Here is a 256,525-nt window from a genome sequence, read left to right as displayed (position 1 = left end):
GCTGTGATATATTCAATGGCTTCCATCAGCAGCAAGGGAAACCAGGCCCCAGTAGGTTGAGGCAGGAAGGTGGCTGTAAAAATGCCACCCTGGGGTTCCAGATTCTGTGCTCACCACAATGACTTCCAGATCCGACTCTACTCGTGTTCACAACAGATGAGATTTTTTTACCTGTCCCCAACAATAAAGATCTGGTGAAGAAAAAGGTATGTGTTTGGAATCGGGATGTACAGTGGGCAGCGGTAAATGCCAGAGGGCAACTGAAGTTCCTTTCCAGAAGCTTCCCCCCATCTCCAAGTATGTCCTCAAATTCAATGGCTCTCACTTACCCAAGCACAGGGAGCCAGAACTGTTTTGGCATCAGCCAAACTTCAAGTGGTAATTTTCAGCCAGACTTTGTTTTTGCCTCTTGCCTAATTAAAGACACTAAAAAGCTGTTCTCTCCGCCTGCTGCCTTGTTCCAGGGTAACAAACGGAGTTCTGCAATGATCTAGACATAGAACACGGTCCAAGAATAGATCAGCAGAACCTAATAAGGTGTCGCAGTGTCCGCTCAGGGAGAACACCACACGTGTGCGCACGCATGTAGACTTGGAATCGTAGCTCCGGGAGGGATGTGAGCAGGCAGCTGGCTCAGCGCCCTTCAGTCACACAGGCTCAGGCATGGGGACATCCTGTTCATAAGTCATTTCCCTGGACCAGGAGGAACAGGCCCACACTCGCCCGATGGGACTGGGCACGGCTGCGTGTGGCCGGTAGGGAACTTCAGCAGTGCCCTCTGTGGCCTCTTTGGGTGGTGCCATGTGAACAGAGGACTGACCCAGAGGCCCAGAGCTCAGGGTCTGTCAAGTTCCCTGAAGCGGCGGTGTTGAAGAAGCGAGCACTGAACCTGTATCCCTCTTTGTGAACACCCAGCGGGCAAGAGTCGCCATGGCCTTCTTCCAAGCAGGCTGCTCAAAAGAAAATCCTCTGTTGACAAATGGCTGTCATCTGTTAGCTTCGTTCCTGATTATCCAGTGTTAGTAAATAATGCAAGGGACGTGGTTTCCAGGAACCAAGGCTGTTTGTAGGAAAATGTTACATTGGGTCCACTTTATGGCTGCGATTTCTCCTTCCAATGGGGGAAATACAACGTTAGGATGTCCTAGGCGTGCCTCAAATGTGAAAGCATGAAGAAAATCTGCTTCATTTAAGGCATACTGTGTCTCCACAGCCCCTTGGACTCTTGCAATACTTCCCAGGCTAGGAGATGTGTAACCGGATTTGGGTAGGACTTGTTCTGAAGGACTGCTGGATTTCTATTAAATAACCTGCTAACTCATGAAGGTCTCTCCCCAAGCCTGTAGGTGACTGTGCAGCCCAAAGGAGGCAGGCAGCCTTAAGTCTGGGTTCCTGGGTGTTCATGCTTCACACAGGTCAGTCACCCAACACAGGTAAGCACAAGGATACAAGAAGGGGCATGATCTTAGGACCCAGGGCTAAAAAAGAAATCTCCTTCGGACATCACAGGACGTGGAAGTAAGTCCCTCTGCCGGTCTGCAGTGAGTTGCACCACCCCTTCCCATCACAGAGGTAAGAGGGAGGCTGGGAGGCCAGACCCTGTCACAGCCACATCTCGTCCCCAACCTTTGTTCCCTTCTTGCATTGTGCAGCAGCAGCAGCTTTGCGGATGGCCCTCCGACTATGATGCCTTAGCTGAAGAACGTGGCTCCCCTAGAAAACAAACGTAGTTAAGAGAACCGATGCCTTCTGTAGCGTATTCAGACTTTCAGTCATACTTGGCCTCTGGGTGTTGGCCGCAGCTCTGGAGGGCCTGGCTTGCAGGCTGTCTCAGCTGCAGACATACGGGGCAAGCTAGTTCAGACTTTAAGTCGCCCACAGCAATAAACAGCTCATCCATTCATTTGACTTCCAGCTTGTTACTTTTGTGCATTCACTGAAGAAAGTCATTGGAGTTTAAAGATGTCTATGTGAGTGTTACCTAAAAAAGAATTTTTTTTAAGTGAGTGGGGGCCAGGAGGGCTTGGCCCAGGGAACACCCAGGCCCTGCAGCACAGCTGGTTTTCAGCACTAGCCACAGAACCCTTGGTGTGGTGCTGTTTCTGGGGTGTTCGTGTGGCAAAATGGCAAAAGTGGAGGTAAAAGCAGCTCAGCTTGGGGCACCTGGGTGGCTCGGTCGGTTAAGCCTCCAACTTGAGCTCAGGTCATGATCTCATGGTTCTTGGGTTCGAGCCCCAATTGGGCTCTGTGCTGACAGCTCGGAGCGTGGAGCCTGCTTCCAATTCTGTGTCTGTCTCTGTCTCTGCCCACCCCTGCTTCACCATCACACTCTGTCTCTCTCAAAAACAAAAATGTTAAATAAATAAAAGCAGCTCAGCTTAGAAGGGGACATCTGGTGTTTTGATGATCCATGGGGCAAGTAGTAAGAGGTCACAGGTGAAACTGGTGGAAACCAGTCCCCAGAGGTCTGCTCATCCTCTGAGCCTTAATGACAGGATCTTCACCTCGAGCTGGGGGAAGGGAAGAGGACTCTGCAGCTCTCCCTGCCCTGAAGCTGCAAACCAGGGTGAGGCTTCCCAGTGTGAGTTCCAGGCGTATGGGGACATCAACATTTGTCCAGAGCTACTTTCCCAGAGGTTCCATTCAAAGGAAAAAGTTATGCTGGTTTTTCCCTCAGCAACCGCTTCCCACTTCTGTCCACTTCCCCCTTAGTTTTTTGGCCCAGTGTCCATCTATCTTCAGATTCTGCTGAGAATGAGAATCTGGATGGGTCTCCAACTTCAGCACCTCTGAGCACAAATGTCCTGCAAAATGCCCTCTGTGCAGAGACTCACTCCATCCTTTCTCAACTTAAATCCCTCCCTTCAGGGTTGGGAGTGGTTTCGAAGTGCGGCTGCCACCTTGTGGCAGAAACCGTCAGTGGCGCTCCACTCAACACAAAGTCAAGGGGCCGCTCTGCCAACCATCTGACAGCTTCTCTTCCAGCCAGTGTAGTGTACTGTCCTATACTGCTCCTTCTTTAATTATTTTCCGGGGAAATGGCAAAAAAACAAATGTTGGCCTTAAAATTGCAAAGAATTTGAGAAAGTGACTTTCCATGATCGTTCAACAAACCAGAGCCTCATCACTGGTTGCTTCCCCTGTAGTCATTTTAAAGAAAGGAAAATTTGCCCTCTTTGCTAAATTATATCCACAAATGTGCAAAAAGAACTCACAAGGCATGGCATATAAGCCATTGACTATGAAGTGAATGGGACGTAAATTTCTTTTCCTTCTTTCACCCAGTGTGATAAAGTAGACTTAGAATTATGTGCCAGGTATACTGTTTTGCATTGTTTTGTTTTTCTTAACAGTAACAAGGCATAGGGTTTGTTGTTCGGTCATTGATCTTTATTTTGTAACAAAAATCAGCAGGAACAATAATCCAGGGACAAAGCTGCAGGACACTGGCTTCATCCTTTAGTGACCTCGTTTTCTTAGCACTTTTCCAAGGTGTTGACAGAACAAATGCCAACAGACTCCAGGAGTACTGAGCTGCCTCCCAGATATAGCCTGCTGGTGTGACAGGCATCATGGCCTCTGTGAAGCTGGAGGACGAGCCTTTGTGGGTTCAGCCCTGTATGAAGGCTGTGGGCTCTTCTACCTTCTAAAAGCTGATGGGGCATTGAGGGTCTCAAGCACAATCTGTGGGCCACTTGCATCAGACATTTGTGTGCGACCCTGGCCAGGCCCAGACCAAAGTGGGGCACCAGCCTGGGAGAGCACAGCCAACCAGAGATTGTTCCTGCAAAAACCCCTCCCCTTAAACATAAAGCAATCCCACTCTGCCACCACTTGGGGCACGAGTCATGTTTGCTCTCCGGGCTCTCTCGAGAGGAAGTTCGGCTCCGGAGCTGGAGGAGATCTCAGGAAGAATTCTCACCCTTGTTACTTCTGAAGATAAGCATAAATTCATGGAAATTCTTATTTTTCCAGCAATCATATAATGGCATCTTGCCCACCTCTTGCCTCCTGAATATGGCCTGATTACCATATTCTGCCTATCTCCTAACAACGCAGGAGGAGCTGGGAACCACCTCAAATCAAGGACTGACTTCCAAGATCCCTCTCAGTGGTAACTCCTGTCTCTGCTCACGTGTTCCGCCCTGACCCGCAGTTGTCTTTTCCCTTCAAAAAGCAGGATGCTTGCAGCCATAGCCGAGTTTAGGCTGTCCACACCAGGCACAACGGGAATCAACAGCCTCTTGCCCCCAGTGCTCTCGGCCAACTGCAGGGACTCCAGGCTCACACCATGGGTCTCCCCGCCTATTACCACAGCTGCTGGTGCCTCTGTCCAGTCCAAGTCATAACTCTGGACCTCAACTTCAGGGAGCCAGGCTTTACTGGCTCCAGGTTCTAGATCCTCCTCCTCCTCCTCATACTTGTGTAACTTTGAGAGTTGTTGGTCACATACCCAGCCGTAATCACTGGCTTTATTAGACATGTGCGCCTGGGCATAAAGGCCACAGTTGTCAGCCACGTAGACCCGGGTGTCAGTGGGCAGGTAGTTGGGCAACGTTTCCCAGTCCAGATTATTGATGATGGGCACCTGAAAATGCGCACCCATCGCTGCCCGTAGCACTTTGGGTTCCCAGGCATCCACACAGCCTAGAAAACAGAGACAGGATCCAATTAAGATTATAAACCATCCCAGACAGGGGATCTTTGCAGTAAATCAAATTAATTCTGGATGAGGAGAGAAAGCAAAAAATGTCCTGTAGTTTCGGGATGGCTGGGACCTCTGCCTCCCCAGTTATGGCAGCATCCAGCAAAGGGACTATAGGGATGAATTCCTGCTAGTGCTAAACAAGACTTTCTTCATCCTTTCCACATTTACCGTACACCTGGGCCAGACCTTGTACAGGAGAGGCAAAGAGCATTAATGTCTCCAACCTCCAGGAGCTCATGGTATCATGGGCGATGGTGTTCGGACAATATCTGAACACGTGACTACGATATCAGTAATTGAGGTAAAAGAAGTATTAATAGGGTAACAAAAATCCCATGTACGAAGCAGAGCTATCAGGAAAAATGTCCCAGAGAACATGACAGTGAGCTGGATCTTGAAGGATAGGAGGAAGCTGTCAAAGAAAGGCTGAGGCAGAGGACAAAATTATAGAAGGGGGAAGAGTGCCACAGTCCAAAAACTGTAAGTAAAGCGATCAGGCCAATAGCGGGTGGGGGTGTAGTGGGAGATGAAAGGGAGGCAGGCAAGGACCAACTTAAAGGAGGGTGGGTATGCCAGGCTGAGGAGTTTGGGATTTTGTCCATTAAACAATATAATGCTATCAAAGGATTTTAAGTAAAGTAGTGACAGAATCTGGTTTATGCTTTAGAAAGACCCATTTGGCTTCAGTGTTAAATCTGCACCAGAGCAGGGAAGACCCTAGAGAGGGGAAATTAAATGGGAGGCAATTACAGTGATCCATGGAAAGCCAAGGCAACAGCTTTCTCTTTCTCTCTCCCTCTCTCTCTCGCACACACACACCCTCACACCCTCTCACACCACAGAAAAAAGGCTAAAAGAACTATTTTTTATATTCAGACCCATGCTAAGCCCAGCCACTTCTGCTTTCTCAGGACCACAGGCTGGGAGAGACAGCAGGGCCAGGGCATCACATGTCTGCCACCATCCCCTAACTTGTTAACACAACTCTCTGCATTAGAAATTACTGTAAAAAGTAACCCAACTTCAGAACAGAGTAAGTGGGCAAGCCAAATTTTAAAAGGAAGATAAGACAGAGAGAATGTAACACTGCCCACGCCTACTGCCAACCACAGACTTTCCCGATCACTGCAGGTAACTGGAGAGAAGAGTTGGGCTGTGTGTCAAGAGGCTGCACACAAAACGGGGAGGACAAAAGAGGGCCGAGACTCATGAGGGGAGCCATCCAGTCTGACCCCTCTCCCTGGTGGGGAGTAAGGAACAAAGTGGGATTTCCCCCCTCATCCTCACATCCTCCATACTGGGCACCACGCCAAGTGCTTCCTACTCCTTCCCCTTGTCCCATACACCAGCCACCACCATGAATGTGGCAAACACACCACTTGGACTATATAGGTACATCTCCAAAACCACACCAGCTCTCAGAGATCTCAACAATGGGGTGGGTAGGCGGGGTACTGATGATGGAACCCCAGTACCTAGCTCTCATGCTGCCATCTCTACATCTACTCCCATCTATTCCCATCTTTTCAGTTAGGAAGCTTCATATGCCCCCCAATTTGGGAACTCAAGATCATTAAATAAAGGACTCGAAGTGTTAAAACTGGCATGTATTTCTTTCCCTGATTTTAAGTTCTTTAATAACCTAGCCGGTGTCAAAATAATCTTAAAAGATAACTGACATTTCCTGAAGTACCTAACGTGTGCCAAGCAGAGTGCTAAGTACTTCATGTGCACCATCTCACTTCTCAGAACAACCCTACCAGGTAGATCCTGTTATGCCCACTTTACAGATGAGGGAAATGACAGTCAGAATACTGCTCACAGACAAATGGCTAATAAGAGGCAGACCCAAAATTCAAATCCATGTATGTCTGCCCACAGAGCCAGCTCACTTACAAATGGCCAACCAATCCACTCAGGAACAAGTGCTCTGACCTTTGGTGAGTAATACTTTGCTGCAGCCTGCCCCAGCAGCAGATCTCAGAATCGTCCCCAGGTTCCCAGGGTCACGGAGATTGTCACAAATCAACAATAAGGGCAGCAAATGGCGAAGTTGAGTCTCTGGGTATGTCATCTTAACATGGTCAGGTTTGGCAAAGATCCCTGAGGAAACAAAACAGGCGGTTCACTTGTCTGATTTGAACCTGGGAGATAATTTGGCTTTTCAGATATTTATCAATCTTTCTGTGTTCTTAGTCATGTAAGTACTACATGAATACATTCTGATTGAAAAAAATCGATACAAAAAGTCCTGCTCGTGACACCTCCTCCCCGTAACTGTTTTCAATCTTGGGAGTGTATAGATCCCTTCAGAACCTGTTCCATGCATCTACGTACATATATAAATGTCTACCCATATACAGGTGCTTTTTTTCTTTCACATACAAAATTCATACTCTATGTGTTATCCTGTAACCTACTTATTCAATTCTATAACAGGAGATGTCTTAGAGAACTTGCCATGTCAATACATTTGGAGTTACCTGATTTTAACTGTTGCATGTTATTTTGTAACATGAACATACCACCTTTATTTAGTTCTTCCCCAACTGACAATCTGATTATTTTCCACTTTCCCTGTTATAAACAACCCTGCAGTGAACATCCCTGTATACCTCTCTATGCATATGTCTAAACTTTTCTCTATGAAAAACACTTGCAAGTAACATTAATATATGGTGTGTGTGCACTTTTTTTTTTTTTTTTTTTTTTTTTAATATTTAAGTAATCTCTACCCCCACATGGGGCTCAAACTCATGGCCCGAGATCAAGAGTCACATGTTCTCCTGAGTGAGCCAGCCAGATGACTCAAGCACTCTTAATAGATACTGCTAAACTGTCCTCCCCAAAGGTTATTCCAATTTATTCACACCAAGAATACAGACCTATACCTAACCCATCAATGAAGGGAAGGGAATGATTTCCCTATTAGGTATCTGTATGTGGTAAAAAGATCCTGCACCTAAGAGTCACAACAGCAGGGGACCTTAGAAGTCCTTTAACTCCTTTTCTTGTTAATTTTTTTTTTTTTTTTTTTTTTTTTTTTTGGAAGAAAGAGACAGAGTACGAGCAGGGGAGGAGCAGAGAGAGAGAGGGATACACAGAATCGGAAGCAGGCTCCAGGCTTTCAGCACAGAGCCTGACATGGAACTGGAACCCATGAACCACAAGGTCATGACCTGAGCCAAAGTCAGACGCTTAACCGACTGAGCCACCCAGGCACCCCTTGAAGTCCTTTCATTTCTACCTGGACAGCTGCAGTGACGAGAACACTCTGCTAGAGGCCCTACTTACATTACTGGATTCAGAGATGTACCAGAAGCCTGACAGTCTTATCTCCTTCTCCCTTTACTCCACCTCTCAAATATGAAATAAAAGGGTAAGCTAAATAATATATATTTTTAAAAGACACAAAACGATGAAAGGCAGTCATAATGACGAGGAGGGCTACAGAAGTCCAGGATGGGATAGCCGCTATCAACACATGTGCCCAAAGTGGCCAGCAGGATAAAAATGAATGATACTTGTACTGTAGCATAGAGAAGGGAATTAGAAGTATAGCTAACAAGAGCACGGATACTTAGGGTGGAGGACTTCAGCAGTCCAAATCCCCACCCTAGGGGAGAGTTCTGTGTGTAGGGTCACAGGCCCCTAGGACTTGATGGGTTACAGAATAAGAGACAGTCCCCAAATTTCCTCTCCCAACTAATAGCTGCACTTTACCCACTACAGGAAAACACATGCACAACTGGTATGAGAGACCCTGGCCTAAACATTAGAATCTTGGAAGATAACTTCTCCTACCCCAACTGTCCCTTACTATCCAAGAGAAACCTCCACATTTACTGCCATTCAATTCTCAGATCAAAAATATAATTCCAATGTCAAAAAGATATATTTAGACTTCCCATATTTAGAAAAAAGGCTTTCTTTTTCCTTTTTTTTTTTTAATTTTTAGAAAAAAGACTTTCTAAGTGCTAATAGACACCACCATCTATTAGAATCTTAAGTTAGAAGAGCCTGGGTGGCTCAGTCGGTTAAAGTGTCCAACTCCAGCTCAGGTCACAATCTCACAGTTCGTGGGTTTGAGCCCCATATCAGGATCTGTGCTGACAGCTCAGAGCCTGGACTCTGCTTTGGATTCTGTGTCTCCCTTTCCCTTTGCCCCTCCCCTAGTCTCTCTCTCTCTAGAAAATAAACATTAAAAAAAAAAAACTTGAAAAAAAGAATCTTAAGTTAGAGTCAACCAAAGGAAGACACAGTTTCCTGTTCAATGGGCTAAACAGGGTAACAGCTTGCAGCTTACTGCTTACACCTGCTTCTAGAATAAGGGGGTCAACAACAGAAAGATCATCACCACACTGGCAGTGGTCTTGTGCAAATAGAGGCCTAAATCTTTTAGTAAACATTTTTTTAAATTTAAAAAAAAAAAAAATTTTTTTTTTCAGCGTTTATTTATTTTTGGGACAGAGAGAGACAGAGCATGAACGGGGGAGGGGCAGAGAGAGAGGGAGACACAGAATCGGAAACAGGCTCCAGGCTCTGAGCCATCAGCCCAGAGCCTGACGCGGGGCTCGAACTCACGGACCGCGAGATCGTGACCTGGCTGAAGTCGGACGCTTAACCGACTGCGCCACCCAGGCGCCCCAACATTTTCTTAAATTTTAGTTGGACATTATTGGTTGAAGAAGTGACCTAAAAATATATAATATTCAAGGAGAATATATAATATTCAAGAACTATAATTCAAACGATGACCAAAAAAACTGGCTTCAGCTTCCACTGAAAATACTACAAGATGCACAGATTTGAGAACTGTATTTTTCTGGGTGTCTCAAGAAAAGGTTGGGTAATAACATTTTGAATTTAAGTAAAATTTGCTGCCTTAGGATAATTATGAACAAATGATCCTAGGTCTCTACTTCTGGTGACACACTGTAACCACTGACCCATTATTCCTTGTGGTGTTACTAGGTCGGACCAATCCTTGATATCTTCAAATTTCACCTTAATGAGGCTGACACCTTTCAGCTTATCAATGGGCAGCTCCTTTAGGTATTCCAGACGGCTAAAGAAGAAAACTTTCGGTACAGCACCAGCCTTGAGAGCATCTGCAATCAGCCTGCGACCTTCCAGCAGGATCTTCCCGTGCTTTTCCCGAAATGGCCTGGACTTAACAATTGTCATTACACTGCTGTGGGTGGAAACAAAAAGACGGGTTAATTACCAGCATCCTTGTTACCGAGACACACCTAGTTTTAACAAACAGAAAGAACTTCATAGACATTAACAAATGAATTCCAAGGAAAACACTTATTCTGCCCTCCATGCATTATAAAAACCAATGGATTCTGGTGGAAGAAGTCCTCCAAAAGGAGGAAAGAGGTTGGCAGGCGGGAAAAGAAATGGGAAGAGAAACGGGAATACATGACAAGTCTCAGGAACAAGTCACCTCAGCCTTCTGTCTCCGGGTAAAGCCTTATCATAGCGAAGCCCCGAATCTTCCCAGGTGCAGGGCTTCTGGGATGGAGGCACCTGAAGCGACGGCTTCCGTCGCGGCTCGTGGGGACCGGTCTCAGCCGCCGCTCTACGGGGCTGCTTCCCAGGACCGGGCTTCCGTTCCACCACCTGTCCGGATGGAGACACCACTCTCACGGGGCTCCGCCGCAGCGCCCGGACCCAGCGCCGCGCGCGGAGGTCCCAAGTTTGGAACACCGGCAGCAGCGGCCGACTGGCCCAAACTAAACCCCTCAACCGCGCTGCCATCTTCCCTCGCCCCGTGGGTGGCGTCATGGAAGCGCGCCGGCGGCTGCCAGTGACGTCACCGGCCCGTCTGCGCAGCTGCCGGCGGGCAGCACTGTACGCCTGATGGGAGTGGCGCCGGTGGGTATGGCTTCTCGTCGAGCTTTGCACTTCGTATTCAAAGTGGGAAACCGCTTCCAGACGACGCATTTCTTTCGCGATGTCCTTGGAATGAAGGTGCAGACAGGGCCCGGAGGGGCTGGCACACGATGGTGGGGACAAATGGGTGTCCGACCTTAGCCCTGGACTCTTTTTAGCCTTGTCGAGTTTTCAGCTTCGGGAAGTGTTGCATGTCACTGGTTGGGTTAGATGACTTTGAAAGGGGCCTTTATTAGTCCTCGACTATGTGCCCACACACGTTTCTTTCCTAGTTCATTTGCAGGTATTGAGCCTCAGCCCTCCTGGGCCTTCCAGCCGGGGGAAAGACAGTAAACAAAAAGTAATATAATACTTTTCCAGTAAACAACTCAGTCTCTTCCGGTTTGGAGCCTTAAGGTTTAGATTGCCTATTTAGAGCTTTGCTTCTCTCAGGGCTGCTTTGAATAGTCCCTTTTGTGTATTCAAAAGCACCTGCCCTGAGTCAGAACCCATTCTTTCCAACACCCGGAAGCGCCCTCTCCAGCCCTGAGCAGCTGCCATCTACAGGGATCACCTGGGTGGCAAATGCTGGTGGAAGCTATTGGGGAGTGTAAGCAAGGGCTTTAGAGGTGCAAGAGTGCAATTTAATGCAGAGACAGTGCAGAAGTCGTGGAGTGCAAGGGCGTTACCTGAATTCATCAGTCATTTAAAATACATCCTCCGTGTTTCATGGTCGTGTGTTGAACTTTGGTGACAAAAATGAAAATGACCCTAGTATCTGTCTTCAACTAAAGCTCCTGGCCTAGGTTGGGGGTGGAGTGGAGAATTGGATTTGTACGTAGTACATTGTACATAGTACAGTAATGGAAGTCAAAACTTGATAAGTGATGGAAAACCACAAAACTCTCCCTTAACGTGTTTCCTCATTGATTAAAGGTTGTTATGAAAATTAAATACTGTTATATGTGTAGTATTTGATACATCGTATGTGCTATATAAGTGTTTGCTTCCACTATTACAAAAATACGACAGAAGAGATTTAACTTTGGGCTGGGTCATCAGGAAATAATTCATGGAGACCTTGTGTTTGAGTTGATCTCTAAAGATAGCTAAGATTTCCACAAACCAAGATTAGAGGGAGGAGTATACTAGAAAAGTTGAAGAGCCAATACAAAGATAAGTTATGTTTGGGAAACACTGCTAGTTTTCTGTGTCTTTAGCTTAGATTACTTAGATGAAGTTGAGATGGGATATCAGGACACTTCTGATAGTATCTTGAATACTAAGAAATTTGGATTTTATGGCATAGTAATTTGGGAGCTGTCTTACATTTTAGAAGAGGGTAATGATGTGATCAGAGCTGTGCATTGGACACATAATTTTGTGGTGGTATTAAGGAAAAAGATCAATGAAGATGATTTTTAATAGTCTAGGAGAGAACTGATGGGAACTTGAACTGGAGCAGTAGCAGTGGGAATCAAAAAGGAGAGTAGAAACTAAGACATTGAGAGCCTACTGTGTGTGGGGTTCTGTGTCAAATGGTCTAATAAATTATCTATTTTCACAACACATTGGGAGACTCAGACCCTAAGCAACATTCTCAGAGTTACACAACTATTGAGTGACATCCAGAAGTCCAAATCAGAATTCTCTAATGCTGAAGGCCAAACTTTGGTTTTTGGGGGATTTTGTTGTTGTTGTTGTTGTTTTAACTACACAGCACTGCTTCCCAGTGTAAGTAGATTTCACAGCTTTGGTTGTCTCACCCTTGGTGTCAAACTGTTCTTCCTTACCTCTACTACTTCTAGTCTGGGCAAGATATAAAGCTCATTATCTTTGTCTTACAAGTAAAGCTTATATGTTATTATACATAAGTTATAAATGTTTGTGTTTTAACATTTTAAGTTGTGCTAAATATGCTGTATACAGTACTGGTAACACTTGACAATTTATTGTAACTTCCTTACTAGATTCTGCGGCATGAGGAATTTGAAGAGGGCTGCAAAGCTGCCTGTAATGGGTATGACACCTTGTTTCTAATGTCATTTATTTATGTTTTATTTATTTATATATTTTATTTTTTTTATTTTTGAGAGAGACAGAGTGCAAGCAGGCGAGGGGCAGAGAGAGAGGGGCACACAGAATCCAAAGCTGACTCCAGGCTCTGAGCTGTCAGCACAGAGCCCGATGCAGGGCTCGAACTCACGAACCGTGAGATCATGACTTGAGCTGAAGTCTGACACTTAACTGACTGAGCCACGCAGGTGCCCGACCCCTTGTTTCTTAAAATCTCATTTAGGCTCTAAATACTCCTGGAGAAGAGAAGACAGTTTCTCAAAGTGAGTATAAGGCAGTGGAATAAATTCAGGAGACAATAAATTAAGGTGGCAACTTCAAGAACACAAGTAAGTGTATGTTCTAAATGAAGCAACGCTTTATCAAGGGTCTCTTAAGCTTAGTAGCCATAACAAGCTGGAAAATTCCAAGCCTCACGAGAATTGCATGTTTGTTGATGGATATATATGAAAATAAAGGTCAGGTTGGAGAAGCGTCTTTATAGGAGTCTGTCCTCTACTTTAAAGAAAGGTAAACAAATCTTTCCCTCGAATAAGTGCCAGACAGATGGTCTTTGGAGCCTCTGTGGTGGGACCCACACATACTGTCCATTGCTGCTTTTAGCACCAGCTGACAGGTCATCTCATCTTTATGGGTACTTAGAGGACCAGAGGTGACTGCCCACTGCTCTGTCCCAAGAAGTCCTTAGGGGAGGCCTGAGGCAGATTTTGTCTGTGTTACTGGGTTCACTTACTTTCATTTTTCTAGGCCTTATGATGGGAAATGGAGTAAGACAATGGTGGGATTTGGACCTGAGGATGATCATTTTGTCGCAGAACTGACTTACAATTATGGCATCGGACACTACAAGCTTGGCAATGACTTCATGGTAAATGTCATTTCATTCTAGTAGATTTTTGGCTGTGCCTTTTATTGAAATCCCTGATACGATGTTAGGTATGATGACTGCTGAATTGACGGCCTTTGGGTGCAGGTTGGTGATTAGTTTTATGGGGTTTTGTTTTGTTTTGTTTTTTTGAGAGTGAGCATGCAAACAGGGGAGGGGCAGGGAGTGGGGAGAAAGAATCCCAAGAATCCCTAACAGCACAGAGCCTGATGCGGGGCTTGATCCCACAAAAGGTGAGACCGTGACCTGAGCCAAACAAAATCAAGAGTTGGTTGAGCATCCAACTCTTGATTTCAGCTCAGGTCATGATCCCAGGGTTATGGGTTCAAGCCCTGCACTGGGCTCTGTGCTGACAGCTCAGAGCCTGGAGCCTGCTTCAGATTCTGTGTCTCCCTCTCTTTACTCCTCCCCCGTGTGTTCTCTCTCTCTCTCTCTCTCTCTCTCTCTCTCTTTCCTTCTCTCTCAAAAAATAAACATTAAAAAAAAAATTAAGCAGCACCTGGGTGGCTCAGTTGGTTGAGTGTCCGACTTTGGCTCAGGTCATGATCTCGCCATTTGTGAGTTCGAGCCCTGCGTCGGGTTCTGTGCTGACAGCTTGGAGCCTGCAGCCTGCTTCGGATTCTGTGTCTCCCTGTCTGTCTCTGCCCCTCCCCTGCTCATGCTCTGTCTCTCTCTCGTTCAAAAATAAATAAACATTGAAAACAAAAAAGCTAAAAAAAAAAAAAAAAAAGTTAAGACTTAGAAACAGCTTTGACAGAGACAAGATGACTCTGGAGGAATGACTGAACCTTGAGAGGTAGAAGGGCCAGCGTCATGGGTCTGGTCAGGTCCTGATCACCAACCAGAGAATTATCTCTCTTGCGAACTGTTAAGATTGGGCTGCACTATTACAGCCAGTGCTAGTCAGAGAAAAACATGAGAAGCTTTAAGGAGAAAGAGAAGAAGGCATTGCATGCGCTACATTCTTTCATGCAAGAATTCGAGTTACCCGTGCATCTAATAGTTACAGTATCTTCCTCTTACTGAGCAGTTACTCATGGTAGATATAATGTCTCTGGGCCCAAATACACAGCAAGATAGGAGGCACTAGTTTTTACTCTCTGCTAAGCAAACCTGCCTCATTGCTAGATGTTTATTTTGGTCATTTGCTCTTGCTACTCCTGTTAACTCCTGTTAAAATAATAATGATATCAAAATAAATAAATAAATAAAATAAAATAATAGTGATATCAAGGTGGAATTTTTAGGAGGATCAAATTGTCTATAAAAGTGGTTTGTAAATGGTTTGAAAGTGGACTGTTCAGATGTAGCATACTAGTATCTTTGTTTTTCTCTTTCTCACTCTGTATGTCCTTCACTAATTTATTCATTTAATAGATATTTACTGTGACTTACTGTATGCCATGTACCTGGTTAGGTCCTGGGGGTACAGTAGAATCAAGCATGTTCCCTGGCCTAAGGAGCTTCCTGTCTTTTGGGAAACAAGTAAAGAGACAAAAGAATGCAGTGTGATAAGTGCCAGGATTGGGATGAGGACAGGCAGATGTGGGAACACCTGGGAAGAACTCCCAGCTTATTCCCAGAGAGGTGAGAGTGCAGGGAAATCTCTCCAGAAGTGACAGCCGAGCCGGTGAGTGGGGTCGGGGTGGGAGAGTGAGACTTGTGTCTCGGCATGCGCGCAGGCCTGGAGGTGAGAGGCAGCATGGCAGTCAGGGGACAGTGAGTAGCGCAGTTTGTGTCGAGTGAGGTGCGTGAAGACGAAGGGGCAGATGTGAGGCTGGAGAAGTAAGCTGGGACTGCATCACGTGAGGGTGTTCAGACTACATTCTAAAAATAGAGTGAAGCCATTTTTAAGCGGCAGGGACGACACAGTGTGGTGTGCAAGAATCCGCCTGGCTGCAGCAGGGAGATCAGGTTGGAAGGGAGCCAAGCTGGAAGTGAGGCAACTGGCTCAAAGGGCGGGATGGGAAGCGACTGGCCGCTCCTTACCTAACCTGGTAGTTGTGGGAGATGGAGAGAAGTGGGTGGACTTGAGAGCTGTTTAGGAGGTAGAGTTAAGAGGATCTGGTGATTGAGTGTATGTGAAAATTTCTTTGTGTTTCTCCTTTTCTTCGCTCTCCAAATTTAAATCAGGGAGAGAAGAAAGAGCAAAACCATTTGGCACCATGAACATTGCACCGGCTCCAGTCAGATGTTGATTGATGGAGCCGCAGGGGCCAGAGAGCATGTAGGTGGAGGAGAGCAGCTCGGCTGTTCCGCCCTGGGTCTTCCTGAGAGACTCTGGCAGGAAAGTATCCCTGAGGAAAGGGACCTTCGGTGCTCCTCAGTTTGTGGAACAAAAAGAAAAACAGGTTACATAGACCTCCCACTTCTGTAAAGAATCCCTGTACATGAAAAAGAGGAGGATGGGGAGCCTGGGTGGCTCAGTCGGTTGGGCGCCTGACTTCGGCTCAGGTCATGATCTCGCGGTTCATAGGTTCGGGCCCCGCGTCAGGCTCTGTGCCGAGAGCACGGAGCCTGGAGCCTGCTTCAGATTCTGTGTCTCCCTCTCTCTCTGCCCCTCCCCCGCTCACGGTCTATCTCTCTCTCTCTCTCAAAAATAAATAACCATTGCAAAATTAAAAAAAAAAATAAGAGGACCAGCAACTTAATTTTTTGAAAAAAGGACAAAAACTGAATAGACAGCCACAGAAAGTACATGAGAAATGTCTCTTAAACATTGAAAAAAAAATGTTCAACTGCCAAGCTGCCATTTGTCACCGATTGGCAAAACTCAAAAAGTGTGATAACGCACTGTGTTAGAAAGGGTGTTAAAAAAGCGCCACTCTCACACGTTACTAGTAAGGGTGTACATGGCTACAACCTCACTTTGTCACTATCAAAATAATTAATGCATCTATCCTTTGGCCTTGCAGTTTCACACTTAGGAACTCAGTTTACATGTATGTTAACAAATACGTTTAATGAACTATGTACTAAATTACACATTGTGGTGTTTATTCATGCCACAAATATGTATTGAGTGCCTTCTATGTGCCAGGCACAGTTCTAGGAACTTTGGATAACCAGTGAATGAAACAGACAAAAATTTATGCCTGGCAGGGGAATAAAGTCATAGCAGAATAAGGGGTGGTGGGGATTATGGGACAAGTGACTGGTTTTAGTTTTAACGAAGGTTTCAAGGGTAGGGATCAATGAGGAGGTGACATTAGAGGAAATTCTCTCAGGAGAGAAGAGTTAGGCATGTGGTATCCTGGGGAAGAGCAATCCAGATAGAGAACAGCCTGTGCAGAAGCCCTCAAACAGCAGCTGGCACATTTGAGAAAATGCACGGAGGCCAGTGTGGCTGGAATAGACAGAGCAAGAGGAAAGTGAGAGGAGACAGGTCCGAAATGACCTGGGCTCAGATTGTTTTGGGCCTTTCAGGCCATTAGAAGCCATCCCTGAGCGACATGAGGAGCTATCAAGGGTTTTAAGCAGGGGAAAAACATCATAAGGTCGCTGTCTTGAGAGTAGGGTGTGTTTCAGAAATTTTACTCTGGCTGCAGAATGGAGGATGGATTGACAAGACTCAGGGAAAGAGAGGCTGGCTTTTTTTTTTTTTTTTTTTTAATGTTTATTTATTTTAAGAGAGCACATGTGCGGGACAGAGAGAGGAAAGAGTGAGAATCCCAAGCAGGCTCCACGTTATCAGTGCAGAGCCTGACGCAGGTCTTGATCTCATGAACTGCGAGATCATGACTTGAGCCGAAATCAAGAATCAGACACATAACTGACTGAGTCATCCAGGCGCCCCAAGAGAAGCTGTTATGATAATCCAAGTTAGAAGTGCAGCTGGTCTGGGGTGCCTGGGTGGCTCAGTTGGTTGAGCCTCCGACTTCGGCTCAGGTCATGATCTCACAGTTTGTGAGTTCGAGCCCCGCCTCGGGCTCTGTGCTGACAGCTCAGAGCCTGGAGCCTGCTTTGAATTCTGTGTCTCCCTCTCTTTCTGCCCCTCCCCCACTCACACTCTGTCTCTCTCTCACAAATAAATAAACATTTTTTTAAAAATTAAAAAAAAAGGTGCAGCTGGTCTTATCAGAAGACAGTGTACATTTTTAGGTATTTTGATTAAATTTAAATGATACCTTGATAATTGGCTTAAATTACTTTTTTAGAAAGCAAAAATAAAAAACATCTTAAATAGGTAGCTGGCAAAGTAAAGTAAGATCAAGATTTCTCTGACTAGATCTTTAAAATTAGAAGAGATTATCTTTGTTAAATAAAAATTTAAAACAAAAAACAAAAATGAAAGATTATCTTTGGTGTTAAATGGATCAAACTTCTCTAGCCTTTGAATTTCTGTCCTACAATTCACAACATTTGGAATCTTTGGAGGAGAAATATGTCCTAGGCGAAAATTTTGAATGCCAATTAAATCTTCGGTGGCATCATGTAAAGGCAGCAGGGTTTTGCCTCATTCTCTTGTTCTAGAAAAGATCCATGGTTATACAGTTGATGGTGCTGTTGTTTGTCACAGGGTATCACACTCGCTTCTAACCAGGCCGTCAGCAATGCCAGAAGGCTGGAGTGGCCACTCAGCGAAGTTACGGAAGGTGTTTTTGAAACTGAAGCCCCAGGAGGATATAAGTTCTATTTGCAGAATCGAAGTCCACCTCAGTCAGGTAATTATAGCGAGACTAGTAAAAGCCCTCTGTCTAACGACATCTTTGATGAAAGGAGAAAGGAGCCAGATTTCTTTCTCCCGTGAAGTCTTTCTGTGTTGCCATGACATGTCTTTCCCAAGCCAGCGTTTTGTTCTTTGAGAAATCATATTTTCATATTAGAACTTCAGTGCATAATTCTAGGGAATCTAAACTGGTTTGGGCTCTATTCTACTGGTAATATCTACTAGGATATTTTCAGCTGTATCAAAATCGATCTCAGACTAGCTGGCACATGAAGAAAACGTTCTAGCTCACGGAGCGGGTATCCTATAGGTAGGAACAGCTCAGTGTTAGTGGACTCAGCATCTCAGCAATGGCATCAAGAATCCAACTCTTCTCTCCATTCTCTTGCCCACGGGGGTCCACCTGTCCTAGGGCCGCTTCCCTCATGGGGAGAGAGAGAGTGCACACATGCACAGGGGAGAGGCAGAGAGACGGACCGAGGCGGTGAAAACTGAAGACAAATGTACTGAATTTACCATAGTCAGAACAGTTCTTCATGGGTCACTTTACAATATAAAAATTTCCAATAATGTTAAATGTTTTAATATAACTTTTATTCTTTTTGGAAAAAATAGATTTTTTTTTCTACACAGATAAGCAAAGAAGAAAGGCGAAAACAGTACCCACATAGCCAGAGATAATCACTGTTAACATTTTAGAGTGTATCTTTCCAATCATTTATCAAAAGGAATGTATATCTATGTTTGTATGTGTGTGTGTGTGTGTGTGTGTGTGTGTGTGTACGTATACACATATATATGTATGTGTATATATACGTATATATGTATATGTATATATACGTATATATACGTACATATATGTATATGTATGTATATATGTGTATGTATGCATATATATGTGTGTATGTATATGTATGTATGTGTATCTTATGTTCCATTATAGCGATTCCTATGTATTACATCCAGGAATCAAACAGTTGCCTATTGTTGGATGTTTATGTTGTCCTTAGTGTTTCATTATTACAAGCAGCAGTGTAAAGAATGTCTTTGTGCAGAAAGCCCTTCATACATCTACAATTACTTCTTTAATTGGTGATAATAGGATAGCTCTTTCAAAAGCAGTTTACATTTTTTTAGGCTTTGGGTACATTCTGTCAAATTGCTGCCCAGAAATGAACTAATTTACACTCTGCCAGTACTATATGATTATGATTCTCCCCCCTGCCCTATCACAGTTAACACTGCGAACTTTTAAAATTATTTGCCAGTGAGATGGCAAAATGTTGTGTTTTAATTCCAAATTCTTTGATTATTTGTGAGGTTGAATGTTTTTTCATGTGTTCATTGACCATTCCAAGTCCTTTTGTGGGTTACCGCTTTGTGCTTTTTACCTATTTTTTTAGGATGTTCGTCTTTTTCCTACTAATGTTTAAAGGTGATTTAAATATTAAGGACTGGGACACCTGAGTGGCTCAGTCAGTCGAGCCTCTGAGTCTTGATTTCAGCTCAGGTCATGATCTGACAGTTCATGGGTTTGAGCCCTGAGTCAGGCTCTGTGCTGACAGTGTGGAACCTGCTTGGGATCCTCTCTTCCTCTCTTTCTGCCCCTTCCTTGCTCGTTCTCTCTCTCTCTCCCCCCCTCTTTCTCTCAAGAATAAATAAATAAACTAAAAGAGGAAAAAAGTATTCAGGACTTTTTGTCATATATGTTGCAAAAATGTTTCTCACTTTGTCATTTACTCTTTGATTATCATTTTTTTTTCTTTTCTTGGAGGGGGGTGGTTGTTGTCTAGGAATTTTCCATTTCATGTGATTAACCTAATACATTTTTTCTTTCCTGGTTTTTCTACCTTTGGTGTCAGGTTTAAAAAAAAATCTTTCTACACCCCAAAATTGTAGCAATAATAATAATTGTAATAATCATTGTTTTTAGTATTTTCATGATTTCATTTTTTTTTTTAACATTTATTCATTTTTGAGAGGCAGCACAAGCAGGGAAGGGGCAGAGAGAGAGGGAGACACAGAATCTGAAGCAGGCTCCAGGCTCTGAGCTGTCAGCACAGAGCCCAACGGGGCTCGAACTCACAAACCGTGAGATCATGACCTGAGCCAAAGGCGGATGCTTAACCCACTGAGCCACCCAGGCACCCCATGATTTCATTCTTTAAACTAAATCCTTTAACCCATTAGGAATGTATTTTGCCATTTCGTTTAAAGGTGTAATTTTTCTAACCAAATAACAAGCCGGCTTTCTTCATGCCATTTTTTGAATAATGTGCATTTTCATACTGACTTATCATCCTTTTCTTATCGTAAACTGAACTCATATATACATGAGCCTGATTTAGTCTTCCTGTTCTATTCCACCGTGCTGACCTATCCATTTCTACTGTTTTATTACTCTCCAGATCCTATATTAAAAGTAACTCTAGCAGTGTCTGATCTTCAGAAATCCTTGAACTACTGGTCTAATCTACTGGGAATGAAAATTTATGAAAAAGATGAAGAGAAGCAAAGGGCTTTGCTGGGCTATGCTGATAACCAGGTGAGTGATCTTGGAGAGAAGTAATCTGTTACTTTGAGTTTGGCTTACAAATGAGGATCACATGAAGGTTATTCTCAGAGTTTTTTCACAGTGACTCAATATTTACATAGGTAAGCAGAAAGAAGAAAATAAAAATTGCTGATAACCATCACCCATATATTACCTTTGTTTATTTTTAGGGCTATAACCTTTCAGAAGTGGAATTGCGGAGTCAGAAGTGATCATTGATTTTCATCATCTTTTTTTTTTCCCCTTAAATAACCTAGCATTTGAACATGATTTACTCCGTGCACTCTGACTCAGCAGGTCTACTCCCAGGAATTTATTTTACAGACGTACTCACCATACACGTGCACAAAGAAATGTGTACAAAGTTATCTGTTGCAGCACTGTTTGTAATAGCAAAAGATAAGAAATAACCTCAGTGTTCTGTGCATTAGAGGACTAGTTCAATAATTTATGGTTCATCCATAGAATGGATTACTGTGCAGCTGTCAGAAAGAATGGGGTGAATCCTTACATGCTGACATAGTAACATTGGGTAGAAACAAGGGACAGAATAATGTGTAAATTATGCCACCATTTGTGTGGGAAAAAAAAGAAGGTCTGTGCATGCCATGTGTCTTCCAGGAAACTGTTGACTAGTTGCCACTGGGGAGAGTAGAAGGGAGCGTTAGTTTTAACTTTATTCCTTTAGTACTGTTTGAATTTTTTTTTTTTTAACCATACATATAACGTGTTCCAAAAAATAAACCTTTCTTATTTCTTTTCAGTGTAAGCTCGAACTACAGGGTATCAAAGGTACAGTTGATCATGCAGCAGCTTTTGGAAGAATTGCCTTTTCTTGCCCCCAAAAAGAGGTAATGTTTGGTCCTAGATCTTTGGTTTAAGCTCTGTGACTAGCTGGTTGGACCTGCTAAGAATGTCACTACCCCCCCCCCCCCCCCCCCCTTCTATCGGTTCATTCTGATTGTGGCTTTGGTATCAAGTTCAACAGTTGTCTCAAGAGCAGCTGAGATAATAAAATCAAACACATGGTGCCCGAGTTCTCTCTGGTTGATCTCATCCTCCCCCAGGGCCGCTGAGGACCACGGCGTGAGTGGTACATGACCCCTTGCTCACTTTGCCTCTTTGTCTTCCTCAAGTTATCAGACTTAGAAGACTTAATGAAAAGGGAGAACCAGAAGATTCTGACTCCCCTGGTGAGTCTGGATACCCCAGGGAAAGCAACAGTGCAAGTGGTCATTCTGGCTGACCCTGTAAGTATTACTCAGGGAAGGGATGGGCTGCACCAGGGGTTTCTGCAAGGTGTCTTTCCGCCAAATTTCTTTTCTCTTTATTGCGGTAGGATGGACATGAAATTTGCTTTGTGGGGGATGAAGCATTTCGAGAACTTTCTGAGATGGATCCAGAAGGAAGCAAATTGTTGGATGATGTGAGTCTCATTTCTGACTTTATATTCCCACAGGCCCACTGGGGATGGTCTTAAGTGTGTGGGGGAAGGGCCAAAGCAACAGGCTCCACAGCTATGTCCTTTTGCTGTTGGGGTGACTTTTGAGCCAGGACTATGTGTTTTCATTGCCACCCATATGACTCTTGTTTTGTTTGAAGATTTTATTTTTAAGTAATCTCTACACCCAACATGGGGCTCAAACCCACAACCTTTGAAATCAAGAGTCTCATGCTCTACCGATTGAGCCAGCCAGGCACCCCTAAAATATTTTATGTTTTTATTTAAAATTTTTTTTTTAACGTTTTTATTTTTTTTTGAGACAGAGAGAGACAGAGCATGAACGGGGGAGGGGCAGAGAGAGAGGGAGACACAGAATTGGAAGCAGGCTCCAGGCTCTGAGCCATCAGCCCAGAGCCCGACGCGGGGCTTGAACTCACGGACCGTGAGATCGTGACCTGAGCCGAAGTCGGACGCTTAACCGACTGAGCCACCCAGGCGCCCCAAAATATTTTATGTTTTTAAAGTAATCTACACCCAACATAGGGCTTGAACCCACAGCCCCAAGATCAAGAGTCGCACGCTCTACCAACTGAGCCAGCCAGCAACCCCACCCCCCCCCCCCGCCCCCCTCGTGACCCTTAACTGGGTGCAGCATTTGTCCCTTCGCATGTGCTCAGGCTGCCTGGGCAACCACTGCTGCTCTGCTGTATGCATCATGACTCCGCTTGCTAAGGGAAATGCCTGGATGCACCCCCTCACTTCTTAGCTCTTTTGGTCCCCTCATCTCCAATCTACACTGCCACTCCTGTCCTTTCCAGTGAATGGTTCTCCTCCACATACAAACAAGCTTTCAAGTCTCCCATCTTTTAAAAATCTTTTACCCCCAAACCCCTTCTCCATATTTCTTTTAAAAAAAATCTGCCCACGTACCGTTTCTACTTCTTACCCCTTTCACGCTTCAGCCTGTTGTGCGCTGGCTCCTGTGACTCTGTGAAACGCTCATGTAGATGTCACCCATGACCTCCATCTTGCTTAGTCCCACAGCTACTTTTCTGTCTTCCTCAAACTCAGTCTTCAGCAGCATCCAAAGCAGTTGTTGTACTCCAGCTCCTGGCACACACCTGGTGTGTGATAGGAACTCTGCGAGTGCTCTGTTGATGATTAAAGGAATGAATCAATCTGTCCTGGTTCTGTCACTTAATATCTGTGTGACTGACCTTAAGTGATTTGCTTAAATTCTCTGAACTTCAGTGTTGTTTTCCTTTAAGAAGTCTCTGTGTCCAATGTGGGACTCGAACCCACAACCCCCAAGATCAAGAGTTGCATGCTCAGGCGCCCCTAAACTTCAGTTTTCTTACCTAAAAATTTGAGAAAATCGTATTAGCCACCTCCTAGGATTGTCGTGTGGCTTCTAGAACGTGGCAAACTGCTGACATAATAACAGACATTCAGTTAATGTTAGCGAAAGCAAGAGACAGAAAATGTAGCATTTATAAATTTTATCATGAAGGAAAGGAGAATGTCAGGCAGCCTCTCAGGTGGCACATTCTTTAGACTCTTTTCCTTCTTACTTTTTCATATCACTAACCAACTTCGTCCTCTTTCGAGCTCACTTCTGCTTTGGTCTTACAGATCCTGCCATCGTCATATTTGACAGCTTTGCAGACACAGGCATGGCTTTCTGTCTCATTCCAAAATGATTTATGTGTAGTCCCACTTTGGCTCTTTTATTCTCATGTACCATTCTTCTTCTCTGAGTCCTCTGGTTACCTCTGCGCTGAGCTGCAACCATCATTCTCCGACCCTCTTTTTTTTTTTTTTTTTTTAATTTATTTATTTTGAGAGGCAGCGAGAGCAGGGGAGGGGCAGAGAGAGGATAGAGAGTCCTAATCAGGCCCCGCACTGTCAGTGCAGAGCCCAATATGGGGCTGAACCCATGAACCATGAGATCATGACCTGAGCTGAAAACAAGAGTTGAACACTTAACTGACTGAGCCACCCAGGTACCCCCATTCTCTGACTTCTGATTTCTAGTCCCTACTCCTCCCTAAGCTCCAAACAAGTATTTTTTGTTGTTGTTACTGAGGTAAAATATACATGAGATTTTTTTTTTTTTTTTTTTTTAAGAGAGCTTGAGCAGGATAGAGGGGCAGAGGGAGAGAGAGAATCTGGGCTACCCAGGAGCCCCTGCCTAGAATTTAAATAAACAGAACTTTAGTGTTCACTTTTATAAGTTTTGACAGCTAACTCATACAACTGCTGCTCAAAATATAGAGCACTTTCATCATTGTAGAAAGTTCTCTCGTGCCCATTTCCAGCTAGTTCCCACCAACTACTACAGTAGCCAACTACTGTACTGATTTCTGTCACATTATTTGTGTTTGTCCTTGGACTTAAAAATGGAATCACTCAGTAGATATTCTTTTGTGCCTGGATTCTGTCACCCAACATAACATTTTTGAGATTCCTCCATGTAATTGTACATATCAGAGTTCTTTTTTCTTTATGTTTATTTATTTCTTAGAGAAAGAACATGAACAGGGAGGGGCAGAGAGAGAGAGAGAGAGAGAGAGAATCCAAGACAGCCCAATTCAGGGCTCAAACTCACAAACTGTGATGAGATCATGATGTGAGCCAAAGTCGGATGCTTAACTGACTGAGCCACCCAGGTGCCCGTGTTCTTTTTTTAATTGCTGAATGGTATTCAATTTCATGAATATGATGATTTGCTTACCCATTCTTCCAATGGTGGATATTTGAGTTATTTCCAGAGTTTTATCTATTTATAAGGAAGACTACTATGAACATTCTTTTTTTTTTTTTTTTTTTTTTTTTTATGTTTCTTTATTTTGAGAGAGAGACAGAGAGCACGAGTAGGGGAGGGGCAGAGAGAGAGGGAGAGAGGAGGAGAATCCCAAGCTGGCTCCTTGACATTAGCACAGAGGCTAACACGGTGCTTGATCCCACAAACTGTGAAATCATGACCTGAGCTGAAATCAAGAGCCAGATACTCAACCAGCTGAGCCATCCAGGTGCCCCTACTGTGAACACTCTTGTGTGAATCTTATAGACATGAATCATTTTTCTTGGGTAAATACCTAAGAGAGGAACTGTTTTTACTTTGTAAGAAACTGCCACCGCTGTACAAAGCGGTTGAACCATTTTACGCTCCTACCAGCCATGTACGTATCTGAGAGTTCCGACTTTTCCACATCCTCATCAGCATTTGTGCTCTTCTGGGTTTTTGTTTTAGCTCTCCTAGAACATGTACAGAGGTTTCTCAGTGTGGCTTAATGTGCATTTCCCTGATAACTGTTGATGTTGAGCACCTTTGCATTTGCTTATTGCCTATTTGCATATCTTCCTTCGTGAATTTTATGTTCAAATCTTTCATCCATTTCTTTCCTTAGTAGATTTTATTTTTAATACTTGATGATTAAAAATTCCAGAAACACATAGGAGAATACAGCAAATCCCTATGTGATTGTCACCATTCAACTCTGCCATAATCTTTCATCATTCCTTCCACCCTACTTTTTTTTTTTTTCCCCTGGGGAATTTTAAGGCAAATCTTAGATGCTGTATTTCAGTCCTAAATACTTAAGTATTTTATACATTTTAAGATGACTTAAAAGAAGTAAAAATTTAAAAAAATAAAAATCAAGAAATTTTCTTATATACCATATTGATATTACACCCCAAAAAATCAATGCTATATCCTTAATGTCAGTTAAGACCCAGTTTTTGTTAAAATTTCCCTGAGCATCCAATGCAGGGCTCCATCCCACAACCCTGGGATCATGACTGAGCCAAAATCAAGAGTCAGATGCTCAACCGACTGAGCCACCCAGGCACCCCTCTCTATGTATTTTTTAATTAGTTTTAATATATTGGACTGTATCAATACAGAACAATGTATATGATCCACTGAGTTTCATGACAAACAGAAGACACACCTCTGATCTCTTTTACATCTTAGCTATTCTAGTCTATAATCTCTAAATATGAATGTATTTCCATACTCTGTGTCTGCTCACATGACTTTATTCTCCTGGAATGGCCCTTCTGTCATTTGAGTTTTTGCTTATTTTTCAAGGCCTGCTCAAATCTGTTTTTTTAAAAAAATCTCATTGATTTATTGGAGTTCTGGAAGCAAGTCATTTGTTAAATCTCTACAAGTGCAAGTACTATTCCCAGTCTATGGCTTGCTGATTTATTTTAACACAGTCTTATAAGAACAGAAAAAATTTTAGTCTCCAAGTATTGTTATCTTTCCACATTTTTTCTTGTGGTTGATTGCGAGTTTCATAGTGTTGTGGTCTGAAAATATGCACGGTATGATCTCAATCTTTTTGTACTTGTTGAGGGCTGATTTGTGTCCCAGTATGTGATCTTTTCTGGCAAATGTTCCATGTGCACTTGAGAAGAATGTGTATTCCACCGCTTTAGGATGCAATGTTCTAAATGTATCCATTAAGTCCATCCGGTCCAGTGTGTCATTCAAAGCCATTGTTTCCTTGTTGATTTTCTGTTTAGATGATCTGTCCATTGCTGTAAGTGGGGAAGAGCAGAAAAAATTTTAAGTCCAGTTTTATCAGCTTTTTTTTATGTTTAGTGCTGTCTCTGTCCAGACTAGTGTTAACAGCCAGCGAAACCTCTTCACCCAGATATCCATGGGCATTTCAAAAAGTAGAACAATTTAGGGGCACCTGGCTGACTGACTTGGAAGAGCATGCAACTCTTGACCTCAGAGTTGTGAGTTCGAGCCCCACATTGGGTGTAGAGATTACTAAAAAATAAATAAAACTTTTTTTTTTTTTTTTTTTTTGTTTTGTTTTGTTTTGTTTTAAGCAGAGCAATTTAGGGGCTCCTGGGTGGCGCAGTTGGTTAAGTGTCTGACTTCAGCTTAGGTCATGATCTCACAGTTCATGAGTTCAAGCCCCGTATCAGGCTCTGTGCTGACCTCTCAGCCCTTGGAGCCTGCTTTGGATTCTGTGTCTCCCTGTCTCTTTGCCACTGCCCTGCTCATGCTCTGTCTCTCTCTCTCTCAAAAAATAAACATGAAAAAATGTTTAAAAAAAGGTAGAGCAATTTAACATTTTTATCTATTAGAAGAAAGACTGTTATGAACATCCTTGTATAAGTCTCGTAGACATGTTTCATTTCTCTTGGGTAAATACCTAGCAATGGAACTGCTTTTACTTTCACATTTAATAGGCTTTTTATCTTAGAATTGTTTTGGAATTAACAAGCAATTTTTGAACATTGTTTCTCCTCACCCCTAAGTTCTGTTAGCTATTTAGTCACCAAGAGGTGTGAGTTCCACTCTGAAATCTCTCGTCTATCCACTTCCCTTTGGAAAGGGCCCTCATTATCACCTATAATAGTGCAAAAGCCTCCTCTTACCTTCCAGCCATCCCTGCTGCCAACACCAGCTTTCTAACACATAAATCCAGTAATTTCAAAAAACGTTTAGTCTTCTCATAGCTCCTGCTGCCTCCAGGATACATTCCAAACTCTGACAGAGCATGGAGCGTGTCTGGCCCTTCCCTGCTATCTGATCCGTGCTGCCCCTCTCCCACCCTTCCTCCTGTTCTAGTCCCACTGAGCCGTGTATATTCACCAAGATGTATCTTCTTGCCTCCACCCGAAGGTTTGTCTCCTTCCTTCTTAGTCAGCTCATCCTTCGGAACTCAGAAGCTTTCTTGGATCCTCCACACCAGCGTTTGTTGTTTCCCTCATTTTTTATGGCTCCTAAGTGACAGAAACTTCTGCACCTCTGTCGGTTTTCTCTTACTTTGCATACCTTGATTTTCAAAAACCTTTTTTTTTTTTTTTTTTTTAAACCGGGAACTACAATGTAAAGTTTATTTTTTTTTTTTATTTATTTTTTTTTTATTATATGAAATTTATTGTCAAATTGGTTTCCATACAACACCCAGTGCTCATCCCAAAAGGTGCCCTCCTCAATACCCATCACCCACCCTTTCCTCCCTCCCACCCCCCATCATCCCTCAGTTTGTTCTCAGTTTTTAACAATCTCTTATGCTTTGGCTCTCTCCCACTCTAACCTCTTTTTTTTTTTTTTTTTCTTTTTTCCTCCTCTTCCCCCATGGATTCCTGTTAAGTTTCTCAGGATCCACATAAGAGTGAAACCATATGGTATCTGTCTTTCTCTGTATGGCTTATTTCACTTAGCATCACACTCTCCAGTTCCATCCATGTTGCTACAAAAGGCCATATTTCATTTTTTCTCATTGCCACGTAGTATTCCATTGTGTATATAAACCACAATTTCTTTATCCATTCATCAGTTGATGGACATTTAGGCTCTTTCCATAATTTGGCTATTGTTGAAAGTGCTGCTATGAACATTGGGGTACAAGTGCCCCTATGCATCAGTACTCCTGTATCCCTTGGATAAATTCCTAGCAGTGCTATTGCTGGGTCATAGGGTAGGTCTATTTTTAATTTTCTGAGGAACCTCCACACTGCTTTCCAGAGCGGCTGCACCATTTTGCATTCCCACCAACAGTGCAAGAGGGTTCCCGTTTCTCCACATCCTCGCCAGCATCTATAGTCTCCTGATTTGTTCATTTTGGCCACTCTGACTGGCGTGAGGTGATACCTGAGTGTGGTTTTGATTTGTATTTCCCTGATAAGGAGCGACGCTGAACATCTTTTCATGTGCCTGTTGGCCATCCGGATGTCTTCTTTAGAGAAGTGTCTATTCATGTTTTCTGCCCATTTCTTCACTGGGTTATTTGTTTTTTGGGTGTGGAGTTTGGTGAGCTCTTTATAGATTTTGGATACTAGCCCTTTGTCCGATATGTCATTTGCAAATATCTTTTCCCATTCCGTTGGTTGCCTTTTAGTTTTGTTGGTTGTTTCCTTTGCTGTGCAGAAGCTTTTTATCTTCATAAGGTCCCAGTAATTCACTTTTGCTTTTAATTCCCTTGCCTTTGGGGATGTGTCGAGTAAGAGATTGCTACGGCTGAGGTCAGAGAGGTCTTTTCCTGCTTTCTCCTCTAAGGTTTTGATGGTTTCCTGTCTCACATTCAGGTCCTTTATCCATTTTGAGTTTATTTTTGTGAATGGTGTGAGAAAGTGGTCTAGTTTCAACCTTCTGCATGTTGCTGTCCAGTTCTCCCAGCACCATTTGTTAAAGAGGCTGTCTTTTTTCCATTGGATGTTCTTTCCTGCTTTGTCAAAAATGAGTTGGCCATACGTTTGTGGGTCTAGTTCTGGGGTTTCTATTCTATTCCATTGGTCTATGTGTCTGTTTTTGTGCCATCAAAAACCTTTTTATGTTCATCAAAAGAAAGTCACATAACGCTAAGATTTTATATAAGTCAGTGCGACGGTGTCTAGTCCCATCTCTGAATCCCACCGCCCAAGACAGCCACTTTCACCTTCACGGTTTCTAAATAAAAAATACATATACTTCTGTTTCTTCATTTTCAGTGGCAGACACCATCTTTGCACTTCCTGCTGAGGTATATGAGTCTTTTTATACCATTTCTCCAACCACTTAGTTGTTTTCTTTTGGTCTGATATCACCTTGTTCGTGCTTCTCTTATAGCAAATGCCCTACGAGACACACACATGCATGCTCCCTCATGCAAATTAGTTGTCTCCATCTGAGTCCTCAGCTATTCTGTGTGCTCATCAAAGCCTCAGACTAGGTCTCTGCCACCACACCCGAACCTAGCATAATACCTGGCTCATAATGAAAACTGACATTTTTAAAGGTATTTCTGTACTTGATTTTTGACTGAATAAATTAATGTATATCCTTACCAAATACCCTTTTAGCATATGCATGTTTTTATTACAGGAAGTTGGGTTTTTTTTTTAATGTTTTTATCTTTTTGAGAGAGAGAGAGACAGAGAGCGAGCAGGGGAGAGGCAGAGAGAGAGAGAGGGAGACACAGAATTCGAAGCAGGCTCCAGGCTCTGAGCTGTCAGCACAGAGCCCAATGTGGGGCTCAAACTCACGAACTGTGAGACGATGACCTGAGCCAAAGTTGGACGCTTAACAGATTGAGCACCCAGGTGCCCCTGGACAGGAAGTTTTAAAAGACTTAGGTTCTAAGCCTAGATCACTCTATAAGCCCTTCTCCATGGTCTCAGCCTCATGGAATAATAAAATAAAAACACTCTAGTGGAGCCAAAACATATTCACAAGGCTTCCTTTTTAATTAAGAGGCCCCAAACTAACCAAACAGTACCAACATCAGTAGAATGGTATCAGAGGAGTCATTGTAAAAGCAAATCATTCCAGGCTTAATGGCTAAAACATGAAAATAGCTTCTCATATCTGGTCTCGTAACACTGAGTCTCATTAGCACTGAAAGTTCTTGAGAGCCTACCCAGACGCGAAGAGTGAAGAGCCTTTTGTTCTACCAAGGACCCCGCAGACTAGTGTGCTTGCTCCTTGCTCTCTGATCAGTCAGCTGTCCAGCCACACCCCCTGGCTGCACGCTTTACCCTTCGCTCTGCCATGTGAGAATCTGCAAACAGTTGCTCGAAACTCATCAGCATCCAGTGAAATTAAACATAATACTCTATACCGAATGAATGCATTCAGTATATTGTAATTGTTAATGACTGTGGACAATGCACTTGCAGTGAGAGGTACCAAGTGGACTGTATGTTTTGTTTTATAGACTTAAATATATATTCCAATTCTCTTTCTATAGGCAATGGCGGCAGATAAAAGTGATGAGTGGTTTGCTAAACAAAATAAACCAAAGGCTTCGGGTTAACAGAAGACATCTCATGGAACAAGCATTTGTGATTCCTGTCTAGCACCTGCAAGGCCTGATGTGTCTGTCCATGCCTGATAAACGCTCTCACAACTTGGTTGTTTCCTGTACAGGCAAGGAGGCTGGGGTGGTGAAGATCTGTGTGTTTTAATCTTTGAAAGCTCCAAGACACATTTAGAAATAAAATCTTACTGTTGTCAGTCCCATTAGAGGAGAACTCTTGCTGTAAGCTGCGCTGTCACTGGAATGGCACATTCTATGCGTAACTCTAGTGGATTAGAATTATTTTCAGCCTGGGCAACTATGTGGGACATGACCTTTGGTTGGAGATGGAGGGAATTTTGATAAGCTTATGGCAGGAATACTTCCAATACCATGATAGTATGCTCTTCTAATGCCTTCCTCTGGCAGGCCTTGACAGTGAAACATTTTAAAGACATTTTGTTCATTGAGTCAAAAGATTTGACTAACACCCACACATTCCTTGCGTTAAAATTTTGAGTATCCAGAGAAAACAGATGGAAGGATCTAATGTGTTGTGCTGCTACATGCCTGGCTTCAGGCCACTTTCTTTATATAATTTTTCTAAATCCTCACAAGAATTTCAATTTCTTAAATATGGATTAGATTTCTTAACTATGGATTAGATTATTTCTTCAGCCTGAAAAATTTTATTTTAACATTTTCTTATAGTTTTCTGTTTGGTTCTGCAGAACAAATTTTAATGATTGGAAACAGAATTATATTGGCCATATTTATTCTTAAATGGTTTTTGAAAGTATATTCCTGAAATCAAGTTTTTATACCAGCCATAAGATTCATTATTTGAAATGGTTGTGGCCAGGTTCTAATTATAGAGAAGAAACTGAGGAGATTGAAAAGGGCTGGCTCAGAGGTTCCCAGTTCCAGAATAATATGTATGAAATTACCTCAGTTATTCTCCCTTGCTGGCAGGAAATTTCAGGGTTTCAGTTCATCTTATAGGGTGGTCTTACCTTCACTGACAGAAAACAGTCCTTTTCCAGCTCCACAGCACTTTTCATTCAACTTAAATTCCCTGTCTTAGGGAAGCAATCATGAGGTTCAAAGCAAACCAAGTTTAGATGTTCCTTCCCTAAACAATTGGTTCACCTATTTTCATGTACATGGGGAAGTTATTGTGTAAATTTTGAACAACCAAACTTCTCTGTGTCTCTTTAGACTAAGATTTGTTAATTCTCAGATTTCCCTTTAGCTTAATGAGTAATTCTTGATGTTTATCTCTGGTAATACTGTTCTTGTACAAAGAAACTATGCTTTTCCCAGTGTATTAGGCTGCTGACATAGGCCATCTGAGTTTGTTATTATAAGTTAAGTGGTTTATGTAAGTACTGAATGACTAAACACATACTGGATTTCTTTTTATTCACTTCAATTTTAATATACCAGAATTTTCCTCTCTTAAATTACAGCTATGCATGAGAAAAGTTAATGCTGTTTATTCACCTGGCACATTTTGACTTTACGAAATAAGCCCCCTTTTATCTCAAGCCAGTCATTTTTCTTTAGCTGCAATCTTTAGTATTGTGTTCATCCTAAAACCATTTAGTGTACAACTTTGGCCTTTTATCAAGGAATCCAAAAGTTTGCCTCTGCCCAGTGTAGCTAGTGATTTTAGACCCCAGGTATGATTGCTTTCCCACCTCTGGTATGCTCCACGAGAAAACGAAGTAATAAGAAAGATGGCTTTGGGAGCACCGGGGTGGTTCAGTCAGTTGAGCATCCGACTGTTGGTTTTGGCTCAGGTCATGATCTCACAGTTCGTGGGTTCAAGCCTCGTGTCTGGCTCTGTGGTGGCAGTGCAGAGCCTGCTTGGCATTCTTTCTCTCCCTCTATCTCTGCCCCTCCCCTGCTTGTGCCATCTCTCTCAAAGTAAATAAAACCTAAAATTTTTTTTCTTAGAAAGAAAGAAAGATAGATAGATGGTTTTACCCAAGCTGGTGTTTTAAGCCAGATGAAGCTGGAAAGTTCTTGAGCTTCTTCAGGGTTGTGTTTTCAGAGCAGTCATTTTGTTTTTTGGCCTTGAGGGGTTGTGGACTTCTAGCATGTTAAAAAAAAATTTAATGTTTATTTTTGAGAGAGAGAGAGAGAGAGAGAGAGAGAGAGAGAGAAGAGCAGAGAGGGAGACACAGAATCCGAAGCAGGCTTCAGGCTGTGAGCTGTCAACACAGAGCCTGACGAGGAGCTCGAACCCACGAGCTGTGAGATCGTGACCTGAGCCTAAGTAGAATGGATGCTCAACCAGGTGCCCCTAGCATATTAAGTTGAAATTCAAGTTTCCCTTGGGTTAAATCCAGAGAGATTTAGAATGGCTATGTTGCAAGAGTTCCCCTAGCTTAGGCCAGAGAGTTAGTATGAAGTCCATATTTGTTTGACATCTTGGTGGAATTAGCAAAGCTGTGGATATTCACTGCTCTTTTATGTGACTTTCTGCCCATCTCACCTGTCACATGTTGCCATTGTGGCTTAGCAGAGTTTTTAGGAGGGGCTCCAATTTGTGCACTGAAATTTATGGTGAGAGTTAATGGGAACTTGCAGTTTGGTCTAAGATTTCCTACCTTTCCTTTGGGAAGTTCATAGGAAATTTACTCCGGCCTTAATGATCAACAAATACTTTTGCCTCAGGCCTCTATAAGATAATAGAGTCAATGATTCAAAAATCAAAACAATATAAAAAGGTATACTTTGAAAAGTCTTGCTCCTATCTGTCCCCATCAATTCCATTCTCCCTGCCTCCTACTTATTAAGCATACAAATATACTTATGTTCTCCGATTCCTCCAAAAATTTTAGCACACTGTGTACATACTTTTTTTTGTTTTGTTTTGAGAAAGTACATGCGTGCATGCACCAGCAGGGGAGGGGCAGAGAGAGAGATTCTCTCTCTTTTTTTTTAAATTTTATTTTAGGGAGAGAGAGAGTGCAGGCAAGCGGGGAGAGGGGCAGAGGGTGGGGGAGAGAGAGAGAGAGAGAGAGAGAGAGAGAGAGAGAGAATCTTAAGCAGGCTCCTAGCTCAGTGCAGAACCTGACACAGGGGTGATCTCACAACACTACAGTCATGGCCTGAGCCAAATTCAAGAGTTGGACATTTAACTGACTGAGCCACCCAGATGCCCCACTTTTTTTTTTTTTAATAATGCATCTTATGGTTTTTTTCTACAGTCCTAACTATGGTGTATTTTTACTTTATCAGGTTTTATATAATGATTTACAGAATGGTATGGCTATACCTACAACTCCTGAGTTTATACCATATTTTGGAGGAAGATACTCTTTTTCTTTTTTTTTTTTTTTTTGTTTAGTTTTGAGAGAGAGAGAGAGAGAGCGGGGGAGGTTCAGAGAAAGAGGGAGAGAGAGAGAATCCCAAGCAGGCTCTGCACTGTCAGCCCAGAGCCCGATGTGGGGTTCAAACTCACATGTGAGATCATGACCTGAGCTTTCAAGAGTTGGAAGCTTAACCCATTGAGCCACCCAGATGCCCCTCCGTTATTATTTTTAAGTAATTCACATTTAATGTGAATCAGGGTCCTAAAAGCATCAAAATGTGCTTATAATATCCTCCAAAGAAGAGAAGACAGCACAACTATTGTACAACTATAAACTATTTGCCCAGTTTATAGTTACAATAGTTCTTTAGTCACAGACACCACTGGTGTCCTGGGGACACTTTACTTTCAAGTAATATATGTACTTAGTCTATAGCCACTTCCTGTAAATACATGAACAGAAGATCCTAAAGATCTTTGGTTTCCTTTGTCCTCCGAAGTCTTTATGGTTGTTGCTTCTATTGTTTAAAGGTCCTTCATGAACTGGAGCTGACCTGATGTCATGATCTGTGAAAATAGTTTTTGAGGAAAAGTATTGGGAAGTTCTATGCCACAGCAGAGCTTTTTCTCTGAAATGTCTTTAGTAATAGCACTCCATATCCCAGTGCACTTTTTGTCCATCGATGCCTCCGTGATAATCAACACTAAGGAGTGGAAGCTGAGCTCAGGCACTTTGGCCTTTGCATGGGTCAAGGGGTGGGTTGTCTTTCTGAAACAAATTCGGGGGCGCTTGGGTGGCTTAGTCAGTTGAGTGTCCAACTTTGGCTCAGGTCATGGTCTCAGGGTTCTTGAATTTGAGCCCTGCGTCAGGCTGTCAACCCAGAGCCCGCTTGGGATCCTCTGTCCCCCACCCTCTGCCCCTCCCCTGCTTGTGCTTGCACTCTCTCACTACCACAAATAAACAAACATAAACAAATAAATAAACTCATTTACATGTACACATCTTGTCCTACCGGCATGCAAGCAGAAAGCGGGGTTAACTACAGACTAATCCCAAGGAAATTTTGGTTGCATTCAGAGGCTGGGATTTTGAAATCATCTGCTTCAGTGTTTCTCATCTGCTATGTTGTCATGCATCAATTACGTCACTAAATGTTTGACTTCCCTCAAATAAGTAACTTCATCAGGCCTGTGTTCCAGTGGAGCTTTGGGAAGTAGGACTTGAGCTTTTTGGAAGACAAAGACCCTTTCCCCTCAGTAATGTTGGGTTAGTAGTGAACAGACAACCCCTGAAGAGAAAGGAGCCTCAGCCTCCTCCTTCCTTCTCCTTTCCCTTGAGAGGCCTAGCCTCTGGAGAATGGTCTTTGTGACTGACCTCAAATCTTGGGGCAATTTCCATAGCATGATTCTTCCCCCAACCCCTCTACTCCTGCCAAATATCTATCTGGGAATAGGAAGGCTGGGAGCTCTTAGAATCCTACATGAAGCCAGTTTTGATGGAACTTTCCCTAGTGGAGAGGCTGTTTTCATATATTTTGGACACCTCCCCAGGATTCTCCCAGTCACTTTGAGTGTAATCACCTGTCAGCAAACAGTCACTCTCATGCAGTTTAAGTGATTTATTGAGGTCTCTCAGCTACAGTTGTTATGGCTTCATGACATTTCAGCCATCAGACTTTTAAGAAGTCCTTTTCCCTACCAGAGGAGCCATGCCACTTCATTCTGTTTGGCACTCCTCCTTATCCACTGTCATTTTTCTTCAGTTCTTCCACTTTGGCAACATAGATCCTCATGGCATCCATCTTGGACATCCCTTTGTTCTCGTTCCATGCCTCCCACTTGGCCTTGGCTTTCACATCTGTGGCAGGTGGGGCAGGGATGTTGCAGTCGCCCTGGGTGGCCTGTTTGTAGAAGCTGTACACCAACAGTTTCTCCTGATCACTCACAGGTCCCTTCAACTGCTTGACAGCAGCGCAGGCCATCTCAAACTCTACTTGGCACATTGGGGGAACTGAGGCCGGGCCCCTGTGTCTTTTCTAGGTGACAGTTGGCCCTGGAGGATGGAGGATGGAGAGTTAGAAACACTGGAGGCTAGTAATTAGGTCTCGGAAGAGTGAAAGGGAGCAAAGGAGACGGTAATGTTTGAGAACACGGGAGGTCCATGTATGTCTTCCCAGTGAGAAGTCCAATGTGTTTTTATAAAGTTCAGATTGCAAACTGAGGCTCATTGGATTGGATCTCCCCTCCTATTGCTCTGGCTGGCAAAATGCATTTTCTGGGGAGGGTAACCAGTAACATTTCACAGGCATCTATCATGATGCCAGAAAATTTAGGATGCTGTGCTGCTGCTATGAGAAGAAGGCACTCTGGGGAGCGGGGGGAGGGCGGGTTGTGCGTCTGGGGGGGCAGATGGTCTTGAGTGAGACCAGGCAGACCCGCTAGAGGCGAAGACGCCTCCGAGTGGCACATCTGTGCTGGTTAATGGGCAGCCGGGGGAGGGCGTTCAGTGCGGGTAATCCCGGGGGTTACTGTATGGGAGCGAAAGCGGAACCTGGGATGGAGCTAGTGGGTAGGAGCCACTGGGATTCAGAAGGCTGGGCTGTGCAGGGGCTGAACACAAGCGGTGTTGAGCGCGCGGGCAAAGGGAGCTGTAGAGCCCAGGGGCCAGTGACCGGACGGACGTTTGGGGGCGGGGCGGGGCACGCAGGGCGGAAACGAAGTGCGAGTTCTTGCCTGTTGGCTGGTTGGAAGCCTCGGGCCGGTAGGGGGAGATGTGGGTCGGGCTGCCTGGGCGCCGCTGACCTGTCGGTGAGAACCGCGCGTGCGCGCGGAGCGGCGGGAGGATCGCGACCGACCGCGCGGAGCCGGGGCTGAGATTGTGGGCGGGGGCTGAGGCGCGCGGCCCATTGTCCCGCCCCCCGGAACTGCCCATTGTGCCGTGGCGCCTGCGCTGCGCTCGCGGCCTCGCGGGGGAGGGGCGGCCTCACGGCCGCTGGCGTCGCCGCCATGGACCTAGGTGGGTGTCTCTGGTGCCGGTCCTCGGCCCTCCTGGTCCGCGTCCCGAGACGGGGGACGAGGGCGGTGCTGAGCGGGTCCGGGCTAAGGGAGACCTCCGGGCTGGGGAGGGTTTTGGAGGGCGGGGTTATCCTTGGAGGCCGGGGGTCGGGAGGCCGGGATCTAACCCCGGCCCGGCAGCTCCTTGGCCGGCATCTTGCTCCCTCCGGACGCCTTTCCACGTGAAGGGCGAAGCGGATGTGAAGTTAGATTTTCCTGAAGGTGGACAGGCAGGGTTTGTGCACGTGCTTTGGAAAATGCCCGGCTCAGAAGACGCCCGGGGGAATCCCGGATACCCCGACAGTCTCATTTATTGAATGGCTACCGAGTTGTTGAGCAGGCGTCTTACGCTCTTGAGGTCCTCATAGATATAACGGGGACGATGATAATGTATCCACCACACAGTTTGGGGGCCTTTGGATTGAGAGCACGTGTATACAGTGTCTGGTACGGTGCCTTGTGCACAGCTAACGTTCATGCGACCAGCAGCTGTGGGGAGGGCCGCAGCAGCCGAGGGGCACTTTTGAACTTCTGTGCCTTTGATTCAGAATCCTCACAGGCAGGGTCTGCGGGAAGGGAGGGGAGAGCTAGTATAAATCGGTGGCTCCTTGTCCAGCCTCCCACCCTGCTAGCCATGCTCTTACGGAGATAAGACCAGGAGGCTGTTCTGAGAGAGCTGGGGTGAGGCACCCCGAGATGTGCCAGTAGAAATGTAGTCCTATCCCCAGTTAGCTCTTCAGTGGTGGAACAGGAGAGAGTTTGGAGCCCTGCAGCTGTGGTGATTTCTGTCCCGGCCCCATTACGCTGTAGTAGAGACATTCTGAGCAAACTCTTCCTGAATCTCAGTGTTCCCATCGCTACAGCAGAAATGGTCAACAGGTTGATTTGAAGATTCAAAAAGATCTCGCACAGTGCCTGACATGGAGTAAACACTTAATAAACATAGGGAGGGAGTTACAAGCACCAGTTAACCAGGAGTAATAAAAATACTTAGGATTTGCCCAGCTGTTAACCGATAGCTCCTGGGACTTAACTCTTTCAGGTAGCACAGTGAACATATCATCTCTGGAAAGTGGGTATTGGGGGCCAAACATTTTGGCTGAACTGATTGTGCAATAAAATTAAATGTACAGATTCATGGGGGGCATATTTTGGGGTCCTAGGAGACCAACCTGAACCAAAAAAAAGGGGGGAAGGGGCAGAATCCCCAGTGAGACCCCTCAGGCAACCTGATCTTCCCTGGGAGTCTGCCTTGGCCACTGGGGGTCCAGGTGAATTGCCTTCACCAGTTGGTTGGATAATCCTTTGCCTTTAGCTGCTCCCTTAAAGTCGAAGGGCAGGACCTTTTTAAATCTGAATCAAGGCTCTCACTTGCTGGCTTCTGGCCTGTATAAATGGGAAAGATGGGTTCTTGGAGGCATGAGGGAATGAGGAAGGGGTGGCATCTCCATGCCCTGGGAAAGGGGAGAGAAGTCAGGAATACTCAATAGTGAGTAGTGTTTGTACTCTATTTTGTTTCCGGGCCGGAAGAAGCTTACTTGAGGAAGACCTATGTCCTTTCCTATTATTGAGCTGGGGAAGGCAAAGAATAGTGACAAGGTTCTGGTCCTGCCAGCAATGGAAAGATTTGGGGCGAATCAACGTTTATTGAGCACTTACCAGGCTCTTTGTAGCCAGATGCTTACTGTAGCTATATCTTCTTTAACGCTCAGCAGCTCTGGGAGATGGAATCGGGAGCTAACAGCAACCACCTCTGCCAAGGGCTTAGCTAATATTATCGCTTGTTCCTCACAGTCCTAATAGGAAGTCTCTATTTTCCCCACATACACAGAAGGGAAGCTCAGAGAAGAAATCTAAGATTGCACTGCTTTTAAATGGTTGAGCTAGGATTTAAAGCTGTGTCTAATTAAACATCCCAAAATGCCTTCCTTGAGAAGTCTGTTGATTCATGGCTCACTGGAGGAAGAACTTTTCTTTCTTAATCTAGTATTTTTTTGTGTCTACCTCTCGGTATCTACCAGAGAACCAGAGCCTTCAGTAGCTTGTTCTGGTTTGACAGAAAGAGCTATGGGGTAAACTTTCCCTGAAAGGCAGAACATCTGAAATCTGTTTGCAAGACAAGGCTGTAAGGGAAAGGAAGGACGGCAAGGCTTGTCTGATTGCTTCTATGCCCACAGCCCTGGCCTGTGCCCCTCTTAGGCTGTATCATTACTTAGAGGCTCAATTGTCACATTCCACACTACTCACTTGGTGGCCCCTGCAGTTTGGTACTGCCGTGATATCTCTCTCTCTCAGCCTTCCTCCCCACATCCTCTGCTGGCCCATCCTGTGCCGGAGGGCCTAGCCCTTCCCTTTTCACATGCTTTTCCTGCAGGATCTCATTTACTTTGTTCATTCCATTGATCCCCTCTGGGTGGATATCTCCCTGAGCTACACTTCAGGATGGACTCTCCTCCTGGGTGTCAACCCCACCTTTCCATTGCTGGAGGATGTTTCTACCTTAATGTTCTACCTCAAACTCCAAATGACCCAAACTGAACAGTGGGTTCCTCCAAAACTGTTCTGATTCTTCTTTGTTCCTCCAGTGATGCCCATTGTCTTCCCAATCCAGGCTAGAGAGTATGGGAGTCCTTTTTTATTCCTCAGGCAAGTCCTTTTGACTCCAGCTCTGCAGCAGCTCTTGGAACTATCCCTTCTTCCCAGTCTCACTGAACCCTTCTCATGTCCAACTCTGATAATGACAACCAGCCTATACTAACTGATGTCTCTTTGCCTCTAACTCCTTCTAATTATTTTAAAGATTTTTCACCACATTCTGTCTTGTTCGGTTTCTCTCTGTGCAGGACCCTTGAATATCTGCGAAGAAATGACTATTCTTCATGGAGGCTTCTTGCTCGCTGAGCAGCTGTTCCACCCCAAGGCACTGGCAGAATTGACAAAGTCTGACTGGGAGCATGTTGGGCGGCCCATTGTGGAGGCCCTAAGGGAGATCTCCTCCACCACAGCACATTCCCAGCCCTTTGCCTGGAAGAAGAAAGCTCTGATCATCATCTGGGCCAAGGTTCTTCAGCCCTACCCTGTCACCCCTTCTGACACTGACACTCGGTGGCAGGAAGATGTGTTCTTCTCAGTAGTCAACATGATCCCTACCATCAATCACACAGTGCTTTTTGAGCTGCTCAAGTCTCTGGAAGCTTCTGGACTCTTTATCCAGCTCCTGATGGCCCTGCCCACCACTATCTGCCGTGCAGAACTAGAGCACTTTTTGGAGCACATGTCTGTTGACACTTCTTCAAAGGATGTGGCCTTTTTCCTCAGTGTCTGGTGGGAAATGATAAAGCACAAAGGCAATCAGCAGGACCCCCTGCTCTCCCAGTTTAGAACAATGGCCCATAAGTACTTGTCCTCTTCAGATGAGTTCTCCCATCCTCCAAAGAGGTTTAAGTCAGACCCAGATGTGTGTCCTACTATGCCCCTATTGGCCATGCTGCTCACTGGGTTGAAACAAATCCAAAATCGAATCCTGTGCCCCGGGATGAAGTGCTATGCGCTAGCCAACTTGGCTGACATGCTGACGGTGTTTGCACTAATGGAGGACGACCCCCAGGAAGTGTCTGCAACTGTGTATCTGGACAAACTGGCCGCGGTGATCTCCGTGTGGAATTTGGACACCCAGAACCCGTATCACCAACAGGCACTGGCAGAGAAGGTAAAGGAAGCAGAACGGGACATCAGCCTGACTTCCCTGGCCAAGCTCCCAAGCGACACAGTTTTCATCGGGTTGGAGTTCATGTGCAGTCTGCTGCGAGAATGGGGGGAGGAGCTGCAGACCGTGCTCAACAGCAGCCAGGGGACAAGTTATGACAGCTACCGGCTGTGTGATAGTCTGACTTCCTTCAGCCAGAACTTGAAGCTCTACCTGGATTCCACCAGCTTGTCTAAGGAGGAGGGGCAGGTGGTCTCTGAGCTGGCAGAGTGTGTAGGGGACTTCCTAAAGAAAACAAACAGGGTGCTGAAGAACAAGGGCTTCGAGAAGGACATCACTGCCTCGATCGCCATGGCCATCATCGACCAGAAGATGGACCGGCATATGGAAATGTGCTACATTTTTGCTTCTGAGAAGAAGTGGGCTTTCTCAGATGAGTGGCTAGCCTGCCTGGTAAATAACCAGGCTCTCTTCCAAGAGCCGGACTTGTTGTTAAAGCTGTTGCAAACGGTGATGGAAGTCACCGTGACAGACAGAGCCATCCCTGAATCTCAGATCAAACAAGTGATCAGCCTGATCCTGGAATGTTATGCAGACCTCTCACTGCCAGACAGAAATAAAGTCCTATCAGGCACCCTGCGCTCCTGGGGGCGAAAGGGTCTGTCTGAGAAGTTGGCTTACTTGGACGGGTTTCAGGAAGACCTCAATACAACTTTTAACCAGCTCACACAGAGTGCCTCTGAACAGGGCTTAGCTAAAGCTGTAGCTTCTGTGGCTCGCCTGGTAATTCTGTACCCAGAGATCACGGTGAAGAAAATGTGCAGCATGGCTGTGGTCAATCTTGGCACTCACAAGTTCCTGGCTCAGATTCTCACTGCCTTCCCTGCCCTTAGGTTCATGGAAGAGCAGAGTCCAAATCCACCCACCAATTTTGTGGTGTCATGCCTCAAAGAAACCGTCTGGAGAAAGTTCTCTACACCCAAGGAAGAAAAGCAATTTTTGGAGCTCCTGAGCTGTCTCATGACCCCTGTGAAGCCCCAGGGTATCCCAGTTGCTGCTCTTCTTGAGCCAGATGAAGTGCTAAAAGAGTTCGTCCTGCCCTTCTTGATGCTAGATGTCAAAGAGGTGGACCTCAGTTTGAAGATCTTCATCCAGACTCTCCAAGCAAATGCATCTTTAGAGGGATACTGGCTGCAGACCTGTTCTCCGTTCCCTCTCATCTTCAGCTTGTGCCAGCTGCTGGATTGCTTCAGCAAATACTGGCAGCTCCCCAAAGAGAAGCGGTGCCTCTCTTTGGATGGGAAGGATTTGGTGATCCATATCCTGGAGATCCTCTGTGAGATTGTATTGGCTAATGCTGAGACCTTCTCCCCGGACACATGGATCAAGTCCCAGTCTTGGCTCCACCGGAAGCTGGAACAGCTCGATTGGACAGTGCGCTTGAGAATGAAGAACCTCTTTGAGGGCCACTTCAAGTGTGAGGTGCCGGCCACACTTTTTGAGATCTGTAAGCTTTCTGAGGACGAGTGGACCTCCCAGGCCCACCCCGGGTACGGGCCAGGCACAGGGCTTCTTGCCTGGATGGAATGCTGCTACCTCTCCAGCAGCATCTCTGAGCAGATGCTTTCCCTCTTGGTGGTAGATGTGGGCAACCCTGAGGAGGTCAGATTGTTCAGCAAGGGCTTTCTGGTGGCCCTGGTACAAGTCATGCCTTGGTGCAGCCCCCAGGAGTGGCAGTACCTTTACCAGTTGACCAGGAGACTATTGGAGAAACAGCTCCTACATGTCCCTTATAGCCTGGAATATATTCAGTTTGTTCCTCTGCTCAACCTGAAGCCCTTTGCCCAGGAGCTCCAACTCTCTGTACTCTTTCTGAGAGCCTTCCAGTTTCTCTGCAGCCAGAGTTGTCGTAATTGGCTTCCTATGGAAGGCTGGAGCCATGTGGTCAGACTTCTCTGTAACAGTCTGACCAACCTCCTGGACTCCGTTAGGTTGATACAGTCAGTTGGCCCTTGGGCTCAAGGACAAGAACAGGACCTGACTCAGGAAACCCTGTTTTTTTATACCCAGGTATTCTGTCATGTTCTGCACATCATGGCCATGGTCCACCAAGAGGTGTGTGAACCTCTCTATGTCTTGGCCTTGGAAATCCTCACCTGCTACGAAACCCTGAGCAAGGCCAACCCTTCTGTTAGTTCCTTGCTCCAGAAGGTAAATGAGCAGCGTTTCTTAAAGTCCATCGCCGAGAACATTAGCCCTGAGGAGCGGCGCCAAACCCTGCTGCAGAAGATCAGCAACTTCTGACCTTTGTAGATCAGAAAACAGCTGGGCCCTCAACATGGGTGGGGTCTCTAGGGGTCGAGCTGAGAAACATAAACTTTTCAGTTATGTGAAATTATACACAAGCTAAGAAGGTATATGGCAGTAACTATAAAGAAAATAGTTTCTTAGATGTTTATAACGTACAAATTATAAAATTCTCTTCTGAGTTTTATCCTGTCTCTTGAGTCTTTCTCGTCAATAGTCTAAGCTTAGAGATTCTCTGACATTGGGCTCAGCTGGAGTCTTAAAGATCAAGGCAACCTGGGAGGAACTTGTTCATAACTGGACCTATCCACCCTAGAATTTGGCAAATGAGTCCAAAGGTGAAATCACCCAAGTGGAAAAATTACCAGGTATGTTCTTTTGCACTGAAACCCCTTTCCAGAGTCATTTCGTGCTACCTTGGAAAGGGCAACAAGGAAAAGCACTCCCTTCTGCCAGCAAGTGGCTGTGTGATTTGTGTGCCCAAACAGCCTGCACCACTGTAAAAGAACGTTGGACCAAGAAAATTAAATGTCAGGGGGTAGGCTACTAACCTTAAGTAAATGGGTGACTTCGGAATTGGAGTACGGTCTTAACTCCATTCAGTGGACCCAGGAGGGGCTGTGTGAAACCAGGTCTGGTAAACACAGCAGAGATGGGTATAAAGGATGGGTACAGTTATCTTCTGCCTAGGGTAAGTTGTCATGGTTTTGAAGAGTGGGAGCAGGCAGTGGTGTGTGCAGAAACATGAAGATGCAAATTTAACATGTCTGGGTATATCCCAGAACTATGAGAACTGGTTGGTGAGACGTTTAATTTGGGAGGTAGGGAAAGGAAAAGGATATGCCCCGTCACCTTCCTGTGCATACCTTCACTCAAAACGGGGCATTATTCTGGTTCCCGCCCCTGCCTTAAGTGGGTTGGCTTAGTGGCCTACATTTGGTTTCCAACCCTCCCAATTCCTCTAATTGGGACTTACATAGGAAGGGAAGAAAGCGCCAAAAGTTACCTGATGAATATGCTTGAACTCTAGGACCCTACAATGTATTCTTGGAACCCCAGAAACGTTAGAGTAAGGTATAAACTAGGCCCTCCTAGACACTGACAGCATGACCACACCCCCAACACCCCCACTTCTTCCAGGTGCATGGATGGGCCGGAAACCATAGCACACAACAGTGACTCCAGTCAGGTCACAGGACGGGTCTGGAAAGAAGTCAGTATTGATGTATTTCACAAATGAGAAGAAGCTGGGAAATATTAGTGCAATTTAATCACCACAGGGGTGATTTATAAAGATACACCGATAATAAAAATGGTAAAAAAAAAAAAAATTACAGCATTTTAGGTTTTTTAAATGGCACCCATTAAAGACTGAAACAGTCAAAATTTGAGACACCGTTACATACCCAGTACTTTAAAAGTTCATGGACAACAATGAATTAAAAGGCACTTTAAAAACATCTAGATTTTTACTACCACTTGAAAAAACACTTCATGGTAGCAGTTTCTAAAAACCATCCTAGTTGATAAGGAACGATTAGTACTGGCACCAGAGGATCCTATTTGCAAGTGGCAGGTGAAGGAGTCAGTCCACAGGATGTATTTTGGCCAGCGCTGTCTTGAGCCCTTGCTCTCCAGCCGCCTGTGGCAAAGTGGCCGTACGCTCATGTAGGAACAGGCTTTGGGACACAGGCTCTGGTTTATCAGGCAGCCTGGATGAGACATCTCACGGTTTGGAATACAGAAGCCTGTTTCCATGTCACATGGAAAGGGCAGTGTCAAAGCAGCGTTACCCAGTAAAGAGCTTGATAGGCACCGTTCGCTTTACCCCTATCGTAACAACGGCATCCTGTGCGTGTGGATACGGGGAAAGCTGGGCTTGAGGGAACGTGCTAAAAAAGGAACAGCATCTGTGACTTTACAACAAGCTCACATGTTTGACACTGGTCTTCCCAAGGCAGCCTATGAAGGCGCTATCGGCCTCTCTGCCTATTCAAGTGCTGTAGGTTCCCTTCCCCACCTCTTACCCTGCTGCCAGCGAGACTTCTGAATGGAAGTCAGTGGACACAAGAATTCAGTGTTGGCACGTGGATGACAGGATGAGGCATGGGACCAATGGGTTATCTAGTAAGTGATAAAAAACTACCTACACACAGTGATTTTCCCAGGCCAACATCACAAGAACTGACGTGAAGAACCAAGTCTTGCTTCTGCTGGCCCGGTATGTGTGGATACTGCCCTGAGTGGTTGGAAAGGTGGGTAGCCACCAATATTAGGGCCAGGCGGGTGCCCAAACACTTACCACCCTAGTCTACCTGTCTCCATACCCCATGCTTCTACCTCCCAGAACCTTTGAGCTAAGACCCAAGGAAGGATCCTTGGGCTTGCATTGAAACCACCTTGCTACCAATGGAAATCTGACAGAAGCCAATAGTTGTTACTAAGAAAAAAGTGCTTTTGCAAAAGGGGTAGGTTAGAAGAGGGAGGTAATATGAATATTCTTTAGAAAAACTCAAATCCCTCTGCTTATCAATACCCCAAGGGCTGAGGCCACCCAGGGCACAATTTGGTCCGTAGAATATTGATTGAGTGGAGGAGGCAGCTGGTGTGAGGAGGCACCCTCACTGCCCGACTCCGGAGAGCAATTACCCATCCTTTCGGGCTGGGGGAGCATCAAAGAGCCGTGTTGCCTTTTTGCACAGCAGAGAGAACCAGTAGATCTGGGGAGCGATGAGGAAGCCATTGGCCACGTTGCAGTAGAAAGGGATATTGAATGGCACTTGGAGTAGGCTTAGTCCCTGCTGTTGGCCATAGGACCAGTACATGAAAGGGAAAAGAAGGATCCGACAGCAGAGGAAGGTGGTCAGTGTGAGGATTCCGTTCACTTTGTACAGAAGGGTATGCTGCCGCTTTAACTGCAAGAGAAGAGGGAAGGAGAATGCAGAGTCACCAAAAGGCTGTGCCTTCAGGGAACGACTAGCCCAAGCCCCACCGCAGTAAGGGCCAAGCATCTAGTCTTCTGACACTTGTAGAAAAGAGGACTGAATGCCACTGTATTTATGTGTGCGTACAGGCTCGTGGTTTTTCCAATACTGATACTGAATTTGGCATAAGCCGCCCAGCCGACAGGCATACGGAAACTGAATTAAAAAAAAAAAAAACGGGGCGCCTGGGTGGCGCAGTCGGTTGGGCGTCCGACTTCAGCCAGGTCACGATCTCGCGGTCCGGGAGTTCGAGCCCCGGGTCAGGCTCTGGGCTGATGGCTCAGAGCCTGGAGCCTGTTTCCGATTCTGTGTCTCCCTCTCTCTCTGCCCCTCCCCTGTTCATGCTCTGTCTCTCTCTGTCCCCCAAAAAATAAATAAACGTTGAAAAAAAAATTAAAAAAAAAAAATCAACCTGTATCAAATTGGAATCAGAAGTACAATTTCAACCCCATCGGCTCAGAACACCAACTGACCTTTAGGTCTGTTCAGTGGTTTCCTATCCCCACTACTCCTAGCACGAAGGGATTTCTCTAAACCCCACAATCTACCCAGGAAGAGCAGAGTCGGCTTCCTCCGCACAGCTACTGCCGTCTCACTCATACGTGCCTGAATCAGAACTCTGCCCAGCGACACAAATGGAGTGCTCAGTTCTGCCGTGAAGATACAGCCAACAAAGAAGTCACCAAGGTCTCCCCTAAGCTTCTGCGGAAGGAAAAGGGGAGGGAGGAAAAAAGGGGAAATAAGACATGGAGGTTAAGGAATCACCAGAAGGAAAATTCCAACTAGGGCTATTGAGAAGGGTGACCACGAGAGAGCACGAAGGGAAAGGGAAAGGCTACATGAGCAAGTACAGGCCCAGTGAAGGTGCTGCTGCTTCCACAGCAGTGACACTTTGATGGCCAAATCCCTAGGATCCAGAGGCAGCTTCAGATCAGCTGATTGCATCACACACCAAGCTTTTTCTGAATTTCAATGTCAGCCGGAAGGAACCGTGTAGCCTACTTTTGGGTATCTAACTTTGTCACGCCAAGGGCATTTAGCCAGTTTGAGTCAACAAAATGTGTGCCAGACCCTGTGCTGGATGTTAGGGTCCCAGAGCAATCAGGTGAAGCTTCTTGAAGAATGTAATATACTCTACCACTCCTTTTATCTTCTTAAGAAAAACCAGGATAGCAGCTCTGTCACCTCGTACCACTGGGTACAATAAGTAAACTCTTAGGGCCCTGGTTTCTTTATCTATGACACAGGGCTAATAATATCTAATTATTCTCTAATAACTTCTGATCACAGATAGAAAGCTACAAGCACCTGTCACCTGGTAGGCACTCAAAATTACTAATTTCCTTCCGGCATTCCCATTCTCTTCCTCGTTGGGTGGGTTTTTGTGGGGAAATGGATCCAAGGAGAAATTATGAGGCTCTCTGCTTTGAGAGTGTGCTTTTGTGATCTCAAAATAGTGCATACAGTACTCTCCGGCACTGTTAGAGCAAATGGCCAGTTGACTGAGCTGCTCTCGTTTCTTTAAAACAATTTTTATGTTGCCCTGCATTGTGTCTTCAATTGTTCTTATATTGTATAAGCTAAAGACAGAACCTTTGACAGAGCCTGGGAGTCACAGAGGGCTGGGGGCTTGCATAAAGAGTAATGTCTGTAAGGAGGATCACAGACATTTCAGATCTTTTTTTTTTTTTTTTCCTGTAGGATCTGCCTGGGACGTTTTACTGCTTAAGTAGCTGGCCCAGGAGAGCAGGTGCAGCAGGGAAGGGGAAGGCAAGACATTACTCAGAGTCAACAGTCAAGATAGCCAGTTTAACAGGAGAAAATGAGTGACCGAGTCTGCTGGTGGCTGTGCTGGAAGGCCATACCTGTGCCACTGGCACAAGGACAAACAGAATGACTGCATGGTGCGTGATCATGAGACGGTTTTTACTTAGGAAGCTCTGAAAAGTGGTGAGGGACTGTCTGCGGCTCTGCTCTCCAGTTCGGTACCATTCACAGAGGTACATGGCGTAGGAGTCATAGATCATGTATGGAATCAAGAACCAGACGTACTCCCGGGCAAGCCAGTGCCTGAAAGAAAGCATATGAACAGTCCGTGAAATAACTATGGATCTCAATTATGAAAGCTCAAAGCCGACCTCTTCTCAAACACATCCCCTTCAACTTCGTACCTGATTGTTTCTTACTCCAAATACTTTACAGTGGAGACACTGACAGTGATAAGGTGAGTGAAAAATTTTCTCTGAGTGACAGGGCAAATTCCTAAGTGTCAAAAGCAGAAAACCAGGATCCACTCAGGACCACGGAGCCAGCTGTCACTATTTCTCTGACTTAGCTACTCATTTCTAATGGGCTTTCTGGCGCTTTTTGATATAAGTTAACTTTGATATCAATATCTCTACAAATGATTCAATAGCCTCACCAAGAAACTGGTTTGAAGGTAGGTGTCCCAAATGCCAAATCAAATATTTCCCGTTTGACTTCACTTAGTTGCTCAATAACTGGGAGTTTCCTCTTGCATCTGCTTGCAACCCCACTGTTGGGAGTTTCTGGGAGCTACCCTGACCATTTTCTTTAGAATTCTATGGCTAATCCCAATTGCACCCATTAAGAAAAATACATCTGGAAATGAGCCCAGAGCCCAAGGACTTACCTTACAGCAGTCAGACACCAGAAGAGAAGCTGGGACAAAAGACAGTGTTCCCATTTACTTGTCCAAAGGGGCTGAATCAACATTTGCAGAATCTAAATGACTGTGTATCACTGCTCCAGAGCAGATTAGAAGTCTCTAATTTCTACACTTTGTTCCCAAATGATAAATAATCATTCTATAGGTAATGTGGAAAAAAAATCAACATAGAAATCATATGCTATGCTGAGAAGGAACAGCTTCACTCGGTCAGCAGATTTTTACTGTGCACCTGTCAGGTAGAAGTAATTTAGTTTTCTGGTTCTCAACCCGAATTCAGAATCACCTGCAGTGCTTGCTGAGGACTCTGTTTTTAAGATGATCTAGGTACCTCTAGAACATCCTTAGGCAGGAGTTCCTGAGTGGTTCAGCTGGTTAAGCATCTGACACTTGATTTTAGCTCAGGTCATGATCTCACGGTTCTTGAGATAGAGCCCCGCCTTGGGCTCTGCTGACAGTGCAGAGCCTGCCTGGGATTCTCTCTCTTCCTCTCTCTCTCTGCCCCTACCCACCCCCCCCCACCCCCCCACGCCCCCGACTTGCATGCTTTCTCTGTCTCTCCCTCAAAATAATAATAATAACCTTTAAAAAAAATCTTTACACATACACGTAAAGGTGGAGGGCACAGAAATGTGTCTATCTCTACTGTGTGATCAGAGAATCTAAGGCATAAAGAGACACAAAAGGAGGAAACGGAAAACCAAACTCAGGTGTGTGACCAGAATCAAGCCACTAAACACGTGGAGCTTCTGAGGGGAGACACCACGCTACAGAACGGGCAATTAGTGGCATACCAGTATCTTCTGAAATGCTTAGTGGCTACTCGCTGCTTGCCCTCATATCAGCTCAGGATAATGCTGTGGAGTCACGTCTGTCAGTTTAATCTTTGCAAAGGAGGCTGGTTTCAAGTTGGATGTCACAAACTGGGGGCAGTGAGGGAACTTGTTGCATGATCAGAAAATGGCCAAAGAGTTGATCTGGCTAACATGCTGTGGTCAGTTGAAAGTTCTGGTGACTGATTGGATGAGATCCAACACAGATCGGATGAGTTTCATCTTCTATCTAGCTGACCCATTCTTATTCTTTGCTCTTCTGAACTCTTTCCTCTTCCTGCAACTCAATAAGAAACTATTTCACCCGTTGAACTATGAGACAGGCAGGGCATTGAGCCCCAAAGCGGGAAAGAAGCGACTTGGATCCAGATTCCTTTGTGTCCCCACACTCCAGGGTGGTTCAGCTTCCACCACAGGGACCCACACCCTCAGGTTAGCCCCCAACACCTCAAAAATGGCCAAAGAGAATAAAAACGGAACCCAGCCAAGCTAATGCTGTCAGCCTGTGGTATATGCAGTCAAGGCCACTTGACCTATCTTCTGTCTGCATAGCCCATAATTCCTTGCAGATAGCTGGTTTCGTCTGCAAAAGAGGCACAGGAAGAAAAGCGCAAAAGCTACAGGGCAGCACTAATCCAAGGAAGATCCGGACGCTAAGTCTGCAGGCCACAGTGAGGTGGACGCTGCACTCCGGCTCCCATCAAGTTCAGTCTCGACAGGTGAAAAGCAGGGCACTTTGCAGAGTCAACATGAGAAAGGGACTAGAAGAGGCTCTGAGATCTTCCCAGCGTGTTTCATTATCACTCTTTAGGAGAAAGTAAGAGGGGTTCTGGGAACTCAGATGAAAAAAATGGCTTTTTAGAAAAATGGGGGAGGGAGGCACAATTGCTGAGATCTAAACACTGTACAAAGTAGACCACTCTGGTCTTTATGATTTTCTTCACTAGAGGCACCTTTCCTGACCTGTCTCTGGACCGAGTTCTGATTGGCGTACAAGTCAGTTTTCTGAAAACATTAGAAGCCTCTTCATTGCCTTCAGCAAATCCAGAGGAACCACGGAGCCGCCCTTGTAAAGACAGGGTTGGTGGATTCACTCCTTTCCACGGAGAGGCCCTCTGCTACCCACACTGGACATACGTTGGCCAATGAAGCTCCAGAGTAGGACCCTAGTGAAATCACTGAAAAGACCCAAAAGCTAGAGTTCCGCTTCCGAGTAATTCTCACACTTACGTATCTCACAAAGTACTTGGGTCAGTGGCCCACCTTCAGACCTAGACCCGTCATTCACTAGCGTATCTTCGGCTTACTTTCTCCCAAGTGGGCGAGGCCGAAAGACGTACGGAGAGGAAGAGGCACTAATTACGGTGCCCCAGCTTTCCCATCAATCGGCTCCCCAACAGCACGTGCTGATTAAGAACTAGCGCCTGAGAGCCACTCGAATAAGGACACTTCCACAAAGTTCGGCGCTGTCACTGGTGCTTTCACCTGGCGCTGGATGTTACCTGTCCGTGATCACGTCGTTACAGGAGCGGATGATGACGATCCCCGACCCGGTGGCCAACACAGCCTGCACTGAAGAAACCAGTCTAACGTGCGGCAGAAAAGAAAAAAAAAAAGAAAAAGTCCAGTCCAGGAGACAGCACAAAGCCCAAGCCTCCAACCTGCCTCTCGCGCAGGCGGCCCGGGCGCCAAGGGGGTGAGGGAGAGGGTACTGCCGCCGCCGCCCTCCCCGACCCCCGAGCAGCAGCTTCCCGCCCCGTCCCGCCCCGCGTGGGCGCCCTCCAGCCGGCTCCCTCTCCCTCCCGGGGGGACGCCCGCGGTCTTCCGAGAGCTCCGGCCAGCGCCCCGGAGGGGCAAGGCACCGGGGAGGCAGCCCCCTCGCTTCCTGTCGCCCCCCTTTTCCGCCCTCGGCGCGGCGCAGGGGGCGGGCGCCGGCGGGTCCGGGCGCCGGGCACAGCCCGCGCGCGGCCGGGGTGGGGCGGACGGCGCCCGGTCTCGCCCGTACCTGGTGCTGATCATCACGCAGTCGCTGTCGGTCCAGGCGGGCCGCGCGCGGCGCAGCCCCCAGGTGCACAGTGCGAAGAGCCCCGGGAAGAAGAGCGAGCCGCAGGCCAGCGTCAGCAGCATGGGTGCTCGGGGGTCGGTCGCCGCGCTCGGCGTCTCGGCGTGGCTCAGGTCGGCTCGGCGCGGCTCCCGACTGGCGCGGCCCGCCCGCCCCTGTTTCCACCCTCCGCCCTCCGCCGCCGCCGCCCCCGCCCCCGGCCCGGCCCCGGCCCCGGCCCGCCGCGACTCCGGCAGCCGCCGGGCGCTGGCCCCGAGCCCGCGGCGCCACTCCCCGCGTGACCAGGCCGGCGGCCGCGATAGGCGCGGGCCGGCCGGCCGGGGCGGGGTCTCCCCGCCGCCGCCCCTGGGCCCGGAGGCTTCCCCCGGGTTCCCCCGGCCGGCGGGCGAGCTGCGGCCCGGTGAGCTCCGAGGTTGCCGACGCTGCGCCCCGAACCGGCGGTGTGGAGCGTTCGCCGCCGCCTCCGGAGCGGCCGCGGGGCCCAGGCAGTGGTGGGAAGGGCCGAGGCTCTCGGGGCTTCTGTTCCGTCACCGCGGACGCGTCCCCCTCCCTCCCAGGCCGGCGCGACCGACGAAACGCCTCGCACCTGCCCTCAGTCCTCCTCTGCTCCCTGGCCCCAGGCAGAGGGTGCGGGCTGGGGGAGGCCACGAGAAATCCAGGTATGAAGGTGCCTTCGGTCGAGACCCCACCCCCACCCCCAGGGTTGGGGAGCCCTCCGGGCCGGGGCATCTCTCTTTGGAGGAAGGAAGGAGAGGACCGGTGAGCTTGTGGCCATCTGCCTGCCCGGCTTATCTTCCAGGCACTTTCGCGTCCAAATAGGAGTCTTAAGGAAAAGATTTCTCTGCAGGCCAAACATGGCTTTTCCACGTCCTGCCGCTGCTGCATTTCCTCCGGGGAGGGCGGGGGGGGGGGGGGGTCGCTCCTAAAAGCATTAAATCCCCCTACAAAAGCCAGCAGATCCTCTCTCAATCTTAGTGAGGTGGAATACCATGTCTGCACACCTTCTGTGGTTCTGCGGTGCTGCCTCTTGCCTGTGGGTCAAGATACTCTCCAGTTTCGGTGACTGTTTTGTTGTTGTTGTTGACAATGTTTTCTTATTTTAAAGTTCTCCATCCAGGTGCCCTAAACTTGAATGGGTTGGAAACGACTCATTTCCACTCAGCGCCAGTCACGTGGACCGATACAGTAACTTCAACATCACCGGGCTTCTGTTCCTCTTGGGACTTACCAAAGTTTTACTTTGCTTTGATCTCCCTCTTCCTCAGCTGACAAACGTGGGGGGAAGACAATTCACTTGTGCCTATTGCAATGGAAAGGCTTTGTGGCTCCCTTCCCTTCATCAGCATGCAAAATGCTTACAGAAGCCCTGGAGAGGATTCTGAAACGGAGGTGAGGGAGGCTCAGCCTCTCTGGGCCACCGTTTGCTCATTTGTGAAATGAAGAGGCTGACCTACAAGCTCTTTAAGGCTCTTCCAGTTCTAAATTCTTAAGATTCTATGACTTTTATAAGGTAACAGATGATTTCTGTTAGATGCCAATTAAATTTCTCTAACATGGCAGTTATTGGTACAGAAGCAGATAATAGAGTTAACACAGCCTTTTCATCTTCTTGTGCATTGTTGAAGGATTTAACCAACATTAAGGAAACAGAATACTCAAAGGAAAGTCTGAAATTTCTTCCACTTAGGGCAACATCTCTAACTCCCAAATTCATTGCTGACATACGTGGTGAACTGAAAAAGACACTCCAATTTGGTAGCAAGGTATCTGGCAAATACAAAGCTTTCTGTATTTTCACATTTGCATGTGGACAAAGGACAGCTCTCTGTAAACTTTTCATTGTCTCCAGGACAAATGCTTGTGCATCCCATTTTCTGTTCCCTACCTATTTGTCCCAGTCACCTCCAGCTCCAACTTTTCCAGAGAGGGACAAGTGGTTACCATTTCTCCCTGCCTTCTCTCCTTAAAGGGACCAGCGACATGCTCCAAGGATGCTAACACTTTTAAGTGGTGGCAACCAATCTATTCCCTATGCAGGAAGCTGTTTGTACAGCTCTTACGGAGTCTGTGAAATGAAAACAAAACAACAGATGTTCCACATACAGAAAATAGCAAGTAAAATCAGTTTCCAACACCATGCTCATCAAGTCACCAGAATTTTAAGCTTGAATCACCAGAAAGCCAACAAGCATAAACATGAGACTTGGCTTTTCAAGCCCTATGGCAAATGATAAAGCCAAATAAAAAGCACCAAGCCTTTTTTAATACAAACTTCTCACTCTTCAAAAGTTTTGAGTCATGTTTCCTTCACTAGGAAAATTTCTATCTACCTGTTTCTTCCAGGCCTATTTATACATTTTCTTTTTTCTAAAAAAAGTTTTTAATGTTGTATTTACTTTTGAGCGAGAGAGAGGCAGAGTTGAGTGGGGGAGGGGCAGAGAGAGAAGAGGGAGACACGGAATCCGAAGCAGGCTCCAGGCTCTGAGTTGTCAGCACAGAGCCCAACCTGGGGCTCGAACCTACGGATCGAACCTACAGATCGCAAGATCATGACCTCAGCCGAGGTCGGACACTTAACCGACTCAGTCATCCGGGTGCCTCCAATATAAATTTCCTTTTCTAGACCACTTTTGCATTTGAATAGTGAGCATGTTGTTTTTTCATTTGTATGGATGTTTCCCCACCAAACTTATTAGCTCTTAGAAATAGAACCATTATCTTTCCATTTTGTTTCCTAAGTTAGGCCTGGCACATTGCCAGTGCCCAAGAAATACTTGATACCTTTTAAAGCTAATATTTATTGAGTACTTACTATGTGCCAGGCACTCTATCAAACATTTTACAAGCATTATCTCACTGGATCTTCACAAAGAATCTATTATCGTGTGTGTGTGTGTGTGTGTGTCTGTGCGTGCACATGTGCGTGCACACGTGTGCAAAGTGAGACCCAGAGCAGTGAAAAAACTGCCCAAGTTCACATTGCTGGTGGCAGAGTTGGAGTTTGAACTCATCACCTTCTGCCTTCAAGGTCAGTGTGCTTAATGACTACACTGCCCTCAAACCTGATAAACAAGAAAAGAGTAGTTGTCTTTCACAATATAGTTTCTGACTAATAACCACTGTTTCTAATTGTTTGTTCACGAATTAAAACGTGTGGAGTGTAGTTTATGGGCTCTGATGCTGCTGTTATTAACATCATTTTATATTTATACCTTTACAATTTTTCAAATCACTTTCACATATCTCACTTGGTTCTCAAAACAACCCAGTGAAAACAGGTGAACATAGTATTTCATTTTATAGATGAAGAAACTTAAGTGCAGAACGGGAAGCTGACACTCCACCCTATGAAGTAGCAAGGCTCACGGTGGAACGCAGGGTCCTGATTCACGTTCAGGGTGATTTCATGCTGTAGAGTTGGGATTTAAGGAGTTTTTGATTATGCTTCTTAGGTGGGTTTGGAGAGTGAAGTTTGGGTTACTAGAAGCCAAGACAAGTCTCATTTACCAAACCAGAATGCCACACCTTGAGTAAGAATTTATAAAGCTCCCAGTTCGGGAGCGCTATGGTGGGATTTCTCTGGTTTCTAACCTCTCTCTCCCATTCCTTTAAACCCCAATCTGGATACCATTAGGGGGCAGGATAGCAGAACTCTCTCCCATTCTGCTCCCTGGTTCCTCTAGCCTTAAATTGAAAATACCATATTTACTTGTAAGAGACTGAGAATACTCAGGTGAGTGTCTTTAAGATACGCAATGTGCAGGCTGCTACCCTCGATCAAGGACATTTTCTTCCTATCCAGAAAAATGGACCTAAGGAAAAGCAATTGAGATTCACACATGAAACGTCTTTATTTCGAGCTCCAGAACTGAACTGAAAGAGATCTTTGGAGGTCTCTATCCACCCATCTATTACCAAAATAATAATAATAATAATAACAGAAATGAAACTCTATTCTGAAAAAAGCCATTTTGCTTAGACCTGCACTTCTTTTCTGTAATAGTGGCATTGGAAGCAGAGACTAAGAAGGACAAAAGGAGAAATAAAATGATGGGAAGAGACGTGGAGAGAAAGATGCAGCACAGGAAGAAAATCTATCGGAAGACTGAGATCGGTACAGCTACAGGGAATAAAGAGGCCAAGATACATCCCCTTTGACTCAGGAAAACAGAGATACAGATCCAGAGATTGGAATTCACAAGTAAACAAAAGGAAGAGGCTGTACGACACAGAGACAGGTAAAAGGAGGTATACAAAGAGAAAGTGATAGCCCTTTATGGAACATCATTTCCTTTTACACTGGCACCATCAAAAGCCACACTACACTGAAGATATATGGCACAGATAAGGAGGCACCCTGTTCTTGGGACAGAATGTGGCCAAGAGGAAATTAACTGCCTGCCTCTTCTTTTTCCTGCACTTGTTGGCATTCCATAAGAATACCTGATCAATATGGCTTTGCACTGATACTTTTAGATGTGTTTCCCCTTTATTTTTTTTAAATTTTTTTTTCAACGTTTTTTTATTTATTTTTGGGACAGAGAGAGACAGAGCATGAACGGGGGAGGGGCAGAGAGAGAGGGAGACACAGAATCGGAAACAGGCTCCAGGCTCTGAGCCATCAGCCCAGAGCCTGATGCGGGGCTTGAACTCGCGGACCGCGAGATCATGACCTGGCTGAAGTCGGACGCTTAACCGACTGCGCCACCCAGGCGCCCCAATGTGTTTCCCCTTTAAACGGCATGCCTCTGGTGGGCAGGCAGGGCCTGTCAGTCCCGAAGGCAGCCAGGACAGATAGCACAGGGGTCAGAATTAGAGGACCTGAGTTCCAGTACTGGCTCTGCTACACCTAAGCTGTGTGACGTGGTGAAAACTACCTAACCTCTCTGTAAAATGTGGGTTCCTTTACCTACCTCCCAGGATGGCTGTGAGAATTAGATGAGAGATTTCAAAAATACAAGTAAACTACATGCTGGGCCCAGGCAAGGGACTATTATTCTTATTTATTTATTTATTTATTTATTTATTTATTTATTTATTTTGAGGGAGACAGAGACAATGCAAGTTGGGGGTGGGGACAGAAGGGAGAGAGAGAGAGAGAGGGAGAATTCCAAGCAGGCTGTCAGCACAGAGCCTGATGTGGGGTTCAAACCTACAAAGCCGTGAGGTCACTACCTGAGCTGAAACCATGAGTTGGATGCTCAACCGACTGAGCCATCCAGGCGCCCCAAGGGACTATTATTCTTTATCTTGGTATCCCCTTAGCACAGTTTCCTGATGTTAAACTTTGCAGTGAGCATCTATGGGGCTGAAGAAGATTTAGGCCTGGCCTTAGCCAGCTTCCAGGCCGCAGCTTCCTCAGTTTTGTTTTGTTTTGTTTTTTAAATATTTATTTATTTTTGAGACAGAGAGAGACAGAGCATGAACAGAGGAGGGTCAGAGAGAGGGGGACACAGGATCCGAAGCAGGCTGCAGGCTCTGAGCTGTCAGCACAGAGCCCGACGCGGGGCTCGAACTCACGGACCGCGAGATCATGACCTGAGGCGAAGTCATCTGACTGAGCCACCTAGGCGCCCCGGCAGCTTCCTCAGTTTTATCCTGCACTGTTTGCAAAAGCAAACTGTGAGTCTGCGAGGCACAGTCCCACCCCAAGCACATGGCTTCTACAAACAGTGACCACGGCTGCATACCACAGGGAAGTCTTTGCTCCTGTACACAGCGATAATGATCTCGCTCAACAAAAACCATAATTTACACAAAGAACTGATTATGTAGTACTTGCCTTTGTGTGCTGCTTTACATTTTTAAGGCACTTTCACATATTTCTTTTGCTATAAATGCAAAATTTTGCTTGTTTGCAGATCAGCACACATAACTAAAAGTAGTGTGAATTCTAAACTCTAGTTAAAAAAAAAAAATTGAAGGGCATTGAACCATTAAGGAAATTACCTTTGAAATGAGTTGGAACCAGCAAATTGCTGTGAACAAATTCAGCTGCCTTCCTAAATTATCAGAGCCATAATTTTAGTGTCTTTGTGTCTCATAATTAATTCCGTGACAGGTTTATTTTGCTTACTCAACTAAACTCTGCTGGTATTTTTAGCTTTCTGGTAAAAAAATATGTTAGAAAGTAAAATATGCCAGGGCACCCGGGTGGCTCAGTCGGTTAAGCGTACGACTTCAGCTCAGGTTATGATCTCACAGTTCATGAGTTCGAGTCCCGGGTTGGGCTCTGTGCTGACAGCTCAGAGCCTGGAGCCTGCTTTGGATTCTGTGTCTCTGTTGCTCTCTGCCCCTCCCCCACTCATGCTCTGTCTCTCTCCATCTCTCAAAAATGAATAAACGTTAAAAAAATAAATAAAAAAGTAAAACATGCCCACTATGGAAAATAATCACAATAATGCCATCACTGAGAGATGTCACTCTCAGATATTAACATCTTGGTAGAATTCATCCCAGTTCTCTTTTTTTAATATTTATTTTTTAAATTTACATTTAAGTTAGTTAGCATATAGTTGCAACAATGATTTCAGGAGTAGATTCCTTAATGCCCCTTACCCATTTAGCCCAGCCCCCCTCCCAGAACCCCTCCAGTAACCCTCTGTTTGTTCTCCATATTTAAGTCTCTTAGGTTTTGTCCCCCTCCCTGTTTTTATATTATTTTTGCTTCCCTTCCCTTGTATTCATCTGTTCTGTATCTTAAAGTTCTCATATGAGAGAAGTCATATAATATTTGCCTTTCTCTAATTTCGCTTAGCCTCATACCCTCTAGTCCCATCCACATAGTTGCAAATGGCACCTCTTTATATGCATTTATTACATATTTGATTGAGATCATGCTTTAAATTAATCTTGAATATTAATATTTCACTTAGAAGTATTTTCAGTGTTATTAAATCTTTACAAACCTCATTTTTCATAAGTCAGAAGTAATTTGATATTTGATTATTATAGATGATCTTTTAAAGTGGGTTATCATTTGTTTTGAAAGGAATTCTTAACTGGGGCAGAGTGGGTTTGTCCATAGGCACACACTTTGGCACGAAGACAGGCAAGGTCTTCGTGTGTTCTGGTAGCTTTAACCTTAAAAATAGTAAGAGTCCAGGGTGCCTGGGTGGCTCAGTCAGTTGAGCGTCTGACTTTGGCTCAGGTCATGATCTCACGGTTTGTGAGTTCGAGCCCCGCATCGGGCTCTGTGCTTTCAGTACAGGGTCTGCTTCAGATCCTGTCTCCCCCTCTCTCTCTGCTCCTCCCCTGAGCATGTGTGTTTTCTCTCTCTCTCTCTCTCTCAAAAAAAAGAAAAAAAGTAAGAGTCCTATCCTTATTAGCATTCAGTTTCTGTCTTTAAAGTGGGCATCATAAGAAACTAAAGCTGCTATTTAAGTATCATTTTTTCTTTTTATAGGCTGAGCTCTATTAACCTATTTTGTGAACTGTAATTACATACGGCCTTGGTGCTTGTTTAGGCAGTGAAGGAAGAGCCATTCTTTGTGGAGCTAAGTTTGTAATGTCTTTTAGCATACACAGGCAATTTCCACCCCAAGAGTTAATTACGTCTCAAGAAGATTGTGGATGAAAATCTAAATGGCCAAAAATAAAAACAATGCAGAGAAAGCTAATTAGTTACAAGGACTTAAGAGCCTTATTTGGGAAGGAAACTTCATTATGTATAGCAACAAGCACCTCAGCCCCGAGCATACTGGTGCATGCTTATGTGGCAGCTGAGTGTCACCGCTTGTCTGGGACCGACCTCACAAATTAGTAATTGTGAGTCTGAAGGCCGAATAAACTGTTGAGTTATGAGCCAGACTGAAATACGTCTGCCCTTCAGGCAGAGCAAATTCCCATGCTGGCAGCTAACATGATGGAGCTGCCCGGCAGGGGTCTTAGAGGATTTGGAAGATTTTAAATACTACTGCAATATGAAGGACAGGAAGCCCTTGGTAGTCAAGATTCTGCCACTTTTCCTTCTTTCACGTGTTGTAAGTCCGTTGTTTCCGTATGCCACCTCCGTAGCTTGATGGGTTTATCTCTATATGTTCTCTTCTATTTCAGTTTTAACTACCATGTTCACTCAATATGCTGCTGTTTAACACCCTACTGTTGAGGTCCTAGCCAATATAACAGTGCACATATAAGCCTTCAAAAAAGATTTTAACATTAAAAAGGAAGAGACTATAATAATTTATCAAGAAAAACTATGGAAACAAATTTGACAGTAAATTATATTTAATATAAAAAATAAACACAGAAAAGCAAAAAAAAAAAAAAAAAAAGAAAAAAGAAGAAAATCAACTAAAATATAGAATAAAATAATGGAGGTAAGGTGGCTGGATACAAGACCAGTACCCAAATTAAATGGCTTTTCTATAAGCCAGCAAATAAATATCAATTAGAAAATGTAATAGAAAAGGAGGATCATTTACAATGTTTATTTTAATTCCAGTATAGTTAACATACAGTATTATATTAGTTTCAGGTGTAATATATTTTTAAATATATTTTTAATATATTTTTTAATTTATAATTTTATAATTTATAAAATCTGTTACAAGTTTTAGACCTAACAAGAAATATGCAACACCTGTATGAAGAGAGCTATGAACCCTTCCTGTAAGACATAAAAGCCTTAAAAAATAGACAGCATGGTCCTAAAGGGAAGATTCAATATTGTAAGCATGTATATTTTCCTCAAGTTGATCTATAAATTCAATACAATTCCAAGTGAAATCCTAATACGTTTTTAATAGATTCAGTAAGCTCTTTCTTTTTTTTTTTTTTTTTTAATGTTTTATTCATTTTTGAGACAGAGAGAGACAGAGCATGAACAGGGGAGGGGCAGAGAGAGAGGGAGACACAGAATTGGAAGCAGGCTCCAGGCTCTGAGCCATCAGCCCAGAGCCCGACGCGGGGCTCGAACTCACGGACCGCGAGATCGTGACCTGGCTGAAGTCGGACGCTTAACCGACTGCGCCACCCAGGCGCCCCACAGTAAGCTCTTTCTAAAGCTTATGTGAATTAAAGAAAATGTGCAAGAGTGGCAAAGAAATATTTGAATAAAGAACACTGGGGGAAGGGAGGAAGTTACAATATATCAAAATACCTCAAATTATCCTAACTGAAACAGTGTAGAAGAAACAAATAGATCAATGGAATAAAACACAGTCCTGAACCAGACCCACTAAACTTAGTCTGTAGCAAACACATCATACTTGTGAGGAAATGAAGAACTAACTAAGAAAACCACAGAATCCGTTAGCCATCCTTTGGAAAAAACAAAATTAGTTGAGTACTGCCCCTCCACAATACATGTCCTCCCAGAACCTCAGAATATGACCTTATTTGGAAATGGCGTCTTTGCTGATTTAATTATGGTAAGGACTGAGGTGAGACCACAGTAGATCAGGGTAGGCCCTAAATCCAAGGAGAGTATCCTTATAAGAGACAGAAAAGGACACAGAAAGGAAGGTGATGTGAAGATGGAGTGAGAGTTTGGAACGATGAGTCTACAAGCCAAGGACTGTGGGCAGCTACCCGAAGCAAGGGGAGGGGCTTGGGTTAGTTTCTCCCTCAGAGCCCCCAACAAGTAATCAACCCTACCAACACCTTGATTTCAGACTTCCGCCCTCCAGAACTGTGAGAAAATTAATTTCTGTTGTCATAATGCACTCGGCCTTTGGTAATTTGTTACGGCAGTCCTAGAAAATGAATACAATGCCACACACCAAACACCAACATAAATTCCAGATATACAAAAGATTGAACGTGGAAAGCAACACTATAGATATACTAGAAGAAAAGTTTGAAAAATATTCTTATAATTCACACTGTCTCCCTCTCTCTCTGCCCATCCCCATTCATGCTCTCTCTCTGTCTCTCTCTCTCAAAAACCAATAAAAACATTAAAAAAAAAGATTTAGAGACTAATGATGGTTGTGGGAATGGTCTCTCATAGCAGTGACTCTCAATGGGGGACTGAGATAGAGGAAGCCATCAGAATTTTGAAAAATATTATATTTAGGAAATAAAACTTTTCACTGGTTTTCTGATGTAGATCTAAAGTATAGATTTAAAATAAAAATCTATATTTTAAAAATAATTCTTGGCTGGTGGAGAAGGGATATCACCTGTGAATCAGTGATTGTGAAATTGAAGAATATTATGTGTGGGAAGGCTGTTCACAAAATTTTTATGTTTAGCAGAAGGAGGCAGGGGCTTAAAAAAAGAGGTTAAAAAAAGTTTAAGATATATTCAGTGGAATCCCCCTTTCCCTTCAAACTGCATGCAAAAGGTGCAAATGTGTATTTTTCTGGGGGAAAGGATCTATATAGTGTTCTTCATGTCCTCCAAGGGACTCAGACTCAAAAAAGATTAAGAACTACTGGTGTAGGCCAAGAGAAGAGAAGTGGTTGAAGATCCAGCTCAGGAAATACAACAGAAGAAGTAGAGACAAAGAAACAAGAAAACAGGGCTGGAAGTGGCAATGGCATTGTGAGACACTTAAGGATGTTAGATACAATAAATTAATGGCAGCTACATTATAATGATTGTACTGGTTAGTTAATGTTAATTGTATAAAACCAAATGTTTTTGTTTTTGTTGTAAAGTGTAAGACGTACACAAAAATTCTGTCATTTTGGCCTATATAGTTATCACCTTGTCAAGTAGGTGAAGGAATTACTGAACGTGAATCCTATGTAGCCACTGCGGAAGTTCTAAAGGCATCTGGGAGCCAGCATGACTGAATGCCTGAGCTATGATCGTGGGAACAGGGGAGCTGCTGAAGCTAGCTGGCAATTAGGATCTGTTTAGCAAGAACGGGCATGCACAGAGAACGAGTGTGCCAATCAAAACAAAACTGGGTGTCCAGGCTATGGGGACGAGCAGAACATCTGACTGCCGATCAAAACCAAATGCTGGTGGTTCAGGATATTCAAAAAATTGAGGAATGAAGGACTGCAAAAGACAGTATCATCATGAAAAGCCACGTACTAAAAACAGTCCATAAAGGAGTGCCAATCAAACATTTTTTAAACAAGCTTTCTTGTAGAAATCAAATTATATTCCTCCAACTACAAGTTGGCGTGGGAACTTTGCCACCCATAGTGATAATAGGATCATAGTAATAATAGGATAATTGTGTTTGAGAGTCCTAGGAGGCATTTTAGAAATTTGTAGGGAATATTTTTGGTTAATACAGTGTTGGAATGGGGCTATGCTACTGGCCTTTAGTGGCTAAGGATCAGGTATTCAGACATCTTGCAATTTTTTTTTTTTTACAAGAAATCTCACAAAAAGCTCAGTTGTTTAGGGGAGGGTCATTATGAAGGGGAAGCTTAATTGGAAGAAAGATACTGTCTTGATCTTATAAAATAACATACTCTGCACGATGTCTACTTAATGTAGTACAGCTACTTCAAAAACAATCAAACCAGGGTTTGAGATTCCCTTTAACAGAGGTAGAAAGAAACGCAAAATTGACAGGCATATGAAATTGAAAGACCTCACTGGATGTCATTAACAAAGGCTATTTTAAAAGTACTTAATACTTCCATCCTAATGAGAAACATTATGAAAATTCATTTGGGGGTTACTGGATTTTCCCACTTTATTTTGATGCTGTCCTGAGAGATGCACCCCACAAATCCCCTGTGGCCTACTGTGCTCCTCCTTTAACAACCCCCCCCCCCCTTTTCCACTGCCTATTACAGGGTAGGGCTTCCAAGGTATGTGAGTAGGTTTTAAGTATTAGAGACTGAATTTATGCATCAGGTGAAATTTCAAGTGAGAAAATGTTTTCTGTAATACTCTGTCATCAGCTATGCCCCATCCCACTGCATCACAGGAAAAAAATTGTGAGAATATCACATGCTCCTTATTTTCATCTCCAAATTTCTCATATATGTAAATACCCATATTTTATCTTAAAACCATATAATCTGTCTCTCCAGACTGCCTCCTTCCATTTCCCTCTCTCGCTTATCATAAATAAGTCTAGCCTGTCATTACTTATCTTAACGCCCTTTTTTTAAATGTAGGGTCCACCTGTATCTCTGCTCTTTTGTGTTCCTACACTTTTTGTACTGGACAGCTTTCTTAAACCCAAGCTTATATTCATTACTAGTATCTTATCTGCAAAGAGGGAGAAGGGAAATAATTGAGTTGGGAGCTTCAGAGTAGGGAAGCAGGGGGAACGCAATTGAGTTGACAATGCATAAAGGACAAGCAGTGGAAACTGGATACCGTGAATTTGGACTGGAAACCGTCATCCTTGTTTCATGACCTGCCACAATTATGCCCACTTCTCAGAAGCAGAGAAAACGAAAATGAGGGGACTAGGGCTGATAACAGGCATGCTAAACCTGGTCATGTCACTTCTCTGCTCACAATCCTTCCAAGGCTTCTCATTCCTTAACATGACCTTCAGGAGCCTCCATCATCTGACACCACCTATTTCTCTAGCCTCTTCTTTACCATTCTCCCCTTGGCTTTCAAAGTCCCATCCCCCTGGCCAATTTCTTCCATCCTCAAGGCTTCTGCACACACCATTCCTTTCATCTGTCACCTGCGATTCCTCTCACCACCCACCCTTTGCTTCAGCTTAAAATTCATTTCCTCAGAGATGCCTTTCCTGACCCCCAAATCCAATCAGAATACTCTTTCAAAATAGTCTTTCAACGTATGCTTTGTCTTTCATTATGTCTATTTGTATGAATACTCTTTTCAGACATGGAAATAGCTCTGTGGAGGCAGGCACTTGATCTATTTTGTTGACTGCTAAATTCCCAGCACCTAGCCTAGTGCCTATCACCAGCAAGAACAGCAGGAACATTCATTCATTCATTCAATACATATATTGAGTTTATTGAATGAGTGAGTGAATGTTTGGAAGAGTTAGCTATGGGATCTTGGACAAGTGATTTAATTTTTTTTAATGCTTATTTATTTTTGAGAGACAGAGAGAAAGACAGAGCCTGAGCGGGAGAGGGCAGAGAGAGACAGAGGGAGACAGAGAATTCGAAGTAGGCTCCAGGCTCTGAGCTGTCAGCACAGAGCCCAATGCGGGGCTTGAACTCAAGGACCGTGAGATCATGACCTGAGCTGAAGTCGGACGCTTAAGTGACTGAGCCACCTAGGTGCCCCACAAGTTATTGATTTTAACTACGTCTCCATTTTCTCATCTGTTAAATGGGGCAATGATACTAACTTCCAACCTCAGAATGCCATGTGGGTTAAAAGAGATAATGCATGCCTAGCATGGTACCTGGCATATGGTAGGGGCTAGGAAATGTTAGCTCTTATCATGATTAAAAAGCTCTATGAGCAACCAGAACTCTTGTATATCACTGGTAGGAATGCAAAAATTATACAGCTATGTTGGAAACACGGTTTACCAGTTTCTTACAGAGCTTAACACAGACTTTCCATACAACCCGGCAATCCCACTTCTAAGCATTTACCCCAGTAAAATGAAAACTTTTGTTCACACAAAACCTGCACATGACTGTTCACAGCAGCTTTATTCATCATTGCCAACAACTGGAAACAACTCAAATGTCCTTTGACCAAAGAATGGAAAAACAAATTGTGGTATAGCCGCACAGCAGAATAGCACTCAGCAAGGAGAAATGAACTACTGATACATGCAACAACATGGATGAAATGCAACAGCTTCACGCTGGGTGAAAGAAGCCAGACTCTGAAGGTGACATATGGTATGATTACATTTATATGACATTCTGAAAAAGCCACACCGTAGGAACAGAGATCAGGTCAGTGGTTGCCAGGCAATGGGGTGGAGCATGAGGGAATTTGGAGAAATAATAGAACTGTCTTAGGTCTTGATTGGGATGGTAGTTACATGACTATACGCCTTTAACAAAATTCATGGCATTATAAACTGAAAGGTGAATTCTACTGGATGTAAATTATGCCTTAATACGAAAGATGGCAAAAAATTCCAATCAGGTGGATCAAATTTTTCCTTTCAAAAAAAGTATTATAAAAGTACTACAGGCTATTGGTAGACATTCTGGAAAAATATAGAGTGTACTTTCCATCACCTGCAGAACAGTAATATTTCTTTGATATCATTTTTATATGTGCAAAATACACATACATGGGGGCTACACTGTACATTTTTGCTCTCTCAAGTGTACATTTTACTTCCTGAAACATATTAAGCATGTTTTTCCATGACATTAAGTAACTTTCAAAACCATAGTTTTATGAGTCAGTACTATTCTATCGTATAGCCGATTTATATTTTTAAGCCTTCTCTTCTTGTTAGAAATTGCTTTCACGGTTACTACAATTTTGATAAAATTAAAAAAAAAAAAAAAGTTCAGCGGGCCCAAGGACTCTTCCATTTTGTAAATGCACAATGTTTAACTGGTAAAACAACTCCTCTGGTTGGCTACAATTGTCTCATTGTTTTAAGCGTCTGGAGGAAAAGCAGTTCCACAGGAAGATCTGGCCTCTCTTCCCATCGTGGTGCATGAGGGCTAGACACCCTAATATTACCTGTATTACTAGCTTAAATTTGCATAGCGCTTTTTATATTTAACGCTCACCACATCCTTGCAGGGGAAGGGGCAGATGCAGTAATTTGCCCAAGAACCCACAGCTTATCAGTCGTGGAATGGGACTTAGACTCCAGATATTCGGAGTCTCGGAAAGTAAACATTTCCCCAGCGGCGGAGCGCTAATTTGGCTCTTCCCCCTTCCTCCACTAGGGAGAGGCTGCAGACACCCCCAGAAAACTCTGCCTAGAGGCTTGGCACACGGGGAACTTAACTCTGTCAAGTGGACGCTGTCCCTCCGACAAATTGTCCTTGGCAACATCGCCACTTACCAGCTGGGGTCATTTCTCCCCCGGTGGCAGGGGGACACCTACTGCCACTGACCAAGGGGGCCCTGGGAGCGGTAGGATCGCCGGCTTCGCGGCCTGCGAGGGTTGCTGTCGGTCGGTCGCGACGCTGTCGGGGCTCACCCTCACTGGGGGTCCTGCCGGGGGTGGGGAGGCGGCCAGGACCTCCCCAACACCGGGGCCTCCGTCGGGGGGGGCGCCCTCGGCGAGGTGAAGCGTGCCCCCACACCATCTTAAGGAGAGCTGAGGACAGGCAGGGGTTGCGGGACCACTGGACTGCCCGGGGAGACTCCGGGGACGTGACAGGAATGCCTCCTCGGCGGTCGCAGAGGTCAGTCCTCCACTATCCCAGAGTGCCCCGGATCCCGGAAGTGCCCTGCTTTCCGGAAGTGCCCGGCAGGCTGAAGGAAAGGAGGTTTGCCTGAGCGCTGCAAAGCGAGGGCTGTGGTTCTGGTGCGCGGGGGGGCGGCTGGAGGTGCTAGTCGGGTTTGAGGTGAGCGTCGAGAGGGAGCTGGGCGGAGGGATGATGGAGGAAGAGGAACTGGAGTTCGTGGAGGAGCTGGAAGCCGTGCTGCAGCTCACGCCTGATGTGCAGCTCGCCATCGAGCAGGTGAGCGTTCCGTGCCCTGACGGGGCAGGAGAGCGGAGGGTGGGGACGTCTGGGGGTGGGACCCGAGGTGGGATGGGGAGGAAGCAGTCTTTGCACGGAGAGGTGGGAGCTAGGCGCCGAAGGGAAAGGACAGCTTTGCGGGGAGGTGGTGATGGGAAGGGGTTGCTGAATCCAGGGGAGGGAGAGGACCCTTTCTAGGCCTTGATTGTCTTTAGAGGATGAGGCCTCCTGGTGAGTTTGGGCAAAGGAACCGCGCCTCCTGAAAGCATGAACCTGGAAGAAGGGAGTTCGTGAATACCAACGTCAGATTTGGGGGATTATTTACCAGGCTGGTGTGCCGCTGCTCCCGCTTCTCAGTCTAGCCTCTTGTGAGGGACTAGGAATTGAGAAGGAGAACAACTTTAACACCTGCAGCGGGTCACAGAGCAGAGGGGACAAGGTTGAAAAAGGACCCTTTACCGTACTTAAATGGTTGAAAATTTCTGCTGTTGATTATTTTGGATTAGGTTGAAGAATATTCCCGGGAGGCCTTCCTTCCCTTCCGGAACTCTTTGGTTGACTAAATTCTCTTTTCAAGTTTACTGGATTTTTAAAAGTAATTGTATTGGAAATAGTGACTTCGACCCTTGTGCAGGATTTTGCTTCTGATAAAGGGAGAGGATCTCCGTTAAAGGAATTGGTGTAGGGGATGAGATTTAAGAAAAGGAGGGTTGTGCCATATTTAATGACGACTGGGAAGTTTTTTGAAATAAAGCATTACTACTACCATTGCTAATAGTTAATATTTTTCTGAGCATTAATACTGATTATAGGTGTGCCACTGTACTAACTTATTTGTATTGTCCCATTTATAGATTTTTGGATGTGTGTTTTTCTACCAGTGGTTGGATTACCCCATACAAAGGACACTTGGCACATCCTAAGGATGCCAGACCACTGGGCAAAGGTTTTGTTGTTCAGGCCCCAGCTCCCCACCCGCCTCCACCTGACAGAAAAAGACATACATTTCATTTTCTCTTTGGACCTAATGGGCCCTAATAGAAGAAACAAACAACGCAGTCAGTTACGGTTTGGCAAGGATTTTAGAAGAGTGTATTTTTGCTGTTTCTTAAGAAGACTGAGTTCTAGCATAGGTTTATCTAATGAGCAGACATCAGAAAAGAATTCGCTTCCCAGAATGACTGTCTTGAGCTGGTGAAATCCAGTACCCAGGGCATCACTCCACTGCTTCCATAATCTACCTTGTTACATGTTATTCAAGTTGTAGCTTTTGAAGGGAGTTATTTTTCAGAGGCAGTGTTCTTTCTTCTGCTAAAGAGATGGACAGTTCCTGAATGCAAGCTCCATTTCCTGACACTGTCTGAAGCATAAAAATTGCTTCAGTGCAAAGTGAATTCCAGTACTAAGCCATCACAGACATATGCATAAGTCTTTTATCAAGCCTTCCTTAATACAGTCATGTCATCAGCTGGTTTAATCTGATAGTGGACAAAACCCATTTATTTTCCCTTGTCTGTGGAATTTTGTTGATATCTGTGGAACGTGCCACTGTTGCACATTCTGTTAGTTGCACCAAGATGTTAAAATTACAGATGTTAGTGAAAATCAAAGATTCACTTTAACAGATATTTTCCCAAGCAGTCGTTGGGTGTTAAGCCTTTAAAATGAAAAAAGGTATGTTTCTTGCTTTCAAAGAATCTACCATCCAGTAGGAAGGAAAGAAAGAATACATTAAACAAGACAGAAAGATGACAGTTATTTTTTAATCCCCTGTCTTTATACAGGTGTTTCCAAGCCAGGATCCTCTAGATCGAGCAGATTTCAATGCCGTGGAGTATATCAATACCCTGTTCCCAACAGAGCAAGTGAGTATAGGGTTTCCTTCATTTCAGTGGCATCTGGCTCATCCCACGTGTTGTGATTGCTGTGTTACACTGCATGATCTAAGGAGACTTGATAAACAAATGAGAGTTAAATGCAAATCATTGTAACCGATTGGGGTTTGGTGGGGGTTAGCTTATACCAAATACTGTTGTGTGAGAGTGGAATTCTTTGTATTGTGAGCATATTATTAGAAATTGTAATGGGGCACCTGGGTGGCTCAGTCACTTAAGTGTCTGACTCTTTTTTTTTTTTTTTTAATTTTTTTTTTTTTTCAACGTTTATTTATTTTTGGGACAGAGAGAGACAGAGCATGAATGGGGGAGGGGCAGAGAGAGAGGGAGACACAGAATCGGAAGCAGGCTCCAGGCTCTGAGCCGTCAGCCCAGAGCCTGACGCGGGGCTCGAACTCCCGGACCGCGAGATCGTGACCTGGCTGAAGTCGGACGCTTAACCGACTGCGCCACCCAGGCGCCCCTTAAGTGTCTGACTCTTGATCTCAACTCAGGTCTTGATCTCAGGGTCATGAGTTCAAGCCCTGTATTGGGCTCTGCGCTGGGCATGAAGCCTACTTAAAAACAAAAAAAAAAAGAAGAAGAAAGAAATGCTATCTTTAGTCTGTAAGAGTCCCCTACATTTTCTGTGGTAAATTGGAGGTAGAAAGGATTTTTAAAACTAGTTGGGAAGAGTGGGAATGAGGTGGGGAGGATAACCCTGGGGTCATAAAGCTACTCTCACTCCTATTTTGAGATGCGAATTTTCAGACTTTGTTTTTTATTTTGTTGTGTTGGGTGGCTTGCCTATACAGATGGGTTTTTCTTACACAGTTGTTTTTTGGGTATTTAGATGAGAAGTAGAGAATTAGAAGCATCAGAGTCGGGAGAAAGTCAGCTAGAGTTCTTTTTGGTAATTGATTTATGAATTCAGCAAACGTTCAGTGGGCACCTGACAGGTACCAGTCACCAAGCTAGGTGCTGGGGGCACAAAGAAGAATAACACCTGGTCCATGCCCTTGAAGTGTACATGATCAAGGGCGGGGGGCTGGGGGACAGACACTGATGAATGCTGTGGGGGAGGTATTGAATGGTTTAGTGAGGAACAAAGGAACGTTCTTCCTAAGAAAATCAAAACCTCAGAGAGGAGGCAGGCCTTCTGCCAAATCTTAAAGGAGTCGTTCCTTCATTTAGTCACACACATTTATGAAGTATCTACTAAATGCCAGGCACTGTTTAGAAACTGGAGGGAAATGGTGTGGCAGGCAAGTTCCTAGTCTTGTGGAGTCTAGCGTGAGGAAGAAGACAATAAACAAATCAACAAATAAATATACAAGAAATTATCAAGTGTCGTGGATACTATGGTAAACAGCAGGTGCAGCGGGGGTGGGGGGCTCCTTTAGATAAGTGGCCGGGGAAGGTCTGTGTGAGGTACTTCCCTTTAAACTAAGACTTGATACCTATGAAGGAGCCAGGCCTGTGGCCGTCTGGCGGAACACTACCCTAGGCAGAGTCAACTGATGGGCAAATCTAGGATGACAGGGAGAGAAGTTCATTCTAAGCACAGGACAAAGGCTCAGAGATGGGAAACACAGAGTGTGCACAGGGAACAGAGCCTCCTAGGAGACAAGGCTGACGGGGTTGGCAGAGCAAGGGTCCTGAAGGGACCGTGTTCTCTAGGCTTGCAGGCTCCACATGTCTCTCAGGGAAATATTTTCCACACAGCTCATTGTCACCGGGCCCAGTTTTAGGTTTGTACACACCCTCAAAGTATTAGGTACATACTCTAGTAGCCGTCTTAAATAAATTAGGTTTTAGTAGTGTTTGTTACATAAATAATAAAAACAGAGGTTTTTGTCATGTACTGTCAATAAAGTATACTATATCCAGCCCCCCCCCCCATAGAGATTTTAATGTTTTCTTTTCACACTCTAATGGGCATTATTGCAAACCCCTTTGGGATGTCCACGCCCTGCGCTGGAGACAGTGACTCTAGGCAGTGGCTGTTCACTTACGGACTTTAGATAGCCTGGGGGGCTCAGTCATTTAAGCATCGACTCTTGATTTCAGCTCAGGTCATGGTCTCATGGTTTGTGAGATTGAGCCCCGTGTCGGGCTCTGTGCTGACAATGTGGAGCCTGCTTGGGATTCTCATTCTCTCTCTCTCTCTCTCTCTCTTTCTCTCTCTCTCTCTCATTCTCTCTCTCTTTCTTTCTGTCTCTCTCTCTGCCCCTCCCCCGCACATACCTTCTCTTTCTCAAAAAAAAAAAAAAGGACTCTTGACAGGGTAATGACTGGATCAGATTCACATTTAAAATATTCCATCTGGCAGCAGAGCAGAGGGTGAGCCAGGGGAGGCAGAACTGGAGGCAGGAAGACCAGTTGGCAGATCACCTACAGGGGATGATAAGAGCCCGAGTGAAGACTGGGGTTCAGAGAGCAAGTCCACAGAGCCATTTAGGAGTCCAAAGTCACAGACTGGTTGAAAGGATGTGGAATCTAAAATTCCTTCCTTTACCCACCAAAACACACTTCCTCTGCCCAGTTTTCTAAGAAATCTGGGCCTAGCGGGTGAACAAGACAGATGGGGTCCTTACCAACCCAGAGCTTCTGGTCTACCTTAACAGGTAATAAATACACCATCACCAGATTATAAGCGAATTATTATGGCTCTACAATAGCCTGTTTGTATAATTATGATTTGCTGCTTGCTCTCTAAAGACCCCTAAGTTCTGCTACAACTGTGATAATAGTTAACGTTTATTGAACACACAGACACTGTTCTAAACATTTAATAGTGGTGTTATGAGAATAAGGAGGCACAGAGGGAGAAAGAGTGCTCAGCCTTGCCGTGAAGGAAGCGCACCAAGTACTGTGGGAGCAGAGCACACGCCGCCTCACTTAGTCTCAGGGACCCAAAGAGACTTCCCTGAAGAAATGGCATTTCAGCTGCATGTTATACGCCAAATGAAGGATTTTTTTTTTCATTAAAAATTTTTTTTTCATGTTTTATTTATTTCTGAAAGGGAGAGACAGCAGGAGCAGGAGCCTGAGACAGGCTGTCAGCCCAGAGCCCAACATGGGGCTTGAATCCATGAACCACGAGACCATGACCTGAGCCAAATTTGGACGCTTAACCGACTGAGCCACCTAGGCGCACCCAAATGAAGGATTTTGAACTTTGCTCTCTAGCCTGGCAGAAGGAGTGGGTCAACACCAGATACCTTTAAGCTAATTTGGGGATAAGGAGGAAGAGCAGGCTTTAGTGGTAAATAGAGTAGGAGTGGGGTGTAATGGCAAGCTAAGTTTTGAACATTTGGGGGCCATTCCGGTGGAAGTGTGGATTTGGATATTTGAGTCTGGAGCTCATAGTTCTCATAATTATTAATATTTTTGGCATATATCCTTCCAAACTTTTTCTTTTATTTTTTTAATTAAAAATTTTTTTTTAATTTTTATTTTTTGAGAGACAGAACATGGGCACAAGTGGGGGAGGGGGCAGAGGGAGAGAGGGAGAGGGGAGAGAGAGAGGGAGGAAGGGAGAGAGAGAGAGAGAGAGAATGAATCTTAACCAGGCTCCACACTCCGTGCAGAGTCCAACGGGGTGCTCAATCCTGTGACCCTGGGATCATGACCTGATCTGACATCAAGAGTCGGATGCTCAGCCGACTGAGCCATCCAGACTGCCCCTTCTAAGCTTTTTCTAATGAACATATTTGGGGCGCCTGGGTGGCTCAGTCAGTTAAGCATCTGACTTCGGCTCAGGTTGTGATCTCATGGTCCGTGAGTTCGAGTCCTGTGTCGGGCTCTGTGCTGACACCTGGGAGCCTGGAGCCTGCTTCAGATTCTGTCTCCCTCTCTCTCCTCCCCCACTTGCCTTCTGTCTCTCTAAAAATAAATAAACATTAAAAGAAATTTCTAATGGACATACTCATTTTTTTTAATAAAGTTGGAGAAAATGGTATGATTCTGTGTGATTGTCTTTTTTGAGATTTCACAGATAGCCTTTAGAGCTCATTGTTTAGTGTGAAAGAGGAATTCTAGGAATTAGCTGGAGGTAGAAATTTGGGAACAACTTGTATAAAGACAGCAGTTTTAGCTGTGAAAATACCATTTGCCCCACTGTATCAAGAATGCTGACTCATCAAAGCAAAAATAACTGTTAGTTTTGGAAATTACATAGGAAACCACCAGGTTCTCAGTTCTTCCTGACATGTTTGTATATGTATTTGATTTTAAACTACTGAAGGTAGCAACTAGACATTTGTCATTCCACAGATGTAGTTATATGTCTTGTCTAATCGTACCTCCATGTACACGATAACGCGTAGTGAAGTTTCTTAGCAAAGTAAGAAAATTTATGACACAAGGTTGCTTTTATTTCCCCGACCCCAGATTTACACTTAGCAGTTCATTTTCCAGCCCAGATTCCCATGGTCTGTAATGACAACGTAATAGAAAATAGTGGCATGAATCATAATGTCTTTCACCTGTTGCTAAATCTTGGGCAAAACCCATCTCTACACCTCATGGACCTGCAGCAAATACTTCTGAGTCGAGTTTAGAATATTTAGGGGCGCCTGGGTGGCTCAGTCAGTTAAGCGTCCATTTTCAGCTCAGGTCCTGATCTCACGGTTGGTGAGTTCAAGCCCCATGTCAGGCTCTGTGCTGACCTCTTGGAGCCTGGAGCCTGCTTTGAATTCTGTGTCTCCCTCTCTCTCTGTCCCTCCTCCATTCATGCTCTGTCTCTCTGTCTCTCTCTCTCTCTGTCTCTCTCTCTCTAAAATAAACATGAAAAAAAACTTTAAAAAATTTGAAGTAGATGTCAGTGTATCAAGAATGAGTTTAGGGTCACTCTAAAGAGGATGTGTATGCGGTGTCTGTTGAGTAGGAGCAGCTTGCGTGTCAGCGGTTGCCTGGAGATATGTGCCTGGAGGCAGGACATCCCCAGGTAGTTCTAACTCACTAGGTCCATGTGTCAGGAGCTCAGCTTGCTGTATTTATAGGGCTCTTAGGGGTAGTTCTGAAGAGTAGCCAGGTTTGGTAACAAAGATCTGGAAAATTTTTCTAGTCTCCTAGTAGAAAACTGAAGATAATCATTTGCCATGTTTTCATTAAAGGTTTGATTAGGGGAATCTAGGTAAAATCTATAAAAATAAATATAAAACTGATACAATTAATAACTTTGACAGAAGAGTCACATGGAGCTGTTTCTAAAGATTTTTTTCTAAAGAATTTTGAATGACCCCCCCCCCCCACAATGCTCTGGATCTGTGTTGTTAAGTGAAAACAGTAAGATGCCAAATTGTTTCTCATGCCAGTTTAATTTTTTTAAGCCACATATTTGCTTAGAAAGAACAGTAGAAAAATATACCAAAACACTAATGGTGATTATTTTCTGATGGAGGTGCAGTGGGAAGTTCTGTATTTTCTGTAATTAGCAAGAATTGCTATTAGAATCAGGAAATACTTTTCCATCATTAAAACATTTTTAAGTCATAAAACTGTACAACCACCTTGTAACTAAACTAGATGGGTGATTCTCAAAGAGCAGATGTATCACCTCCACCCAGGGTCACCAATCTGGATTCCTTTGGGGCATTTCCCCAACACCAGGGGAGTCCCTCCACCCCGTGAGGATTACTAACCTAGCAAGGAGTGTGCCACATCCCTTGGATATGTGGGATGCCTAAAAGTTAGGTTGAGGATCTAACTTTAGAGGTAGCATGGTTAGGGGTGCCTGGGTGTCTCAACTGGTTAAGTGGCCGACTCTTGATTTCAGCTCAGGTCATGATCTCATGGTTTGTGGGTTCAAGCCCTGCATCGGGCTCTGCGCTGATAGGGCAGTGTTTGCCTAGGGTTGTCTCTCTTCCTCTCTCTCTCTCTCTCTTTCTCTCATTTTCTCACTTTCTCAAAAATAAATAAACATTAAAAAAAGAGAAAAAAAAGAGCATGGCAGAGTAAGAAAGAGCAGAAACCCAAGAGTCAAGATTGACCCCAACCAAGTCCAGCCGTGCTGAATGTTATATACACAGCCTTGGACAAAACATCCATCCTTTCAGAGCCTAATCTCCCGCCCCCGCCCGCCCCCCCACTGAATAGAAAATAGCATGCCTAGTGTGGTTGAGAAGATTAAGGGAAATCATTTCTGTAGAACATCTAGAAGAGTATTGCATAATGAATCCACATTAAACGTTAGCACCCTTTCCCTGCTGGGGAACCAGAAGAAAATCTGGAAGATGAAGGGAACATGGTCACCAATCGGTCTAGGTAACGTGTCGTCAAACATGATCATTTTATATTTTTAAACATTAAAAAATTTTTTTCAATGTAACCTATTGTCAAATTGGGTAACACAGTGTGTAAAGTGTGCTCTTGGTTCTTGGGGTAGATTGCCGTGGTTCATTGCTTACATACAACACCCAGTGCTCATCCCAACAAGTGCCCTTCTCAGTGCCCGTCACCCATTTTCCCCTCTTCCCCCCACTACCCCCATCAACCCTCAGTTTGTTCTCTGTTTTTAAGAGTCTCTTGTGGTTTGCCTCCCTCCCTCTCTGTAACAAACCCCTCCCCCATGGACTTCTGTTAGTTTCTCAAGATACGAGTGAAAACATGGTATCTGTCTTTTCACTGAGCATAATACCCTCCAGTTCCATCCACGTTGCTGCAGATGGCCAGATTTCATTCTTTCTCATTGCCAAGTATTATTCCATTGTATATATAAACCACATCTTTATCCATTCATCAGTTGATGGACATTTAGGCTCTTTCCGTAATTTGGCTGTTGTTGAAAGTGCTGCTATAAACATTGGGATACATGTGCCCCTGTGAATCAGCACTCTTGTATCCCTTGGATAAATTCCTAGTAGTGCTATTGCTGCGTCGTAGGGTAGTTCTATTTTTAATTCTTTGAGGAACCTCCATACTGTTTTCCAGAGTGGCTGCACCAGTGTGCATTGCCACCAACAGTGTAAGAGGGTTCCTGTTTCTCCACATTTTCGCCAGCATCTGTAGTTTTCTGAGTTGTTAATTTTAGCCGCTCTGACCAGTGTGAGGTGGTATCTCAGTGTGGTTTTGATTTTTTTTCCCTGATGATGAGTGATGTTGAGCATCTTTTCAAGCATGATAATTTTAGAACATTTCTTTCTGGTCTTTAAATAGTTGCATTTTAGTGTTTTCCTCTTAATAGCATGTTATCATAAACGATCTTTGTTGTTTTGGAGCCTCCCTGCCCAGCATCTCCAATAGTGTAAAAGTCCACCGCATCAATTTGGCTTGATTTATTTTAACTTTTCTACTGTGGCCATTTAGGCCATTCCCATGTTATTGCTCTTTTAAATGCAGTTGAACATCCGAAGGCATAAATATTTTGAATTACTCTTCTTAGAAAATTTGTGATGGCTTAAGCAAGACCTTCATGTTTAAGGAGTTAAATTTAAGCATTGGTTATGTATGTAGCACCCCAAATCAATATTTACTGTTGTGGAATAACCTCCAAGTCATGTTGTTAAGTGAAAAAAGTACGATGCAGGACAATGTGCATTGTATAAAGAAAGGGACGTAAGTTATGGACATGCTTTAAATTTAAATACATAGACTGTTTCTGGGACAGTACAGAAGAAGCCAGCTCGGAGCCATTGCCTCTCAGGAGGAGAACTGGGGCGGACGGGCAGGACAGGGAGAGAAGAAGCCTAGCTTTTCACTAATTTATCCTCTTGTACTGTTTGGCTTTTTGGTTACGTACATGTTTTACCAATTTCTTTTTTGTTTGTTTTTGTTTTACCGATTTCAAATAAATTATAATTTTTAAATTTTGGTATAGTTATCCATTGGTACAATGAATTTATGGCTACCTTTCACCCAGATTCTTCAGATGTTAACATTTTTTTAATTAAATTTTTAAAAATGTTGTATTATTTATTTTTGAGAGAGAGAGAGACAGAGTGTGAGCAGGGGAGGAGAAGAGAGAGAGACACACAGAATCCAAAGCAGGCCCCAGGCTCTGAGCTGTCAGCACAGAGCCCAACACAGGGCTCGAACCCACAAGCTGTGAGATCATGACCTGAGCCGAAGTCAGACGCTCAACCGACTGAGCCACCCAGGCACCCTAGATGTTAACATTTTTTAAATAGTTTTTTTAAAATACTCCCCCCACCATTTTTTTTTTTTTTTTTTTTTTTTTTTAAGGAAGAGGTTATGCCCAGTTTACACATGAAGAAGAATACACTCAGGCTAAACAGATTGCCCTCTATACATAGAGCATGTTCGAAGTGGCAGCACTGTGCCCAATGTAGGTCCTCCAACAAACTCAGCTCCTGTGAATACACTGGTGGTTTATACCCAGTCCGGTTTTGGGGTAACTTGACAGCTTCCTCAATTAAAATAGTTACTAAAATCACTTCTGTTTTCTGACATTCATTTTCACCTTAGTCTGGATTTCTGAAAATTCTCAGTAACCAGTGGCTTTGTCAGAACAGTAAACAAAGATGTAAATGGCCTGGTCTGACATCTCACTTGTGACCTGGTTCTTTTACCAGGCCTGCTCTTGGCAGGCTCCTGGCCTTCTCCTGCCACAAGAGGTTGTTGGTAATAATTAATAAGCACAGTTCCTGCATCACCCTTGCTTCCTTCTGAGGTAAAATAGCTGTTGAGGGGAAAGGAAAGAGGACTTAAAAAATTGTTTTTTGAAAACTTGAGTTAAAATGGTGTTATAAAATTGTACAATCTCTATTCCACTAGGGGGCACCATTTCCTTGCATTTTCTGCTGGCTAAGGTTGGAAATAGTCCACTTGTGTGTCATTGTCCTAAAACTCGAAATAACTGTATTATAATTACAATAGCAATGGGTAGCCAATATAGAGCAGTTAGAAAATACTTACAGGTAAAAAGAAGAAAAAATTAGAATCCCTTCTCAGATCGAAATTACTGCTACTGATTTCATAGATTACAGCTACCAGTATAGATTCCAAAGCTACCAGTGTTTTTCCTTCCAGATGTTTTTTTCTAATGGATCTACAAACTTCGAAAAAATAGATTTATTTATTTATCAGCGTATAACATGATGTAGAGGAGTACTCAAGTCTGAAGTGTACAATTTGATGAATTTTCACAAAATGAATACAGCCAGGTAACCACCATTTAGAGAATAAGACATTCGTACAGCGTCTTTAGATGGACCCCTCTTGCCTTCTCACAGTAACTACCTTCTCCAAAGATAGCCACCATCCTGGCTCCTGACATGAAAGAATAGCCTCACTCGTTTTCGGACTATATAAAAGGAGTCATACGACATATGTCCTTGTGTCTGGCTTTTTTGGTGCAACATTATGTTAGTAAGATTTATTCCTCTTGTTGTGGGTTGTAATCTTTCATTTTAGTTGGTGTATTTTGTTATATGAACTTGTCACAATCCTATATGCCAGGGGTCAGCAAACTTTCTGTAAAGGGCCAGATAGGAAATATTTTAGGCATTGTGGACCATTCTGTCTCTGTTGCAACTATTCACCTCTGCGTTTGTGGCTCAGAAGCAGCTGTGGATAATATGTAATTGAATGGGCATGACTGTGTTCCAATAAAACTTTATTTACTAAAAATAGATACCAGGCTGGAATTTGCAGTAGTTGCCAACAACTGCTATACTTTTTTTTTTTTTTTAACTTTATTTATTTATTTTGGGAGAGAGTGCAAGCGGGGAAGAGGCAGAGAGAGAGGGAGAGAGAGAATCACAAGCAGGGGACACGAGACTCGATCCCACAAATGGCAAGATCATGACCTGAGCCGAAATCAAGAGTTGGATGCTCCATCCACTGAACCACCCAGGCGCTCCATCCCAGTGAACCACCCACTCTTTTTTTTTTTTTTTTAAGTTAAAATTGTATCACACTATGATTAATTTTTTTGAGATGTCATAAATAGCCTCGATAGCTCATTATTTCCCTGTAAAGGGGAAATTCTAGAAAGTGAAGTAATAGCTGGCACTTTTCCTTCTTTTTGTAGTCTCTGGCAAACATTGATGAAGTCGTGAACAAAATTAGACTGAAAATAAGGTAAGTGACACCATATGATTATTAATCGTTGATGAAAAGTATGCTGTTGATTCTAATCATATTCTAGATCACACTTATCTCTTAGAACCCTGAAATCTCAAGTTTGCTGTTTATGACAACTTAAAAAAAAATAATTCCTTAACTGGATTTCCATATGAACCTTGTGGCAAAGAATTGGATTTTTTTGGTCAGTCTTCAAATTATTTCTAAAAAGGGAAGGAAGCTTTAACAGGCTATTCAAAATGGTTGGTTACAAAAAGGGGTAAAAGCATTTTTTCTCTATTTTTATTGGTTTTATTTCCTTAGCAGATTGACCTTTTTTTGTACCTCCGAGTCTTAGATATGAGGATGGGTTTGTATATGAATCCCTGGGCCACATACCAGCTATCAATATGGTCAGATGTGCTCATTGGCGTTTGTGGTGACCGAAGGTTAAATATTGGGATTAATCTGGGATGTGCTTGCCAGAGTTAGACGTCAGGAGTCCTTCCTGCCCAGTAGCCTGGTTCTGGTTTATCCATGTCTGGATTTCTAGCTGTGACACATGGCACATGACACGTGGTTGATGTCAGTACTTCAAATATCGTTTTTTGCATTTGTTTTGTTTTGTTTGACTTTTAATTTTTTTTTTTTTCAACGTTTATTTATTTTTGGGACAGAGAGAAACAGAGCATGAACGGGGGAGGGGCAGAGAGAGAGGGAGACACAGAATCCGAAACAGGCTCCAGGCTCTGAGCCATCAGCCCAGAGCCTGACGCGGGGCTCGAACTCACGGACCGCGAGATCGTGACCTGGCTGAAGTCGGACGCTTAACCGACTGCGCCACCCAGGCGCCCCTGTTTTGTTTGACTTTTGATGAAGAGAAGCCTCACTTTGAATCCAGGAGATGATTTCCTTTTTCCCTTACGACCTTCGGACCTTTCAGTGAAGACCTTTGCCATGAGTGTGTTGTTCAGTCGGGTGCCTTAGGATGCGCAAAGACGCCTCTTGCTTCGGCTTTGGTGGGCTTCGGCTCTAACAGTTCTAGCAGAGACTACCGAGTTGGCCAGGATTTGCACAGGAAAAATGGTCCAGAAATCACTGCACCACAACATACCTTTGAGACATTCTCTGAACGGAAAGTGGAATTAAACCGGTATGAGTGTCTCTGGTTGAGGTGCCACCAAATGGCCCGTGTTGGAACTGGAGTCCACAGATCCACCTCCTACACGGATCGCAGTCAGGGCCCAGAGGATGAAGCACCGATCCCATATAGCACCCCGGCTCTTTAGCCCTTTAAGGTTTCTAAGGATGTGCCTGGGGATTCTGTGGGGGGCAGTTTGAATTCTCTAACTTGTTCCCATAGAGTTTCGGCAACATCGCCATTCCTGGTTTTCTCCATTGAAAAATACTAAGTTATGTTGGTGCTTTCGGACAGCTCTGAATAATAAGCAAGAACAGGCTTCTTAAAAGGCAGAGACTACTCATCAGTCTATGCTGGGCTCGGCTTCTTACACTGCCATTTGTGCCTTAGCTGGGGTCCGAGGCCTCAGTCTTCCATCATTCAAATTTGTGTGGTTCTCTGGATAAGGAGGTGCCCCCTGTGGGAGTTGATGGATAAGTTACCCGCTGTTTTTCTTTTGGTCACCCTAGAGTAGAGATTGTTTTAATGATTTGTATCCCTGAACTTTTTCACTAGGAGACTGGATGACAATATTCGAACTGTTGTAAGAGGTCAGACGAATGTGGGGCAGGATGGCAGGCAAGTAAGTAACTTATTCCTCCATGTTAATCATATCCTCCTGATTTCTTCACCACCCAATGACCAAGTGACCAGAATGCTTGTGGAGAGCACTTTCTTTCTGATCTGTCCCCCATGCGGCAGGAAGTGTGCATGACTTGTGTCACTACTATCAGAGGTGGGCTGCCTAAACCAGCAGTGAGCTCTCAGTCGGCGTCCCTTGAACCAGGAGCATATGGGAGCACAGCTCACCCGGGCCAGTGCCATGTAGGCTTAAGTGAGAAAACTGAAGTCTCCTTGTCTCTCTCCACAGTGTCAGACATGGATTCATGTCATAGTTGTATAGTTCTTTTTGGATCTAGCTAAGGAGGGCTGTTGGAAGGGAATGAAGGGGGAAAGGGGTGTTTGGGGAGGAGGCATGCTTCCACGACTGAGGGGCCAGCTGTTAGCTATTAACCATTTTCCTTTTCATTTGGATTCTCTTCTGTTTAGGCATCTTATTTCAGAAATTGCTGTCATAACAGAGATGCTGAGCATGCCTTTTCTGGTCTTATGCGCAGTTTCTGCTGTTCCCTTTTCAATACTAACTCCTTAGGTCGGTGTGTGCCTCTGTGATAGTTTCAGTTCTGTTATTTGTCCTCTTTGACATTTTTTAGTGCAGCTATTTTCTTAAAATATACATTATGCTACCCAAATTTTGGGGGGATGGGAGGTGTCATCCTATGTATAAATGTCCTGCTCTCTCTTATTCCTGCTTCCTCTGCTAGTAGCTTATAGGTATGATGTGTCTCTTTTACGTTTTTAGTTTTATCCATGTCTCGATTTCTCCTACATTTTATGACTAACTTTTCTTCCTAATAACCATCTTCCATTGGCCTATTTGTAAGTATCTCCTTCCTTCCTTGTTGTCATCAGCAGCAGTATTTGTATATAGACCTGTTAGTTTCCTAAGACTGATCCGATTTCCTAGTCCCTGCATCATTCTTAGCCCTTATTGCTTTGTTCTTGTCTATTTAGGTTTCTCCTATGAAGCATGGCTTCTTTGGCAGGTGAGGCCTGTGTACATGGGGCCCTTAGAGGTAATAAAGAGTAACAGTGTAGCCTGCAAATACTCCAGCCTCCTTCTGCCCTTTACCTTTCCTTCTATATGTCTGGTCTTGTCATCTACCTCTTCAGAAACCTCAGTGGCCTCTGTCTACCAGATTGAATCCAAGTTCCTCTGTTTGGCATTCAAGGCCTCCATCTGCCTTTCCAGTTTTGTGTCCTGCCGAGATCCATCCAAACAGAAGGCTTAGTGCTCCGCAAGCACCGTGCTTTCTGAACCCGTGCGTTTTACTTTGTTTTGTGTGAAATGCTCCCTCTCCTCTTTTTCTTCCAGTAACTTCATTTCAAAATCTACCTAAGACCCAGCTCAAACACTGCTTCCTCCATGAAATTTTCTGTTTAGCTCATCTGGATATACAGGAATTAGAGTTTTAGACCTAGAAGGGACTTGGAACTCATCTGGTCCACACTTCTCATGAGCAGGTTCATCTCGATACCCCTTAGCACATGTATATCCTTTCTGCCCACAGACTCCCAGGCCTGTGCGTGTACTCTCCTTTGACTTACTAGCGAACAAATCTTGCCCCCTCGACTAGTTTATAAGCTCCTTGAGGCAAGAACTAAATCCTCCCCATCCTTGTATTTCTCTCAACACATAGTTCACGTGCAGTAACGTTTTATTCAACGGTATTGAACATTTGGTCTATGTGAGACCATTTATTTATCGTAAATAAGCAAAAGCCCTTTACCGTGAAACATTTTGATCAGCGTGTGTCCCTATAAAGTTGTTTACAGCTTGATTTGTGTGTGCCCAGTCTCGAATGACTACTCTTTGAAATAATGACACACCTTTCTAGTGTGATTTCAACCTGCACTTCGAACGGCTCACTGAAATACTTAACGAGAGGGTCAGGTGTTTAAAATTCCAAGAATGTGAACCTAACGTGAAGGACGCATCAAGACTTTTTGTTGGGTCATGCCATGTAGAGGTGTATCTTGCAGTTAGTTATTTATGATCTGACCTGCGGTCACAAACTAGCAGTAGTGACAGGTCGGGCCCCAAATTAGACCGCCCGCGGGAATGTCAGCCTTCGCCACCTTCACGTGTTCATAGGTGACAGGTTGATGCAGCAGGGCCAGGTCCGGTTTCAGAGAGCAAGACCACATTTTCAAGAATGTTTAGATAGCATTTCAATCTGTGGTGGAATTTTGTGTTCGTCTCCTTAGAATCCAGACAGAGAGGAAGCCCAGAAGAAATAATTGCTTTTCCTGTCATCCCCTCCATCTATCTTTTCCAACAGTTTGTAATGCAAGCTCGAATAGAGACTTTTTTTTTTCCAGGGAGCTTTTGAGTCCCATTCTTGTCAGCCCCTGTGGGTAAAGCCTTGCTATCCAGCCCTGGCTGGCTGGTGGTTTGCTGAAGAGAGACTCCATTTGCCTGGCACAGACTTGGGAGAATTATGGATGTTCCAAAATACTGAGTTTTATAGGTCGAGAGGCCCAAGATTCCCCTCTTCCCTGGAACAGAGTAAAAGTTTGCTTTCAGAACTTGTTTCCTAAGCTTCTGAGGAACACTTGGGAGGAGAGCAGTATTACGGGCAGAAGGAAATTTTCATTTTATAACTTTCACCTTGATTGTGTCCAACCAGAACCAGGGTGCTTTTTAATCTGTAAATGAGAGGGAATGTTTATTTCCCATTCGTGGTGTCTTGAAAGATTTTTTTTTAGCAAACATTTTTGAAAAGCAGTGTTTCTAACTATAAAATTATTTTGGGGGAGGCAGTGATTTAGAAATTGAAGACACAGGAAGGCACTTCCTGTAGTTTTTTGAGAATTCGGAACCAGCTGCCCGGTTAGCATCCTGCTACACATTTTGGAGAACTTTGGATCGTTGACCACCTCCTACGTGGCAGACGAACTGGTTTAGTCTGTGACCTCTTCTAACCAGACTGTGATGCTCATACAGAGTTAATACAGCACGGAATTCTCCCCATTTTCTTCTGCTGAAATCATCAGGCCAAAGCTTTAATTAAATGCCCACATGTTTCAAACTTTGTGGATAAGATGAGTCAATTCCACTAATACAGGATCTGATATGCTACGAGCCTTACGCAGCTTCCCAAGAATTAAAACAGACAGCTTGGCTGAGGGGGGAAAAGAGGTGAATAGAGGAGTGGGTTAGAAAAAGAGAAAGCTGGCATGTGACATTTCGAGAGTGGCCAAACGTTGACCAGTTCCCAGTAAGTTCACTGAGAAGCACTGAGAGGGTCAGCCACTGGGCTTCTGTCTTCTTGAGTGGAGGAGCTTGGCTACAGTGTTACTGTTGCATCAGAGCAAGACTAAGGTTCGGGAGGGGAAGAAATTGTTATTGCCATCTCCAGCTCAGCTCACCAACATTCGGTTTTTAAGAAGCTTCAAGTATCTGCAGTACAACCTTCCTCCCAGTTCAGGAGTCCTTTCTGTGGCATCTCTGACATTTCAGTGTCCTTCTGCCTCTGCTTGGACACTCACAATGACGGACAACTCGCTCCTTTGTTGTTCCACAGGAGAGGCTCGGTCTTTTCCAGTATCCAACAGCTTTAATTGTAAGAAACTTCTTTCCTTCTTAGACTGAACTGAAATAGTAAAATAGACCTCATTGTGACTTCTCATTGCTGATTTCTGCCAGCTGGACCGGTGTGTAATCCCTTTTCCTTATTATAGTTTCTGAAATTTTAAATGGATATTATGTTCCTTTCTTACTGTTCCTTTTTCTAGGCTAACCATTCTTAGTTTCTTCAGCTTTACAATCTGATCCTTTATCATCCTGGTTACCTTACAGTTTGTCAGCATCATTTTTTTTTTTTTTTTTTGAGAGAGAGAGAGAGAGAGAATGAATCCTGTCAGCATGGAGCCCCACGTGAGACTCGAACTCACAAGCTGTGAGATCACAACCTGAGCTGAAGTCAGACGCTTAACCAACTGAGCCACCCAGGCACCCCTGTCAGCATCATTCTTAAAACATGGTTCCTGGCCAAGAGGACACATACTGTGTGGGCACACAGTGGGACAGTTTACCTCCTTGTTCTAAACTGGGGTTGTTAACAGGGGAACTGGGGGCTCAGGGACTGTCAACTTCCTGAAATTATTCATTTTTGTATGGATAGACTTATTTCTGAAGAACAGATTCATTGATTTTTCAAAATTCTCTTAAGGAGTCTGTGACTCTTCAAAAGTTGAGGACCACTGGTTTAGACCCTGTTCTCCCATTCATTCATTACCTTGGATTTTTGGGTGAAATTTTGGGCCATGTCATGTTGTTGGCTTCTACGGAGTTGGTGGTTGTCCGAAATCCCCAGGTCAGGAGTTTCAGACAGATGCTCACAGCGCTAGAAAAGTAACCTAAATGGCTTCAGCAGGCCACTGTGCATCCATGTGTATCCACCGGGCGAGTAAATGCCCTATCTAAAGGGGACAGCCACATCTCCGTTCTAACCAATTGTTGTCATGTCTGAATGCACACCTGGAGATGCCAGACCTATCAGGTTTTCAAGAGAAGCCGGAAATCCGGATTTTTGTGTGACTCTCCACATTTTTCAGTGTTGGCTTAGTGTTTTTCACAAATACTGCAAAGGCCAAACAAAACACATCTGCGCCAACAGTTCGCAACATCTGCCCCAGGGCTTTTTTCATATGAACTACTTTTCAACTTTCCTCTGTTTGTTTAAGAAATTCTTTTGAAATCAAGTGCTGAACTTTATGTTGTCCCCCCCATTTCATCTTGCTAGTTTTGCTTGATTGCCCCAGCCACTTGAGACCTTTTGGAATCTTGATGACTTCCTCTTTTTATCGTTAGCACATTTGCCAGACAAATTCTATGTCTTGGCTCACGTTGTAGACGAAAAGGTTGGACAGGATGGGTTCATAGCCACGTGGCATGCTATTAGACACTTTCTCTTCTCTTCCTTATCCTCATTTTGGTACAAAGTGCCAGGCCCAGAAAACAAAGAATTTCTTCCTGTCCTTGGTATCTGTCCAGGGCCATGTTTCTTAAATTTTCCATGTCTCCATTTTCCTCGGATAATGGGGGCTAATCATACTTGCCTTCTCTCTTTTCATGGAGACCTCGTATAGATTTATTAACTAAATCAGTAAAGCATGTTGCCTTCCAAGGAGGAACTGTTCTTTGCTTTTCATCCTCAAAATTAAGCTATCGTCTAATTCAGGCGTTAGAACAAAAATAGCTGTGCTCCCCAAGACCCTGAACTAGGTAGATGGCGGGAGTTTATAGCATAACATTGATCTTCATTTTGTGGGTTTATGAATTTATATTTGTCAGCTCTCTAGGGAGATGGTTTGAATTTGTCCCCTCAATCACTTCAAATTTATCCTCTCTTATCCTCTCGAGAGGAAAATGAAGCCCATTGATGGAAGAAAATAAATGGCATTAGTATTAAAGGGGCTATAAATAGTTTGAAAAGAAAGGGGAGGGGGCCACTGTTGCTTGCTTCCTCCTGCTGAAGCATACTAAATCTAAAGCAATTGAGCTTTTTTTCTTTTTAAAAATTTTTAATGTTTATTTATTTTTGGAGAGAGACAGAGCATGAGCAGGGGAGGGACAGAGAGAGAGGGAGACACAGAATCAGAAGCAGGCTCCAGGCTCTGAGCTGTCAGCACAGAGTCCGACATGGGGCTTGAAACCACGAACCCTAGATCATGACCTAAGCCGAAGTCGGACACTCAACTGGCTGAGCCACCCAGGCGCCCCAGCAATTGAGCTTTTAAAAATTTTTTTTTTTTTTTTGAACGTTTATTTATTTTTGGGACAGAGAGAGACAGAGCATGAACGGGGGAGGGGCAGAGAGAGAGGGAGACACAGAATCGGAAACAGGCTCCAGGCTCTGAGCCATCAGCCCAGAGCCCGACGCGGGGCTCGAACTCACGGACCGCGAGATCGTGACCTGGCTGAAGTCGGACGCTTAACCGACTGCGCCACCCAGGCGCCCCAGCAATTGAGCTTTTAAAGCATATGCTCGAATTTATCCATTAGTGACTGAGAATGGTTAGGCATTTTTTTTTTTTTTCAGTTTTTTTGGAATGCCATTTTCAAAATGTCTACAGACAACACTAAACTTCAGAAATTGCTGAGACCTGAGAAGGACCTGGGAGTGCCGGAAGCCCTGTGACCACCCACTGGGGCAGTGGAGTCAGGTTGTGAGGGTTCTTGGGGCTTTGCGCCTCTCAGGCAGCCTTCCGTAGGCGAGTGGTGCCTCTGGTTTTGATCGAGGCTCTCCACCGTTCTCCAGGCAGCATTTCTTACATCTGGTGCAAAGGTTGGCTTGCCTTTATTTGACAAGTCGAATCTGAATAAGTGTTCAGTTTTGCCTACTTGTCAAGCACTGCTGACTGTAGTTGAGGCAAGGACTTGTAGTGACAGTTCAGTCTGATCACCATGCCTCAACCCTTTTATGGCACGTGAGCCTTACCAGCACTTTTCGGCAGAGTGATTTGTTTGCTGCATATTGGAACCCTGGCCACTTGCCTTCTATGATCTCTGATTTTAAGACAAGCTGTAAGGAAGTCAAATAGCTGTCCTCGCTCTCCTCTGTGGAGAGTGAAGAACTAAAAAAGGGCGCATTTTATTTGAATTCACTAAGGATTGGGGTAATTGGACACTGTCACTGATATAACATTGAATGGCATCCTGGTCAAATGAAAACACCTGAGCTTTGAATTTAAATTTTGGCTCCGCCCCTGGGTGTGACCTTGGACAAGTTTCTTAACTTCTCTGAGCGGAGGGTTCTTGTCTGTGGTATAGAGACAGTGATAACTGCTTCAGGGTGGCAGGGCTCTGTGGTGCTCAGCAAATGGCCGAGATGGTGCTGCTGCTGATGATATGACGTAACCCCCTGGAATATCCCAATTCCGTGCATCCAGGCATTTGTCAAGTTCCTGTGACTTTTCCATTACCTCCACTCCTTTTCATTCCTAAAGCCCTGCTTCAGAGCCACTTCAAAGGCTCTGCAAGCCTCCCTACTGTCCCTCGGTGAGCTGTTGTCTGTGAGTGAAAATTGCAGCACAGCTTACCTGTGGCCCAGAATACCTGCTGTTCCATCGGGGGTGGTGAAAGGCTCTGTTCTCTTGTCCTGGCCTTACGACCTGCATCGGACTTTTGCCAGGGCTGCCCCTCCCCCAGGGGTTTCAGGCTCTTGAGAGGTGTGTTCGAGCAGTGGTTCTCAGGGCCTCACGCCCTTCCTGCGGTGCCTGCTCAGAGTCCACGACTCTGCTCCAGGAGGAGGCTCTCTCCGGTTTCCCACTCTGCAGCTTTTCTCACGAGCACGCAGCCAAATCTCCAGAAAGAGCCGCAGAGCGGGTGCGAACCGTTCTGTGCAGGCAGCTCCCAGAGGTTCTGTACTGTCGCGCTAGCCCTGCACTTGGCCGTCAGTCATTTGTTAGAAATTTTAGCGGATTCCTTCCCGTCTGCTTGAACAGCTCGGCCACGTGTGAGATGGTCCTTGCTTGTCCCGAGCTCTCTGATGGATTCAAGGAAAGTTGTGATTTTTTTGGTTTGTGTATTTTTTTCTCACCGTTAACATAAGAGCAAAGCTCTCTCTGGCTTTCTGCATCCCAGGCGAGAGCCCAGCTGACCAATGGCTTTCAAAGTGGCCTGGTATGATAAGTTCATTAATAAGGTTTTAGATTCTACATTGCAACTAATCTTTAAGAATCTACCGCTTTTTGAGTTTTGATGTACTTTCAAGGAGGATTATCAACAAGCCCAGGGAAAAGGTGTTAAAATATTTCCTTCTTTTCTTTTCAGTTTTTTTTTTTTTTTTGCCTTCTATTCAGATTTTATTTATTTATTTTTTATTTTTTTAAATTTACATCCAAATTAGTTAGTATATAGTGAAGCAATGATTTCAGTAGATTCCTTAATGCCCCTTTCCCATTTAGCCCATCCCCCCTCCCACACTCCCTCCAGCAACCCTCAGTTTGTTCTCCATATTTAAGAGTCTCTTATGCTTTGTCCCCCTCCCTATTTTTATATTATTTTTGTTTCCCTTCCCTTATGTTCATCTGTTTTGTCTCTTAGAGTCCTCATATGAGTGAAGTCATAGGATTTTTATCTTCCTCTGACTAATTTCACTTAGCATAATACCCTCCAATTCCATCCACATAGTTGCAAATGGCAAGATTTCATTCTTTTTGATTGTCGAGTAACAACTCCATTGTATATATATACCACTTTTTCTTTATCCATCCATCCATCGACAGACTTTTGGGCTCTTTCCGTACTTTGCCTATTGTTGATAGCGCTGCTATAAACATGGGGGGGGGGGCATGTGTCCCTTTGAAACAGCACACCTCTATCCCTTGGATAAATGCCTAGTAGTGCAATTGTTGGGTCGTAGGGTAGTTCTATTTTTAGTTTTTTGAGGAACCTCCATACTGTTTTCCAGAGTGGCTGCACCAGCTTGCATTCCCATTTTTAAAATTTTTTTATTGTTTATTTATTTTTGAGAGAGAGAGAGAGTGTGTGAGCTGGGGAAGGGGCAGAGAGAGGGAGATGTAGAATCTGAAGCAGGCTCCAGGCTCCGAGCTGTCAGCACAGAACCCGACATGGGGCTGGAGCTCACGCAAGCCGCAAGATCATGACCTGAGCCAAAGTCGGACGCTTAACCAACTGAGCCACCCAGGCGCCCCACTTTTCTCTTTAAAAAAATTTTTTACTGTTTATTTATTGTTGAGGGAGACAGAGTGTGAGCGGGCAAGGGGCAGAGGGAAAGGGAGACACAGAATCCAAAAAAAGTTCCAAGCTCTGAGCAGAGCCCACCTCGGGGCTCAAACCCACGAACTGCAAGATCATGACCTGACGCTTAACCGACTGAGCCACCCAGGTGCCCCAAAATATTTCTGTCTTTTCTAACTACTTATCTGTGTGAAGCCGCATTTTCATCATATTTTTCAACCACACAACATATCACAGCAAAGTCAATACAGAGGCCTACTGTAAGTCCAGCTGGTCTCTCTTAAAGTAGATGCTGAAGATATTCACAAAGGCACAGAAATGGTGCCATTTTTGTGAAATTTGTTTTGTTTAGGGGAAATGCAGTTATTTTTCATAAAGACATGTTACTTATGTTAACATATAATGAGCTTATTGTTATTTTTTTTTAAGAATTTTTTTTTAATGTTGGGCACCTGGGTGGCTCAGTCAGTTGAGTGACTGTTGATTTCTGCTCAGGTCATGATCTCACAGTTTGTGAGTTCGAGCCTCGCATTGGGCTCTGAGCTGACAGCATGGAGGCTCACTCAGTAAATATTGAGTGCCTTCTTTATGTTGGGCACTATTCTAGGCATTGAGGATAATGCAATGAACAATGCAGAGAGACCCTAAGTGTGACATTTTTTCACTTCCAGAATCTGTGACTGTTAAGGAGTTATTCTTGTGACCTTGGCTCACTAAGCATGTTTGCCAGAAAATTGAAACTGAATTTTATTAAATGCCTTTTCAGCATCTACTGATATAATCACATGGCTTTTCCATCTAATTGATTAGCTTAGTTTGGGGTTTTATTTTTTTAACATTTAATCCTACCTGCTGAGTCATTGTGTTGTTGTCCTTCTAATGTGTTGTTAAATTCTGGCATTTGCATCTGGGATTTTCATTCATGTTCAAAAACTTCAGTCCTCTTTATGACTGAATAATATTCCACTGTACGCATGTACCACATTTTTGTGTATCTGTTCCTCTGTTCCTGGACACTTGGATTGTCTCCACCTTTTGGGTGTTGTGAACAAGGCTGTAATGAGTACTGACACACAAATATCTGTTTGAGTCCCTCCTTTCAATTCCTTTTAGTATGTACCTAGGCATTGAATTGCTGGATCATATGGTAATTTTTAATCATTTCCGTGTACTTAATCTCTTTGGAAACATTTTTTTTTCCACATTGTTCTGAACTTTAATAGATTTATTTTTCCACTAGACAAGCGTACATTCGTATTTTATCTTCATTTAATCCATACAGACTGTGTTTCAGATTAGCTGTAGAGTCATAAGCTTTTGTGTTCAGGACCTAATAATGGTGATGCTGTCCCCTCCAAAAAAGAAAACTACCACGATTATTTCCTTTAGCTAAGAAGTCCAGCAGTTGGACTCTTTCCTCCCTGACCTTAGAAACACATCAAGTCCCACTTGTGTGCAGCATGACTATTGAAAATGGTTTTAGGAAAATAGTGTGCCAAGAAGGAACACTGAAGTTTATTATTCTTCCGAGCCATCCCCATATAAATTGGCACTCTTCAGGAGCCAAGAAAGAAGGTCAAGCATAACTTTTGCCATCTGCTTGTTTCCATGTTAAAGGCAGTCACAAGTTTAAACTAGAGTCTCTACATCTAAAGAGGAAAATGCCATTCATCACTACTGTAACTGCTCTGGCTATTACCCAGGTTACTCTTGCTTTTGACTGCTAGTAGTTAGTGACTTGGGAAGGAAAATTCCATCCTTAGTTTGAGGTTGCACGTTAGAAAAATTGCTGACAGGGCAAAGCTTTCTGGGTTTCAGATCCTTGACACAATAAGTCATTCAAATATGTTTAAACAATGGATGGAAATTTGAAACTCTGTCTTCATGTAAGAACTTGACCTCCTTTTTGCTCTTCCTTTTTTCACCCATGGAAATACAGGATTTAGAACAGCGGGAGTTCAGTGCTGTGGTTGTTCTGTCATCATTTCCATTTATAAATCCCAGTGAGTCTGTAATATAGCTATAAAATGTCTTGTGCTGTAGTTTGGGCTCTGAGGTCTTCTCTAGAAGAAGATTAATTTTGTAAAATTAAAGATAATGCTTTTTTTAGTCTGTTTTGGTTTGGTGTTCTATAGTCTTCTAGATTAAAGCTCTGAAACGTAAGAAACTATCGTCCTCCATACAGTGTTGGGTCACATGCCAGGATCTTTGATTTTTGTTTCCATGTTATATTGTAAACTCTGAACAGATGCTGTGTTGGTCTCTAAGTGTTGCACGTGATACCTGGAGTATGGATGTTAGCCAAAATATATTAGTGCTACTTTCATAATGGCCTCCAAGCATAAGGGGGACATTTCTTGGGAGATGTACTTACTGACAGGTAAATTTGATGACCCAAATACTGTCTTTCATAAAGAAAAGAGGTGAACTGAGGGGTCTTTATCCCATCTCAGACCGAATTACTCACCTTTGTCCCCTTGTCATACCTCTGAACTTTTCTTGTTCTCGGTCACATAAGAACAGTAGGGACGGGTAGCCAACGCCTACTCATATGGTAATATCATTTATGTAGGCCAAATGCTACACTCTTTTTTTTCATTGAATACTTGGAGATTCTGATCTTTGGAGATTTCTGGTGACTGGATGAGCATCTTGTGGTCAGGTTCCAATATATCTGTCAGCTCTGGAGTTACCCAGACCTCTAGAATTAAGAATGTATTGTTGTAGGAGAAATGTGTCTTTCTTGATTGATTCACTATAAGCAGAGACATGTTAGAGTTGCTTTGACAGAAGGTACATTTTGAGTCATTTGTCTTGATCTATAATGTTGATGTTTTATTACAATCTAAGCATGTTTGTCTTACATTCTACAAAATATTTGTTGCAATATTTCCAAATTACTTGATGTAATATAAAATGGGTATAATTCTCTCCATTTTACAGGTGAAGAGGCAGGCTCAGATAGGTTCTGTGACTTGCCCCAAATCACAGTCAGTGAATCCCAGGTCCAGATTTTCTGCTTCCCAGTATGCTGTGTACTTGTCCATCCCAAATTCTCTTTTGAAATAGTGACAGGTTTTTTTCTTTTTGAGAGAAAGAGAGGGTGCAAGTGAACCAGGGGCAGAGAGAGAGAGAGAGAGAGAGAGCATCCGAGGAGGGAGGGAGAGAGAGAGAGTGAGAAGCAGGTCTCACCCAAAGTGGGACTCCTGTTCACCCACAACAGGGCACGAGCTCACCCAATGTGGGACTCAAACTCATGAACTGTGAGGTCATGACCTGAGCCAAAGTCAGATGCTTAATGGCTAAGCCACCCATGTGCCCAACAATGACAAACTTTAAAAGTGGATTTGAGAATCACTGTTCAGAACCTGAAAAGTTAAGTGGTTCCCAAGGGAATCCTAGCAATGACAGTGACCCATGGCCTTGTTAACCAGCTAGGTCCCTCGCAATGACAGTGACCATGGCCTTGTTAACCAGCTAGGTCCCTCGCAATGACAGTGACCATGGCCTTCTTAACCAGCTAGGTCCCTCACAATGACAGTGACCATGGCCTTCTTAACCAGCTAGGTCCCTCGCAATGACAGTGACCATGGCCTTCTTAACCAGCTAGGCCCTTCACAGCATGATGAGGAGGCTAGGCAGAGAGAAGTGCTCAAGGCTGAAAGGAGAGAGCTGAGTGATCTGTGCACACTGGTAGTACTGGAGAGAGGCAAGAGAGATGGGAGGAGATCATTCAGTTGGAACCCCAAGGGGGTCCATGGCCTAAAGGGCTTTTGGTACAGAAGGGATCTCCAAAAGTCAGCTGAAGGAACGTCCAGTTGTGAGCACAAAAGGTCGTTTTCTTCTGAATGAAGACTTGTGACATAGATGGGACTTTCTAAGTGACTAACAAGTAATAGTAAAATATGGGGGATTAGAACTTAACATGGCAACTGGGAAGTCCCAGCTGTTTGTGGGAAACAGTCCTTTGTTAAGCTGGGACAAATTGTTCCTTTAAGTGTGCCCCATTTCCTAAAATATTGAATTTCTCTACCTTTTATTCAGCTGAGACGTTTGTTTAAACACTTCCTTGGCGTTGCCATTTGGAGTTTTTGCTTTCAATGTGCTTGTCCCCCAGGGTTACGTTTCCTCAAAGGGAGCTGAGCTCGAATGCATTCACCACTCCCAGCTATTTCGGGGCTAACATATTTTAAGTTATGGGTGATAACAGATACAAGCAGAACTTTCAAAAGTGAATGTTTAGTCTTGTTTGGGCACTGCTGGATTTGTGTCCTGGTCTTGCCTTGTGATTTTAACTTCTGGCTTGTCTCCTAAAAACAATAAGAAAGATCTCTTTGGTTCATGTTTTCAGTGGCTGTGGTTTGCAGAAATCATAAATAAAAGTGACTTAGGTGGAACGGAGCATTTTAACAAATAAGGTGCGAATTACTCCTTTTGCCCTTTACATTCTTTTGGTTCACAAACTTGGAAAAAAATCTGTGCTTTAAATAAAACCCCTTTATACTCAAGATTTCTGAATGAGCAGTGAAGGAATTGGTGTTAACGCCAGTGATTCTCATCTGATGGGTGCCCATCCAGCCTTTGACCATGACTGCCAGACCTAGAAGATATGTGGTGTGTTCCAGGGTACAGAGAAGCTGTACACGTGCGCCCATCCATAGCCATGAGATTCCCGTAGCCTCTGCTGCTGTTTGGCACCATTATTGGGAATGGGCTGCATTGTTATTATTGCTGAGGCTTCTTAAAGCACCTCTCCTCCAGCTGAGGATGCCCTGTTTCCATAGCAACAGCTCTTCATGATGCCAGGGTGGTCAGCAGTATCAAAACTAGGGACGTGCCATAAATAAAGGCTACTTATCTACCTTCAGTAGATGCCCCTTGCTTTCCAAATGATTCTGGCATTCTTTCCTCATACCTCTTTGTATCATTCTCACCTTACAGTTATTTCTATTTCTTACATGTATTCCTTACAAGCTCTTTATTTTTATTTATTTATTTATTTATTTATTTATTTATTTATTTTTATTTTTAATAATTTATATCCAAATTAGTTAGCATATAGTGCAACAATGATTTCAGGAGTAGATTCCTTAATGCCCCTTCCCCATTTAGCCCATCCCCCCTCCCACACTCCCTCCAGTAACTCTCTGTTCTCCATATTTATGAGTCTCTTATGCTTTGTCTCCCTCCCTGTTTTTATATTATTTTTGTTTCCCTTCCCTTATGTTCATCTGTTTTGTCTCTTAAAGTCCTCATATGAGTGAAGTCATATGATATTTGTCTTTCTCTGGCTGACTAGTTTCACTTAGCATAATACCCTCCAGTTCCATCCACGTAGTTGGAAATGTCAAGATTTCATTCTTTCTGATTGCCAAGCAATACTCCACTGTATATATATATACACCACATCTCCTTTATCCATTTATCCATCGATGGACATTTGGGCTCTTTCCATACTTTGGCTATTGTTGATGGTGCTGCTATAAACACTGGGGTGCCTGTGTCCCTTCGAAACAGCACACCTATATCCCTTGGATAAATACCTCGTAGTACAATTGCTGGGTCGTAGGGTAGTTCTATTTTTAGTTTTTTGAGGAACCTTCATATTATTTTCCAGAGTGGCTGCACCAGCTTGCATTCCCACCTTACAAGTTCTTTAAAGACATGTTCCCATTTAGTGATCTTTTCTTCTCAGCATCTATCATAGTACATATAATCTTACTTTTTATTGAAGGAGTGAATAACAGATTGAAACTTTTTTTTCTGGAGAATGTTTCATTTTCAACATGGTTCAAAGGAACAGTTTCCCTGATTCTGCATATGCCTGCAGATGTTGAACTTAACCAGCTTACTTACAAACTCCAAAGGATGGGTTAACAACCTTTGGCTACTGAAGTGATAGTCACATTTGAAATATTGTACTCTTCATCTGGGGGATCTGGGAATGATATTAATAGTGGCCTTTTAATGAGCCCCTTTTATGAGCTGAGTCCCCCGTCAGGGTTCTCTCTGGTGCAGAAGACAAAATCCCAGTTCAAGCTGGCGTAGGCCAACAGGAGGATTATTTGAAAGGCGCTTGTGTCTTGTTTTGAAGAAGTTGAAGTCAGACCATGGAATAGCAGTGTCGCAGCTCACCTTGTCAGACCAAACAGTTGAAGCCCGGATCGGAATAATGCACCCAATTTTTCTGTATCTGTCTCTCTGCCTGTGTTTACTTTATCATCACTACCTGGAGACTAGCCTCTTCCCCTTTCTGGGGAACCTCGCTGCTCTCTAACTCAGCTTCTCATTTGGGGCTCCCGCCAGGCAGAGATGAACTCTCTTTGCCAATTTGTTCTGGAAAGTCACAAGAAAACTATCTGGCTCAGCTTGGACCAGGCCTGCTTCTGAGACAGCCGACTCTAAAAGAACACAACGAGAGGAAGATTCCCAGGAGGAACGAACTGGGTAAACAGTTTCAAAGGTGTTCATAATAAGCCCTGCATTCCTTCCTAGCAGAAAGGCTTTGAGGTAGGAGCTCCTGTTCTAGAAATGATGAGCCTGTGCCTCCTGGAGGTAAAGTGGCTTGTTAGAGATCACACAGTAAGCTGCAAGGGCAACACTCAAGTCCCAGTTTGCTTGTTCGAAAACCCTTGCCTTTTGCCAATACATTGCGTTGCTTTTCCGAACAGTAGGAAAGGAAACGGCAGACAAGTGTGGAATTGGACAACAGAAATGATAGCAGAGTGGTGGGAAAATACAATCTTCTTCCCAGGAACCTTGAATGTTAGCATCTTACTTTTTCAAGGAACATAAAGCCCTACTAGTTCTTCTGAAAACGAGCAACGTTTTCTTCCTTCCGGCAGTGGTGACAAATGGGATCTTCGTTCCAAATCTCTTAAAGGCTGCCTGTGAACCCACAGGATAAAGGCAATATAATTCTCTTATAACAGAGCAAACTGCAAAATTACATGCATCCACGCGCCAAACGGGATATTAATTTCTCAAGGCATTTCCATTGGATCAAATCTCCTCTGTCTATACAGGTAGCGCGTGACAGTTCTGGACAAAAAATTAAAAAGATGAAAGAAAAAAGCAGTGGAGTCTGTGGTGCCAGGTCCCATGCTGCTTATCTTCTGTGCACATGACCCGGCGTGGGTTTGGTAGCCTGTTCAGAGTCTACTTTAGGAGGCAAGGAAAATTAAGAATAACGGGTACAGGGAATGGTGCACAGAGATAGCCTGATTGGTTCTGCTCAGTCTTCAGAGCTAGCCCGATGGGTTGCTTTGCATCTCCTAGCTGTAGAATTAGGGTTTCCAAAGAGGACCGCTGTAGTAACTGCTGCTTAGTAATACCCTCGAATGCAGGCTGTAGCCACGCTTTCGATCTCAGTTTAGAAATTCCGGTAAGGGCGCCTGGGTAGCTCAGTCAGTTAAGCGTCCGACTTCATCTCAGGTCATGATCTCGTGGTTTGTGGGTTCGAGCCCCGCATCAGGCTCTGTGCTGACAGCTCAGAGCCTGGAGTCTTTCAGTTTCTGTGTCTCCCTCTCTCTGCCCCTCCCTTGCTCGTGCTCTGTCTTTCTGTGTCTCTCAACAATAAATAAATGTAAAAAGAAAGAAAGAAAGAGAAGAAAAGAAAGAAATTCCGGCAAGGGTAGATTGAAAGCAGACATGTTTGGGTGATTAGTTCTGTTTTTAATCTACATACAGCTTGGAATGGGAAAGTAGCCACATTTTATTTTAAAGAGAGTCTAGGGACAGTGCCAGAATCTATCTCTCTGCACATTTTCTGATCAGCCAGGTAGTAAAAATATTTTAGTGTTACTTAAAAATAAAATCCTGATGATTCTTCCAAATTACAAAATGCTCTTCCTGTGTAATTGATTACTAGAGATTAGATATCAAACAGTAGGGTGTGTGTTGAGAGTGGACTTGCTTAATGGAAGAGGCTTCAGAAGAACCCTGTTCACTCTGGAAAATGAATTGTATTAAATTTCCTCGACTTCAGTACATTGTTATAACGAGCAGAAGTATTCCAGCCTGGGGGAAAAAAAAATCTGGCAAACAGTTTATCTTTCTTTCAGACTCTGAAATATAAGATTGTGTGAGTCTTACTTGTTTGCTGGAAGAAAAACGTGGTACCTTCAGCAGAGACCGTTCTGGTAGGATGCCAGATTAAGAATAAAAGAGAACTATGGATAGAGACTCTTTCTCTGAGAAGGGATCGTGCATGCTTCTTCAGACCCTACTTTAAGTATAGAACCCAGTCCATTTTGCCTTTTTACCTGAAAGTCTCTGTCTTAGCATATTTGGCTGGAAGATGGTGCTTCTAATCCCGTTAGAGCATCACTAGGTATGGCATGACCAACAATATCACAGAATTCTGTGTGGGCTGTGCCCTCAACTGTCAGTCCTTTCTGGTGGGCAGTTGCCTTTCAGGCAGTGCTTTTTTACACCATGAGCTGACATTTTTTAGAAGGCTGCAAAGGGTTTAGAATTTACTGACCCCTTGCAGTATCCTGGGCATGAGACTCCTTATTAGCCAAATAGATAACATTTACAGAAAGTGTGACGGTGTGTTCTTGAACCACTGCCGGTAGATGTGCCCGAAGTTGGGGAAAGGCGAGGGTGTCGGTCAGCACACCCCACTCAGAGTGGTGGTCTCGGCACTGCTACCCTTCTGACGAGTGCCCCACAACAGTTTGGATCGGTTGGCAAGTATCTGTCAAGTTCCACCTGTGCTCTAGCTCTGGTTAGATGCTGCAGGTGATGTGACCATATGATCAGTCACCAGAGTCACTTTGCAGCGTGAGCTCTTAATAATTATACTGAGACAGTCGTCATAAACTGGGCCTGCCCCTCTGGCAACCAGAATGGGTGATTGCCTGAACTATAGGGGATATAAGAATGCCATGCGTGTCATCGGTCTGTACTCTGGAGGACGCTTCTAGTCTTGTTTAGAACTCGTACACGAAACAATCCAAGAACATTATAAAAAGGTCCTTCTCTTCTGTAATTGTCCCATTACTGCCCCCCAGCCTCCCAGATCAGTTTCTCCTTTTCTGTTGAGTCGTTCCCACACTAGCCCTGTGCAAGCACCTCTCATCTTCAGATCTTCCTCCCTTCACTCCATCAGTTGACCCATTTTTCTTGTCTTCTCATAGCAAACACTTTTTGAAAAAACACTCTACACCAGGGGTCAACAGACTAGTTTCCTGCTAAGGACCAGATAGTAAATACTTTAGACTTTACCAGCCATGTGGTCTCTTACAACTCCTCGTCTCTGCTGTTGTGTGATGAGGGTAGCCATACATGATACCTAAACGAATGGGACTGATGTGTTCCAAACATTATTTATAAAAACAGGTGGCACACTTCCTCACGTCGTCACTGTCCACTTCCATCCCCGCGACTCCACTGAAACTGTTCTGGGCGAGGTCATCAGCGACTTCCTTATTGTCAAATTCAGTGGCAATTCTCCATCCTAATTTACATACAATTTCAACAAAATAAGACACAATCTCTCTTTTCCTCCTCCTTCCAACACTCGTTTGGCTCCTGTGACACCACCGTCCCTCATTTTCTCTCATGTCACTGGTAAAACAGAGAATCCGCATCTTTTTCTCCCTTTTTCTTTTCTTCTAGACTGCTGACCATTGGAGTGCCCAAGGACTCAGCCTGGGCCATTTTCTCTTTGCTGTCTTTTCTCTCTTCCTGGGTGAGTTCTATGTCTATAGACTTAACCATCGCCTATAAGCCGATAACTTCTAAATTTGAATCTCCAGTCTGCTCCTGTCTTTCAAGCTCCAGACACAGATGTCCAGCTTGAGATGTCTTGGAGTCCCCACTGGACATCCAGTGGGCTGTGCACCCCTAGCATATTGAAATGGAACTCTTGATTTCTGATCCCACCACCACCATACACACCTGCCTGTCAAACCTGTTCCTTCTCCTGTCTTCCCTCCTTAGTTAAGGGACACATTCACTGGCTTTTTGAACCAAGACCAAAGAGTAATCCTTGATTCTTTCCTTTCTCTCATTATCCATATCCAGTCCATCAGTGAGTCCCGTGGGTCATATCTTCCTACAAATCCCAGTCACTCGCACCTCTTCCCCTCACCGTTGGCCACCTGCTCTAGACCTGCACCGTTTTTCACCTAGAGCACGGCAGCCCTTCCCAGCGGTCTTTTCTTTCATTCCTGCCTCTGGATGGCCCCTGCCTCCCCTGCCATGTAGCAGCCAGGGCCGTGTTTTACATATGTAAGCCATTTGCCAGTCCCTTGTTTAAAGCCCTTCAGTGGCTTCTCATTGCACTTTGAACAAAATCCCGTGGTTTTACCAGGCCTTTGGGGCCCTCCAGGCTCTGGTGCCTACCTGCTTCTCCAAATTATCAGCACTTCCCACTCCGATTCTACCGTGCCATCCACTGCCTTCCTTTGTGGTCCTTCAAAATGCCAAGGTCTTTTTCTGCATCAGGATCTTTTATTTGCTGTTCTCTCTACTTGGAATTCTCTTACTCCAGATCTAAAAATGTTGACTCTGCCTCATCCTGCAGGTCCCAGTTCATATGCTGTTTCTCAGGAAACCTTCTGTGACCACCCTGCTTATCAATTCCTTCATCACACCTGTCCCTCTCTGAAATTTTCTTCTTTGTTTCTTTATTCAGTTGTTTTTCCAGTATCTCCTCCAACCTGTCGATTCTCAAAGTAAGTTCCTTGAGGACAGGGAAAGGGACCATGTGTGTCTCATCTCCCAGTGGTTCCTGGTGCTTAGAGGAGTACCTGGTACATGGAAGCTATTCCACAAATATCTGTTGAATGGTAGAAGAAGTGAATTAATGAAATGCTGACAGATGTAATTGGGCCCATAATTGCCGCAGGAATTCAGTGTCACAGTTCAGATACAGCTAGTCTTCAGTTACAAGACCGTGAAGGTCTGCATTGCTAGAAAATGAGAATTTATTTATGATAGAGTACGGATTTGACCCAGTATTTTTTTTTCAGTATGTGAGGATTGCAAACCTAATTTATTGTTGCTTAAAAGAAGGTCCGCAGTTGAAATGTTGGCACAGCCATAAACTACATAAATGTGTTGCTTGACTACCCTGAGAGCAAAGGTGGATCGTGTGTGTGTGTGTGTATGTGCGCACGTGTGTGTGTATATACGTGTGCGTGCATATACCATAATGGATTTTAAAATTCAAGTTAATAAACATGTATTGAGTACCTACTGTATCATTCTGGGTACTGCCCCGGGTGTCCATAAGTCACAACGGATGAGATATGGTCCATGCCTTCTAGGATGTCATGGTCCAACCAAAAGACACACTCACAAAAAACTTGTTATGAATGTTAAGTTTACATGAAGGATCACAGGCACCCAGCTGATGAATGAATTGATTGTACCCTCTGCTGCATATGTGTTCGTTTACATATAGAGAGGGTGTTGGAAGGGAAGGGGAAGTTGGGGAAAGGATGGGGAAAAAGTGGCATTTGAACTAAGTCATGGGAGATAACAAAGATTTGCACGCTCTCAGTAGCTGTATTGAACATTTTATTTTGAAATTTTACTCCTTTGGTTGTGAATGGGCATTTGATATTTTATACCTTTTTATCATTTTAATTTTGTTAGAACTTGATTTTGGTTTCTCACAATCTTATGAAATCTGAAGTTGGGCAGTATGGTAGTAGGCAGTGCTCAAAAGAATCTTGTTCATATCCTGGTTTTGAGGAGGTGAATATTTGAAGTGAGGAAGAAAATTCTTGGGGGCAGGAGGGGTGGAATGAGCGGATGTGGATTCACTCAGGGAGCGGCTTAGGCTAGGAAGCATCAGATAGTGGGCAGGCCTGGTGGTTGTGCTGAGAGGGAGGGCATGGCCAGAAGGGAACGTATGCGCGTATGTCCCTGTATATCTGTACATATATGCATGCATGCATTTGCTTAGGTGGTCCTGAGCCCCGGAAATATACCTGATATTTGTGCAGTTTTTACACCTGTTATGTCATTGAATCTTCCCAACGACCGTCAAAGTAGGTATCGTCATCACTACTCTGCAGACGAGGAAACAGATGCCCAGAGAGGTTGTGCACACAGTGTGACAGCACAGGCGGGCCTCAAACTGCTGCCTGCTGGTCGGAAAATACAGGGTTAGGGTTTTCTCACACCGCCACAGCTGTCTCAGGGGTGCTGGATCCTAGGATGGCAGGAAACTGAGTGGAAACACTGCTGAGTGAGAGGGGGCATCCTTTTGCGGCAGAACGGGATTGAGAGGAGCTGCTCAGCATGACCCACTTGCATTCTATCTCCTCTTTTGATTGTTTCCTGCATTTTAGGTAACATTTCCCAAGTTAGGAATTTTGGGCCCTGATAGCAATGCCGACTGTTGTCTTAAGCCCAGACTTTCTGACGATTCAAATCCTGTGTCCAGGTGGCAGAAACTACAAGTACAAAAGCTTCTTTGCCCACAGACCCCCATAGATACAAGTGAAGTGATCCCACAGAGCAAACACACGCTGACCCGGCATGCCCCAGGAGGTGCGAGCGGCTGCCTGAATGGTGTCCCCTCAGACTTGCAATAGGGCTAAAGACACAGCTTCTCAGAGTACCCTCTGGACATGCATTTTAGGAGCTGTAACACAGTCACATGTGAGGGCTCCGCATACTTGTCCCCACGTGTGAAACTCCTGTTTGGAACTATGCCACACACAAGGGCAAGGAGCTCCAGAAGAAGAAAGGATTCCCAATATCAGAAGAAGGGGACAGCCTGGGAAGCCTACAGAGGAAAGAAAGATACGATCCCTGCCTCCACCAAGGAAGGAATTTCCAGCAGAGGAAGCCAGCTCAAGTTTCTTTTGGGGGATGTTTTCTAAGTACAAAAGAAAACGTATTCATTCATGGTCTCGAGGTGGCTTTCTCATTGGGTACAGCTGAATGCAGAAGTCCAGTTAATTCTGTCAGGGCTTTTGTCATTCTCCCTTTCTCTCGGCTCTGCTTTCTTCCTGCCTCTGGAAGGCCCTTTCAGGAAGGCTCCTCTTTCCCTATGCAGACTAAGAGGAAACACAGCTCTAGGGTGACATTGGTCTTATCATTACATTCATAAAGGGCTTGTGAGGCCTGGTTAGGACAGACCACTCTTAAATCCAAAATAAATAAAGTGTGTTTGATGTAATGAAGTATGAGTCCTTCTGCTGGCTGCTACATCTTTTCTAAGTACATATGTTCTCCACATGTGTGCTTTTAGTGCCCTGACAACTCCTGAATGTTGCTTCCCCCTCCTCGCAGGAGCAACTCTGGTTTATCATACTTTATTTTTAAATTTTTTTTTTCAACGTTTATTTATTTTTGGGACAGAGAGAGACAGAGCGTGAACGGGGGAGGGGCAGAGAGAGAGGGAGACACAGAATCGGAAACACGCTCCAGGCTCTGAGCCATCAGCCCAGAGCCTGATGCGGGGCTCGAACTCACGGACCGTGAGATCGTGACCTGGCTGAAGTCGGACGCTTAACCGACTGCGCCACCCAGGCACCACTGGTTTATCATACTTTAAATGTGTGGCATCCATCTTACAGGTTTTTCAGTAGAAACGTTTGGCTCACTGGGCGCCTGGGTGGCTCAGTCGGTTAAGTGTCCAGCTCTTGATTTCGGCTCAGGTCATGATATCATGGTTTGTGGGTTCGAGCCTTGCGTCAGGCTCTGCGCTGTGTCAAGTTGCAGAACTTGCTTGGAATTCTCTCTCCCTCTGTCTGCCCCTACCCCACTTATGCGCGCACTCTCTCTCTCTCATTCTCTCTCTCTCTCTCTCTCTCTCAGAATAAATAAATAAAGGTTTACCGCAGTTCTGGAGTCCCCATGCACAGTTGATTTTGTTGAAGGCACAGTCTCCTGGAACTTTCAAACTTCAGAGTTTCTCCCACATTAGAACCACCTCTGTCTCTCTACAAGCTTTAAGGTTATTATGCACACATGTATGCACACACATGTGCCAACATGTACAGATGTGCATGTTTTATTCCTGTGTTGTCATCAGTAACATGGAGTCATCACTAAGATGGAGGGAGATAGTTTTTAAATTAAAACTTTATGATTCAGGTTGGCAAGAACCTTGTGTATTTGCCTGTATCCAAATGCTAGAGTCCGTCTACTATTTGGGTCCAGTAAAACTGCGTAAGAACAATGAGTCAAGAGCGCGCGTTCTGGTAGGTTTCTTCTGAAGCTAGACTCGATTATAGTGCAGTGACTGGGTGCCGTCTTGGGTTGCTTCTTGTTTATCATTTATTTCTTTTATTCTAGGCACTTGAAGAGGCCCAGAAAGCTATCCAGCAGCTCTTTGGCAAAATCAAAGATATCAAAGACAAAGCAGAGAAATCAGAGCAAATGGTGAGTTTAGGTTTCTTCCTGACTCTCTTGCAGAAGAGGAAGTTCGGTTCTTGTCCAGTCACACTCATGAATGGGCTTTTTCTCCCACTTGCTGGCAGCCACAGCACCCACGTCTCGAAAGCAAGCCCTGTGCGTACATTCCAGATCAGTTCAAGAGGAGCAGCTAGACGTGCAGTGACTCACCATCCCTGCTGCCCTGCATTCACAGCCCTTTTTTAAATAGGAAAAGTTTTCTTCTTTTTCCCCTAAATAGTGTTCTAGTCATTTTGGATTCTTTTCTCGAGCATTTGTTTATATCACGTGTTTCTCAGTTAAGATCCACGATATGTCATGAAAACTGGTATTGGAATTGGGAGGTGGGACGGATCCTGCCACAGTACTGCTAACGGTTTTGATGAAGTTGTCCTTTGACAAATCTGTGTCCTCCAGTGATGTGCTCAGGAGGCCTGCCCACTGACGGAGAACCCAGCCTCACCCACTCCTCCTCCACGGCAGGCACTGTAACATGTCAGCTCTCGCACACACATTCTGGCCACATAATGTAATGTCTCTCAGTTGTCTCTGATCTCCAGTTTCCTCAGCTGTAAGGTAAGAACAGTAACACCTGCCTCAAAGGCTTATTGTGGAATTAAACGTATGAAGAGCGCTGGGCATAGTACTTGGCTTGTGATAGAAGCCGTTACTGATGTCATTGCCCCCCTACTTCTTTTGGTTATAAAAACTCCCAAATCCGTATAGTCTTTCCTCCCCACATCCTGTTACAATTTACTCCCGGAACAGACCTCATGTGTATCCTTCAGCTCTCTTCGGTGGCCATGTGGCAAGATAGGGAAGGACATGGAGTGGGAGGGCGGCGGGCAGTTTGATAGAGCAGTGAAGAGAAGTGAAGTCTGAAGTCAGACTGCCTGGGTGGGGTCCAACCCCTCTACTTACTAACCGTGTTATTCAGCCCCTCTGTGCCTCAGTTTCCTCACTGTAAAACGGAGATGAACGTCCTGGGTACATCGTAGAATTGTGGGGACTAATTGAGATGACGTGTCACACATAGGCCCAAAGTGAGCATCAGTTGTTGCCGTCCCTCACCGTCAGCTCTTCCTGTTCATTCTCCCAGGCAGGTGGTGTTACAGACTTTAACTACCAAACCAAGAGTCCAAGGAGGAGATCTCTTTTCAGAGGGGAAAATAAATAATAATAATATTTGTACTTTGTCAGAGAATTAAATAGTCTTTGATAGAGGCTGTATGTCATCAAGGAGGGATTCGGATTTGTGGTTCTTTCCCTCAGGATGCACTGCCCCCAGCACCATCCGCGGGCCGTTGAAGCATGGAAGTTAGTAGATGTTTTATTTTAAAGCAGTTTGCTTTCCTGGATGGCGCTTTGCTAAAGGGAAGAAGAGGTAGGACCGAAGAGAGAACGGATATTTGTTGCCCTCCAACAGTGTGCCAAATACCGTGCCATGGATGTCCTTTTATAGTGGGACAAGTGATCTCATTTAGCCCTCACAGCAAATTTATGAACTAGGTTTTATTATTATTTGTATGATTACCCATCTTATCAATGAAACTGAGACTCAGTGAGGCCATGCAGCTTCTGTAGGACACTGGACGTGCTGAGATTCAACCCTGGAGCTGCCTGACTCCAAAACCTGTCACGTCATATTCTGTCCTTTTTTGGCTGCCCCTGGGTAACAGTTAAGGTACATTAACTAAGGGTGTTCTGTTTGTGTTGCGATCTCTGTGACTTTGCCCTGAGCATCCCTTGCCTGAGCTACCTTTAAGGGTGATGCCTTGAGAAGCACAGGATATGTGATGGGGAGAGACGGGAGGTACTGGGAACAGAGAGACTAGTCACCTCTGGTGCAGAGCAAGGAGTGTCTGAAGAAGTAGAAAGGGTCAGATTTTGTGATGAGGCACTGGATGAGTACTCAGGATTTAGTGACTAATGATGCAGGAATGAGAAGAGTCATAGATGACTGTGACTTCTAATACAGTAGTTAAAGACCCCTGAGCTAACAGACCCAACAGAGCTAAGGAATCTCAAAAGAGGTGCCAGGATTTTTCTGTAGGAAAGAGGGTAATGATTTCAGTGTTGGAAGTGGGTTGTCAGATTCTGGGGCCAAACTCCCGTATCTAGTTCACTATACCACTCCTGATCTTCTTTTTCCCCAAACTCAGTTATTCTGTGAAGAATAACAGGTTCTTAATCTGTTTCCCGCCCTGGGCAATAGAAGTAGAGATACTGATAGCCTGAGAGTGACAAGAGGGAGCAGGCATGATGAGGAAGTCCCTGTGAAAGGACTTTTACTGCTAAGATCCAGGTCAGCTCAACAGGTTTGTGGGTGTTGAACTAAGCTGGGAGGGTTATGATCTTCACTCTATGCGTTCACCCCGGATTCGGATCACGTGAGCATAACTCACTACCAAGTTTTTAACTTCTTTTTTTAAAGTTTATTTATTTTGGGAGTCAGCGCGCACATGCACGTGAGCTGGGGAGGGGCAGAGAGAGGGAGAGAGAGAATCCCAAGCAGGCTCCATGCAGAGCCTGACTCGGGGCTCGATCTCAGGAATCACGAGATCATGACCTGAGCCGAGATCAAGTTGGACGCTTAACCAACTGAGCCACCCAGGCCCTCCTCATCCTAATCGTTTTTAACTCTGTACAGTTGAGTAGTACTATATACCTTCCTTTGTGAAAGATATACTTTTTTAAGATTTTTTTTTTTTAAGTAATCTCTACACCCAACATGGGGGGCTTGAACTCACAACCCCAAGATCAAGACTCGCATACTCTACTGACTGAGCCAGCCAGGCCCCCCGGAGTTTGTCACTTTTCACGGAAGATAGCTCTTTCCAGTGACTGGAAGGCTTGTGCCTGGTGTCCAAGGCACTCCTTTCCTTCCAGGTATCAAAGAAATTGGGAAATCAATTGCTCTTCAGAAAGCTTCTTGGTCAACATCAACTCAGGCAGTTTAGTGGAACATTCTGCCTCGTTATTAGCAAAGCTGGAGAATTGTTCCCACCTCACTGCTGAATGTGCTTTTCTGGTGACTAAAATACACTTATATTCCCAGGTACAGTTTCTTTCTCTTGGATCTTCTGGGTCAACACTGTCCGAATTCTGCCCCCCCCCCCCATTACCTTCTCGGTTCCTGAAGACTTTACATCTCATCTATAATAGTACATATTAAGTGTATTACATTTTAGTCTTCTTGAGATTTGAGAGCAAGTCTTTCCTTGCTGGGGATCAGACAGTAAAGTCTATTTCCATGAATAAAGACCATCTCAGTAGAAGAGCCGACTAATACTGTTCATTGTATTGAACCTGATAGCCCTGTCAGAAGACATACTTTTCTAAAAAAAAAAAAAAAAAAACCTTGTTCAAGAGGAGATGCACTGAACTTGGCTCCTGGACCACATGCTCCATACTAAATTGCTATTTGGATCACTCCACTTGAGGTGAAAAAGAAAGTTCATGTCGTTCTCGCAATTGAGGATTTTGTACCCCTGGGTAAAGTCTTCTGAAGAAATGCCAGATGAAATTCAAATGGGCAGATTGGAGGTTATTTTGATTATACATTATGAGAATGTCTGTGTTTTCCCCAAGGGCTAACCGGAGGTTTTTTTTCCTTGCTTCATTTGCCTTATTTTCTTACAGGGCTTCTTGCAAATGAATTTAACATCTTTCTTAACCTTCTTCCTTTTTCTCCCGCGGTTTTTCGATATTTAGGTTAAAGAAATCACCCGCGATATTAAGCAGCTAGATCATGCCAAACGCCACCTGACCACCTCCATCACAACGCTGAACCACCTGCACATGTTAGCAGGTGGCGTGGATTCCCTTGAGTAAGCAGCGTCAACTTTCTCTTTGGGGTCCACCGCGAGTGAATATGCCATGTAAAGAAAATGGCAGCATAGGGTTTGTTTTCTTTTTCCTTTTACTTCTCAGCCAAGTACTTCTCCTGCCCCACTTTCTGCAGATTGGTCTCAAATGTTAATCACCATTTTGGCTTTGTTTGTTTGTTTTTGTTTTTGTTTTTTTTAATTTTTTTTTTTAACGTTTATTTATTTTTGAGACAGAGAGAGACAGAGCATGAACGGGGAAGGGTCAGAGAGAGGGAGACACAGAATCTGAAACAGGCTCCAGGCTCTGAGCTGTCAGCACAGAGCCCGACGCGGGGCTCAAGCTCATGGACCGCGAAATCATGACCTGAGCCGAAGTCGGCTGCTTAACCGACTGAGCCACCCAGGCGCCCCAACCATTTTAGCTTTGTGCCCTTTGGTGTTCAAAATGTAACAAACACCTGATGCTTTGAAGTGAGGTGCAAAGGAGTATGAAAGGGACCCAGACAGCACGTGGAGCATGACTCTAAGAATACAAGTCATTTAAACGTGGCAAATCTCTATCATTAAGGCCAGCAAGGTCATTCAGGACTGTAACGGCTCCCTGCAGCCTCTGCTTGGCAAGTTTTCCGACTTGTGTTGGGCTGAGTCTCACTGCCGTTGGATGTTCAGTAGAGAAACAGAGCTTTGATTTATCATTCATCCCATCTTTTTTCTCCAACCCACTTTTTCTTTTTTTTAAGGTTTATTTATTTTTGAGAGGGAGAGAGCACATGCACAAGTTGGGGAGGGGCAGAAAGAGGGAGAGAGAAAGAATCCCAAGCAGGCTCCGCACTGTCAGCGCAGAGCCTGATGCCGGGCTCGAACTCATGAACCGTGAGATAATGACGTGTGCTGAAATCAAGACTCAGACGCCCAACCGACAGAGCCACCCAGATGTCCCCCAACTCACTTTTTCAAGGTCTTTTTCAAAGACTGTAGCATCCTGCATGGTTTTTAGAGGAGCTATAGGGAATGATGCGTTGAGGACATTAGAAACACCATTAAAACAAAGAGCTGGCTATTTACCACAAGAAGCAATCCAAAGACCTGTTTTACTAGCACAATTCTGACATGCCGGTTCACTTCTGTGGTCTGTCTCAGGCTGAGAATTCCCCCCTGCCCCAGTGTCAGTGTAGTCTCACGTATAGACATAGAAAGAGCATCTGCACAGAAATTTGGATGCAGCATCCAAAGCTGGGGGGAGGAAGGGGTCAGACTCCTTCCTGGTCTCTCTAGGCGTTGTGTGAGCTCCAGCGAACCCTGGCCCATCCTCCCGCAAGCAGTGATCAGAGAGGTGAGCCGGCCAGTGAGAGACTAGAGGAGCTGTTTCTTTGTCTGTTGCCCCAGATGCTGTGGTTCCCACCAGACTATCAGACCGGGCAGTGGTAGCAACATACCATATGTTTGCTTGAGCTTGGTCCTGTCTTTTTAAAAGCCTCTTTTTTTTTTTTTTTTTTTTTATGCCTAAGGGAAGTCATAAATTATACATTATTTTAAAAGCTCCACCCTAATGAAAAATTTAGAACAGTTTGTCCTTCCTTGTGTAACTGTTGATTTTATTAGCCTTCTTTTATTTAAGCTTCATTAACATTAGTAGTAGTGAACGTAGACCTATCTGAGACAAGAGTTGCTTAACATTGGCTTAAAACCTACAGATTTGAGTTAAATACATATAAACACCCTTTGTTGTAGGCTGGGATGATGTGTTCTGTTTGCCCCTAAGCTGTAATCCTCAGATAGTAACATTCTTATCCCTCATCTCTGTTAAAAGCCTGCTAATCCCATAACATCCAACCCAAATCCATAGTCTTCCTAGATTTCCCCTCCCCGACCCCTCCATCATTCCCACGTTCTTTTGTACCTCCTGTATTGCATAACTTGTACTTCTGTGTAGACTCAGTTTGTCCTACTTGGTTTTAGTTAGATGTGTACTTGGCTCTCTCTCTGTCTTACTAAACAATGTCACCTTGAGGATTTTGACTAGGTCTTATTTTTTTCACCAGCAAGGCACAGGACCTTACGTATTCAGTGCTCAGTAGTACATGGTCACCAGATGGAGTTGATCTCTATTTTGTAGTTCAGAGTAGATTGTCCTGCATCTGTATCTTGTGTCCTCAGTGTTTTTCTAGCGTTCTCGACTTCTTATTTCCTTGCAGAGCCATGACCAGGCGAAGACAGTATGGAGAAGTTGCTAATCTTCTTCAGGGTGTGATGAATGTTCTGGAGCACTTCCACAAGTACATGGGAGTTCCACAGATCCGGCAGCTTTCTGAGAGGTAAAGTGTCATTGGAGAAAACAATCATCTGCTTTAAGAAAAGACCGTGCTAGGATGCGCTTCAGCACTTAGCTCAGTATGTTCACTGCAGAATCTTGTAAGAAAGAACCTCAGATGTCATCTGATCTGTCTCTGTGTGACACAGATGTCCTGTCTACCATATCCCTTACCGACTCCTTACCATATCTTCCAAAGCAATCTATATTAGATGGTTGCAGGCCCGGCATCCCAGGACGGGCAGCTGGAATGTTGTATGTGTAGACAACTCTTGGCTGTCCACATTTATGAGAAAAACTCTTCCAGTTGTCTATTTCCTTGTAACGAATCACCACAATCCTTAGTGGCTGACAAACAACAGTTATTTTACTCCTGTAATTTGGCCTCCCTCAGCGGAACAGCTCACCTCTGCTTCACGCAGCATCAGCTGGGGTGGCTCAGGAGGGGCCTGAAGGATCCGTGACTCACTCTCATGGCTGGCAAGTGGGTGCTCATTGTGCACTGGGAGTTCACCTGAGTTGTCCTCCATGGGCTGTTTGGTCTTCCTCATGGCCAGGTCCCAAGAGAACCAGACCTTGGAAGTCCCATAGCATCATTCCTAGTCACAAGGCTGCCAGGATGAGGGAGGAAGGAACATAGTCTCTTCTAAGCCACCTCTCCCAGTGGGGGGAATGTCAGAGTCCCACTGACAGAAAGGGCACGTGGAATGGGCAATATTGCTGTGGGAGTCTTTGGAAAATCTTGTTTGCCACTAGAACTTCAGAGGTGACAAAAATGATGACTTAACCTCTTCTTTCTTCTTACCTCTGTTGAGTTCCAATCCCAGATTCAGAACCAGTAGAAAGAAAGGCTGATGCTTAGAAGGAAGATGAAGATTCTAAAGGCAGTGGGAGGGGGGTGAGTTCAGTGTCTTTTCTATTAGAAAGAGGGCAAGGAGAATACCGAGAAGGCAGAGATGATCATGATTGACGAATCCTAACCTTTCTTGCCCCAAAGAAGAGACAAGGGGGCTGGAACTTAGCAGCAGCCATCATCTTCACTTCTGCCTTCTTAATGAGGCCTGATTGCTACAGGCCTCTTTTTCCTCACGTTTCTGTATTTGTAATCCTATAAGTAATTGTATAAGTGATCCAGGGATATGTTTTCTTTATTTTAACAAAAGTCAGGCGTGCCTGGGTGACTGTTTGTTAAGCATCTGACTTCAGTTCAGGTCATGGTCTCACAGTTTGTGAGCTTGAGCCCTGCGTCGGGCTCTGTGCTGACAACTCAGAGCCTGGAGCCTGCTTTGAATTCTGTGTGTGTGTCTTTCTGCCCTCCCCCGCCGTCCTCAAAAATATACCGATGAAACCAAAGTGCCATTTAGCTGTACCTCTACCTATACAGGGAGTGACTGTTATCAATTTAATGTGTATCCTTCTAGATCTTTATCTGTGCACTTACATAAATCTATAGTTTCAGTTTGTGGTTTTCTTTTCTTTTATTATTTATTTTTTTTTAAGTTTATATGTTTGAGAGAGAGAGAGCGTGGCTGGAGAAGGGGCAGAGAGAGAGAGAGAGAGAGAGAGAGAGAGAGAGAATCCCAAGCATGTTCTGTGCTGTCTGCACAGAACCCAACACAGGACTCAGTTCCACAACCGCGATACCATGACCTGAGCTGAAATCAAGAGCCAGATGCTTAACTGACTGAGCCACCCAGGCACCCCAGTTTTCTTTTATTTATTTATTTTTTAAATTAATTTATTTGTCTTGAGAGACAGAGAGAGAGAGAGAGAGAGAGAGAGAGAGAGAATCCCAAGCAGGCTCCGCACTGTCAGTGCAGAGCCCAATGCGAGGCTGGAACCCACGAACCGTGAGCTCATGACTTGAGCCAAAGTCGGATGCTTAACTGACTGAGCCGCCCAGGCACCCCTTGTTTTATTTTAAATAAATGGTTTCACATCATGTGCTTCATTCTGAAACTTACCTTTTGGTTTTAACCTCTCATTGTATTTTAGAGATTTTTCCGCATCAATATGTACACACCTGCCTCGTGCTTTTTAATTGATACCTGGAATTCCAAAGTACAATACACTGCAGATGATTTAACCATTCTTACATCACTAGATTGTTTGCTTCTGATTTTTAAAATCTACCCCTTTTTACACATCTGTAAATATTTCCCTAGGAGAGATTTTGGGTCATGGGTAGCATACATTTAAAATTTTAATAATGACTTCCCATTTGCGCTCCCAAGAGACTTTTTTTATTTATAGCACTATCTGGACAGTATCAGTACCCATTTCCCCATACCTTCAACAATGCTAAATGGTCAGTTTTCCGATTTATTTAACTGATGGATGAAAAATAACATCCAGTTCCTTTCATTCTCATTTCTCTGCTAACTACTGAGAGTAGTTTTCATTTAATTATTGACTATCTGCATTTCCTTTGAAATACCTGTTTGCCCATTGCCTCTTTGAATATTGAGTTCTTTCTTTCTTTCTTTCTTACTGTTTTGTAAAAGTCTCTATATATTCTGGACATTAATGCTTTGTCAGATCTGGTAGATCTTGCCTGTAAAACCATCTGGATGTGTTACCTGTTTTCAAGGCAGATCTTTGACTCTCACTGTGATTTCTTCCGTGGTAATTGGTCTATTCGGGATTCCTACTTTTTAAAAAATTGTGTTAATATACACATAACATAAAATTTTAATCATTTTTAAGTATACACTTCAGTGGCATTAAGTATATTCACAATATTATATAACCATCACCACTTCTATTTCTAAAACTTTTTCATTACCCCAAACAGAAACTCTTACCCATTAAATAGTAACTCCCATTACCTCCTCTCCCCCACCTCTGGTAACTTCTGTTCTACTTTCTGTTTCTGTGATTTGCCTCATCTAGGTACCTCATATAAATGGAATCATATAATATTTGTTCTTTTGTGCCTGGCTTATTTTTACTGAGTACAGTGTTTCATGGTTCATCCATGTTGTAGAATGTGTCAGAATTTCATTTCTTTTTAAGGCTGAATATTTCATTGTAAATATATATTATACATTTTGTTTATCCATTCCTCTGTTGATGGACACACAGGTTGCTTCTACCCATTGGCTGTTGCATGATAGACTAGGCAAATCTACTCTCTGGCGTTTCTTATTGCCTATCAAAAATCTGGTCAATCTGATTCTTACTCCTTTATAAGATCATCTGTTTTTGTTTGATTTTTAGTTTGCTCTGGAAGCATTTGAGATTGGGGGTGTGTGTGTCAGGAATTTTACTAGGATATAGGTCTCTTGTCCTTCATGTTACCCTGTACTTACTGTATCTTCAATATAAAGACTCGAGTTTCAAAAATAGAACTGCCCTACGACCCAGTAATTGCACTACTAGATATTTATCCAAAGGATACAAAAATGCTGATTCGAAAGGGGCACATGCACCCCAGTGTTTATAGCAGCGCTATCAATAACAGCCAAATTATGGGAAGAAGTCCAAATGTCCATCAGCTGACAAATGGATAAAGAAGATGTGGTGTATATATATACGATGGAGTATTACTCAGTGATCAAAAAGAACTTAATCTTGCCATTTGCAATAACGTGGATGGAACTAGAGTGTATTATGTTAAGTGAAATTAGTCAGAGAAAGACATACATGATTGCATTCATATGTGGAATTTAAGAAACAAATCAGATGAACATGGGGAAGGGAAGGAAAAATAAGATAAAAACAGAGGGAGGCAAACCATAAGAGACTTAAATACAGAGAACAAATAGGGTTGCTGGAGGAGTGTTGTGTAGGGGGATGGGCTAAATGGGGGATGGGCATTAAGGAGGACACTTGTTGGGATGAGCACTGGGCATTATACGTAAGTGATGAGTCACTAAATTCTACTCCTGAAATCGTTATTACACTGTGTGTTAACTAACTTGGATTTAAATAAAATTTAAAAATTTTTTAAATAAATAAAGACTCATAAGTTTCTTAAGTTAGGAGAAATCGTTTTCTTCTATTTCTTTGAGTAGTTTCTATGCATTGTTCCCTATTCTCTCTCTTAGTGGAAAGAATTCCTATTGCACGAATATTGGAACTTCTAGATCTGCTGCCATATTTCTTAATTTTTCTTTCCTACTTTGCATCTCTTTTTTCCCCCTTTTAAAAAGGCTGAATTCCTCAACTGAGCCTTACTGTTTTAATGTATTCCTCAGTCATGCCCATTCTGCTGTCTGGCCCAGCTGTTGAGTTTCTATTTCAGCAGTCCCACTTTAATCTTTAGGATCTCTACTTGATTCTTTTTTCATGGGCACAATATCCTCTTAAATCTCTCAGGGTGTATAGAGTCTGTGTATTTTGAAGCTCTGAGTTGCCTATTCTGTTTCTTTGTTCTCTGATAGGTCTTCGGTTTGCTGATCATGGGACTCTCTTTCTTGGTATTAGCGTTCCTCTGGTGTTGGGTGATTTCTAGCCGAAAGCTCACTTTTGGCTTTCAGATTCCGTCGTTCTGATCAGGGACGCTCTTTTACTGCCACCCGCCGGTGACGGAGAGGGGGCTGTGCTGCTCAGCTAAGTGCCGCAGGTAGCTCTTCTGAGGTGAGATGGGGCTGGAATTGCCAGGTGGAGAGGCCAGCGGCTGATCTTCTGGGCTTGGGGCTCCCTGCCCTGCCTGGGTGTTGTCAGCCCTCTGGCCACTGCTGGGGTTCTCAGACGCATACCCACTCCCGACCTGGCCGCACAAGGCGGGGACGCAGACCCGGACACTGGCTTGGTGACTCCTCCTGCAGGAGCCCGACGTACCCCGCTGGCATTCACTTCCTGCTCTTGGTCTCCACTACCCTCATGTCTTTCATGTTTGAAAAGCAGTTTTCAGCAGTGATTTCCTTCTTCAGTCCTGTGCTCCCAGGCAGTCCAAAGAGTTTCTAGTGTGCCACTTCTTTTCTTGCCTGGTTCTGGATTTTTATTAAAATCTTGTCATTATGTCTCAGGATTTGGGGCAGAAGGGGAGATTGCAGCAGGTACTCAGTGTGCCGTCGTCTAGTGGCAATGCCACAGAACCGTTAGGGAATGGAAGAACCAAACTTGGCAGAATACTAGGGAAATCACCACCCTTTCCCCCATCCTTCCTAACTCCTTCACACTTAGAACTGGCCGGTCGCCATATCACCCTGGGGTCACAAAGTAGCCAAGGGAGCAGACAAACCAGTCCTTAGGAGCTGCCAGAAAGAAGGAAGCTTGGATGGAGAAGGCAGACTTGTGCTCAGGGGATGGAAGAGGAGAAGGGAAGGCACTATCCCCTCCCTTTACCCTCGTGATAATCCAGAGTTGATCTTTTTCCCAATTCACTTTATTCTGTCCTTCATTTACCTAAAGGATATATACTATGGACTTTCTATATCCTAGGCCCCATGCTGGGGTACTGAAGGCACAAAGTAAGAAATACATATGCTCTGCCCTCAACGAGTTCACCATTGTTGTGAGGAGAAGAGAGACACTAGTAGAAAAGTTTAGTGTAGCGTGCATATAACAAAACTGGTAGATACTGTACAAGGAATAGCAGGACCTCAGAAGAGGAATTGAAAGATTCCGCCTTTGGGGGCTGAGGGCAGTAGTGACAGAAGAGTTCAGTTTGCATCTGGTCTTGAGGAATAGGTAGGATCCTACCACCAAGACAAGAAGAGAGGAGGAACAATAGGAGAGAGAGAGAGAACATCATGGTACTTTGGGAGACCAAATGGAGTGTGAAAGGCTACGTAGGTAGGTAGGGTCAGATTTTATATGCCATGCTAAAGAGCCCTTTATTTTGTGGACAGTGAAAAATCTTAAGCGGGGAGAGGCATGATCTCATTTGTGTTTTGTAAAAGTCTGATGGATTATAGGCACAAAGGACTGGAGATTGAGACTATGTTCTAGCCTAGAAAAGATAAGAACCTTACCAAGACAGTGGCCATGAGGTCAAGGTGATGTGTGGAGGGATTGGTTACCAGTTGGTTGTGTTGGATAAGCATTGTTTGTTGTTGTTGCTTTAATTCTTTTAGAGAGAGCTAGAGTGAGTACAGGCGCGGGGGGGGGGGGAGAGAGAGAGAGAGAGAGAGAGAGAGATTGATCCCAAACCATGGAATCATGACCTGAGCCAAAATCAAGAGTCAGACGCCCACGGTGGGCATTGTCGATGGCAGAAATACGGCAGAACTGAATTCTATTCCTAATTGTCTGTAGGGACAAACAAGACCTACAAGAGGATGCACTCTTTTAGGACTCTTCTTTTTAACGTTTTTCAAAGAGGTGGTTTTATACATTTGAAGGAAGTTTGTGATCACTGTTGTAAGACATTCTCTTCAAAGAGAAAATCTAACATTCTAGTAGTATATTTCAGGGCTTCTGCCATTCATTATCACGTAGGATTGCTGCAAACACAGGAGGATTTATTTTTCTTTTAGTTCATTTTGCAGCTTCCGTTTGCAAAACTTTTGTGTTGGTGATACAGAATATGTGCTATTAAATAACACCAAAAACAACACAGGAGGAGAAATCTCTTGTTTTCAGTGCTTGACTACAATTGTTTTTCAAGAGGTACTAAAAGTTTGAGGAAAGTCCAGGTTTCTTTCTTATTTTTAGCATCATTTCTGGTGAATTCTCCTCCCTTATGTTTACATAAGTGATGGTGGAACCATCTGGAAATGATAGAAGTAGCTGTTTGTGGGGAAGGGGGAAAGCAGCAGAGTTACACCCTATGTGTTGCTTTAGTTTCTCCAGTTTAATAGCTTGCTGTCTGTAAATCTCCGAAGTCGCATGAAAGGTTGTGACCTTTGCCTGTATGTTTGAAATATGAAGTTCATGGACCTTGATTTGAATATACCTGTTTCTTCCAGCCACCCTTCTAGAAAATGCTTAAATATTAATGTAGCATTGAAGGAAAGATTTTTTTTTAATATCATCTTTATATTTCAAGCTTCCTGGTTCAAGAATATCCACGAAAGCAACTGTTTCTAGTAATCAGTCGATATTTCCTGAGAAAGAGTAGAAGATTCTTGCATTCTCCTGAAACCTGTAAAACCCTTGAGCTAAAAAAATATTGCAGAGGACTATAACTCACTTTTTATATGAGAGAGATACTTGGCAGGTTGGGGAGAGGGGGTGTCGCATGGTGTAGCAATGAGAGAAATTGGAAAATGAAAAGGTCTGACTGTGTGACTTTGACAAGTTCTTTCTGAAAGAACTTCAGTTTCAAAAGTACAAGGGCTGTGCTTGACGATCTCAAATTGTCCCACTGAATCACTCTGATTCTGGGGTGGGATTCTTTACAGAGCCTGTCTGTTTGGAAATAGAGCATCTGACTAACTTAATTAACCGTTCTGTCCAGTGCAGACTTTGGGAGGTCAGCTTATTGTGAAGTGCCCAGGGTGTTTTCTTTGGGACAGCCGTTGACAAGGTAATGGAAGCGTCAGGGTTACTTTATCCACAGATGTCTAAATAATTTTTATAGTTTACTGTATCCTTCTGCTACCACCCAGTGTGCAAAGGTCACCTTTGAGCAACCCTTCATCAGATGGTGTGGAGGGTACTAGAAGTCATTTGGTTGACCTTCCTTTCTGATCAGCACGGCGACTCCTTTGTTGCCTAAGTGATCAACACCGAATTGTCACCACCGTAGCAGACTGAGCTTACTTGGATACCAGGAGGAATTTTTATTTACCCTATTCTCTGTTAGTTGTAGGTAAATTTCTGTTCTCTGTTAGTTGTAGGTAAATTTCCTAGCCGTTTTTATGAAAATCATGGTAGTTCAACTCTTCTGCCAACAGAGTCTCAGCCAGTCTCTCTTTTTACGGAACTTACTTTCATCATTAGAAGAGGAACGAGTTAGGCCCAGGATATGTTCTCTTAGGGTTGACTGCTTTCTAGGATCCTGTTTAGACAACTGAGCATAAAGACTATATTACATCTCACCCTGAAAATGCATGGAATCGTGGTTTGGGATTATAGATACCATCATTAGTATCAGTAAGGGAGATGGTTGCTCTTTCATCTGAGTCACTGCTGGATGCTTCAGAAACTGTGCTTGGAAACATTTATGCTCCGAAGCCTATTCTTGTGCTCCAGCATTAATTCCACATCCAACTTGCAGCCCCCTGTGAAGGTGCCTGCCGAGCCCACTGGCGCTGGAAAGGTGGGTGCTGGGCAGCAGTCAGTCCTGGAGAGGACAGCGGAAGGCATCCGGTACAGGCCTGCATCCCACCCTCTTACTTCACAACTCCCTAGTTGTGGCCCGTGTTGGGGACATGACTTATTTACACGTGGCTCACTGGTGGCACAGCTAGGTGTGCGCTCCTAAGACGTGACTTTGAAACTGGATTGGAGAAGATGGCCAGGGGGTCTACAAATCACACCCTGGTTCTTCCCCTCTCTTCTGCGCTCTGGGAGTACCAGGCCTTATCATAGGTTCCGGTGGTCTTTTCAGGCACCCCGGCAAGAATGTGGAGTTCGGGGATGATGGGGTGGGAGGGCTGAAAGAGGCAGAGCTGGGACCTTTGTGTCACTGAGATGCTCAGGAGCCCTGAGAATATGACATGAGTGTCCCTGACTTGGGGTGGAGCTTCCCCTCCAGGGATTGTCCCCGTGGCTCAGGAGGGAACCGGGGCTGTCTGTGTGCTGCCAAAAGGCAAGCAGGAACAGCGGGGCCTGAGGCTCTGGAAGCTGCCTCTGTCTTGTGACCTGGCGCCAGGGGAGGCTGTCTGCCTGGCCCGTTATGTGGAGTCACAAGACTTTGAGGTACGGTTTTACAAAAGCAGGTTCTCTTCTCTCCTGTCAGACCTCATACTCAAGGCACGTTTCCCATTGTCCGTTGGGCAACTCTGGACGGCGGGCCCTGATTGTGATTTGGGGGCCGTCCCAGTAATAATAGCCTTATCTCTGTCACTGAGCAACTAAAGAGGCTGCAAACCCACTTACAGGAATGGTTTTAAAAATCTTGAAGATAGTGGAAGAGCCCTGGAAAGAATGTGGAATAAAGCATACTTACTCTGCCACAGAAAAAAACAGATTGTTTGGGGTCCTGCCTGTCCCCTCATTAAAAAAAAAAAAATTCTCAGTAGGTTGCCAGCCACAGCTGAATAGCCAAAGAAATTGTGGTTTTGAGCTGTTCGCTATTTCTAGAAACTTTACAAAGTTAATTCCAAAGCAACAGGGTGGAGACCAAAAAAGGAAGAACACTATTTTATGGTGCTTTTAGCAAAGGTGAAATATTTGCCTCGGGCTCAGGGCAGTCCAGCTCTGGGGGAATGGCTGGTGCGAGGCATCCAACTCCTGGCGGCTGGGACAGGATGTGATCGTTGCAGGAGGTGCTGACACGCCATTCCTTTCTCCTCCTGGCCGCTTCTCTGTCCTCCTCTCATTGAAGCCGACAAGTATTTCTTGAGCTCCCGGTATACGTGCAGACCACCAGGTTAAGTCCTGACCGCATCCCTCTTTCGAACTCGTTTTTGTTGTCCGTCAGTCTTCTGAGTGAACTTCATCTTCCTTCAGTTGGCCTTCACTCCCAAGTGGTAGCTCATTTTATCTTTCGGATCTTTTTCCTTTTTCCTTTAGAAAACATTCTTTTCGTTTTTTTGTTAAAACTTAGGATCCTGGTGTTGGTTTCAGGGTTGAAAAAAAACATTTCTGAGGCAATATGGAGCCCTCCTGCATTCTGTACCACAAGGAGCACGAGAGAAATTGTAGCGGTAATCCAACATGAATTTCTATTGGATTGGGCATTATAACAGAGCATTTTCCCACAGCATAACTACCCCCTGATGACACTTTATAAAGATTAACATATACTACCCCACACCAGGTCGGGGGTGGCCTTGAAGAACTTTGGGATATAGGAAATCCATCACGAGAATAAATCCAATGACTGGGTCCTGGTCATAAACCTGCCACTAACTAGTATGTGAGCTCTCTTATTTAGCCACACCTCCCCACTTCCCTGACGATCTCTAAAGACTTCTACAGTTCTGACCCTTATCGATCTCTGCGTAATTACTTATGGATCTATGATAATTACACCAGGCAATGACATGTTCTCTTTTCCCTCCAGAGTGAAAGCCGCCCAGACTGAGTTAGGACAGCAAATCCTGGCCGATTTTGAAGAAGCATTTCCTTCCCAGGGCACCAAGGTATTGTTTTGCATTTTCCCTCTAGTCAGACATTATCACCATTCTTGCCTGATTCACACTCGCTACGGTTACTCTTCCTTTACCATTCCAAAAGTGTTGGCTGGCTGCCACGAGTCTGTTTGCTAAAGGTTCAGGGCAGTGAGACCGTCTCTGATTTTCACTATCCGAAAGCAATGTTGATCTTCGTCTAGGTTCTTCCAGCATCAAAAAGTGAGGATTTATTTTGGTTTAATTTAGTGTGTGTCAAACCCAATATCTCGTCTGCCCAGTAAATTCCTTTTTTCTCATGGCTGTGTTAAAAAAAAAAAAAATCTTCAAGCCGCAGTGTTTTTTAGGATCGTTACATAACTTGCTGGTTTCAGTTTGGTGAAAAGACAGCTGGGAGGAGCATCCGCAGGCTTATGTAACTCTGAGGGACACAGTTAGGAGATTCACTTTTAATGATCAGAATCCTGTTCTTTCAGATTAATCCCTTTAGCTCTCGCTGGTGGCATGGCTGTTTGTGTTGTGTCTGCGGAGCCCGCAGTATTTCGCTTGTGAGCTATGGTTACACTTCTCCCATAACAAGCCTTGCCTCACTTGGCTGTCATTGTGCTTGGGTAACTGCTTTTAGCTCTATCTTTCAGACTGTAGCAGATGTAATCTTAATGCTTTGCATGTGTTGGGGAGAGAAGAACCTTCAGAAGCTTGTTTTCTCTATTATTTGAGCTATTTCGGGAGAAGGAATTATTCAACACAAATGAACCAAAGCACACACAGGCAAGCAGCATTCCTCACTGCAGTTGGTGGGTGGAGATGGGGATATATGTTCATTTACGGAGCCAAGGAACGTTTCCTGGACCCGCTCTATAATTCAATAACTGGAAATATCTTCATCATTTTTCTTTGTGCTCCATAAAAGAAACTTAGGAAGTAGGTGGGAGTAGCTGCCCCAGCTTTGTAGATGACTTCCTATAGGAAGCCTGCTCTTGATTTTAATGTCTGCAAATATTATGGCTGCCTTCTAGTAATCAGATATTTTATTTGTAGAACATGTTCCTTTCAGGACTTTGTTCTCTTTCTTCACTTGATATAACGGTAGGATGTGGATGTTGGAAAGCAATCCTGTAAAAAAGGATTGTAAAATATTCACAACTTATAAGCACCGACTCTTCTTAGTGTCCCAAATCTGTTTTACTATATGCTCTGCTATCTAGCCCAGTTTCAAGAAGTTTCAGAAAGATATGAATGAAGACCAGCTTTATTATTTAGAAGAAACTAATCATGACCTACTTTGTCTTTTTCTCAACTCCACATGAAGTTCAAATGGTTTTCTTTAACAACTTGCTTCCTTTTTCTGCAGCTGGGTAACTTAGTTTTTCTAAGTTTTCTTTTTTCCTTTTCAGTGGCTGTTGACTTTTCTTAAAGGCCTTGTGTTGCCATTTCTACTTCACAAATAGAAATTGAGATTTTTTTAAATGTAAGTTTGTTTATTTTGAGAGAGAGAGAGAGAAAATACAAGTGGGGGAGGGGCAGAGAGACAGGGGGTAGAGAGGGAGAGAGAATGCAGGCAGGGAAGGGGCAGAGAGAGAATCCAAGCAGGCTGTACCCTGTCAGCACAGAGCCTGACGCGGGGCTTGAACCCATGAACCATGAGATCATGACCTGAGCCGAAATCAAGTCAGATGCTTAATGGACTGAGCCACCCAGGCGCCCCAACACTTACAAAACTCCTGAACTTCAGTTGAGATAGATACACTGGACAGAGTTTACCCAAAAAAAATCATGAAGATTTGGAAGAATGTCAGCCATCGCCTAATTGAAGTCCATTTTTTTCATTCATTTTTCAGATGAGTTTCAGTAACTGTGCCAAAGCTACACAGCTGTTTAGCCAAGCCAAGAGTAGATTCCAAGTGTTCTTTTTGCTATAGTTCACTCAGCCAACCATGTTCATTCAGTGAGCTACTATAAAGAAAAGTTCAGCATGTCAAATTGCTTTCAGTAAGAACAAAGGCCTTCCCACCATGGTGTATGAGTATGGCTCCTCGATAGCCCTTCTCTTGCTTTTCAGATCAAAAGGCCCAAACCATAATATTTACCTTTGGTTACCTGTCTGAGTAGTTGACTGTCAGCAAAACAAGTCTGGTGGTTTGGAACCTGGTTTTAGATTTTATTTAAAAAAATTTTTTTTTTCAACGTTTATTTATTTTTGGGACAGAGAGAGACAGAGCATGAACGGGGGAGGGGCAGAGAGAGAGGGAGACACAGAATCAGAAACAGGCTCCAGGTTCCGAGCCATCAGCCCAGAGCCCGACGCGGGGCTCGAACTCACGGACCGCGAGATCGTGACCTGGCTGAAGTCGGACGCTTAACCGACTGCGCCACCCAGGCGCCCCTGGTTTTAGATTTTAAATGCTACTGCACTGTTTGGCACAAATAAAGCACCTGGGAACAGGAATCTGAGGTTGGAATCAAGGGGATGTGGCACATGTGGAGTGAGACTGGTGTCATTCTGAATTTTAAAGCTTTTCAGCAAGGTGCGGCGCCTGGGTGGCTCAGTCAGTTAAGCGTCCAACTCCAGCTCAGGCATGATCTCTCAGTCCGTGGGGTCGAGCCCTGTATCAGACTCTGTGCTGACAGCTCAGAGCCTGGATGAAGCCTGCTTCAGATTCTGTGTCTCCCTCTCTCTCTGCCCCTTTCCCACTTGTGTTCTCTCTCTCTCTCTCTTTCTCTCAAAAAACATTTTAAAAAAATGTAAAGCTCTTCAGCAAGGTGATTTCAGTTTTTGCGTTCAGAAAGCAGAATTTCCTGTGACCATTGCTGACCCTGTTTCCAAAATGTCTCCTTGCTGATTCACAGAGTAGCTTTTATATGGGCTACTGCAGACTAGCTTAACAATTCTTTCATCGAGTAACAAGTAACTAAAATATCCATCCACTTCGCAGAAGACTAAGTGTCAGGGGAGTGGAAGTAATAATAACTTCAAGAGAGAAATAAGAAGTAGCAGCTGTCAGAGGCCATGAGATTTAAAGGTTGTTTCTGGCCCTTGAACTGGTGTGCGTTGTTTGTTTTACCAGAGGCCAGGAGGACCCAGCAACGTCCTACGAGATGCATGTCTGGTTGCTAATATTTTGGACCCTAGAATCAAACAGGAAATCATCAAAAAGTTTATTAAACAGCATCTGTCAGAATATCTAGTACTTTTTCAAGAAAACCAAGATGTAAGTATTAACCAAGTGAAATCAGATGTTACATTTGAATTTTATTGAAAATTAAATGCTCTGCTGATTTATATGTTGTTAGTATTACTGCCTTAAAACGTTGATGGTTGAACTGTGAGGGGCTGACTGGACAGTTCAGTAGTTCTTAACCGTTTTGACGTCTCTGACTCTTTGGAGAAATTAATGGGAGCTACAGATCCTCTCACCAGAAAAATGCACCCATGCATAAAACTGTGCATGCAGTTTCAGGAAATTTACAGACACCTGAAGTCTAATCGTAGACCAAGTTCAGTACCTCTGGATCAAGTGAAAAAGAAGCCTAGATTCTTTAAAACTGTGAGAAATAAAGAGACTGGTTTTGTTTTTCTTGGTTCTGTGTTTCTGCTTGTTTCCTTAAACTGTCAACACTGCTTCTAAGCACGGGGTGGCTTTTGTTCCCTCCCTTCCTAATAAGGTTGCCTGGCTGGACAAAATCGACAGACGCTATGCCTGGATAAAACGCCAGCTCGTGGACTATGAGGAGAAATATGGCCGTATGTTTCCACGTGAGTGGTACATGACCGAGAGGATTGCAGTAGAATTTTGCCACGTCACAAGGTAGATTCTGTTTTTAGGCTGGTTTTACTGTTAATTGAAATCAATTGAAATTGGTCGATTGAAATCAATCCCCTGGTCTCTAGGGGCTCCGTGTTGCCTCGTGCATCGGATGCCACTTCCACCTTTTGTTGTTGTCGTTTGAAAGTCACCATTTTTTTTTAAACATTTATTGATTTTTGAGAGACAGAGACAGAGCACAAGTGGGGGAGGGGCAGAGAGAATGAGACTGAGAATCCGAAGCAGGCTCCGGGCTCTGAGCTGTCAGCACAGAGCCCGATGCGGGGCTCGAACTCACAAACCATGAGATCATGACCTGAGCCAACGTCAGACGCTGTAACCGACTGAGCCACCCACGCGCCACTGAAAGCTACCATTTTAATGAGAACTTTTCCTGTGCTGGACTCTCTCCCTTTAGGAGACCCTTTTCCTGTTGAAAGTCAGATTTTATATACCCAAAACCAACCCCTAAACTCCAGCTGTGGCTGTATTTCAACTTCTTCAACTTCAGAGTTCCAATCCAAGAGGAGAGAGAATGTATGTAGAGGAAGGGGAAAAACTTCTAGAAAAAAAAGTGAAGAGGAGTACATGAGAGCCCTGGGCTAGTAGCCTGTAGCCAAAGCATTCGTTTTTCCCCTCACGAGTAATTTATGTATAACACAGCAGCTGCATCTGCTCCCGTCTTTGCTCTAGCGCTTTCCTTTGGCCTGACCCTTGCCTCGAACACTCTGCCTTTTCTAGTTAACCTGCTTAAGGCTCATCAACCAGATTTCCCTGTGTTACTCATCACCCCACATTTTCTCCTGTGTCTCCATCACATATATCAGCATACAGTGTATATATCCGTCATCATTTTGCTTTTCTGACTTGCTACATAGGTAGCTCTGTAGGATCAGGGCTAGTGTCTACCTCATTGACATAGTAGACACTCAGGAAATATTTGTTGAACAAATTTCCTGCCCTTAACAGTGTTTTTATAGTTTTTGGATAGTTAATAGTATCAGCATCTGAATGTTCTAAGCATTCTAAAGACCTTCTGTCATTCATCCTGTCTGCAGTTTCTATGAATGTCACCCCGGGCCAGATAGCTCATTTATATTGACGAATTAAAACCCAAGAAGGTTAGATCTGTGTGACCATGCGAAAGCTAAAACTGTAGTCAAAATTTTTTATTCTGTATTTGCAGCTATACCACAACAGTGTTACCACCCGGTAACTGGGTTTTATTAGTTATCTATGCCCTTCTCGCAGTGCACAATTACATTAATTCCAGGCTAATTAAAAAAAAAAAAAAGTCTCACGTCTAAGCATAACTCAGCCTTTAGAATAATTCATGGTAGGCATCTTTCTTAAAATCATAGAGTACAATTAAGTTGTATGCTTAATTAAGTTGTGTTTAAACACAATGGGGGGATTTCTTAAGGGATTTTGCCTGTTGATTTCAGTTTTTTTAATAGACTTTATTTTTTTAGAGTAATTTTAGGATCACAGCAAAATTGAGAGGAAGATATGGAGGTTTCTGATATGCTCCTGCCCCTGCATAGCCCCCCTGCTACCCGTATCCCCCACCGAAATGCGCATTTGTTAGAATGGATGGACCTGCATTGACACATCCTCACCACCCAGAGCCCACAGTTTACCTTAGGGTTCCCTCCAGGTGTTGTATGTTCTATGTGGCTGCTGTTTTCAGAAGCACATTTGCAGCCATAGGTTTAGATAACCTTTCAATGTTGATTTAAGGACACTTGTGGTTGTCACTTTCTACGTCCTGGTTAGCCAAGAAAGCGAATTCCTTGAGAAATTGGTGACTGATTCTCTGCAGCGTCCAGTTCAGTGACTTTTGCACACTAACTCTGAAAAGTGAAGCCTGCAGGAAACTGGGAGTCGGCTAACGCCACAAATCCGTTGTAGCAGCTAAATGCCGGTGCTGCTGCTGCTGCTGCCAGGCTTTCATTGTTGGAATTTTGGCCACCGTCCTACAGACACATAATTCTCAAGTAATCTCAGAGGCTCTTTGTTTCATCTTGCCATTTATTTGTATGGGAAGATGATCATAGCCCAGTACTTACTAAGAGCTCTCAGGTCACTGCTCCCTTGCGGCTCCCATCCTGAAACCGCACTGGAGTGGTACAGAAGCTTCGCAGGTGGGAACCACCGAAGCGTGGACACGTCACTATTCACACGGGGGTTCTGGTCTCTCACGTGTGTTTCCAGGGTTCCTGCTCTCTCGTTGGAGAGATGGTTATTGAGCTGTTTGGAAGAGGGAGCTTTGTGATTCAGTAATTGACAGCTTGTGCCATTGTGTAAAATACATGCGTTTTTATAAAATACTGAGTAAGTGCTTTGTGGATATTATTAACAAATTATGGAAAGACAGAAAAATCAGAGTAACCGTATAACCAAATCGATCTCCTTAAATCCTCGATTTATTTTTTGACTAGTGGATAATTTCACCTTAAAATTCTTATTTAGAATATGTATTTCTGCTCCCCAAGCATTAAACTTAGTTCGTGACAGACCTCAGGATTTGAAATGACCACATGCTTTCTGTTTTTTTAATATAAGCTACAGCCATTTACTTTACTGATCTTGAATGATCAGTTCTTCTGACAGCGTTTATCTCTTTGTTTTGAAGGACAGAACTCGCCAAGATTATGCGTACCAGAGCCAAGGAAATTGAAGTGAAATTGCTTCTTTTTGCTATTCAGAGAACAACTAACTTTGAGGGGTTTCTTGCAAAACGCTTCTCCGGGTGCACCCTGACAGATGGAGCTCTGGTAGGACCTTCCTGAGGGAGGCTGGGACATGAAGTCAGGGTGTGCGTGCTTGGGCTTCACGTTGGTCTTTAATCCGGTGGTTCCAGCCGGTGGCTCGAGTGCTCAATCCCCCAGTCCAGATATTTTGCTCAACTCGTGTGAGTGGTGACACAGAGTACTCTGTGGGTTTACTGTTTCCTATTGTGCGATACTTCACGTCTTTAGAATGTTCTGTCATCATTTTACGATGTTTTGCTCCATTTTACAGACTAGTAATTTTGTGAGTCGTAGAGGCCTCACTTATTCACTCACAAATACCGTATTACTCTATCAACTGTTGAGTTTTATTACAATTAGGGTATGTTTTTACTTTAGAGTTCGTTCTCTTTTTTTCTTTTTTAAATGTTTATTTACTTTTGAGAGAGAAAGAGACAGAGTGTGAGCAGGGAGGGGCAGAGAGAGAGAGGGAGACACAGAATCTGAAGCAGGCTCCAGGCTCCGAGCTGGCACAGAGCCCCGTGCGAGGCCTGAACTCGTGAACTGCAAGACCATGACCTGAGCTAAAGTCAGATGCTTAACCGACTGAGCCACCCAGGCACCCGTAGGCTTTGTTTTCTTAATGTCTCTGGTGAGCAAACCAGGTCAGTGTGTCCCTGTAAACCTCAAAGCCAAGCATACAAACCCACATGTCAGGGAACTACTAAATGATAAAAACACAAAAGTATGCACGCAGGCCTGAGGCCCGTGCACCTCCATGAGGAAGGCGGAATGTAGTGTTGTTAGTTAACATCGCTTAGTGCCTGTGTAACCAGACACCAGCTCCAAAGCGTCTCTCTAAAAACTGTTTTTGGAAACCCAGCCTCCTTGCCAACACATCAGTGTGCTTTCTTCAGATTTCCTATCCATGAGGAAACCAAATTTTTATGTTTTATGTAATTTCTGTTCACATCGTCACATACACACACACACACACAGACTTTGAGCTTCTTGCATTCAGGAACCATGGTTGATTCATTTCTGTTCCCTGTCATGCAAAAAATACACAGACCTTGTGCAGGCAGGCAGGAGTGAGGAGGGAAGGACAAAAGGAGGGAGGGGGGAAGAAATCAAAGTTGAAAGAGTCCTGCTTCTTATATTCTTTTAAAACTGGTAACAACAGAGAACTGATGTGACTTGGTAGGAAAACCCTTGGACCAACAAGTCAAGAGATACTTGTGATCCAGTCCAGACTCTGCTAGAATTCAGTGAACTGCCTTCTCTGTTAAACGAAAAGCAGAAACTATCCTTCAGTAACATTGTGCTAGGGGAAACAAGACATCAAACCCAGAAGCCACAAAGAAAAGTACTAAAAGATTTCAAGACCTAAAAAGAATGAAAGAGACCATTAACGTAACTAATGGATAAACAAGAAAGTAGGAAATAAAAATACAGTTTAAGCTATAAGACAAATGATTAATATCCAACATAAAAGAATTCTTCAAAATCAGTAAGAAAATGGCAAGTAACCAATTAGAAAAATGAGTACAGAGCCTAGCAAGAAATTCACTGAAGAAATAAATAGTTGGCCAGTAAACTTGAAAAAAAACAGAAGAGGATACAAATGTTCTTACATCAGGTTGGCAGAAATGTTACAAGACTAACAATACAGTGGCCAGTATGCAAATACGTGCAGCCTTTCTGGAGACCAAGTCGTCACTATGTAATCAAAACTTTAAATGCGCATGCCCTGTGAGGCAACAGCTTAACATCTAGATAGGAGGTCTATAAAAAAATCTGTACATGTATCAGAAGATGTACCAAGAAAGAGGTGAACTGCAGCCTTAAAAGGGGGGAAAAAAGTGGAGGTTTCTATGTTTCTATGTTTATCATTGAAAAATGATTACATAAAATATAATATAGCCATAATGTGGAACAGCGGTAGAATGGGGTCTCGATCTAGATGTGCTGTCATAGAAAAGAAACCCCTCACATACATTGTCAAGTGGAAAATGTAAGCTGTAGCCCAGTACATATGGTGTAATTCCTCTTGATGTAAAAACCAAAAAGCATGCTTATGTATGTAAATGTGTAAGAAAAAGGTCTGGAAGTGACAACAGTGGCTGTCTCTGGGGAAGGAAGTTGGAGACGGTGGAGAGGTCCCAACATGGGACTTGAACTTACAACCCCAAGATCAAGAGTCGCACGCTCTACCAACTGAGCGAGCCAGGTGCCCCTGCAACACTCAATTTTAAGGCAAGACCATAAGGCCCTACCTACTTAGGGAAATAAAATACAAGGAACCACAGGGCACTCTTTCCATACTTAAAAAATAAAACTGCATGTGTATACTCCTCTGCTTGTTACTTCATGTTCAAAATTGATTTCTTTTTAGTAGTAATGAAAAAAATAAGCCACGAAACAAATGAAAATGCCCTTAAGTAAACTGCAGGTCACAAAAGGAAATAATAGGTAATAGAAATGTGACTGAAAGAAGAATGCATTTCTCTCCTGAGACCTCTTTGGTTGACCTCAGCAGCTCCTGATATTCTCTCTGCCCTCCCCAAGCCGTTTCTGGCCTGGTTTCAGACGGACACTCATCTGGCTCTGGGTTTAGCCCCACAGAGGTCTGCTTGCACACAGGAGGCTTAAGCATTGAACACAGACCCCACCCGAGAGTGCCCCACTGTGCACCCGTGGCTTCCAGCCAGGCAAGGTCAGGGGAGCCAAAGGACGGGTTTGTCCAGCTGACTACGGGAAATAGAACCCCGTGGAGGCTGCTTGAATGACACCAGTGCCACACAAACACCTGTTTTGCGCCATTCTTCTCCTTCTCTGACTGGGCCCTACTTCCTGCTGGTTTTGCTTTTACATTTAGGACGCTCTGGGATTACAGGGAAACAGATGGCCCCGTTGTATCTGATGACCAGGAGAGCCTGTAAACTTGGAGCTGTCCCAGGACGTGTCGCCTCTCATTCATGCTAGGAAATGCCCCACAGGTCCAAAGAGGCAGAGTAATGTGGGGGCCAGGAAGGCCCCCTTTGGACAGGGTGAGCCTAACAAACAGGATAACCCTGTAGAGACCATGAAAAACTGGGAGGGGCTGTGTGAAGACCACGCTTTTTTATAGAAAGTAGGTACAGGAATGCCAAAGTGGCAGTTGCCCCACTGTAAGCACCTTCTTTCTGTAGGGGAGGAGAGGGCTCGGGGGTGCTTGTCTCTCGGGGCTCCACTGTCTAGGCTCCTGGGCTGCAGCCTTCTGTCTCCCTGTCTCCTGGCAGCTGCTGCACTCTGTGGGGTTGGTCATGGTCAGATGGGAATGCTCGAACCTTTTTTTTTTTTTTTTAAACCAATTTCTTCCCTTTTTTGTCTTCTATTTTGAAAATTTTCTGGCATAATTGATTTATAAATTTCTCCAATTGTTCAGTTGTTGCTTCTTCTCCTGTCAAGTTTGCAAAGAGTTTCAGGTTACAAATCCTGGGCCAGAAAGTCCTGCTGAGCTATAAGCTCTTTATTCATCCCTCTCAATGGGGTCAGCAGTTTTCTCCACAGACTTCTCCAAACATGCAACTCCTTTGGATCAGACTCATACCCCGGACCATTCTTTGTTTCAGTTACCATGACCCAGCAACCATTCTGCATTCCAAGTCCTGACAGCGGCTGCTCCATAACCTTTAAGGATTTCCGCTTAAAGATTAGTGGAAAGGCAACAACTCCTGTGGCCTCCTCAACAAGGCAGGCCAGGTCTTAGAGAATCAGTTCATTGCAGCCCTGCCTTGGGAATATGTAAATGTGCTTCTCACTGTAGGTGATGTTCACCCTGAGGTGAGCCTGAGGTGCCATCACCTTGCTGTGGCCCAAGTGGGGCCTTCACCTGTAGCCCGTAGGTCTCAATGGCAGGGCCACTGGTAGATTAGTCATGGCCGCTGACCATGCTCCCAACAGACAGTGTTGGGAAGGGGTGGCCTGGGCTAGGCTGGGCTGGGGGTCCAAGTGGCCTGACTCCCCAGTCTAGCTGCTAGGCACCCCACCTGAAGACTTGCTGCTCCCTGTCTCCTTACACCCTCCCTGAGCTGTCTTGCTTTTTGGAAAATTTTTGTGGTTACCATTACTTCAGGGCATCAGAATAAACTACAAAGTAAACCCAGGTATATCTTGATACCCTATAACATATACCAAATTTCATAGAAAGTCAGTGAATTCCTTGCAAAGTTATGGGATAAGTCAGCCAAGGAGTCAGTTGACCAAAGACCCTCCCAGGCCCACCCACCCCTCTCACTGATATTGAGACCTTGTTAAGCCCCTTGCTGACTGATTAACAATTAAGGTGAGCTATAGCGGCGATGAACTCAGCTGGAAGGACCTATCACAGTCCAGTGCCTCTAACTGATCAGTGTGATAGGTCATCTTTGGCCCTTTTTTAACAGATGCCACTTTGACATCTGTTAGAGATGTCCACTGAAAGAACTTTAAGGACAGGGCTCGTCTGGTTTTAGGTACTAACCCTAACACAGTTACGGCGTCCTCTGCTGTAATTTCCTGGAGGAGGTGAGCTACCATTGCTTTTTGCTAATTGCCTAAGCTCCTGGCCCTTAAGAGGGATTCAAAATACTCTGTAAATTAAAATGCCTTGAAATTAAAAGCAAATGTCTGGATGTGACTTAACTGTACCTACATTCTCCAAAATCTATAAAGAACTTAATCAAACTCAGCACCCAAAAAAACAATCCAGTGAAGAAATGGGTAAAAGACATGAACAGACAAGAAGACATCCAGATGGCTAACAGATGCATGGAAAGATGCCCAACATCACTCATCATCAGGGAAATACAAATCAGAACCATAATGAGATACCACCTCACACCTGTCAGAATTGCTAAAATTAACAATTCAGGAAACAACAGATGTTGGCGAGGATGTAGAGAAAGGGGAACACTTGTGCACTGCTGGTGGGAATGCAAACTGGTGCAGCCACTCTGAAAAACAGTACGCAGGTTCCTCAAAAAATTTAAAATAGTACTACCCAGGAATAGCACTACCAAGTATTTATCCAAGGGATACAAAAATGCTGATTCAAAGGGGCACATGCACCCCAATGTGTATAGAAGTGCTATCAACAATAGCCAAATTATGAGAAGAGCCCAAATGTCCATTGACTGATGAATGGATAAAGACGATGTGGTGTGTATATACAATGGAATATTACTTGGCAATCAGAGAGAATGAAATCTTGCCATTTGCAACAACGTGGATGGAATCATGCTAAGTGAAATAAGTTAGAGAAAGACAAATACTGTGTATGATTGCATTCATATATGGAATTTAAGCAACAAAAGAGATGAACATAGGGAAAGGGAAGAAAAAATAAGATAAAAACAGAGAGGGAGGCAAACCATAAGCGACTGTTAAATACAGAGAACAAATAGGGTTGCTGGAGGGGGTGTTGTGTAGGGGGATGGGCTAAATGGGTGATGGGCATTAAGGAGGACACTTGTTGGGATGAGCAGTGGGTGTTATATGTAAATGACGAATCACTAAATTCTCCTGAAACCATTATTACACTATGTTAATTAACTGGGATTACAAAAAAAAAAGCTATATCAACATGCATTATTAGTGACTCAATGATTAGATTCAAAGTAAACACTGTATTTAGCCTCTACAAAAGCAAAGTAGACTGGGTTAAGTTTTTATAACTGGCTCGCTGTAGTATTTTTAATAAAATTAAAATTTTTAATAAAATTAAAAAATTCCCGGGGCGCCTGGGTGGCTCCGTCGGTTGAGTGGCGGACTTGGGCTCAGGTCACGATCTCGCTGTCCGCGAGTTCGAGCCCCGCATCGGGCTCTGTGCTGACAGCTCAGAGCCTGGAGCCTGTTTCAGATTCTGTGTCTCCCTCTCTCTGACCCTCCCCCGTTCATGCTCTGTCTCTCTCTGTCTCAAAATGAATAAACGTTAAAAAAAAAATTTTTTTTTTTTTTTAAATTAAAAAATTCCCCATTGCATAAGTTGCCTTTCTAAATAGAATCATCCTTTGCCTCTAGGGGTCATTTCAATATACATTTATACTGGCCCAGTTTTTTAAAGTACATTGTAAATATACAAGCTATAGATGTGATTTTTAATCACACGGTTTAAACATAACGAGAGCCCACACAAAGCAGCTCGCCCTATACCTCAGTCTTCCAGCAACTTAACACCTGTGTCAGGGAGACTGCACAAGTGGAGGAGGGCAGGGTCTTAGTGGTTCTGCCACAGTACAAGGACTTGGGTCCTGAGCACGGAAGGAGCTCTCCTTTGATGTTTCAAAATGTTTTATAAATGCTTTATTTGAATAGCATCCTAAGAGGATATTATCTTCTGCTTGTTTGTTTCTGATAAGAAAGCAATACACGGTCAAGATAGAAAATGTAGAAATTATGGCAAGAATGGAGAAGAAAAAAAAAACCGTCATTTATTTTCCCATCAGCCAGAGGTGAAGATTTGGGGTTCATTTTACACAGTTGAAATTGCACTTTTAAAATATATTTTTAGGGGCACCTCAGTGCCTCAGTTGGTTAAGTGTCCAACTTTGGCTCAGGTCATGGTCTCATGGTTTGGGAGTTTGACACCACGTTGGGCTCTGTGCCGAAAGTTCAGAGCCTGGAGCCTGCTTTGGATTCTGTGTCTCCCTCTCTCTCTGCCCCTCCCCAGCTTGCACTCTATCTCTCTCTCAAAAATCAGTAAAGATTTAAAAAAATTTTTTAATTGAAATGTAATTCATATAACAAAATTTCACATACTTACATTTAAAGTATACAGTTCAGTTGTTTTTAGTATATTCATAAGGTTATGCCAGCATTCCAACTATCCAATTCTAAGACGTTTCCATTGCCCCCAAAAGAACCCTGCCCCACTCCCACTGTAGCAGCCACTTCCAATTTCCTCCTTTCCCCTACCCCCGGCCCCAGGCAAGCACTAATCTATTTTCTGTCCTTATGGGTTTGCCTATTCTGGATATTTCATATAAATGGAATCTTGTAATATGTGGCCTTCTGTGCCTGACTTTCTTCACTCAGCATAGCGTTTTTAAGAGGTTCATCCATTGGGTAACACGTATCAGTATTTCAATCTTTCTTTTTTTTTTTAATGATTTTTTAAAAATTTTTAACATTTATTTATTTTTGAGAGAGACAGAATATGAGCGGGCAGGGGCAGAGCAAGAGTGGGACACAGAATCCCAAGCAGGCTCCAGGCTCTCAGCTGTCAGCACAGTTTTATGTTTATTTTGAGAGAGAGAGCAAGAGCAGGGGAGGGACAGAGAGAGAGAGAGTCCCAAGCAGGCTCCACACTCGGCACAGAGCCTAACTCAGGGCTGTATCCCAGGAACCCCGACATCATGATCTGAGCCGAGATCAAGAATTGGCTGCTTAACCAACTGAGCCACCCAGGCGCCCTTCAGTCCTTTTCATGGCTGAATCATATTCCATTGCTTGGGTAGATGCTTTCAGCCATGTATCAGTTAATAGACGTTTGAGTTGTTTCCACTTTTTGGCTGTTACAATGCTGTGAACATTAATGGACCAGTTTTTGCGTAAACATGTTTTCAGTGTTCTTGGTAGTGTACCCAAGAGTGGAATCACTGGGTTACATGGTACCTCTGTGTCTGACTTTTTGAGGAACCATCATTGTTTTCCACAGCAGCTACACCATTTTACATTCTCACCACATGTGTAGGGAGGTTTTGATTTTTCCACGTTTTTGCCAGTAGTTAATACTTTCTGGGTTTTTTTGTTTTTTAATTACTACAGCCATCCTCATGGACAGAAAGTAGTATCTCATTGTGGTTTTGATGTGCATTTTCCTAGTGACTGATAACACTGAACATCTTTTCCATGTGTTTATTGGACTTCTTCTTTTGAGAAATGTCTATTCAAGTCCTTTGCCCATTTTTTACTTGGGTTGTTTGTATTTTTATTGTTAAATTGTGAGAGGGTTTTCTAAAACAATATTTTCTAGATATAGTCTATCATAGATCAGCTGCATGGTTTGTAAATATTTTCTCCCATCCTGTGGGTTGTCTTTTCACTTTTTTGATAGTGTCCTTTGATATACAAAAGTTTTCCATTTTGATGAGATCCCACTTTTCTAGGTTTTTTTTTTTTCTTTTGTTCTTTGAGTTTTGGTGTCATCCTCAAGGTCACAAACATTTACCTATGCTTCATCCTAAGAGTTTTATAGTCTTTGTTCTTATATTTAGATCTTTGATCCATATTGTTTGTTTTTATATATGATGTATAAATACAATTTTTAATGTTTATTTATTTTGAGAGACAGAGAATGTGTGAGCGTATGTGAGTGGGATAGGGGCACACAGAGAGAGAAAGAATCCCAAGCAGCTGTGCTGACAGCACAGAGCATGATGTGGAGCTTAATCGCACAAACCATGAGATTGTGACCTGAGCAGAAATCAAGAGTTGGATGTCTAACCACCTGAGCCACCTAGGCACCCCATGATGTGTAAATACAATTTTAAAACTTACTTTCCTTCGTTATGTCATAGCTCAAGTGGTTTCTCGATCAGTATATAATATTTCATTATATAGATAGTCCAGAATTTCCTTAACTATCCTTTTCTTGTTGGACCCTTAAGTACTTGTCATTTTTTCACTATTATAAATAAGGTCATGGTGAACACAGTTTTGTTCACATTGGAGATTATTTTCTTATGATACAAGTTGAATGAATTACAGGGCCAAAAAGTAGGAGTATTTTCATATTTAAGATAGCCTCTGGTTTTTTTTTAATTTTTTAGTGTTTATTTACTTACTTTTGAGAGAGAGCACAAGTGGGGGAGGGACACAGAGAGAGACGAGACACAGAATCTCAAGCAAGGATAGCCCTGTTTTAAACTGCATTCTATATTCTTGTCTCTTATAAATGCACCTGCCTAGTCTCCCAGCACTGAATCTTGATGTTAGTGATAGTTTGTTAAAATTCAGAAGAAATAGTTACTCTGCTTTTCGTGAAATTCATGGTGCTCGTGTATTGATGCCTGATGTAAAGGGGTAACTGCCAGATTAAAAAAAGGCAAAGCAATCCGAAAATGTTTCTTTAGAGTAATACATGCTTTGCCTCCTAGGCACACACTCAAGAGAATTGAAAATTCTCCTGTGTTTGTACAAACACTTTACATGAATGTTCATGGCAGCACTATTCACGATAGCCAAAAAGTAGAAACAGCCCAAATGTCTATTAATGGACAAATGGATAAGCAAAATATGGCATATCCATACAGTGGAATATTATTCAGCAAAAAAAAAAAAAAAAAACAACTGAAATACTGATATATATTATAGGATTAACCTCCAAAACACTGTACTAAGTGAAAGATGCCAGACACAAAAGGCCATATGTTATATGATTCCATTTATATGAAATGTCGGGGATGGGCAAATTCATAGAGATAGTAAGTAGATTAGGAGTTACCAGGGATTGGGGGAAGGGAAGGATTGGAAGTGACAGCTAATGGATATGGGGCCTCCTTTGGGGTAAAAACGGTTCTGGGACTAGATAGTGGTGATGGTGGCACAGCTTTGTGAATATACGGAAAACCACTAAATTTTAAGTCACCAAAAATGGTGAATTTTATGTTAATTATGTATCACAGTTTTAAAATACTAAGCGTTTTAGAAAATACCGAGTTTAGTTATAAATCATCTTCACTCTTCAGATAATTTGTCTACCAAAAAAGAGAAGAGAGAAATAGCTTATTAAAGCTCAAACAGAATAAAATATTTTAAAAGGACAACCTCTTCCTTCTTGGTTGCCCTAAATCCCTCTCCCCAGAGATGTCCACTGTTTAATAGCTTGAGACCCTCCAACACGCATAAACGCACAGGTTTCTTTGTTTTGTTTACAGAAAATAGAAAATGTTGCCTGTGTGTCCAAAGAAGATTTTAATGAGTGTTTCCCATCTGACCAGGATTTATTCACAAAGTTTTTCAAGGCCCCTGTTTGGGCAGAGCCTTAGGAAAAGATGAAAAATTGAAGCAGACAGGTGCCTACGGTCTAGTGGAAAAAGGAGCCAATGTGTAACAGTCACAGTGTAAGGTACGAGCACGGTGTACCAAGAGAGGTCCCAGTGATACTAAAGCAGGTGTGCAGAGCCCTGTGTTTACAGGCCTATCAACTGGAGCCTCCAGGTCATCTCTTTAAGGACGAATCAGGAGTGGGGCTGAAGTAAAGCATTTATGGAATAAGAAGTACAGAAATGGTGGAATTTTCGTCCTGTAACTGAAAGCTTTCTCCTCCAGGGAGAGGAAACAGATTGGTCTTAAATTTCAGAGTGCCTTCTCTGATCACTTGAAGTGTCCAGCTAGGGCCTCAGGAAAGCATTTGTGCAGCTGGACCCCGATGCAGACACACTACTGACTAAAGCCGCGTTCTCTCTTCCGGTAGTAAATTAAACAGGTTGGCCGGCCTGTGCACCTTATTGTTTTGGAGGTGTTGGGAACGCCATGTGGTTTAGTTAGGAGGAATTAACTTTCTATCTGAAGAATTTTTCTTTCCTGTACGGACTTGAAATCAACCGTCCTCATGGCAAAAAGAATGAATTCTTGTAACATTGGAAAGTCGTTCATTTCTTGGCAATTTTTTTTTTTTGTTTGTTTTATTTAGCGGCCCCAGAGCTCATGGACTGTGTCATTTGAGTTATTTCTAATCTAAACCCAAACCTGTAATTCTTTATGGCCTACGACAGCTGCAGAGCAGAAATGAAAGGCGTGGTGTGGTTGGCTCTGACAACAGGGCTCTTGCATAGAAGGCTTCAGTTGTGCTGGTGATTGCTGGCTGCAAAGATTTAGGCTTTCATCACTGCAGATGAATCTGAGCACTAAACTAGCCCTCCAAACAACAAGCGACTATATCTGCCCCTCAGGGCTTTCTCCTCCCTTTACCATAGAGGAAGGCAGCAGCTCAGCACCTGCCTGTGCCTTTGTAATTTGATGGACCCATTATTTTCATTTCCTGGAGATAGCCCCAAGAGGCAGAGAGTAGGGACAAAATCCTATTTATGATTAAAGGAATTCTTTTTTTTTTTTTTAAGTTTATTTATTGGGGGGAAGGGGCAGAGGGGAGGGGGAGAGAGAGAGAATCCCAAGCAGCCTCTGCCCTGTCAACGCAGAGCCCAACACTGGGCTTGATCTCATGAACTGTGAGATCATGACCTGCACTGAAATCAAGCCTAACTGAGCCACCCGGACGCCCCTAAAAGGGAATCCTTTCTACCACACTTCGTAGCCCTGTGCTCCCACTTCTTCCCCGTCTCAGAGATGCTCCATTGAGAGGGGCACAGCCACAGTTCAACCCCCTTAAACACTAATGAGAACCCCCACCTACTGAGCGTTCCTAGTGCCAGCCGTGGTGTTGAGCCGCTTGGTACACGTGTCATGCTTCACCAACACGGTCTCATTTGATCCTCACGCAGCTCTGTGTGGTGGGCATCGATACCCCTCGCAAAGGAAGAGCTGAGGCTTGGAGGAGCTGAGCAGCGTATCCAAGCGATAGAGTGTGGATACAAACCCAGGTGTGTCACTCCCTTAATGGTGACACCAGCCATATGGTTGCTCTGGCCAAAAAGTGACTGACCCTTGATTCCTTTCTTGCCTTCACCTGTCACCCAGTCCTCTTGGCTTTATCTCCTAAGTATGTCCCAAATCCGGCTGCCTGTGTCAGTCTCCACAACGCTGGCTTAGTCCAGTCCTGGGTCAGTCTTTGCTTGGAACCCTTGGAACCAGCCTCTTAAACTGGTCTTCGTGCGTTACAGTCCATCCTCTCCACAGCAGTGGAATGATCTTCTAAAAATCTAAACTAGATCACATCACTTCCCTGTTTAAAACCCCCCAGTGACTGCCCAGTTGCATTGCGAAGAAAATCTCACCTTTACCACGGCCCACGGAGGTCTGTGATTGGGCTCCTGCTGCCTCTCTTTCTTCACGTCCCCTGTCCTCCTCCCTGTCCCTCGGACTCACCAAGCCTGTTCTAGGCGTTGCACGAGGTCCCGTGCTAAGAGTGCTCTTTCCAGATCTTTGCCTGACTAGCTCCTTCTCATTCTGGTCTCTGCTCAGATATCACCTCCTTGAAGGGGCCTTGTCTGATCACCTGTATAAAGAAGCACTTAGAAATATTGTTTGAAAGATACATTGCTTTCTAAAAATAGCCCAATTCTAAAAACAAACTGTTTCAGGTTAAGTTTATAGGGACTTTTTTCCCCTTAGCAGGCAAAGCAGCCAAAGTTTGGAGTGTATACATTTTAAATGTTTACTTGGTAGTTACACCATATTGTTTCTCAGCAGGATACCGTAGAAGTCATTGTCCTACTAATGGTTACCTTAAAGCTAATGCATTGATCACAAGGTTTTTCTCATACAGAGTCTTTATCTAGCAACATAACAGCATCTAAGTGTTTGGGCCAAGAATTAAGTAGTTTACATGAGTGTAAGCAGAATGGGCTTAAAGCCTAAACTGGACACTGGTGTGGCTTGTGTTTTTTGTGTTCAAATTGTTTATTTTTTCTGGGTTGTTTTTGTTTTGTTTGTTTGTTGTTGGTTTTTTTTTTTTCCTTGTATCTTCATCTGATATCCTAACACTTAACAAAGTCATTCACTCTGTACAGTCCATGTGCTGTCCCTCTTGGCTTAGAGGGTTAGTTCAAGTTTCTCTGCTGATATATGTGAAAATGTCACATTTAGAAACACCCTCTCCACCTGGCTTCTTGTCTCCAAAGAGCCGTTCCTTGCCCCTTCCCCTGACCCCCAGCACCAGCCAATCCCTTTTCTCCTCCTTGTCCACTTAGTTTTCTTTCTGCTAGGACTCCCAGCTCCCTGACATAAACAACATATTCAGGTCAAATTTGTAAAAAAGTTCCAAAGAGCTGCCCCAGTTCTGTTGTTGCACTGGAATTAGCATCGCCATGGTCCCTTGTATGTGCTGTGTGCCCCTTCTCCCCTTTTGCACACTTCCTCCCATCTGATCCTTCAGGTAGTCCTGTACCTGTGACCTCAGGCTGCTATGGCTGAGAGAACTTAGGGGATTGGCCAGCGCCGAAGAGTTGGAGCTAAAGCCCATACTTCCTGCCTCCAGCTTTACCACTAGCCTGTGTTCCCACTCAGGGACATATTTTAACAGAGTATTCATCATCAGGACCTAGGAAGTAATTTTTCCCTAGGAGATTTTGTTGTGTTTCTGGTAATGGGACTTATTTGGGAAGGGACTCCTGTCTATAATCTAGAACACGTAAGATTAGCTTTATAGTTTGTTCTTGAATTCCAACCCATCCAGCATTTTGATTCATTCATATTCGGGGAGCAGCTAGTCAATGCCAGGCACCAGACAGAGGGTGAGGAAGACAGACATGATCCCTGCCATTACAGAATCTAGTGGGGATAAGACAGACAACTGGGTATTTGCAATATTTTAATAAATACCTTGGTCTGGGGACATACTGGGTAGGATAGAATCGTGTAGCAGGGGCATCTAACCCAAACTTGACAGATGGGGAAGGCTTCCCAGAAGAAGGGACTTCTGATTTGAAGGCTGAAGGATGAATGAGAGTTTTAGCCAGATTGGGTTTGGGGTGGGATGGGCAATAAGGTTTCAGGAAGATGCAAGACAGTTTGAAGGCCAGGAGGTGAGAATGTGGTCCATGTCGTCTCCATTCTTGCTCATTACATCAGATTTCGTGATTCAGCTGTTGGAGAGACTAGGAAAAAAGCAGATCGATGGCAAAAGGTATTGAGGGTATACTCAGGTAATACCTGTCTCTTTCTCATGTCTTCTTAACAGAAAAAACTCGAGTCTCCACCCCAATCGACCAATCCCTTCCTGGAAGATGAACCAGCGCCAGAAATGGAGGAACTGGCGATAGAGAAGGGAGACTTAGATCAAGTAAGTCCAGTTTGCATCTCCACATGCGACCTACCCAATGTTTGCTTCCGATTATGGGTCTGCTCGCTCTAAATATGGTCCTTTGGCTCTTGACCACATGCAGAGATGACAGCTTTGGTGGTCTTAGAGAAAGCCTTTATCTGAAAACTGAATGGAAGAACAGCCCGTCCTGCCCACCTCTGTTCCCCAAGAGCTTCCCCACTGGAATGACCGACACGCACAAGCTTCATTGGCCCGTGCAGTGCAGCGGTGGGAACTCCTCCTCCCTGCCTTGTCCATCACCTCCTGTGCCTGCCAGCCTAGCCCTCGATGGTGTCCTTGTCTGTCCGGTGACCACACCAGAGGCTCAGCAATCCCCCGTGAAGTTAGCAGCACCATCAGCTAGGAGAGGCCTCCACTCAGTGTAAGCCAAGCACTTGAGGTCTGGAAGCCATCGGGGCGGCCTGGAAACATCCAGGTGACCAATGGCATATTTGGAGAGTTACTTTTCAGAGCACACTAACACTTTCATTTCCTTTGGATTTTCTTTCCAACTCTAAATTTCCCCTCCCTCCATCCTATAGAATGGTGTTGCTGTTTCACTGCCATTTTATGGCAGAGTGGTTAGAGCAATAAATCAGACCTCTTCCTGTCTGGATTAGCGATCCCTTCTTTTTAATTTTCTACACTTGGCTGCTCGAGGATTATTTTATAGTGTTGTTTTGCTCCAGACACCGCCGAAAGGGGGCTGGCTGGGAAGACCAGCCTGGGAAACCTGTAGCCATGCACTTTGCAGCTAACCCTGCATTCCTAGCACGGTGAGGGTAGGTGGACGATCGTGGCAGGAGCCGAGAGAACAGAATTTCCAGGAGCAATTCCGAAGCAATGTGGTAGAATGTGTCTGGTCCACTGATTAAATAATTGTAATAACGTGGATACTTCACATTTTCATGGGCTTTATAGTTTCAGATTCTTCTACATGCTCCATTCCATTTCCTCTTCCCAACCCCTGCCTCTCTCTTTGTGGGGTTCTATATATGAGCTGTAGTGCGTGCTGCTCAGAGAGGTCAAGTGATTTGCCCAGGGGTACAGAGTTTGGGCGTGGAAGAGCAAGGACCGAAAGCAAGGTCTAGAAGTCAGAGACTAGAATTCCTTTCCTGGAGCTCTTTCACTACACCGGGGTGTCTCAGTGAAAAGTGGAGAACACAGAAATGAATCCCATGAATACAGGCAGATACATAAACTGGAAGGATACCTCAGGGCTATATCCCAGAGATCTGTGGGATTAGGTATAACTGATTTGAAGCCATCATGTCAACTCTTGTGGGAGAAAACAGATTTCTTCCAACTAAAGAAATGCATCTCTCACATTTGGAGAAGAAGGACCCCGATAGGAAGGAGTCTGGACGTAGAGTTCACTTTTCTGGTGTGTCCTCTACCCACACTCCGTCGCCTGCACCCGTTTGAGCTTGCTTTGGGTGGTAGTTCTGTTTTCAGGGCTCTGTGTCTTCCCAGTGCTAGTGGCTGCCATGAAAAGTTATCCCTTTAGCCAGTCATCTCTGGATGTCGTTAAACTGGATTTTGACAGCAGCCCCGTTACTACGAAATTGGTTTGGTAGATACAATATGATTTGTCTCCCTCGTGGAACTGTTTGCTCATCCTGGAAGCCAGACGTTATTGTTGTAAGGACGAAGACTGCTCATTCCAAGGACACAGGACACAGATCCAGGGGGTAGGGCAGAGCCAGACTCTGGTCCGCTGACCATGTGGTAGGTTTTTACTGTCTCTAGACTTACCTAGTTTTTTTCGTCTTTAGAGAGAGCCTGTGGTTTTCAAACTCTATTCCTTGGTGCCCCATCCCATGTCACTGTGGGGAGTTGGGAGGAGATCAGGGCTCTGAGTCCCTCCAAAACAGAGTAGTTCTGTTCTGAGTCACATCTATCATGGAATTCTTTCAAACCAGGGGTTTGAGATCTGTTTAAAAAGAAAGTACCAAAAACCCCTAGGCTAGATGACCCACCTGCAGTTTCCTTGGCCATTGCTTGTCAGTGAGGACACGTGTGCACCAGTGACTAAGGCCTCCTCACATTCCATACCGACCCCAGCCTCCTGCGGCCTCCCCTGCCCATGTCTTGCTGGTGGTCCATTAAGTGGGAGCTCCAGGATCTCCGTCTTCCCAGCCACTTACTGGCTTCTGGAGTTGGGTGCGCAGGAAGCGCGGGAGCCCCGTGGGGCCTCAGGGAGGAAGTCCACAGGATGTTAGGTGAGCCGAGCCTGCGGTTGTCTGGGGTTACCCAACTCACTGCGTCACTGCATAAGTAGACAGTTGGCCCGCAAGGTGTAAGGGCCTCTCCCTGCTCGCTCCTGGAGTGTATGCTGTTGAGAAAGGGGTGTGAACTCGAGAAGAGGTATTTAGTTTGAGCAGTCAGTTGCCATCCTACTCCCAGTGTTAAAAAACTGCATCCGAAAGGGGACTGAAGGTGCCCAGAGACAGAGAAGAAGTGAGGAATTTCTGGTTTAAAAACATACCCTTCTGGTGATCCAAGCAGTTAGATTTAATCTCTTTACACTGGATAGTAATAAAAGGAAATGGGGCCAGCTGCACAGCTCCTTACTGTGACAACAGTAACCTTCTATTATTCCATCTAACTCCGGGAGGAAATAACTTAAACATCTGCGGCTTTTGGACAGAATTCACACACTCAGAAATGCAGCCCGAATGCTACTGCTAAATGACTTAGTATGTACTTTAAGCTGAGAATCAACCCTTTGGGGAGCTGGCCGGTGTGAAGGGAGACGCCAGTTTGAGCTGAAATTCCAGCACCTCTTATCTAAATAGGAGCACAGTCATAAAGCAGCTATAGGCCGGAGGCAGCCCTGTGGACAAAAATCAAAAAGGAAACTTTGGGCAGTCCCTCCCATTATTCCCCTTTTGCTTCCAACTCACACTAAAAACGCTGCAAGGGACCAGGAGGCGAGGTGTTGGGTCTCCGCTCCCTGCCAGGAGCAGCATTAGTGGGCAGTCACCTGCCATAGGGTTGGGACGCCCGCGCGGTCTGACGATGTTCTGTGGGTTCCGAGTGTTGTTCCATGGGGCCTCATCGAGCACATGGCCTGTGGAAGACTGACCATGATGAGATTGCTGGAATAGCATGTAGCTGTTTTCTTTTATCCCTTAGACTCTGTCTTTTTATGCGTATGCCGAGCGAGCTCCTCAGACTCTCCTCGACACAGATTTTTATCATATATTGCTTTTGCACACACATAAAAAGGAAAATAAGAGCGAAATAAATAGGTTAAGATACTCCTAAAACAACTTCACAGTCAGAGTCCAAGTCTCCTGTACCACTTTTTAAAAAATCTTTGTATGCTGGGGCTCCTGGGTGGCTCAGTCAGTTAAGTGTCTGACTTTGGCTCAGGTCATGATCTCACGGTTTGTGAGTTCGAGCCCCGCGTCAGGCTCTGACAGCTCAGAGCCTGGTGCCTGCTTCTGATTCTGTGTCTCCCTCTCTCTCTGCCCCACCCTGGCTTGCACTCTGTCTCTCGAAGAAGAATAAATGTTTTTTTTAAAAAAAAAAAAAGCTTTGCATTTTTAAATAATTATAAAGTCATAAGTAGTTGCAGAGTGCAGAGAGGTCCTGTGTACCCATCTCCTCCCAGCTTCCCCCAGCGGTGACAGCTACCGTAACTAGTGCATTATTAAATCTGTGAAATTGATTCTAACCCCTGTTGTACTCAGGCTTGGAGGTCTGCATTTTCCCACACTGTTGTCGTCCAGGCCGTCCAGAGCATGGGTGATGTGCCATTGCTTGAGTGCTCCACCACCATCTCTGGGGTTACCTGCCAGGCCATCCACGGCCATCTCTCAAGCTTTTTATCGTTATTTTTTGCTTTTTAAAAAGAAAATACCAAAATTAGAGAAAAGTCTTAAGAATATTGCAAGAACTCTCAAGTATCTTTCACCTGGGTTTACTAATTGTTAGCATTCTGCTACATTCGCTTTATCATTTCCTTTTTTTCCTTCCCATTTCTGTCCCCCTCTGTCCCTCTCTCCCCACCTCTGTCTCTCTCTCTCTCTCTCTTTTGGAACAGTTTAAATTAGCTGATATCATGTCCTTTACCTCTAAATATTTCTGTGTGCATTTCCTAAGAAGAAGGTCATTCACTTAAATCACCACAGATCAAAATCAGAAAATGTGTTTCAGTACAGCACTATTACCTAATTTGTAGAGCTGAAATCTCATAATGTAGCCATTCTAAGGCGATAACTTAAACTGTTGTCAGTAATTGGAAAATTGCACATAAATTAGTGAACAAAACCAAGTTCAAAATATACACGTTGATTTAAAACATGACAACGTCTAGAGTGCCTGGGTGGCTCAGTCGGTTAAGCGTCCGACTCTTGATTTCGGCTCAGGTCATGATATCGTGGTTTTTGGGATTGAGCCCCATGTTAGACTCTGTGCTGGCAGCATGGAGCCTCCCTGAGATTTTCTCTCTCTCTGCCCCTCCGCTGCTCATTCTCTCTCTCTCAGAATAAATAACCTTTTTAAAAAATTAATTTAAAAAATACGACAACATTCTATATTACATAAGTTATATTCCAGTTTATAATTAGCAGAAGGTATCCTGCAGATGTATGAATATTTTGGTCAAGGGAAGAACATGTAAATAAAGGGGATAATTATAATCCTTATAATGATTACATTTTATTAATAAAAAGATACTTGGGTGTTGTGGCTATATTTCCTAATTCTAAAATCAGGACACCTAGTCTTAAAAAAGTTAGACAAATCAGATTTGCCTCTTCATTTAAAAATCACCTTATTGAGGGGCGCCTGGGTGGCGCAGTCGGTTAAGCGTCCGACTTCAGCCAGGTCACGATCTCGCGGTCCGGGAGTTCGAGCCCCGCGTCGGGCTCTGGGCTGATGGCTCAGAGCCTGGAGCCTGCTTCCGATTCTGTGTCTCCCTCTCTCTCTGCCCCTCCCCCGTTCATGCTCTGTCTTTCTCTGTCCCAAAAATAAAATAAAAACGTTGGAAAAAAAAATTAAAAAAAAAAAATCACCTTATTGAAAAGAATAAAATACTAAAAGATAGGTAACTGACATGGAAAATGTAGAACAATTAGGTAAGGACCACCCCCACACAGCCATCGTACTGTGTCATGGATCCGCCATGTTAAACTGATGGACATGTGGGAAAAACTCCTGGGGCACCTGTGAAATGAAGTGGAACTTTGGATCCAGAGTTCAAACTCCACGAACCCAGTCTTGGGAGCCTGTTGTAGTCTCACTCTGAGACCTGACTTTGGCAGTGGCTTTGGGACAATAAGGGAAAATAGCCCAGATTTTAGGAAGGACCAGAGTTTCTAAAAATCTTGCAAAGAAACAACAACAACAAAACAAAAACAAAAAAAGTAAAGACATGGAACTCTCAAAAGGTGAAAAGGGAAGAGAGCTAAATAGGAAATTGAATGGGATATGTCTAGGGTTGATGTTTAATTTTTGGTGTTCATTTCCAGTTTTTACAGATGCTTTTAACCATTAGAGTGTTTTATTTTTAAAAGTTACTAGAAGGGAATCATTCTTTCTATCATTAGGGGCTCAGCTTTTCCTGTATTTATTAAAAGATATGAACAGCTCAATTCAGCAAGTATGCTGTGGGTGTCAATTTATGCCCAGTTTGTACTCTAGTAATCAACCCCAACAAGGCCTCAGGGTCCTTTTGTTGGTGTTTGACAATAAATAGAATTGACGTTTTTTAGGAATAGAACAAAATATGTAGGAAGATCTCCGCTTATTTTTTTAGAGATTTAGAAAAGGAATTAGGGAGCAAATATAGTTTTTTAATGCTTGCCTACCTACATGGTCTGTATGTCAGTGGTTTTTAATTGTCAACTGGGGACCAGTGCTAGCCCTGTTTTACACTGGTCCAAGGCAAAAAATAAAGACAAAACTGCCTGCTGCCTGCCCAGCTAGCAAGCTGGTATAGGGTCACCAACTGTCTGAAAAGGAAGGACTGCCCTCATGCTGGTATGTTCTCCCTATAAAATGTTTGGGTATAAAATACTCTTTTTTTCAGGAACCTACCGAGAATGGAGAGGAGCAAAATAAAAAGTCAGCAACGCTATATTGGTCCCTTATGCTTCTTTTTCTTACATTTACTTGTCAGTGAAATTCAACAATCTAGGAACCATTGCAGGAAAGCAATGCTATAATAGAAAATTCTAGTTTAGGAGATAGGAAGCTTCACTTTGTGCCTTTGGGCAGGCCGCTAGAACCCTCTGAGCCTTCCGTTCTTTAGGTGTAAAGTAGTATTAATTCCTACTCTGAGGGTTGTTGTGAGGAATAGATGAGATGTGACTTCATATCAAAGCGCTTGGTCTGTGATAACCGTCAGTAAATGGAGGCTATCAAAAATAGATCACATGGGCGCGCCTGGGTGGCTCAGTCAGGTAAGCATCTGACTCTTTGTCTTGGCTCAGGTCATGATCTCACGGTTTCGTGAGGCGGAGCCCCGCATCAGGCTCTGTGCTGACAACGTGGAGCCTGCTTGGGATTCTCTCTCTCTCCCTCTCTCTACCCCCCTGCGTGCTTTGCGCGCGCACTCTCGCGCTCTCTCTCTCAAAAAAATAAAGCCAAAAAAATAGATCACATGAAGGCACTTTATAAATTTTAAAGCACTGTACAAATATAAGGTACTGTTACTCGCCAGGTTTAAAATTTTAAAACATCAGTAAGATGATGAATAGCTTCCAGATCAAAAGCGCGTGTGTTATCAAAGTAGCAGTAAATCTTTCAACATGCGAAGCAAGTCAGTGATGCTAACAAAACTGGCTCATTGTTCACAAACTGGCATGAATCATAATGCAAGACATAGTCCCAGTTTAGTTACGTGGAGTGCTTTTAATCTGTGTTAGGAGTGAACTTTGAAGGGATGTTTTCTTTGAAACTGCTTGAAAACTTGCAAAGATGGCTCAAGTATAGGTTTCTTCTTTTTTTCCTTCCTTTACAGCCAAAGAAGCCTAAAGCCCCAGACAATCCGTTTCATGGCATTGTTTCCAAGTGTTTTGAGCCTCATCTCTACGTGTATATTGAGTCCCAGGACAAGTGAGTGATGAATACTTTGCTGTTTTCTACTGCATTTCTCCCTCCTCCGGTCACGGGTGGGCCTCACAAGGGCGTGACTCCCTCCAGAGGCTGAAGGAGGGACTTGGCATGGCTCCTGTGACGCCCTCTGGAAACCTGCTAAGGATATTTTTTATATCTTACGAATGTTATCACTCATTGTGTTCATAAATCTTAGAAGCCTGAATCTGACTCAGATAAGCTCCCAAATGTATCCCAACAACCCCTTCCCCTGTGTGCACACGTCAGCCCACAAGCCTTGACAATGTCAGGTACTGGAAACCGGGGAAAGAAAGCCTAATCTCTACTGTATATGTTTTCAAGTATCATTTGCTTAAGTTTTCATTGCAAAATAATTTAGACTTACAGAAAAGCTATACAAAATTCTCATATGCCCTTCCCCCAGAGATTGCTACCATTTTACATTACCGCGGTTCTCAAAATCAGGACAGAAACACTGTAGCATGAATGTCCATTTTCTGGCCTGAGATCCCATCATGCATTTAGTTGTCAGGTCTCTTTAGTCTCCTTTAACCTTGAATATACTCCCTCAGTCTCTCGTTGGTCTCTCATGACCTTGACGCTTTACAGAGTACTGGCAGATTACTTTCTGTATTTGTCTGATGTTTGCTCTTGATTAAATCCGGATTATTGCATCGCAGGCAAGTACACCATAGAGGCGATGCTGTGTCTCTCTCGGTACGTCATAGTGGGAGACACGCCATGTGGACCTGTCCCCTCAATGGTGATGTCAGCTCTGATCACTTGCCTCTGGTGGCGCTTACTAGCTTTCTCTACTGTGCAGCTACTATTTTTCTCTTTGTGATTAGTAAGTATCTCACGGTGGGACACTTCGGGACTACGTAAATACCCTGTTTCTCCTCACACTTTGCCCACTCGTTTTGACATGCCCTGATGATTCCTGCCTGAAGCAATAATTTACTGTAGCATTTGCCAAATGTTCATTTTCTGTTCCCATCGTCTCTCCCGAATTAATTAATTGGAGCTATTCTGTAAGGAGGCGTTTCAGTATGGATTCAGTATGGATGCATTCTTAACTTCCTTTCATGGATTATCAGCCATTTAATATATATACTTTTTACAAACTCAGGGGTTCTCAGAAATGTCCACAAAGCAGCCCACCACAGCCAAGTTTCCTCATAGCCAGGGAAGTATGTTCAAACTCCAGTGTCTGTAATTCACGCAAAGGAGGAAGAGCCCTCCTCATCCCTGAATCTCTGTCCCCAGCCAGAAGAACTGTTGAAGGCCCTTCCATACAGGAAGGCAGAGTTTGGAAAGGTCAGGTTTCTGGAGACAGGCTGGCCCTGGCTCTGAGAGGAGGCCTTGTAGCCTAAAGAACACACTTGTGAGGACCAGACGGTGGCTCATTGCAGGGAGTGCAATAGCGTCTGTGAGAAAATTCTCAAGAGGAGTTCTCTGGGAAAGCATTTAGGTGCTGAGATTTAGTTTTTTGGTTTTTGTTTTTAATCCCCCTGTGGTGTGGGTTAGCAAATTCTTGTTTCCGAGTATGTTTTGGAGGTAAACCATAAGATTAGGAGACTATTTCAAGTGGAATCACTACACGGAACATTATTATTATTTGCCTATTAGATTGCGTCTACTCTTCTCCTCCCAGATTACAAAATGTTTCATGTTAAAGCCTTAGAAAATAAACTTTGTAGAAGAGCTTCTGTGCTAACAGAAACAACCTCCTGCCCCTCCCATGCCCCCCCCAAAAAAGAGTTGCTTTCACATTTCACCTTGTAGAGCCAGTCTGCCTCCTCTCTATCCATTGGGCTCATGTCCGAAGGCACACAGAAAGGCAGTTATTAACTATTGCCATTTGCTTCTTTGAAACGCCATTTTCTGTGTTTAAAGGTTTTTTCTCAGGATGTTAATAAGACACCTCGAGGGGCAGGGGAATGATCAGTTATTTGCCTATTAGATTAACAGGTCTTAGAGCAGACCACTTGGATGACTCTTCTTGGACAAAGCCCGTCTTCTCTCATCAACCCAAACTCTTTATTTTTCAAAAGGTTTCAAAGCCATCGGGTCCCAGGTTTAAAGTGCATATCGGAGATAACCACATACGTTCCCCAAATCCACCTGGTCTGGAGAGTCATTTTTCTGAATTATTACAATTGTGGTATCTACTCTTTTCACATGGCCTCGATTCATATAAAGTGTACTCATTGTCCGTGCTATTTCAGGCAGAGAGCCAGACCTCCCTTCCATAGGGACTCTCCATTTCTCTGTGAAAAATGAAGTGCTCGCCACTCATCCTGCCGTCTGGCCTCACTGGGATGTTTCCACAGTGCTGGGGAAGCAGTGGGAGCTGCTCGTAGGAGAACTGCGTAGGTTGTGCTCTTGTCACTCCAGAATAAGCAACAAAGGCTTGAAGTAGAAAATAGAGTTCAAGAAATCCATGTCCTCAGCTTTTAAAGCAGAGAATCGGGCAAAATAATGCCTAAAGCTGTGTGGTGATTAACCTTTTCTGAGTCATAGATCCCCTTGAGAGCCCGATGAGACTGTAGACTCTCTTGCCAAAAAAAAACCCCAAAAAACAAAAAAATCACATAAACCCCCCCCCCACTATTTTGAGTACAATTTCAAGGGGTTCTGCAAAGCCCTTTCTCCCTTTTGTCAAAGAGTCCTAAGGCTGGGGAAGAGACTCAGGTGGGGACTGATTTTGTACATGTTACAGTCTTGTAGCTCTGACTCAGAAATCTGCAAGGGAGGAAAATCTTAGACCATTCACAAGCTCCCAGATGACAGAGACCCAGCACGGTATTGTGGAAAGAGCGTGGGCCTGGATGCCAGACAGACCTGGATTTGAGTCAGAGCTCCGCACTCACTAGCCTGGGACCTCAAGCGTGGTACTTGACCTGTCTGAGTTTGTTTTGTCCTCTCTACGGTGAAGTTAGTACTGTTCCCCTCACAAGATTAGTGGCGAGGGTGAATCGAGGTGACGTGTTGGCATTTGGCACAAGTGGGCAGGAACTGTGCCTGCTGCCCCCCGCCAGTGGTCTTGTTCCGGACTCTTAAGCGGTTGTGTGGCCCGATCAGTGTTCCCAGCTTTTCACTGGGCCTGGCATGGGGTCTGCCGTCTCCTCTCCCCAGCCTCCCACCTGTCCGAGGAAAGTTCTGGCGGCACCTGCCCCCACCAAAAGCCAAACAGCGGTGGGAGGACTGCAGAGCCGGCACCTGGTGAGGGGGCAGGAAGCAGGATATTCCCAGAGCCATCTCCTCGGCAGGCTGGGCGAAGCTGTCCTTCTGTGCATTAGGTGGCTTTCTCAAGTTTTGTTTATGTGCAAGAAAGAAGTTAATAATAGAACTTTTACTCTTGGGGATGTAGTGATTTTCTCTTGGAGATTTCCCCACGTCAGCACTTCCTCCAGATCGTAGGTGAGAGGGCCCCATTCCCCCTTCATACCTCAGCGTGTGTTTCCTGTAAATAAGGGCACCGTCCACCTAACCACAGTATACCTGCGAGCATCAGAAGTTAACTTGATCCGGGGCGCCTGGGTGGCGCAGTCGGTTAAGCGTCCGACTTCAGCCAGGTCACGATCTCGCTGTCCGTGAGTTCGAGCCCTGCGTCAGGCTCTGGGCTGATGGCTCAGAGCCTGGAGCCTGCTTCCGATTCTGTGTCTCCCTCTCTCTCTGACCCTCCCCCATTCATGCTCTGTCTCTCTCTGTCTCAAAAATAAATAAAAACGTTAAAAAAAAAAAAAAAAGAAGTTAACTTGATCCGCCATTACCATTTAACTCACGGACCCCATTCCTCTTTACCAGTTGTCCCGATCAGGTCTTTTCTGGACCCAGAGTCCATGCCAGGATCACAGGATGCATTTATTTGTCACGTCTCTTTGGTCCCTTCCATCCAGAAAAATAACTCATTCTTCTTTATCTTTCATGACCTTGAAATTTTTGAAGAAGCACAGGCCAGTTTGTGGAATGTCCCTCAGTCTGTGTTCGACTGTTTCCTCATGATTTATGATTTATGCAGAAATAGTGCCGGGCTCTTCTCAGTAATTCATGCCGGGAGGCACACTGTCAGTTTGCCCTACAGCCTGTGGTGTTCACTTTTATCACTTCAGATGGAGTCCGCCAGGTTTCTCTATTAATAAGTCATTAATAATTAATAAGTGTCAGGAGAAACGTTGAAACCATATAAATAGTCTTTTTCTCATCTTTCACCTCCCCCTGATACTTGTCTGAATCATTTATTACCAAGATCGTTGCCAAATGGTGATTTTTCTAATACTGCCATTTCTTCTACATTTATGAGTTGGCATTATATTTTAAGAAAAAGCTTTCTCTCTTCCCCATTTATTGTATCAGCACCTACTCGTCAATTCCTATTTTATTCAATGGGTTATAGCCATTATTACCTTTTTTTAAAGCTTATGTTGGAATAAATTTAAACCTACATAAAAATTTCAAAAGTAGTGCAGATTTCCCGTATTCCCTTCTCCCCAAGTTCCCCTAATGTTAACATCTTACGTAACCATAGAAAAGTTCTCAAAACCAGCAAGTTAACACTGGTACAGTACTCTTTCCTAAACTCAGAGTTTATTTGGGCTTCACCAGTTTTTCCACTGATGTCCTTTTTCTCTTGCAGGATCCATCGTTATTTTAATGCTCAAATTGTCCCTGATTTGGCCATTGGAACCCCCCTTCGAGCTGGTTTTTCGTGCTTTTTGCATATTCCTGTCATTTCTGGGGCACTTCCTTTCTGGCACAACAAAATATACCAGGCCCATCTTGTACTTTCCTACGCCAGCCCTGGAGTCATCTGTTTTTCCAGGATCCCTTGTTTCTTTGGTGGGGAATGATATTTAGAAACTAAGTTCCGGGCATCAAGTATGTTCATTACTCCTCGGATGTCATGCTTCTAGGTCCTCGCAGCTGAGAGAGCTGAGAAATATATGTATGTATACACATACATGTTTAAACACATGCATCGGTATCTGTTTTTATACCAGCCTATATTAGAACCTGTGAATCTATGCTGGTAACTCTAATTCTGCTCTAACACCACAGGATTTATCTTAGCCTCCCCCTTTCCTCGTCTGTAACTACTTTCTGCAGCAGTGAGAAACTTGCCCCCCCCCCCCCCCCCCCAGATCTTCCGTGTATTTACTGATTTGCTCCATTTACCTGTGTGTAATCCATCTCCCAGTTGTGCTCAAGACATACCTGGGCTTCCCAACCCCACTGGCCACACCAGAGCCAAATCCTTGGCCCCGTCCTAAGGGCAGGAGAGGGAGGGGGTGCAGATCAGTTTGGGTACCCTCGGTTTAACAAGTCCTATAACTTCCTGGGGATCTGAAGCTGCTTTGCTCATGCTCACCTCCTTGCCAGCTTTGACTGACTGCTGCCTGCCTCTCCCCGTGCCGTCACCACTCTGCCTTCCAGTTAGAATATTGTTGCTAGGGATGCCGACTGCAGATCCACCGGAAGAAACTGCCCTGCTCGTCCTTTACTAATACTGCTCTGCATTGGTCTTTTCTTCCTGGGTCATTTCATTGATCAGCAGAACCCCCAGCAGGAGTTCGTGTGGGCCCCTGACATTCTCATACATCTTGCTCAGAAAGCTCAAGCTACAGGGGAGGGGGTAAAAGATACCATCCACATCTGTGACACGTTCCTTTAAGCCGGAGAGCAAGTGAATCACAGCAATAAGCACAATTCCATCTCTCTGTGTAGCACTTTAGTGTTGCAAAGTCAGAGCACAGTAGAGTAGATAGAGCTGGGCTTGGGAGTCAGGCATCCCCAGGTTCAGAGTCTGGCTCTGACAAATTCCATGACCCAGGGCAAGTTACAGTCTTTTTCTCAGCCTCAATTTTGTCATTTATGAAGTGGAGATAATAACGCCTTCTCTTCAGGGCTGTTGGGAGGATTACAGGAGATTGAATTTCTGATGCACCCAGCACAATGCCTACTTTATAGGCTTATGGCCTCTTGGGAGTCGGTGGTACCCGCTGTGAAGACATGAAGCTGGCAGCGCTTTGCTGTGGGAATGCAGAGGAGCTTGTAAATCAAACCGTAGGTCGGGCTTTTCCAATTTGTGACTTCCACCTTAGGCACGTCCCCTCCTCCTTACATCCTCCCTTCCACACATCATAATCTGTGCTCACTTCTGACTCCGTGCCTTTATTCTCACCTGAGTCTGCTGCGAAATTTTCTCTCTAGCTGCCTCTAGTTTCCTTTGTCTGAAACAAATTGTTCCTCTTGTCTGTACTACAAGATTAGCGTGTAGTTGCTGTCTTGAAATCTAAATATCATGAGCATGAGGGTCCTATCCCCCCAAATAAGATCAAAGCTTCTAATAGGCAGATGCATGTCTTAACCCCCACACCCAGCAACACCTTAATCAGAACTTGGCCCTTTATAAACTCTTGCTTGATTGTACTTGCTTTATGGTGTAAAAGACGCCTCCTTGTGATTCCAATCAGCAGGTCGTTACGCTACAACATTCCTTTCCCTAGTAACCCTGCCAGAAGGTCTCACCAAAACTCAGCCTGGTGTTTGGCACCTGGAAGAAGTGACAACCTTTGCTTTTTTTTCTTTAGTTGGACTCACTTATGTCTCATATGCGTGGCAAACACAGCCCAGAGCCTTGCACATACTAAATGCTCAGCTGGAAATCGATGGACTGAACCATCTATGCTGTGACATGTCAGTTACTCGTTTTCCAGTGTCTCATGTGGCTCAGAAGCACGCAGGTGCAGAGAGTAGAGATTGAAGGGAGGGAAGCTCATTCTAACGGATTATGTCTCACCTACACAGAGAGCAGTGTCAGAAGTGACTTGGGAGATGGCCTGCCAAGTATGGGTGGTCTTTTAGAAGTTGTTTTTTTTTTTTTTAAGTGGAAATTTTCTTTATGCTCTATGAGTTTAATTAGTTTATAATCTTATTGATCGGGTTGGCTCGGAAATCTGAGGCATTTGAGTAGGTATTCTGACTTCAGCTGCTAGCAGAATTAGATAAGTAGTTAAAGTAAAAAGCACTTTGGAGCTCTGGCCCCTCTTTTGGTCAGCAGTAGAGATTTGGAGGTTAGAATCTCTCCTAAGAAGACTCAAGTGGAACCCTTTGCTTTCCTATTACATGCTCCCCTCTACTGCACCAGCCCCTGCCCCGTCTCCACTCTCCTACCCTTCCATTCCCATCCTTCAGGAACAAAGCACGTGGGCTGATCAGCTGCATATGTATTGGGCACCAACATAACTGAAAGATTAACCTCACACGTAAATGTGAGGGGTGGGCCTGGGGAGAGCAGAGGTCCCGGAAACATTATCCGTCCTCTCAAGGAGCATATGATAAACATATGAATTGCCGACGATTCTCCTCTGTAGCAAGCACCTTTCACCTTTGTACCAACTTCAGCTTATTAGAAGTGACTGGCCAGAATGCTCTCTCAACACAGATTCTGAAATTACACCAAAGACCAATGAAAAAGAGCCATTCTTGAGAGCATTGCCGGCTTTGGGCCCAGGATGGGAGAAGGTCGTCATGTTTCTCGAACATTTGACATCCTTACACTGTATGGTAAAGTGTTAAAAAAAAAAAAAAAATGATAATACAGTGTCAGTGTGTTGCAGATGACAGAAGTTGAAACTGAGACAGAGGAATGGTGTGAGTAGGGGTTGTCTGGGTGAGCCCTGAGTTGAGCCTGAGAGAGGTGGCAGGAGAGCATCTTGGCCAGGGGAGGCATCCAGGCAAAGGTTCAGAGTCAGGGTTAGAGATGGAACAGGGGGAAGTAAAGGGGAGTCTGGCTAGAGTGGAGGGTCACTGAGGAAGAGAAGTGAGAGATTCAGTGGAAAAGGTGGGGCAGGAAGAGGTGGTGAGGAATGGGGGTGGAGGCACCGCAGCTTTCGAGGTTAACTAACAAGGTCCTCCCCTGCTTGCTAACCATCCTCACAAAGACCCAGCCTAGGCCTGAAGTTCTTTGAGGGCAGAGTGGCTACATCTGGATGTAATAAACTTTCAATAACAAAAACTCCTGAGTAAAATGTCAGTTTTCTCCTCTGCTGTGTGTGGTTCTTATCTTTTTCTTCCTGTTATATAAATACATTTTGAAAGCACAGCCTGGGTGGCTCAGTCGGTTAAGCGTCCCAACTTCAGCTCAGGTCATGATCTCACGGTTTGTGGGTTCAAGCCCTGTGTCGGGCTCTGTGCTGACAGCTCAGAGCCTGGAGCCTGCTTCAGATTGTGTGCCTCCCTCTCTCTCTGCCCCAACCCACTCGCATTCTGTCTCTGTCTCTCTCAAAAATAAACAAACATTAAAAAAAAATGAAAAGCACAGCTGGATTCTTGTAGCCTTGGACAGCAACCTAGAAAGATGTAAAATGTCAAGGGGTGGAGGGACCCCTCCCATTTTTCATACAGCACGACTGTGCAGGAAGCAGTGAGTAGAGCCCCACTGGATCGTAGCTACGATGACTCAACACGACGGAGCAAACTCAGTGATGTTTGAATGGGGAGTGGGGGGACAGCTGCAACCATGCTCACCATCGTGACCTGCTACAAGCCTGGGGCTGCCCTACCCAAGGGCTTTTACACCTTTGATTCTGTAAGTTTTAAGGAGAAACTGCATTAAAAACATCAAGAAAGCCTTAGAATATTTCTTTACAGGGGCGCCTGGGTGGCGCAGTCGGTTAAGCGTCCGACTTCAGCCAGGTCACGATCTCACGGTCCGTGAGTTCGAGCCCCGCGTCGGGCTCTGGGCTGATGGCTCAAAGCCTGGAGCCTGTTTCCGATTCTGTGTCTCCCTCTCTCTCTGCCCCTCCCCCGTTCATGCTCTGTCTCTCTCTGTCCCAAAAATAAATAAACGTTGGGAAAAAAAAAAGAAAAAAAAAGAATATTTCTTTACAGTTTCTCTTTGTTTTGGCATCTACCTCGTGGGCATATTTAGGTTAATGATACCAAATATTTCCTGACATCATAACTTTTTTGTGTTTTCAGAGGCAGTAAGGTAGAGGGGTTAAAAACATGAGGTTTGAGCCAGGCTGTTTGGTTTTGAATCCTGGCTCCCCCCACCCCTCTTGCTGTATGACCTTGGACAAGGTCCTTAACTTTTCTGCACCTTGCTTTTTGAAAATGAGGACAGTTAATAATACGTACTTCATAAGGTTATTGTGCAAATTAAGTGAAATGCAATGAAATAACACTTATAAACTGCCGACATGGTGTGTGCCTGATACATCATAAGCGTTCAGACGATGGTCTCTGTCATTATTTTCATTTGGGGAAAAGGCGAAATGATACTTACATGGTAGCAGATTCTAGGCTCAGCTCTGCCACTAAATTATGTGACAAACTTTATAGACCTTAATTTTTTCATCTCTTAGAGAGTCCAGTAATACCTTACGTCTCTCACAGAGGCTTGGGGTCAAATGTGATCATGAAATGCCTTGGAAAGTATAAAGCAGGGGCTTCCTGGGTGGCTCAGTCAGTTGAGCGTCCGACTTCAGCTCAGGTCACGATCTCATGGTTTATGGATTCAAGCTCCGCATCAGGCTCTGTGAGGAGAGCTCAGAGCTTCAGATTCTGTGTCTCCCTCTCTCTCTGCCCCTCCCATGCTTGCTCTCTGTGTCTCTCTCAAAAATCATAAACATTAATTAAAAAAAAAAAAAGTATAAAGCAGCACACAAATGCCAGTTATCCTTGCTGCTGTTACTGTAAGAGGGCTGGTGCGATAAAAATGGGTCCAATTTTATTTATTTATTTATTTTTTTTTTTTTTAAGTTTATTTTTGACAGAGAGATAGAGTGCAAGCATGAGCTAGGGAGAGGCAGAGAGGGAGACACAGAATCCGAAGCAGGCTCCAGGCTCCCAACTGTGAGCACAGAGCCTGACGCGGGGCTCAAACCCACAAACCGCGAGATCATGACCTGGGCAGAAGTCGGACACTTAACCAACTGAGCCACCCAGGCGCCCCTGGGTCCAATTTTAAATGTAAAAAGCATTAGGAATGATTTACTCGTGGCAGTTAAGCACATTTGCTTTATCTTTCTTGAAATAACATGGCAGGTTTTCTTCCTTCTAGAAACCTTGGAGAGCTGATAGATCGGTTCGTGGCCGATTTCAAAGCCCAGGGGCCACCTAAGCCCAACACTGATGAAGGGGGTGCTGTGCTCCCCAGCTGTGCTGACCTCTTTGTCTACTACAAGAAGTGCATGGTGCAGTGCTCTCAACTCAGTACTGGGGAGCCGATGATCGCTCTGACCACCATTTTCCAGAAGTACCTCCGAGAATATGCCTGGAAAATCCTCTCTGGCAATCTGCCCAAGTGAGTGCTATTCTTCCTGATCCGAGTGGTGAAGTAAGATTCTGAATATACCTAAATATGGGAATCTGAGGAAATCTACTCCGAAATAGTTTACTGAACTGCTAAGAGCCTCAATGAGGAAAATACCCTTACTGAGTTCCCAAGGGCCTGAGACTATTTCCTGTCTAATGGGATTCCACAGCTGATCAAGACTGTTAGAGGAAATGCCCACCGTGGTCGCCAGCATAGGTCAGATCTTCCCACAGTGGACTCAAGGGAGTCAGTTCCATTGTGTATATCTTTAATTGACATGGTTTCAACAATAGGTTGTTGGCAAAAAAAAAAAAAAAAAAAAAAAGTAGGGCGCTGGTAGCAATAATTTTTAAATAGCATGGGCAATTTCATTCAATGATTGCATACCCTGGGGTGATAAGCACATGGGAGGCACTAATCTGCTTTTCCCTCGAGCTGAGTACATTCCAAAGTCTCTCTTATGGTATCTGTGTCTTGCTATACTGGACAGAGTCTAGTGTTTAAAGATCTGGTAGGATTTGGGGGAAGGGGGTTGCGTAGCACAGCCCCTAATTATAGTGACTTCACTGTACGCATTCTGGGACATTAGAATATTGTTATATTGCTTACTAATGGAAATTAATGGTGTTTGACTAGAGCTTAAAGATTTTTGGTTCCATAGCAATTTCAATTATAATAATGCGATCTAAAGTGATGCTTTGGAACTTAGTATTTATAAATCATCCCCAGGGCCAAATTCAATAATTCTGGAATTAGTTGCTGTTGTTTTCACTAAAATGTATTGTATATGGGAGTTTTATGTTATTTGGAGGAAAGAAAATAAAATCCTTATGCTGTAGCCAGAGATTGGAAGTAAAAGATCTATTTCACCGAGAATTTCTTTGACCACGGTAACATTTTTTAAATTTTTAATAACTTGTATTCTGATCGTCAGAATAATATAAATTTATTATAGTTTAGAAAACACAGGAAAGCACAAAGGCAGAAATAAAAGTCAGCTATCATCTCACCACCCGGAGAAGACAAATTCAAATTTTTGGTACATGTTTTTCTGTTGTTTACTTATATACGTAACGTGCGTGATTTTGTGCTCTTGCTCGATCAACAGTGCTGGGACTATACAGCCTGTAGTTTTATATCCTGCAGCTTTCACCTAACATCATCCTGTGAGCATTTTCCCACGTGTCCCAGCAGGAAACAGTGTACTCAGCTAGGGTGTTGTTACCAAAGCAGCTATTCACAGAAATGGGGGCACAGTGAGAGGCACCAGCAGAGGATTCTGAAGCATCCAAATACCGGGGGGGGGGGGTAATTGTTAACTACTTTAAAACTCCCTTGAGCTCCTGGGTGGCTCAGTCGGTTGAGCGTCCGGCTTCGGCTCGGGTCATGATCTCGCAGTCTGTGGGCTCAAGCCCCGCATCAGGCTCTCTGCTGACAGCTCAGAGCCTGGAGCCTGCTTCGGATTCTGTGTCTCCCTCTCTCTCTGCCCCTCCCCCGCTCATGTTCTGTCTCTCTCTGTCTCAGAAATAAATAAACATTAAAAAAAAATTTTTTTTTAAATAAAAAAATTAAAAAACTCCCTTGAGAGCCAGGGCTGTGGATGAAGGGCTGCCCCACAGGAGAGGGCCACGGTGGGGGCCGGCACCACACTGAAGCAGAGGGAGCAGGAGGCCTTGTTAGTACTCAGCCTTCTCTCCCCTCTACCTCTCAAGCCTGGGTGATAGGTCTGTAGGGGTCAGTCTCCTGAGCCATAGAGGAGGGAAGAGAAGAGCAATGAATGGATCTGGGAGGCCACCAGACACCGTCCAACACTAGCACATCGTCATCGAAACACTTCACGATGTCGTGATAGTCCAGCATGCAGAAGAACCTCACCTCACTTCCGAACTTCTAATTGATCATTTAGGTTGGTTTCACTACTTTAGTATTTTAAGTAACACTCAGAACAGCATCCTTGAACAGCAGTGGAACCACCGGGTCAAACAGTGTGAACCTTTTTTTTAAGCTCCTGAAATAAATGCCTCCCGAAGTTTTTACAACTCAGTACTCTGGACCCATAGTGCAAGAGAGGGCCAGTGTCCTCACAACCCTTGTAAGTGCTGGAAATTAAGATATTTTCAAATCTTTGATTCCCAGTAAGACTTGGCAGTTTTAGGGTTACCTTTTTTAACGTTTTATTTTTACGGTAAATGTCATTGAGGTCTGTCTTTTAAAAAATTTAGAATCTCACAGTTGAAATAGCAGAAGGTTTTATAACTGTATTTTTATATTTTGTGGACACATGATTAGATCAGTAGGAAGGTGTGAGATAGTCGGGCTTTGGGCAGCAGCCATGCTTTAACATTCACTTTGGTACCCCTCCACAAGCACAGCGTACACATTCCTGTGCAGAAGTTTCCTAACTGAGAGGGGCAATTGGAGAACCAGCTTTTGTGCTACAGAACTCTCAAACTTTCCAGATCAGGAGATTCTAAGCTAAGCAGAGAAGTCACTCAGCTGCCTTCTCTGTGAGTATGAGAGTCATCTTCGTTCATGTGACTGATTATTGGCTTGCTGTTGGAATTGTCTCTTCCTCCTTCTGATGGTCAGAGAATTTAAACAGATGATAGTCAAGGTAAGGTCAGTAGGAAAAGGACTCAGTGTACGTAGGTTTGTTTGGGCCATGTCCAGCCTTTCCTTCCCCCTTTTCTTTGTCTTAAGATGTGCAGTTACCAGTTCAGGAAGCAAATAAGAAGTCCCATCCTGACCGGTTCCTGTTCCTTTTCCTCAGAACCACAAGCAGCAGTGGAGGGCTGACCATCAGCAGCCTCCTCAAGGAAAAGGAAGGCTCAGAAGTGGCCAAGTTCACTCTAGAGGAGCTCTGCCTCATCTGCAGCATCCTGAGCACAGCAGAGTACTGTCTGGCCACCACCCAGCAGGTGAGCTGCCCACCACCTCCTTTTCCTGACCCATCTGGGCCTCCTAACTCAGCGGCTGAAACTGTGGGCCCTAACAAGCCGTGTACAACCTTGGGCAGCCACGTAAAGGTTGGTCACAGAGGAAAATTTGCAGTCCAGCCGGAAGATGGCCCAGGCAGCCATCTTACAGAAGAGCCTTGTTAAAAGGAGACTGGGCAAGAAAGTATGACCGGTCTCCCCCAGAGTGGTTTAAGTTCCTCAGAGGGCATGCCTTCTTGAAAGTAGGTCAGTAGCACTGTCTCCCGTAGGAGAAAAGTAGCAACAAAGTTAACAGTGCTAGGACCCGGCCTTTGGTGGTGATGAGTCACAGCCAGTGATCCCATGCTCAGAAGTGTTACTGGGCTAAGCAAAATCCTTTGGGCTTTCATGTGTCTCCCGAAATGCACATAGCATTCTCAGCCTGCCTAAACAAACAGCCATTGTTTGGACGCTGACGTTCAGGAACTATGAAGCAGGAAAGGGTGATGCCTCTCCTGGAGCTCCCCATTAGCAGAAGGAAGACCCAGAAGAATTTTCCATTCAGCCTTAGACGTGGGATTAGAAGTTCCTTTTCACATTTGGTCTGGAATTCACCTAAGGCCAAGAGAAGGAAAATAATTGGAGAAGGTTCTGCTCTTCCTCCCCTTTTGGGCTTATTATTTACACATGTCTGGATCGTAGGGAGGTAGTCATAAATTATGGTTCAGACGGTACAGCTTGGAGTGCCTGTGAGCCAGAGCAAGACTACAGGAGGCCAGAATAAGAAGCGTTCCCCCCAAAACTTCACAGTTGAGGGTAAGCCAACCAGAGGCAATAGCATGCTCTGTTTGGGGATGTGGTCACATTGGGTTATAAAGGTGATGATCTGTAAAGGTTTGGCCTCAGAGCCAGAGACGGCAATCCCTTTAGCCCCCAAGAACCCCTAGGGCAGGACAGCAATATTGACGAAGACCTCCAAGGCAGAGAGGTCCCAGAGTTCTGTGGTGAAGAAACACCATTTAACTGTTTTGCATGTGTGCAGAAAAGGAAGACATACACACATGTGAATAGAATTTTTTTAAGATTATTTATTTATTTTGAGAGAGAGAAAGAGTGTGTGCGTGCCTTGAGCGCAGAGCCCAACACGAGGCTCGAACCCACGAACTGTGAGATCATGACCTGAGCCAAAATCGAGTCACACGCTTAACTGACTGAGCCACCCAGGTACCCCCAAAATAGAGTATTTTAAAAGTAAAATAACCATGGTACCAAAGGGGGAAAAATACAAAATTAATGACTCTTGGGGCGCCTGGGTGGCTTATTCTGTTTAAGCATCCGACTCTTGATTTCGGCTCAGGTCATGATTTCACAGTTCATGGGATCAAGCCCCACAGTGGGCTCTGTGCTGACAGCATGAGTCTGCTTAGGATTCTCTCTTTCTCACTCTCCCTGCCCCTCCTCTGCTCACGAGCTCTCTTTCTGTCTCTCAAAATAAATTAATTAATTAAAAAAAATTTTTTTAACCTTTATTCACTCTTGAGAGAGACAAGGCATGAGCAGGGGAGGGACAGACAGGGGGACACAGAATCCAAAGCAGCCTCCAGGCTCTGAGCTGTCAGCACAGAGCCCAATGCAGGGCTCAAACCCACGAACTGTGAGAGCATGACCTGAGCCAAAGTCAGAAGCTCAACCAACTGAGCCACCCAGGCGCCCCAATAAATAAATATTAAAAAAAAAATAACTCTTAATCTCATCACCATCAAATAATCATATTAGCAATTTGGAGTATTTTCTTTCAGTCCTTTTTCATGAACATAGTTTTGTATGCTACAATCATTTATTTTTCTTTCTGAGAGGCAGTTTATTTAGTTAGTTTGTTCATTTATTTTGAGAGAGAGAGAGAGAGAGAGTGTGTGGGTGGGGGGGTGGGGGAGGGGCAGGGGAAGAGAGAGAGAGAAGGAGATAAAGAATCTCAAGCAGGCTCCACACTGTCAGCGCAGAGGGACACGGACCCTAAGATCATGACCTGAGCCAAAATCAAGAGTCAGATGCTTTACCACCACAATTTTGTATGCTATAATCTTAATTTACTTCACTCTTACCCCTTTGCTGTTTTTATTGACATCACAGCATTAGCATTTCTCCTGTTGCTATGATATCTTCATTACTAACAATGTTATAGTTCTGTAATATTTCGTTAAGGGACAATACCATAAATAATTTAACAGGATTGTGCATAATTATCTGTGCTGTTTCAGGTTTTGCTTCTATAAGTAAATTCTACAAAGAATATCTAATATGTTTTGCATTATTTTTCTAGAACAGATTCTTTTTTTTTTTTTTTAACGTGTATTTATTTATTTTGAGAGAGAGAGAACACACAAACGGGGGAGGGGCTGAGAGATTGCTGAGACAGCGAATCCCAAGCAGGCTCCACACTGTCAGGGCAGAGCCCAACACAGGGCTCGATCCCTCAAACCAGAGATCATGACCAAAGCAAAAATCAAGAGTCAGATGCTTAACCAACTTGAGCCATCCAGACACCCAGATTCTTAAAGGTTCTAGAAGTACTAGTGGACCAAAGACCATTTTGATGACTCATGACAGATGTAGCCAATTTTTTTTGTTATAAAAAAATTATTTTTAGGGGCGCCTGGGTGGCTCAGTCGGTTAAGCGTCCGACTTCGGCTCAGGTCATGATCTCGCGGTCTGTGAGTTCAAGCTCCGCGTCAGGCTCTGTGCTGACAGCTCAGAGCCTGGAGCCTGTTTCAGATTCTGTGTCTCCCTCTCTCTTTGGCCCTCCCCGGTTCATGCTCTGTCTCTCTCTGTCTCAAAAATAAATAAATGTTAAAAAAAATTTTTTTTTAAATTATTTTTATTGATTATAAAAGTCAGTACATTCTTAGCACCTATATTGTGATCTCTAAATACTATTTTCCCCTAAAAGAAACCAGAGATTCCTGCAGAAATGAGTAATTCCAGGTCTGGGACACAAAATGTACAAGATGAGCCTGGAGCATCATGTTGTACAAAAAGCAAGAAAAAGATCAGAGACTGTGAGAGTCCTTTCAAAAGGATTCAGCAGCCATAATGGGCTTAGTGTACAGAAAGATGTGTGCAAGTCCTAACTACCAGTACCTGTGAATGTGACCCTATTTGGAAATAGGGTCTTTGAAGCTATAATCAAGTAAGGATCTGAAGAAGAGACTATTTTGCATTTAGGAACCCTAAATCCAATGACTGGCATCCTTAGAAAGGAGAGGAAGATCTAACAGACACAGGCAAGAAAGCCACATGAAGACAGAGGCAGAGATTGGGGAGATACGTCTATAAGCCAAGGAACACCAAGGATTTCCAGCAACCAGAAGATAGAAGAGAGGCATGGGATAGTTTCTCCCTCAGAACCTCCAGAAGGAACCTGCTCTGCCAACACCTTGACTTTGGACTTGCGGCCTCTGGAACTGAGAGAATAAATGTCTGTTCTGAGCCACCAGGTTTGTAGTAATTTGTTCAAGCAGCCCTAAGAAACTAATGCAGGAGCTTGCCTGAATACACTCTGCTGGTCAAAGGTGGGTTGTAGAAGCATCAATGAGAAGTTAACGGCAGTGCATTGAAAACATCAGATGTGTTTAAATCCATGTGGTTACGATGATTTGTTTTGTTTTGTTTTAAGTTTACTTACCACCTTCGAACACACTAAGGAACCACTGGCGTGAATTGAAAACTGGTAAAGAGAAAGTTCTTATCCTGTCTTTCCTATTTAATTTTTTTTTTTTTTCAACGTTTATTTATTTTTGGGACAGAGAGAGACAGAGCATGAACAGGGGAGGGGCAGAGAGAGAGGGAGACACAGAATCGGAAACAGGCTCCAGGCTCTGAGCCATCAGCCCAGAGCCCGACGCGGGGCTCGAACTCACAGACCGTGAGATCGTGACCTGGCTGAAGTCGGACGCTTAACTGACTGCGCCACCCAGGCGCCCCCTGTCTTTCCTATTTAACTTAGACTTCAGGATAATGAAATCATTGACAATGGGAGGTATCTCTTTGTAGCAGAAGTCTAGCTAATAAGTGAAGAAGAAATGAATTGGAATGTCATTCTTTTATACCTCCTAATGAAATAATGGATCTAGGCATTGACTGTCAATGGCTGCTGACATCACAAAAACAGAGACAAGCGAACATCGTGTATCTGCTGATAGAAATACACAACACCATCATGAAGTAGTTTTCTAAAAAAGAAGAGAAGGAAAAAAAGAACCTGAATCTGATCAAGCTTCTACATGAAACTACAATTCAAAGAAAATACAAGGAACAAGGAACATGTTAATTAATACCCTGTGGCTACAATCAACAAAATCCAAACTGTGGGAAAACTACAGAGCAGACAATCCAGTTTCCTTAGAAAAAAATGGCAGGAAGAAGGCAAGAAGAAATGGAAGGAGATACCTTAGAGACAGGAATCCAAGTGGTGCAGGGCGCCTGGTTAAGTGTCTGACTCGAGTTTAGTTCAGGTCATGATCTCACGGCTTGTTAGTACAAGCCCTGCATCAGGCTCTGCGCTGACCGTGCAGAGCCTGCTTGGGATTCTCTCTCTCCCTCTCTCTCTGGCCCTCCCTCCCTCATGTGCATTCCCTCTCTCTCTCTCCACCGCCCCCCCGCCAGTCTCTCAAAATAGATAAACTTAAAAAAAAAAAAAAAGATCTAAGTAGTGAAGAATTCAAAAATAAAACTTGGAAAACAATGCCAATAATGTCTCACTATTGGCTCATTAATTGTAACCCTTTTACACTTAACGCCTGCATAGGGTGTTGCTTTCACTCATCCAAGAGATCTTTATGAAGCGCTTACTATGTACCAGGCGTGGTATTTGGTGTTAATTAACAGAAGTGAACAAAGTAGATGGTTTCTTACCGTCAGGGAACTTAGAACTAACGGGGAAACCAAGATGATAATAATAAGCCACGATGTAACTTCAGTCTTGTGGTGAGTGCTGGTTAGGGAGTTGCTTACTCAAGTAGCTGCTCAAGGAAGGCCTCTCTGAGGGGAGCTGGCATTGAAGCCGACACCAAGGGTTGGGAGGGGGACTGCCAGGGGAGGAGTGAGGAAGGGTTGGGAGGTGGGGGTGGCAAAGCAAGGAGCCTGGATAGGAGGGGTGAGCAAGGCTGTTTCAGGGAGAGGAAGCGGAAAGTGTGAAGTGTAAAGGCCCTGAGGGGGAGAGACTGGGTGCGTTCCAGAACCTTAAGCCATCAGAGTAAGTGAGGCCAAGCAGGCAAGGGGAAAGCCAGAAGTGGGCCGGAGAGCCAGAGAGGACCCAAATCACGGTTAGAAAGTTTAGATTGTATTTTCAGCGTAACAGAAAAAGGCCGCTGAAGAGTTTAAGCATTGTAAGCCTGCGCTGTCATTTGCTCCACTGGCCCCTTATAAACATGTGAACTGTTTCCAGGTTGTCACTAACATAAGCAAGACCACCAGAGTGTATGCTTTAAGAAAAGAGGATCTTGGGGTGCCTGGGTGGCTCAGTCAGTTACGTGTCCGGCGGCTCAGGTCATGATTTCCCGGTTCGTGAATTTGAGCCCTGTGTCAGGCTCTATGCTGACAGCTCAGAGCCTGGAGCCCGCTTCAGATTCTGTGTCTCCCTCCCTCTCTGTCCTTCCCCTGCTCCCAGTCTGTCTCTCTCTAATATAAGTAAACATTTAAAAAAAAAAAAAAAAAAAAGGGAAAGAAAAGAAAAGAGGATCTTACCTGTTTTGTTCACTGAGTAACTCACTTACTCTGTTAACAGAGCCTGGCACAAAGCAGGTTTTCTGTAAATTTTGGTTGAATTAACGAACGCTGCAAAGAATACTCACGTATCTCTGTGTATCGTTCTCGTTATTCATTGAAATATATCTCTAGGTGTGAAATTGCTGTTTTAAAGAGTGTGTGTATTTAAATCTCTGCTTTTTAAATAAATTGCATTCCGGAAAGTTACACTAATGTACACACCCCTAAGAGCATTTTTAAGTTTAAGACAAAACATTCATTATTAGAGTTTGTGTACTCAATAGCTTTGGGAGTGCTAGATGAGTCAGTTCCCAGGATGCTTGGAGATGTTTACAATTCCCGGTCAGTTGTCTTCTTCTTTGAGGCGGTTGGGAGCATGGCCAGTGTTTGGCTGTAGGCTGATGAGGGCAGCCTGTGCTTTTTTTGGTGTTGTTTACCTGCGTACCCCCAGCACCTTCGCATAGCGGGTGGCCCATAGCAGTGCTCCCAGTGAATACTTTCACTGATTTTACTGCCACTTACCACCAGAGGCTTCCAGTGCTGGTGAGCAAGCCTGCAGTTCATGGAGCAGGGAGGAGCCTAAAAACCGGGGTCTTTTTAAATTAATGAAGTGAATTGTCAGTGTGTCATAAGAAACGAGTGCAGCCCAGTGCTAAAGGGCACAGGTTCTAGAGGAAGTTTGACTCGTGGCCCTACCACGTACTGTCTTGGGGAGGTCACACCTCCACTTTCCCTTCTGTAAAATGAGATAATAATAGAATCTTCCTCCTCGGGTTGTGAGGATTAAATGAGTCAGTACATGAAAAGTGCCTGGAATTGTACTGAATCATCAAACTCGGTACATGTTAAGTATTCTTATTTATAGCAGTCCTTTGGATAATCGTTAAGCATGTTTTTCTCTCTTACTGTTAATAGCTAGAAGAAAAACTCAAAGAAAAAGTTGATGTGAGTCTGACTGAACGAATCAATCTGACCGGAGAAATGGATACGTTCAGCACGTACGTACCTTGCACATATTTGCTTAAGGCCTGCCCTTTACCCCTCACAAAGCAGAATGTCTCAGGCTGTCGGCCTTAGGTCACTACAGAACTTCAGAGGTCCCCCCGGGCCTCCTGTTGAATCAGGATGATTCTCCAGTAGCCACTAAGAAAAAGCATTAGAAGTTGGTGCCTCCCACGCTGCCTCCTTACGAACAGTCATTTTTAGCATATGGGGCCTTTACTGTTGCACTACTGACAATAACAAAAAGAGAAGTCCTCCCTTGGCCATCCTTGTAGGAAGGTCAAGTCCAGGGCCTCCTGTCTGCCCCCCGCCTACCCCAAATCCACAAAGGGCAGCCCTATCTGCAGTGTCTTCCAACAGGAAATGTGAGCATCTTGACTTTAGCTAGGGGTGGGGGTGGGGTGGAGGGTGTCTGTCCCAAGAGGTTCAAACTGGAAAGCCTTCTCAAAGTAGTCCTTTTGCCAGTACGGCCTGCAGTTCATTTGTTGTGGTCAGTAAATAAGACCGGGGCAGGCCAAGCTTCAGCCTGCACATCAAGCCCTTACCGAGGAAAAGTCAAGATTCTCCTCCGAAGTTATTTCCTCTTCTTTTCTCAACTTTTTTTTTTTTTTCCAAGTTCTGATTTAAACATTTGGGGCAGGGGCGCCTGGGTGGCTTGGTCGGTTAAGCGTCCGACTTCGGCTCAGGTCATGATCTCACGGTCCGTGAGTTCGAGCCCCGTGTCGGGCTCTGTGCAGACAGCTCAGAGCCTGGAGCCTGTTTCGGATTCTGTGTCTCCCTCTTTCTCTGCTCCTCCCCTGTTCATGCCCTGTCTCTCTCTGTCTCAAAAAAATAAATAAACGTTTAAAAAAATTTTTTTAAAAACATTTGGGGCAAATAGGTGCTTTTGAAGTAAGAAGTGAAGAGGGATTCTGGATGGAGTGATCAGGGGGACTAGCCATGGAATTTTGTGATCTGACTCAGCGGGCACACACCCAAATAGAGGCCAGGACACGGAGCAAGAATGAAGAGCTGAAAGGTTCCTCCTTGTCATCCGTTCCCTTTTGAAATCAAGCTCGAGTTCTTCTGAAGAAATGATGAATCTAACTTTGAGACAAGTCCCTAAAAGATTTGGCAGGGGCCGTGTTGGTAATTGAGAAAGTTAGTCTTTTAAAGTCATGACCACAGTGATGTGTTTGACTTGCAGTGTCATCTCTAGCAGCATCCAGTTGTTGGTTCAAGATCTCGATGCTGCCTGCGACCCTGCCCTCACTGCCATGAGCAAGGTAAGGTTTGGGGAAGTGCCTCTTCTAGCCCTCCAACAGGGACCCCCGGTGGTTCCTGCCAGCCCTTGCCCGTAGCTCCTTGAGGTTCTTCACTGCTTCATGTATCAGCAGGGAGGAGGATGGAAGTCCTCTAGGAAATCAGTTTATCTTGTACTTAGGTCAGTTGCTTGTTCTCTGAGAATGAGACAGGGAGCAGGTGTGTTTGGTAAGTCCAAAGGAGATGTCTTTGTTTAGCATCTGATACATGCTGAAAACATTCATGTGGTCTCAGCAGAATGGGTGGTTTTGCTAGTGCTTATGGCAGGAACTTCTGGCTCTTTCTCAGCTCTGGTATCAGTACAGGATTATTTGGTCAGGTGTGGACATTGGTTTTCTAATGTCATGGTGGCCCATCAGTCAGCCCTGGGCCCTCAGTTCCCTCCTTTAGCATGTGCTGCCTCATGTTACCATTTGCCTTTTATTTGTCTGTGTCTTTTCTTCCTAAAAGGATGTAAATTCCTGAAGTGCCTGGACATATAGGATCTAGAAGAGTCTCTTGTTTGTTGATTAGTTAAGTTGTAAATGGGCAGTTCTTTGTTGATTTTTAACCCAAATAACATGATGCCGTCCACTCTAGAATTTCTAGAGCAGGGGTCAGCAAACCACAGCCTATAGTCTAAATCTTACCCATTGCCCGTTTTTGTAAATAAAGTTTTATGGGAACACAGCCATGCCCATTCACGTATATATTATCTGTGGGTGCTTTTGTGTTACAGTGGCAGAAGCAAGTAATGAATTAGTAAATAAGTAATGAGACTATACAGCTCAAAAAGCCTAAAATACTTCCTGTCTGGCCCTTTACAGAAAATGTTTGCCAATGCCTGTTCTCGAGTTATCAAACTCTTGTAGCATTCTTAAACTCTGAAGAAAGAACTTCTCTAGAGCCTTCTGGCCAGTCGTAGAGTACAGTGGAAAAAACACTGGCCTCGGAGTCAGATGGACCTAACTCTTCTCATTTTTTTCTCTGGGGCCATTGAGCAAAAATGACTTAACCTCTCTGGGCCCAAATGAACTCAAGTATGTGAAATGCAGCTCTGTGCCTCCCAGGGTTGTCAGAACAGAACATGAGAATGACTGGCCTGGCGCCCGTAGATGTTGGTGCTCTTGTCGGGAGGAGTGGCCGTGTCACAAGGTTGTGTAAGCACACATTTGGTCTGAATTTGGGTTTGTAGTAGATTGTAAATATTTAACAAAAGTAGGACGAAAACCAAAACTTAAGTTGCAGGGTTTTAGGAAGCTGAGTGGGGAGTCCTGAATAGCTGATGTCACAAAGTTTCTATTCAAAAAGCTGATGCTTTCCACCAGTCAGATGTGCGTGTATATTTCCAGTATTCTCAGTGTTTATGAGCAGAACATGAGCAGGCAAATTGAGGCTAACCCATTTTCTTAAAGGAATATGGCTCTGAAGATTCATCTTTGGGCTCTGATTATCCCCTAGTTGCTGGTGAACATGCACCGTACCCTGCATCTGATCTGTTCCAGCTGCCATCTCCCCTGAACTGCCACACACTTTAGATTGGAATGCAGCTGGGGGAAGAATTTCTACATTTAACAAAGGAAGAGGGGATTTTTTCCCCCAGTAAAATAACAGTTGTAGGGGGGTTTAACACTCCAGGTGTTGCTTATATGAACTGTCAGTTCATTAGTGGATTTCCCTCAAACTTCCCCCCACCCACCGCCCCGGACCACCACCCATTTCTCTCCAGACCCACACCAGCAAATATTAACAGAGACCATACCTCCAGAATCTTTTGTTTATATCATAGGAAAACCACAGACTAGGGAGCGCAGCAGCTGGGAAGCCATTGGTCTTTGTCTGAGTCTTCTGGAGTTCTAGGGAAATGAGATCCATGTGATGAAAATGACCAGATACAAACAAGCCGAGTGGTCACAAATTGATTCAACATACACTCTTTGTTATTCGTGCCTGCCATCCTGTTTTGTGTAGTTTCTTCCAGGATCTTTTTTCAAACTTCTATTTTGTGATCATGCTTATTTCTGTCTCTGATTCCACCGTTTGTGCTGCTAGTTGGACAGTTCAATTCAGACTCTATCTAGCACGGTGCTGGGAGTTACAAGGCCGGGAAAGACATGGACCTTATCCCAAGGTGCTTAGATTCCACAATGTGTGGGATAAGGGATGTATGAGACGAGAGGAATGCCCAGGTAGCAGCAAAAAAGGTATGAGGAAATCAGTATGTGAGAGAAGTACAAAATGTGCCCTCTTTAAAAGGAGAGAGTTCATCTCTCTGTTCACATCAGGTGGGGAAACAAAGCCTTCCTAAGGAAGTGGCATTTGAAACAGACCACAAGAGATGGTGAAATTTGGAATGAATTTGCGATGAAGAGGGCATTCCAAACAGGGTGACAATATGAGTAAAGATCTATAAAGTTAGGAAAAGCTCTGAACTTTGTCAAAACTGCCAATCTCGTTACCCATCTTTGGAGTTTCACAGAGCACTCTGTACTCATGCTTCCGTAGTCAAGATCGGAAACAGGAAATTGGCTGCCCTCAAGGGGTGTCTATCCTGGTGGGGAGAAAAGTTCAAAGAATTGATGCTGTAAAGAAATGGATTTTATAAATAGTGAGAAAACGAGTGTTGGGCTTGCCAAAGTGGAGTGGAGTTAGAGGATTCTGAGTTGGTGAAAGAAGGCTTGACAAAATGGGTGGAGCCAAGCAATTTAATTCTGTTATTCAGCTGGGAAGACACCTCATTCTTGTCGAAGGCACCCCCTGGGTAGCAGCTAGAGCTTCCGTTATTTGTCCCTTCGCTGCCTTGTTCATTCTGCCACCCCTGTGCATATACCTGTACTCCAGCCTCCCAGCCACTCAGCCACTCCTGCTCCCCTGGATGCATTGCTTTTTGGGGATGGGGCAGCTTCCATGCATTTCTCATTCTGTTCTTTCTGCCTAGAATTCCCTTCCCATTATTGCCTGCCCAACGAGCGCACCCTTTAAGATCTAGTTCCAATGTCTGTCCCCTTTTTAAAAATTAAGGTATAATTCACATACCACGGAATTCACCCTTTTAAAATGTATAATTCAGGGGCGCCTGGGTGGCTCAGTCAGTTGAGCATCCAACTTCGGCTCAGGTCATGATCTCACGGTTCATGAGTTCAAGCCCGCATCGGACTCTGTGCTGACGGCTCAGAACCTGGAGCTTGCTTCTGATTCTGTGTCTCCCTCTCTCTGTCTCTGCCTCTTTCCCACTTGTGCTCTGTCTCTCTCTCAAAAATAAGTAAACATCACAAAATAAATTTTAAAAATGTATAATTCAGTAGGTCTTAGCATGTTCCCAAGACTGTGCAACCACCGCCACTAACTCCAGAATATCTTCATCACGCCAAAAAAAGAAACCTCCTACTCATTAGCAGTCACTTCTTATTTCCCTGGCAGCCACTAATCTACTTTCTGTCTTTGTATTTGCCTGATCTGGACATTTCACATAAATGGAATCATACAACATGTGGCCATTTGTGACTGGCTTTCTTCACATAGCCTAATGTTTTCAGTGTTACTCTATGTGGTAGCATGTATCAGGCTTCCTTTTTATGGATGAATACTATTCCATTGTGCAGTTAGACCACATTTTGTTTATCCATTCATCAGTTGATAGACATTTGGGTTGTTTGCACTTTTTTTTTAAGTTTTATTTATTTATTTTGAGAGAGAGAGAGAGCGCGCGCACAAGAATGGGGGAGGGGCAGAGAGAAAGAGGGAGAGAGAAAGAATCTCAAGCAGTCTCCATGCCATTAGCACCGAGCCCAACTTGGGCCCAATCTCACGAACCACAAGATCATGACCTGAGCCACAATCAAGAGTTGGACGCTCAACCGACTGAGCCGCCCAGGCACCCCAGGTTGTGTCCACTTTGTAACTTCTGTGAATAATACTATGAATATTCACGTACAAGCTTTTGTATAGATACGTTTTCAGTTCTCGAATATATACCTAGGAGTGGAACTGCTGTATCATGTGGTAGCTCCGTGCTTAACATTTTGAGAAACTGCCAAACTGTGTTCCACAAGTAGCTGCACCATTTTACATTCCCACCAGCAACAGTCAGGGGTTCTGAAATGTCTGTATTCTTTACCAATGCTTTATTTTTAACATAGCCATTCTATCTCATTGTGGTTTCAGTTTGTATCTGCATTTCTCCGATGACTAAGATGTTGAGCATCTGTATATCTCTTTTCAAGAAATGTCAGTCCAAGTCCTTCATCCATTTTTAAACTGGGTTGTCTTTTTATTGTTGAGTTGTAAACTTCTTTTTATAGTCTGGATAACCACACTCCTTATCAGATCTATGATTTGCAAATATTTTCTCCTTTTCTGTGGGTTGTCTTTTCACTTTCTTTATTGTATTTATTTATTTATTTGTAACATTTATTTATTTTTGAGAGAGAAAGACAGAGACAGAGTGTGAGCAGGGGAGGGGCTGAGAGAGAGGGAGACACAGAATCCGAGGCAGGCTCCAGGCTCCAAGCTGTCAGCACAGAGCCTGACGCAGGCCTCGAACTCACGGACTGTGAGACCATGACCTGAACTGAGGTCAGATGCTTAACCGACTACGCCACCCAGGCGCCCCTCAGTTTCTTGATTATGTACTTTGAAACACTAAAATTTTTAATTTTGTTCAAGTCCAGTTTTTATATTTTTTCCTTTGGTACTTGTGCTTTTGGTTCTATCCAAGACACCATTGCCTAATCCAGAATTACAAAGATTTACACCTGTATTTTCTTCCAAGTTTTTTGTAGCTTCAGCTCTTTCCATTTGGGCCCTCAATCCATTTTGAGTTAATTGTTGTATATGGCGTAAGGTAAGGATTCAGCTTTCGTTCCTTTGCATGTAGATATATAGCTGTCCCGGTACCATTTGTTGAAAAGACTTTTCATTACCCATTGGATGGTCTTGACACTCTTGTTAAGAATCAGTTAAACACAGATGTACAGGTTTATTTCTGGACTTTCAATTATATTCCATAGATCCATTATGTCTGTCTTTATGCCAGTACCACACTGTTTTGATTATTGCAGCTTTGTTCTTGTTTTTGTTTTTTTAGGGTTTTTTTAATGTTTACTTATTTTTGAGAGAGAGAGAGAGAGAGAGAGAGAGAGACAAAATCCCAAGCAGGCTCCGCATTGTCAGCACAGAGTCCGACGGGGGCTTGAACTTATGAACTGTGAGATCATGACCTGAGCCGAAGTCGGATGCTTAACCAACTAAGCCACCCATGTGCCCCAATTATTGCAGCTTTGTAGCAAGCTTTAAAATTGGGAAGTATGAGTCCTCCAAGTTTATTCTTTTTCGAGATTGTTTTGACTATTTTGATCTCTTGCAATGTCACCGTTTTTGTCTTCCCCGCAGTGTCCTTCTCTGTGAAGCACCACAGTACCTAGACCATCTCTCTACTCTGTTATACACTTCTTTTTATATCTGTCTCCCCTATTAAGCTTTGAACAACTTGAGAGCTGTGTCTTGCTCACTTTTGGATCTCCATGGCATAGCTTAACAGTAGTATTCCCTAAATGCCTTTGACGGTAAAGAGGGCAAGAAGAAGAAAGAACTAAAGTTTGTAGACACCCATTTGACCAAAGAATGGTGACAAAGTGAGTCACAGATAACCCTACTGAACGGATTTAGCTGGACAGAGCTGGTAGACATAGAGTGTCTCTTTAGGAAATGGCAGGATCAGAGACCCTGAAACCTTTTGGCGCATACAAGTGCTGTTGAAGGTATGATGCTCCTTGATAGTACTCAATAGCAGGGCTCCTAACTTCCAACAAGTAGCATCCTGGAGCTGGTTGAAGGGAGGTCAGAAATAGGAAATGCCCACATCTAGCTGTTTGCCCCCTAAGCGTGGGCAAGAGCCCTGCTGCTAGAAAAGGAGAAGAAAACACAGAGTGGCAAAGTTTGGTAGAAAATACACAGGAACAGCCTAAAACAGGGCGGGCCTGTGTGAAGGAAGTAAAATATGGTAAGAGTTTAGTGGTCTCTCTGAAACGATAATTTTGGGATTACAGTAATGTGGATAAGTTATATCAAAATTTCAGACCATTTTTCCCTCCTGTGTTGCATTATTTTCTTAGATGAGCTCTATGAGATAATAGTAAGTGGTTATTTACATGGAGCACTTCACCGGGAATCAGCACCCAAATGCAGTATCTCATTTAATTCTGACAATAAATGTATAAGGTACCTCTCTTCCACAGATAAGGGAACTGAAACTCAAAGAAGTTAAGTCCCTTGTCCCAGATCTCTTAGCTACCATGTAGGAGAGCCAGGATTCAAATTCAGGTCTGTCTCTCAGCTGGATTATACTACACCATACATACAGAATGAGCAAACGTGGAAACTGAAGCAAAATTAGCTTCAGTAACTTGCCTGAAAGTAGAAGGGCCCTAAGTCAATGTGTGCCCGGGACTGCTGGGTTCACGAAAATCGTCATGCCTACCTGACCGCGAGTCTTCAGGCATTCACAGGCACCCTGTTGGATATCTGTCTTCAGCTTTTCTCGATCTGACACTGTGACTTTCCTCCTGGGGACGAAAATGGGCTGAGCAGCCAACCCAGGTGTTCCAGTCTGGTTTGCATATTTCTCACTGAAAAGGAAGGAATTGTCTTTCTGGTGTGTGTGTTTTCCTTTTCATAATATGCCCAAAGCCATGTAGCCTTGTAACGGTGAAGCCAGAAATAAAACCAAGTCTCCCCAGTTTTTGAAAAGGTAATTGTTTGAAGTGCTTTAGGAGAAATGTAAATGTTTGAATGTAAATTCTATAAATCTTTAGCAATTAGCCATTGTAATTAGGCTTTATAAGTAGGATCTTTAAAAATTGTATGGCTTCCTTAAAAAGAGACCATTGGTCCCATGGTACCCTCCTCAAGGTGTCCTTTTTCCTGGGGCTACTCACATCACTTGGTTGAAAGAATCTAACTCTCGGTCCAAAACCAAGCACACTTAGCTTTTGCCCATTAATAGTAGTTTTAGAAAAAAACAGAAAGAAGAAACTGAACAAATTAAATTTCCTTACAGTCTGGCATGTAATTTCTATTAGGTTTCAAGACTGAACGTGTGCTAATCTAGGAGGCTACATTACTATCCCGAAAGACATTTTGAAATAGCTAGAACAGTCCTCAAATCTGTTCTCATTTTCCTCTGTCATTAAAATGTAGATCTATTACAGGAGGCCTGCAGAACTCCATCATTAAGAAATCCTGAAGTTCACCTTCCACTTAACAATCAAAGCACATCTTTCTTTTTTTATAAAAGATTTCTTGGGGCGCCTGGGTGGTTCAGTCGGTTAAGCATCCGACTTCGGCTCAGGTCATGATCTCGCGGTCCGTGAGTTCGAGCCCCGCGTCAGGCTCTGTGCTGACAGCTCAGAGCCTGGAGCCTGTTTCAGATTCTGTGTCTCCCTCTCTCTCTGACCCTCCCCTGTTCATGCTGTCTCTCCCTGTCTCAAAAATAAATAAACGTTAAAAAAAAGAAAGATTTCTTTTTTCATTATGACCAAAGCAAATCACCTTTATTATAAACAATTGGATAAAAAATACAGGTTTTTAAAAAGAAGAAAATTTAAGTCACTCATATTCCACCCAATAGATTTATGTCAGTCTTTCTCTTTATGCATATAATGTTTAAGTAGAAGTTTATACTTTATATACAGCTTCATAACTTTTTTTCTCATTTAGCAGGTTTTAATAGTTTTCTGTGTTGTTTAATCCAGAGCTACTGTATTTTTAGTGATTGCATAGTATTCCATAGGACAGAGTATTTATTGTTAAAACCGTAGCAACAGTTAACATTTACCATGGAATTAATACCTGACAGGCACTATGTTAAGAGCTCTTAACGTGTTATCTTTCAACAACTGTATGGATTAAAGATATTATCACCCCAATTTGTATAGCCAAGAAAACCGAGGTTCGGAGAGGTTAGGTAGGTTAGGTAACTTACCCAGGTCACACACTTAGCGGCTTGCACAGGACTGGCAGACTCCACATTTCCTCATTTTAAGTATTCCAGTGGAGTCCTGCCCTTAAAATGTAGGTCATCAATTTTGATCATTATTTCCAATTATTCACGTTTAAAAACAGTCTGGTGACGGACAACCTCATAAATGCGTGTGTGTGTGTGCATGTGTGTGTCTTCTAAACATTTGTAATTATTAGCCTCAGATTAATTACCTTAAAGGGAATTGCAGAGATCAAAAGCTATGTAAAATGCCAAGACTTTGGGTAGATACTTTCAAATTGTATTTAAGAAAAGGTTGTACAAATTCACCTTCCCATTGGCCTAGCAGTGAGTAGGAAAAATATATATTTATCTTCCGAAAGCCTTTGTTACTCCACTTTCTGTTCTGGGTCTTGTTGGTTTTCCCGTCGGAGTCAAGGCGCATGTGTCCTCTTCCTCTGTACCGCCATCACCTCTGCCACATCACCTGCCTTCGTGCAGCCTCATACAGAGATTTTGCTCGCTCCAATTCCTTCCGCTAATTTCAAGTTCGTTTAGGGTGGTAATACTTTTTTGGAAAGCAACATGGTAAAATGGAAAGAACATGGATTTCAGAGTCAGACAAACCAATTTCTAGATCTCAGCTCTGTTAACTTCTCAGTTATGTTTCATTAGGCAAATCCCTGTCCTCAAGCTTCATTAGGCAAATCCCTGTCCTCAAGCCTGTCTTATCTATAAAGCAGGAGTAATAATACCTCCCCTACTGTATTATTGTAAGCAGGAAGTTCATGTGAAAATGTCAATCACGTGATGCCCGGTACATAGTAGGTGCTCAAAAAATTTTCCTTCTCCCTTTTTATTCCCCACACAGTGCTGGTCCAGTGTTATGCACACACAAGGTACCTGTAAGTGTCGCAGGTGCTTGTTGTAGGAGTAAAAGTAGCCCAGACAAGCTTTAGAGTATGTGTGTGTACCTGGGCAAAGGCCGGTGCTTGGGGCCAGTGGCCCAGCAGCCTACACCATAATGCTACACTCCAATTGCCTGAAATGTCCCCAGAATCCGCATGCCTCAGTCTATGTTCTGTATCTCTCTAGTTCCATGATCAAAATGAATAGGTGGGAATTTGAACTTGAGGAAAATTAGTTTCTCAGGAGGCCTCTTTCCAAGCTTCATATAGCAATAGAGAAGAAAAGTTCCAAAGTAAGCTACTTATGGAGCTTTGCTCTCTGACTGGTGGATTGGTCAGAATTCTCTGCTACAGTGGGCCTTCTCTAGGAAGCAGTTATTCTCCCCAGCCTTCCTGTGAAGCATTAGCATCAGTCACACACTCCTTCCTCGGGTGGCAGAAACCGTGGTTGTGCCCCGGCCCCTGCAGCCTCTTCTGTAGCTAAGTGTGATCATTTCCTTGGGTGCTGCTTCTGTCAATCCTGTATCTTAGTTACAGCTTCTTTTGCAAACTGTTTTTCTTCTTGTTTATATAGTAGCAGTATTATGCAACCCCACCTACACTAAAAGCACAAGAGGAAAACTTTAAGTAGGGAGGGGTAAATTCTTTCTTTTAAGATTTTATTTTTAAATAACCTCTACACCCAACACGGGGCTCGAACTCACGACCATTGGATCAGGAGTCACATGCTCCTCCAACTGAAGCAGTCAGGTGCCCCTGAAGGGGTAAATTTTAAATGTCAAATGCAAAGTTTACCTGGAAAAGTCAGAATCTTATTTCTACTGATGGCTTTTCATGATGTTTGTTCTTCCAGTGCAGGCTAATTTTTGTTTCCTTTTTTGACAGAGAACTTTGCTTGATCACTGTATATTTCATTAGCTTCTCCCTGAGAAACGGGGCTTGGCTTGCATTAAGGCCCAGGAATTGCTTTTGTTACTTTTTTTTTTTTTTTTTTTTAAACAATCATCTTGGAAACAGCCTGGTGTCCTAGTGCTTGGGCTTTAGACAGACTTGGGTTGTCTCCACTGTGTTATTTACCAGCTGTGTGACTTTGAGCAAGTTACCTAACCTCATTGAGCTTCTGACTTTCCTCATCACCAGATGAGCTCATGTGTGAATAGTAAATGAGATAATGTATACAAAGTGCCAGGCAAAGCAACCTCCATACGGTGGGTCCTAATGTCAGCGTCTTGGGCCATTCCAGTTACAACTTAAACCCTAAGTTGTCTGGGATGGGCAAGCATCAACCATCTAAGGCAGTGACTGGACAGAATCACTGCTAATTACATTTTGCAGATTTTTTTTAATAGTAAAGCCAGTGTCAACTTTCATTGTTCTCCAGTACTTTAAATTGTTTTCCGACATGGGGCACCTGGATGGCTCAGTCAGTTAAGCGACTGACTCTTGATATCAGCTCAGGTCATGATCTTGCAGTTCATGAGATCAAGCCACTCAATCAGTGCAGAGTGGATTCTCTCTCTCTCTCTCTCTCTCTCTCTCCCCCCCCTCTCTCTCTCTCTCAAATAAATAAATAAATAAATAAATAAATAAATAAATAAATAGTTTTCTTATGTCATTAAGCTGACTTAAATTTAAAATCCCAAATCTACTTGACTTTTGCTCATACTTTTAACTTGACCAGTGGAGTCATAACTGACTATTAAACCAAACCTGATCTTTTCACATGTATTCCAAATGTGGATGTGTACTGACATGGCCAGTAAGAGGGTTTAGCTCACCAGTGAGAACTTGAAGTCCAGCGTCCCACGCTTTGTCTTGCTTCAGAGCTGCTTTGTAATCAATGACAGGGCACGTCTCCACCTCCCTTTATGGTTGTCTTCTGTTAATGGAGAACTGTGATGTGTAGATAATTACTTATCAACTTTGTGAGATGCTGAAATGTAAAATGTTGCCAACCTGGACAACAGTAGTCATTACGGTGCAAGAGCTTGGTGGCCGGTGGAGGAAGGGGCATCGAGCCCTCTTCCCGGGTTGCTGTGTTTACACAGGGCCTTGGGCTCCACGTGGTGCTGCCAGCTGGGGAAAAGAAGGTGAGGTGCAGACATTAACAGCATCTGTCAATTTTGGCCTCACCCCATGAGCTCATTTAAGATCTCCTAAGATGCTTTTTGTTCAGATGGGTCAAATCTCTAAAATCACGTGGGAAAAGAAGCCTTTTGAATAAGATAAAAAGATAATGGAGGAAAACATGACATATAACCAAAGCATTAGAATATAAAGTCAGTTCATATTAGAACCTTCTACTGTTTCTCCATGGTTTGTTTCTAATTTTCCCCAGTAAAAAATTAGAGACTTTTTTCTATCTGGCACTTTGTTGTGAAACCTTGCATAAGACTTAATGTTGCTGGGCCTTGGTTTTCTTATGTGTAAAATGAAGACAGAAGTTCCTTCCTGCTTTTTTATATGCTTACACGTACGTAAAGCTTTTAAAATATAAATATCTGCTGATTTGGGGGCACCTGGGTGGCTCGGTCGGTTAAGCATCCGACTTCGGCTCAGGTCATGATCTCACGGTCCGTGAATTCGAGCCCCGCATCGAGCTCTGTGCTGGCAGCTCAGAGCCTGGAGCCTGCTTTGGATTCTGTGTCTCCCTCCCTCTCTCTCTTTCTCTCTCTCTCTCTCCCTCCCCCCCTCCCCCCTCCCCCACTCACGCTCTGTCTCTCCAAAATGAATAAACGTTAAAAAAAATTTTTTTTATTAAATATCTGCTGATTTGAAGAAACATTAGAACAAAACATGGAGTCATTATAGCTTCCCAGGAGCTGGGGAGCCATCCATGTACAATATGATTCTTTTAAACAAGTTCCCTCAGTATTGAATTTTTCCTTTCCCCAAGAGCTCTATAAAAACACTAGTTCTCTTGCCAGAGACATCAAGGCCTCAGAACTACCGCCCTCCTTCTATGAACATATTATATGGTTTGTGTTTGGCTTAGGATCTTTTTAATAGCCCAGCTCCATTCTGAGAGGCTGACTCAGCAGAACTCCTCCAGCACATTCCTGCTCTTTTCAGGATTAAAGTACCCATTTGCTGCCAGCTTCAGGGCAGGCTGGGAGCCCACACTGCCTCTCTTCTCCTGTACGCATCCAAGCAGGGAGAGGCTCCACGGCATTGCTTCTTGCCCTGTTTTTGCGGAGCATGTCTCCTGATTCTTCTCAGGTGGTTAGAGCTTGAGCCAGTCAGGTACCTCATTGGTGTCCATGGCCTGCCCAGGGACCACTCAGGTCCTCTCAGTGATGCTGGTGTGCCCCCCGCCTGCCATTCACACTACCCCGGGTGCTTCCTTCCTGCCCTGTTCCACATGCCACCGTCCTACCCTCTCATCTGCCCCCTCGTACTTGCCAGAGATCTTTCCTTTCCCTGGACTGAAACCCCAACATAATCTCGAAGGTTTTAGGAGTAAGGTTTGAATGTTTTGCTATGGAAGAGTTCAGTTACGTCCAAAAGTAGAGAAAACAGTACCACAAACCTCATGGACCCATCACCCAGCTTCAGCGATCTTTCATCTGCTCCTCCTAATCCTAGATTATTTTGAAGCACATCTCACACGTCCCAGCATTTCTAGCTCCCTTTTTTCAAAATCCTCACCTCCTTACCGTTGACTTGAGAGAAAGGCCTAAGTAACTCTCATCCACGTTTCATTTCACTTAGCCCAACCACCCCTCGATCTCCCAAGCTACCAACCTGCTCAGAAATGGATGTGCCTCCCCTGTTCTCCCACAGTCCTTTCCCGGTGCAACTGCGGACAGCGGTGCAGTCCGGTTCACCTGCCTGGCGAGGGTTCCATTACAAATTGGCCACTTAGAGGGGCAGGGAAGGCTATTTCAAGCATGAGGGGGACAGTGTAGAAAAGGGTACCTGAGTCACGTCTCACGGATAAGGATGAGGTGGGTCTGCTTGTTTTTATTCACCATCAGCCACTACAGACGAAGTGAGACAAACTGCCCAAAATAAAATGGCAGCTGTGGTCGCAAGCTCTTGCCTCACTGTCACTCCACCTGCCCTTCCCCAGCGACGCGGAAGACTGTCTTCCCGCGAAGGATCTAAAGACTTGTCCTCCCTTATCTCTGTTTGCAGATGCAGTGGCAGAATGTGGAGCACGTTGGTGACCAGAGCCCTTATGTCACCTCTGTCATTCTTCACATTAAGCAGAATGTCCCTATCATCCGCGACAACCTGGCCTCCACCCGGAAATACTTCACTCAGTTCTGCATTAAATTTGCAAAGTAAGTCCTGGAACATTCCCATCACTGGGTTATTCTGAGTGCCACACTTCCCGCCAGCATGCTCACCACCCAGGTGTCCCGCCATCCAGTTGGAATTCATTCTGGTGCCTGTAAACAAACATTTTTTCGTGCTCCAAAGAAGGATAATAAAACGAAGTCCACTACTTAAAGTCATAGACAACAGTAACAGCAGGACAGTCACCAACCACATGAAGACAAACTCAGATGAGCTGGGGAAACCGTTGTTTTGAACTAGGTGGACGTAACAGTGCCCCTGCCTCCCCACAGGTTCGGATAATTAAAATTATTTTTCACTGATTTCAGTTATATATTTTGTCTCTCCAACTAGATTCTAAACTATTTTTAGGGTAGGGACCGTCAGTTCTACTTCTTTGAAGCCTTCTCTTCCTCCTTCCCCATAGTACTTATTGCTGGGGCTGCCAGAATTGATCTGCTGCTGGACCTCCTGGAGTCCGGGGAAGGTACTAGAAATTGGGAAGAGCAAGTCAGGGAGCCCCACTGCCAAAGGACATGTAGTGAACACTGCACTGCTTGTCTTTCTGCTACGTCCTTGTGTGTGGCCATTTCTGGCTTGACGTTTGGAAGTGGGGATACGGTTTGGGCCTTTGCCAGTCAGCATCTGGCTGTAGCACTGTTTCCCCCGAGACGAGGCAACGGAGAGGGTCAGTGCCTCCTCCGACCAGCCAGCCAACACGCGTTTTGGCACACGCCGCCAGGAAGGGCTTCGAGAAGGTCAGCCTGTTCCCAGCTACTGTATTTAAGTTGTCCTCATCCAAGTCCCAAAGGGGGGTTTAGGGCTCCAAGTTTCTGTCCTCCCCAGATCTCTCCCGGTTTGTATTCAATTAAGGCCGCCTCTCTCCCTCACAAATAAACCCGAAGGAACAACGGTTATGGAGAGCTTGTGGCATGAGCTTCGTTTCCAATTTGTCAAGAAAGGATCGGGTGGACTCCCCAGGGAGGCATTAACGTTTGCAATATGGTGGACGAACCGGGAGTTGACATTCCCTACACCCTCTGAGTGCTCATCGGTGTGTGTTAAAAGCATTGCTGATAAATCATGCTGTGACACTCCCTGTACCCTTGGTAGAAACAGTCTCTGTACAATTTCCCTGTGGCCCAAAATCTCCAGTATGGTTGCACAGGAGTCTGAACTAATGTTAAAGAGAACAAGGAGTCATTTACTTAGCTAGTCCCGGCATCAGCCTCACGTTCTGTCAGAGCCCTTTGATTTTATTGCTAGGCTTCTATTGGATGAGCTAGGAAGACGATGCCCATCTCTCATATCTGGAAGTTTAACCTCTGATAGGAAAAGTGGTCTTCTGATTTAATCCATGGTACCCTCTCATCCTTGTAAATCGCAGCCAAAGACTAGAAACCTCAGAGATGACGCTGTGAGAAGATCCTTCCCCACCAAAAGCAATGGCCGCCACTGCCCCTTGGGGCTGGAGCAGCCTTGGGCAGTTACCCATCACATTGCCAGCACCTCTCCCCACTATGACACGTCTCTGGTCCCTAAATTTTCCCCACCCCACCCTTGTAGACTAGCACACAGAGCCAATTCAAGCGTATAACCGAAGCCCACTCTGGAGAGAAGTAACCGAGGTAATAAACTGTGTACCATTGTGATTAGTCATGTATTCAATGTCATGTTTTTGTTTGGCCTGGCTCTGATGTAGAGCACTGAAGAATCCCTTCTGCGTAGCCCCTGTTCTCCCTCCTGGTCAGCAGACCTCCCCCTGGATCAGATCTCTAGAGTTTAGGTTTCTTTCCCTTTAACTTCCTCTCTTATCGCATCGATGCAAGCCATACGTGTTTCCTTTTGCCTCCATTTGGTTTCTGAAGCAACAGCAGTCTTTCCTGTTTTGACATCACAATCACAAGCAACTTCCCTCATCCACTAAGCCGATTCTCTTCCATTCAATAATGGGGATCGTAAAACAAATCTCTTAATAGTGGTTGAGAGGATAAAGTGAGAGGTCTTGTGTAAACTTCCGTGCTGGTACCAAGCTGACATTCAAAAAGTGGTAGCTGCTACCATTTTAATTTGTTATTACTTATTATTTATTTAACATGCAGTCATTTGAGCACCTGCTCTGTCCCAGACATAGAATTAAGTGCTTTGGCTTAATAGACGTGGTCCCTGTTTTCATTTGCCGTACAGTCTAGTGGAGGGAAATAAACATGTGAGCAAATAGCATCGTGAGGAAGTTTCTGCTAGGCTAGAGGTCTGTGAACTCTGTAGAAGAGGGCGGAGGCGACTGAGGAGAGGCTTCATAAGGAGGGAGGTCCTGGAGCAGGGTGCAAGAGCTGTGTGGGTACTGACCCACAAGGCCGTAGGGAAGGGCGTTCTGGGCACAGGGAGCCGTGTAAGCAGTCACAGAGGCAGTAAATAGCCTGCAGGATCAAGCCTAGGGGGCCACAGCTTAGCATGAGAGACTAGGACAGAGAATCAGGACAGTCATGGAAGGTGTCGTCTGCAGCCATTTCAAGAATTTGAATCAGGGAAGGGGCTTGAGCGTATGGCATCTGAAAGAAATCCCTTTGACAGCCGATGGTTACCAAAGATGAGGCCGAAGGCAGGGAGCCCAGTTAGGAAACAGTTGAAAGAGCTCAGGTGGGAAGAGGAAGAGCAGCAGCGTCAGGAGGCTGGGTGAGGGACGCCGGGGAAGGGCTGGGAACTGACCGGACATTGGGATGGAAGGCTGAGGGAGCCGGCTCGGGTCACTCCTGGTTTCTGGCTCAGGTGACTGGGTAACGAGATCAGGTCCACTGAGCCTGGGTTCCAGGGTGGGGCTGAGTCCCGGCCGTGCTGGAATTGAGGTGCCAGTGCTGTTCCAGTGAGACGGCCGGTACTTCGTCGGGTATTAGAGATTAGAGCGGGCACCAAGGTACAGGAGACAGCGCAGAGAGACCCAGGAGGGTGGAGTCATGGGCCTGAGAGCAACTTTTGAAGAGTAGGCGATGAGGGTGCTAGCCAGCCTTTCTCTTGACCTCCACGTCCTGTTTTATTATCGTTCCTTCGTGGGCCCTGTGTTCCGCTGGTCAGTCCAGTCTGGATCTGCCCTTGATTATAGGCATTTCTAGTTCCCACACCTTCCATTCCGCACCAGTAGAACTCAGCTTTCCCTACGCAGGCCCTGCAGTTTGTTCTAAAAAAGGCCTCATGATCTATAAAAATTACTTCTCCCTTTCCCCAAACCAGTTGCCCTTCAGTCCCCAGTAAATTTTTCAGAGATCATGTATTTTTTCCCTTGTTCTGACAGTTACTCCGTTAGCAATTACTTCCTATCTTTGCATTTAACACCCTATAACTATGTCACTATCATGTCTGTTAGGGTGATTTTCAGCTGCTAGTAATAGAAGCCTGACTTAAACTCACTTAAGCATAAGGTGAACTTTGTGTTTCTTGTAACCAGGAGATCAGAGGTAGGACACATCCAAAGATGGTTGATTCAGTGGTTCGGCAATGTCATTAAGGACCCACGTTCCTTATTCCCCTGCTCTCCTTGGGGCTGGCTTCATCCTTAGAATGGTGGTAAAATGGCAACTCTAGATGTTTTATTCAAACACAAGAATACCCTGAAGAAGGAGAGAAACTCTTGCCCAGGCCATGCAGTGAAGTCCTTTCCTCCAGTCCGATTGTCCAGCTTGGATTGTGTCCCCCATCTCAGGACCAACAGCAGTCAACAAGGGAATGCCATGCTCTGATTGGCTGAGGCTAATCAGAACTCACCTCTGCAGTTTAGGAGCAATCAGCTTTTCCCCATCATCTCAAGACCTGAGTAAAACCGGGACTTTGGCTGGAAAGAAAAAGAAGACAATGGATGCTGGGAGGCCACAGTAACATCTACTTCAACTTCTCAGTTTTTGTATAGAAGGAAGTGAGGCCTTAAAAAAAGAAGTTTCTGGGGCACCTGGGTGACTTAGTCGGTTAAGCGTCCGACTCTTGACCTCAGCGCAGGTCTTGATCCCAGGGTTGTGAGTTCAAGCCCCAAGTTGGGCTCCATGCTGGCCATGGAGCATACTTTTTTTTTTTTTTTTTTTTAATTTTTTTTTTTTTTTTCAACGTTTATTTATTTTTGGGACAGAGAGAGACAGAGCATGAACGGGGGAGGGGCAGAGAGAGAGGGAGACACAGAATCGGAAACAGGCTCCAGGCTCCGAGCCATCAGCCCAGAGCCCGACGCGGGGCTCGAACTCACGGACCGCGAGATCGTGACCTGGCTGAAGTCGGACGCTTAACCGACTGCGCCACCCAGGCGCCCCTCATGGAGCATACTTTAAAAAAACAAAACAAAAACAAATTTCTACAGTCCTTTACCAAAGAGAGAATGAAGCCTAATTTGTCCCTTTTTTTTTTTTTTCTTTTTTAATCCACAGCTCCTTCATTCCCAAGTTCATCACTCACCTCTTCAAGTGCAAGCCAATTAGCATGGTGGGAGCAGAACAGGTGAGATGAATTGGTGTAGGGCCTTTTCCTTATGGCTTTTGTCATAGATCAAACACATCTTTCTAGTAGGGATTTACTCTGGAGAAATAAAATTGCTGATTTCCCCTGTTTGGGGGCAAAAGGAAGACCTGGCAGCTTAATGCATCCACTCATTTAAAACATTTTTGTTGAGCACCTACTAAGTACCAGGCATTGTGCTAGGTGTAGGTATACCACAGTGAATAAGGCAGAAAAGATCTCTCCTTCATGATGCTCACATTCCAGTAAGAAGAGACAGATTAATATATGAGTTAACAAATAAACTAGAAGATAATTTTAACTTAAGTAAGCTAAAGGGTATAAAACTATGTTCTGTGAAGGAATTCTCTTAGGGGCATGAGGGATTAATGACTTTTTTTTTTTTTTAACGTTTATTTATTTATTTTGAGAGAGAGAGAGAGAGCAGGGGAGAGGCAGAGAGAGAGGGAGACAGAGAATCCCAAGCAGGCTCCACACCATTAGCACAGAGCCTGATGTGAGGTTCAAACTCATGAACCCTGAGATCATGAACTGAAATCAAAGAGTCAGACGCTTAACATGCCTGAGCCACGCAGGCATCCTGGGAGCAATGGCTCCAGACTGGATGCTCAGAGAAGTCTTCTCTGAGACCTGGGGCTTGAGAGGACTAGGAGAAAAGGGTCCAAGCAGAGGAAGCAGAGAGACTGATTATTTTAGATCCCACAGTGGCTGGGCAGAAGCCACTTAAGAGTAGCAAGCAAAGAAAGGCTTATCTTGGGGTGCCTGGGTGGCTGAGTCGGTTGAGCACCGGACTTCGACTCAGGTCACGATCTCAAGGTTTGTGGGTTTGAACCCCACATCGGGCTTGCTGCTTTCAGCTCAGAGCCTGGAGCCTGCTTCAGATCCTCTGTCCCCTTCTCCCTGCCCCTCCCCAACTTGCGCTGTCTCTCAAAAATGAATAAATGTTTAAAAAAAAAAAAGAAAGAAAGAAAAGAAAGGCTTATCTTTTTGGTACTGAGAAACTGTTCACCTCACCCAGGAAGGCTTCCTTGATTCACCCCCTCTGTTCACTTCAGTCCTTTGCTTCAAGACATCTCTTCACAGATGGTGTCACCTCAGCACTCATGAGTTGAGTTATATGCTACAGCAGAGTCACTTCTTTTCAGCTAGCACCTATTCAGGCTGTCAGAAATTTGAGCAGCTTGGTTAAAAACTGAGAACAAACTGAGGGTTGATGGGGAGTGTGAGGGAGTGGAGGGTGGGTGATGGGTATTGAGGAGGGCACCTTTTGGAATGAGCACTGGGTGTTGTATGGAAACCAATTTGACAATAAATTTCATATATTTAAAAAAAAAAAAAAGAAAGAAATTTGAGCAGCTTGAATTTGGAGAACAGTTTAAGCTGCTTTAAAAACAAAAACAATAAGGGGCGCCTGGGTGGCTCGGTTGATTAAGTGTCCGACTTTGGCTCAGGTCACGATCTCAAGGTTCATAGGTTCGAGCCCCGTGTTGGGCTCTGTGCAGACAGCTCAGAGCCTGGAACCTGCTTCAGATTCTGTGTCTCCCTCTCTCTTTGCCCCTCCCTCTCTCTCTGCCCTACCCCACTCATGCTTTGTCTCTCTCACTCTCTCAAAAATAAACATTAAAAAAAACACACACACAGTAATATTCAGCACGCAGTTCTTGAAAAACACCTGTTTAGATACAGACTATTCATGTACTGATAAATAATTCTCATATATTCATTAAAGTAAATCCTCTCTAGACCTCTATGTAGCAACATTTAACCAATTGGTTACTTTTTATTTATTTATTTATTTTAATGTTAATTTTTGAGAAAGAGGGAGAGGCTGAGCACAAGCAGGGGAGGGGCAGAGTGGGAAGGAGACACAGAATCCAAAGCAGGCTCCAGGCTCTGAGCTGTCAGCACAGAGCCTGATGTGGGGCTCGAACTCACAAGCCGCAAGATCATGACGTGAGCCGAAGTTGGACACTTAACCAACTGAGCCACCCAGGGGCTCCCCTCTTATTTTTTATGTTTGAAAGAACACCCACTTACGTTTATACTCTTTGTAAGTGGATGGCCTTCCTAGGTTATGAAAAGAAGCACTATGATGTGAGCATTGAGACCTTGGGTTCCAGAATCATGGAGGTCCGAAGCTGAATCCTATCTCTGCAACATAGCAACCCTTTGTCCTTAGACAAATCCCCCAGCACTTTAGTTTCTCCATCTATAAAATGGGGATAATCATGGTACCACCTTACAGGATAGTTGTGGCGATTAACCAGACAGTGCACAGAAAGTGTTTGACGCAACGTGTGGCCCATGGTAAGTCCTCAACAAATGCCAGCTCTTACTAATTTAAGCATTCTCAGACCAAGGCCATGGCTCATTTCTGCTTTCAATGCCCACCTCCCCTCGCAGTGACATCTGGTTGATACTTGTCGCGGGCTATCTGGCTGACCAGCTTCAAAAGTCAGTCAAAAGTATTGTCTCAGAAAGCTTCTTGGGAGGTTGCATGGATTCAGACAGAGGCTGGTGGACTGTATCTGACGATAGAGTTTCGGTGTTTTGAAATTCTTGACTCCTGAATGTCACAAGCATAGGACTGATTCTCTCCATTGGAAACAGCGGAATAATGCCCCAGCACGTCTCCAGCGTCACTGGCACGTGTTTACTGGAGATTCATTCTGTTCACCTCACTGTTGTGTATATTCAGAGAGGTTGTGGAGCATTGATCTGTGTGCCTCAGAGAAGCTTTAAATAGAGTTCTGAGGTACTATCTTTCTGTGTCTAGACTTGAAGAAGCCACTGGGACATAAAGTTGACTGGTTAGAAACACGTTTTCATGAGTTTGCAGCTTTGCCCAGGCCGTGCTAGCTGACTTAGTGTCTAATAACCATGATATTTTCATACTGTCACCTAAATCCAATATCATATCTATGTTCCTCAGATTTTCTCTTCTTTAAACGAATGTTAAAATAATCAGCTCAGACTCAAAGCCCATATCTTCAGAAAAATATCAGTTTGGCCAGTATTAACTTCTGCTTTGAGATGTGGATGAGAAAACCATCTGTGAAGCTGGAATTTTCCTTTATTTACAAGGCAAATAGGAGTGGGTGATTAAGAGAGCCCAGCCTGGGAGAGGGCATGGGTAGGAACTGCAGGGCAGTGTGAGCCTTGATGGAGTCCCACATGAAATTCAGGTTTGGCCGGGTCCATGCTTGCCCTGAGTATCTGGGCTTAGAAACCCAAGCAGCTGGAGGCGGGATTACTCAGGCAGCAGAACCATAGGAATCAGGTAGTTAACAAAGACTGAAACAGATTCTGACTCGGGTCCTGTATCGGCTGTAATCCAAGCTTTAACAAAAGCTGTAGAATTGAAAGCTAAGATTCAGCCTAATCTCAGCTGCCTCTGCTTTGCCACAAAGGTACTAGATCCTAAATTTAGATTACCTTCAATACTTGTGCTGAAAATAGGAAAGGGGACGTTTTCCTGCTCTTTATTCTCTTCCTGATTACTCCACGAAGTGAATTATTTATCTTTGGGCGCCAGAGCCCTCTTGAGCAATTGCAAGGGCACCTGGAACTGAACCATACCGATATTTGTAATGCTTCGTGCTAGTTTGTGATTTTTCAGAGAATCTGATGGGATTTGCAGGGTCATTAATGAGCCCTGCAGCAATAGTAGCTGTGACTGAGCACACGGTAGATGGAAATGGAATCCATTTGCACAAAATTACCATAGAGGAAGCATCACAATATGGTGTGGTAAAAAGGACCCTGAGACTTGGGGTCCAATCCTTCCTGTGCTCTTAATGGCCCCTGTGATCACGAGTGGTTGCTTCCCTCCTCTGGGCTCAGTTTCCCCGTGTTTAAATACGAGCACTGAATCCGACCCTCACATGGCCCTTCTAGATTTATCATATTACAGAGTCTGAAATATTTTGAGCAATAGATGGCCTGTGAAGCTATTTTCTTTTCCTTTATGTTATCTTGATAATACCACATTGACTTAGTTTGTATTGTGGTAAAACATACATAACATAAAATGTACCGTTTTAAGCATCTCTAAGTGTACAATAGAATTAAGTGCATTCATGTTGTTGTGCAGCCATCCACCATCCACCTCCAGACCTTTTCATCTTCCTAACCTGAGACTCCACTCCTGTTAAACAGTAACTTCTCATTCCCTCCGCTCTACTTCCTGTCTCTATGAATATGATGCTTTAGGTACCTCCTGGAAGTGGAGTCGTACCAAGTCTGGCCTTTGGTGTCTGGCTTATTTCACTTAGCGTGTCTTCAGGGTTTAGCCATGTTTCAAAATTTCTTTCCTTAAGGCTGAATAATATTCCATCATATGTACACACACTGTACTTTGACCATATTGAACTTTTTAAAAATGCACATAATTCAAAACCATCTGGAAAGAATATTTAAAGCGAGTTTTAGATTTTTTTCTTAAGCCCAAACACCAAGGAAAGGGGAAAAGAGAATCAGGTATGCATCATGGCGGTTGGAAAAATGAGAAAATAGGATGGTTATTCTTGGGCACAGTTCTCAAGTAATCTCCTAAAAGTGGCAGGGCATTTGTAAGCATTCTTTTAAAAAAATAATAATAATAATAAGTGGAGGGGCCCCTGGGTGGCTCAGTCAGTTGAGCGTCTGACTCTTAATTCCAGCTCAGGTCACGATCTCACAGTTCGGTGGTATTGAGCCCCACGTCAGCATGGAGCCAGATTAGGATTCCCTCTCCCCCTCTCTCTCTGCCCTTCCCCTACTCCTACATGTGCATGTGCTCCTTCAAAATAGATTAATTTAAAAAAAATTTTTTTTTAATGTCAGTTCTCCCAAGATTAATCCTTAGATACAGTAAATCCCAGCAAGGGTTGGGTTGAGTTGGGTTGAGTTGGGGGTAGGTGGGAGTGTGGGTATAAATTGATAAGTTGATTCTAAAAGTTAGATAGAGGGGTACCTGGGTAGCTCAGTTGGTTAAGCATCCGACTTCAGCACAGGTCATGATCTCATGGTTCATGGGTTCGAGCCCCCCATCGGGCTCTATGCTGACAGCTCAGAGCCTGGAGCCTGCTTTGGATTCTGCGTCTCCCTCTCTCTCTGCCCCTCTCCTGCTTGCATTCTGTCCCTCTCTCTCTCTCTCTCAAAAATAAATAAACATTTAAAAAAGGTTTAAAGTTAGGTAGAAATGCAAAAGACCAAGAATACCTAAAATATTATTTTTAAAAAAGAACAGAGTTGGAAGACTTAAATCTCAGGCTATCAAGACTTCTTTTAGTAGGGCTGTGTGGTACTGGCAGCAGAGACAGGCCAACAGAACAGAATCTAGTTCAGAAATAAACCCACACACATAGAGACACTTGATTTATGACCAGGTGGCACTGTAATTCAGCTGGGGAGGGATGGTCTTCTTGATAAACAGTGCTGAGTAATTGGATATCCATATGGGGAAGAAAATTAATCTTGACCTTTACCACACACCATATACAAAAAAATCCGTTCCAGCAAGGACATGGAGAAATTGGAACTCTCATACACTGCTGGTCAGAATATAAAATGCTGAAGCCATTGTTGGGAAACTTTGGCAGTTTCTCAAAAAGTTGAACATAGAGTCACCATATGACCCAGCATTTTCACTCTTAGATATAAAACCAAAAGAAGAGAAAAAGTACGTTCACACAAAAACTTGTGCACAGACGTTTATGGCAGCATTATTCATAGTAGCCAAAAAGTAGAAACAACTCAGACGTGTGCCGGCTGATGAGTGGATGAACAAAATGTGGTATAATCTCACAAGGGAATATTATTCAGCCATAAGTAGGAATAAAGTACTCACTCTTGCTGTAACACAGATGAACCTTGGAAACATGCTAAGTGAAAGAAGCCAGATACAAAAGGCCATGTACTGTATGATTCCGTTTACATGAAATATCCAGAATGGGCAAATCTAAAAGACAGAAAGTAGATTCATGGTTGGTGAGGGCTAGAGGTGGGGAGGAGAGAAAGAGGGGTGACTGCAAAGGGGTAAGGGGTTTTTTACCCCTTACCACCTGGGGTGATGAGATGTTCTGGAACTACATAGTGGTGATGGTTGCACAACCTTGTGAATATACTTAGCTAAAAACACTGAATTGTACTTTTAAAAGGCGAATATTACTATATACGAATTGTATCTCAGCTTTTCAAAAATCAATTCCAGGTAGATTAAAGCTCTAAAAGTGATTAGACAATAAAGCTTCTGTAAGATATAAGAAAATATCTTTATGACTTTGAGTTAGGCAAAGATTCCTTAACAAAACATTGAAAGTACTAATCGTCCAAGAAAAGATTATTTGGAATAATTAAAATTCAGAACTTATTTTCATCAAAAAACAAGCTACAGAGTAGCAGATGATAGTTGCAATACATACAACTAACAAAGTACTCATTCTCAATATATTTGTAAAACCTCTGACATATCACTTATATGTGAAATCTAAAAAAACAAAAACAAAAAGCATAGACTTGGAGAATAGAATGAGAGTTGCCAGGGGCTGGTGGAAGAGGGAATATTGGGAGATGTGGGTCAAAGGGTATAGACTTTCAGTTACAAGATGAATAAGTTCTGAGGACCTAATATACAGCATGGTGACTATAATTAATAATAGGTATTTTATGTACTTGACATGTGCCAAGAACAGGTTGTGAGCATTAGCACCACACACACACAAAAACGATTAATTAATTGCCTTGATCTTGGTAATCACTCCACAGTATATATGCATACCAGGTCATCACATTGTACACTTTAAATATATGCAATTGTATTTGTCATTCTTCAATAAAATTGAAAAAAAAAAAAAACACTAAAAAAAAAAAAACCTAATAAATCAATTAGAAAAAGATGATCAACCAATAGCAAAGTGGCAAAAGACTTAAATAGGCAGTTCAAAAAGAAGATACCTGGAAAGCCAATAAATGTATTATTAGTCATCCAGGGAAATGTAAATGAAAACCACAGTGATATCAGAATGGCCAGCACGTAAAAAGACTGACAATACCAAGTGTTGGTGAGAATGCGAAGCATCTGAAACTTTCATACATCGCTGGTAGGAATGGAGATTGGCACGGCCACATTGGAAAACTGTTAGGCCATCTCTACTAAAGTTAAACACGTATCTGTCTACCCCATGACCATTGGGCAGATTCCACCCCAAAGAAATGAGGGCGTGTGCACCAAAGACATGTACAAGAACGCTCATGGCAGGGTAATGAGCAGTAAACTAATACAGAGGCCAGAAGAGTAGTTACCTTTGTCGGGAAGGCGGGGAGAGCACTGACTGGAAGAGAACATGAGGGAGCCTTCTGGAATACCACAAATGTCCTCTATCTTTAATTAGACAGTAGAGTGTCTATGTATGTAAAAGTTTAGGAGGCTATACACTTGGTTTTCCTATACTTTACTGTACGAAGCTTTCATCTAAATTTAAAAGGGGAGGAAAGGAGGGGCGCCTGGCTGGCTCAATCAGTGGAGCACGCACCTCTTCATCTCAGGGTTATGAGTTCGAGCCCCGTGTTGGGCATAGAGATTACTTAAAAGTAAAATCTTTCAAGAAAAAGTAAAAGGGCACTGTATGTTAACTAACTTGGACGTAAATTTAAAAAAGAAAAGAAATGGCACGTCTCCTCACCTTGGTCCGTTCGTTCCTTGCATCTTGAACTGTGCCACCGCATTGAAGAAGAACTTAGCAGTGTGCACGTGCTTCTATGCCTTCTAGGCGTGTGCCTTGATCTTCTCTTCTTAAGGTTTTCATCACTAGTGCCAGTCACGATGTCCCCCAAGAGTTGTAGGAGGCTTCAGAAGTGAACCCTCCAAACTTTCTGCTGCTGGGTGATGACCTTTCACGGACATGGGGTGCTGGCCAGCCTTATGCCCCAGGAGCACACCAACAAGAGCTATAGCACCCCAAAAATTTTCTCTGAGGCTCAAACAAATTTGGCTGATGGCCATCTCTTTCTCCAGTGCTTCATGCCTAAGAAGATGAACTGCTAGCTATTTTCGAAGGGGAAAACCAGCAGATTTTCATGATAAATGGGGCCTTTCACCTGCACTTCCTACAGACAGCTGCAAAGTCTGCCAGACTAACTCTTGCCTTTTCTGACTTCATTGCTTTTTGTAAAACCTGAGACCAAGGTCTCCATCTGTTCAGCTGTCTGGTGAGAACAGAATTTTATTGTGACTGGCCAGGGACTGAAAATGTCATCTCTCTCAAGATATGGGAGACCCAGAGAATTATGTCAAGTTCCTTCAAAACTCTTCCTGTCACTTAAGACTATACAATTATTTATGCATATAATGTGTCTCTGGGAAGTAGGAAGTGTAGAAAAAGTAGGAAGTATCCCCATGTGTTTGAAATCCTAATCGTGTTTTTCCCACCGACAAATAATGCTAAGACATGGCTTTGATTTTGACAAGCCTCTGAAAATTTGCTACATGGAAGATAAAGTTGAATCCTCACCAAGCGTCAAATAGCATTCCATAAAACAAAAACAAAACAGAGAAGGAGTGACAAAAAAAAGAAAATATTAATATTCCCAGTTAACAAAAGTACAGGAACTAGTGTCGGGAACACTGGTGTAACACGTAGCTCGGTCAGATCTTAACATGCTTTAGTTTGCTTTAGTTTTTCTTATAAAGGAAATCATACAGTTACTACCGAAGCCCCCTGTGGACTCTACCCTGCCATTCCCCTCCCTCCATGCCCAAAGGTAACCATTATTCTGATCTTGATTTTTATCATTCCCATGTGTGTTTTGGTATGTTGCGTGTGTATATATTCTCAAATGATACGTGATTTTGTTTTGCATTTTAAAACTTTATGCAAGTGGTACTAAATGTATCATTTCCCCACTTGCTATTTTTGCCTAACAGTGTTTTTTGAGATTTAACCACATTGATATACGTTGTTTGAGTTCATTCATTTCAACTTCAGTATCTTGTTCCATTACACGAATCTGCCACCATTTGTTTGTTCATTCTGCTGTTGATGGACATTTAGATTGTTTCCAGTCTTTTGCTTTTACTTTTTTTTTTAATGTTTATTTATTTATTTTCAGAGAGAGGGCATATGTGTGTGAGCAAGCGGGGGAGAAGCAGAGAGAGAGAGAGAGACAGAGAATCCCAAGCAGGCTCCATGCTGTCAGTGCAGAGCCCAATGAGGGGCTTAATTTCATGAACGATGAGATCATGACCTGAGCTGATATCAAGAGTCAGACGCTTACCTAACTGAGCCACCCAAGGCACGCCCAGTCTTTTGCTTTTATAGACAGCGGATGCAGGGAACATTTTTCACGGGGGCAAGAATTTCTCTCAAGGATGTAAGTGTGAGGGCTGTGTTATGGGTTATGCACATGCACAAGCAGGAAATATTACTGAATTCCCCCCAAAGTGTTTTAATTTATACTCTTACCACAAGTGTGAATTTCATTGCACTGTATCCATGCCAACACTTGGTATTATCAACCTTTTTACTTGTGCCTATCTCATGATTATGAAATGGTATACAATTGTGGTTTTAATATGCATTTACTAGATTACTAATAAGGTTAACTATCATCTCACTTGCCTTGTAGGCACTTCAGTTTCTGCTTCTGTGAGTTGCCAGTTCAAATCTTTGCTCCACTGTTGGTGTTATTATTGCTTTGGGGTTGCTGATCTTTTTCATGTTGATTTATAGGAATCTTTATATGTTCTGAATGGTATTCCTTTGCCCGTACCGCACATACGCTTTTCTAGTTTGTCTTTTTCCTTTGCTTATGTACCTTTGATATAGCTTCATTTTATTTTAAGCGATAGATTTTTTTTTTAATTTTTTTAACGTTTATTCATTTTTGAGAGACAGAGCAGGAACAGGGGAGGGGCAGAGAGAGAGAGAGGGAGACACAGAATCCGAAGCAGGCTCCAGGCTCTGAGCTGTTAGCACAGAGCCTGACACGGGGCTCAAACTCAGGAACCGCGGGATCATGACCTGAGCCAAAGTCAGACGCTTAACCAACTGAGCTACCCAGGTGCTCCTAATTTAGTTTTTAACTGGCAGAAATTATACCACATTTTTTTCTAGCTTTATTGAGATATAATTGGCATATAACATTGTGTAAGTACAAAGGATACACAGTGTGTTAGTTTGATATGTTAATATATTGTAAAATGATTCCCACCACAGCATTAATTAACACCTCCATCCTGTCACATAATTGCCATTACTTTTTTGTGGTGAGAACATTCAAGATCTACTCTCTTACCAACATTTAACTGTGTCATCTTGGTTTTTTCCTGGGTAATGGGAATTGTATGTAACAAAGGTTTTTCCTTTTATATTCCTGTTTATTTTCCAAATTCTCTCCATCAAGAATGGAGAAATCAGGAAAATGCTTGCTTTTGCTTTTGGTTTTTTTGAGAGAGAGAGAGAGAGAGCATGGGGCGGGGAGGGGCAGAGAGAGAGGGAGACACAGAATACGAGGCAGGCTCCAGGCTCTGAGCTGTCAGCACAGAGCCCCACGCAAGGCTCAAATTTGTGAACCACAAGATCATGACCTGAGCCAAAGTCAGACACTTAACTGACTGAGCCACCCAGGCACCCCAGGAAAATGGTATTCATCAGCATAGGTATACTAAGTGCTGTGTCCCCATGAAGTGGCTAGTAATCTGCTTCATTCCCACAGCTGCTGCTGGACACCCATTCATTGAAGATGGTCCTGCTTGATCTACCTTCCATTGGCTCACAGGTGGTGAGGAAAGCACCTGCCAGTTACACTAAAATTGTTGTGAAAGGCATGACCCGGGCAGAAATGATACTCAAGGTGGGTCTTGTATCTTCCTCAGGGTTTCTATTAAAAGGGGCTGGTTATCTGGTGGTTTATTCGAAGGACTACTGGTTTTGAAAGTACAGATGAGGGCTGTCCCCATCAGCCCCAAAGGATTGTCCACATTCTTTGGCTAGCCAGATTTGGGCCTCATCAGAGATTGTTGAAAGTCAGTGGACAGTTACTCAGGGGATCAGTAATTCTTTGTGACAAATGAATTTTTCATTGTAATGGGATCCTCTTGTAGGATTTGGCCAAGATTGGAAATTAGGTGGGGCTGTCGCTGTGAATCAGTGTCTGAGTCAAGGATCTCTTTACTTCTCAGCAGGAATTTAGCCCAGCTATCAGTTACTCACTTTCCCACATAAACCTCTTTAGCTTTCTATACCCTGCAACTTTCCAGGAACTCCAAGCAGATGTTGCAGTAACTGAATCTGATCAGCAAATAGGCTTTAACGGGGGCTTTAGGCCCCGTTTAACAAACTATTATATGTGGGGTGACGATATGGAGAATGTCTGAAGCCTTGAGCACCTGCATCTGATTTTCACCTGCACTTGTTGAGAAGAGAGGGGGGCCTGTTTGGGGGAGGGGAGAAGGCTGGAGAACAAATGGAACTATCATGAAATGTTCCTAAAAGTACAGGGCCTGCAAGCTCGTCAGGCCTGTCTCCCAAACAGAATGGCTTGAATGATGGCGGGAGTGTAGAGTAGCTATGTCCCATCATTGGGACCAGGTGAGGTTCCCGCACAGACCTTGAGCCCAGGCCGGAGGAAACTGGAAGCGGCCTAATCGGCTTCTTCCCCCAGCTGGCTCACTCACCGGAGAGAGGAGCGTGCAGTTGGGGAGCGATCTGCAGGGAGTGTCTGAGTGAATACTGCTTGTCACCCTCTGGTCCATTCTCAGGAGTTCCTGCATTCCAAAACCAAAGCAGAATGGATCTGAAGATTGTGATGCCCTCAGTTTCCTTCTGTTTGTAGATTGACAGTTTAAGTGCATGTAGTTAAATGAAGTTCAGATTTTAAGTCTTGAAAGGCAACTTTGGGATTTTTGTCCTTGAGAAAATCCATTTAGATCTATGGGTTTTGTGAGTCATTCCTCAGGGATAAAGATGCATTGGGACAGTAGGAGCAGGTATCATGAACCCCCATCTCAGAACAGGAGGCTCTCCGGCACAGCGTTTCAGAAATGGTCCCAATACTTAAAAACCACGTGGGAGGACCTCACCCCAGGTCTCTGAGTTCAGATCTTCGGGGGAAGCACCTAGAAATCTACACTTAAAAAGCAATCCAGGTGATATTTATGCTGTAGTAAATTTTAGAAACATTGCTGTAATTGAACGTTGAGATGAAATAGGCTGTCGGGACATTTCTGAGTTTAAGGTTGCCGCCGCTTAAGGAACTCTTGCAGAATCCATTTTGTGGTCAGCTTGCAAGTAAGGAAAAATGATCCCCTGCTTTCCAGTCATGAGTTTTCCTGCAGGCCCACTCTTGTCTCCCTCCCCTGCAGGTAGTGATGGCCCCTCACGAACCACTGGTGGTGTTTGTTGACAACTATATCAAACTCCTTACGGACTGCAACACAGAAACCTTCCAGAAGATACTGGACATGAAGGTTAGCTCGCTGTCTTGTTTTGTCCACACTTGCACATCCTTCTCACACGCGGTGGTTCCTAACCAGGGGGTTGGATACGGGCTCCTGGGGAGCTTTCTCAGAGTGCATCTGCCTAGCCCCAGGCCACAAACCAGATTCTAAGACGTCTTCTGAGGAGAAGGACCCCGGACAAAATAACTTCCTGACTCTGCTGGTACCTCCGAGCCCCATGGAGAACCAAAGGCTCAGCAGAGGCTGGGGGTGGAAGGAGTGAACTGTCCCTTCTCTCCACCCCTTCTTTCTCTCCTTTCCTTTCACCCGTTTTTCTTCCCTCCACTCTTCTCCCAGGCTACTACCCACGGCAGGCAACGCCCCCGAAGGAAGTGTTCATCTTCAGCCTAGAGCAATTATGCTGTTTGCACAGCCGTGGCTAACAGCACACGAGATATTGCACTCTCCCCTGGGGACTTACTGGGGCCAGATGTCATGATTACCCTCCTTTCTCTTTCAACTTCAGGGGCTGAAGAGAAGCGAGCAGAGCAGCATGCTGGAGCTCCTGCGCCAGAGGCTCCCCACCCCGCCTTCAGGGCCAGAAGGCTCCGGCTCACTGTCACTACTGGCTCCGACACCAGAACAGGAATCTTCTCGCATCCGCAAACTAGAGAAACTGATTAAAAAGAGACTGTAGGAGCATGCATGGGGCACTGTTTTCCCTGGCTGGTGCCCCTCAGCACCCGGCTGCCTGGAAGCCCCCCACCAATCCTGCATTCCCCCTGACTCTCAGATCATCAATCCTGAAACCTCCTGGGACATTTGGGTTGTTCATGTGTCTTCTCAATGACCTGTCTTAATTCTTGTCCTAATCAAAAAGCCAAGCAAGGGCAGGGTGATAAAAAGGCTACAGAGTTGGTCTTTGATTCTATAGCAGAGGCAGTGGTGGGTGAAAGGGCTCTGCGGTTCACTTGTGTTCCTGAGCTGCTCGTCACTGGCTTTACAGCCTCACCTCTGCTGTCACACCTTCTGGCACGTGGCCCTATCTGCCCCACCTGGCCAGACAACATGGGTAGAAGCCCTGGATCTCACCCCTTCCTCCATTTGCTGCTGTGGGAGGTTACCCCTGCAGCCAGACGCTAAGATTTGTGCTCCTTGTTCTGTGGGCTTGGGTCTGGGGCCTGAGCTAATGCATTGGCACATTAGAGCTGTAGGACATTCGTCTTGCCTGATGAAGGCAGTGGAAGCAGGTGCATTCTTCCTTCTAGATCCATCTCCTGGTATGTATTGTCATGCCTAGGCCAGGTTATCTCAGTAATCTCCGGTCCCCTCTCTGTATGTGTCTCAGGAGAAAGTCCCTCTGTGTGTCTCACCCAGGAAGACTGTATGTGCTAGGCCTCAGAAGCAGGTGCCCTCTGTGTCCTAGGGCTCCTTGCCTGGGTATGGGGGTACACCCATATCTGCCTTGGAGAGAGGGTTCTGCTCGGCATACTCATGGCATGCTATAAGCAGATTATTTTCTCCATTTCTTTATTCCCACTCTAGCCCTGACTTCTAGGGGAGGGATTGCCTTCTGTGAAAAGAAACTAGGAAGTTTTCCTAGAAAACTTGTCCTAGGCTTTCTCCTCAGATGACGCTGTAGGACAGCACAGGAGGCCTGGACCCTCTACTCCCCTTCCTGGCCATTTATTTTCAAATCCACATTACTTTCCAGAATGATCTGAAACAACAGAGGTGATATGAGGTGCCAGAACGACATACCTTTGGAACAGAATGTTGACCTTAAACACCTGCTCAGAGCCTGCGCCAGCCCAGAACACAGCCTGACCCCCGGCCTGCCCGGCCTGTCCACTGGCTCTCAGCCAGCATGGCTTTGCAGAAGAGAGCTGCCCCCTAGAGCCGCTCAGTCCCCACATCATCCTGCAGCATGAGAACGGGCAGCATGTCAGGTAGCTGTCCTGACTTGCCTGGTTCAGTGGAAACCGAGCCTCAGTTAACCGGGACCACAGCCTCAGGGCAGCTGCCGTTCGTGTCTGCATTGTTCGGGAATTCTGAACAATGTGTTGGCCAGGTGGGGAGAGAGCACTAAGGAGGAAGGAGGAGCTCTTTACAGAAAATGCACATAACAGGCCCTCAGGATAAAATTGGGATATCAAATAGCGCTCAAAAATGAGTTTTCAGGATAGAGGAAGTTTCCTGAAAATCCATAAAACTTGTGACAGCCATAAAGGAGGAAACGTTAAGGTTTGAAAACCAGACCAGGAACTGATTATTTTTCCCTTTCTTGTTTTCCGATGCAACCAGTCTGTGCGGCGCCCCTTCCCCTCCATCAGCCTTGTCCCAGACTCAGCCCATCGGCCGCAGCTTTGATCCCAGGCCTCACTTCTTCACCGGCTTCCAGTCTCTTCTTGCTAGTCAGTATGACTCGTATGTGCTGAGCGTCTCAAACTGGACAACACCGAGAAGAAAGTAAGAGGTGTGACCTTTGGCTGAGCTCTCTTAGGGAAAGATTGCTAAATGAGAAAAGTGCAGAAAGGCCAGGGAGGGGACGGGGCGAGCGCAGGCCGCACACTGCCCGGACTTCACTTTGCCGGGACAGCCGTCCTGCTGCCCCGGTGACGCCCCACAGCGCGCACTGAGGGAGGTTAACATTCTCTTCCTGCCCTTGAAAGAAGGGCTGATGGGCCCATCTCCAAACAGCACAGGCACTTCAGCCATCTGTCATCAACCTGGGGAGCCGGGAGAGCCAGTGGACTCTTGCACCTGGTTCTTGTCACTCTCGGTGTTTATAGACCCGCACTTCTCTCTCTGGTTCATTCTGAGGAGTTGTTTTCTGGACGTCTCCATAACACATTGAGATGTCAAGCCGCTGTTTCCCCCCCGTTGGTGGTCACAGCCAGGGAAGTTGCTTTCTTGATTTATTACATTGTCAGTAATCTCCAAGGAGCCCACAGATGTCAGTAGGAGTTATGCTAAATGTCTCGTTGATAGAGTCTGAATTCCGCGTATGCATCTTCTAAAGACTGCACGTTTCTCAACTGGGGGTACGCATCAGAATCACCTGGGGCCCATTTTACAAATACAGTTGCCTGGAGATTCTGAATCAGGAAGTCTGGAGTGGGGTCTGGGCATGTGGGTATTTGGAACATTTACCCCCCTTGTTAGAAACTATTGCAATAGAGCGACATTTGCTTTATCAAAGTGTTCCCGTAGCACATTTTCGTGAAGATTTATTTTTCCCAACTCTCTAAGCAAGTGTAATTACTGTATCGTTGAGCTGGTACCAACATGGGAAAGACTCTTTGCTAACATCCAGGGGCTTTAATTTGAAGCTTGTGTTGATGACAGGGACCATGCCAGAATTGTGCTGTCCCCATACAGACTAAGATTCTTGCCGTTTTGACAACCTGGCCCCAAAGAGAAATTTGATATATGATTGTCACTTCAAAATAACATATATAAAGGAGATAAAAACAGTAACAAAGAACTCTGTGATTAAGCTAAATTAGATATTGTGCCCATTCCTCCCCCCCACTTTCTCTAACTCCTAAAAAAAAAAAAAAAACCAAAAAACAAAAAAAACTTGAAGCCACTTTATGTGGTTAAAATACATATCGGTAATTTGTAATTGATGAAGATCTACTTTTATGGACAGACTTCCTGATAGCTGGCTTAGGGGTGGCCAGGCCGGAGAAACTTCTGTCTGAATCATAACCATGTGATAGGAACCACAATGGGTGGACAGAGTGTTTGGACCTCCAAGTTCGGTTCTGGAAGTAAAACTGTCTCCACTCCTCCCTCCCTTAAAGAACCAAGAACTAGTACCTAGGGCTTTGCCCCCAGAAAAAGGTGCCTCCTTTCTCAAGCCGAGGATCTTGGGTGCAGATCAAACGGGACTGAGAGCAGACTGCGAGGGAGCAGGGTGACACTTACGGACCGGACAGGGCGAGCAAGCACGTCTGCGGCTGCTGCCCGGTGTGGGGGTGCTCCACCAGCCCATCCTGAATTGCTGTTGGACAAGGAAACCTAGCTCCCTGTTTACGGAATGCTAGGGGAAACGCCAAAAGGTCACAGCTGGAAATGTAATTCCTCTCCCTAGGAGGAGAAATCTCCAGAATAACTAGCTGGCTGACGGCGAGAGCAAGTGTTTCACACTTCTCTACTCCAAGTCAGATTTCTAAAAATAAAATCATTAGAACTGCATCGGGCCATTTAAACAATAGCCTTGGAAACACGGACACATGAAAAGTTGGCATCCATTTTATATCGTAAACCTCAATTTCCAGTCTGATCCTAGTATTTATCAGAATAGATAGCCTCCCAGACCCTCAAAGTTCTATACTTGTGGGAGATATCAGTTTCCTTAAAATAAAGGGACTGCTTTTTTGTGTAAATATCTTTCATTTCCCCCATCTGGAAGTGATTTCGCGGTGCATATTGGAGCATAAAGTACTACAGTTAATTACAGCATTACTGGATGTCATTTGCTAGGGTGTATTTCCTTACTGATGACAGAAAACAGAACGGACAATAGGAAAGAATCGGGAAGCCTGCGAACCTCGGGCCCTCCGCAGCGTCTCCCCTTCTCCCCGGTGAAGATGTGCCCCTTCCCTGACGGCCGAAGGAAGCAGTGCCTGAAAACAGACTCGTTCATCAGCACGGTCCTGGCACGTCCAGTCTGCCGGACACCTCTAAATACGCGTAGAGCGTGCTGCGTCCGATCTGGAACCCTTCTTGTGTTCTGAATTTCTGTCCTGTTGACTTTCCCTTCTCCACCTTACTGTTCCGGTCATAGCCTGCTTTTCCATGTGACTGCAGACGAGTTCTGTCCTGTACACAGTAAGTTAATCCTGTTTCCATAATAAGTGGGTGGGCATTTTGCAGTGAACTTTTTGGGAAGTCTGGCGTTTCCTTCAGCGGTGGAAAATCTGTTGCAGCACTTCCATTAGGCTGGCTTCAAGAGCCTTACCTAGTTTCCATTCTTTATTTCCACCCCCTCCCCACTTCACTGGAGTACCCAGAGATCAATCTGATGAGAAAAGAGACTTTTCCTTAGAACCCTCCAGAAGAGCAGTGCGAGGTGGCTCACCTGCCCCGTTCTCGTCCTTGTCACCGACATAACCAGCCACTGGAGAGCAGCAGGGTAGGAAGAATGTGTCCATCTGAAACAAAAGCAGCCTGAGACTGGAAATTTCTACAGAAGGACCTGGTCTCCAGGTCCGGTTACGGCACTTTGACTTGACATTGGACGAGTCCTTAGTCCTCCGAACCTTAGTTTTCAGGATCTGTAAAAGGGGATTATAAATAATAGGACTGTGTAGGTCACAGGAGACCAGGTTGCGTGCACACGCTCTGTCAGCCATCAGGCAGCGTGAAAAACGAAGTAAATGTCCATTATCGCTCGCCAGGCCTGAACCACCCACCAGTGCCCGGCCTGGCTGGATGGTGGGTGGCCATAGGGCTTGTTCTGTCCCTGGACTGACTTGAACAAAATGGCCAGGTGACAACATAACCATGCTGCTGTGTGCAGGCTGCCTCGGGGGTGAGCAGCGGAATAGCTAGTCTTTGCCTTTTTAAAAAAAATTTGTAATGTCTATTTATTTTTGAGAGACAGAGAGAGACAGAGCGTGAGCAGGGGAGGGGCGGAGAGAGAAGGAGACACGGAATTCAAAACGGGCTCCTAGGCTCTGCACTGTTAGTGCAGAGTGAGCCCGAAGCGGGGCTCAAACTCACGAACCGCGAGATCGTGACCTGAGCCAAAGTCAGACGCTCGACCGACTGAGCCACCCGGGTGCCCCAAGTCTTTGCCTTTTCAGGTCATGCTTGTGATATCCAACTTACTCAAGCATTTTAAGACTCTCCGAACCCTCTATTCCCCTGGTCCTAACAGCTGCTATTTCCACAGTATTTAGGGATAACCCTACAGACAGAAAAGAGCTTCCTCCCTCCTGGTGGTGTTGGCTGGGCTGCCTGTTGTGGAAAATGTGGCACGTTTCCTCTGAAGGCAAATTAGAAGGGTTGCCAAAGGCTCCCTTCCAAACAAATTCTTTAAATACGATGTCTGGTGTCCATAGACCAGACTTCAACTGGCCATTCATGGCAGGAACAGAATTCCTGCCTGCCCTCCTTTTTTCTTTTTTTTTTTTCCCCTTTCCTACAATACCCAAAAAACTACGTAAGAATATCTTGGGACAAGCAGAGGCTCACCAGCTATTTGCATTACTTTACAGTTGCCTTTCAAAGAAGTTTAGACCTTTCCCAAGGCCAGCTGAATCCCTATAATCTGGGTTTTCAATCCGCTTTGGGGATATTGATACAGAGAATGCTAAGTGATAGAGGGATATTAAAGTTAAACAGGGTTCAGCGCTTTGTCCCCTAGGGATGTTTATCACTTAATCTCAGGGCTCTGGTAGCTTCTGCTCAGTAAGCAAATGGAATTTGTACAATTGCCGTGCCTCCTCCCATTTGGGGTCATTTTTCAAAAGTGAGAAATTAAGAACAGCTTCTCCACAAACTTTCCTTTGCTTCTGAGGCCAAGGAAATTATTTGCAAAGCGGGCAGCCACTTTCAGGAGAGCCAGGTGAAGTGATGGAGAGAAACTCTATCTTCTTGTGCATGTTTGCTCTGTGCTGATGGAAAAGAAAGGCGGTTCTTGGGGAGAAGGGAAGCAGACCAGCTGCTGGAGAGACCGCGTGCCCCAGAATTATTCCCAAACTAAAGCACTGTGGCTGGGCTGCCTGGAGCAGACCCTGAAGAGCATTAGCAGGCAGACGGAAAAATAGCCAATGTTGTAGAAAGAAAAACATGAATTCACACACAGAGACACCCCACGACCTCATACCCATGCCTGTTGCCTCCCTGGCACGGCTCTTAAAGTATTCATGCCGTTGGCACTACAGGTGGCTGGCTGTGCTGTCACAGGAGGGCGCCCACTGTAGGTGAGGTCTCAGCTGGGTTCGTCCGGGCCCTTGGCTGCAGCCCCAGCTACCCATACTGTCGGGCAGGCAGATCATCTCTTTGATCGTGAGGGGGACCAAGGGGTCTGCACTCTTCCGTGCTCTCTGTATCTGGATGGGAACCAGCTGCTGAGTATTTACTGCATCCTGAATACGGGGTGCTACCTCGTGGGATCAAAATCACCGCTAAGCAGGTGTGGCCAGCTCCATTGTGTCGACGTGGACCTGGAGGCCTGGAAGGCAGATGCCACTGCCAGGGCCAGCAGGTGGTGGTGCCAGGGTCTGACTCCTGTCTCGGTCCACCCATGCTCTTTGTGCCACACCTGTGGCTTTCAAATTCACGAGACACCATTTTACGTGGGACTCTCGCTCTACAGAACAGAAGTGTTTTATTAATACGTGTTAGAAGTTCAAGTAACTTTCAAAGCAAATCAGAGAGAGAGCATTGAAACCACTGCAGTAAATAGAAAGCATTTTAAATCTCAGGTGATGGATGACACTTTATCGATCCCGGCATCCAACTTATTTCTGTGCTTGGCTTTGGTTGCACAGAATACAGAAAGCTTGATTTAACCCAGCTTAGAATTTGCAGCTAACACCGTTCTGTTTTAACAGCCCTCCTTGCAATCCCAGACACTCTTCAGTTACACAGATGTGACAAGGACTCTTGATCCTGAGGTCTACGGGTACGTGAGCAGCCCTAACGGCACAGGTTAACACACAAAGGGTCTGTATCATCGTACGTTTGCACCCGAGACACGTTTGAGGATGCATGTTGTACTGTTACAGTTTTGAATATTTAGGTATTTTTTAATATATTTATTTTTGAGAGAAAGAGCAGGTGAGCAGAGGAGAGGCAGAGAGAAAGAGGGAGAGAGGGAGAATCCCAAGCAGGCTCCGCACTGTCAGCTCAGAGCCCGACGCAGGGCTCGATCTCACAAACCATGAGCCGAAATCAAGAGTCAAGACACTTAATTTGACTGAGCCACCCAGGTGCCCCAAATGTTTAGTTTTTAGAATAGGTTTTAAATATGCACTCTTGGAGGGGGGGTGCCTGGGTGGCTCAGTCAGTTGAGCGTCTGATTTCGGCTCAGGTCATGATCTCACAGCTCTGTGACTTCAAGCCCCACATCGGGCTCTGTGCTGACAGCTCGGAGCCTGGAGCCTGCCTCGGATTCTGTGTCTCCCTCTCTCTCTGCCCCTAACCCACTCACATTCTGTCTCTGTCTCTCTCAAAAATAAACATTAAAAAAACAATTTTTTTTTAAAATGCACTCTCAGGCAGAAGTTAATATTGAACCTTTGTGGAGCTCCTTTGCCCACCAGAACATCTCTGAAGAACTCCAGATTCGCCCAGAAATCAGTTTGGAAGCTGTTACCCTCATTAATAGCTGCCACGCATGACTTTTCTGACCTCAGGGTGGAGTGGGGTGGGCTGGGGGGGGCAGCGTCACCTTTGTACAGGAGAGGGCACCGTTTCATTTGAAATTCACTACCCAGTCAGCAACACACCTGACCCATCACCCACATCCCATGTGGAGACCCCTGGAGGCCCTGCCACCTTTAGGAAGAACATCAGGGGCCCCTGGGTGGCTCAGTCCATTGGGCGTCTGACTTCGGCTCAGGTCATGATCTCAGTTCGTGAGTTCGAGCCCCACATCGGGCTCTGTGCTGACAGCTCAGAGCCTGGAGCCTGCTTTGGATTCTGTGTCTCCCTCTCTCTCTGCCCTTCCCTGGCTCACACTCTATCTCTCTCTCTCCTTCAAAAATAAACGAAGGAAGAGAGGGAGGGAGGAAGGAAGGAAGGACATCAGAAGGCAAGGAGCCCCCCGTGCAAGGCAGCTGTGCTCTAAGAACAAAACTGTGCCAACTGGAAGGGACGGCAGAGGCTTGGGCACCATTTGAGGGGAAGCCCATCCTTCTTTCAAATCTCCCACGAGCCCCACGGGTTACACCTGTGTATTGGTGCTTCCCCAACTGCCTGGGACTTGAAACCTAGAAATGGTAACATTTGTGCTTCTGTCACCTCACGCTTGGGCAAATGGGGTGCTAAGGCCAGAGGTGATGGGCGCAGGGACTGTGGCTGCTTCAGGGTGCCCCCACACACAGCCCCATTGCTGAAGGGATCGGTGTGGTCATTTGCTCTGCATTAGTTATAGCGGTAGCCCGGCTCTGGGGTCGGGAAGCTCCAAATCGGAGCGTCAGCATTAGGTAGCATGTTTACTTGTTTTTGGAACGTCAGTCAAATTCCCTTCTTTTGCAGATGGGAAACTGAGGCTCTGAGCGTTTCAGTCACTTGCTTTCTCCCCATTATGATCCCACCACCCTCCCAGCCCCCATGCTACTGCTGTTGTTTTTGTTATCATTTCAGATGAGAGGGACAGCCTCTGCCTGCATTCCCCACACGCGTTTCCTCTTAGAAGGTATCCAGTTAGCTCCTTTCCAGAAATGTTTCTTGAAGGTCGCTGATGATCTTGCTAAACTTTCATTCTCTGTGCACTCTCCATTTATTTGATGAGTCCTCCCCACCCCTCCCCGGGAATTCTCCCGAAACCCCCGTGATGCCTTGCTTTCTTGTTCCAGTCCCTCTTGGTCTCCTTCACTGGCTCTTCTTGACCTGAGTGAGCCTTGACTGTGGTCAGGCCCCAAGGTCTTCACTCCAGATTCCTTCAGGCAATGTATTCATCACAGGTGCAAACACCTGCTGTGCCTTCGGGGGCTTCTCAGATTTATAGCTGGTGTCCTTCCCCTCAGCCTACCTCCACGTCCCATCATTAGCTCCTGTGTAACCCCCAGGTAGGCTCAGCCGCCTTCCTGGAACCCCCCATGTCTCTGTGGCACCACCTCCCTTCCCTGGCTCTTGCATCACCAAGCCTTAGACTCAGTCGCACTTGACAACTCTCACCGTCAACCAATACGGTTACTTGATCCTTGATCTCTGAATTATTAATCAAGAGAAAATGCAACTTGCCCCAACAAGTCAAGACTGTTGGCCCCCGGAAGGCCTGGGAGGTGGGGTTTCAGCGTGGGGAAGCCCGTCCTGACTGGGCCCAGGGACTTCCTCTTCGTTCCGAGGCTTTCTCAGAAGGAGCTGGTGTGAACCTCACTCCAGCCAGTCTCCTGTCTCCTAACTGGCAACACTGATGGTTCTGATTGTTTCCTGGGCTGCTGCTTCCATTTTCTTTACCTTATAAAATGTTGCAACAGTAACACTCCTCTTTAAAGCATCATATTGGTATTGCTGTTAATAAGTTAAAACAGTGTGGCAAGATACAGGGGAGGCAGGGTTCGGTGGCTCAATCAGTTGAGCATCCAACTTCGGCTCCAGTCATGATCTCACGGTCCATGAGTTCGAGGCCCGCGTCAGGCTCTGTGCTGACAGCTCAGAGCCTGGCGCCTGTTTCAGATTCTGTGTCTCCCCCCCTCTCTCTCTGCCTGTCCCCTGCTTGCTCTCTGTCTCTCTCAAAAACAAACATAAAAAAATTGAAAACAACAACAATGTGGCAAGATATCAAAAGTCCTGCTCTCCTTCTAGACTTTGTCTCTATACTGTGGGGGGTGGGGGGAAGAGGGGCTTTTGCCAAAAAAAAAAGCCAATAGTAAGCAGCTTAACAACAGAATTTAAGACATCTTGTTCTTCAGCATATAGAGATCTATTGATTTCAGTGACTGCCTGGTATTTTATAGTTCAGATATATCATTGTTGATTTAGCTAGTCTCCCATCAATCTATAAACAGGTGGTTTGTATTCTTTGGCTGTTAGAAACACCTCATCAATGAGGCTCTGTGTAAGTATCTTTGCTTACTTGTTCTCGTCTTTTTGTAGGATACTCTTCTAAAATTGTCCTGTTCCCCTTTAAAGGATGTGCACATTTAGAAGGTTGCTAGCTCTTTACCAAAACATCCTCCACAGAGATGGTTTTGTTGCACACTGTCCTCGATGGTGTGTGCGTGTGCCCACTTCTCCACATCACTTGCTCTGGATATTTTTTCCTGCTCCTTGATCTAGAGGATGTGGTTGCAGCTGTGCCCAAGGAGACCCAGAAAGCAGAAGTTCCCCTTTGGGTTTTGTTGCAGAAAACCAAATGTGACCCAACTGGTGCCGTATCATGTTGCAAGAAAGCTTTCTTATTAAGCAAATGACCTGTGGCTTCCTTCACGGTCAGGGCTGCTGGAGGACATGCTTTGTTGGGTCCCTCATGACAGCAATGATTATCCTCTGTGCATGAGAGAGGTGATAGTTTGATGTTAAATTGGGTATCCTTCCTATTCCTCTGTACCTGTCCACTTTCCCCACCACTCTGGGAGCAGGCAGGGTGTCCTGTGTGCATTGTCCTCAGGTGCGAATGGGGGAAAGGATAGAGATGGAATAGCTTAAATTCCTAGCTTCAGACCTATATAGACTTTCGTGATTTTGTAGTAGAGAGGAAGGTCTTGAGTGGTCTTTAAAGCCATGGCTGGCAACCCAAGAGTGTTGGGATAGCATTTTGTTTCGTTTTTGTTTCTTATTCTCTTTTGTAAAGTATTTTTTTAAGTTTATTTATTTATTTTAAGAGATAAAGTGCAAGTCAGGGAGGGACAGAGAGAGAGAGAATGAGAGAATCCCAAGTAGGCTCCACATTGTCAGCGTAGAGCCCGATGCAGAGCTAGAACCCACGAATGTGAGATAATAACCTAAGCCGGAGTCAGACACTTAACCGACTGAGCCACCCAGGTGCCCCTTGTTTCTTATTCTGAACATGTACCTTTAGTTTTCTTTTTAAGTAATCTCTGTGCCCAATGTGGGGCTCGAACTTGCTACCCTGAGATCAAGAGTCGCATGCTCTACCAACTGAGCCAGCCAGGTAGGTGCCCCTACCGTTACATTTTAAGAGCCAGGGCGCCTGGGTGGCTTAGCTCGTTAGGCATCTGACTCTTCATTTTGACTTAGGTCAAGATCTCACAGTTCGTGGGACCAAGCCCTGGGTCAGGCTCTGTGCTGACAGCTTGGAGCCTGCCTGGCATTTTCTCTCTCTCTTCCTCTCTCTCTGCCCCTCCCCTGCTCACACTCACCCTCTTGCTCTCTCTCTCTCTCTTTCTCTAAATAAATAAACATTAAAAAAATAAATTTTAAGAGCCAAAATTCTGGAGAACTTTGGTTACAATCCACGCCATCATCACAGGACAGTGGATTTTGACATAAGTATCTTTTTCCATTTTAAAGGAGAATTTTGACGGTCAGGAAAGGAAAAACTAGAGGGAATATGACTAGGCAGAGAGGCTGAAGGTCACTGAAAAGAAATCCAGAACCTCACCACGCTGGGCTGAGCCCTCTGGAGGTGGAAAAGACCCCCCATAAGTTTGAGGGAAGTCCTGATCCAGAAGCCATTACCCGGCTTCCAGTGATCAACCTAGGAGACCACAGACCCCATAGAGAAGCCCTGCGTTCAACAAGGCACCCGAAGGAAGAGAAACTGTGTGTGAGGGTATTATGTAGACAGGCCTGACAGAGGTGCACCTCACAGAGTCCCTCACACTCCCATCATGGGGAGGTGACGGCTCCCAAGCCCCCTGAGTTCCCAGAAGTAGTGAAAGGGCCAGCTCATTGGAAGATACCTTAGGCTAGGGCAACTGTGATGCCGAACAGGTGGCCTATGGATACTGAAAGCAGAAGGTAGCATTCCAGGGCCCAGCAACACAAGCTATACTTTAGTGGAGGCCAGAGAGAGAGGAAGATGACCGTGGACCAGGCACTCATCCCAGCCACCCCATCCTTGCTGCCATGATGTTCTATAAGCCCCTCCAGATGCCACCCAGGCAAAAGAGAAAGACAAGAATATTAATTACCCAAAGCCACTAGTCATTTCCAGAAGATAAGAAACTACACTGAGTTAGCAAGACAGTTTTCCATTGAGAGAAAATGGGGGCATAGGAGCTAAACTGAGTCCAGTTAAAAAAATTAAAAGAGTATTAACCTCTCATCTGCCAGTGTATATAGTCACAAAACAATCCCCATTACAAGTGAAGAAGAAAACTAACAGCTTGTGGCCGCGTACTTGACATGGTATTTCCAGCCGAGAGCATGTCTAGACTAAGCCAGCCACCCTAACCTTTGCTTCCCTTGATCACCTTCGCAGGATGCATGTCCGGGAGTGGAACTAATTGACTCCAGTAGGGATTGAACTTGGAGCCCTGGCCAGGTCTGCAGCGCTCAGTGCTCTCTACCCAGTGAAGTTAAGGCAGAAGAGAAAGATGACCGCCAAAGCTCTGCGACGAGGTCTCAAGATCTAGTCCAAGACTGTTAGGCAAACTCAAGGAAACGCGATTGGATTCCAACATGCCCTTTATCCCCAGTTTAGGCAGTTTATCCTGGGTGTGGCCACCAGAAAGCTCCCCAGGTTGCTACGAAGCAGGTAGCTTTTGGTAGAGAGGATGCTTTAGGGTCTACTTCTCGGTAATCAACAAAGACCATCAGAGCTCCCAGCCTTCACCTGTTGTTCCTTCTGCCTTCTCCCCGCCCCTTCCTTGCCCGCCTGTTTCATACTTGGTGTGCTAAGATCAGCACACATGCTACTTCCTCCGGAAATCTTTGCCCAAGCTTCGCCTCCCTTCCTCCCCAGGCCGGGTGGAGCCCCCTCTGTGCTCCCACACTCTGCCTCTCACAGAGTAAGCCCTTGGTAGGTGCTGGTTGAATGAATGGGCCTTGTGGGAGAGCAGGCTTACTCAAATGAATCCCAAGCAGATTTTGGTAAGAGCTACCAGCCTTGGGAGTAGAAGTGAAATGCATTCTGGTGGAACAAGGCCAGGAGATTGCTGGTAAATAGTATTTCAATGAGGAGCCCAGAACCCAGATTTTTTTTTTAATGTTTTATTTATTTTTGAGACAGAGACAGAGCATGAGCAGGGGAGGGGCAGAGAGAGAGAGGGAGACACAGAATCCGAAGCAGGCTCCAGGCTCTGAGCTGTCAGCACAGAGCCCGACGTGGGGCTCGAACCCACAAACCGTGAGATCATGACCTGAGCTGAAGTCAGACGCCCAACCGACTGAGCCACCCAGGCACCCCTGAACCCAGATTTTTTACTGTCCGTGTGGGATGGAAGGCCCGGCTGAGCTTGTGTTAACTGCTCTCTTGACTACAAGCATATAGAAGGACAGGCAGGCATTGTGTCCTATGCAGAAGGCCTGTCTTGGGATGTGGAAGGTGATGGCGTCTGGCATTCTAGAAACTGCTGCTTCCAATACCACCCACTAACACCAGAAGGCCCTTTCTCTGATCCTTTACCTGGTGGCTCTGGCCTGAAAAGCCTGCCAGGCAGACAGACAGCCTTGATGTAAAGGAAGGTAGCTGATCTCCCTGGGATATCAGAGTCCGATTTTCAGTCTTCAAAAACAGGACGTTGAGATGGGATTTGGGTGATATTTGATGGTTGTCTGGTGGAGCAGAGGTCCCCAGCTGAGGCTAGAGTTGAGTATCTTCATCATCCCCAGGTCCAGACAACCTCTTTCCGTGCAGGACCCCGGAGCCTCTAAGAGAAGGGGCCAGAAGGACAGGCCTGACTCAGGGGAGAGAGATTTGGAATTCAAAGGGGGTTTTGGTTTTGTTTGTTTTACTATTTGCCTCTTGGCCTAGCCCTTCAGGGTTCAAGTTTGAGTCCTAGGGCAGGAAGCAGGCATAAAGGAAGCCACACTGCTCCAGGACCGCACTACAAATACAGCCTCCCCCCACCGCCCGTGTTGGCAGCAGCGGCCCTCAGGGCTCCGGGTAGCGCCTGGTAAGGGGCAGCGGCATGGCTGATGGTGGTCTCTGCAAGGGCAGCCTACTGGGGGGCCGTGGTGGGACACTGTCACATGACTTAGCAGAACCAGAAGCAGGGGCGGTAGGGGCAGGAAAAGGGAAATTAATACCAGGCATCCCATGTGTATGACCAGATTTATTTATGAGCACATGAGAGACACCTTCAGAAGTTTCCAGAAATGCTTGTCCGTGCTTGGGGTCATCCTGCAAAAGTGCAAGGTCAAATTCCAGTTGCCCCCCAGCGATACGGCCTGGGAAAACAGGAGACACGCTTTCTTCACGACCTCTCTTCCCTCATCAAGTCCTTCCCCCACCCCTGGCTAATTTTCAGTAAAGACTCAAAACTGAAAAACATTTCTTCAAAGGCACGTAAATGTCTTCAGCAAGTATCAAGAGATTCCAGTTGTACATAGCTGCAAACCACAGCCGCCTCCTGCCTGCGTGCATCCTGCTTTGAATTTGGGGGAGGAGAGGAAAGCACTTAGGGGCCCTGGCTCCCAGGAAGGACACCATGGGTCAGACCATCACTATGGAGCCAACTGGCCGCCTCCATGGGCTCCTACTCACCATCTCTTCCCACACAGCCCGGGCAGGCCGGCGTCCCCGGTTGGTCCTGAAACACCATGGCTTCTCGAGGCTGCCTTTGGAGCGTGGCAGCGCGGACCGGCCATCTGTTGCCCAGGGACAGTGACAGCACACCCTTCTATCATGCCTTTCAGCCAAGGAGCCAAGGGGCTCAACTTCAATTGCTCAACTAAGGGCTCTTTTTCTGGGCTGCAAGTCCTGTCCAGTGTGAATACGCAGAATGGAGCCAGAAGTGCAAGTGTATTGACGCAGGTCCAAGGAGGCCATGTGCCCCAGCTCTCTGCAAAATCCCATCTGGGTTTTATTTTGCAGAGGCCACGGCCCTTTTCTGTGTAACTAGGGAGCATTTGGGAGCACAGCTCTCAGCTTACAAATCAGGAGCCCTCAAGGACGGAGTCGTATTTGGGGTCACAGGGCTCTCCCCCCAGGGGACACCAGCCTGACTCCATCCCAAGCTGCATGCAGTTTCTAGGTTAGTGTCGCCAGCTGTGCTGGACCAGGTGTCTTCCCACCTGACCAGGTGGTCTCCCAGTTGAAAGGTCACAAAAGGAGCTGAGCCGGGGGTGGGGGGTGGGGGTGCCTGGGTGGCTCAGGCGGTTAAGCATCCAACTTCAGCTCAGGTCATGATCTCACATTCTGTTAGTTTGAGCCCATGTCCGGCTCTGTGCTGACAGCTCAGAGCCTGGATTCTGCTTCAGATTCTGTGTGTGTGTCTCTCTCTGCCCGTCTCCTGCTCAAGCTCTGTCTCTGTCTCTCTCTCTCTCAAGAATAAACATTTAAAAAGACATTAAAAAAAAAAAAAAAAAAACAGAAGAAGAGGAACTGACCTGTTCCCTCAGGCCCACTTCAACCTGAAATTGCTAAGCCAGAACTTGGGTGTCCCTTGGCTCTATGTGGCTCACACCACCTTTGTGAGTGTCAGGGCTCAGGGTTATAAACCATCCTCACCAACGCCTGTGCACACACTCCTGTGAGTATATCTTTTTATTCAGTTCCTTTTTTTTTTTTTTAATTGAATATGGCAGGTCCCTTTCATTGTTCTTTGAAAACTCTAATCTTAGTCCCAAAATACTTATGAAAATAAAGTTTAATTAAAAAAAAAAAAGCATTTTGGTTGATACAGGTGCATGTGAAGGAAAGGGGGGACCTGATTCAACACTGAGGCAAATCCACTGCTCTGTGAATTCCAGAACTCCAGGGCCCAATGCACTGGGACTGCAAGGGGGCACGGGGCACGGGGCACAGGCCAGCATGCTGGAGCCGTCGCTGTTTTTAATCCTCTGGCTGGCTGGGTTTACTGAAGACAGGCTGTTCCAAAACAATAAACAGCAGCAGTTGTGGGGGTCCTGCCCTGTTCTTGTCTGATTCAACTCCATTCAGCCATCAGCTTAATTTAGTGCAGAAAAAGGGAAAATGCAGGACTGGCATCATTGTTAGGCATCTTTTTTTCCTCAGACCCTGCTGAGAAAGGCCCCAGGCCAGAAGCCAAGTCCTCTGAGGACACCGGTCTCTGTGAACCAGGCAGGGGGACAATGGCCCTGGCACGCTCTGAAAAGACAGCTTTGAGAAGAGTCCACTCTTAAGCAGGCTCCATGGTCTTGTTTTGTTTCGTGTAGCTCCCCCCCCCCCGATTTCTAGGTGTGCCCCAGCTATGCCTCAGAAGAAGGCCTCAAAGCTGGACCGGGAGGGGGCAAAGGTGGAATCCATCATCCCTCCCAAGGTTTGGTTAGAGATTTTTTAAAGAAACATCCCGTGGAAAGCAATCTGGAATAAGATGTAGGACAATGATGAGCCCAGGGAAGTGGGGATCTTCCAAAGGACCACAGTACATTTACAGCATGAACTCATTGCTCAGGGCAGAGGAAATACAACGGATTTCCAGTCTGAGCTACATGGCTCCCTTTGAGTTACAAAGGAAGTCCCCCTGCTCTCCCACCCAGAAGGACACGTGGTCAGGTTGAAGTTGGATAATTTCTGTTGTAAGAAAACCTCTGCTCATCTCCATCAGGAATGCCATGAGTCGATGGAGATGCCTGTGCAGGCAGGATGTTCCCCACCCTCTCCTTGGTCCCCGTGTGGCTTCCAGTCAGCTCGGACTTACCTTGAAGCTCTTCAAGGACAGTCTAGCAAGAGTGTACAAACCTTGGGTCCTTCCTCTTTGTCTTTTGATTGGCTGGGAGCCAATGGAGGGTCAGAGTTTGGTGCAGCTTATTGGGAGAGGGTGCACCTGTTTCACGGGAGTCTGTCTGGGACCTTGGTCTCCAACTCTACTTCTCCATCAGTGTCCAGACCCGGAGCTGGATACCTCTTCAAGCCCCTCCAGTTTCTTGTGTGTGTCGATGCTGGGTGCCTCTGTGGGGAAGGAGGCCGTGGTGGGCCAACAGCTTATGCTTTGGGAACTCCTTGGTAGTTGTCCTGGGTGAGGGCCAAGGATATCCTCTGGATTCAGAAAGCCCTGACTGAGCTCTACTTGAAGAGTTCCTGATATCCACTGTAGATTTGAGGAGCTGTTCTTGGGGATCAGACAAAACTTGGGCAGGATGGAGGTCAGTGTGTGGATGCTTCTTGGGTCCACTTTGATGGCCAAGAGGACTATGTGAAATCCTGGGCCAGCTGCTTGATGACCCTGGAGCCAAGGAGGAAGGGGTGCCTCAAAGGCATCACTCTGATCTGCCTGGCTCCCACAAAGCCAGGAGGTTCAGATCCCCTGGCTCACTTTGGCAGCTTTGATGTCTCTGTGGATCTTCTGTCAGAATATGGATAATCCAAATGCTTCAGAATTTCCCTCAGAGGGTGGCAGTGCTGGGCTCCCGGGTTTTAGCAGGTGCAGGTGGAGACCCCTCCCAAGCTCCCCACAACAGACCACACTTTGATGGAGAGAGCTGGGGCACTGGCCTAACATGCCAGTGTTCCACAGTCTCACACTCCACCTCTTCCTGGCCGATGACCTTGAAGGCCATCACCTCCTTGGAGCAACTGCCATCTTCCTGGACACCTTTCCTAACCTGACCAGGATTAGGGAAGGGTTCTTAGGATCTACCTGGGAATGCTGGGGGGTGAGTTCCCTCCAGGGCGCTGAGTCCTCCTACTGCCAACACCCCACGCTTGCCACAACCCCAAGAGGCACTGCCAACCCTTTTGGGATGCCCCACTTGAGGCAGGGCAGTCTGGGGTGTGCACATGGTGGGATCAACATAGCCACATACTTGGCCCATCTTGCAAGGCCCATTGCTAACAGTCCATCGTTGAGCTAAGACTGTGCTCCGTTGACTTTGTAATCTATTCCCACGGGCCCTAAATGAAAGATTGACCTCCCAGTACAGAGGTACCTGCCAGGTTTCTTTTCCAGTGACGAAACCTTGGGGACCATCCAAGACAAGGTGCCTTGTACCAGCTATGTGACTTGGACCGAGTCAAGCCCCTTTTCTGTTACCTGAAAATGATGAGGTAAGGAAGGTAGGAGGGCTGAAGTTTGCCAGCAGACCTCTAACATCTACTCACTTTAGATTCTGACTTTAACAGGTCCCAGGCAGGACAAGTATCCTTTGTTTTTGCCAGGATGCGGACTGGCTGCCATTGTGGGGCATGCACAGAGCTCGCCTCTCCTCCGGCCAGGACACACCTCTGCCCAGAGCTGGCACCTGCCAGCTAGGTCTAGGCACACCTCCTGCTTGAGGCCCTGAGCTAAACACCCATCAGAAACTCCCAGGGTAGGGGGGCTGGTGGGGGCGAGAGCTTCCAATACCTAACTGATAATCACGGAGGTCTCTGTGAGCAAAAGCACTAGATTTGAGAATAGCTACAGCTGACAGCTATTGAAACGAGTTCCCACTCAGGGCCTCTCTGTCAAGCCAAAGGAGGGAGCAATCCCCCAATCTGGTTTTTAGAAAGGAACTTCCATGAATGAGAAGCTGTGGCCCCCACCGGAGAGCCCCCGACCCCCCGGACAGCCCGTGGGCAGCCTGCTGAGCTTGTCCAAGTCCTTCAAGGTTCCGGTTCGCGCCCACTGCAGAATTTCCCTGTCTGGTGTGGTCACAGCCTGTTCAGCAGAGCAGCCAGGCCAGGGGGTGGTGTCTCCCCACCCCCGAATCTCCTGAGGATACTCGGAGTAGGTCCTCTTTCCCTCCGGGGCAGAAATGAGAGCCAGAGACACACTGAGAGCCCGCCCTGCTGAGCCAAGAGGCGGCTGGAGCCATACGAAGAGCATTAACTATTAATAATTTCCAGTTGTTTGCTCACTGGGTTCGGCCGGCTCCCCAGGCCTCTCTACAGGCCGGGACTCAACTCTGGCTCCCCCGACCGCCAGGACTAGCGCCCGCCGGGCTCTGCGGGGCCAAGGCCAGGGAACAAGGCGCCATCGGGAGCCTGGGGCGAGCAGGCTCCAGCACCTGTAGCGGGGCGCGGGGCCGGTCGGGGCCGGGACGCCTTTCCTCCCGCTGCGAGGCCCGCCCGGCGCTGCCGGCACGCCCGGATCCGCAGCTGCGGGCGGGCCGGGCTGCGGTGCGGAGCGCCGCGCGGGCGACGCAAGGCGGGAGCGCAGCGGCCCCTGGCGCCGAGGCTCGCAGCTGGGCCAGTGCGGGTCGGGCCCCGCGCGCCGGGCGGGGCGGGGCGGGGCGGAGGGCGGGGCCCGGAGCGCGGCTGCCGGCGAGACCCGGACGGCGCACGGGCAGCCGGCAGGGAGGGCGGCCGGGCGGGCAGCGGCCCCGGCCCGCGTGTGAGCTCCTCGAGCCCCTCGCTTGCCCGCGGCCCCCGGCCCCCGGCCCCGGCGCGCTCACAGCCATGGTGGGCCGGCTGAGCCTGCAGGATGTGCCCGAGCTCGTGGACACGAAGAAGAAGGGCGACGGCGTCCTGGACAGTCCGGACTCGGGGCTGCCCCCCAGCCCCAGCCCCAGCCACTGGGGTCTCGCGGCGGCCGGGGGCGGTGGCAGCGGCGGGGAGCGCGCGCCGGCACCCGGGACGCTGGAGCCCGACGCGGTGGCGACCCCAGCAGCCCCGGTGAGTGGCTCCGCTCTGGCCCCTTCCCTCCCCATCCCACCCGCAGCCGGTTCCCGAGGGGCCATCGGCCAGCCCCGCCGGCCGCTCGGGGCGCGCTGTCGGCGCCACCCGCCCGTCGGGACGGCGTGGCCATCGCCGGGAGCCCGGGGCGGGAGCGCGGCGAGAGCCTGGCCAGCTGGAGCCGGTGGCTGGAAAATTGTCATCGCCTGGGAGGCGCGGGAGCCCGGGGAGAGGCGCGCCGCCGCCTCCTCTCTTCGGGGTGGCGGCCCCCGGGACTGCGAGTCTACAACTCGGCCACATTCCTGCCCGGGTCCGGCCGGAGAGGGGCCCGGGACACGGAGAAGGAACCCCAGCCTCCTCCGTACTGCGGGCCTGGCACCTCCGCCACCCGCCCCCACCCGGCTTTGCCCCTACGTGGGGGGGGGGGGGGGGGGGGGCGCGCCTCCCGAGGGCCTGGCTCCTCCTGGCTGGTCTTGGGGGAGAAGGGTGTGCTTCAGCTCCCTGATTCAGGGAGCAAGGGGGCGGGCAGCCTTTGGGGACCATGTCAGTGGCGTGGAAGACAGCCTTTGAGAAAAGTTACCCCATGAGCTTCTGGCCTCCTGGTGTCCCCTCCCCCACCTTGTCCTGTCACCTAACCCCTGTCTGACTCTAGATGGGTGGGAGGAAACTTTCAAAAAGGAGTTCTTTTCTTTTATTTCAAAATTTGTATTTAAAGCAAAAACACCTAGACTTTTTTGCCTCAGGAATCACTCAGGTGGTGTTTATTGCCTTTCCCTAGAGCTCATGGGAAGCCACATCCTGCCTAGAGCCAAGGCCCAAAGTGGGGCTCTCAGCCCCCCTCCCTTCCCCTTGGGGATGGGTATTTACAGCCTCAACCGGGTGGGGGGGGGTGGAGTTGTCAGTGGCTCCTGCTGTTCCTTAAAGACCTATGCACTTTCATGGGCATGGAATTCTTGCCCCACTGACCCTGTCTCAGAGACCTCCGTGTACTCTCTCATTTCCGTTGGAAGGCACAGAACCCTTGCTGTCTGGCACACCCCTGACCTTAGGCAGATACATGCATTGGTGCCTCTGATGCTGCTCCCTCTACCTGGCATGTTTTTTCCCTCCGAGCCCATCCCCTCCAACCTCCCCCAACACCCAGCTGCCTTTTTGACCTATCAGAGCTCTGCTGGCCCTCCAAGCTCAACTTGTCACCTCCTCTGGGAAGCCTTCCTTGATGCTTCCCTGAGCCAGGCCAAATCAGTGGCGTGGTCCCCGTTCCCTGGCGGCACCTTGTTCAAGCGTCTGTTGGAACTCCTGCTGCGTGCACCGTCCCCAGCCTGGACCTGGGCCAAGGGGTGTGCTCAGGGAGTGTCTGTTGAGTGGGCAGGGTGAGGCAGCTGAGAAGGCAAGGCAGGGGCAAGAGAACTGAGTGCTTGTGTGGATTCCTGGCTGCAGTGCGAGTGTTAAGAGTTGAACACCTCCACTCCCCGTCATCCTGCGTCCTGCCGCCCTCAGCACTGCCTGAAGGCGCTCCCTGGGTTGAGGAGAGCTGGGGACAGAGTAGGCCTCCCTGCCACCACTTGGGGGCTGTTTCCGCAGCTCTGCAGCAGCCAGTGCCCACACCTTCCCCTGCCCCTCCTCCCCCCACCCACGGACCTTAGTTCCCAACCACAGCCCCTCCCCCAGCCAAGGCTTCTTAAGCTCTCCACCCAGTTCAGGAGCTGGACCCTTTGCCCCTCCCTCACCTACCATGGTCCCCTTTGACTTTGGTGTTTCTACCCTACACCCTCACTTGACACTCTGCCTGGGTAACATGATAACCGTCTTAGAGCCTACCTTCTAAAAATGTCTGCTTCCTTCTCCATCCTGGAAGATGTGGGGGCCGGGCTGCCACCTCCACATCCTGGCCGGAGTGTGGCTCCTACTCTCAAATTAGGCAGAGAAAATGACAGATCGCTTGTAAACCCAGGACTCCAAAAGGCTGCTTCCCGTGAACACTTAACACAGAAGCCCAATTCCAGTCAAATCGGGTGAAAACTAGCCCCCGTGTCTAGGACGGGACTGTCCCCCTTACTCAGGCTACTTGATGAATCAAAGTTCGGGGCTTGGTGCAGGCTAGAAGCCCGTTAACCTCCAGGAATGCCGTGCTCTGCTTTCTGAATGGTGGAAGGTGGGGTCGAGCCCTTTGGGGTGTTCATCTTACCAGTGAGTTTATGGATCTCTGCATCTTCGTTGGGTGTAAATCTAGCAGTCCCAGAGGCAGAGAAGGCGGCGGGGAAGTTGGAATCTTCCAGTGTGAAAAAATTCCTGGTAGAGTTTAGTTTTGTTTTGGCCTTTTCTGAAGTATTGCTGAGACAATGACAGCGTTGGGGGACACGTCATTGAGGGTTCTGGTTAGTGAGGCCCCAGTTCATCGAGGTTTTCTCATCGCCTTGCCGTGCGATGACGCAGCAGCCCCAGGGTCTGACCAAGGTTGTGACACTGAGCTCCTCAGCCTTTCACAAAACCTCAGTGATGGAAAGGGGCATCCCCTTGGTGTGCAGATAAAGTGACAGGGCATGGGATGTGACCCAGATCTCCTGGCTCCCCATGCAGAGCTCTTCCCGTGCTGTGGGGCAGCCCTTCTCCGGCATCGTTGCCAGGAGGAGGACACAGACCACAGTCGGGTCCATCAGCAGGAAGCTCAGAGCCAGGACCTCTGTGGGGGATGCGTCAGAGTGGCCTGTGGTCTAACTGCCTTCTCCATCCTCACAGAATCCAGCATCTCTCCCCAGCCCCCTGGCCTTCGCCTGCTCGCCAAGGCTCTGCCCCCTGTCCTTTGGCGAAGGAGTGGAGTTTGACCCCTTACCACCGACAGAAGTGAGGTAAATATAGCAGGTCCTGGTCTGATTGGATTTTGTCACTTTTCATGTTTTGGTCCAGAAAGTAATGCTTGTTATTTTAAAAAAATGAGTTAACCACAAAAGTGTGCCAAAGACTTTTCATAGTTTATTGGGTACCATTTCGGATTTCTTTGTGTATTCTCACCAACTAAATACATAGACACAGCTCTTAAAATAAAAACAAGATCGTGTTATACATAAAGTCCGCCCCTTGCTTTTTGCACTTTGTGTATCATGACCATCAGATATTTACAATTTTGTAATAAAATAATTCCTCTTTCAGAAGCTGCTCCCCCCACCCCCATTCCCCACCCCTGCCTCAAGGTGCAATAACCTTGTCTCCAATTACAATTTCATTTGCAATCTGAAAGTACCATTCTTCCTTTGGGAATTTATCTCATCCAGGATTACCTGGGGGCAGAGATTCACTGAGAGCCTCTGTTAAAGATCTGTCTTTTCAGAGAAAGGAATTTTACTTTTGGTGGCTGGTGGGTTTTTTGCTGGAGTCTCAGTTCCCTTAATACAAAGGGCCCTTTTATGGGGAACAAAGGCGGCTCACCAGTTTGGAGGTGAGCGGTTCAGTCCTTTATTCCTGGGGAGCTTGTATTTTGAACAAAATGAGAACATGACTTCATGACATTAGCTTCCACCAGCCTCTAACCTACTTGCCTAAGGAGAATACGTGTTTTCATCCTCTCCATTGAAAAGAATGCTAATTCTTACCCCCTGACCGGTGGGTAGGGGGCACTGGTGTGGGTAATGCTGTGTGATGCTCATTCTTATTTCAAGATCTATGAAGCTGCCATAATTACTCAGTAAAATGAACTAATGCTTTGCTTACATTTAAGAAAAAAAAAAAAAAAAAAGAAAAGAAAAAAGGTAGGTTCCAAGTTACCAAAGAAGGACTTAAAAAAAAAAAAAAAAGTAGAATATGGATGTTAATTTATTTTATAGAAATCAAGACTGTAATTGGCTTTGATTGATAAGGTCAGATATCGGAGTCTCTGGTTTGAGGGGGTCTCCAAACCGAAGGCCAAGTTTGGACCAAGTACAAGTACTTGGTATCACTGAACTTCCAGAACCAACATTCAGGATTCCTGGGTTCCGTCATCCTCTCATTAAAGAACTGATGGTGGGCGTGCCCGGCTGGCTCAGTCGGTAGAGCGTGTGACTCTTGATCTCAGGGATGTGAGTTCAAGCCCCTCGCTGGGCATAAAGCTGGCATTAAAAAAAAGAAAGGAAGGAAGGAATAAAGCAAGCAAGCGAGCTGATGGTGACTTCAGGGGACAGAGAATACAAACCATTTACCCCTAGTAAAGGTAGAATCCACCTTGTTATACCACCAACAGCACTTGCTGCGTGTTAATACTCTGCTCCGTTCTTATTGGGCACCTTTTGCAGAAAGAGGAACCAAGGCTTGGGGAAGTAAGGTGACCAAGCTCTCCTAGCTTAAATTCACCAAAACTCTTGGACTCCAGGGGCTGCGGCCCGCAAAGGGAAATAGTGCGTGCAGGGTAAACTTTGGGATCTTGCACACCTACATGTAAACCCCAGCCCCACTACTCACTCCCACTGTGACCTTGACCTCTGCACCTCCGTTTTCTCTCCCAGGGTAGTTGGTTCAGTTAAATTAGATCCTGGAAGTGAAGTGCTTAGAACTGTACCACACAGTAAGTGCTTCAGCTCCTTGCTGCTTGTGGCCAGAGTAGCCACATCTCAAGGTTTGCACCACACGAGAGGAGCAAGGTCACGGTAGGGACCCCTGAGCCCCAAGCTCAAGGGGAACGGCTTCGTGCTGCCTTATATCTCCCTCCCAGGTACACTTCCTCGGTCAAGTACGACTCAGAGAGGCACTTCGTTGACGATGTCCACCTGCCCCTGGGCCTGGCAGTGACCTCCTGCAGCCAGACAGTCACCTGCATCCCCAACTGCACGTGGCGCAACTATAAGGCCGAGGTGCGCTTCGAACCCCGCCACAAGCCCACCCGCTTCCTCAGCACCACCATCGTCTACCCCAAGTACCCCAAGACCGTCTACACCACCACTCTGGATTACAACTGCCGCAAGACACTGAGGAGATTCCTGTCCAGCGTGGAGCTCGAAGCCACAGAGCTCCTGGGCAGTGATTGCCTCTCGGACGAGTGCTGACTCAAGCCTGGGTGGGGTTGGACTCTTCTGTTGCCCTCGAGTGTGGCTCCTGGCTCGTGCCCCGGAGGAGTCTGACCTAGAGACACCTCTAAGCCCAGCCCCGGGGAAGGAAAAAAATGTCACGGCATCGTATTAGAACCATTGAGAGAATTTGGCTTATACAAATGGTCAAATTGTTTTCAAAAGGAGTATATTGTTAGTTTGCTGCTGCCTGGTTTCCCCAAAGTCTCAATCTGATGAGAAAACAGGAAGCCAACTGAAGCAAAAGGAAAACGGCCCCAGTTTGAAATAGGGAGGGAGGAGCGAGCTCTTCTTCTATTGGTCAGCTGGCCTGAGGAAGACCGTGGAGAAAGCCTCTGGGACGGAAAAAGTGAGTTTGGAGACATTTCAGCCTGAGGTGTCTTCCCTGAAAGCGGTGCTAATTCAGTGAGCTGTGACATCCATATGGGTTCAATCTGTGGAGAGCCGAGCTTCATGCCATATTTTTTTTCCATTTCCATTTGTATTTCCTGTTCACCAAAACTCTCGGAATTCTCGAAATCTTTTTCATGATATCAAAAAACCCCAAACCACAGTATAAGTTGCCTGAAAGAAAGAAAGAAAGAAAGAAAGAAAGAAAGAAAGAAAGAAAGAAAGAAAGTTTCACCCTGTTACCCTGTTCCCACCTCTTCAGGAGAGTCAGGTCAAACTGGCCACTTTGAGAGCAACGGCTTTGTTCTTATTCCTTCCACCCATTAGTTCCAAGCTTGGGCTCTGGCAAAGCGCCTTGAACCCTTGGCATCTGGTAATGTGTCCACAGGCTTGTGTAACTCTCCTGATATGTATTTTGGGGTTTCCACATACTTTCCTATTTTTTTCATAAGGCAAAACATAGCAGAGGGCCCTTTGAGAGAAACAGCATTTTTAAAGAATGCTTAGGGAAACTACTTTTGGGGATTCCACGAGGGAGTTTTGCTCACGGTGGGAATGGATGGCCACACCTAAGACTTGCCGCTGTCTGGGAGGGGACAGAGGTAGATGTTTCTGGTAATCTGTTTCATCAGGATGGTTGTCCTCTCCAGGGATCCTGGGTCAACTGCTTTTCAGACTTTGACTGACGGCGTCCACACTGCAGAGAATTCCACCAGTGCCTTAGGTCTAAGCCCAAAAGCAAGAAAATCAGTCCATCCCCCCTCCGGGTGAAGGAAGGGTGACTTCAGGATAGGGGTTAATGTCACAGGTCAAACTCCAAAACCCGGGCACTGTCGCGATGGTACATATTTCTCGAAAGTGCTTATTTTAGTGTAAGTGACAATCAGGGCATTCGGCGAGGACGGAAGACACTTCGTGAATTCGGCTGAACTGGCCTCAGAAGCAGAAATGGCCGATGGGCCGGAGGGTGCAGTGGGCCAGGCTGTCTCTGGCTTCGGCTCCCTGCCCACCCTGCCTCCTCCCTGCCTCAGCGTGTACTTCTTCCTGCCTCTCCCTGAGGTTTTTGAGTGAAGAAGGTGGCAGATGGCTTTTTCTCTTCCGCTATTGGAAAGAACATTCCACGGATATTTCCTTTGAATACAACCACATTCTCTCATGTGCTCGAGGGTTATAGGGTATCGTAAATCCGGATTCCCACTGTATCTTTGGGTTTCTGTTGATGGTTTCTGTGTGTCCTGAGAGCGAAATTGACAGCTCTGTAAGTACCCTGGAGCCACAGCAGGGACCTTTGTTCTGAGGAGAGCAGGTGTGCTGATAATCACTCTCCTTTAACGTTATTGGAAGCCTCTCAAGCCAGTCTGTCCGGTGTCCTCTTCAGCTTTAACAATGTTTGGTCTGTCGTGCCCCTGTTTGGACACATCTCTCGGTGGAACCCGTGGTCGGGTCCATGGTCCTGAGTGTGCCGTAGCGAAGTTGAGCCGGAACCCGTGAAGGGGCCCCCTGGGATTCCACACCCCGCTCCGTCATGCAGAGTAACAAGTGCCGTCTGCTTTTGGAAACTTACCTGGCATTTCTTGACAAACACGAGTTTTCCTCTCTGATTTCATAATCTTATCATTGAAGACAAGTGGTAAATGTGATTTTTAAGTGATGTTAAGAGAATTCCCGGGGCGCCTGGGTGGCGCAGTCAGTTAAGCGGCCGACTTCACCCAGGTCACGATCTCGCGGTCCGTGAGTTCGAGCCCCGCGTCGGGCTCTGGGCTGATGGCTCAGAGCCTGGAGCCTGTTTCCGATTCTGTGTCTCCCTCTCTCTCTGCCCCTCCCCCGTTAATGCTCTGTCTCTCTCTGTCCCAAAAATAAATAAACGTTGAAAAAAAAAATAAAAAAAAAAAAGAGAATTCCCAAGGCTTTGCTCTGGCCCGGTGGGGACACTTGAATGCGCTCAGAACAGTACTGTGGACAGCATGGCAGGAGAGACATGTGGGAGAACACAGCCTTTGAGCACAGCCGCGCTTTGAGATGTCCATACGAGATGTGTTTGTTTTGGGGGTTGGGTTAAGTTCGGGAAAATCATTCTAGGTGCGGAGAGAATCTGAAACGTATCAGTAAAGTAAGTAGAAGGGATCGATTGTGAATGTGTAATACAAACGGAAAAGCAGGTTTTAAGTTATTCACTAGGGAACCAACTGTAGATCTTTCTTAGCTTCTCTTTTTCTTCATACCTGCTTTCTGCAAGTTGCAAGAAAGGAAGCATATGAAGATGTGATGGGACACTTTGGTGAATAAATGACGTTGATCTTTGGTGGATTTGTGTTAGTTTACAAGGTGGAAGCAATGATTTCTAAAACTTGCTCATTAAAACCAAACATTCCTAAGCATATCTGAGAGATACAGTTTACTTACTAAGTAAAAAGTCTTTGGGGCACCTGGCTGGCTCAGTAGGAAGAGCACGCGACTCTTGATCTCAGGGTCGTGAATTTGAGCCCCATGTTGGGCGTGGAGCCTACTTAAAAAAAAAAAAAAAAACAAACTCTTTTTTCTCAGTCTCTTAACTTATAGCTTTCATGTAATAAAGCGGATTTGTATTTTCGGACAAAAGTTGTTTTCTTTTCAAATTCAGACCTGTTAAAAAGAACGATTACCTTTTCATTCAACTCTTTTCCTGTTTCTAACCTTAGGAGATCCAGAAGAGCATTTGACAAAAACTACGTTTTCAATTTATCTTGACATCTGTCCCATTCCATTTTGCTTTGTGACTTCTTCATTTAACAATAAATTATCTTTAAAGAAACAAAACTTAGAGATGCCTCTCTTTTTTCACAGTAAAATTGTAATGTTTTGGTGAAGAAACGTGAGAAGAACAGCTCCTCAACTTGAGAAATTTTAAGACGTGATTGTGCTTTAATCATATCACATTTCTGTCGGGAGTATGCATTCCCCTAGGCGTACAAGAAGATTTCACAGGGACCCCTCGGCACACGCAGTTTTAAAGAATTTGTTCCCAGATTCAATGTGTACTCTTTCCTGAAACCCATCTGCCCTGCAGCTGTGACTGGGCCAGTCCTTCCTCCCCACCTCCCCTTTCAAATTGCCTCTCTCCCATATTGCAGAAGAAATACGTGTGTTAGTCTAACACATCTTAATTTTATGGTGGGATGTTGCTCTGGGTTGGAAAAACCCATAGGCACTAGACAAAGGGACAGAAACCTCGGTATCGGGGCACCAAAACCCCACTGGAGGGATTCATGTCTGTCATTGTACTACACATAATTTCGTCAAGAACGAAGTATGGTAGCAGAAGCAAGATTGGCCTGTGTTGGGAAGTTCTTCCTTCCGACGTCTCATAAAGTGAGGCAGTTGAAGTGATAACACTATTCATTTAATACCCACAGTCTCTTCAATCTCAGACTGTTGCCTTCCCTGAAGGAAAGTCCCTGTGGGCAAAGTGTTGATAAGAAGAGAGTTGATAAGAAATGTGAAGGCGTATTATTTCATTCAAGTGTCAAATTCACGGCAAGGCTCTGTGCCTTATCTGTTAGTCCTCGAGTTACAACTCAAGTATGTCCCAGGAATGCATGTTATCATTTCTATATTATCATACGTATATATATTTAAAGCCAGTCTCTTTTTAACAGAAATGAAGTCTAATTTGGCTGGTAGGGATGACAACAAGAACTGATATTGCCACTTAGGTTATATAGTGTAAATTTCCCATAAAATGAATGAGCTAATAGCAGTTTCAAGGTTTTGTTAGAAAAACATTTAAAGTGTGTAAGATTAAAGCTATAATTGTGTACGTGTGTGTGTGTGTGTGTGTGTGGAGAGAAGCAAATACATGTTGAAACTAATATTTCACTTTTCCCTCTAAAAGTATCTTTCTGAGAATATCAGATTAAGCTGGTATCTCAAGAGAAAAAGTAGTAGGTGTAATTAACAATATGATAAATCTTTTTTTTTTTTTTTTTTACTTTATTGTTTTTGAGACAGACAGAGACAGCGTGAGCAGGGGAGGGGCAGAGAGAGAGAGAGAGAGAGAGCACAGAGCCCAATGTGGGGCTCAAACTCACGAAACTGTGAGATCATGACCTGAGCCAAAACCAAGAGTCAGATGCTTAACCGACTGAGTCACCCAGGCACCCCTAATAATATGATAAATCTTAGGAAGTCTTTTTGGTATACTTCCCAGAAATGCAAAAAATGAATGACCTTATTGATTAGGTAACAAATCATATTGCAAAAAAAAAAAAAAAAAACAAAAAAACGCCTCTTTTCAAAAATTTTTTAATGTTTTATTTATTTTTGAGAGAGAGAGAGAGGCAGAGTGCGAGCAGGGGAGGGACAGAGAGAGAGGGAGACACAGAATCTGAAGCAGGCTCCAGGCTCTGAGCTGTCATCACAGAGCCCGACGCGGGGCTCATACCCGTGAACTGTGAGATCGTGACCTGAGCCGAAGTTAGACACTTTAACTGACTGAGCCACCCAGGTGACCCTCAAAATTAAATTCTAATAATTTTGTTTTAGAGTATAATCACTACAAAGTGTTTTGTGCATAACACTACTTCCCAGAGTTCTTTCTATGGACCAAAAGGAGGTTCTGTGATCAAATAAGTTTGGGAAGGCGTGCTGGGTGGCTCAGTCAGTTAAGCGTCCAACTCTTGGCTTCAGCTCAGGTCATCATCTCACAGTTCATGAGATCGAGTCCCACACTGGGCTCTTGTCAATGCTGACAGCATGGAGCCTGCTTAGGATTCTTTCTCTCTGTCTCTCTCTGCCCCTCTACTGCTCTCTCTCTCTCAAAATAAATGAATTAAACATTAAAAAAAAGTAAGTTTGGGAAAATGAAAAGCTGAAAATGCCAAATATGTTCATTGCAGGGCTCTTTAGAACACCCACATTAGTGGGGCACCTGGGTGGCTCAGTTGGTTAAGCGCCTGACTTCGGCTCAGGTCATGGTTTCACGATTCATGGGTTTGAGCCCTTCATCAGGCTCTGTGCTGAGAGCTCAGAGCCTGGAGCCTGTTTCGGATTCTGTGTCTCCCTCTCTCTCCGCCCCTCCCCCACTAGCACTCTGTCTCTCTCTGTCTCAAAAATAAATAAATATCAAAACAAAACAAAACCGCTAGTGTTTAGAACACCTGCACTAGTCAGCTTTTGCTGCTTACCAGCCACAAAATCACAGTGGCACACAGCAGCATTAATTTCTTGTGTAAAAGTTTATAGGCCTGATAGGGCAGTTCTGCCCAAGGTCAGATGTTGAGTTCAGGTTCATTTCACTTGTCTCTGAAGCAGGCTAGAGAGATTATCTGGGGCACATTCTTCTCATGCAAGAGGTCGAAAGATCCCAGAGGAGCAAGTAGAAACATACAAAACCTCTTAAAGTTTGCACTAGGAACTGCCACCCAGTCACTTCCATGCATGTTCTATTGGCCAAAGCAAGTTGCATGGTCAAACCTCACATCAGTGGGTCAGGGAACCATACTTCCCCCATGAATGTGGGAGGAGTAAATATTTGCTGTGCAATAAACTACCCTAGCCTTTAATATGTTAATGTGGATGGAGAATCTTCAATAGGGAAAATCTAGTTTGTAGAATATTCTAAACTCATTGGACCAGAGGACCCATGAGCATTTCATGGACTAATGAAGGACTAAAAAACATAGCACTAATGTTTTTTGAAATGCACTTTAAGAAATGCTGGTATAAACCATGTATGACAATCAGAGTCCAGTCAGCAAGGCCCAAATCATACTAGATATTTCCAGCAGAGGGGATTTCATACAGAGGATTGATCACACAGGTGTCAGCAGGCTAAAAGAACAAAAAGGGGACCCTGCAGTAACCCCAATTATCAGTAACTGTGTGGGGCAGTTCCCACTCGTAGATTGATCGAGAAATAGCACAAATTACCAATGCCATGATTTGCATACAGATCTCACAGGCACCAAAAGTATACTAAGGTAATATTAGGAACAACTTTATGCCAATGAATTTGACAGCTTAGTTAAAAAGGGGAAATTCCTTTGACAAACTTATCTTACCAAATTGACACAATGAAATACAAAATCTGAAGAAAAGATACATCAAACTCTATATATATAAACTTCTGTTCTTCAAAGACTCCTTTAAGAAAATAAAAGGTAGGGGCGCCTGGGTGGCGCAGTCGGTTAAGCGTCCGACTTCAGCCAGGTCACGATCTCGCGGTCCGATCTCGCGGTCCGTGGGTTCGAGCCCCGCATCAGCCTCTGGGCTGATGGCTCAGAGCCTGGAGCCTGTTTCCGATTCTGTGTCTCCCTCTCTCTCTGCCCCTCCCCCGTTCATGCTCTGTCTCTCTCTGTCCCCCCAAAAATAAATAAACGTTGAAAAAAAAATAAAATAAAAGGTAATCCAGACAAAAAAAAAAATTTACATCTGACAAAGGATTTATATCCAGAATATACAAAGAGCTCCTACAAGTCAACATTGAAAGATGAACAACCCTATTAAAAATGGGCGATGGGGGCACTTGGATGGTTCAGTCGGCTGAGCATCCAACTCTTGATTTCAGCTCAGGTCATGATCTCACGGTTTGTGGGTTCAAGCCCCACGTCGGGCTCTGCACTGGCAGTGTGGAGCCTGCTTGGGATTCTCTCTCTTTCTCTCTCTGCCCTTCCCCTGCTCACACGCTCTCTCTCTCTCTCTCTCAAAAATAAACATTAAAAATACATACATATTTTTTAAATGGGCAAGGGACTTGAACAGACACTTCACAAAGGCAGATACGTGGATGCGAAATGAGCACACGAAAAGGTGTTCAACATCATTAGATGTCAGGGAAATGCCAAATAAAACCACAACGAAATACCAGGAGATAGTTATCCAAGAGAAATGAAAACATGTCCAAAAAGGAGCACACTCATGACAGTTTTATTCACAAGAGCCATATAAGGTAACTGCAATGTGTCCATTTCACAGTGACTGAAATGTCTGTGGCGTATATTCACAAGATGGAAAACCACTTCGTAATAAAAAGGTTCCAAGTTCCAAGTAGGCACTTTTTTGTTCGGCCCCAAGGCCCCCCAAACACCAGACTCTGAGACCCTGGCTTCACTCCTCCCACATTCCCTCTTGGCTGCACCCCAGGAATTTGTTTTGTGGCTTCTTTGAATTGGCCAGCCACTGAATCCCCATTTCTTTGTGAAGCTCGCCCTTTGATGAGGTGAGCTCTACACCAGCACCAGGCCGGTCTCTCCAACAGCTGCGGAGTTACCCCGGCCCAAAACATCATCGCCAAAACTCCTACTATGGATTGCGTGCTTCCCAGGGGGCGAGGCGCTATGCCAAATGCCCTACGTAATTATCGCATGTGATTCTCACGGCACTGAGGTAGGTATCTGCGTCCCTCTTTCCAGATACGGTGACTCATGCTTGGAGAGGCCATTCCGTGTGCCCGAGGTGACACAGCCCGCACATATAGTGGGAAAGAGAGAAATTCAGCTCTGACGTCAGAACTCATCATTTCCACCACTATGCCAGACTGTCTCATAGCAGAAAGGTGACCACAGGCCGTCCCCACTGTCACCACCCACGGAAAGAAAGCTCTAACGCAAAGCGACCAAGACATCCTGAGGCCACAGACCCTTCCGTGCGCCGCACTCCCTCAGGCACACTGTGGCTGACCCGAAGACCACGGGAGGTGCAGCCCAGCTTTCCACCCTCTGCTGTCTTCACCTTGAGCACTGGGGTGTCGGGCAAGGTCCTGTGGCTGAGCATTAACACACGTCCCCTGTCCTCCTCCCCTTGGGGCCGCGCCAAAGCCCATGTTCCCTTCACGTGATTCCATGGTTGCCCTTCAACCTGGATGGCCACGCAGAGAGGGCCATTGCTGTCTGCTCGAGGGCCCCTGCCAGGGGGGCTCTCCAGGGGAGGACAGGCCTCTTCCAAACGTGAAAACTCTGTAAGCAGCCGTTTAAGGCAGGAAGAAGGCTGCTCGGTCAGCTGGGGCTAACAGGGACCAAGATGACCACTTGTGCTTAACTTTCAAAAAGGCATTGTGATGTTTTGTATTGGCTTTCAACTTTTCCTGAGTACACTGCAGGTCTTTAATTCCTCAGAAGGCAGGGACCTGATCTTAGACCTCCGCTCTGACCCTCTTGGGCCCTACACTATGCTGCATAGAAACTACCCTATCCTTTGGACCCCTCGCGAGGGCTGCATCTTTGTGCCTGAGGGTGATCCCCGTGCCCCCAACGGAAGTAGGCCTCAAGGCCCACACGTTTGGCAGGCTGGAAATGACAGGAAATTAACACCCCCCCCCCCCCCCAGCACCACACCTCAGCCAATGCCTATGGGCAGTATAACAGCCCAGCTCCCTCACTCTCGGGCTGGATAAGCTCCAGTTACCCAGTATGGAAACTGGTTTAACAGTGTCCCTGGACTGATGGTCTTTCCCTCCTGTGCCTTCTCTACTGACCTTTCCTTTACCCCCCAAATAATCTAGTTGCATTTGGGTCTTTGTCTCGGGGTCTGCTTCTGGAAAACCCAAACTAACCCAACACATGGCCCTCACTCAATAAATACTCGTGCGAGGGAAGGATATTAATTTAGGACAAGTAGCATAGTAAGGTCTTTTTAATCCTCCAGAACTTTGCTTAAAATCCCGTTTTAAGGGATTAGAGGACAATATATATATATTTTTTAAGTGAGGTAAAATTGGTATATAACATTACGGCGTTCCAGGTGTACATTATAATTCAGTATTTGCCCACACTACAAAGTGATCACCACCACAAGTGTGCTTACCATCCATCACTGAGCAGTTGGGCCCCTTTACCCATTTCCGCCGTGCCCCCACCCCTTCCCCTCTGGCAACCAGCAATTTGCTCTCTGGGAGGACCATATTTAGAAGAGAAGCAATATTCCTTTTGAGACTTCTCATAATTATCTCCCAGGGTTGGAGTTCTGGAACTCAGTTATTTTGACAACCACATCAGGGAAGGGAGCGTGTGTAATTTAAAAAAAAAAAAAAAAAAAAAAAAAAAGGCTCCAGGATATTTGAGGCACTTTTCTCCGGCCCAGAGAAGCATGCTGTGTTTTACCCGTTAAATTAGCTTAAGATTTAGAACTGAGATCATCTACACACTTTCTCTTTCTGAGGGGAAGATGACAGACATCTGCGACGAGAAATTAAGTAAGAAAGAGATGCCAACTTGTCTGAGAAAGAAACAAAAAATCCTGAAGCAGCTCTGTCCATTACACTGCGGAGGTTAAGGGACTGCGGTTCCCCCGGGCGATTCGGATGCCCTGGTGGAAGGAGAGAGGCCGACCCGCCCCACACACCAGACATCCGCTTCCTTCCGACGGAGGTCCGATTTCTTTTTATTATTCTTTTCTAATGGGTAAACCTGTGGGGAGGACAAAGCGCAAGCCGGTCGGTGTCAGGGGTGGATGGTCACTCTGGCAGAGCCAGGTCAGAATGTGTGACGGTGCCTCGGAAGAAGGGATCGGGGTGGTGGGCCTTCCTGCCGTCGGGGCCACTGTCTGTCTCCGGGAGGTAGGGCCGGCTTTCCGGGTCCTCCTTGGCGCACGGGTCAGGGTGGAGGCCCTTCAGGGCCAAGAGCTGGTACCGCTTCCTCCGGTTCAGTTTATATATGCGAATCCTTTCTTTCTCTGCCTCCGGGTCGGCGAGAATTCCATCCCAACGCAGGCTTTCGTTGACCTGCTTGGTGAGGTGCTTTTCTATTTCAGCGACAGAGTGGAGACTTCGAGTGGAGGAGTAAGGGGGCGTGGGCTTGCTTTCAGCTTTGTCCTGCTTGCGCTCTGGCCTCGGGCCGGGATCTTTGCGGGGACCTAAGATGTCATGGAAGGACGAGGACAGCTGCTGATTCTTCAGGCCTCGACTCTGATGTTTATCTGCTGAGCAGATGAAAGGTGTTAGCGACTGTCAGCCTGCTGCCTGCCCTCCGCCTGCTCGGTTGCGATGCCCGAGTCACCAAAGATGTGAGGGGGTGGAGGCCCCTGGGGACCTAGAGATCAGCTAGCCAAGCCCACCAGCCTGTACACACGCACTGGCTCTATGCTTTCCGTCAGGTCATTTTGCGGGGAGGAGGAACCATTTATTGAGCACATACTGTAGGCCAGGTCCTCTGGATAAAGTCTATCAGCCCTATTTTCCAGCTGAGGAAACTGAAACTCCAGAAGTCTTAACGGGGGCACCTGGGTGGCTCAGTCCGTTAAGCGTTCGACCCTTGATTTGGCTCTGGTCATGATCTCATGGTTTGTGAGTTCGAGCCCTGTACCGGGCTCTGTGCTGAGGGCACGGAGCCTGCTCGGGATTCTCTCTCTCCCTCTCTCTCTCTGCCCCTCCCCTACTCGTGCTCTTTCTCTAAATAAATAAATAAATAAATAAGAAAAAAAAGTCTAACTCAAGCAACGTCACATAGTGAGTGGCAGGACCAGGATTTGAACACAGGCCTGACTCCCAGTGCCCTGTTCTTTCCACCATGCTCCACGTGCACATCGAGGTACCTTCCGCTTCCAGGAGTCTCTACCCCTAGTGCAGACTTCTTCATGATGGGAGAAATGAGAACAACAGAGACGCTCCCTACATCTGATTGTGGAAAGCAGTATTATGCCAAGCCGGGAAATACTTCTGCTTCGTGGCTTGTGCTGATATTTCTTATATTAATAGCATTTCTGAATTGTAGAATACTCATATAAAATACTGTAAGTTATGGCTCTTTGATCAGCTCATCCTTCTACTTTTGGGGAGACAGAAATCCCTCCCAAAACAAGAGAAAATAAGAAAAAAAAATCCTGTCTGGGCATTTCTGTATCTTCCTACTCCCCAAAAACAACTCGGTGTCCCCTGCTGACAGTATGAGTTACATGCCATTACAACGTCTCGAGTCAGAAGCGAAGCCAAAAAGACAAGAAGTTTCCCAGTTTGGTTTTGGAGATACACATGGGGCTTTTGGACCTAAACTCCAGAATTTCTTTCTTGCCTTTCTGTGAAGATTCCACCCGCAGGAGCCATTATAATCTTCCCGTGGCTCCCTCCCCCAAATACAAGGATGACATGGGGAAGGCTGCCGCTCCTTCTGCCCCCAGCTTGCCAGGGGGTACCAGCTCTGCAGGCCAACGGGCCAGGGCCCAGGAACTTGAACCAGGGACTAACCATCCTGCAGGTCAGGGCTGCTGTGCCAGGATCAAGGACGGTCCCCAGAGGGGGACCACACAAGTGACAAAGGCAGGTGCATTCCACGTCACGGTTGCACTCTCCATAAAGTGGGTGCTCAGTGCCTCTGTTGAGAAATCGGGGGGGATGGGCGGTTCTGGGAGAGGAAATTTGTGAGATACAGGTAGCCCGTGGGATTCTGGCATGTGTTGCTGTGTGTATGTATGTGAGGTGTCCATAAAGCTGGAGAACCTGAGGGCGTAGAGTCACATGCGTGCAGGAAGTGTCTGGGGTGGGGTGGGGTTTATGAATGTGTGTGTGTGTAGCAGAGGACCCATGTGTATGTGTAGACTGGGAAAGGCTGTGCCTGATGGGGTATCTGTACTTGAGTTTTATTTGGTGACTATAATGATATAAGGGGGTTGTTGTTGAGGGTATTGGGGAGTATAAGAGTATGTAGCAGTGACTAGTGTGATGGTGTGTGTGTGGCTGATGGCTGGCCCTGGCAAAGGGCGGGGGGGGGGGGGCAGAAGACAGTCTGTGCAGTAAAGATACTTTATATGTATTTATAGGATGTCTAACATCTAGGGCAGGTGTCCTGAGCACATGAGACAGAAGGCAAAAGCCTGCGTTTCTGAGCATGTTGGTCACTAGCGTCTTAGTATTTTAGGATTGGGGAAAGTGTGTGTGTGTGTGTGTGAAGATGAGGGGATCTCTGCAGGAGGGCTTGAAATTTCTGTGGGCAAGGCGGGGATATTTAAGATTCTGAGTTCCAGCTGAGGGATTAGGAAATTGAGAGGGTGTCCGTGCAAAGCTGAGTTGCTGTGTGGAGCTGGGACCCTCTGTGGGAATAATGCTGCTATGTGGGGGATCTCTGTGGGGTAGAGGGTCTCCAAGGCTGTAGAGAATTCTCCATGCAGGATTTGGGGTCTCTGTGGACACCTATGGTTTTTATGGGTGGGGCTGGGGCATCACTGTGTTGCGTTAAGTGGGAGGACCTCTGTTTGGGACTGGCGAGTTTCTGTTTCTGGTCTGAAGTGGTCCTGCAAGTCGATGAGGGATCTCTGTGAGGAGTGGGGAGAGGTGACCTTGGAGAAGAAACCCTGGCATGGGAGGGGCGCCTGGGTGGCTCAGTCGGTGAAGTGTCTGACTTCGGCTCAGGTCATGATCTCCGAGGTTGGAGGTTGGTGGATTCGAGCCCCACATCAGGCTCTGTGCTGTCAGCTCAGAGCCTGGAACCTGCTTCAGATTCTGTGTCTCCTCTCCCTGCCCCTCCTCCGCTCATGCTCTGTCTCATTCTGTCTCTCAAAAATAAATACATGTAAATTAAAACATTTTTAAAAAAGAAAGGAAGAAAGAAACTGGCACGGGAGCTGAGGCTGCCGCGCTAGCTGCGCCTCTTACCGTCCCCCTTGCCGGACCCTTTCGTCTTCTTCTTCTTCCTTTTCTTCTTCACCTTCTGTTTGCTCAGTTCTAAGGCGTTGCCTGCTATGGGGGGCAGTTTGGCCCTCTGCGAGCTCGCAGTGTCACCCTCTCGCTCCTCCTCCTCCTCCTCCTCGTCGTCGTCCTTGCCCTCTTCGCCGTACCCGGATGCCCGGGCCCCACCGCGGCAGTCCATCCGCCCTCCCGGCCGCCACCTGCGCCTGGGGCAGCCCAAGACCCGCGGCCGCAGGAGCTAAGCGCCAGCCCAGGGCCACGCGTCTCCATGGCGACCGCCGCACATCGCGCGTGCGCAAGCAGGAAGCTGCCGCCCAGGGGCCGCCCATGGGAGTAGGCGTGCGCATGCGCCTTTCAGTCTGTGTGAGACCTTGGCCCCGTCCGCGGTTGAGTCCGGGAGGTGGAGAGAGATTCTAAAGCTTGGGCTGACGCACACGTTCACTTCTGTGCCTTTTAAAATGCTGTTGGTTGTCTACTAAATTTTTATCTCCCAGCTTCCAGTCTCGGTACGTCCCCCTGGGCCTTGCGAGCCCAACGCGTCTCAAACAAACCTGTTTCCCCATGGTTCTCCTGGAACAGAGCAGCTGGACGGGCAGAAACCTTCCCCGACATTCTCCCTGTGCCCTTACTTAGGCTGGACTCACGGTCATGCTTGGCACTTGAACTTCTGGACCTCCCACCTAAATGGTCTCTCTGCATCCAAACCCTCCTCACAAATTCTTTATCCGCAACCTGCTATAATGAACTCTTCAAAACAATTGGCTAAATTTCACTCTCTTGCTTAAAACCCTCCAGTGGACCCCCATCACAATACCTAGCAAGACTGAACTTTAGGGGTGCCCGGGTGGCTTGGTCGGTTGAGCGACTGCCTTCGACTCAGGTCGTGATCTCATAGTTCCTGAGTTCGAGCCCCGCATCAGGCTCTCTTGGCTCCCTGCTGTCAGCACAGGGATCCTCTGTCCCCTGCCTATGTCTGCTCCTCCCTCGCTCGCTCTCTCTCTCTCTCTCTCTCTCTCAAAAAAAGACTGAACTTCAGTGTGGCTTAAGAGGCCTGGTGTGATCTGCTTTTCTTGCCGAGCTTATCCACCACAGGTTGTTTTCCAAAAATGAGTGCGAGAGTATCTCTCATCCTCCTGTGCTCTTCTAGCCTCCTACCACTTCCACATCAAGAGACAGAGTCTAAGTCCATGCCCCTTCAATGTGGGTGGGTTGGTTGACTCACTTGTAACCCATGGAATGGGAGGAAAGTGCGGCTGTGGCTTCTTGGCCAGGTAGTGCAAAGTAATCAGCAGCATCCATGTTAGCCTTGGAGACCTCAGCCCCCTGGAAGGAAGTCTGACACCTTGAGGCTGCCATGCTGGGAAGAAGCCCAAACTAGACCACATGGAGAGACGGTAAAACTATGTGAAGGAAGAGAGAGAGGCCCCAGCTGCTCCAGTCCCCCTTTTCCACATCCAGCCGTAGTCTCACTGCAACAGCAGACCGCCTCCCACCCCCAGCCCAGGCTAGCCTCACGAAGCCAAGCCCATCCTGACTTCCTGACCCAAAGAAGTTGTAAGAGACAAAACGATTGTAATTGTCGACAAAACTAAGTTTTGGGGTAATAAGATATGCACCAATAGGTAACCGGCACATCAGTTTTTTATTTTAGCCATTCTAGTGATGAGGTTTTGGGGTGATGGTGGGGGTGGTGGCGTTCAGAGCTGACGACCCAGAAAGAATTCTTAAAGACGTCTTTGGTGAAAAAAGGTGATTTTAGTAAAGCACGGGGACAGGACCCACGGGCAGAAAGAGCTGCGCTGGTGTCGTGTAGAGTGACTGCTTATATACTATGGAATTGGGGGAGGTAAAGACAAAAGGGAGGCCTCCAGAGGGACTTTGATACACTAAAGAAGCCTAAGATGCCTGAGGCCTTGCTGTTGTCTAGCTAAGGTTGTTTTCCCTCTAGTAAGACATTAACGTTAGGACGGTAGGGCGTTCCTGGAGAAGTGTTCTACTCTGTATTTGCCTCAAGTGTTTGTCAACGGGCGGCAGGTTATAAGGAAACTTAATTTTACCTGCCATTTCCTTCTTGCCTTTGTCCCCACATCACTATGGAAGGGGGATGTTGGGACTCCAGGAATCTGAGTCTACAGGTTTCTGGAGATGAGGCTACTGATAAGATTGCCTTTTTCTTGTAATTTACTGAGATATTTGTAAACTGATGGAGACTCATGTCCTGCATGACTGTGATCTGCTTTCTTTCCTTTCCTTTGTCCTTGGGCAGCCGGGGTGCCTGAGGAATATCACGCACCTCCCACCTGGGGGGAGGGAGGTGCTAGCTTATGCTTTGCCCTCAGCTTGCCTTATGGTCCCTCATCACTAGTGTGTATGAAGTTGTATTTCTCTGTGGTTGTAAATGCCATTTCCCTCAGAAGTAATTTTTTATTTTTTAAATGTTTTTCTTTATTTGGGGAGAGAGAGCGTGAGCAGGGGAGGGGCAGAGAGAGAGAGAGAGGGAGACAGAGAGTCTCAAGCGGGCTCCGTGCTGTCAACGCAGAGCCCGACTTGGGGCTGGAACTCATAAACTGTGAGATCCTGACCTGAGCTGAAATCAAGAATCGGATGCTTAACTGACTGAGCCACCCAGGAGCCCCAGTGAGCACTTTTTAAACTGCTTATTGGCCATTTGTGTATCTTACTTTGTGAAAGTGTTTGTTGAAGTCTTTTCCCATTTTGTAATTGGAATGTTTATATTTTTAGTGTCGATTTGTAAGAGTTCTTTACATGTCTTGGCTATAAATCCTTTCTCAGTTTTATGGCTGCAAAGACATTTTTCCAGGTCTACAGCTTGTCAATTATTTTCTTGTTAGTGTCTTTTGACAAGCGGACATTATGGGGCACCTGCGTGGCTCAATGGGTTAAGTGTCCAACTTTGGATCAGGTCATGATCTCACGCTTCGTGAATTTGAGCATCACATCAGGCTTTCTGCTGTCAGTGTGGAGCCTCCTTGGGATCCTCTGTCCCCCTCTCTCTGGCCCTCCCTGGCGTGTGCTCTCTCTCTCTCTCAAAAATAAATAAACATTAAAAAAAAAAAAAAGCAGACATTTAAAATGCTGATGAAGCCATTTTATCAGTTTTTTTTTTCTTTTAATATCCTCCCCAAGGAGTCTTTCCTTACTCTTACTCCTTTTTTTTTTTCTTTCCTTGTTCCTAATCACAAAAATAGTCTTCTGTTTTCCTCAAGAAGCTTTATGGTTCCAGGGTTCATTTTTTTTCCAAATGGATTTCCAATATTTTCAGCAATTTTCTTTTCTTTCTTTTTTTTTTCCTAAGCAATTTTCATTGAAGAGACATTTCTCTCCCCATTGACTTGACTTGGCTTTTTTTTTTTTTTAAATATCAACTAACATATATGTATGAATCCATTTCTGGACTCTATTCTGTTCCATCAATCTATTTGTCTCTCCTCCCACTGATACCGCATTGTCCTGGTTATTGTAAGCTTTACAGTAAATGTCGATGTCAGGTCATGTATGTTTTCCAGCTCTGTTCATTTTCAAGATTGTTTCTTTCTTTTTTTTTTTTTTTTTTTTCAACGTTTATTTATTTTTGGGACAGAGAGAGACAGAGCATGAACGGGGGAGGGGCAGAGAGAGAGGGAGACACAGAATCGGAAACAGGCTCCAGGCTCTGAGGCATCAGCCCAGAGCCCGACGCGGGGCTCGAACTCAACGGACCGCGAGATCGTGACCTGGCTGAAGTCGGATGCTTAACCGACTGCGCCACCCAGGCGCCCCCTCAAGATTGTTTCGACTATTCCAGAGCTTTTGCTTTTCCATACACATTTTTAAATCATCTTGTCTATTTCCTTAAAACAGCTTGCTGGGATTTTGATGGGGATTGCATCAGATCTATCAGGTTTGGCATGGCACTCTTTTACTCAGTAATGACAGTCATTAGTACTGATCCACACACAGGCATGTGTGGACACATTACTCCTCTGTAAAGGACTGTTCTGTTGTACTGTAGGTATGTCCTTAGTCCTCTCAGACACTGGCAAGCTCCCTAATGTGTCCAGCACAACTCTATATACCGAGTGCTTGGAATCTGCCTTTTGCCTGTCTGCTTTTGTCCCTAGGAGTTAAGTGAAATGTAAATGACAAAGATCCTTTGTGCAAATGATCACCTGCCAATAGAGACGTCAGGGTCGGCTTTCCAGGTACTCTGCCCTATTCCCCCTGGTGCTTGTAGACAGGTGCTTGGAAAGGCTGGCTTCTCTTCCTTTCCAAGAAAGGCTGGCATGTCTTCCTCTCAGCTGGTCCTCCGTGCCTGGATGTTCATCTGGCAGGAGGCAGCTTGACCATTCTGATTCCTGATTTTAGTGAAGGTTGCATAGAGGTTACGTTGAGCCAGCCAGTCAGCTTTGAAAGAGAAAATTCACAACCAGGAAAGGAACATACTGTTGTATAATCATAAAAAGCTCTTGCAAGTAGAGATTGGGGAAGTGTATCCCAATTTGATTGATGAGGAATCAGAGATGCAAAGTGACTTGCTCCATCTCTCTCTGTTAATTAGCCCCCGTGTTGGGCCTGAAATTGTAACTGAACTAATGTGAGTTCCCTCCTTGGTGAGTTACAGGTAGAGACTACACCAGCTCCAGGTGTCAGAGAAAGGAAACTTTGTTTGCAGCGAATAGGGAGATCAGGGGAGTAAGTTCCAAAAATGTAACTTGGGAAGCTGTGACTTCCCAAGCACGAGTATGTGGGTTTCTTTTGTTTAGGGTAGGATGAATATTCAGAAAGAGGAGTTGTGTCATTGTAGGTAGAGGTGGGCATAAGGTCAGGGAAAAGTGCCTATGCACGCATTGTGTGTGATGTTAATGAAGTTCAGCTCCTTCTTGGGTGGATATTTTAGAATTACAATGAGGTAGAGACAACCGTTGGTTACTCCAGGGCCCATCTGCACAGTGTGGTTGAGCTCAGACTAGTCTGGGTGGTCAGGGCTGTCCTTTCAGTTTTTATCATGGGATGCTATGCCCGTGGGATTTTTTGCCTGAGTTAAAAGACAAGCTGGAAATTGAGTGCCTGGTTCAATCAGTACAGCATGTGACTCTTGATCTTGGGGTCTTGGGTTTGAGCCCCATGTTGGAGCTAGAGTTTACTTAAAGAAAAATAAGCTGGAAAGAAGACTTAAGGAAATGTGGGACAAAGGTGAGTGGATACATGCAAGGGTCAGGTCTTGGGGTCTTGCTGGTGACAAAATCCACATTCCTAGTTCTATATCTCTTGCAGGAGATCAGTTGATTTTACAATGATGTTCACTGACCAACAGAAGAGATGATAGTATTTTCATTACTTGTTCCAGCTTCCTTGTTTATACTTTCTTCTTGGGGTCTCAGTGGCTGGTATTGTTTTGAGCAGGTAAGAGCTGAGCTTCCTTTACAAGGGTCAAGTTTTCCCTTTGGCCAGCCCTGATGTGGGCATGCCTTGGAGAGCTTGGGACTTTATCCCTTCCTGCTACCCACTTAGCCGGGTCCCTCCAGCTGGCTGGGCTGATGGTTCCCACTCTCTGCTCTGCCCTGCCCAGCCCACTTTCTCCATGCTGTTAGTTTTTTTCCCCCAAGGCCACTAGGCAGTTTCTACTCTTCAGCCGCACCGGCCTTAGACTTGGGCAAGTGGAGACCCTGCCCTGGGTCTTGTACTTCACAGGACCCTGTTCTGACTCTCCTCCAGCTGTCTCCCTAAAGGGCAGGAAGTCTGTGGATGAAGTGGTCCTGCTAACCTCGTCCCTCTCCCCCGTCCTTTTTTTTTTTTTTTTTAGTTTATTTATTTTGAAAAAGAGACAGCATGCATGTAAGGGAGGGGGAGAGAGAGAATCCAAAGCAGGCTCTGCACTGTCAACACAGAGCCTGATGCGGGGCTCCAACCCACGAACCGTGAGATCATGACCTGAGTCAAAACCAAGAGTCAGATGCTTAGCCAACTAAGCCGTCCAGGTGCCCTCCCCACCCTTTTAGCCCATCCTCTGAGTCCCTGGCACCTTGGACTTTATTGCCTCAATGGCCCCAGCCCGTGTGTAGGGGCTGTCTGGGCCTCTTCCCTGGCCCTGTCCTCCCAAGTAGCTCTAGGCCAAGGGCAGCATAGATGGAAACTCCTAAGCTGACTGAGGTGTCCAGACCTATGCATTCAAGGACCCTGTCCGTGCAGGATGGAGCCGGGAATGGGAAGAAGAGTGGGCAGACCACGGGCTAGGTGCAGAACCCCAAAGGCCCTGAGATTTTAAATTTAAATCTAGCTTTCCAGATTGTTATGAAGGTAAGAAATAGTGCATATTTTATTTAACAGTATGTTCATTTAATTTGTAACTTGTAATATTTAGACATATGGTATGTGGGCCTCCATTTCCACTCTTGCCCCGGGCTTTACAACTGTTAAGAGCAGGTCTGCTCTTTTCTTTCCTCCTTTTATAACCCACTCTGACCGCTTCCTGATATTCACTTGTTAAATAACAAAAATTCAACTGAATAAATGTGAAGAACTAATTGGTTTTATTAATCTATTTGTGAATTGGACAGCATCCCATTTAGTAAGTAGAGAGATGTCTGCTGAGCTGAGCTAAGCAAAAGTTTTTAAATGCAGACAGAGGGAGGGAAAAAGGAAAAAGAGAAAGGAAGAGAAGGGAAGGAAGGAAGGAGGGAGGGAGGGAGGAAAGGAAGGAAGGAAGGAAGGAAGGAAGGAAGGAAGGAAGAAAATTATTAGCAAGAAACGCATTGTTTAGGCAAGATTGCCCTCCTAAGGCGGGAGGAAGGGGTCTATCAGTATATTTCGTAGTATTGACCAGGAAATTCCATGTGGCCTGGTTAAAAGCTACATTCCTGGGGGGTTGAAACTGCAGTTAGGTTAGGTATTAAGTCTTGGTTAGCTGACTTGGCCTAAGTGACACCATTTTGGACCTGTGGTTTTCTTTTTACACACTTCATACCTCATGTTATCTAAAAAAAAAAAAAAATTAGAGGAAAAACCCTACAACCAGTTATATAAATTGCCCTGTATCCATATGGTGGAGTCCCTGGGAGCTTCTGAAACAGAATGAGGCAGTTTGATTTAGGCTGATTCGGGACAGAGGCCAAGAGAGTGCTCATGGAGAAGTGCAGAGCAGCATAAGTGGTTTGCTAACACCTGTTACCCCCGCCCTCACTTCCCTTCAGCCCCACTGAGCTCCTTGCTGCTTCTTCAACATGCTGAGACCTCTCAGCTCAGGTCTTTACACATGCTGCCCCCGGAACATTCTTGCTCTAGATGTCCTGCCTTTATTCCAAAGGGTACCAGAATAATCCACCCACAAATAGATCTCTTTAGAATATGGTTTATTTTGAGCTAAAGGCCATTGAGAACTAGCAGACACAGGAAAAGCCCTAAAAAGCTCTTGTAAAGGAAATTGACATTTATAAAAGAAATTTCCATTTGTAGAGAGGTCTCCCTCTCCCATTCCAGAAGTGAACTCTTAATTCAGAGAAGTCACTGGCTGAAATAGACATAACAGACCTTACTAGGCAACCCTTGCTTACCATACTTCTCCTGGTCACCTTCCCATACTCCCTCCCACACAGAAGCCCAAAATCCCCTTTCCTTTGTTTAGCCTCAGATGGTATATAAGTCTCAAGCACCTGGACCCTCCTGAGTCACATTTTTTTCTATGTAAACTCTGGTGTGCACCTAATTAAAACTTTTATTCTCTTGTTAACCTGTCTTCTATCAGTTTAATTCACAGGTCCTAGCTACCAAACCTTGGAGGACAGAAAGAAAAAGATGTTTCGTCCTCTACAATTCAAATATTACCTTCTCAGGAAAGCTTTCCTGACTGCTGTCCCTGAGGGTCCTTTATTTTCTTTCGGAGCATTTACTGCCCTTTGACATACACATCTAGTTGTTCATTTGTGCCTCCTCTGTCTGTCTCTGCTAGAATATGAGCTGGGAGCTTTGTTTTGTTCACTGCTGGACCTCCAAAACCTGAAACAGTGCTTTACATACAACAAGCACTCAGTAACTACTTATCAGGGGGCCTTGGCTGGCTCAGTTGGTGAAGTGTACGACTCCCATCTTGGGGTTGTGGGTTCAAACCCCACATTGGGTGTAGAGATCAGTAAAAATAAATAAACTTAAAAAAATAGGGGCACCTGGGTGGCTCAGTTGGTTGAGTGTCTAACTCTTGATTTTGCCTCGGGTCACGATCTCACAGTTCCAAGATTGAGCCCCAAGTCGGGCGCTGTGCCGACAGCATGGAGCCTGCTTGGGATTCTCTCTCTCTCCCTCTCCCTCTCTGCTTTTCCTCCTACTGGTGTGCATGCACACTCTCTATCTCTCAAAATAAATAAATAAACTTAAAAAAAAAAACAGGTAAAGTGGTTGTCTCTTTGAAAGGGGGGAAAAGACAGTTTCACCTTATTTTCTTTTGTGATGCTTGACTTTGTGGCCACATGCATATAATACTTATTTTTCAAATGATTTCTTTTTTTAATTTGAGAGGTGGGGGAAGAGGGGCAGAGGGGGAGAGAGAAAGAGAGGGAGAGAGAGAGAGAGAGAGAGAGAGAGAGAATCTTAAGCAGGCTCTACACTCAGCATGGAGCTGGACTCTGGGCTTTATCTCATGACCCTGGGATCATGACCTGAGCCAAAATCAAGGGTCAGATGCTCAACCAACTGAGCCACCCAGGTGCCCCTCAAATGACTTTTTTAAAGTTCCATAAATTCATCAATAAGAGTAAGAACTAAGAACTTGAAAAATGTGGTTGAGTCCCGTGATGGGACTGATTTTATTTTATGGGAATGAAAAACAAGCAAACAATGGTCAAAGGTGACCACATGGATGGATGTCTGAAATGCTGAACAAAAACATTGCAAAAGAACACAGAGAAGCAACTCTGTAGAGACAGAAAGCAGAACCGTAGTTGCCAGTGGGGAGGAAGAAGGGGGACATGGAAAATAATTGCTTAATGGATGTGGAGTTTTCTTTTAGTGTGATGAAAAATTTTGGAACTAGAGAGAAGTGGTGTTTGCACAACCCTGTGGATGCACTAAATGCCACTGCATTGTACACTTTAATACTGGGAACTGTATGTTATGTGAATTTCACCTCAATTAAAAAACATAGAGAATGTTACAATTTACATAAAGTTGAAGGCATAAAAAGACAATATTATATATCATTTTAGGATGCACAGGTATATAGTGAAAGTATAAAGGAACACCGGGGAAACTGGAAACACTAAATTCTAGATACGGTTACCTCTGGAGGTTGGGAGATGATCGTGACTGTGAAGGTTACAAGCAGAGCTTCCACTGGATTGGAAACATTTCATTTCTCTTCTCTTTTCAATTTTTTTTTTTTAAAGTTTCTTTATTTTGAGAAAGAGAGTACGGGAGGGACAGAGAGAAACAGAGAGAGAATCCCAAGCAGGGTCCATGCTGAGCGGAGCTTACCCAAGTGCCCCATCTTTTTTTTTTTTTTTTTTTCTTTTTAAAGTAATCTCTACATCCTGGTGCCCCTGGGTGGCTCAGTTTGTTAAGCATCTGACTCTTGATTTTGGTTCTTGTCATGATCTCACGGGTCGTGGGATAGAGCCACGGAGCCTGCTTGGGATTCTCTCTCTCTTTCTGCCCTCCCCTCCCCTGCTTGAGGGCTCTCTTTCAAACATTTAAAAATAAATAAATACATCCAACATGGGGCTTGAACTCATGATGAAGATCTTGACCATGATCAAGAGTCCCATACTCTACCGACTGAGCCAGCCAGGAGCATTTCTTCAGGTGAGTAGTGGGTACATCATATACGTATAGTTTATATTATTCTTTATACCTTTCAGTATGTCTAAAATATTTTTTAAGTTTTTACTTTTATTTATTTACTTAAATAATCTCTACACCCAGTGTGGGGCTTGAACTCATGACCCCAAAATCAAGATTCACATGCCCTTCCAACGGAGCTAGCCGGGTACCCCTGTCTAAAATATTTTCTAAGCAGGGTTGTCTGGCTGGCTCAGCCAGTAGAGCGTGGAACTCTTGATCTCAGGGTCATGAGTTCAAGCCCCACTTTGGGCATGGAGCCTACTTAAAAAAAAAAAAAAAAAAAAATATATATATATATATATATATATATATATATATATATTTTCTAAGCAATTCAAAACCTCACACAGCTCCAGCCTATCCATTTCCTTAGGATCCTAGTATCTGCTGAATTGTGTTGCCTCCATTTATATGTTGAAGTCCTAACCCCAGTAATGCAGAATGGGAGTGTATTTAGAGATAGGATCTTTTTTTTTTTTTTTTCATTTTTTTAAAGTTTATTTATTTTTGAGAGAGAGAGAGAGCATGTGCAAATGGGAGGGGCAGAGAGAGGGAGATACAGAATTGGAAGCAGGCTCCAGGCTCTGAGCTGTCAGCACAGAGCCCAATGCGGGGCTCGAACCCACAAACTATGAGATCATGACCTGAGCTGAAGTCAGATGTTTAACCGACTGAGCCACCCAGGCACCCCTAGAGATAGGATCTTTAAAGCAGTGATAAATAAAAATGAGGATATTAGAGTGGGCCCTAGTTCAATGTGACTGGCATAATTATAAGAAATTGGGACACAGGCATGCACTGAGGGACGACCATGTGAGGACACATCAAGAAGAGGGCTGTCTACCGGCCAAGGAGAGAGGCCTCAGGAGAAGCCACCTTGTCAGCACCTTGATCTCGGACTTCTGCCCTCAATAAACGTGGGAAGTAAAATGCTGTTGTTTTAGCCCCCTGGTCTGTGGTTCTTTGTTGTGTTAGGCTAAGTAGACTCATATGGATTTTTGTCTTACCCGCCACCCCCCCCCCCCCCCCCCCCGGTTTCCCACAGGCCACAGTTTTCCCTCTCCACTTCCCACCTTCCACCTTATATGAGGCTCACTGCCTGACTTCCTGCTATGTTTAGCCACCAGAGCAGACAAAATACAGCACAGAAAAGGGTGGGAAGGCCCAGGGATCTGCGTTGGCTGAAAGACTCATCCTCCCATCTCCTGTTTTTAGCATTTTAAAAACCCATCTTCAGACCTGGACCTAGACCAGGTAGGAGCTGGGGTTCCAGGGGGAGAAACTGGCAGTGATCATGCCAGGAGCTTGGAGAACGGCTTGGGGGCTGACTGAAGACCTGGGGGATGTGGGAAGGCCCCCAGCTACCCACTTGTCCCACCCTGGCTGGCTGTGTCCTGTGCTGGTTACTTGTATGGGCTCTGGGACCAGATTGCTTGGATTTGAATCCTGGTTCTGCTACTTACTTGCTGTGTGACCTGGGGCAATACTTGACCTTTCTGTGCCTCCGTTTTCTTCTCTTTTAAATTGTGATTATGAGTACTCACATCCTAGAGTTGTTGAGAGGATTAGATGAGTAGTTTGAAAAACTTTTAACATAGTTCCTAGCGCAGCACGTAAGATAGGGAAATGGAAAGACTGCATAAAAACCTGCTTTTTGCTCCTTTTCCTGCTTCTGTTCTTGCCAGGACCTGCACCCCCACTTTTATACATGCCTGAGAATGCAAATAGTGTATGTCGTCCTTATAAGGGACCAGGAGTTAATGATTTCTTTAGGATAGAACATGTCTAAGGAAGGACCATGCGAGGGTGTCAGGAAGAAGCTACCACATGTGTTTTGCAGACCACCAGCACTGCACGTCTCCACATCGAGTCCCCCAGCTCCGTGGAGTAACACCTGGGCTCCCGTCTTTGTCCTAACCAGTTCCTGGATGCCTGAGAGGACAGACACACCAGACCAGCGTCCTCAGTAAACCCCCCCAGACCCGACACAGAAAGGCAAGACTCCGTCCTTTCCTTTCTGAGTGTCCCACCCCATACCTGCCCTCTCTCTGTACAATGAACTCTGCCTTCACCTTCTGCTGGCTCGCATTTGATTTCCATCCTGTGCTCAGCCAGGGCCCTCTGGGCTGGTCCTGCGGGACCCCCACTGGGTCCCCAGAGCTGGCCTGCCAACATCACATGTATAGTGTCGTGTTTTGTTTTGTTCTGCTTTGCTTTAAACTTCATGAAAGAGGTCTTCAGCTGCTTCCATTTTGGCTTCAAACTTTATAGTTTATCGTCTTGCCATCTTGTCTTTTGGCTTAGGCGGAGGACCCTGCAGGCAAACCATCCCCTGATGGGAACCGAAACTACCCCCTCAGGCAAGGACTGCCCTGAGCCAGCAAGGCCCTGCCGGTGGTTCACTCTAACACTGAATATTTGACCTTGACTGCCTACCTGCTCCTACCCACCCACTTTGCCCTACATTTTCCTGATAGAAACCTGGAAGTATTTCTGGCATTTTGGCGACAGTATTTGAGACCCTAGTCCACTGTTTGCCCAGTGTTGACCTCAGAAAATAAATTCCTTTCTTGTTTCTTTTTTAAAATGTATTTATTTACTTTGAGAGAGAGAAAGAGGAGTGCAGGAGCAGGGGAGGGGCAGAGAGAGGGAGGGAGAATCCCAAGCAGGCTCCACCCTGTCAGCACAGAGCCCCACTCAGGGCTCGACCTCACAAACCATGAGATCCTGACGTGAGCCAAAGTCAAGAGTTGGATGCTCAACAGACTGAACCACCCACGTGCCCCCTTTTTAAATTTTTTTTTTTCAACGTTTATTTTTATTTTTGGGACAGAGAGAGACAGAGCATGAACGGGGGAGGGGCAGAGAGAGAGGGAGACACAGAATCGGAAACAGGCTCCAGGCTCTGAGCCATCAGCCCAGAGCCTGACGCGGGGCTCGAACTCACGGACCGCGAGATCGTGACCTGGCTGAAGTCGGACGCTTAACCGACTGCGCCACCCAGGCGCCCCAAACGTGCCCCCTTTTTAAAGATTTATCTCCTATCTATCTATCTATCTATCTATCATCTATATATCTATCTATATCTGTTTGGTGGGGGGCAGAGAGAGGGAGAGAGAGAAACTTTCTTGTTTTACCACCACTCTGTCATCAGCGGCCTGGGCTGAACCTGGTCTGCCTGACACCCCTAGAGCCAGGTGCCCTTGCACACCCCCCATGTCCATGTCATTCAGATCAATATTTATTTCTCTAAACAAAATGGCCTGGGTGCAGTATCAGTGATAAGACATTCTCAACTCCCGGCTGATTCTAGAGATGACGTTTATTTCTGGAAAACACGATTTTCAGAACATTTTGTGCAATGCGTGGAAGCCAATGAGAGGGACGCTTGTCACCAGGCCTTAGCACTATGGGTGTTTTCCTCAGGATTCTGCCTTGCAATCACAGTCACCCAATGAAGATTTCAGCCTGGCCCGGAGGTGGGTGCTTGGATACTCCTGGAGTATTTCCCTTCCTGTAACTACAGGGAGCTTTGAAATGACACCTGTCATTCACCGGGTAGCCCTGAGCAAATAGCCCTGACTACGACCACCGTGGCCTTCAGGTCCTGCACAGCCTGGGTGTCATGGAACCCCAGGAGGGGGCTCTGCTGGTGGAATGCAGGGAGGTGGGATCAGGGGTCTGAAGAAGGTTTGTGATGAATGGACTCTTCTCCACTCCTAGACCAGCAGCAGAAGCGAGGGAGCTGATGCATTTCAGTGTTGCCCTGGCACCAAGCAGACAGTGTGTTGGAATGGAGAAGAGCCAGCACTAGAGACGGCTCACATTGGAACCCTGGGCCAAGCACTTATTAGCTCTGTGACCTTGGGTGTGAGAAATAAGCCCACCGACTCAATCAAAGGAGGGACGCGGAAGCTCTGAGCACAGTGAAGTGAGGCTTTAATCAATGTCCTTGCTAGAGCAGGTGTCTAATGAACAGACACACGGGGGGGGGGGGGGGGGGGGGTTGGTTTCAGCAGACGATTTATTCCCAGCATGCAAGTCCCTCCCCTGATTCCTCATTGGCTGAGTACCACAGCGGTTACAGCCTTACCCGGATGTCGCCTATGCCCATGTAAGGCAACAAGTAGTCCGATTGGAACAAAGGTACATTCCCTGAGGTGATGCAGAGACTTTCAGTCCGTCTTCTCCTTGTTCTTTGGCGCACGCTCATTGCAAAACCAATAAAAATAAGCCCTCGAAATGGAGAGGAGAAGAACCAGGAAGTGAAGTGTCCAAGGGTTTGGGACTCCGTTGTGGGGAGTTCATACATATTTCCAGCAGGCTGTGAACCTACTGTTAGCTAGACAGCACCGCTTTTATTTGGTACTTCTGAAAATGAATCATCTCCCTTACTTCTCACGTTGGGTAAGTGAGCTTAGCTGTTCCAAGCCCTGGTCCCCATACCTGTGAAATGGGGACAATAATGGCACCTCTGAGATAACGCACGGAATGTAATTACTCAGGGTTTGTGTGCTCCACGAATGGGATGATTTGTTATTTATTCACGCCTGGACCATTTTTGCTGTCTTTTTAGGTCGCTAGTCCCAGGAAGTTGGGACCCCCACCCCCCACACATACACTTGTGGGTCTGTTTGCAGGGCCCCTTCCCCAGACTCTGTATAATTAAGTGCTGGGACCCTTCTGTGACTGTAGTTTCCTCTGGAATGTTAAGCGATTACATCCACATTTTGCACCCCCTCCCTCCCCCCCCCCCCCCCCGCTGTTTCCAGAACTCAGAAGATCCACGTTTCTTTCTGTATTAGTTATTGTTGAGGACAGCTGCCATCTCTGTAGGACGCCTGTTGCCTCTCTAGGGCCTCCCTGACTGGGCAAAGGGAGATCCTTTTGTATGAGATCCAGGCCTTATTGGCTGACAGCTGACCTATTGCCCTCAGGCTTGCCTTTGTGGACTGATACCTAACGGCTGAGTCACAAGGCCTGTTCATTCTAAGGTGGCAGGGAGCCCTAAGGCTCCATCTTACCCAGAACATTCCTGGGAAGTGTTACAGAAAAATAAAGTTGGTTATTAGTTAATGGTGGTAAAGACAGATTTTCAATAGTACAGCAATAGAGGAAAGAGTCTGCTTTAATATAGAACTGAGTTTGGTTCTGAGCTGTGTACAGGTGACATGGTCTTTTAAATAGAATGGGTCGTCTGTGTGGCTAGTCGGTTGAGTGTCCGATTCTTGATTTCAGCTCAGGTCATGATTCCAGGGTTGTAGGATCGAGCCCCATGTGGGCTCTACCCTGAACATGGAGCCTGCTTAAGATTCTCCCCCCTCCTCTCTCTCTCTCTCTCTCTTTCCCTCCCCCTGTCCCTTCCCCTGCTCACTCGTGCTCTCTCTCTCTCTTTCTCTCACTCTCTCTCTAAAATAGAAAATTAAAAATTAAAAAAAAAAGGGGGGGGGGAGAATGAGGGAGTAGGGACAGGAGCAAGTGGAGGCTTGAGCAGAGTCAGAAAAGTAAAAAAAATTACCAAAGGCCAGAAAGTGGTCAATATCAAAGCGATTAGGCCTTTAACTTGGCACTTAGCCAGTCAGGCTCCTACTGTCCCACAGAGACTGGGACCCAGGGACCGTGTCCTTCCTGATGGTTATATTGCAAAGGAATGACTCCCAGGTCCTTGAGGAAGACACTCCTGGGTTCTAGAAGGTACACGTACATCTGAAAGGGACAGAGAAAGAATATACAATACCAAGTTTTTAAAATAAATGCTCTAAGAAAATGGAGGACGGGGCCTACGGCAAATGTTAGGTGGAACTAATAGTAGATTGTTTGTTTGTTTGATTGTTTGTTTTGAGACAGAGACAGGGTGTGAGGCAGGGGTAAGGGGCAGAGGGAGAGAGAGAGGAGAGAGAGAGAGAGAGAGAGAGAGAGAGAGAGAGAAAGAGAGAGAATCTCAAGCAGGCTCCAGGCTGAGTGTGGAGACCAACACAGGCAGAGCTGATCCCACCACCCTGGGATCATGCCTAGACCTGAAGTCAAAAGTCTGACACTCAACTGACTGAGTCACCCAGGTGCCCGGACAAATGGCAGATTCTTTTGGCAGCCTTGAGCTTTTCAGACAGGAACTCAAGGGGCACCTGGCTGGCCCAGTCAGTAGAGCATGTGACTCTTGAGCTTGATCCCAGGGTCGTGAGTTCAAGACCCACACTGGGCTTTGAGCCTACTTAAAAAAAAAAAAAAAAAAAAGGCACTTAAGGAACTCAAGGAGGGCTGGTCATCCGGGTGACATGGTGACCTTGGGCTGCTACAAGCCATACCAGATATTTTTTCAAGTCTCCGTGTGGAGGGAGCGGACAATCTTGTTCACGTTGAAAATTGCAGTTCTTACAGGCCAAGGTTGAGGCCTTGCCCAGAAGTAGGATCAGAGGAGCCGACTAAAATTTGGCCAAGGTGCGAGTCTTTGTCAAAAGGAAGGTAGGAGTCAAGGAGGCTGTTCCTGCTGAGGTTACTAGAGGCTCGCAACTGAGCGATGTGTCTGTTCCAATGCTCTACGTGTGGCGAAAGAAGAACCAAGGTAACGACGAATCAGGCTGGCCTCTGTAGAAGAACATAGATTCTCTCTTCAGTGGTCTCCTGCTAGTGGACTCCCAGCCCTTCCTGATAGGGTTCACCTTGGTGTGCATCAGAATCCTTGGGAGAGTATGTTAAAATGTGATTCTGGGCCCCACCTCCAGATTCAATACATAGCCTGTGAATCTGCATATTTAACAAGCCCTCAGGTGCTTCTGACACAAGAGGCCACTTTTGAGAAATTGGCTTGAAGTATAAACATAGCCTCTCCAGGTGCCTCCCTGACTCTCTTGGTTAAGCATCAGGCTCTTGATTCCGACTCAGGTCATGATCTCACAGTCATGAGCCCTGTGTCGGGCTCCATGCTGGGCATGGAGTCTTCTTGGGATTCCCTCTCTCCTTCTCTCTCTCTCTCTCACAAACAAACAAACAAACAAAGTCTCTCAAATAGATACACAGACAACCAGAAACCTTCTTCAGGCGAACACCCACAGTAATGACCTCTTGCCCAAGAAACTCCAACAGCATCATGCATTCCCCAGGCAGCACGATCCTACATACGCCATTTCCATATTGTTCTGGAACTCTCTGAGCACTGCCAATCTCATGGGAGCGAGCGCTTCTCTGACATCATCCAAGACATCCTGCATACTTCGGGCTTCAAGATTATTTTTTGTCTTTTAGCCATAGGGGCAGTTTCAATAAATGTCAGAGAGCAAGCTAGTAAAGGCCCTGCAGATGGAAATTCTCGAGTCCCAGGAGACTGCTGAGAGGCACTCACCAGCTTATGCCATAAGCCCCCGTCTATGCCCTACACAGGGCTACCACACAGAGCATTTGTCCCCACCAACACTCCACATTTTATTCTACACTGGGTAGGTGCAGGCAATCTTATTTGTTCCCATTTTGCATGTCTAATTAATTTTTTTTATTTTATACATTGTTTAATCAAAGTTTTATTTAAGTAATCTCTACACCCAACATGGGGCTCGAACTCAGGACCCCGAGATCAAGAGTCACATGTTCTTCCAGCTGAGCCAGCCGGGCGCCCTGGCATGTCCAATTACTACTGCTTGCAGGGTGAATTCACATCTCCTCTATTTGACAACCCCAGGCAGGGGAGACGTGCCCCAGTCAGACACAACGTCCATCTGATGCTGGGTGACCCGGAGGCGTCCGCTCAGCCCACCCACCAGACATCATTGAGGGTCTTACTCCTGTCCCAAGAAAAGAATTCAAGGACAGACCAGAGAGTGGTTGAGCAGTGCGAGGGAAGGGCTTATTAAAAAGAGAGTGCATTCTGGAGATGTGAGAGCAGGAGAGCGCAAGAGTCAGCTGCACCCAGGGTTTGGGGGCTCTTTTATTGACAATGTTAACTATGGGTAGAGTGGAATATTTATTATTTGGGGAGGGGATTTCTTTGGGAGCAGAATCTTGCAATTTTTCTTCCTTACTTGGTCAGGGTCTCAAGGCCTTCTTTGTCTGGGGCCTGTCTGGTTTGATCTGGCTTCTTGTGGCCCTGCCCGTGGAATGCTGCGAGGGCAGGTTGCTAACTGTCCTGATAGCGGCCTCGGCCTCCAACTCCCCATTTGTTGGCCTCCAGGCATCCGGTTAAAAAGCCTAACTAACCGCAGCCTCTGACACATCCTCATAATACAATCAGGTGAAAGAGACCTCAGCACTTCACAAAAAGCCGGTTCAAACATTTCATTTTTTTTCCAAAAATTTTTAATGTTTGTTTATTTTTGAAGGAGAGACAGTGCGAGCGGGGGTGGGGCGGGGAGAGAGGGAGACACAGAATCTGAAGCAGGCTCCAGGCTCTGAGCTGTCCGCAGATCCCGACTCGGGGCTGGAACCCACGAACCGGTCACTCACCCCAATGCGGGGCTCAAACCCACGAGCTTTGAGATCATGACCCGAGCTGAAGTCGGTCGCTTAACCGACTGAGCCACCCAGGCGCCCCATTTCTTCTTTTTTAAGTAGGCTCGATGCCCAACGTAGGGCTTGAACTCACAACCCTGAGATTAAGAGTCGCGTGCCTTACCAAGGAGCCAGCCAGGCATCCCCACTCATCCTGCTTCTTAATAACCATTCAAAGGTTTCCATTCTGCTGGGTAAGTCCCATGACTTTTCCTTTCTGTTTCCTCTTTGTTTTGCTCCTATAAATATTTACTTTATTCGTCTTATTTCTTAATAACCATTTAAAAATTTCCACCATACTTGAACCAGTGCCTAGGCTCTGCCTTTCCCCATTCTCTCATTAATTAACCTAATGTTTTTACTAGTTTTTACTATTTTTTACTAGTGTCAGTAAGACCCATGAGGGGAAGCTGAGGCGGCAAATTTGATAAGGTTTCCAGAACCTACCCTCAGTTTTACAGTAGTGAGGTTATATGGGGTGCCCATGCAACAGTCACTCCATTAACCCTGGCATTTATCATGA

At 45.3% G+C, this 256,525-nt stretch overlaps 8 protein-coding genes, 1 long non-coding RNA gene and 1 other non-coding gene across 20 annotated transcripts; 5 read left to right on the top strand and 5 right to left on the bottom strand.

Moving 5' to 3' along the window:
• Positions 1-3,368: 3,368 nt before the first annotated feature.
• MRM3 (mitochondrial rRNA methyltransferase 3) lies at positions 3,369-10,497 on the bottom strand. 3 transcript variants are annotated; one of them, XM_045490504.1, is made up of 4 exons: positions 10,161-10,497; positions 9,658-9,902; positions 6,644-6,811; positions 3,369-4,647 (listed from the first exon to the last, which is right to left on the bottom strand). In XM_045490504.1, exons 1-4 carry the CDS (start codon positions 10,472-10,474, stop codon positions 4,109-4,111), a joined length of 1,266 nt encoding a protein of 421 aa, XP_045346460.1. In that variant the 5' UTR covers positions 10,475-10,497; the 3' UTR covers positions 3,369-4,108. The 3 variants fall into 3 exon arrangements, with proteins under 3 accessions (XP_045346460.1, XP_045346461.1, XP_045346462.1); XM_045490505.1 differs by having other exon boundaries at positions 10,244-10,349; XM_045490506.1 differs by lacking the exon at positions 10,161-10,497 and having other exon boundaries at positions 9,716-9,828.
• Positions 10,498-10,544: 47 nt separating this feature from the next.
• On the top strand, positions 10,545-31,194 carry GLOD4 (glyoxalase domain containing 4). 2 transcript variants are annotated; one of them, XM_045490512.1, is made up of 9 exons: positions 10,545-10,687; positions 12,559-12,608; positions 13,412-13,532; positions 18,070-18,214; positions 20,628-20,764; positions 21,538-21,624; positions 21,910-22,023; positions 22,113-22,199; positions 30,920-31,194. In XM_045490512.1, exons 1-9 carry the CDS (start codon positions 10,577-10,579, stop codon positions 30,983-30,985), a joined length of 918 nt encoding a protein of 305 aa, XP_045346468.1. In that variant the 5' UTR covers positions 10,545-10,576; the 3' UTR covers positions 30,986-31,194. The 2 variants fall into 2 exon arrangements, with proteins under 2 accessions (XP_045346468.1, XP_045346469.1); XM_045490513.1 differs by having other exon boundaries at positions 10,572-10,591.
• Positions 31,195-35,893: 4,699 nt separating this feature from the next.
• Positions 35,894-37,133, bottom strand: LOC123604437 (diazepam-binding inhibitor-like 5). Its single transcript, XM_045490515.1, has 2 exons — positions 37,023-37,133; positions 35,894-36,342 (listed from the first exon to the last, which is right to left on the bottom strand). The coding sequence occupies exon 2, from the start codon at positions 36,290-36,292 to the stop codon at positions 36,029-36,031; it is 264 nt and encodes an 87-aa protein (XP_045346471.1). The 5' UTR covers positions 36,293-36,342; positions 37,023-37,133; the 3' UTR covers positions 35,894-36,028.
• Positions 37,134-37,176: 43 nt separating this feature from the next.
• On the top strand, positions 37,177-43,543 carry GEMIN4 (gem nuclear organelle associated protein 4). Of its 2 annotated transcripts, XM_045490500.1 has the most exons (3): positions 37,177-37,305; positions 40,187-42,531; positions 43,120-43,543. In XM_045490500.1, exons 1-3 carry the CDS (start codon positions 37,296-37,298, stop codon positions 43,351-43,353), a joined length of 2,589 nt encoding a protein of 862 aa, XP_045346456.1. In that variant the 5' UTR covers positions 37,177-37,295; the 3' UTR covers positions 43,354-43,543. The 2 variants fall into 2 exon arrangements, with proteins under 2 accessions (XP_045346456.1, XP_045346455.1); XM_045490499.1 differs by having other exon boundaries at positions 37,205-37,305; positions 40,187-43,543.
• A 1,012-nt stretch (positions 43,544-44,555) lies between these two features.
• On the bottom strand, positions 44,556-53,036 carry TLCD3A (TLC domain containing 3A). 5 transcript variants are annotated; one of them, XM_045490509.1, is made up of 5 exons: positions 51,868-52,096; positions 51,365-51,448; positions 48,206-48,410; positions 46,947-47,042; positions 44,556-46,271 (listed from the first exon to the last, which is right to left on the bottom strand). In XM_045490509.1, the coding sequence occupies exons 1-5, from the start codon at positions 51,987-51,989 to the stop codon at positions 46,002-46,004; spliced, it is 777 nt and encodes a 258-aa protein (XP_045346465.1). In that variant the 5' UTR covers positions 51,990-52,096; the 3' UTR covers positions 44,556-46,001. The 5 variants fall into 5 exon arrangements, with proteins under 5 accessions (XP_045346465.1, XP_045346466.1, XP_045346467.1 ...); XM_045490510.1 differs by lacking the exon at positions 51,365-51,448; XM_045490511.1 differs by lacking the exons at positions 44,556-46,271; positions 48,206-48,410 and having other exon boundaries at positions 46,985-47,042; positions 51,868-52,099.
• A 2,891-nt stretch (positions 53,037-55,927) lies between these two features.
• VPS53 (VPS53 subunit of GARP complex) lies at positions 55,928-203,853 on the top strand. 3 transcript variants are annotated; one of them, XM_045490503.1, is made up of 22 exons: positions 55,928-56,162; positions 69,188-69,268; positions 79,275-79,324; positions 81,003-81,069; positions 104,086-104,172; positions 107,899-108,014; positions 110,210-110,329; positions 120,389-120,467; positions 123,524-123,667; positions 124,122-124,264; positions 126,897-127,038; positions 140,816-140,917; positions 147,912-148,006; positions 158,076-158,318; positions 161,101-161,248; positions 167,924-168,006; positions 169,197-169,275; positions 182,315-182,463; positions 186,865-186,934; positions 197,648-197,785; positions 199,296-199,400; positions 199,897-203,853. In XM_045490503.1, exons 5-22 carry the CDS (start codon positions 104,170-104,172, stop codon positions 200,065-200,067), a joined length of 2,130 nt encoding a protein of 709 aa, XP_045346459.1. In that variant the 5' UTR covers positions 55,928-56,162; positions 69,188-69,268; positions 79,275-79,324; positions 81,003-81,069; positions 104,086-104,169; the 3' UTR covers positions 200,068-203,853. The 3 variants fall into 3 exon arrangements, with proteins under 3 accessions (XP_045346459.1, XP_045346458.1, XP_045346457.1); XM_045490502.1 differs by lacking the exon at positions 55,928-56,162 and adding an exon at positions 65,439-65,639; XM_045490501.1 differs by lacking the exon at positions 55,928-56,162 and adding an exon at positions 67,177-67,403.
• Positions 180,044-182,179, bottom strand: LOC123604438. Its single transcript, XR_006715327.1, has 3 exons — positions 182,096-182,179; positions 181,922-182,008; positions 180,044-180,253 (listed from the first exon to the last, which is right to left on the bottom strand). It is a non-coding gene; the product is annotated as an uncharacterized LOC123604438 (long non-coding RNA).
• A 15,474-nt stretch (positions 203,854-219,327) lies between the features above and the next one.
• On the top strand, positions 219,328-225,336 carry RFLNB (refilin B). Its single transcript, XM_045490498.1, has 3 exons — positions 219,328-219,681; positions 222,421-222,530; positions 224,366-225,336. Exons 1-3 carry the CDS (start codon positions 219,466-219,468, stop codon positions 224,694-224,696), a joined length of 657 nt encoding a protein of 218 aa, XP_045346454.1. The 5' UTR covers positions 219,328-219,465; the 3' UTR covers positions 224,697-225,336.
• On the top strand, positions 223,689-223,761 carry TRNAK-CUU. Its single transcript has one exon. It is a non-coding gene; the product is annotated as a tRNA-Lys (tRNA).
• An 8,360-nt stretch (positions 225,337-233,696) lies between the features above and the next one.
• CE1H17orf97 (chromosome E1 C17orf97 homolog) lies at positions 233,697-237,981 on the bottom strand. Its single transcript, XM_045490497.1, is given in 3 exon segments — positions 233,697-234,995; positions 237,664-237,891; positions 237,894-237,981. Coding segments are annotated over 3 exon segments (762 nt in total). The 5' UTR covers positions 237,967-237,981; the 3' UTR covers positions 233,697-234,534.
• Between the last annotated feature and the right edge of the window lie 18,544 nt (positions 237,982-256,525).

The sequence above is a fragment of the Leopardus geoffroyi genome, chromosome E1 (assembly GCF_018350155.1).
Source record: "Leopardus geoffroyi isolate Oge1 chromosome E1, O.geoffroyi_Oge1_pat1.0, whole genome shotgun sequence".
Taxonomy (NCBI): Eukaryota; Metazoa; Chordata; class Mammalia; order Carnivora; family Felidae; genus Leopardus; species Leopardus geoffroyi.
This window is presented reverse-complemented; position numbering and strand designations above follow the sequence as displayed.

Bases quoted from the DNA above. Each gene is read 5' to 3' on its own strand.
- MRM3 (XM_045490504.1), bottom strand. From the start codon at position 10,474: ATGGCAGCGCGGTTGAGGGGTTTAGTTTGGGCCAGTCGGCCGCTGCTG. The intron at 9,903-10,160 runs GTGACTTGTTCC...TTCCACCCACAG, and splicing joins CCCGGAGACAGAAGGCTGAG to CAGTGTAATGACAATTGTTA. The intron at 4,648-6,643 runs GTCAGAGCACTT...TCTGTTTTCTAG, and splicing joins CAAAGTATTACTCACCAAAG to GCTGTGTGGATGCCTGGGAA.
- GLOD4 (XM_045490512.1), top strand. From the start codon at position 10,577: ATGGGAGTGGCGCCGGTGGGTATGGCTTCTCGTCGAGCTTTGCACTTC. The intron at 22,024-22,112 runs GTAAGTATTACT...TTATTGCGGTAG, and splicing joins TGGTCATTCTGGCTGACCCT to GATGGACATGAAATTTGCTT. The intron at 22,200-30,919 runs GTGAGTCTCATT...CTCTTTCTATAG, and splicing joins GAAGCAAATTGTTGGATGAT to GCAATGGCGGCAGATAAAAG.
- LOC123604437 (XM_045490515.1), bottom strand. From the start codon at position 36,292: ATGTGCCAAGTAGAGTTTGAGATGGCCTGCGCTGCTGTCAAGCAGTTG.
- TLCD3A (XM_045490507.1), bottom strand. From the start codon at position 52,809: ATGCAGCAGCGGCAGGACGTGGAAAAGCCATGTTTGGCCTGCAGAGAA. The intron at 51,449-51,867 runs GTACGGGCGAGA...GCCGCACGTTAG, and splicing joins TGCGTGATGATCAGCACCAG to ACTGGTTTCTTCAGTGCAGG.
- VPS53 (XM_045490501.1), top strand. From the start codon at position 67,317: ATGATGGAGGAAGAGGAACTGGAGTTCGTGGAGGAGCTGGAAGCCGTG. The intron at 79,325-81,002 runs GTAAGTGACACC...CTTTTTCACTAG, and splicing joins AAAATTAGACTGAAAATAAG to GAGACTGGATGACAATATTC. The intron at 161,249-167,923 runs GTGAGCTGCCCA...TACTGTTAATAG, and splicing joins GTCTGGCCACCACCCAGCAG to CTAGAAGAAAAACTCAAAGA.
- RFLNB (XM_045490498.1), top strand. From the start codon at position 219,466: ATGGTGGGCCGGCTGAGCCTGCAGGATGTGCCCGAGCTCGTGGACACG. The intron at 219,682-222,420 runs GTGAGTGGCTCC...CCATCCTCACAG, and splicing joins TGGCGACCCCAGCAGCCCCG to AATCCAGCATCTCTCCCCAG. The intron at 222,531-224,365 runs GTAAATATAGCA...TCTCCCTCCCAG, and splicing joins TTACCACCGACAGAAGTGAG to GTACACTTCCTCGGTCAAGT.